We start from the raw sequence: 272959 nt of genomic DNA on the forward strand, positions 1-272959 counted from the left end.
TTTTTTTTTAGAAGATAATCAAATCATGCAAAAGAAAAAAAGGTCACACGCGCAACCGAATTTTGCATTAATTTTACACTTTTCAATTTTGAAATAAAATTGAAAACAATTTGAGGGAAACATTCTACATGTGATGATCTCGATTAATTAATTTGTTCCCTTAGTAAATTTTGCATAGTGACCAACTTGGTCTGATCAAAATAAAAAAACACGGGCTAATTACATTTAAAGAAAATTGAGTGAAAATATTTATTTCTTCATAAATAATGGTTGCAGTTATAAGAGATAAGGTACAAATTGTATTAAATAATAATACGAATTCCACTCTGCCCCAAGATCGTACCTTCTTAATTTTAAGACTCTTGTAAATATAAAGTCGAACTTGCAAATAAAGAAACGTGTGTACAGGGTTCTTGACCGAGCGTCAGTGGCCTATATAGAAGATTTTCGTAAAGTGTGTGTAACTTATTTAATTCAGTTTCGTTCTTGATATACATACATTTCATGTTTTTTTTTTTTTTATTCTTTAACTCGTCCCCTTTTAAGAGTGACCTAAATAATTTGTAAGTCAAAAAAAAATATTTGTCCCATTCTAGTGACATTATTTTGCACAATAAAAAATGTAATCTGTACTGCAGTCATTAAAGTCATTGCATTATTATTTTGAAAAGGAGATAAGTCCACCGAAGTTCAATTATTCACAGTTGTATGGATGTGATGATGGGATAACCTGTTAAGCATTTTCAAAATAAACGAATTAAAAGAAACCAAAATCAACACAAAAACTACTATAACGAGAATTATGGACGTTATAAGGTATTGTCGCATGGATCCTGTGTTCTACAAGCTAAAACCCTTACTTATTAGTACAAGCTTGGAAAAAATATATGTTTTAATGCTTAATTTTAGCTCCCAAATTCTCTCAAAAATTAAGCCGAGCCGAAAGCCCCATATGGACACCCTAACACAATTGAACACAATGCAATAAGGATGCAATTTAAATATTTTGTTTGACATTTGTAGTGACAAACAAAAACAGTTTACTTAAAGAGTCCGAAATTTTCCAATTATTAGGTTTTTACCGCATTTTCAAATGTTGCATTCAACGAAAAAAGTTAAAAATATAGAAAAAATTCTAGTTTTTTTTTATAAATTTCTATATTGATGATGCATTATATCAAAAAATGTATCCTCTTTTTTATTTTGTTAGTATCTATGTACAAAGTTTGGACCTACCTGGATCAGACACCAAAAAGCAAGAGATTTAATAATACAAAAACATCCTCATTTCATTGATTTTAGTTAAAACTTTAGTCAAAAATAATTTTAAATTTTTAAACCAACTAATTTTGGTAGAAAATCTAATTTTCTATTAAAAGTATCTTGGAACAATTTTTAGGTTATAGGCTTGATTTTCGAGTTAAATAAAAAAAAAATCGGAAAACCGACCAGTGCACAGTGGTACCGGTTTCTAAGAAGGGCGGTCATAGGGGATTATGGTTAGGATAGCAACAAAATTTACTTGAATATGTGTGAGAATATATTTTTTTAGCAATAAAAAATGAATTAATTTAAAAACAATTGTTTTAAAAAAAAATCTTGTATATATTTAATAACAAAATGTAAAAAGAAACCTTGAATCTACATACAAACAAATGATAAGTTATTTTTTTTAATTAATTATTTGGTTTTTTTTTTCAATTTCAGTCATAATTTTTATGTTACATTTCAGATTTAAAGCTTGCTTAATGTCATTATTTTTATAAAAATATGTGCAAAAACCTAAGGAAAACATAAAAACTAAAAAAAAAAAAAATTTTTTGAAAAGGTTTTAAATATGAGAAATATGGGTAAAATTGAAACAATGAGTGTGAAAGAGTCAGTCGTCGCCCGTCGCACTTATTCGCAGACAGATTCAATTGTTTAAGAAACTACACGTGCTAGAGAAAATTTATGTATATGAATCATGTATTTATATTGATGACAACATAGTTAAAAGTTTCGGTAAAGTGAGAAGAAAAACAAAAGTATGGAATTTGAACCTGTCCTTTTCTAGTCTGTTTTTTATTGAAAATTTTAAATAAAATAGAATTGTAAACTCTTTAAATAAAGTACATACCTTCAACTTTAAGTTCCATAACAAAAAAAAAAATTTAAAAATAATTTTAACCGAAAAATACACTTAAAAGTTTAAGTTGATTCGGGACCAAAAATAAAGCATTGAAATCAGACTTTTTTCGACAACTTTTCATGGTCGATATGAAAAGTTCCGTTATTTTCTCAAAATGTCTGTTATGCTATCTTAAAGAATAGGCTTTTTATAGCAAACATAACGAAAAATGACGTCATTATATTGACATCGATATTTCGGCCTATGGCCTACTACGGAACCACTGTGCAGTGTTGCTCAAGATAAAAAAATAAAAATATTTTTAGAATGCTTATTAACGGTAGGTACCTGCCATAGAGCCGATTTTAACAAAAATAACGTTTAAGTGACTTTAATCAGTTTTTTTGAAAACGGATCAATTAATTTTTTTGAAACTTCGTTTTTATGTGTCGCCTTATACAGGGTGATTCATTAGTAATGTGCCAAAAAGCTAGAGCATGTAGGTTAGGTGGATACAAGACAAAAATCGTACAGAAGAGGGGGGTCTATTCCCTTTCGTTTAGCGGGGAGGGGCAGTTTAAAAAAAAATTGACTTATTTTGGAAAAAAAAATATTAAAAATCAACGGTTATACTTACAATAACGCGCTATACCTTTTTGTAAAGCCAAAATCCTAGTCTTTTACAAAAATTTCAAACTAAGCCATTTTATGGCACAGTTTTTGAAAAATTAATTTTTAAAATCAAAATTTTGAAAAAAAAATTGGAAAAAATGTCAAACTATTTTTTTTTCAAAATTGTATGTAAATGACCAATATTGTTTTTATATAAAACGTTTGAAAATATTATTTTAAAAACGATTTGCAATTTTTTTTTTTTTGTAAAAATTCTATTTTATAAGAAACATTAAATGTATATTTAATTTAGAGGTCAAAACTATTTCTATTCTAAAACTATTTCAAAAAATGTTTTCGTTTATTTTTAATTATAATTTTTATATTATTTTTTTATTTTTATTTAATTTCGTGTGTATTTTATAAGAAATTGAATTAATATATTCTTTCTTGAATTTTAACATAAAAAGCTTCAACTGATTTTAGCATCCCAGTCGTGCATTTTATTGTTTAGTGATACTTTGAAACAGGTGAGACCATATATATTAGTATTAAATCTTTATAAAATTAGTTCAATCGCATTTAAAATTAGACGCCGCGGTCTTATAAAGAAAGTTGGGTCAGAAAAGGTCTTTCTTAAATACACACCAATGAAAAAAAAAACACCTATCGGGTTATAAAATACACCTAATGATGTGTATGATTTTTTTTTGTCAATTGATAACACAATCACTTTGATATACAAAGTAAATAATTTCAATCTGTTTAAGGTTATTTGGTTTATTTATAGACTATAAATAAATTTGCTACCTGTACGGAAATCTAATAATTTTATTAAATCTAACAATTCCTGGAAATAGTGATTTTATTCTTCTAACACAGACAATAAAAAACAAAACAGTTGTTAAAAATTGCCTATCGACATGATTAGCAGAAAAATATTTATCTATGGATTTTTTTTTAGTAAAGACAAATGCCAGCACATGTTTTTTAATCGATTCAACAAAAGTGTGTATTGTATCTAATTTAATTTTCAGATTTGAAACTTGCAGATTGAGTCATTCCACTCAATTCTATCTCGAATAAATGTACCTTGTACCGTACGTACATTATGTCATGGTAAAGTTCCTTCACTACTTTACTGATTTAGGGCGGAAACTCAAGTTGAATTTTTTTTACAGCAAATGTTTTTTTAAACAGCAAAAACAGAGCGGCCAAGGAGAAAACTGAAGTCTTGCATTTCCTCAAGTTTTAGATTATAATACCTAAGTGTTAACTGAGGATATCCTCAAGTAAAAATTTTTCCTTAAACGTTCACTTGAGAAAAATCTCGACTCGTTTTGACATTCTTCAATGTGTAACACTCAAAATATACGCGGGCGGAGACCTATCACGATTTGTAGGGCTAGTTGCACTGATTATGAAACGTTTTTTTAAAAATTCCGTAACACCCCCAAAATCTGGAGTTTAAATAACGTTTCGTAATCATTGCAACTAGTTCTACAAAACGTGATAGGTCTCCACCCGAGTATATTTTAAAACCTTGTTTTTGTTACACAGTGAATCATTGTCGTAAGTAATGGTTAAGTTAAGTAACAAAACATCTATATTGGTTTTGTTACTTAACTTAATAGATTAATAGATTAATTCTTTATTACATACAATTTTGTTTCATAATGTTTCTTTTCTTAATAATAATGACCAATATATTGAAATAGTTAACTGTAACGTGTAGAGTAGGTACACCTGAAATAGAAAATTTCCCACAACTTTTCTAGTTATGCACCAAAAGTAAACAGAAAGTTTAAACTGCTTTATGTAAGTTAGTACCTCACCTACTTATGGACACGTGTAAGGCGTAAAAAGTTATACTTCTTTATCTTTGACAAAGAATGTACTACTCGAAAAATGGCATATAAGGGCCAAAATACTATTTAGTGCCTAAAAAGTTGTCCCTTTGGTTCATTTTTCTTGAAGAAAAAGTACAAGTTAGTAGAAAAACTATATTGAGTTATAAAATTAACATTATTTACATTTACAAGTTTGAAAACTAAATTTGGATTGAATTGTTTGCAAATCACGGTAAAATTGTGGTTTATCTTGGTAACGTAGGGTGTTTTCATAAACGTCTGCCTAACTTAGGCCTGCGTTAGTCGTGTTCATAAAGTCAGATCTGCGATCGGACTAACTTAGTCCAACTGCAGTTCTGCTGTTCATAAACGTCAGTATGTCGTCAACATCGGGCAGATTGCGCAGCCAAAATTGTATTGCTGCAGAACTCAAGAAGAAATTTATTTGACTCTTGATTCGATTTTTTTTTTTGTTAATAAATGTAAATATTGTTAAAAAAAATGAAAAGCAAACATATTAATTAGGGTGGTGCAAAAAATGTTTCTTTTTACATTTTTCGAAAAATTTAAATTTTAATGACACAGAAAATTTCTAAATCGTGTTTTTTGAGATAATGAGTTTATATTAATTTTTTTCGTATTAGGGTGGCTCTAAAAAATGTTATCTTCTACAGTTGCTTGAAGAATTCCAAAAAAATCAACGTGGATATTGTTTTGACCAAATTATCGAAGAAAAAAAAATTTCCATTAGGGTGGTTCAAATTTTGTTTTTTTTTAATTACATAATTACAAAAAAATTATTTTTCACTGCAGAGAAAGTTTGTAAAACATTGTTAATGAAATATAATGTAAAATTGGGGTAGCTCAGAAAATTAGGGGGCTCAGAAAAATGGTATAATTAACATTTACGCTTGGAATTCAACCAAATTCAATTTAATTAATTCGGCATGAATTTAATATTTCTATAGCAAAAACAAACTTTCTGTGCACTAAAAATCATTTTTTTTTTCAAACGCATAAAAAAACTTACTTGAACACCCTAATTAAAAATATTTTTTCCATAGATAATTTGTTTTAAATGTGAACTACTCGGTGTTTTTATTATTTTTTTTTTTGAGAAGAAAATATTTTTTTTAGCCACCCTAATGTAACACGGTTTACAAATTTTTCGGGTTATTAAAAACAATATTTTCGGGGACTGAAACAAAACTCATTCTGTGGTATTTTTTTTATATTTTTTTTTTCTGACGTTTATGAACACTCAGTGACTGCTGAAAATTGTACCAACGCAGGCCTGCAAACATTCTGCAGAATTGGTGTGTTCATTAATGCAGCAAAGCAGAAAGACGATTGGACAGACGCAGATTTCCGACGTTTATGAAAACACCCGTAGTTTCGTGGTGTTTTTAGAAAATTTAAAGTTTTAAAGCTGATTTTTGGTAACCAATAAAATAAACTATTAGGAATATTTAATTGAAATTAATTTTTCCGTGATTTAACTTCATAGGAGACTTACGTTGTTTCTACAGTTTCAAATAGGAATATCAGAGACCTTAATTATATGATTTTACAAATAAAACTGAAATTTGCAGTAAAGTAACGTAGTTGTTTGGTTTTGATCACTTTGTGTATAAATTGTCATAAATATAGAAATATCATTCAAAACATGCATCGGTGCAAATGTTATTTTATAATAGATTAAAGTATAACCATTATAACAACGTAACAAACGAACATAATAAATAATGTGTAAGAAATCAAAATATTTAGGATTGTATGCTTTCTTTACTATAGCTATAGCACATTATTGCCAAAATCCAAATTCCCCTAAAACTTATTTTAGTACAATAGTTGTTAAGAACTTAGAACTCAACTCAGTTAAACATTTTCGTAAATTATTTTGTTTTCTACTCGTAGATTAATTCAAGTTCCGTTACATTTTCTAACGTATTAAAATGTTAATGTATAAATTCAAGTTATTCAATTTTAAAGTTCAAGTGACCTCAACTCTAAATTTATAAAGCGTTTCGCCCAGGTACAACAGTGGGCTCATCAGTTAGATCTGTCGTACCCTTACTAAGACGCCTTAATTTTAATAATTTTGTATTATTTTTGTTATTTTTTCTTCTTTATTAAATTCAAGTTACTTAACATGTAATTAAACATCGATTGATTCTATATTGGTAAATATTCTAATTATTGTTTTTCGTTTAAGTACTTCACTTGAGTTTTGTTGGTGTAAAGTTGTTCGATAAAACTCAAGATTGTTTAATTAGACATTATAAGTGCAACATTGTATTAAATCAATAAGCTTTGTCATAATAAAGTCATTATAAGTAATTCCTTAAACGGCTGGTTGAAGCAGAGACAAGGGAAGCAGTTTTACTCGGCGCATAATTTTCGGGCCGCATTATACATATACATTCTTATACATACGTTAAAAACAAATGAAGGATTCAGAGGAAAAGCGGCACAAGTCCACTTTTTTATCAAAAATAGTCTTACTTTTAGAAAATAAATTTAAGCCTAGCTAAAGATATGCCTTTAGTATTGGTACTAAGTTGTTTGGAAAACACAATTTTGAATTGCGTTTTTCTCGGAATGAGTTAGAATGGACTTGTGCTGTTTTTCCCCTGGACTCTTCAAATACAAATAATATTTATACTAGTTCTCAAACAATAAAAAATGATTAAATTTTTTTAGTTGGAAAATTAGGTTATTCCATTTAGCATAGATAGAGATAAATTGAAAATTTAAATAAATCGTTTGCTTTTATAAATTAATAAAGTCCACACTTTTAAGATAAATATGTATATAAAATAGAGCTACTAACTCGAACGATGACAAACAATAACTTGTTTGGTACTATTTACATTTTAAATTCTAAACTTATAAAATAATTAATATCATTTCTTTTGTTAATATTTTAGATTCTGAATAAGCGTGTTGATGATGCTGACACAAGTGTGACAAATAAGAGTAAACATCACTTTCATTATTAATTAATATTATATAAATGTAGTTGACTACAATATGATAGACTAGGGCGCTAAAAAAATCTCCCATAGAAAAAAAAAAAACAGCCCTGATGTGTTAAGTGCTTCATCGTCTACGCTACGCAGATCAAATCTTATCACATCGCAATAAATTCAATCAATTAACATATGAAAAAAAAAATTAAAGTACACTTGAATTGAATCTCATAAGGATTTGATTTATTAAAATAGCAGTAAAAATTAACATATAAACAAACATATAAAAACCAAACAAAATTTTTCCATACAATTTGTAAATAGGACATTTATATGTTTATGAATTGCGTGTTTATTATGCTGATAAGCTCCATAGAAACCAAGCCCCAACAGCAAAGTGCAAATCAGATTTCAATAAACTTATTCCACTTCTAAAGAGAATTAATGTTTAAAATAAAATTGCGTAGAACCCTTCATATGGCTATGATTATGTGCAAAAATAGGGTGTTTCTTGTAGTATTTTATTGAGGCTATGAAAACAATAGTGGCGTGGCGTAACCCACTTTTTTTTTAAATGAGTTTTTCATAAAAATGGGTCTATTAATAAATGTATCTATTTTAATATCAATTTTAGAAAAATATAAAAACACCGTATCCAACGGTTTTGTTTTTTTTTTTATTCCAAACGACTTTTTATATAGAAATTTGGTTAATGTAGGTACCTATATAAAAACAAAAAATAAAAAAAAACATATAATTCGTTTTTTAAAAGAATTAAACAAAATCTGAAATGAAATTGCCCTCCAAAACAAGTACCTATGCAGTTTTATTTGATAAATCAAGGTGCATTTTTAGAAAAAAAAAAAAAAAAAATTCAAAATCGTTAGAACCGTTTTTTAAAAAACTTATATTTTATATAAATAATTTTTTGGAAAAAAAGTATTAAAAAAAATTGGTATGCCATTTTGTAGAAATCACTGATCAACATCTAAAAACAAAATTTCAAAAAAATACAATGTCCTGTTTTCGAAAATTTGATTTTTCAAAAAAAAAAAATTTCAAAATTTTTTAAAAATCCAAAAATTATTTTTTTCAAAATTTTATTTTTTGGCTTATATATTAAAATTATATAAATGCTTTTTCACATAAAGTTTCGTTGAAATCGAATAAGTAGTTTCAGAGTAAATCGGATTAGAAAAAAAAACGGTTCTATGGCGGTTAATAAATGATTTTCAAAATAAAATTTTTTTATTAAAAGATAGACCTTCTCTTTAAACCTACATTTGAATTTTTTTAACAAAATTTTTGCAGCCGTTTTCGAGATATTTCAATTTTATTTTTGATCCAAAAAAATTAATTCCAAAAATACCTCTGGAGAGTCGCCAAATAACGCTACATACCACGTTTGACATCAATCGGTTCATCCGTTTAGGCTGTAGCTTCGTTTACAGACAGACGGACTTCCGGGACCCACTTTTTTGGCATTCTCTATCATCGTAATGTCGTGGAAAAATGTTATGTCAATTTTTTTTCTGTACGAACTTGATATAGTACCTATATCACAAGTAAATATCTGAGGTATGCTGAAATTCAAACAGTAATATCCTGTTATAATATACATATATTACAATCAATAAATAATTATGTGATTTTTTCATTTTTTTTATATTCAATTTTACATGAAAAAGAACCTTAATCAAAATTGTAGAAGAATAAATCATGTACAAAAATTATGCCAACAATTTTTTGTTGAGATTCCTAAGACATGGGTAAAAAAAAAGTTACATCAATTTTCGAAGATGGCAGACTATCCCTTTAGATTTTAATACCCAAAATGATCAAGAAAATTTGAGGAACCCTAAAACTCTTTCAACGAGACTTAAAACATTTATAAATTGTAAGATGAAAATCAAATGACCTTAACACTCATCTTACACATCTTCAAAACACAATATTTTAACATAAATCACCAGAAATCAATAAAATAGTATACATATACAACACCCTGTGTTACTAAAACAATTCAAAAAGCTGTGAAGAATTACCATTGTAATGAAGAAGAATGACAATCAAATTTCCTAGTCAAAGTCAATGTTAACACAAGTTTTAACATTTCACGAGATAAAGGTTCACGAGGAAAGCCTCAAAGATTATACTAGCAGTAGGCATACACCATATCTGTTCACAGCACCAACCCCAGTCTCCATCAGTATCTCAAGCACATTTTGGTGTGTTTAATAATCAGAAATTGTTTTCAATATAATACCCGCGCCAAGATTGAGACGAAGTCAGTTGCGTGCTTGCTTTCAAACCATTAAAACGTCTTGTTCCGCCTTGGTCATTTTGAAAACTTAACCATAGATAACGTGCTGATAGTCACATACGCCTCCACAATTTTACCCCTCTTCCTGGAGTCCCATTTGCCAAACTTGCTCATTACGAGGTAGAACTGTTATCTACCTATAATATAATTTTAAGTGATAACCAAGTGATCCCAAAGTGCCGTAATTAAATTTATTTGAGGCCGAAATAATTGACGACCGGTCGGTGTGGTGAGGCGCAAAGCGTTGAAAAGCCGATATTTAAATTATAAACAATCAAATTAAAAAAAAAAATATTTTAATCAGGTGAGCTTAAGTGAAGATATTTTTTGTCATTTTGACTTAGGTTCCTACAGATGCTTAATTTAATAAAGGGAAAATACAAATGGTCCTAAATGGAACGGTTGTGTTTTGTGGAGGGCCTTCTTTGATATTTCAAATTGACAAATAAGGATAAAAATGATACTAATTTTAATATTAATTGAAGTTTATGAATAAGGAATGTGATAAAATCAAGTTTCAAAAGTTGAACATACCTCCTAGGGAAGATTTATAGATTAACGATTATAATTAACGAAAATAATTATTTAAAGTTAAATTATGAACAACTGTGGAGAAAAGTAAACATCAGCAATTAACACCAGAGTGGCTAACACATTTTGAACAGCTGAAAGTTGCTTAATCTCATTTTCATGTTAAACTATTTTATCTCACTCCAGACTTTTTAAGCATTTTTAACATGCTTTTGCTTCTTATTGAAAAAAAAATAGTTTGTCTTTATATTTAAGTTTTTTGTATTCGACTCTTAAACTAAACAAAAAACTAATATTTGCATTTAATCGCATAATGTAAAAAAAATAATAAAATTTCTTTGACTTTTGGTTTTTCTCCTCTTTTTTAGTAAATTAATTAATTAAACATTTGTTTTATTTTCGAAAAATAAAATACTCAACTCCATCTGATAAGATTTGGACCAAAAAATCGAATACCTGTTTTTTGTTTGTTTGAAAAATTAATTTTTGAATTTTTTTATTTGTTTTTAGATATTAAATGAATTCCATTTCTTTAAAATGCTTTTTTAGCACCTGGCATGGTATTAAAAAAAAAAAACGTCTATCGCTTATCAGTTGTTACTATGTCTATAATAGTCTAAGAGTTTTTTTATCTAAATAACTTATTAAACAAATATACTTCCGATTGATTTGTGTTGCAAATCTTATCATTTTTACTTGCTCTATAGGGCAAGTATTGGTTTCGTGTCGAAAAAAAAAATTGAGGTTTTAATCAAAACCAACATTACGATGATGGAGAATTCCGAAAAAGTGGGTCCCGCAATTCCGTCCGTGCTTCTGTGCGTTAGTGCGTCCATCTGTACACATTTCCACAGCCTAAACGGGTAAATGGATTTTCTTCAAATTTGGTACAGATGATTTTTATGGAATTCTGAAAGTTGGTTTTTTTTTGTTTTTTTATTGGTCTTTGAGAAATACAAAACAATTATTATTTTTGCAGTCGAAAAATATTGAAAATAAATGAACGTAAAATTGTCTTACTTTTTAAGAGTTGGCCATAATTTTATTATAAAAGTCCAAAAATTTTAAATTTTATTTTTTGACTTATGAGTTACGGCTATTATTATATCAGTATATGAGAACTACGATTTTATAAGTAAAAATTTACAACATTAGGTGTGTTGTAGAAAAATTAGAGAATTTTAAAATTTGTTTTAGGTACCTACTCAAATTTGAATATACTCGTACATAGCTTGGGGATTCCAATAATTCAACTCAGAGCCAATTTTTCATTGATAAGCCCCAGTTAAGGCTTTTTCTTACAATTAAACGTTTTTTTTCGTTTTTTTTTATATTGATATTATTCATCTAATAATCGTGCAAGATTTATAAATTTGTTTTTATCTTCACTTTTCGACTCACAAACATTGAATTTTTTTTATAAACTATTAGTATCTACATAGGACATTTTGCTCCTGGATTCAACTTGCAATAAAAACCTACATACATGTCCAAAAAATTTGAGAAAAATTTAAAAAAAAAAACAAAAAGTTACCTAAAATTGTACTGTGTTAATTTTTTTTTTTTTTCAAAATTCTGAGTTATCAGTTTTTCCAAAATAATTCATTCAATTAACTTGAATTGAACTTATAGAAAAGAATAAACTTCAAGCTTTTAAAAATGTATTGCTTAATATTGTAGGTGTTTGCCGTTCTGTTAAAATATTCGTGAGAAAATTGGGCCTATAGCGATGGAAAATTATTTTTCACTAATAAAATTTTTCACTCTCAAAAAAGTCGTTTACAAGAAAGTCAGAAATCAAGAAAGCGGTTCTAAGGCATGTATATGTACATATGTAACGGTTAAAAGAATACCTACTTTTCTTTGCCAATAGTAATTTTGGGCCATAATTTCAATTACGTATAAAAAAATAATTTGGGCCTAAATCTTTATACAAATACTTCCATGGAATCCTCTGCACAATTTGACTGCAATATTTGTTTTGACCTTCAGCTACCGATTAGGCTTGAATTTTTGTGCCACATTCAGCAAAAAATGCGAAAAGGGCAGTTTTAACTCGTATAATCTTACCTATTACCTTCATTTCACAAAACCGATCAGCCATAGTTGTGTGTCATCTCATAATATTAGATAATCAATTAATTAAAAACTTCTTTCTGATTGAAATAATGACAAAGCAATCAAGTCTAGTTGAGTTAGCAAGTTCAGAATTAAACTCTGTTTTATAAGACTTACATAACAAAACATCTGGTTTTAACTCTTAATAGACCTATTAATTTTTACATGCCGATGTAATTTTCTCATTTAAAACAGGCACAACTTTAAAATGATCACTTCGGTTGGATTGATATTTTTGTTGATAGCACTGAGTGACGTTCATGCTGTACCAAATGTTTGCCTACCCGAAATGGGATGCCTTGAAGGCACCTACATGTCTGGTTTCCAAAGTGATAAATTTGAAGTCTTCATGGGAGTTCCATTTGCTGAGCCTCCAGTTGGTGATTTGAGGTTTAGCGTAAGTTTTTTTTTTTTTCTAAACATCTTTACAACAAACAATCTTTATAAATTGTATAAATTTATATATATGTAGAATCCAAAACCTATGAAGCCGTGGAAAGGTGTTCTGGATGCGACTAAAGCTAAACCAGACTGCATTCAAAAAAACTATTTGCCACCTCAGCCATTTGTCAGTGGACAGGAAGACTGCTTGTATCTAAATATATATCGTCCAATAGTAAGTTGATTTTTGAAAACTTTGAACATATTCAAAAATACAGTTAACCTCAAATTGCTTTGTTTAGAATAAAGATAAAAAACCACTGCCAGTAATGGTTTACATATTTGGGGGAGGATTCTTTGCCGGTACTGCAAGCCCTTTAATCCATGGACCAGAATATTTTATGGACACAAAGGAGGTGATTCTAGTTACATTAGCATATCGCTTGGGTGCTTTAGGTTTCCTTTCAACTGGAGATGCTAATATGCCTGGCAATTTTGGGTTGAAAGATCAAAATTTAGCATTAAAATGGATTCAAAGCTACATCTCCTATTTTGGAGGAGATCCTCATAGCGTTACAATCTTTGGACAGAGCGCTGGAGCTGTATCTGTTCATATGCACATATTAAGTGATTTGTCATCAGGTAAGAAGTTTGCTCATATTTCTAAGATAAATACGAATTATCAATCTTTATTTTGTAGGTCTCTTTCAAAGAGCAATTGTAATGAGCGGTAATGCTGGTGCACCATATGCCACCCCAATTGCCAAGCCACTTGACCAAGCTCGTAAGCAAGCTGAGCTTGTTGGAATTCCCAATGCCAATAACATAAGCCCAAAAGACCTCACAAAAGCCTTACGACAAATTGATGCCAATAAAATCGTCGAATCTGGTGATGGATTTAAATATTGGCATGTAGATCCTCTGACCACATTTCGTCCAGTTATCGAAGAACCTTCTCCAAATGCATTCTTGACTGCTGATCCAGTTGATCTTATAGCTACTGGAAACTATACACAAGTACCTTGGATGACGGGTATGGTACCTCATGAAGGCGCTGTTCGAGCTTTGTCCATACTCTCCAATGAAGCATTACGTAATGACTTCAATAACCATTTTGACGATTTCATTGGAAAACTTATGGAGTTCCCATTTACAAATGATGTTGGCACGAAAATGGATTCCCTTATTGATCATTATTTTAATGGAGTCCACGAACTAAACAACCAAACAGCCCAAGCTTTCGTTGATGTACATTTTGTCACTGTTAAAAGCAAGAAAAATGATATTAATGTGATTTATTTGTTTAACTTTGTTTAGATCATTACTGACCGAGCTTTTGTGCATCCGTTTTATAAAAACACCAAACAGTACGTTGAAACGGCTGATCTTAAAAAAAATCCAGTCTACCTCTATCGATTCAACTATCGTGGTCCATTTTCCTATTCGACATTATACACAGGAAATTTCAACAATTACGGAGTAGTGCATTGTGATGATCTTATATATTTATTCCGATCGCCAGGACTGTTCAATGTAGACTTTGAAAAGAACTCAGTGGAAGCAAAAGTAATCAAGGAATTAGTAGACACTTATGTTTCCTTCGCAACAACAGGGTATGTATAAAATTAGCATTTATTTTAAATATTTTTCCATAATTATTTATAATTCTCTATATAGACACCCTAATGGAGCAAATGACCAAAGTTTAGCAGAATGCAATCGACATGCTTTGGAAAATCCAGATGATAACAAAATTTGTTCGTACAAGGAGATACAAAATGCAAGCAATGGATTTTCAGTGCAAATTGATAACTATTTTGACGTTTCAAAAGTAAAACTTTGGGACAAAATACTTAATTGAATTGCTTTTATCTTAAATTGTTTTATGTAATCATTTGTATTTCTGCATGTGTGTCTTATTTATTTATTTTCATTCGTATCATTTTATGTAAGGGTTATTTTTTTTAAGACTAGTATCTTCTTTCAAAAAAATAATTGACAACCATTTTATAGGATTAATAAAATATATGTATATACAAAAATACTAAGCTTTTCTTATTCTTATTGGCTATGCAAAATTGCTCTGGCATGATTATGTGGTTTATTTTTTTGAGCGATAAATTACGATTTTTTCAGAACAATAAAATTATAGAGACCACTTTTGAAAACGAATCCAGCAGTGAAGGTTTTGCAATAGGGAACAATATAAGCCTTCAAAGGGGTTCTAAAATTCACTAACTCTGAACCCTGTTCAGGAAAGATCTGGGGCATTTACGGTCCCTTATCGTAAAAAGTTCACAAGCTCACCAGCACTTTCTTTGTTAAATTGACCCCCTGATATTGCGAGTCGTCTGAAAATTATCCGCAAAAGTCAACTTGGAACGTTGAATAACAAATAATTTTTTTTACAAAATAAAATGTTAGGAATACGCCACAGTAACCATTCGTGGATTTATATACTCGTATGTGCATTATACATTAGAACGACCAAAAAAATGATTTTTTGCACTAAAGGTAGCAAATTTTGCGTAAAATGCGCTCCTGATGATTCGAAGTATTTCTCAAATTAAACGTCAAGAGTAACAAAATGTATTTAAAAATTATTTTTATCTTGAACGGCTGCACTCAAGGGTTAAAAAATAAAATACAATACGACTTGAAATTCATAATTGGCCTGTTTATTTCGGAATTAATTAATTTTTTTTTAATTGCTAATGTAAAATGTGAAAATTATTGGGGAATATCGTGAATAAATTTTCCTGAAAATAATTTCATTAAGGGAACAAAGATGATTATCAAGTTCTTCGGAATTTATTGGTATCAGCAATGATTTCTGCAGGAAAATTTGGCTGTCATTTCATACAAAAAATTCCGAAGAAAAAAATTGTATCCAAAAAAACAAAATTTCTCTATGAAACAGTGAATTATAAATAGCTTTCACATGCGCTGGGAAGCATTGCTTTCACTATTTTCCGTTCGGTTAGTAACAACATTTGACTGCATTATTAAAACATGAATTAAGTCCATGTATTAGGTTTTCTATCTTTGAAATTCACTTCCTAATATCGGCGTGAAAGCGAATTTAGACTTTTGGTTTCATTTTTTTTTTCAAAGAACTAGACAAGCATTAAAGAATAAAATGTTCTTTTACAAGACCAGAAGACCCCAGCCTGATTCCGTGTTTTACGTAGAAAATATATTAACAAAACAGAATTAGGATTTCCCGCCAAACTGATTTGTTGTTCGTCACTAAACATTTTTTAAGTGAACAAAGAGCTTGTACTTCCTCGTATTTTACATGTGTAAAAAATAAATTTTATAGGACGTAATTTTTTGAACTTTTACGTTCAAAAGTTCAATTGTTCAAGTCAAAGGCACAATAAAGGGTCTAAAACGCAAATCGTTCTGTTCGTAATTATATTTTTTTTTCTATTAAAATTACGAACAGTGTGTATATAGGTTTGCTTTTCCAGACTTTTTGTGATTAAACGAATGTATGGATTCTTGATATTTAATTTTGATAGCTTATTTTTAAATGGGCTCTTCTATTGACTTACCAAAAAGTCCTGATATTTACGAAAAAAACACTTACCTTTAATAATTCAAGGCCAAGTGATGCTTGTAAAGACAAAGTTGTAACCAAAGTTCCTGTTTTTTCTTCCATAAAGTGTAAATTATAACTCAAACATTTATTTTCCGTTGATTACTGGTTCTTGATACCTTGTTTAACTTAAAAAATTGGCATGATTACACTTCAATAGATGCTTATTTTGTAGACGATATGAAATAATATATCAGCTTCAGCTTTTAAAAGAAACTTTCAAACTCTAAAGTGGTTTTGAAGAATTTTTCTTGAAGAATTCATTATTATATTTGATCTGCTTTTTTGGATCCTCATCGATTGAAGGTCTTTTATTTACTAATCACCTATAAAAGGATATACCCAAAATACCATTAATCAAAAATATCAACCACAAAAAAAATGATAACTCATAAATAATTACCTTCATAGAAAAAATATAATAAATTTTATTTTCATTGTAAATTCATACGATAACATTGATAACATTCATAAATTCTATTTAATTAAGTCACAGTTAATCGATATTTTCGAATTCTTAAACGTTTTTAATTCTATTTTTTGAGATACAAAAATTCAATTTGTTTTTTTTATTATAATTATCTTTTGATTTCTCTTAAAAAAAAAAAAAAAAAACATAAAACTAATAAATATATAAATGGTGTTTAACAATAATATAGCTAACAAATACATTTATATCAAAGTATATAAATGTAGGAACTCTTAAGGGTTTTTTTTTTTTGCAAAAAGGTTACTTAGAAAAATATTATTTTTTAGAAATTTTATACTTTGGATATTTAATTAAATTGGTGATAAACTTTGGCGTTGTTCTTTTGTTAAATCTGGATGCCAGATATCAACGATTAACACAAGGCGTGGACTGGTGCCATTATGCCAGACTTCATGCTCAAAGCTGTCATCGAATATTAGAAATTTTCCTTCTTCCCATGTTCTAGGGAAATTAAATAATAAATTCAATGCCACAATCTTCTTTAAGTCATATGAATAATTTTACCTATTATTTTCACCGACTCTCAATAGTGTCCCAGATGGTACTTTAAGTCCCAAATGTGCTCTGAGCCGACAATTTGTTGGCCCACAATGAGGCCATACGTGTGTTCCAGGATGCATAACACTAAACTTCACCTGACCCCGTTTGCAAAACCGAGCTGCAGGAAACATTTCAATAATGCCGCATGTGACAGGGGCTGCCAAACAGTTTTGCAATCGTCTCTGCCCTCTAGCAAAGAGTTCAAATTGTTGCCAATTTCCTGAATCTCGTAAATTTTCAGCTTCATTTTGAAAAGTACCTTTAGCATTTAGTGCCTTTAGTCCTTCGTCACGAATAACTTTCCAATTCTCCTCAATTCGATTGAGAAATTCTTCATAGCCAGTCTCTCGCTTAGACCAAAAAGGTTGAGCTTTTAGCGTGTCTACATTATATAGTGATCTTTGGTATTCTGAAAGAAAAAGTTTTAAAGCTGCTCCTCTCCTGTAAATCTCACGTGCTTCTTCTAGTCGACCCAGTCTTTGTAGGCTATCTCCAAGATTAAAGTAAAATCGTCCATCTTGAGTGCCTTGGCTCTGCGAATCAATACCTCGCCGCAAATACTCAACAGCAAGATGAAGATTTTGATTGAGCATTTTCAGAACAAAACCGTAATGAACCATTGCAAAGCCATCATTTGGCCATCGAGCTAAGATGTCTTCCAGTACATGTTTCGCTTCTGAAAGACTGTGTAATTACGCTGGATACTATTATCAAATCCGTGAGGTAAATCGATGGACATGTGACATGGTAACAGCAAAACTCACCGATTCACCATAAGATATGTAACTGCCAATTGATTGCGATGTGACACTTTATTGGGAAATCTTTCAATGAGCATTTCATGGATCGGTACAGCTTGCAGATTAACACCTGTCATACAAAATTGTGAGATATGAATAATGAAAAAAATAAGCATTAAACTTACCCATAAACCGCATTCGATCCACACATCGTTGAGCGACTTCTGAGAACTCCGTATCATTAAGGATATCTTCGCCAAAGGCCAAGTATCTTTTATATGCATCAAGTGCTTCGCCAAGTTTGGAATTACTGCGATGAATTTCGGATTGCTTATCGAGGATTTTGGCTTTGCCAAGAAATGCTTCAGGTTTGTCGGGGAATTTGTGTGACAAGGATTCAAATAGGTTTAGCGCTGAGTTAAGATTCTACATCGTGATCACAGCATTTAAAACACACAACAATAAAAAAGACACACAACAATATCAAGCGAGAGCACGTTATTTTTCGTTTGGGAAAGCAATTAGTTAAGGCATTATTGGAATAAGATAAAAAAATAAAAACAGAAAACATATTAGCCATTAATACCATTATAGCAAAATAAAATTTAAAAAAAAAATTTTAAAAATAAAACTTAATACTAGAATACATGCAAATTTAAGTCTTCGATAGGATATATTTTCGAAATTTTGTAGGTGGGTTTTCTGTTTCGAAAAGAATCCTTTCGAAAAGTCAAATTTAAATTGAAAATGAGAAAAAAAAAATCAAATAAGTTTTGTTGATTTTGTTGGTTTTAATATAAAACAAAATGCAATTCTTTTTCTTAATTTTAATTAAATAAATTAGGCAAAATTAGAAAAAAAAAAATACTAATATTATAGAAGATAAAATTAAGAGCGTTATTTAAAAGATACTATGAGAGATATGATTTTATTCTACTGGTATCCGAACTAAAATGATTTGATAAATAAGTAAAGAATAAATAAATAAATTTATTCGATAACATAAGTGGTTTTTAACGAAAAATAAGGACTTACCTCCCGAAGCATTTCTTCGTTTGCTTTTTTGAGTTCCTCTTCGAATTCATCGTCGTCCATTGCCTGGGGACCTCCACCACGTGGTTTTATTTCTATAAAATATTTTTGTTAAATAATTTTATTTGAAAATCACTCATTACAATTTTTACATATTATAAGATATTAATAATAATATTACGAAACTTAGATCCGATTTGTTCACACTCGATTATCTTTTAATCAAGGATTTTTGTATGGAATAATCCTAGATTAAAAGATAATCGACTGTGAACAAACCGGCCCTTAGTTGAGGATATATTTTATTCTAAGAAAAATTATTCATTTCCTATTACGCTCTATTTTATCGTTACTTTAATAGGCAATAATGCATGGAAATAACCAATTGAATTTTACTCCTGAAACAAAAGCATCAAAACTGTTGAGTAAAAAAATTCTTTCTTCAGCCGAACAACACTAGTATGGATTTGAAAATGTGTTTTTCTTAACTCTTTTTCAACTTTTAGAATAGCTCACACTGTGTAAAATCATATCAAGGGCAGTTGTAACCCCTTGAGTGCCCATAATAATTATAAAACAAAAAAGTGTGGTGAATTACAGAAAAATACTTCCACACCCACCACGTTGTATCCCTAATGATAACTGTAGTACCTACATATTTGTAAAAAAAAAAATTCTGTAAAGAATCGTAAATTTTGGCTGAAAATTTAAATAAGGTAAGAAATGTTTTGTCACAAACGAAAAGAGCATTAACCGTATCCTTAAGGATTCTTCATTTTAATTTACTAAACGAATTCTGTCCAAGAAATGAACGAATAAATTAAATTGTATGTATTTCTGAAGCATTTTTTTTTTAAGAAATATTGGATTGAATAATAAATAGCAAGTTAACTAACTAGGGTTTAATTTTATCAACAAAATTACATTTTAATTTTTAAAATAAGAAAAATATAAAAAAAAAATGTATTTGCTAGTTCATTCGCTCATTAACACAGTGCTTTACATCTTGTGCCGTAACTATTTTTTAGGAGAATTTTTTTCTTTCGAGAGCCATCACTCTTCAGTTGTAAGAACGGAGTTTATCCAAAATTTTCCCGAAAAAATATTTTTGCATTATTATAAATAAAAAATTTGATGATTGCTTTTTTTTTTTTTGTAAATTACTCATAATTACTGAAGAATGGCATACCATATCGTAAAAAACATATTTTTGTGATAATATTATTTTTAAACGACTAACGATTTTGAATATTATAATTTTTGAAATAACGTCATTTCAAAACCTTAAGTTTGTTTTTTCTTTTTTTAAATGCAGGTTACCAAAAAATTATGTCATAGTTAAAAATTCCAATAATTCTAATGTGGCGTTTGACCACAATGTTTAAAATATGAAATTTGTAGGCACATAACTCTTATAAGATTAAAATTCAAATGTTGAAAAATAAAGTATTTTAAATTCAATTTATATAATCAATAAATAAGAGATAATTTACTTGTCCACGATTGATCTTCAACATCTTCATCACTTTCAAATTCTTTGGCTGGCAATCGCCCATATTTTGCTTCCAGTCTATTCATCAGTTCAGAATCATCAACATCGGATAGGTCTTCCTCATCCTCTTCATCATCACCAATTTCCTCTTCTTCTTCCTCTTCTAACATTTCATCATCGTATAACTCCTCATCATCATATTCTATATCTTCTTCATGTTCAGCAGCATAAGCACGACTTTCTTTGGATTCTACATTTTCATCAGGACGAATTGTACTGGATGAGAGTTGGGCTAATTTAATTGGCACTTCTGGTGGTGGAGTTTTTTCTCTGTGATATTGGGCAAAGCGAGATTGTGAAGGTTTGCTTGCTGCCACTGGTTGCTGTTCTATGCGTTGACTATAGTCTTGAACTTTAGTAGTTGTTTTAGGTTCGTCCATTGGGACTTTTGGTGGACTGACTTTTCTTGTATTTTCTTGTTCCACGTTGCTTGTTTGGAAATCAGTTGGTCGTCGATACATGGCGTTTAATTGTTCAAATGTTTCGGGTTTATATTTTGGCTGTTCGATTTTTTCTTCCTCAAATTCTTCATCGGTAACTTCGATTTCCTCTTCTTCTTCGATTTCTTCTTCAATATATTCTTCTTCTCCGCTCTGTTCAAGATTCATTGCTTCATCTTCTTCGTTGACGTCTGTTTACCATTACAAATATATATGATTGATGAAATAAAGTAATATTTTTTTGAAACTAAAAACACATATTTACGAAGTAACATTTAACATGAAATACAGAAATAACAGGGAAAACAGTAAAAGTTAACGTATGATGTATTTATGATTACTTCGTAAATAGTTAGAATTTTTGTATTATTATAACCATATTCCAATAATTCATCATGATCCTCGGTAAAGGTATCTTCGGGAGCAGCAATTGTCAGTCGACGTTTCATCAAAACTTCCGGTGATGGTTCGTCTTTTATTATTTCCAAATTGGTGTAACACGTAAAATTAATAATGAAACATTTAGTTTTAAACATACAAAATAGGTTGAATTGGTTCATTTCATTCTAAGCTTGTTAACTAAAACTCTAAAACTAATATTATAAAACAACTTATTTATTCCTAAGAAAGTGCAAATTAGAAGAAACAAAAAAGTTTCACATTTAGATAAACATGCGTGATACACAAAAACAACAACAATAGTTTATTGAAATACATAAAATATTCAAACAATAAATTTAAAAAAAAAAAAAACGTTTGCAATTCGTATAATAGCAGGTTATTTTAAATACTGGTGTCTTTTTTTAAATGTAAAGCAGACTAAGCATTTTATTTAGATCTTAGTCAAAAATAAAAAAAAAAATCGAAAAAGCTTACTACTAGCAAAAGGTTTATATTATTCGCGAACAAATGTAGTTAGAGGTAAAATAAACACTTGGAAAACTCACTTGTATTCGGATTTTTCCTAATCAATACAAGGCGTGCAACTAACGCAAGTGCCACACCCACACCAATTTTAACCGCAACTGCAAAATTCATGTGAAAAAAAGGACGCAAATTAATTTTGTTGTGTTATGTTATGGATTTCTTAATTTGCACTTTCTTTTACAAAAGAAACTAACAACTAAAACTTTGTATTACATAACTACTTAGGTAGGGAAATCATGGTTCTATAAAGGATTTTTCTTCTTACCTTTTACAATTTAAAAAAAAAAATACTTTTTTGTTTGATATTTTTGAAAATGTGCTATGATAACAATTTTTTGGTGATGTGTTTCATGTTGATTTCGGTTCCTTCTTTCAGAATAAAAATGTAAAATGGTCAAAAAATTAAACGTTCGCTATTTATCAACCACGTGTTCGTTTCCAAAAACCATTTTGAGAATAGCATTAAGTGCTATTATTACTATAGGTATACGTTTGTGTAGATGGTTAGTTCAGTTTTTCTTGACTCTATTATTATGGCGTTAAAAGGACAATTAATAATTAAAAAATTCTCGTTTTTTCACTAAAGATACGTAAATTAAGATGTAACCGATTCATATTAATATTGAAGTATGTACATAAGTCCTAGTTATTGTGATAACGAAAATCATAGCCTGCCAGAATGTGTTGACGCCTTTGCAGAGAAAGAGTGCATCAAAGGTACCATTTTTCTGAGATTTGATTTAGTAACCACTTAAAATAAGTTGGATCATGATGCCCTCCTCCTCTTGATTACGCGTCCTCGCGTATTTGTACGCGTGTTGCAGAACTACGTGAAAATAATTCGACCCGGACGGTCTCGTCTCCCTGATTACAAAAAACACCCGTGACAGAGTTTTTTCCGCTTTTTTCTGTTATTCGACAGAATAGTCCAAAAACGTGTATTTTCCTCGTTTTTAGAGATTTCACATATTTTTTTGGAAACATGTTTGTTAGATAGTTTCAGGATGAAATATGACTCTTTTCTTGTTTTACTTTAATTCAGAGACATTGAGACACTAAGGACTATATGAGATAAAATTCATCTTAATCTTATTAAACTTTACAATCAACAATTTTTTCTAAAATTCTATTAATTCTAACAATTCTAAATTAAAAGAAATCGTTTAGAAAGAGTTTCACCACTGTTGATTGTTTCGATTTCATCCGAAATAGAACGCTGAATAGCATATCTAGGGCGGATTTGAATCGATACGCACTGATTGGTGGTTTTCAATTAACCACCATTTTGTATTCGACGCCATCCAGAGCTACCTTTTTCAATTTGGTAACTCCTTCCGTATTCATTTCGTGGGTTTCTGTTCAGGAACTTTTGATTTGCGAGCTCTTGTTGGTTTTATGGACTAGTGTTTTCTGTGATCTTTTGCATTTCTCTTCTATATGAAAAATCCCTTAAAACACGTTCCAAAAATGTAAGCTGTTAAAAAAAAGAAGTTTACATGCGTAGATCTCGTTTTCCGTCATTCCAATAGTAGTTATTTTTGCATTTTTTGTGACTTTGTTTGCCTTTATGCCACAAAAAGATAGAACAAATATTTTACTACAGAGTAATTTTAGTACTACGGAGTACTTCGGACTTACTCCAGGTTTTTACCCAGATTTATACTTATTTGCACACGGCCTAGCATTTGTTGTTTTTTATTTTTGACAAGTTTTTTTTATATTAAAAAAACACACAGTTTGAAAATAAAAATCTACTCTCATTTACGTTCAATCACTCCTAAATATGAGGTAAATCCAGATACTCGTCAGTTACAGTCAATGCTTAAAATTTCGATATGATTTTCTCTTTGATTGATTGATTGATTTGTTGTGGTAGGAATTTATCTTCATTTTGAAATTTTTTTTTTATTCTTTAAGATATAAGTTGTTGTGGCAGTCTGTTTCCTCCTTTATTAAAAGATATTGGTAAGAGATTATTCACGTTAATAAAACTGTAACATTGTAACTAATTTTCTATTTTCTCCTTTAACACAACTTTTTCGAAATTTGAAGTTGTAAAATTAATGAAAAAGAAAAGTGCAAATTCTGATTAAATTTAATTTAAAACTTGCATTTAAAACAAACTGGAAGTTATTATATCAATTGCCTACATCAAAAATTCCTTACAGATAGGCAAGTTTTACACGTTAAAAAGTGATAGACTTGTTAAGAACAGTCTTGTTAAACGCATTTCTGACGCATCCAGTTTTTAGAAATATACAAGAACTGAGTATGTGCCTAGTGATGTTCCACTGTTATTGAATTTTCTTTTTAAATGTACTGTTATTCGACAAGAACCCAACGCATTATTGATTTGTGCTTTTTGTTCTAATAAAATAGTTTTTGTTCAATAGATACAACTATACACTGCTGGTCTAGCACTACTTTTTTATCTATTCTACGCACAAGGCAACAATTATAAAATATTCAACTTACGTGGCGAAGAATATGATGAAGGTTCTTCTTCTGGCTCAGGTTCTCCTTTTTTTGCAGAAGCTTGTTGTTGTCGGGCTTTTTCCTGAAGAAGCAAAAGTTCCTCAGCATCGTTATCGACTACAACTGATTCTAAAGATTCAAAAGTACCATCGTCGTCCTCCTATATAGAAAAAAAAAGAAATGTTCAATATGATTAAGTTTATTAAAAAATAAAACTGTTGTAACTTTGACCTCTTCAAATGGTTCGTCATCGTCGTCTTCTTCTTTGGTTTTACTTTGTGCACTTGAGGCCTGATGAGATGATTGATGTGAACGAGTTTGGATTGGTTCTACGTCTTCAGTTGTGTCTTCATCTTCTTCATCTTCATCATCTCGGTTGTCATCATTTTCTTGAGTATCTTCGTCTTCATTATCATCATCATTTGCATTTTTGTTATCAGTCTCCTCTTCTTCGTCTTCTTTCGTCTCTTCAGCTGAGTCTTCTACTGTATTCTCATCATCATTTTCTTCTTCTTCCTCCTGAGTTTCGTCGTCGGCTTCTTCAGCTGTTTCAGCTTCTACTTCTTCAGTTTCATTATCATTCTCTTCTTCGTTTTCTTTGGTATCTTCCTCATCTTCTTCCTCTTCTTCGTCTTCCTCATCATGATCCTTCTCATCATCATCATCCTCGGCTTCGTCTATTTCAGAATGATCTTCTTCTTCTTCAAAAGGTTCATCACCATGCTCGTGCTCTTCTATAGAAGCAGAGACAGCATCGTGTTCATCGTGAGCTTCACGATGTTCATCAACCCAGCCATCAAAATAATTTGAAAATCTTGATTCTGATAACGGTGTATCCACTTAAAAAATTTACATTTCCCGAAGAGCATTAATTTTATATTTATAATGAGCTTTACGGAATAAACTTACAATCAGCGAGTCCTCGGTTTTCAAGAATGATCAATCCAATCAATCCCAAGAGTATTGCCAAGAGTGAGAAGAAAAATATTTTCGCACACCAATGCCCTCCAGTTTCGTGGTCTCCTTGTACATGTAAATGCACATCTTCGTTTCCCATTTTCGAGCCATGAACTCCTTGATGTTGCTCTCGGGGTTCATCTTCTGCGGAAACATTATACATATTTAAATAATTACATTAAAAATAATGAATTTTTGAAAAGGTTGTGTAAGGAGTTAGTTAGACAAATATGTATGTATGTTAACAAATATGAAACATAATAATTTACAGTTGGATAATAGTGTTATGGGGATCTAACTACCTTGTAGGCTTTGCTTTCGGGTGAACACAAAATCGCCTTCGGACCTGCGATCCAATGAATCTATTTTAATTATACAAACATAAATTACACACAATGAACAATGAGTTATTATGAATACAAAATTAACACAGATTATTATTATTATTTTTTTGGAGCAGTCTAAGATATGGAGTACATAAAACAAATTATAAAAACAACGTATAAACTATTGATAAATAATTTTCAGTTCATCAATTTGAAAAATGTAACATGGGTCATTTTCTTGACTGTAACTGTAAATAGAAAAGCGAGTGAATTATTGGATCCACCAATTTACAGGCCAATTCTCAGAAAAAAAAGAAACAAAGAAAGAGTTAAAACAATTCTTTGTATCTCACGAAATTGCATGTTCAAATTCAGTTTTCAGAAAAAAGAAAACCGTTGATGGAATGAATGCATAAATCGTTCCATTCCAATAAGACAGAGCCTAAGCATTTTCCAAACTTAAATAAACACCATCGCAAACATATGCAAATAGTTTCCAGCTCGTATGAGACTGTGTTAGCAACTTTAACGAACTTGGCTAAAAATAAGTTCCTGGACACATCGGAGTTCTAGAAACGAAGCAGCAAAGACAATACCAACATGAGTCGTTATAGTTGAAAATGGTACAAAAAATAACAATTTATTTAATAAAAAAAAATTAACGGATTTGTTTGTTCAAATATAAAAATGGAGTAACTAAAACATCTATTGGCTGAAAGAAAAAGAGAAACCGTTAATTTGCAAATCATTTGAAAGTTGACTTAACGATTTTTTTACATTGAGTAATACGACTGTGAAATAAAGCTTACATTATTATGGGTTTTACCTCTATACCGGGGGTAAAGAAGAAAACATGATTGGAAACAAAAATTAAGATTTTATCTATGAAATTTGAGAAAACATTTCTACAACTTTGGCATGAAAAACTATGTAAAACTTTAAAGCAGACTCAAGGTTCTGCAGCCTGATGTATACGTTTTCGTAATGTTTTGCGAAACAAACAAGAACTGAAAGAACTAGGTTTCTTAAAAAAGAATTGCCTCTTAAAAAAATATAAATCAAACGAAACTATTTAAAGTTGCCCAGATGTTTTCTTTTTCTATTTTTAAAGTTAATCTGATTTGATTTCCTACTTTTTTCTGTACCAATATCGGAGGTCAATCACTTTTTTTTTGCAATTGACTTTGAAAATATTTAAAAAAAAAACACAACAGTGTTTATTACTTTCTTTGTCAACTATCACAACAATTATTCAGTTGTGTCTGTCTTTTTTAATTCTGTTTGAAGAAATTACCCCCCTACATATATGTAGCAGCAAAGACGCGGACAAGAAAAAAATAAACGCAATTAAATGTTTTTTGTTTCTTGGGACATGTGTTGCGCGATGACAACCTGAATATTGTTTTGCGTTTGTTTCGTTAACCGTTGTCGTTGTCTAGAGATTTAAAATCTAAATTTAATAATTTGGAACTAAGCCAACCGCCTTAACACCAAAAATTTGACTTTAGATTTGGGAATTCCGTGTGTGTATTTGATTTATTTACATTTACTTTCTCTCTTTTTCAATACAATTTAGTGTAATTAATAAATTAAGATGGCTTCAGAAAAGGTTACTTGATGAAATGTATATTAGAAGTGTTCGGTTTTTCCTCGCAAACAAAATATTATGTATTTTTTTTTAATTAAACAAGCAGCGTTTAACATGTAAATTTATCGATTTATATAGCCATAACCCTTAAACTCATATAGTTGGTGAAATACTTTTAACTTGAATAAATGATAAAATAATTTTTTTTTTTTTTAGTAGATGTAAATTTCGGATTAATCTTTAAAAACCAAGCTTTTAACACAGAAAAATGTAAATGTAATATAAACCACTCATTTGCAATGTTTAAATCCCAAATTTGATGCTCTTAAATGATAATAATTACGGTTGGGTAGGATTGTTGTTTGAACTCAACATAGATTTTCTTGTTGAAAAGTTGAAGCCCAGCTAAGGTCCATTTTTTTTCACTCGGAGTTGAATATAACTTGAGGATTCTTATCCTCAACTTCCGAATTCGGTTTTATTCACTCCAAGTTGACGTTTTCAGCTTTCGTTTTTAAACTGGAGAGTTGATCAACTTCCAGTTTTCTCAACTTCCCTAAAAAGTAGAAGTTTTGAGAGTTTGCTTCAGATTTTTTTTTTAATTTTTCTGTCAAAATATTGTTGGCAGTATATCGTGTTAACGAATTAATATTCCAAAAGCATTACAAGCAAGTACTTTAGCCTGTCTGGACATATGGTATTCAACTCTGGGGTTGTACGCGCGATACAAATTTAAATAGATTACAAACTTTTGAAAATAAATTATTAAGATCATTTGTAAATGCGCCGTGGTATATAAGAAACGAAGATCTTCACAGGGATCTTGGAATCCCCACGGTTCGCAAAGAAATAAAAACTTTTGCCCGAAAGCATAGAAAACGGTTAGTCGAACATACTAATAGAACAATACTAGAAATTCTCCACGAGACAAACTTAGTACGACGTTTGCGAAGGACTAAACCTTCCGATTTGGTACAGTGAAATTTTTCAATTTAATTCCTTTATTTCAAAATATCGGCATTGATTAATATAAATTTAAATGTTTATAGAATTTATTTGTTTTATTTCCTATAAAGTACTTATTTTTTGATAACAAAATTTGAACCATTATTTTAATGATTTAATTTAAAAAAAAAAATGTTACGTAACTTAACTTCGAGAAAGATAAATTGCTAGATAAGTTCCATCTGAACTTAGTTGCAATCGGGAGGAGGAGGTGCTTTTAGTGGTTAAGAGTCCCACATACCTATGAGCACCCGTTTTCCGGTCCTCATAGAATCTTTTGAATATTTCAATACCTACCCACGGACAAAAAAAAAAAATATTCCACAGCAAAAAAAAATCGAAAAACCAAACAGAAATCGAAAAAACAAACAAAAATCGAAAATTTAAACACAAAATATAATTTTAATATAAATAAATGACAGGTTTTTTTCCATATTCCATATTTATATGTATTCCCAGGGATATTTTTCAAACTTGAGGTTGACCAACTTTAGATCTTCAACTGGAGAGTTGAGAAAATTGTTAGTTAATACCCACTTCAAGTTGAGCAATATATAAAAATACTATCCTCAGAAAGAACTTTGTAGATTAAAATTTTTGTTCATTGTTTGTCTAAATAATGGATGCAAGGGATGATAACTAAAATAGGGAAATTATGCCGGTTAAAATTGGAATTTTTCGTCGCAAATTGTAGAACATTCCAAGGTTTATTCAATGAATTAATGAATAAATAAATGAATAAATTTGGGTAGTGCCACTACATGTAAACACTCCAGTACAAACCTTACTGAGAGGCTTACTTAAAAATCTTAAACCAAATGTATTATGATATAGTTCAAACAATATTGCCTTTCCCGCTTAAGCGAAGATAAAGACATTTCCTCGAATATAATTTTGTTTTAGGACATGTGCAAGAAAGCATATTGAACTAATTGAGGTTGTTGAGCGCGCCACATTAGGATGAGGTCTTCCTCTTCCACGTTGCCCATCGAGGTTGGATACGAAAACTCGACGGCTTGCTGGTGCGTTGGTTTTTATAGTCCCATCATGACCATCTTAACCGATATTTCTCGATGATAACATATATGTACTTCGTTGCTGTCTCATTTACAGCCAAATCTATTTTTTTTTCTCCTTCGTCTCAATATCCCTTCTGTTACTTCACCCAAACAAAAATGGAAGTTACCCCCGCGGGTATAATTCCTTTTAAATTTGCGTGGTTTAGTTACATTTTTTGTCAGGTTCGAATTCACATTTTAAATGTAAATAAAACCCATAGATTACTGTACTGATAAGGATAACCGATCCAGACAATGTACTTTTTAGCTAAGAAACTGTTGACATTGACGAGTAAGCGGAACAATAGATTCTATTATTTAAATGTGCGAAGCTGGCAATGCAAGATACTGGGGCCCTATTTTGTAAAACGATTATCGTTGAAACTACTTCGTTTTCGTTGAAATGCGACTACGTATTACGATAATCGTTTTACTTCAACGATACTCGTTAATCTTGACGACTGCCATTTACCTATCGTTTAACTTTCGTTTTCGTTTAGCTGTCATAATATTATTGCGTTTGCTAGTAGAATTCATGTGAGCCTCAAAAAAATATTTTTTTTGGTTTAGTTTGGCCAAACGACTTTCTCGTTTTACATAATCGGTCTTTGTCGTGACTATCGTTTACTTCAGTATCGTTGACTTGCCGCTCGTTTCGTATTACGTAATAGACCCCCTGGTTATTTAAGGGGTAATAACACCTTGTAAACCACGAAATCGAGCGTCATTTTCATGAGCGTATAAAACAAAGTAGAAATATTATTTTCTTTTGGTGTTTGTTTAGTTTAATTAAGTATATTAATAGGTAACAGAATAGGCTAATGTAAATTTTTTTAATGATGTGAAATTTTTTAAATGGCGGTGTAGTTTAGGATGATAGTAAAATCCTGTGCTCCCATCGGGCGACCAACTAACTCCTACAGTTTTTAACCGATTGGGCTGAAATTTTGTGTGGAGCTTAAAAATACTATTCTCTAGTGAAGTACGTAGGATTTTTTTGAAATATAAATTTTTAAAGAAATGGCATTAGTTTGAAAAAATTATTTCATTCCAAAAAACAAAATTCGTTGAAAAAAGACCATAAAATCGTTAAATTTTAATATTTCAAAAAAATCCTACGTACTTCACTAGAGAATAGTATTTTTAAGCTCCACACAAAATTTCAGCCCAATCGGTTAAAAACTGTAGGAGTTAGTTGGTCGCCCGATGGGAGCACAGGATTTTACTATCATCCTGAACTACACCGCCATTTAAAAAATTTCACATCATTAACAAAATTTACATTAGCCTATTCTGTTACCTATTAATATACTTAATTAAACTAAACAAACACCAAAAGAAAATAATATTTCTTCTTTGTTTTATACGGTGATGAATATGACGCTCGATTTCATGGTTTACAAGGTGTTATTACCCCTTAAAAAAAAAAGATTGACTTTGGCGGCCCTTTGGTGATACAAATTACACTCTTCTTCCTTCCTTTAAGGTGTTAACCTTTATGAAGCATGCATTTTATGAGGAGCTTGTTTTTGATTAGCTCAACAAATAAAACGAGTTTGAAATATTATAGGATTTTTGGCATAGAAGTTAGAGGGGGTCAAAAATCGACCAGGTTATTTCCTGTAAATAAGGGTGTAGTCCCAAAGTTGCTAGAGAATTTGCCTGGCGGCTGTTTAATTACTACATATGTATATGAAAACTATTGAAATCGGTTAAATTGTTCATGAAAAAGGTAGTTATACAAAAGCTTTACAACATTTTTCAAAATTTGAAGTCAAAAATTGTTTCCGTTTCCGCTTTGAAGTCAAATTCTGTAAGGCTTTTCAGTTTTTACACCTCATTCGATAAATTTCACATGCAAACTGTACAATAAAAGCTTATACTACGTCTTCACACAAAAAAAAAAGGTAACGGCATTCTTTGTCGGTTAAAAGGATGGACTTATTACCAAAAAAAAAATATAACAATACAGGTACCCAACAATATACAGAGACCAATTAAATTTTCAAAATAATAATTAACTATTTTTTTTTAAATCACTTGAAATATATTTAAATTTCCTTGATTCTCCTTTAAAATTCAATACCGTAAATTTGTCATTTAATGAGTTTTACCTTTGAACCAACAATTTATTACTTCAGTATTTTTCTACAAGATCATTCCTTAATTTTTCGGCTTTGTTGAGCCAAAAATAGTCAAAGCATCAGAATCGCAATTTCAACGTACAAAGTGTGGAGAGCAACGGCCACAGCGTACACGCGACGACACGACAACAAAATTCAAAAAATACAAGACAAAAAAAAAGAAAAGAAAGAAATTCTCTGTTCCACCGAAACACCACCGAAATTGCTATCGGTCGTGCGGTAGAGAAAAAAAGTTCTTTAAATAAATTCGAGCCGAATACGTTTGCTTTCTATAAATAATAATAATAAAAAAAATATATAATTCTGAGTCCAACATAAAAATTTTGTTCCGTCTTTTGTTCTTCCCTATTCTGTGTGCTCATCTTTTATATAATATTTTATAGCTGGTTGGTACATTTGTATATTTCGTAAGTTTACCAAAAGCATGGATTACATTCTACGATATTTTATTAAAACTAATAGTTTAGCTAGATTATATTTTATTATTAGAAAACATAAAAGTTATTTTAAAAAATGTTATGCTTGAAATAAAAGAATTCATGAATGAATTACCTCGTTTCCTCTTTTTATCTTTTCGCTTGCGCGGTTGTACGTCGCCCGACATTTTTGCTAGATTCACAATTTATTTATGATAAAGAAATTGATTTCTTAGTTGATTTCAAATATTTTTCATTTCAATTGGAAAAATTATAAATAAACTTATTTCCGGACCGGGATGTGCAGAGATATGCCTGCCAAAAGCAAAGTACAAATATTTCTGGTGGTGTTTTGAACGGTGCAGTTTTGTGACAGTTGTTGCTTGTTGTTGTTGTTGTTTGGTTGACGTTTTTAACGTCAATTATTTTTTTTTGTGAAAAGTTTAAGGTTAAAACATATGGAACAGGGTGTCATGCAACTTTTTGGTGCTTAAGGTCGTCTTACACTAGTCGCTTTGGTAATATTACTCAGTAAATAATTAGTACTTGAACAAAGCTGAAGTGAAACGAAATTTTCCATACAAAAATAACACAACGAAATCTTGAACGAAATTTAATTTTTGATAGTTTTTTTTTTAACTTATTAGGGGTGTTTTTTTTTGTTTATCTACATAGATTTTGCACAAAAAAACGACCTCGGGATTTTTGAAATCCATGCTAAAATTTGGCACTATGTCAGCTGTCTGTCAAAAACGTTGCTTTTGTTTTTTTTTACATCCATGATGGATGCAAAAAAAATGTTCACACCAAAACAACAAACATTTTAATGGCCATGGCATCCATGTTGGATTCAAAACAAAATTTTTTCACAGACAACCAAAAATCGTTTGTAAACTCTTAGCTACATTTTAAATCCTAGTACGCTGCTGATGCGAAACGAAAAATGTTCAAGTCTCTAAAGTCGACAGCGAAAATGCTAATGCCCACTTTTCACAAGTCGATTTAAGACGCACGATATGTCGTTCGAATAGGATTTTTCTATAGGGATTGTCACTTTAGTCGCCTGCGACTTACGTTCACACGAGTCGAAAAGTTTCGCCGCACGGCAAAAATCGAAAATAATTTTTAAAGCAAGAAAAAAAATGAATTAAACGTGAAAAAACCGCCAACACTGCTGTTGGAGTCAAGAAAAATGCACAGGACAGTAAAAAGTAATTGAAAAATGAGTGAAAACTCTCCAATTTTTCGATAGAGCTGCGAACTGAAAAACGAAAAGCAAAACGAAATTTGTCGTTCAGGATTTCGTTAGCGAAATTTTGTATGGAAAATTTCGTTTCGCTTACTTCATTTTTTTTTTTCAAAATTTTGATTTTGGAAATTAATTTTTCAAAAACTGTGCCATAAAATGGCTTTATTTAAAATGTTTGTAAAAGACTACGTCTTTGACTTTGGTGTAACCGTTGATTTTTAATAATTTTTTTTCGAAATTAAGTCAATTTTTTTTTTTAAATTGCCCCTCCCCGCTAAACGAAGGGGAATACAATTTTTTTCTTGTCTCGACCTAGCCTACACGCTCTAGCTTTATATAATATATTGCTCCTGAATCACCCTGTATTTAATAGTTTTGGTGCAATACCTGAATGTCTACATTCTTATCAAAAAAAAAAAAAAACTTTGTATAGGTGTCTTCAGGTGATTATTCATTTCAGAAAATCCAAAGTTATTTATGGCCTCAACAATAAAATTCTTATGAATTCCAGAAGTAAACAGCCCGTACTTAATCCTTTTCTAGGAAAAACAATATATTTAGTTCAATAAAATATTCATTTAGTTTCTCATGTTTGCTTTCGTTGATATTTTGGGTATTTAAGCAATATAGTGAAAGACAGGTTTTCCGGCATTGCAGGGAGATTAAATGCTGTTGCTCTAGCAAAGCGAATCGACTACCTTATTGCGACCGAGCGCTATGAATGACTTTTGATATTAGTTTTATCAAGCCTGTTTTTCCTACAAAATTACGCAAATTGCTTAATTTCAAAGGTATAATCTTACAGAAAATTGTAGTATGAGAGAGAGAGAGAGAGAGTGGTTGTTGTGTTACGTGCGGTGATGGTGTGACAGGTGACAGGTATCTCTACGACGTTATGACAATATTCAGAGGCGGAGGTAGCTCTGCCGTACTGAATATGCATTAAATACTTTCGTGAGATACTAGCTGTGTTGGGGTTGTGCAGAGTCTGATGAAAAAAATAAAACAAAACAATTTCAAATAACCATATAATTTATTCACAGAGGCTGAGGTGTCTCGACCGTACTGCTTATAAGTAGATGATTGAATGCGAATATTCGTTGTCTTAGCTCTCTATTTATACAAATTTCTATTGAGCTTTTATGCTGGAAGAGCTTTTGTTTTTGACATTTCATTTTACTTGTGAAGGCATTGCCAGATACTTAAATTTAGTTAATAAAAATAGTATTGCCAGAAGGGCTTAATTTTAATAATAGAATTCATAGTTTTATTTAGTTTCATAGTTCATAGTTTTATTAGTTAAAGTTTAAAATCATAATTCATAAATATATATGTAGTTGCTACAGTCTCCCCCTCTGGAACTTCAGTCGTCTCGACGAGGTGACAGATTTAGTAGTGCTTTTTGGGGCGTCCTCTTTTGCGCAATCGATGGATAGGCTCAGCAGTAGTTGTCTTCTCTTGATTTAAATTGGTTAGGGCCGACACATGATACGTGCCAACCGGAAGCATAAGGTCATCTTTGTTAGCAATTTGGAAAGAAGATGATCCGACTTTACCAACAACGACATATGGGCCGTCCCGCTTTGGAACGAACTTTGCAGTAATGTTTTTCGCCGCTTGACTTAGTATGTGAGTTGTAACCAGGACCTCATCTCCCTCTCTGATCTCTACTTGTGGGCGTCTTTTTGTATCGACGTAGGCCTTATTACGATCTTGAGTGGACTCGGTCTGTTCTTTCGCATTTTGAAGTACTGTTGACAATTCTGATAGTTTTGCTGCAATTTGTGGTATGTAGTTTTCTGTATCTTGTATTGTTCTTATGTTGTTTGTGACGTCGTCTATAGTGCGACATTCTCGACCAAAAGTTAGATATGCAGGTGTATATCCGGTGCTTTGACATTTTGAGTTATTCATGGCAAATCGAATAGATGGCAAATGATCTACCCATGTTGTGTGGTTGTTTCCGACCAGAATGGCAAGTTGACTCTTCATGTCGCGATTTCTCCTTTCTACGGGGTTAGATTGTGGATGGTAGACTGGTGTAAGGGTTTGTTGAATTCCCAGACAGTGAAGTAGTTGTTGCATTAGAGCGGAGACAAATTGGACACCATTGTCTGATATAATGCGCCTAGGCATACCAAATCTAAGGAAGATTTCGTCTAGTAATACTAGGGCACAGTTCAGTGATGTTGCTTCTTTAAGTGGGAACACTTCTGTCCATCTGCTTGAGATATCTTCGATTATGATAATCCATTGATAACCATCCTGAGTTTTGGGTAAGGGTCCAAACAAATCGACGGCTACAACTTCAAATCTTTGATTACTTGGAATTGTTTGTAATAATCCAATTGGTTTCAAATTACTGGGTTTATATCTTTGACATGCTAAACAGTTGCCAATATGTTTGATAATGTCAGTCCTCATTTTTGGCCAGTAGTATCTTGATGCAATTTTGGATATGGTTCGTTCAATGCCATAATGTCCAGCAGTAGCATCATTATGATGAGAGCGTAAGATTACTGAGCGTTCTTGAAGAGGAACTACCAACTGGGCATCTTCAGAATCGGACTCTGGAGAATATCTGTATAAGACTCCGTTACTCATTATATAGCCTCTGGCTGTCCAACGAGGTAGATTCTCATTATTTTCTTCGAATGAATCCATGATCGGTTTTAGTTCGGCATCTTCAAGTTGTGCTTGGCGAATTTCACTAGCTTCTCTAGCTGGAATATCTATCTTCACGTTGCAGATTTCACAGGATTCGATGATGTGTTTACTGGCTTGACATGGAGGTCTTGATAGCATATCAGCTACTTTGTTTGTGTTTCCTGGTGTGTATTGGATGTCGACATTGTACGGTTGGAGCTGCAATGCCCATCTGGCAAGTCTTCCCGTTGGAGACTTGAGTGACATTAACCATTTTAAGGGTTGATGATCGGTTAAAAGTACGAACTTGGTTCCTTCTATGTATCCACGGAATTTGTTTACGGCATAGATGATTGCCAATGCTTCTCTTTCCGTTGTGGAATAATTTTGTTCGGATTTGGTTAGGAGTCGTGATATATACTCAATGGGATGTTCGTCAGCCTTCTCCCCCTGGACCAATACTGCACCTATGGCATAGTTGCTAGCATCTGTTTTCAAAAAAAAGGGTTTATCTTCGCAAGCTTGTTGTAAGACTGGTGCTGTTGTTAACGATGTTTTAAGTTTATCGAATGCACTTTGTTCCTCTTTCCCCCATTTCCAGACGGCATTTTTCTTGGTTAGGTTGGTGAGTGGCTTTGCTATACTTGCAAAATTTTCGACAAATCGACGATACCAAGAACAAGTTTGTATGAAGGAAAGGACTTCTTTAACGTTCCTTGGTTCGGATCTGGATGAAATGGCAATGGTTTTATCGGGATCTACTTCTATACCTTTGCTGGTGATAAGATGCCCGAGGTATTTGACACTGCTACAGCAAATTTTTGATTTCTGTCTGTTTACTTTTAGTTTAAACCGGTGAAGATGTTCGAAAACCTTGATGAGATGTTTACAATGGTCATTGAAGCTACTGGAACAAATGATAATGTCATCAAGATATATCAATAACCACATTCCTTCTATAACGAGGCCAGAACGAAATTTGTCCATCAAACGCATGAAAGTAGCTGGAGCGTTTCTTAGGCCGAAAGGCATTCGCTTAAAACAGTACATCCCAAAAGGTGTGATGAACGCAGTTTTTTCGACATCTTGTTTGGCAACTTTAATTTGGTAATACCCAGATTGAAGATCAAGCGTGGTTATGAATTTGGTGCTTTTTGTTGAGTGGATTGTATCATCAATCCTTGGTATTGGATAATGGTCAGGGACTGTAATTTTGTTTAGTCCGCGATAATCAATGCAGACGCGTATCCCTCCATCTTTTTTGGGAACCATGACTACTGGGGCTGCCCATGGTGATTCGCATTCTTCTATGATTCCACTTAAAATCATTTTTTGTAATTCATCTTTTAGTTGTTGTTTGCGTGTGAAAGAAAGTCGGTACGGCGTTGTAGCAAATGGTGGTTGATCTCCAGTATTAATTTTGTGTTCGATAAAAGGAGTTGCTTCTTCGAGTTCTTCGAACAGTGAGGAGTGCTGAAGCAGAATGTTGTTTATCTCTTTCTTTTCTTCAACAACCAAATTAATACCTTCGTTTTCTTGCAGTGTTATGGTTATGGCCATAATTTCTACGAAATATTCTTCATCCATTTTCTCGCACGATCGGGTTGGCTTTTGAGGAAAAAGTTCTTTTTTGTTCTTTCTTTCGGGCGTTATTTCACCACGCAAAGAATCGTTAAAGATTTTGTTTATGGAATGAGGTGAATAGTCGTTGGTTTGGAATTGTTTAGAACTCCAAGGTTCGGGACCGTAAGCTCCGTCATCTTCTTTAATATTTGCCAAGTGCACGGGTGTTTTGGGACTGAATATCGAACTTGAGAATACTGGTGGTGACTTGGGTGAAGTTGGAGTTTGAAAGGTTGGAGTCTTGTGGAGAGGCGTAACTGGTTGAATTTTCTCAAACCAATTGTTATGATTTGCTGCTTCACGTCTTAGCTCACTTAAAACTGGTGAAACTATATGCTTTGTGGTATCATAAAAATCGAATGTTTTCTGAGGATTGTCTTCGAAGTGCCAGCATCGTTGTCCTAAATTGAGCACTATGCCATTTTCTTCCAGAAAATCAATCCCGATTAGAGTGCGATTCGCTTTTGCTTTTGGAAGGGCGACAAATGTGATGGGCCGCAGACGATTACCAAAAATAATAGTTGTTGTTGTCATGCATAGTTCATTGCGCTGAACACTGCCATCAGCAAGTGTAACGTCAGCATCAATTTGTCGAAATTTCGTTTTGTTCCGGAGAAGATGTTCGAACAAGTGACGTCCAGCAACACTGGTTCGTGCCGCTGTGTCAATGTAAGCGATTCCATTTTCGCCATGTGACATTATGGGAATGGTTGGCAAGTCATTACCAATAGTGTTTTTTATAAGATTGAAAGAAACAGTTGTTGGACCTTTCGGTAATTCTTTGCACGATGGACAATTTGACCTTAGATACCCTGGGGCTTTGCATTTATAACAAAAAATGCCTGAATTAGCTGAAGATTTTGCTTGATTTTCTTGTTCTGCTCTTTGTTTTTTTCTGCATTCTGCCGTGACATGGCCTAAATGGTTGCAGAAGTTACATCTTATTTTCTTCTTTGTGCTTTCGTCATCAGGTTTCGGAAGTCGTGCTACATATTTCTCAGCCATGCTTTGCTCCACAGCTCTTGCTCTGTCGATCAGTTCCTGAAATGTTTTAAGGGATTCACGTGGTGTACCATCGCGAATGGTTAAGTGTAATAACCCATATACCATATCTAACATCATGGTTTCTGTCGGTTGTGGAATTGGTAGCTGCGAAAGTAATGCCCGTTTTTTGCGAATGAAATCATCCGTACTTTCTTTAAATTTTTGTTTATCTTCGAAGATTTCTTGATAGATTCTGTATGCTGGCTTAGTAGGTGCGTACGCGCATCTTAAAGCAGTCAGAACATCGTTCCATGTTTTGATACTAGATTTAATTCCTTGCCACCAACTACGAGCATCGCCTTCTAACAGTAAGGGGAATCCCTTAATAGCATCAGCTTCAGTGATGTTTTCGACGTCTCCGTAGCAGCTGATTGTGGCAATGAATTCTTCGACCTTGAGGGGGTCTTTTTCACCGGAAAAACGGCTGGTACAGTTGCTAAAACTGCCGTTTCGTACGTTTTTGGTCATCACAGTAGCCAATAGCTTGTTGACTTGCTCTTCGGTGAACGTAGTCATTGTTGCTGCAAAACTGTTGCTATGCTATGCGATTGTATGTGTGTTTGTAGGTACTTTTTGCGTTTGTTGTATAATTCGTATTTTTTCAAAACTCTGGCCACTAGATGGGCGCCAATGTAGTATGAGAGAGAGAGAGAGAGTGGTTGTTGTGTTACGTGCGGTGATGGTGTGACAGGTGACAGGTATCTCTACGACGTTATGACAATATTCAGAGGCGGAGGTAGCTCTGCCGTACTGAATATGCATTAAATACTTTCGTGAGATACTAGCTGTGTTGGGGTTGTGCAGAGTCTGATGAAAAAAATAAAACAAAACAATTTCAAATAACCATATAATTTATTCACAGAGGCTGAGGTGTCTCGACCGTACTGCTTATAAGTAGATGATTGAATGCGAATATTCGTTGTCTTAGCTCTCTATTTATACAAATTTCTATTGAGCTTTTATGCTGGAAGAGCTTTTGTTTTTGACATTTCATTTTACTTGTGAAGGCATTGCCAGATACTTAAATTTAGTTAGTAAAAATAGTATTGCCAGAAGGGCTTAATTTTAATAATAGAATTCATAGTTTTATTTAGTTTCATAGTTCATAGTTTTATTAGTTAAAGTTTAAAATCATAATTCATAAATATATATGTAGTTGCTACAAAATTGTTTTGTTTGACAATTTGAGAAATTTGTCTCATTCGGGCTATAGTGAAAACAGGATATGACGCTTAAATCTGTAGATTTTTATACTTGTTGCTTACATTTCACAACACTTGATTTTATTTTTGTTCGAATTAGTTTCTTAAAAATTGAAAGGGTAAATTTGTATGGTATTGGAATGTGGACGTTTTCCTAAAAATGCAGATCAAGCTAAATTTTAGCTGACATTTTTGTATTTCCATTCTTCACAATTTTTATGCGCGATAAATTGTGATAGATATTAAAATGTACAGATGGAAACCAATTCGTGATTCGTAAGTTTCTAAAACAAAATAAGTGCTCCTTCTCCTTCGAAATCTTGAATGAAATTAAATTTGTTTTGTTTTGCGTTAAAACTTATTTTCGGATGTTTTTTCTTGATTTTTTTGATTTATATTTCTATTATTTTTAATTTGCTATAATACCTGAAGGTATTTTTTCGTTAACATGTGCGCTGTTTACTTTGGAGACTTCAAAATTTTTCATTTCGTTTCAGCAGCGTACTCTAGGCTTAAAACTTATTTTCTGATGTTTTTTCTTGAATTGTTTAAATTGTATTTTGACTTTGACAATAATTTCTGCGTGAAAGCCTAGTAAGCTGCTGATGCGATACGAAAAAATTTCAAGTCTCCAAAGTCGACAACGAAAATGCTAGCGAAAAAATATCATCGAATATTCTGTCAAAGTCAAAATAAAAAAATTCAAAATTAATTTGAAATCAAGAAAATTCAACAGAAAATAATTTTTAAAGCAAAAAAAAAAAATAAATTAAAAGTGAAAAAACCGTCAAGACTGCTCTTGGAGTAAAGAAAAATGCACAGGACGGTAAAAAGTAAGGGCCAGTTGTACAAATATTTAATCCGTGGTTCAGAAACTTTTATCTTCTGAATTCGGTGGGAAAATTGATTTTTTAGCACTGGTTCTAGGTCCATATAGGTTGAAATAGCTAAATCCATCCTTGAACCAAAGTTGATCCACTGCTAATCTGCCGAAATCGGCGAGTTAAATTCCTGATCCGAAGCTGAACTACGTTTGTACAACTGGGGGTCAATTCCCGATCTGTGAAGTGATAAAAAATTTATCATTTTAGTTTTCATAAAAAAATTTTTGAAGTTTGTTTTAATTTTGTAATTTTTTTATTCAAATTTTGAAGTTTGTTTTAATTTTTTTATAAATCCAGAATCGAGTTTTTAATGAAAATATGATAAAAGTTATCACTTCACAGTTTCACAGATCGGGAATTGACCCCCTGGCCCTAAAGTGACAAATGATTGAAAACTCTCCAATTTTTCGCTAGAGCTGTGTACTGAAAAAAGAAAAGCAAAACGAAATTTTTCGTTCAAGATTTCGTTAACGAAATTTTGTATGGAAAATTTCGTTTCGCTTCACCTTCGTACTAGGCTTAGGGCCAGTTGTACAAACGTGGTTCATCCTCGGATCAACGTTTGAACTCAGTTCAACTCATTTGCAGTGTTGTACAATCGAGGTTCAGGTCTTAACCCACTGCTGAACCACGATCAGAAGTTACCCACCGATATTGGTGGGATAGCAGTGGTTCAGCCATGGATCAGGTGATTTTTAAAGGAAAAAATGTTGCTTTCTCACTTTAATCTGATTTTTTTGACAGTTCAGCTAAAAGCTGGTGGAAATTAATATTATGGTTTTCCCAAATGATTGGGGTGTTTTTTTTTTTAATTTGTTTTGGATGTGTTTGTGATGCTAAATAATAAATAAGTGCCTGGCTATACAGTGTTGTGCCCAATCACGTTCCAATTCACATTTTCTAGGAACAAACGTCAAAATGACGAAAATCCTCACCCCTCTTGCCAACAAGCTGACTGGTTAGGCGATTGAAAAATCAACGTGTAGCCCGGCACTAAAATAATTTTTTTTTTTTTTTTTTTGACGGGAGGAAATCTTCAAAAGACACTTGGCAGTATTCGACACCAAGTAGTGTGGGACTCTTAACCACTAAAACCACCTCTTTATCAGGACCAATCTTGAGAGATCGACATCAGATTTTTCTTTCTTAACTTTGTAAAATCACTTTGGGGGAAGTTTAAACTTTTAATACTTTCCCATGTTTTTTTTAGACCATAAGCTCATGAGGCTTGGTTCTTCTTAATCTCCGAACATGGTTTCTTGTATTCAAGACGGACACCATTTCAGAATTGGTATGACTTTGCAGTCTCTGATTATGCGATACAGCGTATTTTTTAACAACTTCTGTAACCGTTTCTATTTGTAGGTCACGATGTAGATCGCTATTTCTTATGTACCAAGGTGCATTAACTATTCCACGAAGGACTTTGTTTTGGAATTTTTGGATGATTTCGGTATTTGTTTTCTTTGTACAGCCCCATAATTGGATACCATAGGTCCAAACAGGCTTTAGTACTTGATTATACAGCATTATTTTGTTTTGGGTTGATAAATCAGAGTTGTTACCAAGTAACCAGTACATTTTTCTATATTTCAAGTTTAGTTCTTCTCTTTTCTTTTTGATGTGCTCTTTCCACTTTAGCTTTGCATCCAAAGTCATTCCAAGGTATTTGGCCGTATTGGCGTAAGGTACAGCTTGATTATTAATGAATATTGGAATATTGTTTATCTTTTTATTTGTAAAGTTTATATGTGAAGATTTTGTTTCATTGAGTTTGATACGCCATTTTTCGGTCCAATCTCTGACTGTGTCGACGGCATATTGCAGCTTTACTGCTCCCCTAGAGACACATTTGTCGGGTACCAAAATTGCGGTATCATCTGCAAAAGTAGCCATTATGGTGTGATTCCCAACTGGGATATCCCTTGTGTATAGTAAATACAAAGTAGGACCTAGGACACTTGCTTGTGGTACACCGGCTTCTATTTTCTTCAATTCCGAATATTCTTGATCGTACCTTACTCTAAACAATCGGTCTGAGATGTACGATCTGGGAAGATCCCTTTGCAGTTTGTACTCAAGTCCCTCATGCCAAACCTTGTCAAAGGCTTGAGCAACATCTAAGAAAATAGCTGAACATACTTGTTTTTCTTCTAATGCTTTTTCTATTACATCCGTTATTCTATGAACTTGGTCTATCGTGGAATGTTTATTTCTAAAGCCAAACTGATGATTTGGGATTAACCTTCTTTCTTCTATAATTTTGCTAAGTCTCTTCAGAAGCAGTTTTTCAAAAACTTTTGCCATAATTGGTATAAGCGATATTGGTCTGTAAGACGTCACTTCTGTAGGTGGCTTACCTTGCTTGGGTATGACAATAACTTCAGCAATTTTCCAATGGTGTGGGACATACCATTGCTTAAGGCATGCATTTATTATATATTGGAGTTTTATGAAGGCTTTCAAAGGCATTTCTTTCATAACCTGGGCCCTATTTCATACATCACATACATTACATACATCATACATTAAAATTTTTTTATACATTACATACAATTTTTTGTTTCATAGATTTCATTGGAAGTAATGTATAAAATCTATTCTGTTGTAGTTGATGTATTTATTTTGACATTTCGTTTGAATGAAGTGTGAGGTTAGGTTTCGTTGGAGTGTATGAAATTTGTTTTACTGACTAACCAAAACGAAAAGTAACAGAAACTTGCGTGTCATGATATTTAAAAATAAAACAAGAAAAGACAATGAATTATTATTTTCTTTGCAAAAATACAAAATATATTATGTGCATATTCCTTATGATTAAATTATGAACACAAAACTGCCATTTTTTTACTTCTATTAAGTAAATAAATTTTGTTTACAGCAAAATGACTTGCTGTATGAAATGTATGAAAAATTCACACAAAATGTATTAAAACAATGTATGATAAATTTCTATGAAACAGTATCATACAACATTGGAATACTTCCAGTCGATTCTCCGTTCATACACTGATGTATGACAGTTCTTCATACAAATTTTCTATGAAACAAAAATAATACATCAGAACTGTCAATATCATACAATGTATGTAATGTATTATCTATGAAATAGGCCCCTGAGCAGTAATTAGATCGTAACCTGGTGATTTTTTATTTGATAGTTGATGTAAACACATACTTTTTATTTCTTTTAATCTTACAATTGGTATTTCACTTTCATCTATCTTATCAACTAACTGTAAGCTATTTTCAGCCGCGTTTGTTGGGTATGGCTTAAAAACATTCGCAAGATGCTCCGCGAAAAGGTTAGCTTTTTCTTTTGGGTTACCGATCCATTTCCCATCTTGAGATTTCAAGGGAGAGTTTAGTAACTGCGGTCTTTTCAGGCGCTTGGCTGCTTTCCATAGCGAAAAATCGGTTGAAGCATCAGTCGTTAAATTCTTTAGGAATGTACTGAGTGAATCATTTTTGAATTTATAAATTTGTTTTTTAAGATTGTTGCTTATACGGTTAAACGTTGTTTTATCATCTGGAAATCTAGTATTTTGCCATTTTCTTCGAGCTCTTCTTTTCTCTATTATCAACTCTCTTATCTCTAAAGGATATTTTATTTCATTTTGTCTTCTATTAGAAAATGTTGGAGTACTTTCTTGAGCGGCCTGTTGCACATCAGCAATAAATTGTTCCACTTCATGGTCAATTTGCTCGATTGTATCCATGGGAGATCTTAAATTTATAAAACTTAAAAGCCTTTCTCTAAAATCACTCCAGTTTGTTTTCTTATTTACAAGCTTTGGATTACTTTTTTCTATTACTTCCGATTCACTTAGTGTTAGAATCACTGGAGTATGATCTGATGACAAGTCATAATTACCTTCGACACTAATGTGATTTCGTTTGATTCCTTTAGCTACGAAAAAGTCAATAAGATCTGGTATTTTGTTAGTATCGGAAGGCCAGTAAGTAGGCGACCTGGAGGAATAGAATTCGCAATTGTATTTACGGCCTGCTTGGAAAAGTCTTTTGTTTCGGACACCAGGCAAATATCTATATGTTCTAGATCTAAAAAGATTTTTAATTCGGATAAGTGTTGTAAAAGACCGTTTGCATTCCATGTAGCGATTTTAAGTGCTCTGTCCATCATTGTTTTTTAATAGCGACTTTTTCGCTTAACTGTTTGATATTCAAATCCTGTTTATCAATTCTTTGAAGAATGAGGTGTAGCATTTCTTTTATGGAAGTCTCTTCATTCTTCCGCACATTTTTTAGAATCTGAGAATAGGCTTTATTTTCATCGCTTTTACTTTGAACATTTTTTTTAGGCGGTTCATTCTTAGTATTGTTTTCAGCAGTTAAAACGGTATTTACTGTGTTTCTGGGTTTGTCTCTAGCAGATGTATTTTTGCTTCTGAACTCTTGGAATTTTTTGGCAACTGGGCAGCCTCTATAGCTTGCCGGGTGATTACCCTGGCAGTTCACACATTTTGCTTTCTGATCTTTGCTCATCGGACAATTTTTAGTTGCATGTTTTCCTTCGCACTTTACACAAGCAAACTCGCGGTTGCAGTATTTTTGGGTATGACCAAAAGCTTGGCAACGTTTGCACTGCGGAACAACTTTAGATTTTCGGAGTGGTTCAATTTTAACAGCTATGCCCAAGATTGATCTTACTTTATAAATCTCCTCGACACTTTGTTTACTATCAAAAGTTAGCATGAATAAAGGTAGTAACCTGTTACTTGTCGTCGATTCTCCAGAGGAGTTTTTTATTGTCTCATTCTTAAATAGATTGACTGCATCTAGGGCTTGGAAGCCTTTTTGTACAAGATCTTCCACTACTTCCTCGGGAGAGCACGAGGAATGAAGACCTCTGGCTATTACTTTTATTGGCCTTGTAGCTTTGTTCTCGTATGAGTGCCATTGAATTTTGTGTTTGCTCAGTTCTTCAGTGACAGATCTATACTCGTCGGCTTCTTCGACTATGACTTTCCAGTTGTCTTTGTTGTACGATGTGTATTTGCAAGCTTTTTTAGTACAATTTTCTATTATTTTCTTGAGATCTCCAAAAATTGGAAATCCTGAGATCATAATTGGTGGTGGTGTAATTTTTTTGCTGCCTTTAGCGTGAGATTTTGATTTAGCATCAGCTACCGCATTATTCACTTTTTTAGTTTCTGTAATCAACTCTTTATTATTTACAGCTTCAGAGCTTTTCTGATTTCTTAAACAAATCTCGGGACTACCTGTTGCTTTACGTTTCTTTGTGATACGCTTATTTTTCTTTTTCTCAGTTTCGAACAAGAGTTCTTCTTCATCAGTTTGATATTCAGGTTCCATATATCTTGGACTTAACTGAAGCGTGGACTCTGCATCTTTCTAGCTAAGCAAAGAAACTTTCTCTTCGAGTTTTTTTACTTGTAGCTGAAGACTTTGAACTAGAACTTCAAGTTGTTTTCTTGCCGCTATTTCAATTTGCCATTCATCAAAGTAGTTTTTTGATTGGTCTTTCTCTTTTTCTTCGATGGAACTCTGTTGATCTGTGATGTCGATCTCTTCATTGATCTTGGTTCCTTTTTCGCTGATGTTTTTAACATCTGTAGTATTGTTTGAGGTTGTCGATGATGTAACCCCTGAAGTTAATTTGTTTGGGGGAGTTCTTTGCGTCTTTGAACTCCGTCTCTCAATATTTTTAAGCAATAATTGGTCCTCCCCAGAATCCATAGGACCGACCTCGTAAGAGAGTGGATTTACCAGTTTCACTGGAGTGCCACCTGGGGTATTTAATCTAGTCGTTTTGTTCATTGCCATAATTTTTTTAACTTAGTATTCGTACTATAAATAGTTCAGTTACTTCTATCCATAGTTTATATTCAGCCGCCCCACAGGGTACAGACGCTGACCAGTGTGCCGCACAATATGTGTCAGACGCTCTTGGATTTAATTGTGAGCTGGTGCATTCAGAGCGATATTTCTGTTCTTTTGCTCCTAGTTCCTGAAAAGATAACTCAGGTGACTCAGCTCGTGGATCGAATGGATCCAACGCTCGTCGTTAGTTGGATATCCAGGGGGCACCGCGAGGAGGTGACGATGCGATTTTGCCACAGCTTTTACCACTTTTATTTGTATTTTTTAATACATTATTAATTTGTATAAATGAATATACAATTTTATCCAAAAAAGAAAAAAAAAAAACATAACAAAAAAAAAACAACCATCCAAGAATCCTCCTCGTCTTGATCAGTATACTTGATAAAGTCCGGCCACCATAGGAGTGGCAAAAAACTATTTTCACTAAAATAATGCTTTATTTTTGTGTATTTTCTTCCAAATCACAATTAATAGAATGACGATACATTTTCACGAACTTTGTGCTTTATAAAATAACAACAACTGACAGTGACATTAGGGGTATTCACGATCTGGTGCAACAGGCCTAGTAAAAATGTAAAATTTTATTTTTTTACAATAGATCGTGAACGCCCCTTTTCTTATCTATAGTAAATATTGAAGCATGAATGAAATCCATGATGTTTTTTTTTTTTTAACAGGGTTGTTCCTCCACTGTTGCTTCTTCTTTTTTTCCATTTTTTATAATTTAATTCTTTGTTTTGTTTGGGTTGATTAATTTTCACAAATTATTTTACATCAAAAGAAACTAAATTACGGGACATGAGTACCGACAAGCCGACATCCATAATAAACAGATTAAAAATGACAAACTGTTTATGATGGGCGACGCAACGGTGAGCTGCCATCTGTCAAAAATAATTTTACTCTATTGTATTTTTATTTTGCAATAGGTCTAGGGTATAGCAAAAGTGCAAGACTGTTGTAAAAATTTAATCCGTATATTTTGTTGTTGTAGTGTTATAAGATTTTACACTTTTGCACTGATACAAGACCAGTTGCATCGGATCGTGAATACCCCTATTAGGTATATATATACTAAAATTTTCTTGTATATAAAACTGAACTGGGGTTCAGCTGACTCTCACTTGATCCACAACTGTACAACCCACTCAAAGTTGAACCTGGTTCAAGAGTTAACTCGAGTTCAGCTGATTCGTGGGTTAACCCTTAATTTGTACAACTGGCCCTTAGTAACTCAAAATTCCTGTTTTTTTAGTTATGACAGTAGGTGTGTTTTTTATATCCACTTGGGCTTAACTGGACAAAAAAAACGCATCAGGACTTAACCTGAAATCTTGGCAGCACTGTAAATTGAATTTTCCGAAAGCACAAGACACAACAAAAATTTAGAGTCGTAATATTTTTCGCTTTCGAGTTTTTCTTGTATTTTTCATGTATGTTTTACAAAGAGATAAAAAATGTATGCTAGCACAAATAGTTTAATACATTTTGTCATTCCAAACGTCAGTTTTCACGTTTGTAAGCAAAGTTCTAAACAATTTATAAAAAAATTAGTTTGGTAGCACAGATTTAAAACTGCTCAAAAAGTTAAGCCCTGAGAAATCTCCGGGCTAAACAACTAAGCCAACGGGGTGTTGTTGTACCTATTTAACATGTAAATTGCTTAGCCCCGACTCTGCGTTCTTTTTTTGTTCAGTTAAGCCCGGTGGTAATAAAAAAACACAACTAATTTTCAAGTAAATGAGCGATAAATTCTCAAAAATATGTGTCATTCAATTGAGCTTATTGGCCCAATGTAATGTTGGGTTCTATTTAAAAATACGAAAACACCCTATATTTTTCCAAGAGCATTATCAAACAGAACTCCACAAAACACCCACCCTTATTAAATAATTTCAAATCAAACATACCTCACAAGCATTTTCGAAACAACAACAACAACAACAATAAAAAAGGCCCTTTCATTTTGTTTCGAATTTCGATTATCACATCGACTTGTCGAACCTCGAACACAGCAGAAGTCATTCCATTCCACCCTGAGAAAAAGAAACAATTCCTTTGGTTATATTTTGTTTTACACATAACTCTAGCCAATACAAAATTAAACCATTTCTCTTATTTAAAATTGTGAAAGTTAACTTTTTTGTTAAAAACTAAGTTTGTATTGTATCTATTTGTTAAATAAAAGACCATCAATTTTTAATTTATTTTAGTGAATTAGTCCGAATTTTATTATCGACATTCGAAGTTAGAAAAAAAAATCTTACCAAAAAAAATAGAAGAGAAAAAAAAAAAGTGACATCGCTGTCACTTTTTCTAACATCAAACCCAACAAACCAGCCACAAGCAGCAGCACCAGCAAAAATCATCGTAATCATGAGCAGCAGCAGCAGCAGCTGTGTAGACATTTTGTGGAGTTTTTCTCGCGAGTGAATTACGAATTACCTACAATTTTCCGGATTTTCTTTTTCTTTGTACCGTGAACATTTTTACTTCCCCAAAAACTCTGACTCTGCTCTTCGTTGATTGATTTTCCATTTTTTCCATTCGAAAAATAGTTTTTCGAAACAAAAAATAAAATACATAAAACATTGTGGACATTTTGATTTTCTTTTTTTTTTGCTGTTGCTACTTCTGCACAATAATTATGGCCGAATCTCCAGTGTTGGATTTTCGCAATGATTTCAGTCCAACAATTCCAGAAATCACAATCAATGTCCAGTGTCCATCGACCCCTGGACCACAACTTAATATTAAATCTCCAGAATTAAGCACTGCGAGCAGTGCTGAAGAGACAGAAACTACTGCCCGGGCCGATGGTACCAATTCGCCACCTCCGAATTGTGCAATTTGCCTCGGAAAATGCAAAAACAAGTGTTTCACTGATTCGTGCATGCATCAATTCTGTTTCAAGTGTTTACTTGAATGGAGCAAGGTATTATCTTTGATGAGTCATCTGGAGTACTTTTACATGTTTTTTCTTATTCTTACACAGGTCAAACCAGAGTGTCCTTTGTGCAAGCAAACCTTTAAATCCATTATACACAATGTCAAATCATTTGATCAGTTCGAGGAGTATCTGGTGCAACAGCCAGTGCCGGTATCACCAAATCCGGATTCGTTTGCTCCATTCACAATACCAGCACACCTTTATCCAAGACTGCCGTCATTATATAATCGACCTGTTCACATCTATATGGATGATTTGGCCATGTTAGAATGAATAGAGTACTTCCACAAGAGTTCTGGCAATTCTAATATTTTGTTGTTGTTTTGTTGTCTTTTAAGGAATACATTGGATTTAACAGGAACTTCATCTTCGACATCAAATAATGCCAATGCTAATGTGATTCGTAGTAGTTCGACATATTATCGAAGAATACTGCCACCACCGTCTCAGTTGTTGGACATGTATAGTCAGGAAACTATACAAGGCGAGACGGGCAGTGGTAGCTTGAGTCAACTATGGAGAAGATATGTTTATGATAGAAAATTGTTTGCACTGCCATTGGCCGATGTTAGTGGAAGATTTCGAGAAAGCAGTGCTCGTTTTTATAGGTAAGTAATTTAATGAATGAAATTTGTAACAATCAACTGTATTTTGAAACTTATTATGAATAAGGGATGAAGGCACAGTAGAAATTAATTAAACTAGAAAAGATGGTTGGAAATTTAAACACAACTGTCACAATGAATAAGTTTATGAACTCTTAGAATAAATTTCTTCATTGAGAAATACAACTCATTAAATGAATCGTTTTCATTTAAAAATGAGCATAAGAGCAAAATAGACTTTAAATAATGTTTTTGATTTTTCCGGAATTACCCAGCTGAAGCGAAAAGAAAATTTTTGAAGTGAAAACTTCTTTAGTAACGAAGCGATTTGAAACAAGATGAAACGAAAAAGCTACAGGAAAAATCAATTGATTATAACTTTTTTGTTTTTATAGGTAGATGAATAAAATTTATACAGTAGATAAGTAATTAAATAAACTATAATTGTGCAAAATTTCAATTAATTTCAACATCGTGAGATAACGGTAAAAAAATGTTTTTTTTTTTCTAAACACTTTATACAGCTATGGACAAAGAAATAGCACACTTTTGATTTTTCTTACAAAAATTGGATTTATTTGGGACCTTTTAACTTATATATTATAATTTTTATATCAGGGCATGGATTAGCTTATAGGGATTCATAAAATTAATAATTATAAATTATTTAATTTCAATTCAATTTTTAAAAATTATAATTTGTAGAGAATACCCTTTTTTCTTGTGGACAAAGAAATAGCACACATTCCGAAAATCATAAAAATAATCATTTCTAAGCAAAAATTCTTACAATTTCCAATAAATTCAGTACTACTAAGTTGGTAACTTGTTGGTAGACCACAGTTTTTCAAAGTTCCTTCGCACCTCTTTGGTAAACTTTCAACTAACGTCTGGTATCCACTTTGTGGTGTACGGTACCACGCTTTTTTGATTCTGGCCCAAAGATCGTTTGAATTTTCTTTTCCCACGCTTAACCTTGACATCAATTTATAAATTTTCTATGGGGTTAAGATTGTGAATTTGAGATGGCTAAGTGCAAACATCGATTTTTTCGTCCGAAAACCTATCTTGTACTATTTCTGATGCATGTTTGGGTCATTGTCATGTATGAATATCTAATTAACTGGCGAGAAATATAGTCCAGTCAAGTTATACTTTTGCTGAGAAATAATTCGCAACTGCAATTCGTACCTAAAATATGAAAGTACACTAGTACAGGAACTAAACCCCCCATTTTCCTAACAAATGTCTGGACGACTTTGGCCGCCATTTTGTTTTGAACAGTTTTGCGACTATAGCTTGTAGTTCGGCTAGTTTTGGTGTTAGAGAAAAATAATATGAGACAAACTTGTAGTAAATTTTATTTCCCACAAAATATATTTTATAACTTTTTACTCTAAAACCCACCATTTAGGAATTATAATGATTTTCGTAAAATGCTATGCTCACTTTTTTTTATAAGCACCATAACTTTTTATTTTAAACTTTTATCAAAAAATTGTTGTTATAAAAATTGAAGAACTATTAATCAACTATGTTTTTCTCATATAAGGTTTTTTTCTCCGACGTACCGTTCCCTCACTAGAACGAAAAATCAATAAAAAAATTATAAAAAAACAGGGTGAGGGGAGAGCACGATAACTATGGCGCTGAGATTTGATAACTGTATTTTGTAGAAGGGTTCAATACAAGTATTTTTTACTTTGGGAGGGGGGGTCTATCTAACCCCGTTTAGGCGGGAGGGGAAATTTTCTAAAAAACAACCTAATATTTAAAAATATAATATTAAAAAACAACGGCAACACTAAGAGTTATGAAGGATATTTTTTCAAAAGCCACAATTAAACGCTTTATTTTAATTTTTAAATAGTGTTTTTAAAGTTAATAGTTTTTGAAATAATCGATCTCAAAGTTAAGATTAGCGAAACAAATTAAAAAAAACACTTTTGTCATGACCATTAATTTCAATACAAATTAACGGGATCGGGTCAAAATTCTGGCTTCAAAATTCTGCTTTTCAAAATTCTGCTTTTTCACCGAAAATTCTGTTTTTCAAAATTCTGCTTTTTTTCTATTCGGTTTTTCAAAATTCTGCTTTTTAAAATTCTGCTTTTCAAAATTCTGCCAGCATTTATTTGAACAAAAAAATTCTGCTAATTCTGTTTTTTTTATAGCATGGCTAAAAAAAAATACACCTCATTAATGTAATTCAACATTGGTACTTTCATAAATTTTTTTATTTAAGTGTCGCAAATATTTTTTGAAATGCATATAATGACTTTCTTTCAAATAAAATATTTATACTAATTGGAACCGATGTTGTATATTCCTTTTCTTATTCAAATTTTTGAATATTTATCTTTATTTGATAAATTAATAAATTTTTAGTTATTTTCGGAAATGTTTAATATTAAAAACCTTTTCTTAATATTTTCAAATTTATTCATTTATAAAACAAAAATTAATTCGCATTTAAAAAATGACAAATTATGTAGGTAAGTAATCAAATAAGCAGATAATTTTTCAAAAAAATGATTTTACAGAATTCTACAAAAAATTAAAAAAGGGTTTGGAAAATGTTAAAAAGCGCGCGCTTTTTAACATTTTCCAAACCCTTTTTTAATTTTTTGCAGAATTTTGAAAAGCAGAATTATGAAAAGCAGAATTTTGAAAAACAGAATTTTGAAAAACAGAATTTTGAAAAGCAGAATTTTGAAAGCAGAATTTTGTAAAGCAGAATTTTGAAAGCAGAATTTTGACAAAAGAATTTTGACCCCGGCAGAATTTTGACCCCAACCCCAAATTAACAATAAAACTACCTTCGCTGATTTTCTATGCCTTCTTGTTTTTGAGAAAATTGAAAAATGAAACAAAAAAAAACAGATTAACAATTTTTTATTTTTTTTTTACTGTTTTGATAACTTTGGTACTAACAATATCATAAACAAAAAAGATCTTATGTATTTATTACATATAGAGTTACATTTTACGCTCACCACAGAGATGCTGAGAACCCGCAAAGCAGGGCAGGCAAGGTACTTTTAAGTTAAAAAACTGTTGACATTGGCGCCTACCTGACGACTTTTCGTACCCTAAGTGGAGCAGAAAATTGCCAACTTTTTTGTTGATGGCCAAAGTTATCAGAATAGCAAAAAAAAAAAAATAAGTGAACATCTGATAAAAAAGTAAATATACGGTTTTCAGTGTTTGACAGAAAATCAGCCAAGGTAGTAAATTTTGTATTGAAATTTATGGTCATGACAAAAATATTATTGAATGTGTTTTTTTTTTTTTTAACTTGTTTCGCTAATTTTAACTTTGAGATCGATTATTTCAAAAACTATTAATTTTAAAACACTATTTAAAATTAAAATAAAGCGTTTAATTGTGGGTTTTGAAAAAAATATCCTTCATAACTCTTAGTGTTGCCGTTGTTTTTTAATATTTTTTTTAAATATTAGGTTGTTTTTTAGAAAATTTCCCCTCCCGCCTAAACGGGGTTAGATAGACCCCCCCTCCCAAAGTAAAAAATACTTGTATTGAACCCTTCTACAAAATACAGTTATCAAATCTCAGCGCCATAGTTATCGTGCTCTCCCCTCACCCTGTTTTTTTATAATTTTTTTTATTGATTTTTCGTTCTAGTGAGGGAACGGTACGTCGGAGAAAAAAACCTTATATGAGAAAAACATAGTTAATTAATAGTTCTTCAATTTTTATAACAACAATTTTTTGATAAAAGTTTAAAATAAAAAGTTATGGTGCTTATAAAAAAAAAGTGAGCATAGCATTTTACGAAAATCATTATAATTCCTAAATGGTGGGTTTTAGAGTAAAAAGTTATAAAATATATTTTGTGGGAAATAAAATTTACTACAAGTTTGTCTCATATTATTTTTCTCTAACACCAAAACTAGCCGAACTACAAGCGATAGGCGCAAAACTGTTCAAAACAAAAAGGCGGCCAAAGTCGTCCAGACATTTGTTAGGAAAATGGGGGGTTTAGTTCCTGTACTAGTGTACTTTCATATTTTAGGTACGAATTGCAGTTGCGAATTATTTTTCAGACCTCCATACAACCAAATATAATTTGACTGGACTAATATGGTTCCTCGGTATTCTTATGTAATATTAAGACAAAAGAATTTATCAATTCTGCCATCCACCTAACCAATGGGTCCTTACCATGCCAGGAAAATGCGCCCTAGACCATCAAATTTCGACATAGTTGGCTTTAAAAAAATTTTAACTTTTTTTGTAAACATGGTAGAAATATGATTGATACCTACGTCATATAAAAGGTGAAATAAGCTTTCAGATGGTATACAATTTATCATAGGTTGTCATTTAAAAAAATATATTTAATGGTGTTAGAAGAGAAAAAAAAATTGATTTTTTTGCTTTTTTGATGTAAAGTGATTGGGCTAAAAAAATTCTAGCTCTTTTTGTAGATGTTGTATAGACATGGTCGATATAAATATTTTGAGCTGAAACAATAAGCTTTTAGTATATAACATTTACTATAGGTTGTCATATAAAGAACATGGATTTAAAGGTGATAGAATAAAAAAAGGTAGATTTTTTCGATTTTTTTTTTGCAAGAAAAATGATTTTTTAAGGATTCATTTCTACCACGTGTGAGTTGCACACATGATTTTTTTTAACCCTCTGTAGGCACACCTTTTTTTTGTGACGTGATAGGCACACGAGTGCGAATTCGGTTTATACCTTTTCATGTCGCTAGAACTTTTTTCGGTCACTCACAATATTTTATAGAGAATCAAGTATGAAATTGATTTAGAATATTCCGAGGAATTCGAATATTGTACTCACAATTCCGAAAAAAAAATATTTTCACCCCTATACAGAGACTTTTTTGTGACCACTTTTTTGAAAAGTCGTAATTTTTTTATTTTTGTACTGCCAAATTCGCACCCGTGTGCCGACAGGGGGTTAAGTCTCCAAAGTCACAATTGAACATATTACCAAAAAAAAATACCATCAAGTAGGTACCTATTTTGTCAAAGTCGAAATAAAAATACAAAAAATCATAAAATTCAAGAAATAACTTCAAGCTTTTTTCAAATTTAGATTTATTCAGACTTATTTTTGATTACAATAGAGTACATAATTATGTTTGAGATACATTGCTATTAAAAAAAAAAAACTGACTTAGAATTGGTCTAGTTTCAAGAAAAAACTTAAAAAAATAAATTTTACAACAAAAGCAAAAACAATTACATAAATTTCGTTCAAGATTTCGTTGAGCTTTTTTTTTGTATGGAGAATTTCGTTTCGCTTCAGCTGCGTACTAGCCTTTAAACCTAGTAGGTACATGCTTGTGAAGCAAGTCGTGTATTCATACAAATTTGTATTTTGTGTTCACCCGTGAACGTTTCTGTGGAGAAAAAAAGTGGAGAGTTTTGCTTCACGAGCGATGAAATACTGGGGGTCAATTCCCGATCTGTGAAACTGTGAAGTGATAAAAAATTTATCATTTCAGTTTTCATATGAAAAATTTTTGAAGTTTTTAAAATTTATTTTATTTAATTTTTGAAGTTTGTTTTAATTTTTTTATAAATTATAATAAATTCGATTCAGAATCGAATTTATTATGAAAACGTGATAAAACTTATCACTTCACAGTTTCACAGATCGGGAATTGACCCCGATCGTTTCACCTCAAAAGGAAAATTGATCAAAAATAAAAAAATCTCATGTATATTATGTATATTGGTTTTTGATCATATATGTATGTATATTTAACTTTTGATAATTTCAAATTGGGCTTAATGATCGATATGAAAAAATGCAATCAATTAGAAAACTAATTCATTCTTTTTCCCAACGTTTATCCGGTTTTATCCGGCTTCATCAAAGGGTTTGGATTTATTAGTTCTTAAAGAAACAATGAACAATGAAATGTTTGATGAATAAAAAACTAATAATAATTTGTACATTTAAATAATTTAAACAATTTGATAACTATTGCACTTACTTTTGTTGTTAATAAATTACATTTATTTGATTATTTATCATTTGAAGCTAGTTGGGTGAAGATGTATCTGAAATATCCAGTTTATATGATAGTAATTCATAACTTAAATTTTTTTTACATCTTTTTGTTTGTATAATTGAGCAGTAAATTTTGGAGTCATCACCATAGTATTCATTAATAAACAAATTCAGATTTTTCGTTAGCATTTCTTTTATTCAAACAAACATGATTTGTTGTTCTTTTTGAGTTAATTTGTCGTAATGAGCCAATAAATTTGAGTTTTTTGTTTATTTGTTCTCAATTTTCTTGGAAGGGAGAAAATAAACTCAGATAGGACTTTTGATTTGAAACGAGCTGTAGTTCACGTTCAAAATATGCGGGAATCTCTTTCACACAAATGAATAAGTTATTTAAATTTTGAATATTAGCAAGAGTTTCTGTACCTCATTTATATTTTTACTTGCGATATAGGTACTTTAGGGCAAGTTTAGGATTCGTAAAAAAAATCGAACTTGAGATAACAATTTTACATGACATTACGATGATGAAGAATGCCAAAAAAGTGGGTCCGGCAATTCTGTCTGTGTGTCTGTCTCTATCTGGAGCTGCACCCTAAACGAGTGAAGTGATTTTCTTCAAACTTGGTAGTTAGCAGTTTTTGGTGATTCCCTAGAGGGGAAATTGAAATTTCTTTTTTATGACCAAAACTAACGGTACCTGCCATATAACGGAAATAGAAAAGCTAATTTTTTTCAAAAACGGCTCTAACGATTTTGATTAAAATTTTTGTGTTTAGTACTACACATAAGAGCCAACTTTTAAAATAAAAAAAATATTTTTTGTACCGTTAACGGTACCTGTCATAGAACGGTTTTTTTCGTTTCTGAATATCTCGTACAACATTAACCCGATTTAAATGAAAATTTTTATAAAAAAGTGTGTAAGTAAAGATAATATTAAAATTTTAGAAAATTTTCAAAAAACTCATTTTTGGATTTAAAAAAAATTTTTTTTGAAAAATCAATTTTTTGAAAACGGATCAATGAAAAATTTTGAAATTTAGTTTTTATGTGTAAATTAATTATTTCTTCAAAATGGCATACCAACTTTTTTTTTGAAAAATGTTAAAAAATTTGTATATATAAAAATTTATTTTTTTAAAAAACGGATCCTACAATTTTCGAAAATTTTTTTCTAAAAATACCTTTTTATACAAGAAATAAAATGGCATATTTTTTTTTTTTTTAAGATAATTTAAAACGGAGTTTAATTAATTATAAAAACAGATTTAATTTTTTTATACTACTTATGAAATTTCTTCAAAATATCAAATTTTAAATTTCTTGAATAAATAGCTTTAACATTATAGTTACTTTAAGCATAAGAGCAAGTACGTGCGACCCCAGTCGTGCAATTTATTTCAAATGAATTTGAAAAAAAAAGAAATGTGTGTATTTTGTTGATTATGTGCGTATTCATGAGATGAATAAACTTGAACTACTAGCGATGAATTTCACATCTTCACAAATGGAGATATAGTAAAACCTGTTTAATTGGACCACCCTTGGGACCAAAGAAAAGTGGTCCGATTAGGAGGTGGTCCACTTATAGAGGTTCATTTTTAATCGGACCGGTCCACAGTGGTCGATTTTGAGTCACTAGGTGGACTTAATTCTTTTTTATGTCTTATTGGCTTTGAATATTATTTTTAATGTGATAACGTCTTACAAATCGATGAACCCTGGTCTCCCGTTCTTCCCGTGCCTGTTAGCAGTTTTTTCACCTTAGCTGCTATATTCATTATCAATATACAGCTTAAACTATTACACTGGTTTACAAGGGTTTTGTTGCCAAAACAAAAATTTACTTTTCTGAAGGTTTTCGGTGTCCTGAACTCGAATCCGAAGTTAAAAAAAATTAATCAGCTCCCGTTTTTGAAATATTACCGTTAGACGATGCATTGGGTACTTCGGACCTTATTCTTTTATATAAGGAAAATTGTTTGAACATATTTAATTACGGTTTCTATAAGAACTGTTTTCCATCTTTCAATGCCTGTTTAAATCTTTCTGATATCTTTTTTATTGCCCGAGATATTTTTAATGGGAAAAAATATTTCTTTTTCCCAAATTTTTGACCGTTTTCGAGCCCTTTTGACCATTTTTTATTTATATCTTTTTTGTTTTGATAGATATATTAATTAAATTAACAGGAAATATAGATTAAAGCCAGGACTATATTTGTGCAATATTTCAATCATTTTCATAGTCACATTTTTGAGATAACGGTAAAAAGATGGTCTTTTTTTTGACACGTAATATCTTTTTGCATAGAGCATTTTTAAATTTGATTTATTTTTATTTTGAAAAGAGATAATATAACCTTTCATTTCATATATCACACATAACAGTTCATGCTCTACAAGCTAGACAATCTTAAACAAAGTCCTTCCGTAAAAAAAATGATCACCTTAAAAAGAGCGGATTGGTACCTGACAGAGACGAAAAAAATTGTTTGCGGCGGTTTTCGGCACTTAATTTTAGCATCAAATTAAAGGTAATGATTCAAACTACAAAATATAAAAAATTCACGATGGCACTCTTCGGCACTTTTTTTTAATCGTCCAAGAAGTAAAAAACAAACATCTGAAAACTATCAAAAAAATGCCTTACAACATTCAGTTAATAGAAATAGAATCCGACTTTTTTTTACAAAAAAACAAACTGAATTTAAAAATACATACCACTAGCATTTTCTGACATTTTTTTGTTCAGCTCAACTACTCACTTTTATCATAAACTATCACTTTGTAAACACTTGTTAACTCGCGGACGTTAAAATAGAGAGTGAGCAAATCATGAATGATTACATTGAGATTTTTTTATGTTGACAACAACTTTTTTTTAGACTTTTGACTAGCTACGATGTACTGAATCGACCAGTGTGCGGTCCATTTAGAACAAATTTTCTCTCATTCATACCTCTAACCTACGTAAAAATGACAACAAATATAGGTACCAACAAATTTCAAAAGGCTTTTAACTTTAACTTTAACATTCTTTTTCAAATCAACTTCAAAAACTCTATTGCACTGTCAAATTGTTTCCTTTGCTGAGAAACGAAAAATAAAATTAAACATTTTGAGGAATCCCCGCATATAACAAATGTAACTTTGCAAAATTGGCAAAGAAAAAAAAATGGGATGCATATGTACATGATTCTAATCCAAATAGACTCAAAGACCAAGTTGTAGCAGTTGGTGTATCTATAAGGCTTTTTTTTCTTTTAAGTCGTCATTTTTCTTGACCCATAAGTTTTTTTTTTTACTTTGGAGACTTAGAAAAAATTTAATTTCGCTTCAGCAGCGCACTAGGCTTTAGCGCCGAGTTAGAGTAAGAACGGGGCTATAGCAAATAAATAGAACTCCCTCTGAACTCACCTCTCCAATCTTTTTTAACAAACACAGTTGAGCACTGAACTGATATTAATCCATTTTTGTTTAATGTTTTGTTTTTTGTTTTTTTGAAATGTTGTAATATTTAAACGATAAATAAGCTCATTTACAACTTTTGTAAAACATAATTTTTTTTATGCAAAAACCTACCGTTTTTATATAAAAAAAAATTTTACCTTAAAAACCTTTAACCCCCTATGAGGAGCGTACGGAGAAAACTTCAGGACTTTTCACAGAATACCAACCTGTATACAAAAACCAGCGGGGGTGACGGGATCTTCCTTGCATTTTATTATTGCTGAAGTCTAATGTAGAATTCCTTTCAAACATTTGCAGTCGTTACTAAAATTCGATACTTTTTTGCTATTTACGAAATTTAAAAAGTAGTTATGTATCTCTTTTTGTGAATATATGTGTGCTGAATTGACAAGCATAACTTCATAGATATATGCATGTAAGAATACAAAAACGTACAATTTGTACGTTTGATTTATTATAAACAAATAAACAAAAACTGGGCGTGGTTGCATTTTTTTTTTAATTTGAGTTTGGTTTGACGTTCTGTATTATTCAAGGGCGAAAGAGCTGGTGAGATTTATATTTTTTTATCGCTCTGTCTTACTGCGTGCAATAGAAAAAAAAACATTGAAACAAAATCGCCCTGATATTGCATATTATATTGATTGAATGACGTCACCATTAAACCTGAAATAAAGGAATGGCTAAGCAATTTAAGTGTTAGTTGTTCGTCGATAAAAAAAAGGAGTTTACGATCATCCAGAACGACGCTATCGACTTATCGCTATCTTTTCATAACTTCCCAAAAAAAAAAAACACTCTTTCACCTTAAATATTTTGATAGACTTTTTGGGTTCTTGGTTCCTGTTATAAATAAAACATTTTTACCAATTTTCATTGGCGTAACAATTTTTTCCCAGTTTTTGTGGTACTAATTCCGAATTTCATCATGTCTTAAAAAAAAACCTTTTCACTCAAGATAATTTTGTACACTTTATACATAGATTCTTAATTCTTTTCACCAAGTTTTAAAAATTAATAAAATATAAGTCAGCTGTTATGACACCTTTCTCACACACAACTCAACCCATCAAAAAAACACCCCTTCACCAAAAATATTTTTAAGAACTTTATGAATCCCTTTATCTAAAACCTTCATCCCGAATTTTATCAGTATAGCATGTTTTTCACATGGGTTTCGGTTATATTTTACCTCTTGAAATAAAAAAACAAGCACCCTTCTTTTTAATTGGCTATAACTTTCCTTAGAGCAATCGCATTGACTATATTTTTATGCATTAGATTCAGCATCAAAAAATACCTTGAAAACATGTGTCATATGATGATATTCGACAAACAATTTTTTCAGTATATTTTTTACTTTCACCCCCTCCCTCTTGTCCGCGAAAAAACACCCTTCCACCCAACTTTTTTGTATAGACTTTCTTATCCTTGGTTCTCATTCCAAAAGCAAACTTTTTGCCAAGTTTCATGAGTGTAACAATTTTTTTTTAATGCCTATTTTACCTGTACTATTTTAAGTATTTGTCAAAATAAAATTCTGAAATTTGAAGGAAAAATTCCGATCTCCTTCTATGTATCTCTGCTTTTGACCATCACCTATTATTTGTTCTGAGTAAAGTGATCACCACAACCCTACAAGTGCTCACACGCTGGAGACCGAGGTTTGATCCTACAGGTGCCCAATTTTGTTTTTATTTCTTAATAAATATTAAATATTCTATATTTTTTCTTCCCAAGAAACCATATTTTACTCTACGAATTAAAATTTTCGTATTAGTTTAGATTTTAGAATATAATGTAGTTCGCTGTTGAGGATTTCAATAAAAATAGAAAGTGAAAGTGACACCTAAATTGCTGTCACCCACAAACCATACCAAAAAGGTGATCGTCACTTTGATAATCACCTTTTATTGTGATGATCAACAATCACCTTAACCGATTCCACCCCAGTTCTTTTTAAACAATTTTATCTATACAACTTTTCAACATCGTGGAGGTTATTATGTTAGGAGGTCGTCCAGTTACAATGATTGTTCTGTCTAACAGTTTAGGTAACAGATTAGCCGTCTTAATAGTTCGGAACAGTATTCTTACCAGATTTTCAACGAAAACAATCCCATTTTTTACCGTATTCCCATTCTTATTACTATAGGGTTCTTTTCTGTCATACAGACAATTAATATTTATATAATCTCAGTAATTAGTCTCGATACTCATTAAAAACAAAATCAATCCATTTTTAATTTTAATCTTTTCACAGAGACAACCAATCTCAAACTCATCGTTTAATTCAATGGATTAATCGTGATATTGTTTGTTTGTTGCGCAACACCGATCATGATGTTAATTCCGTTATGGAACAAATCAATACCTGGCTTTTGACCGTAAACATTCTATCGCCGGAATTCAGAAGGCGCCTACAACCATTCCTGGGCACAAAGACTGCTCATTTTATTCACGAGTTGAACAATTTCGCTCGCAGTCCATATGACATGATCGGCTACGATCGCGTCGTCCAATATTCTTCAAACAGTGCCGAAGAAATTGTTATAGAATTTTCTTCTACATCATCAGCTGGCTCAGATGTTGAGAGCGTCTACAATATACTATCAGATCCAGGCACTAGCAGACGCACTAGCTCACAACCAAATGCAACACAAGCCAACAGCGGTGGTGGTTTTAACTTGTACACGACATCAACAACAGCATCTTCACAGGCATCGGCTATCAATCTTTCCACACATAATCGCGGTGCAAGCGGTGAATCAAGCGAAGGAACGACCACAACATCAACTGTAGAGGTGATCAACGCTCCTACTTCAGAACGACCAGATAACATCGTATTATCATCAACCAGTAGTGATGAGTGTGAATTTGTCCTTGAACAAAAGCCACCACACTTGCGAACTCCAGAAATGGTAAGTTTGAATTCAAATTCCGACAGCGACGTGGTCTTCGTCCAGGAGACGAAAACCACTCCCATGCCATCAGGAATAGCAAAGTGGGCCTCTACAAATAGTACTCGAGTCCGTCGGGCACAACGTAGGCGAGCTAATCCTTCTTTGAATAACACTTCATTCAGTACTTCAAACTCTGATTCTGATGGATTTAACTATGCAGACACATGCCCTTCAACATCCAAAAAAATTAAGCTAGATGGAAGGGAAGAAAATGCAGCTGCAGAAACAAGTACTGGTGCTCCTGCAGATTTTAGTCCAGAAAATGACCCCATACCTAAAGTAAAAGAAGAGTTCAACCAAGGAGCATCCACATCAACTGGTTTGCAGAGTCGTTACCGTGGTGTACGACCAAATAATGTTCGTACACGTTACTATAGACCCGTAAATGATACAAGTGACAGTGATGATTTGGACGATAGTAGGTCATCGGCTTCAGACTCTGGTCTTACAACAGAGATATCCAATTCAGATTCAGACTCTGATACATCATGGTCGAAATCTCGACGCAAAAGCAACAAACAGTCACTCAAACGTTCCCGCCACCGAAAACTAAGCAAAACCACCGCCAGCAGTCGAAAATCTCGGCGGCAACTTCCTGCTCCATCAACAAAATCCAAACGCAACAAACGAACCAAAAGCAACAAAACCGTTCCCAACAACAAATCCACATCGTCAAAGAAAAAGAAGACAATCAAACGTTCACGAAGGAAATCCTCAAAAAGCAAATCAACGCGAACGAAAAGGCGAATTGTTTCACAAACTTCATCATCCGATGAAGATGAAGAACTTATAAAGATCAATGTAGACGCCCAGCCTTGGACAAGTACACTTTCATCTCCAATTTCAACTCCCCATCGCCAGAGTGAAAATGAACCCACTCAGTCGACATCGGCACAGCTAAGATCGGTGACATCATCACCAGCTTCTAATTCAACGACTACCAGTGATGCAAACGAAGCCGCAGGACCAGGACGTCCCAGTTCCAATGCAACCTTAGCTGCACCTGCTGATTCCTTTACTCCGAGTTCTCCAGATCTGCCGCTGGACGCAGATGATAATCCAAATGCTAAATTGCCCATATACTCCGATTCTGAATAAAAAGCAAAAAGAAATCAAAAGCAAAGCAGAAACCTCCAATATATGGAAAAGAATTACATTTTTCTAAAATATTGTTTTAAGAAACCGGTTGTTTCTATCAGAATAGAAAGCATTAAAATAATTTTGTAAGTTTGTTCAAATATTTTTAATTTAAATTATAAACATAAAAAAAAACGTTATGCTGTTCATACCGTGCTGTCAAGTTTATAAGAAATTTACAAACGTAAAGCATGGTTTAGAGAGAGAGAACTACATTGATGGTATCGAGTTATCAATATCAGTACTGCAGTCTATAAAAAAAAGTCCAAGTTACTCGATACCATTAAAAAGTTACTTAAACATGCTTTGCTATCTGATCAACTGGTCTTAAAGCTTGACAGTTAACTCTAAAATGTTTAGGTATGACAGAAATTGTAAGTAAGTGATGCGGACATTATTATGAAACAGTGAAAGCACTCAACTGATTTTAGGTATTTTTCCCCCCAAAAAAACTTCTGTAAGTATATTTCCATCCACTACAGAAGCTTTTATCTGCTTCCCATTAAAATAATACAAGCAAGTGGCTGTAAAGCAGACTCAAAAAATATTAAGTTCTGTCGTTAGCACGACTATAACGATCTTATTTTATAAATATATTAAAATAAATTAAGATAAACCTCTAGTTGTAAAATTTAAAAATAATTGTGTTTTATTTATTAAAGAAAAAAAAATTTTGTTCCAGAAAGATTTTAAAACGACTAAACAAAATCGATAGCAGGTTTTGATTTGGATTGACAGTTTGTAATTAGCACATATTGTATTCCTTACCTATCGTAGCATATCTTTAAAGTAGGGGAGCCTACCCAACAGTGAGACACTCTGAATAACTCCTAACAACTCCGAACAGATATGACGTAAAACGTTGCACCTTTTCCCATAAACAACAACAAAAATTCTTTTGACAAATCCAATTTGTATTTGTTTTCCAGCAGGGGAAGTTCCGTTTATACCTATCCAATCAAAATTTTACAAGATTAAATACATTTTCGCTTAACTCATTTAGTTCTGACCAATGAGAAAAATGTTAATCTCTTCGATAATTCCATATCGTTCCTCGCAATTGTTGCCAACCCAAAAATCACATGGCATAGCTTAACATAACTTTAGAATTCGTAACTCTAGTTTTTCGTAACTTCGGTTTCGCGTAACTTTGACGGCCGTAACTCTGTCGCCCGTAACTCTGGTATTCGTAACTTCGTCGGTTTCCCCTTATCTATAGTAATGTCGTTTTCCAAAATTATGGGAGTGAATCACTCCTTTTTCGTGCAATTTTGGAATTTGTTCACGAAGAATTTGACAAGTGGAGGGATTTGACGTTTGCTTTGCATGTGTTTGTAATACGAAATAATGAATAAAATAATAACACAATCTTTTAAATTCACTTTTAGTGATTTTTCACAATACTTTATTGAATTTTTTTTGTAAATAAATATAATTTCCTTCACAAAAAAAAATTTAAAACAACCACCCAACAATTTGACAAGCAGTCCATGAAGTCAAATGTAGAAGTATTGGTAAACACTCCGTCACTCCTTCAAAATTTTGGGAGTGAAGAATTCACTCCAAAAATGCACTCCTTTTTTCAATTTTGGAATTTGAAATCACTCCTTTTGGAGTGATTATATAGCTAGGAGTGTCACTCCTTGAATTTTGGAAAATGACATAAATATTGAAGCATGAATGATGTTTTTTTCTCCTCCACCGTTGCTTCTTCTTTTTTTCCATTTTTTATAATTTAATTCTTTGTTTTGTTCGGGTTAATTAATTTTCACTAATTATTTTTCATCAAAAGAAACTAAATTACGGGACATGAGTAGCGACAACCATTATAAACAGAATAAAAAAGACAAACTGTTTATCATGGGCGACGCGACGGTGAGCTGCCGTCTGTTAAAAATAATTTTACTCCATTGTATTTTTATTTTGCAATAGGAGGTGTGTTTTTTATTACCACCGGTCTTAACTGGACAAAAAAAACGCCTCGGGGCTTAACCTGAAATCTTGGCAGCACTGTATATTGAATGTTCCGAAAACAGCAGACACAACAAAAATTTAGAGTTGTCATATTTTTCGCTTTTGTCATTTTCTTGTATTTTTCATGTATGTTTTACAAAGAGATACAAAAAATTATGCTAGCAAAACTATTTTAATACATTTTGTCCTTCCAAACGTGAGTTTTCACGTTTTTAAACAAATTCTAAACAATTTATGAAAAAATTAGTTTGGTAGCACAGATTTAAAACTCTTCAAAAAGTTAAGCCCAGAGAAATCTCCGGGCTAAACAACTAAGCCCAAGGGGCTAAGGTGTTGTTGTATTTAACATGTAAATTGCTTAGCCCATACTGCGTTTTTTTTGTCCAGTTAAGACCGGTTGTAATAAAAAACACACCTAGGGTTAGGGTATAGCAAAAGTGCAAGACCATTGTAAAATCTCAATCCATATATTTTGTTGTTGTAGTGTTGTAAGATTTTACACTTTTGCACTTTAGCAATGATACTAGACCAGTTGCATCGGATCGCGAATACCCCTCATATTTTGGTAAAATTTTTCAATACAAATTTTGACAGCTCGTTTACCACTTTTACCACGTTTACACGGTAAAATATTTCAAAAGTAAAAGTTTAAATTTTCTACATATACCAAATTCAGATGGTAAACTTTACCATACAAAATGTCGGGGAATGTCTACCATACTTTAAAGTGTTTCCATACAAATTTAAATTTTGACAGCTCATTTACCACGTTTACGCGATTTCAAGAATACCCCGAATATAAAGAAAATCAAATGTAAGATAAGGTGCCTTTATTTAATTTTATTGGAATTTTTATACGACATAAGTTTATACTTCTGAATGCAAGAACAAGTTTTTACTTCTTTTTAACAATAACACTGGCCAACAATTTTCAAATTTTTAAAATTTTCCAGAAAGATTTATATTAAATTTTATAGATTTGGGTTCAGTAAGCTCAAAAATAATATTGGTTTTTTTCTAGCAGCTTTTGTTTTTGAAATGTTTAAATTTTCATTTTGGGAAAATATTCATGCCTAATATAGAAGAAACAGTGACTCATGGTATAAAAAGAGAAGGTATGATCATTAGAAAAAACTCAGTATCGAGAACTGTCAAAACTTATGGCTACTTAAGGTTTTGACAGCCCAGCCCATTGAAATTGTTGTTGTAAACAAATTTGTCTTGGAAATTGTTGTTGCTTTTGACTTTGCCAAATGCCAAACGTCAAAACCTTATAACCCCATTTTGTAAGATGGCGGCTCTAATGATCATACCTTGTCTTTTTATACCATGACAGTGACTCACTCCCCGGGAATCTACTCGATCCACAACCGAATCAAATTTCAATCAGTGAACTCACCGGGATGAACTGTATTATCGATCCACGAAAACACACTAAGTCAGCTATTACATGAAGCCTCAAGAGGCGCGCCTCTTTTCAAAACTAATGAGTGCAAGAGAGAAAGAAGATAAACAAAAAATTATCCGACCGGAGAGTCGTGGGCCAAAATTCTGAGACTCTTTTTTGACGTTTCTTTTTCCACTCTTTATTTTTTCAACATTCCCTTCCATTTCTTTTTGCTTCTTGGTGGAATACAACAACAACAATACTTAAATTAAAGGATAAATGTCAAATTTGAGTCTTTGACTCAAGAGGCATCGTGTAATAGTACGCGCCTCACAGAATGATTATCAAAAGAAAATTCGAAAAAAGAGTCAAGCCTCTTGAGGCTTCATGTAATAGCCGACTAAACTGCTAACTGACATATGTCATTGTTGACACTTACGTAGCCAAATGTCATTCTATCACTTCCGCATCGGTGGCTTCGGTAATAGGCATGATTCATACTAAAGCCTTAACTACATTGGCTCAAAAAGTACAAAAGTGAAAATTTTCAAACGCACTTTTGTATGTTTTTTCGGGCTAGAAAATTAAAACAAATGATACAGAATGCTTATTTTTTCGTCCAAAAATCAATTTGTAAACTTTTTTTTACAAAAAAAATTCTGCTAGAGAGAAAAAAAATATTTTCACTTTTGTACTTTTTCAAAAAGTGGTGTATGTAGTTAAGCCTTAATTTTTAAGTTTTTCTTTTTTTGAGCGTTTATTACAATTTTCAACTCAATGTATTTGCAGTCAGTAAACCTAAAAATCACATTCATTTCTATTCTAGGAGCTCTATTTTTTTTATATTTTAGTTTTCCACATTTTGGGGGTAATTTCGTACTAATTTTAAAGTTATGCTTATTTTAACTGTTTGTTAACATTTTCCAGAAATTTTATCGAACCTAATGCATTTGGGTTAATTTAGCCTAAAAATCACACTGGATGCTTTCTTGGAGCTCTATTTTCTTAAATATTTTAATTTTTGGGGTCATTTCATGCTATTTTTTTTTTTAGATTTTATTATTACAAGCGTTTTTAAAGTTTTGTTGGAAAAATTTGTTTCGAATGTAATGTACATTGACTTAATATATATAGACTGCTAGAAGCACTCTCAGGTTGGTTCCACTTGTTTCTTCCCGATACCAGCGCCTTAGACAAAGGCGGAGAATAAGTGCAACATTTTTGACACTTCATATTCGCGCTTAAAAATACCTAAAAAAAAAAATAAATAAACAAACGAAAAATATCAAAACAATTTTTTGCAAACACTTTTTTTATTATTTTTTCGTCAAATATTTAGATATTTTAAGCACTTATCCACTAAAACGAAATTTATTTCAATTAAAAACACAAAAAAAGGCACACCGCCTCCGCCATGTTTGTAGTTTGTTCTGTTCATAAAAAAATGTAAACACAAATTGAAAAAAAAATCAGGAAACGAAAATTTGAAACACTTTCTTCATTATTTTGTTCATTTATTTATTTATTTTGTTAATTTATTTGAAGTATTACACCACTAAAAAAAAAAAAAACAAATAAAAAAAAACAGAAGAAAAAAGCCGCACCGCCATGTTTGTAGTTTCTTTTGTTTATTTTGTGCGAAGTGCGAAAGGAACAAATATAGAAAACAGAGAAAGCACTACCTTTTGACAGCAAATGTCATTCATTAAAACTTCCCTCTTTTCGCCGTCTAGTAGAGCTAGAAAGACCTGGAATCATTTTTTTTTTCAATTTTTGTATGGAAAAGTCAAACGACTAGCAGTCCATATATACATTGACCTACTATAATATATGGACTGCTACACGGAGAAAAAATAAGGTATGAACCACCTTATTTCTGGTATATTTAACTTTAATGTAAAGTTTAAATAGGGATGACTCCCCAATAAAATGGAATTTACCTTACTTTTTTAGTAAATTTATAGCTTATGATTAACTTTACAGTAAAGCCTTTTTTTGTATGAATTTCTAATAGAAATTACTAGAAAGTTAGGTACATATTTAACCTTACTATAAGGCTGAAAATACTGATTTTTAAAGTAAATTGAACTTCTCTATGGAAGGTATATAATTTAGTTACAGATTGGATCAAGTAAAGTCAATTTCATTTTTATTGATTACATTTTCTAAATAAAATTGTATGCATTTATCTTACAAAAACTAAAATAAAAAAGTTGATTTTTGTAATTATTGAAAAGCATAACTAGGTAACACGTACTTAATCCTCAAAGCTATTTAGAAGTAAGTAACGTATGACCCCGTTATGTTTTTCAATAATTACAAAAATCACCTTTTTTTATTTTAATTAATTTTTGTAAGATAAATGCATACAATTTTATTTAGGCAAATATCATCAATAAAAATTAAATTGACTTTATTTGATCTAATTGTTTGCGAATTCTTCATGAATTAATGTAATTATCCCGCACTCGTCACCTAAAAGTTTTGACAAAAAATAAAAATCAAACACAAATGGAGAAAAAATGGCGCACTTTTCAATGACAGCTTTAAGAGTTTTTTCTATGTATCGAGGGTACTGATCTCTTTTGGGGAAATTTCCTAGAATTCAGTATTATTATTACTTTAGTGTAAGGTAAAATTTATTCATAGAATAGTTAAATTTGTAAAATATGTTTTACTAGAATCTTAAAGTGAAAAGATTCATACACTTTTTTGGTTGAAGGTATATTTGACTCTACGTAAAGAAAATATTGCTACTCGTAAGGTATATACTACTATAATTTGTTCACCATAACTTTCTTGTAAAAATTACTTTACGGATCCAAGAAATGTTCAATACCTAAGGTAAATTTGACTTAAAATCAAGGACTTTTTACTTTAATTACCTTACTAGTCATATGGAGTATAAAATACTAGATTCATTTTTCTCCGTGTAGTCATTCGACTTTTCCATACACAAATTGAAAAAAATTGATTCCACTTCTTTCTAGCTCTACTAGCGGTATAACTTTAGACGGCGAAAAAAGGAAATTTTTAACGAGTGACATCGGTTGTCGAAAGGCATGGTATAAAAAGACAAGGTATGATCATTAGAGCCACCATCTTACAAAATGGGGTAATAAGGTTTTGACGTTAGGCATTTGGCAAAGTAAAAAGCAACAACAATTTCCAAGACAAATTTGTTTACAACAACAATTTCAATGGGCTGGGCTGTCAAAACCTTAAGTAGCCATAAGTTTTGACAGTTCTCGATACTGAGTTTTTTCTAATGATCATACCTTCTCTTTTTATACCATGGTCGAAAGGTAGTGCTTTCTCTGTTTTTCTTTATTTGTTCCTTTCGCACTTCGCAAAACGTAAACAAACACAGCGGTGTGGCTTTTTTCTTCTGTTTTTTTTTTTATTATCTCGTTTTAGTGGTCTAAAGGCTTGGCCACACCGGAGGGTATGCGGTAGCGGTACGGGTAGAAGTAACGGTACTTGTATGAAAAAAATTCTAAACTGACATATCAACGTTCAGATGTGGAATTTTTTTCATATAAATATCGTTATCGCTACCCGTACCTTTACCGCATACCCTCCGGTGTGGCCAAGCCTTAAAACTTTAAAAAAATTAATCATGCCTATTACAGAAGACGCAGTGACTCAGTCCCCGGGAATCTACTCGATCCGCAACCGAATCAAATTTCAATCTGTGAACTCCCCGGGATGAACTGTATTATCGATCCACGAAAACACACTAAACTGCTTACCGACATATGTCATTGGTGACACTTACATAGCCAAATGTCATTCTATCACTTCCGCACCGGCGGCTTCAGTAATGAGAAATCTTGTGAAAGTGACTCTCACTCCCGCCGCAATGCATCTGCGTCTTCGGTAATAGGCATGAATATTTTATGAACAACATAATAAAAAAAAGTGTTTTAAAAACAATACAAAGTAATTTTTATATTTTTCGTTTCTTGATTTTTTATTTTTCAATTTGTGTTTACATTTTTTGATGAACAAAACAAACTACAAACATGGTGGTGGGGCTTTTTTGTGTGTTTTAGTTTAAATTATTTCGTTTTAGTGGTTAAGTGCTTAAAATATATAAATATAAAAAATATTTGAATGATAAATAATAAACAAAAGTGTTTGGAAATAAATATTAAATTGTTTTTATATTTTTCGTTTGTTATTTTTTTTTTTTAATTTTTAAGCGCGAATATGGATTGTCAAAAATGTTGCACTTATTCTCCGCTTTTGGTTAGGGTGCTAGTATCGGCAAGAAACAAGTGGAACCAACCTTAGCTGACTTCTAGCAGTCCATATATATTAAGTCAATGCATGCATATATAGTAGGTTAATGGTAATGTATTTCGGTTCAGTAAGTAAAATAAAAATTAAAAAAAAATTTTTTTTGAATAAAAAAGAATTTAACAAAAAAAAAATTGTATGTATTTTTATGCCTTTTCATGTATGAATAATTTTAAAAAAACTAATGTTGTTTTTGGAATCAGCACTCTAAATTTAGGAAAAAATGATAAACAATGGTCTGGAAAATTTTTGTGTTGAGCAGTGTAATCCAGAATTTTGTAACTGGTGTATATATACCATAAGATCTTAACCAAATGTGTACTCACCTTTATAATTTTTATACCAAATAATTCAAACTGGTATAAAGAAATGGCGTTCATCGCCCTTTTCATTTTCATACATTTTTGACATTTGTCATTTTCGTGTGTGATGTTTGGTTGGTGTCTGTTTACTTCTTATCTTTTTCGTATAAATTCCCCTCAAATGTTATTTATCTAATCTTTAGTTTTTTTTTTTTTTTTGTATCTCTCAAGCCTTTGTAAACAAAAGATAAATGTTTTTTTGTTATAAAATATAAAATATTAAATTTTTTAAACATTTTTAAAAATATACTTGTGATTTACACAGTTTTGAATATAGAAATTAAAAATGGATAAACGAAAGAAACGAACATCCATAAATCAATATCTAATGTATATTGAATTGCTTGAAAAGGATCCAATTTTTCGTTCTGGAACAACACCACGCGACGCTGAACCCAATTGCTTAAATAATAAATGGAAAGATTTATCGGCACGATTAAACACCTGCCAAAATGGACCACAACTTTCACCCGAAGAATGGAAAAAGGTAAAAACACAAAACATTACCAAGTCCAAATGCTTTTTTGATTAAAAATGAATGATTTTAATTTAGCGCCTAAATGATTGGAAAAATAGTACTCGCTGCAAATACCGTCGGAGTATATCGGGTGAAAAAGATATCTCGATGTCACCACTCGAGGTTAAAGCACTTAGTTTGTTTGGGAAGACACCAGTTCTGGTGCGTTCTTCCCAAACAATAGAGTTCAAGTCCGAAGCCAAGGAATTGTACGAGGCTGAAAAGAAACATCAAGCGGCTGCCAAATCACGAGTTGTGAACAATCAGCCAGAGAATAACACATCACTAGACGAAGATCTTGAAGGTATATTCATCGATGATGAGGAATACAATGAAGACGAATCTGTGGAAGAAGTCGAGATTAAGGAAAGAAAAGTTGAAGCAACAAATGGTGGTATTCCTAAGACCAAAAGGCGTCGCACTATTGAAACAACAGTTTATGAAAGTAAGTTTTATCAAGAATAGATTTTTTAAAGGAAATAATTCGTAATAGGCTGATTTTTGGTATACAGCTTTTGAGGTATTGAGGTGGTTTACAATCTATGAAAAGTCCTAAAAGTTCCTTTATTACTTGACACGTTATAGTGCAGGGATGGCGAACCTTTTCCCAGCTGGCGTGCCATACAGTTTTTTTTATCAAGCAGCATATTTTTTTAAACATCTTAAGCCCAATTCTGAATGAAACCTCCCGTGAAAATGTGTTCTTGAAAAGGGCTCCGTTAATAATGATAAAAAAGCGAAAAAAATCAAAATTCCACTAAGCTTTTAGGTTGGGAGACCATCTTCCGAATTCGCCGGAGCTTCCATTCAGAATAGGGCTGATTATTTTATGTTTGAAAGAAACAATTTGTTATTACTTTTATTATTAAAATAACAACATTTTCGATTAACAAAACAAAGAAACAGGAAATAAAAATAAAAACTAAATATTTCGCTTTATTTCTTCACTTTAAGCGGGCTGATTCATCTGACAACCTGTTTCTTAGAGAATTTTTAATGTTATTCATTTTGGAAAATAAGGGCCTACACGCGTAGATAAACGAAAATATTGTCAAGATACCAAAAGCCTACTTTTTCGAGCTGTACGTATCGGGAATTGAATTCCATTTTTCCATTAATTTGGAATTTGCATTCATCGTTGGAGGGCAATCCAGCCTATCTAGTTCGATTGATTTCAACTCTTTTCTTGTTTCGACGAATTTTTGAGTCCATAACGAATTTAATTCGAATTCATTTAGCTAAATGTCTTTAATTTCCAACCAATCAAATTTCGACAAATTAAGGATTTCTCATATCAGGGTACATAAAAAAGTTAAGCGTTTCCAATAACTCTTTAAAAACCTTGACGAAAATTCTTCGACTGATGAACTAATTACCGATTTAACTTCGTCTGGTTTTTTATGTTAATTCAATCCATTGTTAAATTTTTTCAAGTTTGGAAAATACATGCAGTCAACCCTCAACCATTCAACTTTTCTGCCTGTGACGATTTTTTTTTATTGTTTTAATCAAGTGAAAAAAAAGAAAACAATTGTTTTACAGTGGAACAAAACCTCAAGAACAATCTTCACTGGAAAAATGGTGGCAATTGGTGCGTGCCGGAAATATTTCATAGCGTGCCACCAATGGTACGCGTGCCATTAGTTCGCCATCCCTGTTATAGTGGGTCAAAGGTAACAAAAATGGGTTTTGTGTTTATTTCTAAAATAATCATTTTTATAAAAAAAACAAAACCGACTTCCATGTTTCATAACTGGGTTTTATGGTTCTTCTCATAGTTTCTATAGGCGAAACTGAATTAAATGGGACCACACTGCAGGCCCCATCTTTCCAATACAAAAAGAATTATCAAAATTGGTTCACTCAGTCCAAAGTTATAAGGTAACGAACATAAAAAAAAAAATACAGACGAATTTAATACCTCCTCCTTTTTTGTAAGTCGGTAAAAAACAGTAGTATTTAGAAAAAAAGAAACCTGATCCACATTGTTTGGTATTTCAAACGGTCGTATAAATCTATATATAGTACATTAGGGCGTTCGTTATTTTTGAATCATGTTACTAAGTGGAGAAAGTTTTTCTAAATAATAAAAAAAAAATCCCCTAATTTTTTCAGATTTTTATTTTGACTCTAATAGCGCCCCAAGAGGTTTAAAGTTTTTTCTTATTTGAAATAGGTATATGTTGTCTTATGAGACCATTTTTTTTAGATAAGGCCTTAGAGTAAAGATTTCTGATCAGATTCTTGTCAACATAAGAATTTCTTTATTAAAAAAAGCATATGAGTAGCTTGAAAAACAAATTAAAAACCATGCATGGTCACTTTTTTGTATAACTTAATTCTCCAAAAAAACCTTAATAACGAACGCCCTTATATACGGTGCTTTGCAAAACATATGCAACTGTTTCAACTTACTATTTCGTATTTATTTTCTGTTCTGTTATGTGCAGATACATGCAATTTATGAGGGGGAACGCTCTAGGGCTATACTTTGTATCTCTAAACTTTTTATTAAAAAAAATTCTTCAACGGGTTTTTACAATAAAATAACAAAAAATCATTAAATTTGTCTGTGTAAAACATAATGCAACTTTGTATGTCAAAAAACATGTTGGACCAACGGACAGAGTCTCACCTTTGTAGGAAAACACTCGTTATTTAGTTCAAACTAAAGTGTTAAGTTATTAAAACTTAATAAGGATACAACCACAATTTGAAGTCATGCATTTGACAATCATCTAAAATAAAAACAGGCCATACAACACCTCCTTCCATACAAAAACAGTTGAAACAGTCATAAATAAAGCTACAAATTTTACAAAAGATAAAAGCGATTGGCGCTTTGATCAGGTAACTAAGCAGATTTTTGGTTTTGCATTTGCAAAGAGTAACTTATAACAAAAAATATTGTAAAAACCATAAACCCAAAATAGAAAGCGTGTGGCTACTAGTTGCGTTACTTCGCGCCCCCTCACAAAAAACGTTGTTTTATTTGCACAATCTTGAAGGGTATAGGAAAATATGCTATATTTGTGAGAATAGCTATTTTGAAAATAACGTAAAATAGTGATAGTCTCGGGTGTTTTATGCAGTGCTAATAAAAAAATTATTCAAAAACTAGCTGCCCGCTCCATAGACTTTGGCGACAATAATGGCAAACTATTAATGGTAGAAGCTTATTCGAATATTTAATTGATCATATATTATACGTTATATTATTGTTGTTTGGGCTTGAATGATCAATTCCGTAGATGTAATTAATTAAATAAAAAATTAATTCTATTTTACCCAAAATTTTTACATATTTTACAAGTTTGTAAAACAAAAATTTTCAGGACTTTTCATAGATTGTAAACCACCTCAATACCAGCCTGTATACCAAAAATCAGCTTGTTATGATATTTTTCTTTCTTTGACTTTTTTTTTTTATCTATTATGACTGGGTTATAAATAAAATGTATCTTCTTTATTCCAGTTAAATCATTTTCACCGAAAAATGTATTGACAAGTACGCCACACACATTGGCTATTAGTTCAGTAGAGAGCAATTGCAACATGACACCTGCTGCAACCGATCAGCCTCCACCAGCACCATCCCCACCAATCCAACAATCTGTTGAAATACATCCTTCTCCCGTCCAGCCACAAATTAATTTCGACACAAGTGCGTTAGAATTCCAATTGAAACGCATTGCGGACATTAAAGCAGAGAAATTAAAGTTTGAAATTGCAAAGTATAAGTTCAATAATCCAGGATTTGATTACCCCACTGACTTTTTATAGTACAACAATAATAAGAACAACAAAAAGAAAAAAGTATCATTTCATTAAGTTTTTTTTTTTAATAACCCATAATGTTAGCATGATTTGATTATGAACACGCTTTTGCGACGAATCGTTAGTTAAGTGTCTAGGACAATAGGTTTCGAACATATTATACATATTTGCATTTTTATTGTTTAAACAAAAAATTGTATTTTTATTCCTTTATAACGAATATTATTTGTATTTTTTTAAGATTTGTAACTTTTAAAGTAATTTTGATTTAAAATGGTGTTTCAGCAGCATCCCATAGAAGAGAGAACTGATCAAACGGATATGTGGCAACTGGTATTGAAGAGATTTAAGTTGACCGTTTTTTAATTATTTTTTTTTTTCTTCCAACTATTTTAAGTTAGTTGAGTTGTTGAATATCGAATAAAAAAAGACATTTATAGTGTAACAAAAAGTTGCTGTTTTTCATTTCATTTTAATTTAATTCCTTAAATCAACAAAAATCATGATGGTGTTTTTTTTTATTAGAGGGAACAACAAGAGTTCCAATAAGAAACGATTTTATGGGAGCTGGCAGGGATATTTGTACGTTATTTTTCTATAGAGGAAAAAAGAAATTGAATTTCTCTATAATTACAGGGTACTCGTTATATTTGTAAAAGTTAGATGCTCAAATATTTTTCTTTAAAAAGAAAGAAACACATAATAGCCCATTCGAAATAAACATTTCAAATGGAAAATATTAAATCGTGAAATTTTTTTTCATGGAACGGTCTGAGAGCTTTAAACCAGTTTTTCGGGAAAATCGATTTTTAGCCAAAGCTGCCGTCTTGGATTTAAGAAAAAACAAGTTTTATTGAATAACTCGTCCATTTTTGGTTTTTGAGATTGAGGAATCTCAATGCTGTCGTAATTTAATTCCGTCTGCCGGTTAAACGGCAGCTCAGTTGTAGTGGACCTAGAAGGGGGAGGGTCGTAGGGGCCATCCGTATTCGTTACACCAATACTCTGTTACTAATCGCAAAAACGTCGTTAAACATAAACATTGCTTCCATGCGGGAAGCAAAATTGTTCCAACTCCATAGGATTTGTTGACATATTATGTATACTATAGGAATAATCGCGCGATCAAAATCGCATGTGTGCGCCTAGCCTAACAGAGCTCTTATATGTGTACACAGGTATTGAAATCCTTGTGATCCATTTTTGCGCCTAGCCTTATAGCTATCTGTAAAATCCATCAGTAAAATTTTTTTTTAGCTACCTATTTTGAATATTAAAATTTTATTTTGAGCAAAATAATGATGAAATAAGTTGGGAGCTTATTCTAACTAATTTTTTCAAAAAGAGACAATGCATTTGGTGTTAAATTTTATTCACAAATCCATTTTATAAATTTTACTATTCAGTAAAATGAAATTTCATCAGTAAAATTTATAAAATAAATTTGTGACTAAAATATAACACCAAAATGCATTGCTTCTTTTTCAAAAAGTTAGTGAAAATGTGTTTTAAATTTATTTCATCAATGTTTTGCATGAATTAGAATCTCAAAGTATTCAAAATAGCAAAACAGAATTTTTACTGATGGATTTTACTGATAGCTATAATTGAGCCCTAAGTAACTATGAAATTCTACACAAAACATGATTGTGGAAGAATATCGTTTCTGAATTATTTGTGTGCTTTTAAATCAGTTGTTGGTCGTTGCCTTATTTTGTACGTCTTCGTCTTTGGGCATTGTATCGAAAGTGAAATAAAATTGTACTTTTTAAATCTTTCAAATTTTATTAACAATTCGAAAAATTTATTTTTAATGAACGAATAACTACTTTAAGATAAACCAAAAACTAAATTAATTCAGAAAAACTTTTGAGGCCATTTTTGATTTTGTTCTTTGTCACTGTGATAAAGAAAATGTCGTTTACAACTGCAAAACATTGATGTTTCATTACAACTCAAAACTTTGGTCTTATCAAAATAAGAAATCTTTCGTGACTAAATAAATAAATAAATAAACTTCAAAATATAGGCTTTAATCTTATCGTCAATGGCTATGAAAATTAAGGTAAATTAAAAAAAAAAAAATTAAAAACCTTGTGCCAATTTTTTTTTTAATAAATTTTATTTTTTCGAAGAAAATTAAATAAAAACTTTAAATTCCCCCTTGACCGTTGAATGTTCTGTTCAAATCAAAAGTTTAATTGACTAATATTGCAGTTTTAACAATAACTTAGAAGAATCGAAAAGAAAAAAAATGATCCAGAATATCTTTTGCATTGATATAACATATAAGCGAAAGAACAAAACTGTATCGAATTTAGTAATAGTGTATTTGTGTACTTATCCAAGCCAAGTGTATCGAAAAAAGTACAATCGTATCGACCCAGTTTTACATAGAGGTCACCCCTACCACTTAAAATAATAACCAAGCCAAGACTATAGTATATTTTGCATGTTTTTCTTACCTGACTATTAAAGTACTATTAAAGTTTCTACTATCAGCTTAACCCCCGTTTGGCAATTTCATTCAACGAGTGGTTTTTGAATTATAGCGTTTACAACCTTTGTTGTAACGCATTTGTGAATTGTGGATTAAGGAGTCCTTCAATGACTTAAGATGTTACTTTAAAATAAAACAAACCGTTTGACAAAAAAAACATTATTTAAACTCACTTTAAGGTTCTGATGCGTTCCTTTGGGAACATTTATCTACTGCTTAGTACTTAAAGATACTTTGAAGTACTTTTTCTCTATTGAGAAAGTAGTTCAAAGCAGTTTTAGGTACTTAGTAAGCAATGAGTAGATAAATTTTCCCAAAGGAACGCAGCTTATGACTAAAGCATGGTGATGATCACCAATACTGAAATTAAAAAAAAATCAAGTCTTAAAACTTCTTCCTATAAACTTTTTCTATCTACACAATTTCAAATAGGTAGAGGTATTTTCGGCCGTCTCCAGTTTCCGGCCACCTTTCGGAAAATCGTTATAACTAGGGATTTCGTAGGGTTTATTCCAAAATTTTGCTCTTTTGCTGTTATCTTATATGTTAGAACAGCATACAAGTGAAAATTTGGAATAGACCTTTTTGAAATCACTATAGTTATAACGATTTATATTTTACATAGCTATAAAATTTTGAATTTTACTTTGATTTATGCTCGTACTGATGTGCCTGCATTTTTTTGCCTGGGTTTATTATGGTTATTCTCATAGGCCCCATACATTCTTCGGCGCATTTTGCTTCTGTAACGAAATACCTTTTCTGTAGACCAAGTAAAAGAAAAGAAACATTCTTTTGACCAAGGTTAAGGCCCCCATTTCTAACTCTTACCTATATCACTTAAACTTAAACTTAAAGAATTACAGTAAAATTTCTCCTTAAAATAAAAAACCAAAATTCCCCTTTCTGAAAGTTCAAATTTTAAAGCTTTTTCCACCCACCACCACCGCCAACAACCGCACAAGAAGAACAAAAATGTGAATGAAAAAGTTATAACCTACTTGTCGTCACAATAGTTACATAACAGAAACCGGCAAATAGTTTTGTATAACTTGAATTTGTTTACTGATGATAATATCACACCGATAAAGGAGCCTAATTTATCACATAATATAATTGGCAACATTAACTTAACTGTATTAAATGTGTATGCAGTGATTTATTGGTCAACCGCCACTTTTGCAAAAGTATAGCAGTCATTTACTTCGAAATAACCACCTTGTTTTGTGGCATTCCGCCCGCATTCCTAAGATTTAGGGATTGCGTGCTATTCACAATTTATATACCTACCGCATTTTGTATATCGCTCTCAATTTGCTACGAAATGTCTATAGTATTTTTATTACTGAAGAATAATTGAAGTTTTCTTGCCTGAATTGAATGGGGGTGTTTAACAATGCTGTTGAGCAAGAATTCGAAAATTACATAGGTGTATTACTTTTGTATGCGTGTTTGTTCTGGGATAATAAAAGGGACAAACCGCACGTGTGTAAAACATAATGATTGGATTCGGGTGTAATTGATTGTTATCATCACCAAATTTATTTATGAGAATAGTTCTTTGGGTTTCTAATTCAGATAAATTGATAGCTTGGTTCACAAAACTGGAGTAACTATAGATAGACAATTAGAACAAAGGCAAAACTCAAACTGTTTTGTCATTTTCTAATCTTTTAAATTATTTTAAAAGGTTTTTATTTATTTCTTAAGAAATATTTGTACGAGTAAAATATTAAAAAGGTAGAGGTTAATATATTAAAAATTATACTTTTCCCGCAGATTTTGACCAAATTATGTTTCACAAGTTTATTAGGTTAATTCCTTTGATTTTCGTATCGAATTCGATATAAATTACCTTTTTTTTTTGAAATATATAAATGGAAATCGTTGTAAGAATTTTCTTATATAGTCCTATTATCGACCAATTTCAGTTTCATATGCGAAGTGCATCTTTAGTTTTGTAAATCACCATCAGTGGTCTACATGGCGTATGCGTACTTTTTTTGTAGTTTTCTTCATACTTTTTAAAATTAATTTATGATAGTGAAAAAAAGAGCCAGGGGACAGGAAAAAAATATTCTTATCATCTGAACCCTTTCGAACCCAAGCTATGAAAATCAATACTAAAAAATGTTTTTTTCGGTATTATCGGGTCAAAAACATCACAACTAAGTAATATGAATAGCAAAAAGTTATTTTCCAAAATAATAAATAGCAAAACTAATGTGTTTTTCTCATGTTACATGTAAGTAACATGCACTGCCTATGACCACCAAAAAAAGTCGGAGAACTGAGAAAATAACTTTCTATAATGTATGCTACTTCTTCTAAGCAAAAAAACAAAAAACTTTCTGCATTTACATTTTTTATATATTTTTTCAAAATTATGACCATATACAGGGTGTCCCACAGTCACCGCCCCAAACGAAAACCATGGATTCCTGAGGTCATTTTAAGTCGAAAAACTTAAGAGGTAATTTTCTCGTTTTCGTCCCGTTTTCGAGTTACCACGGTTTTTATGATTTTTGTTCTCTTTTCCCTTATCTAGCTTTATCTTTGCCAAACTACGTTTGATTTGAAAAATTTTTTTTACAACCAATCAAGAATTTATTACAGTTTTAGTTTGTCTCAAAACTTTTTTTTCTGCGGACAACCGTTTCTCCACAATTTGGCATCAAACACAATTTTCTTCGTTTTTTAAGTTGTTTTTTACACTTTCATATCATTTAAGTCAAAAAACCACGTTAATGAGTATTTATTTTTTGTGCTTTTTATTAAAGCCCAGTTTATTTTCATAAAAAAAATAAGTTTTATTTCATAAAAAAGGCTACTGAAAGTAATTAAAAAAAAAAATAAACAAACTGAGTGAATTAAAAAAAAATAATTTTTAAATAAAAAATTAATTTAAATGAATTAAAAACTTTTTCTGAGCTATTGTGGTTAAGAAAAGAACAAATAAATAAAGCTCAGAAAATGTTTTAATTCATTTAAATAAATTTTGTATTTAAAAATTATTTTTTTTTTAATTCACTCAGTTTGTTTATTTTTTTTTTATTACTTTCAGTAGCCTTTTTTATGAAATAAAACTTATTTTTTTTATGAAAATAAACTGGGCTTTAATAAAAAGCACAAAAAATTAATACTCATTAACGTGGTTTTTTGACTTAAATGATATGAAAGTGTAAAAAACAACTTAAAAAACGAAGAAAATTGTGTTTGATGCCAAATTGTGGAGAAACGGTTGTCCGCAGAAAAAAAAGTTTTGAGACAAACTAAAACTGTAATAAATTCTTGATTGGTTGTAAAAAAAATTTTTCAAATCAAACGTAGTTTGGCAAAGATGAAGCTAGATAAGGGAAAAGAGAACAAAAATCATAAAAACCGTGGTAACTCGAAAACGGGACGAAAACGAGAAAATTACCTCTTAAGTTTTTTGACTTAAAATGACCTCAGGAATCCATGGTTTTCGTTTGGGGCGGTGACTATGGGACACCCTGTATAAATTTTTTTTTTTGCAAAAAAAAAAAAACAAAAAATGTGAATTTCAGTCCCTTTCTCGATAAAAAAAATTAAAGGTATGATATTTGACTAACTCTTTGAAATAATCCAGTAACTAGGCATTATTATCTTTCAATTAAGCCATCGTAACCTAAAAAATTGTTTAATTTAATATTTTTTACGAATTTTTAAAAATATGTTACATGAGAGTAACGCTGCACAGTGTGTCGTCCCCTTATGATAAATCACTTTTTTTTTTGTTAAAAATTAATATTTTTGCTATTAAAATATAATTTAGAAGTGTCAACTCATATGAAAACATATTTATCTTACAAAATAACCCAGGTTATGTATTCAAAATAAGCTCCGAAACATGAGTACCTCGGAAATCGAAAATATTTTGAGGAATTTATGGGAATCTTTGAGAGTATATATTTCACATTTGGTAATTGTTTGAAAAATTTTGTTAATTTTATTTTGTTTATTTGAGTGTTGTTGTAAAACGTATAACAAAAAAAATTTAGGCCCATTTGCTCATACTGATCGTAAAATTGAATCATAGCTAGGACGAACATAGCCTTTATGTTTTTCTTAGTTTATTCTAAGTTTCTAAAAAATATATATGTTCAACCTAGCAATGTTTTACTTTCATGCGAGAAATCGCTGAGAACTTCAAATTTAAACTTCAAATCGATACAAACGTCAGTAAATTTTATTTGTTTTTGAGCAATCAAGCTGAAATTTTTAAACAATGTTGGTATTTTGTGGTTTCTATTGAAGAAAATAGTTAAATAATAGTGAAAGTGGCAAAAAATAAGTGTCTGGTTTTTTAAACAAAAATTATTCATGTGAAGGATTTTTTTTGTAAATGTGTTTGTGTGTCACAATAAGTGACAGATAATTGATAAACACTTCTATAAACATTTATGCAGCCAATTTTACCATGGTTAACATGTTAAAAAGTGAGTTTACCATTCTTAAATCAATAACAGATGTTAATTTAATGGACAAAATCATTTTTTAAGGGATAATATGGTTTTTTGCTCAATTAAAATTTCTTATGTAAAACATAAAACCCTTAGGTTCTACTATTTCTTGCCCCTAAGTTATGTTAAACTTAGAGAAATTTTTGACACAATTTGAAGTTCGTGCAAACGACTATGTAGAGTTTAAGGGTTTATGTTTCACATAAAGATTTAAGTTCCGTTTCAGCAAATGGGCCTTAATTTATAAAATTATATATGAGTTATTAAAATTTCTTTGATAAATGGCCAAAAAAAAAAAAATTTAATTTTTAAACTTAATTTAAAAAAATACTTATTAAATCATATCGATAATTTTTTTATATTATTTTGCCATAGGCTTATACTTAATATTGGCAAAGTTTGGTCTGCTTCTGTTTGCGATTACCAGAGATATTCACATTTATGTGCTACGAGTCAAGTACTCAAAATAATTCATTTTTTGAGAAACATCTTCAAGGGGATCACAAAAATGAAAAAATCGATGTTTTTAATAATTTTTAGCCATACACAAGTAACAAAAAGCTGTTTATGTAATTAAAAATATTTTAAATATTGTTTTCAACAAGAAAAAAATTATATTTTTCTGCATACTAGATTTTTAATATCATTACTTGACCCGGCCACGCTCTACTGTGTATTATAGCGTATTTACCAACCTCGCCGATATAAGAATTTACGAAAATGCAAATAAAACGTTATTTCAAAATTTGAAAGCGATTGACAAAAAACTATTCGAGATTTGCTATGAAACGCAAATAAACATACGATTTTTTTTGTATAGAGAATATAAACAAAACAAGTTGACTTCAACTTAAGATTTCTCAAGGTAGAAAAAAGATATTGAAAAGATTTAAACGGGCTTTAAAAGAAAACATTTAGTTCTTTTAGAAACTGTCACAAATTTATTTAAAATAAATCACCACGTTCAAGAACATAACCTCAAAAACTGTTAAAAAACGACATTTCAGATTTTCTAACGGGAATATTTCAAAAACGTGATATGATAGAATTTTTCTGAGTTCGGATTCGAGATCAGCACACCAAAAACCTTACGAAAAGTATATTTTTGTTTATATATAAAAAAAAAATTAATTTTGCTCACAAGTGGCTTCTTCAATAAATGTTAATTTCATAAATTATACTAAAAAAAAAGTAATAGGTTGTTTAATTTGTTAACTTGTAATTTTTTTTTCTATTCCTGCCATAAAAACACAAAAAAAGATATTAAAACTCCAAAAACTTAGCTGCAAGTATTTATGATAAACTTTTGTATGGGCTCGACACACTGTGCGCTGGGTCCAAAAGGGTTAATTCATCTTCTGTATAGTATAACCAAAGCCCTTCGAAATCTTTTTATTGGCAGTTTTTACAGTATATAGTAATACAATCTTCGCAACGAGATATGAGAGATGAGACTTACTGTATGTATAATTGTATGACAATCAGTCTCTCTCATGAAGCATTGTAGTTCCGTTCGACATAAGTTTTGTTACTAAAAAGATTCCTATGTTATTAAAAATGTTGGTGCATAAAACTTTAATCCTCTTTTGGGAGATAATTTCACTCAGAGTTTTCTTGTTTAAAAAAAGCCGAAAAGTTCTTCACACAAAATTCTGGCATTTTTTAATGGAAAAAAATTCTGGGAATCTTTTCAGACTTTATTTTTTCTTTCCAGTTAACTTCTGGTGTTTTTTTCCATTTACAAAAGAAGAAAATAAATTTAAAAAAAATGCAAAAAAAAACTGGTCTTTTTCTATTCATGTTTTTGAAAAAGAGCCAGAGACCAATTTTAGTAACATAATTTAATGTTACATTTTTTGTTAAATTTTGATAATTTTGTACATTTTTACTTGCTCTATAGGGCAAGTATTGGTTTCGTATAAACAAAAAAATCGAGAATTTTAAAAAAAGTGGGTTTCGTCTGAAAGTTGTCTTATTTTGTTTTTATATACATATGTATCTCGCTTAAAAGGTGTACCTCCCATACAAAATTTTCAAATTAATCAACGATAATGATTAAAATTTGCACACGTATTCACGTAAAATTTAGAGCTATTGCTATAAAACTAAGTTTTTGGTATTTTTTTTTTTTGAAAAAAGTCAAATAACAAAAATAAAATGCACGACTGGGGTCGCACGTACTTGCTCTTGCAGTTCAAAGCACTTTTATGTTAGTCTACTTGTAGATTATAAGAGCTTCCTCTATATATGTATATTTTTAAGAAATTTGGTTTATGTATAGGAAGAGCCGACATGGAAACTAAAATTTGTTAAATAAATTTTTTTTTGTTATTTGACTTTTTTGAGAAAAACTAAAAATGCAGTTTTATTGTAATTGCTTAGAATATTACGTATGCAAAAATTAATCAAAATCGTTAGAGCCGTTTTCGAGAAAATTGCAATAACTAATTAAAGATTTAAGGGAAGAGCCGACATTAGTGATTAAAAAAAAGGAAATACCATATTTCTATTAAACAAAACGCAGTTTTGTTGGAACTTTGTACAGTATTATGTGTGTTAAATTTAATCAAAATCGTTAGAGCCGTTTTCGAGAAAAGTGCAATAACTCAAAAATTTTGTATCGGAGCTATACGTTCTAAGCCAGATATTAAAAAACAAAAAAAAAAAACAACCTTGGAAATTACGAAAAAATCATCTATACCAAATTTCAAGAAAATTCGTTCACCCGTTTAGGCTGTAGCTACTTGTACAGATGGACGCACCGACGCACAGACCGACGGACGTCATGGCGAAACCCACTTTTTTATACTTCTCCATCATCGTAATGTTAGTTTTGATTAAAACCTCGAAATTTTTTTTTGACACGAAACCAATACTTGCCCTATTGAGCAAGTAAAAAATTTTTCTTTGAACAAAAATTTTTCCTCCATGTCGTGCATTTTATTTTGTCTCGGAACCAAGTTCAAAAGATTCGTTTAGGTGCTAAAACAGGTCTCTGAAAATATGAGTCCTTAATATTAATATTAAGGTTTCCCGCATCGCACTTTTTTACTATTCCCATTCGAAAAACACAAAAAAATATGGTTTTTACTTCTAAGTTTTAAAGCTATCTATAAATGATTAATTCCACTGCCATGTAGATAAAACATTATTTTTAGAAAATTGAACGCTGAATTGGTTTGGTTCTGAGAAAAGAATTTTTTTTTAAAAAATTTTGAAACGCCCTAATGTACTACTTAGGAACCTACATATAAAGAAAAAGACCAATTCAAATAAAATATATATTTTTAATTTAACATTTGAACTCAATACAAACTCAACTACTTAAACCAAACACTTTAAAAAAATTGTTGTATCTAGATTTTAATAGCTGCGTTCCTTTGGAAATATTTATCTACTTTTTAGTACTTAAAACTACTTTGAACTACTTTTGCTATATTGAAAAAGTAGTTCAAAGCAGCTTTAAGTACTAAAAAGTAGATAAATATTTCCAAAGGAACGCAGCTAATTAAAAATTATCTTAAACTACAAAGATAAATTTTTAATTCTTACACATAAAAACACATTTTTTTAAAATTTTACCTGGTGCAAGTATCATAAAATGTATGAGTTTTCTGGCAAATTTGTGAATGACTTTTTTGTTCATAAGAATGAAATAATCAATCAGTATCTTTATCACATATTTATCGAAGAAAATTGACCTCAAAGTCAAAATTCATCATAGGTAAGAAAAAATGAACACCCTTTAAAAAATAATATTTGAGGATTCCAAAACGATATAACTATTTTTTAATTTCAGTTACAAAGAATAACATTTCTCCTAAAAATCCGGAACTTAAAAAAGTTTCTACCATTACTATTAATGGAGAAATTTGCATTAACATAAGTAAAGGAATACCAAAGTAAGCTTTTTCTTAAACCATCGCTAAGTGGAATCAACTTTGAAGATAGAGAGTTACTGTAGAACAATTTTATTATTAGAATATACCCAATAATCACCGCCTAAAATCACAGTACAGATAATAAGGTAATATATTCCGAACGTTGTTAAAATTTGTTTGTCAAAAATGGGCACCAATCTGTCAGGTCAGCCTTTAATTTTTATATTTTAATCGCAGTAAACAGGAAATTTGTTTTTGTTTTAATTTATAAAATGTCATTTTAAAAAATTATAAATTGAAAAATAACGTGTTTCGTGTTTCTTCGCGGAAAATAGTAATTAATTGCACTGGTCTGCAAGGAAATCCTAATTTAAATAAAACTATACTTGCTGATTCAAAATCCGCATCCGAAGTCAGAATTAACCTAGCGCGTCATGTTTTTTAGATATTACCGTTAGAAAATCTCAAAAACCCATTTTTTTTGCTGTTTTCGAAGAAATATTTTGGCATAATGTAATCTTTTTCAATTAAAACTTTTACGGTTTATGAAAGAACTTATTTTTTTCTTTCAAATTCAGTTTCAATCTTCTCGATATCTCTTTTCTTCTCCGAGATATCTTAATTTAAGTAAGTTTAGTAGGTTTGGCATATCTTACCATAAAGAAACTGATCTCTAAAAATTAATATATCTTTTTCCCCTAGAACAAAAGTATACTTTTCTAATGGACTAATGTGTGCTGATTTTGAATCCGAACTCAACAAATTTCGGTCAGCTCTGGTTTTTGAGATGTAGTAGTTTTTTTGAGATTTTCTAAAAAAAAACTTTATTTTGTGATACTTTAATGCGAATATCTCAAAATCCTGACGTGATAGAATATTTTTGACTTCGGATTCTAACTCAGCACATCAAAAACTATAAGAAAAGTATACTTTTGTTTCTAAGAGAAACAAATCGAAAGCTTTACAAGGCAGTTTATCGAATGGTTTATTACAAATAAGATATTTCTAACTAAAAAAATAGTATAGGTGTACAATTACAAAACACGTAAAAATTTTTTTTAATGTATGTTTTATGGTTTTCTTTACATATTTGACTTTTTAAATAAAATGGGCGTTGATATTTTACATTTTTCTTAATTAAGGTGTTTTTGTTCATGTAGGATTTACTAAAAAGTGAAGGATTTCGATTTTTCTGCTTTTTTTGTCAATCAGTATTTTAAAATATGAGTAAACATTAATGTAAAAGGACATTTGGTGTCAATCGATAGGTTATATTATGAGGAATAAGTCCTCTAAATTTGAGGTCATTGTTACAAATAGTTTTAATTTTATACAAGTTCAAATGAATCTAAAAGGATGATTTTTTAGAAACTACCCACATTTTTCAAAAATCAGTTTTACAAAAATTTTACCTGATAGAATTTTTCTGATACCAGATTTAGATTCAGAAAAGTCTAATATTTCATAATATCAAAAAATTATTTCAAGAAGAAAAAAAAGTTAAATAGTGCAGACCAGTGTTGTTAAAATTTTTTTGGTGTGCGTGGTTTTTCGGTTTTTATGCGTTTTCGTCGGTAATTTAAAACAATTAAGAATTATGAAAGCTGACATTTCGGAAGACATTACCTTTTTATGTGTATTGTGCCCTAAAATAACCTTAACTTATTCTGGGACACCCTGGACATTGACCGGTATTGAAACACATAATGAGCTACAAATACTTGATATGTATAAGACTTTTATTTAAAGATCAAATTTTAAAACTTCTATTCACCCTCATCAATTAACATTCATCAGTTTATCTGGATCGTTAACTTTAAAAGCTTCAACTTAACTTGATAAAACAGAGAATTCATTAAAAACTCATTATCCCAATCAATCAATCAAGAAAATTTAAAACAAACGTTAAATCGCTTAATATAACACAGATACAAAAATGCAATAATACTTAAATAAATCATTATTTCATTAGACATGAATATCATTATATTAAATTTGCTGCAATTTAAAATTTTCCATCTTTATTCTAGGCATAAAATGTATACATATACACTTATTTCTAAAACTGTTGAAATCCTTAACTCACTCGAAAGAGAAGCAATATTATAGAGCCTCAACATCACCATGCCCATCCGCAAGTCAAAAACCATTAATCCTTCTACATTGACGCCACATCCCTTTTACTGCCAGTTTTATCTCCTCCGACTCTCTAATGTCATGTTCCTCACTTAAAGATAACAATCAAAACAATCCCGTATGACAATGTTCATGTTCTACTCACAAACTCAAGACCAGTAACAAAAACAAAAAAAAAAAATACTTAACCTATCCTACCATATCCTCGTTGGTTTTGTTTTTACTATCAAGGAAGTTGAGGTATTTTTTGTATTAATCTGTTATACTCATGAGGGGTAAATATGACCTTGCGCATTTCTCAAAAGCTTTCAAAAACTCTCTTTTGAATAAAATTATAACACTTAAATAAATCTATGTACTGTCTACAAGCAGGAAGTCATTTTGCCATCCTTGCAAGTCTTTTAGTCACCATTTGAACGTCATACTTTTGAATTCATCATCCCGCGAGTAGTTTGCTAAGTAGCTCTTTTAAAACATTCTCTGTATGAATGAAAAGTGCATTTAAAAGCCAAAATAGATACACATAGATACATCAACAGATAAAAAGAAAACTTACATAAAATTGCAACATTCTTTTACCAAAAGACACCTTTACACTACAAAACTTCATCTCAAAACACTGCACTCTAAACAATCACAAAAAAACATCAGATCGTTTTGTGTATTAAATCGTAAGAGAATTTTAAAATGTGAACGTCCTTTCGTTAAAAAAAATAAGCATTCAAGGAAGAAAAATAGTGTTGTAAGGAGTATCCTTAGAAGTTTTTTTTTCACAGAAGAGATATTATATCATTTTCTTGAAGTTTCAAAATAGGTGATTTAAAAAATCCACAAAGGATATCAGTGATTTTGTCTGTGAGAGTGTTTTGTGATTCTAATCTGTATATCAATCACAAAGAAATATAAAAGAGGATTTTCGAAAAAATCAAAAAAATAAGAAAAGAAAAATTTGCCCAAAAGCATCTCTGAAAAAGGAAACGGATTGAACAACATTCAGCAAGGATGAGTGATAGTCGAAGGAATACTGCAACTGAATTTAGTTACATCCTTCAGAGGCAGGTATGTATGTATATGAGCTACAAAATATTTCTTGTATCTTGAAAAATGTGGGTGGGATTTTTGCTGCTGGATGAAACTTTTTGGAAGTCTCTTTTTCTGAAAACCTTTTATGTCTGGTTTCCTGCACATTTACCATTTTCGGCTTTACCCTTTTAATTCTGTGCCTTTGTAGATAATTTAAGAGGATTTGTTTTATAGTTTTGGGTAATAAACTTAAGCCTTTTGTTGGTAAAGAGGTCTAAACTTATCATTTTCAAACAAAAATTGTAGAACCTTTTCATAATGAACTTTTTCTTCTTTGTGAGTTTTATTTTTCGGTGGAAAATTACTATTAATTTGATTTTTTACTCAGCGGAGGGTAAAACTGATATTAATTAGAAAATAAAGGACACACAAGAGTTATCCATTCCTGATATTAGGTATATGTTGTTTGTATAATGGACAGTTTTATTCAATATGGTAAAGTTTTGGGTTGGGGCCCAAATTCTGTATGTGCCGAAATTCGTATTCCAAAATTCTGTACTCCAAAATTCTGTATTTTAAAATTCTGTAAATTCAAAATTCTGTATTCTAAAATTCTGTAAGTGCAAATTTCTGGATTTAAAAATTTTGTAGGTATTCCAAAATTTTGTAAATGATATAAGGAAAATTGTTTTGACAATGAAAAAAAGTGTGGACATTTTTACATTTTCATAATTTTGGAGTACAGATTTTTGACATATTCTTTGCAGAAAATCTTTGAAGTCATTCAACAGACAAGCTTAAAATGTATAACTTTCGAATTACAGAATTACAGATACAGAATTTTGGTACTACAAGGGAATTTTGAGATTCTGAATATCGACCCGTTCCCTAAAGTTTTAATTACTTATTATTATTATTACTTAATATTAATAAATTTAATATTATTAAATTTAATTCTATTTACGCTTACTTCGGTATACCATTACTCCTATTAATAACAATTTCTCTGTTAATACTTAGAGTAGAAAGTTTGTAAAGGTCTTTCCAGGCCCGTAGCCAGAGTTGGAAAGGTATATAAAGTACCTACTATTCGTGTACTGGAAAAGTAATCACTTTACACCATTTTATATTTATTGTTACTTTTGAAAAATGTTTGGATAGATTTTACTAAGCATGTAGGTTTTCTAGGTGCTTATGCGGCAAACCAAAAAAATCTATGATTCTTACTCTTGAAAAAATATTTGTATGTTGTGGTTTTTAAGGAGGAATTAAACAAATTAACTTAAGCTTCTTAACAGGAATGTTATATTAGACTACATTCAATCAAGTGAAAATTAAAAGTCAAATAATAGTCCAGTGCATTTATGATGTTCATATATTCACCTTTCGGCCGCCATCTTGGATTTTAGTTTTTGTTGAATATCTCGATTTCTATTTATCCTACATAAAAGTTGTGTATACAAGAAACGTAGGCAATTAAATTTAAATTAAATTTTTTTGGCTTGTAACTTTCTTAATACTCAGAATATCGAAAAAGTGTTCTCAACATAAAAGACGCGAAATTTAATTGCCTACGTTTCTTGTGTACACAACTTTTATGTAGGATAAATAGAAATCGAGATATTCAACAAAAACTAAAATCCAAGATGGCGGCCGAAAGGTGAATTTCGCGAGTGCGAAAAATCAGGGTAATGATATTCAGCCAATGCTCTAACGAATGAGCAAACAAAATTTGGGGGTGGTACAAACTGCTGGGTCAAATTATAAATGCACTGTACTATAAATAACATTTGAGGAGCAATGCAGACACCAGTGGATTCAATTATTCTTAATTATAAATTTAAAAAAAAGGTCACTGTGGTGTATGCGTACTTTTCTTGTTTGGTACAAAAAAAAAATTATTCTTCTATAATTTTCAAACTAAGCGGAGGATAGCGAAAAAAAAGTTGGGCTTGGGCAAACAAACCACAGTTTTAAACTAATGATTTTTACACAAGAAAAAAAAAATCACAATTTTTTCGGTTTCTGATATGAAAAAAAGTTTTTTATTGTATCTTTTAAAAAATAGTGAAAATAAGAAAAAAAAGTTGGGCTAACGTTGGGCAAATGAACCATAGGCAACCAACAATTTTTACACTGAATAAAAATAAATTATTTTTTGTGATTTTTGAGGTGAAAAAAAAAATAATTCCGTTATAATTTTAGAACTTAGGGGAAAAAAAAAATCTTGGACTATTCTGGGCTAACCTTGGGCAATCGAACCAGGCAGGTTTGAAAAAAAAAAATAGCATTTAGGGGTGCGAACTTCACATAGCCCCCAAGACATATTATGAAAAATTCACATGTTATTTTTGAAGATCAAATATTTATAAAGGTAGTGCATTTTTTAGGCCGGAAAATTTCAAAGCTAGATTATTTTTGAAGGTACGCTATCTTTATATAAGTTGGACATTTTTAAAGCTAGAGCTTTTTTTAAGGTCTGTCATTTTCATAAGTGCGGTTTTTTTGAAGCTAGGTAATTAAATCCAGAGCATTTTTGAAAGTATTTTGTGAAAAAATTGATATCTAAAATTTATTGATACTTTTTCAAGCCACATACATTATGTACCTATGTCTCATTTTAATCAATGCTGGGTTTTTTCTTCATATATGTATGTTTGGTATTTTAAGAGGATAAAAATGTCCGCTGAGTTGACACTTTATTTCTAATAATACTAATTTAATTAGAATAAAAATATAAAAAAAAATATAATAACAGCAATTTATTAGTTCATTTTAATTTTAAATGGTGGCATGCATAATTACTTTAAATTGAGTTAGGTACCTACCCATTATGCCGCACGAACCTCACATTGATATTTTATAAATATGTAATCAATAAAATCCAAAAATACGCATTCAGCCATTATAATATTTTCGATATTTTAATATCATTTAAAGTTTCCACATAACTACATAACCAAGTGTATGTATAGAGAACATTAACTACCAATTTGAAATCATAAATGGTCAGAAACGATGCAAATTTAATGCTATTTATTATACTTATTGCAAAATAAAATCCATAACAAACAAAATATAATATATTTGCATTTTCCATAAAAGCATTGGTTAAGGTTTAAGGACACACCATGCATTTATGGATTTGTGGTGTAGTATAGCATCGCATTATGTGGCTAATAAAAACGATAATAAAACCCTTTATAATATCCGCAGTCCTTTTTGCTTTTCGACATCCACATCGACTTCCAAAAGTTGAATTACCAATTTACAATGCCGGCCGATTGTATTTATCGATTTGTAGTGAAACCTCCATTCCCATACTTTATATTGGGAAACGGATAACTGCGTGTACAGTCTACCGTAACGCTCGTCGTCGGTCATCAGGAATAAAATTGATGTTATTATCCTGGAAGATTGCTATAGCAAAATGGAGGTCAAACACTTTGTCAACGTAAAGTTTCATCGAACCGGAAATGAAAAGATTTAGGAGAAATTTGTTCGAGAGCTTTAATGTTTCCACACATTTTTTTTTTTATCTACTGGAGGATGAGTTATTTTATGTTATTTTCGTTTTATGACCTTAGTGGAATTAGCTGACTCAAAACAGTGGTTCATGCTACTTTTTCATGCGACTTTAACTTGTCTACAACGTCAATTATTTTACATAAATGAATGAATATTTTTTTTTAAAGTTTGTAGGTACATTAGGGTGGGTCAAAAAAATCGAAATTCTTTTTTTTTAATTGGTACTCCGAAAAATCGATTGCTAGACCCCTCTAGAATATACACACCAAATATGAGCTCTTTATATTAATGGGAAGGTCCTCCGCTTTGCAATTTTCCATTTTTACATCAAGCTTCTACTAAAAAAAAATTATTTTTTTATTAATTGACTTTTTAGCAAATTTCTTTTCATATTCTTGTAGGAAATTGAACGCTCTACAAAAAAGGCCTAATACACTTTTTTCGTTTATCTAACCGTTGAATAGATATTTGAATTCCAAAAATCGAGAAAATCTTTAAAAAATCGTTTTTTGTTCTTAATTTTGTAACAAATTGAAAAATTATAATGATCAAACGCGCAAGACATATTCTTGTTGGAAATTGATTGTTCGACAAAAAAGGTCTTATTAACTTTTTTCATTAATCTAACCATTCTAAAGATATTCGAGGTCAAAGTTAAAAAAAAATATAAAAACATTTTATATTTTTAAAAAATTTCTAATTCACTGAAACTTCATTATTTTCAAATTAGCAAGATATATTCTTGTAGGGGCTTAAACGTTCTACAAAAAATTCCTTGGAATGAAATTGATTGCTTTAACCGTTTAGAAGATATTCGTATCCAAACCAATGCTCACTGATTTCAATAGTTTTCTTATGACCCGTATGCATTGCGCTTTGGATACGAATATCTTCTAAACGGTTAAAGCAATCAATTACATTCCAAGGAATTTTTTGTAGAACGTTTAAGCCCCTACAAGAATATATCTTGCTAATTTGAAAATAATGAAGTTTCAGTGAATTAGAAATTTTTTAAAAATATAAAATGTTTTTATATTTTTTTTTAACTTTGACCTCGAATATCTTTAGAATGGTTAGATTAATGAAAAAAGTTAATAAGACCTTTTTTGTCGAGCAATCAATTTCCAACAAGAATATGTCTTGCGCGTTTGATCATTATAATTTTTCAATTTGTTACAAAATTAAGAACAAAAAACGATTTTTTAAAGATTTTCTCGATTTTTGGAATTCAAATATCTATTCAACGGTTAGATAAACGAAAAAAGTGTATTAGGCCTTTTTTGTAGAGCGTTCAATTTCCTACAAGAATATGAAAAGAAATTTGCTAAAAAGTCAATTAATAAAAAAATAATTTTTTTTTAGTAGAAGCTTGATGTAAAAATGGAAAATTGCAAAGCGGAGGACCTTCCCATTAATATAAAGAGCTCATATTTGGTGTGTATATTCTAGAGGGGTCTAGCAATCGATTTTTCGGAGTACCAATTAAAAAAAAAGAATTTCGATTTTTTTGACCCACCCTAAGGTACATATCTAAAAAAAACTCCAACAAATAAGTACATACTTTTTATTAGAATTAAGTTGTTAAAAAATTCACTTACTAACTTTTCGTATTTTCGTCGGTCGTTCTGTGTTCCGTTTTTGGACCATTTTTACAGTTTAAAAATTGACAAAGCTTGCCCAACTAAAATTTTAGCTTTGGTAAAGATATTACAGAAGCTACATTTCAGCTTCTTTTTAACTTTAGTAAGATTGTTGGGCATGGAAAAAGGACAACGTTACACAAGTTAAACCCTTTATAACATCGTACCATTGAATAATTACAAATAGAAGTGGACACCCAGGGAAACTTCCGCTGTAAAATTGTCGGCGCTAGTATCGTGCGTTGAATTAAAAAAGCAAATCCAACAATTCAAAAGCAAATCAGCAACCCAAAATCAAATCCTAAACCGCTTATACATATAGATAAAAGTTTACCTATTTCAAAAAGTGGAGATAGCCTAGAGGATAAGGTGAATGTCTGGTAAGTTTACCTGTTCCTAGGTTCGAATCTGCCGGGAAATTGAGATTGTTTTTTTTTTTATTTTTTACATTACCTACTAGAATAAAAATTAATTAAATTTGTCAAAAAAAAATCTCCACAAAAAAAAAAACAATTTCAATTTTTTTAGGAGTAAAAGGCGTCGTCCTTGTTCTCTAGACTAATATGACTTTTTAATATATGAAAACTTATATCAATATAAGCTCTTTGAAATGTATAATAATAATTATTAATTTTTTTATGAAGGTTTAAAAAAAATTATTAGTTAAGACTCAACTCGAAAATACATGATAGTTAAGGCGCAAACATGTAGTTCATCTATCTTCCAGTACGTTGTGGTCGCATGAGTAATCTGCGGTGTCACTTCTATTTGTAATTATTCAATGATCGTACTTAGAAGGTCTGTAAGGTTTTGATTTTAAATCATGAATTTTATCTTTTAATCTGAAATTATACATATATCACATTCCATTAGTTTTTGGTATACATATTTATAATAATTTAAAAAGTATCTATATAAATTTTACCACTTGCTTGGTGGCAGTCCACCACTCTACCCACTCAGCTATCCTAGTATATTCATTAATGAAATCAAAAACTTATGTCGTTTTCGATTAGTTTCACTCAAGAATTCACTCATTCTGAAATCGAATGGAACAGGTCAAGTCGCTTCCACTCAATTCTTTTTTTTTTTGTGTTTGTGAAATTTGAAATGTCAAATATTGATATTGTTTTTTTTTTTCTAAAGAAAAAATTATACAAATTATAAATCTGAAGACGACAGGAGAAGAAAATGATAAAAAAAATCATTCCACTGCATTAAGGTACCCATTTCAATCTTATTATTAATTTTAATTTTAATTTAATTTAAATTTTTGAATGACAACAAAAAAAGAATGATTGAGTATTTTTTTGTTGACATTTTAGTGTTCATGTATTAGTGCTTCTGATTTTAAATCGAGGAGAGAATTTCTCTTCTAAGAAGCGTTCTGTCTGTCAGTTTTGTGGGAATAAAACACTTTCAGAAGGCTTCTGAATGATTCCGGACGCTTCCGGAGAGGCAATCGAAAACGCCATTAATCAGTTCAAAAAGCAGTTGTCACAATAAAAAAATGTCCGAGCTAAATTATTCAATGTCAAAACCAAAAAGTGAATCTTTCTTCGGTTAAGTTGCTTTAACAGCATTTAAACAACTTATTAGAAGTTATTAAACAAGTTCGAACTTCTATAAGCAATTAAGTTCTGACGAAAGCTCAATACAAGCTGTATAAAAAGTAGTACCTGTGCGACTTCAATTAACAGAAGCTGTTGTGTTAGGTAGGTGGTTTATTCATTGAGTCGTTCTGGTGGTTGAGTTCAATATCAACCCCCCACTACCTTAAGGACCCGCTCGCAATAGTTCAGATTTAAGTTTGCAAAAGTCACTTTGCTTTTCAAGCGACGCCGACGCATGCGACGATATGTTTCCCGAATAACATATTCAGCCCTAATGTGAGTTTCATGTGAACAAGATTAAATTTCACTTTTCCTCTATTGTGTGTTGCGCGCGACGGAAAATTCCTCGTATGTTTTTCAGTTAACATTAGAGGTAAGCAGCTCACTTAAATTTTGGTGAAAAACAAAAAAACAGTTTAGCGGAAAATGCTAATTTCCTTCCAATGGAACTTGCAATATAGCTTTTTAAATTCTGGGCGAACAAAAATATTTTGTCCACGTGAAGTTCACAACAGGGCTGATTAATAATACACAAAAATGGTTATTTAATTTTTTGAACCCTTTCCCCACCCGGAATTTTTATCTGCGTTCGCCAATGGCATTAAGATTATTATGATTTGCTGCGTATCATTTGAACTTTTCATATTTGAAACAGCAAAAAACAGTAATCTATTGGAAGATTTCATAAATAAAAACCGTTTAATGTGACAGTGATGAAGAAGGTGATGGTGATATATTGATGTTTTATTTATTTTTATTTGATTGGTAAAATAAAATAATCCTGAATACCACAAATTAATGCCAATGTCTGTGATTAGGCAACAAGGAAATTCGGTTTCACGAGTAAAGGAATTGAGTCAAAACTACGAGTAGTTTAATAGCTGCGTTCCTTTGGGAAAATTTATCTAGGTATTGCTTAATACTTAAAGCTACTTTAAACTACTTTTACTCTTATCAAAAAGTAGTTCAAAGCTACTTTAAACTTTTTTTACTCTAATCAAAAAGTAGTTCAAAGTAGCTTTAAGTACTAAGCAGTAAATAAATTTTTCCAAAGGATAAATGATAAACATAACCATAATTTCCATTGTAACCTTTCATATGCTCTGTGTCTCACTCAAGTTTTTTTCTTAGAAGATCTTAAGTCATCAGTACACTACACACATTATTTTATCCTTCCTTGTGTGCATTTATTATTAAATGAACAATAGCAGGAAGTCATACATAAACATACCTAATTAAAAAAACGTAAGTTTCATAGCTAAAGGAAAACTAATTGATAAATTGAGTTTATGGAAAAGTTTATTTTTCCCTCATAATCACTACCTACTTACATAATTAGTATAAAATGAAGTTTTTCCTTCTGCATGGTTGATATACACAAAGTAAGGAAAACTTTCATATTCTCAAACCTTTGTTTCAAAATAAACCAAAAAAATATTATCAAAGCAACAATCTACAAATCAGAATATTATCGTCCTTGTAACAAGAAACAATAAAAAATTTCGTATTCGTGACGGGTGATAGCTCAATTTTGAAATATTTTTCTCTCATGGCATATTTATCTTTGAATTTTATCACACACATGTTCCCTACAAAAGATAAAAAATATCCTTGTTACTTAAGGCCACAAACACAATGTATATGTCTATATGAACATCAAACATTGTATCATCAATTCCAGGATCGCAATATATTGTCCTTTTTTCTTTCAAATTTGTACAACAACACGGTGACATTGTGACTGAATCTCAGGTGTTGTGGCAAAACGTGTCAACAAAGAAAAATGTAAAGAATAAAATTTCAAACTTTTTGCAATTATTTTCGGAACGGAATATCCTGGGAAATGGTGGTTATGGTGTTCTCTATCTACCCAAGTGTTAAGGGACCACAAAATTACGAGCTTAATTAGGTAGAAAATCTGATCAAAAGTTACACAATTTAAAGAATAAAGGACAAAAGGATGGCTCGTTGGCACGCCATTGTGGTGGAAATGTATGTTTTTATCCATAAAATAACAGAGACTCCATGTTTAACAACCAAATTAAGGTACAAAAAAAAATAATAGCGGGTCATTGTGGAAATTGGTACTGACTTCAGTATCAGGAATCCATTAGAGCATAAAATTAAATGAAACCATACCAACCTTCAGATTGACGTACCTACGCATAAGAAGGGAACCAAAAATGATAATCCTAGAGATACAACCATGTCCTAACGAAATCCTAAAGTGATGGCAAATGGAGGCGTAGATGAAACTCATTAATAACGTTAAATGGTTTCCTTAAAAGGGACCAAGTAAACTGTTTTCTATTAGGTGCTGTCAAATGCTCGCATCACAAAGACGGAGAAGGATATGATATCCTTTATTCTGTCTTAACTTAAATTCAGTATATAGAATGCTCTCAGTATCCGCTTCCGCCATCACTTGTACTTGTGTATGTATATACGAAGGCATTTCGTCCTTGTTTCGTTGAAATATTATTACAGAGGAGTTTGTTTTTGGGCTACTCTGTTGCGTGTTGAGATGTCAAGGCGAGGATTTTAGTTCTCCTCGCTCTTTCATATCCAGAGCACGTTCTTGGGATCAAATATGCATAAAGGATGATTTTAGGCGATTTCCCATTGGCACATTTGAGTTTCAGTACACTTTTAGATATATATTTGAAATGAAGCACGTCCGATCGATGAATCATGACTCTATATAGAACAGCCTAAAACAGAATTTGTATAGTAAGAGCGTTATTGACAGACGCTTGGGTGTTTCTTTTACTATAGGTCAGGAGTCAGGTTGTGTAATTTTTATATACCTACACCTAGCAAATGTAAACAATTTTGTTATTATGATTGGTAGGTTCACCTTAAGCCTTCAGAGAAATTAAACATATTTCTTTCCAGAGAAATTAATTCTATTAAAAAAGGAATAGAAAAGATGTGTAGGATTAAATGCAAAATAAAAGTTGAATTCTGTAAATTTATTATTCAATCTTTTTATAAAAAAATGTTATTTTTTGTATTTAAAATTAATTAAGACTAAAACTTCTTTTCATCAAACATTTTTTTTTTCGAAAATCATTATTAACAGTACCTGCAATAGAACTTTTTTTTTTTCAAATCTGATTTTCTGCCAAACTACTAATTCAATTTCAACGAATTTTTGTATTCAAAAGCATGTATGTATATGGTGCGACAATGGTTTATTATTTTGAAAATTTGCCGTGTTATTGCAGTTTTCAAAAATGCATAAAAGTTTCCAAAGTTGAAATTAGAACGAAAGATATTACAATTTGAATACAAAAAAACAGAGGTTTTCAGAGGTTTTCAGAGCAAAATAATAAACAAAAATCGGGGCTTTTATTCAAAAAGAAATAAACAAACAAAAGTCGAGAAAATGTGTTTATTTTTCTTTGTTATTTTTCTCTAAAAAGCCCTGTTTTGTTGCTTTTAAATTGTAATATCTTTAGTTCTAACTTTAACTTTGGAAACTATTATGCATTTTTGAAAACTGCTATAACACGGCAAGTTTTCAAAATAATAAACCATTGTCGCACAATACAATTTTTTTTCAGGATGTTGCTCTGAAATAAAAGTAAGAGGCAAAATACTGTTGCAAAGTCGGGATTTTTCGAAATTTCACAAAAACTGCATTAAATCGAAAACAGTAAGGATTATATGTTTTTGGGACCGCTGAATCCGAATTTCAAGTCCGTTTGGCCCTGTCACCCTCCAGTTTTGAGTAATATGCAAAAAACTCAAAAAAAGGTAGTTTTTGGGGTCTTTTTTACACTTTTCTCAAAACTGGAGGGTGACCGGGCAAAACGGACTTGAAATTCGGATTCAGCGGTCCCAAAAACATATAGAAAGATAGGTCTGGTTTCTGGTTCATACAACTTTTTTTTTTGTGTGCTAGCACTGTCGCTGTCATACCCGGCACACAAAAAAAAAAGTTTCATGTACCAGGAAGCAGACCTATCTTTCTATATGTTTTTGGGACCGCTGAATCCGATTTTCAAGTCCGTTTTGCCCGGTCACCCTTCAGTTTTGAGAAAAATGCAAAAAACTCCAAAAAAGTCATAAAAATTCAAACAAAATGCACTCACAGCTCAAAACTGGAGGGTGATGGGGCCAAACGGACTTCAAATTCGGATTCAGCGTGCCCAAAAACATATAGAAAGATAGGTCTGGTTTCTGGTTCATGACACTTTTTTTTTTTTGTGTGCCGGTGTTATTATTTAAGGGGTAAAGTTTATTTGAAAGCGAAATTGCAATAAATAAACTTCTTTATTGCTCCTCTAGTGATTTCATAAAAGAAATATTATTAAATCGTTATAAGAAAATTATTATGTAAGTTTTTATTTAAAGAATGCAAAAAGTGACTTAGTCCACTTTCATAATCATGGGCACATATACTATATATAATTTTAAGATAAATCGGATATAAAATTTTGAAAAAAAAAAATAATTTTTGGATTTAAAAAAAAAATTAAATGCACGACTGGGTCGCACGTACCTGCTCTTGTAGTCCAAAGTATCGTAATCTTAAATATGTATTGGAAATTTAAGATTTTGTTTGGTGCCGAGAAAAAAAAATTGAATGTTAAAAAAATTAAATTAAAACATTTTTTTTCAAAAACTTAATTATTTTTTTAATTTGAAACTTCAAAATGCTGTACATATGTAAATTTTTAATAAAATTGACTTATGCTTTGATGAAATATATGAACTTTAAAAATATGTCATTTTTTGAAAAACGGCAACGCCATATTTCCGTTCTCCGAATTTTTTGAGAAAAACTAAAAACGCAGTTTTGTTAGAATCAATAAGAGAATTACGTACACTAAATTTAATCGAAATCGTTAGAGCCCTTTTCGAGAAAATTGCAATACTTCGAAAACGATATATGGGAGATATGCTTTAAAAAAGAGATATTAAAAAAAAACTGGTCTAGGGAATGACGGAAAAATCATCTGTACCAAGTTTCAAGCAAATCCATCCATCCGTTTAGGTTCTATCTGGATGTACAGATGGACTCACAGACGCACAGACCGGCAAAATCCCGATTTCGTGCGATTAAGTCAGTTTTTAAAATTTCCGATTTTTATCAAAATTCTTATGGATTTATAAATTAGACATTATTTTCAACCTAGTTTTGATATTTCATCAGATTATATAGCTCCCTTTCGAAGATAGAGGCTCTCAAAGATTGGGATTTAGGCTGAAAATTTAAATTACTTTTTGTATGAAAAAAAAACATTCTCTTTGGTTAGTTTTATTTTGTTCTGTTTTTATGGCAAGTAATTTTTTCTTTTAATTTTTATTTTTCTCATGTATTTATGAATTTTTATCACTTTTTTCCCGACTCAAAAATGTTACGAATTTTATATTAGGGGTACTTTAATAACTTTAACCCTAACAACAAGTTCGTGCGACCCAGTCGTGCATTTTATTTCTTTAACATAAATGGCGACTTTAAATTTGATGGAGTGTGAAAAAATTGTTCCTTGGGATGGAATTCATAGTAGTCACTCAAGGGAACTTCTGAAGAGATATTTATGCTTTAGGAATTCCTCAGTTTGCGGTTAATTTAAAACTTGAGGAAACGCTTTATTTTTCACTAGTTTAAACTATGACGAAAGAGATTTTAAATATTTTTTTTTATTGTCTGCAAATATCGTTAAAATGAGTCAAACAGAAAATTTTGATTATTAAAAAATACAAACTATATATATTTTTAGAGATGACAAAGGCAAAAGCCACTATTTAAATCCTTTCGTTTTTCGCAACACCGGAGTAAAAAGCTTTTTTATTACTTTAAGTTTGGAGGTTTTTGTGCTAGTTAAACAAAGTTTTGAAAGGTTTGTTACGAGTGCGACTTAAATGATTTTCTATATAATAATGTTACGTATACGCCATAGTGAACCATCTTTACATTTAAATGGTATTTGTGTGTGTGCTAGCTAATGCCAACTTCATCATCTTAAGTGTCTTTATCTTTCTTGATTCCAACTTTTCTTGAAGACCTTCCTTTCAATTACACAAAGAGTAACCTTCAACTAATATGATAAGTATTTAATTAAATACTTTGGAAGTCCTCTTCCAAATAACTCAAGTGCTTTGAAATGTTTATCAATCTTTCAAACTAAAAGCTCAAAAAATTTCAAAATGTAACTTGGTATTTGTAGGTACATATTTCATCTAAAATAAATGAACAGTCAGTGTCTGTGTACGTAGTTAATTATTTACAGAAAAAAAAACTCCAACACTTCACAATCCTCATTAATATAAATACATTAATTTTTTTTTTCGTTTTCAATTTTTTTTTTTCAGGGAAGTGATGAATCAGCTGCTGAAGCGCACGCCTTTGATGACATCAAAAATTTAATGAAGGTAAATATACAAATGGTGCTAGTTATTGAGGAGAGTTTGGGATCGTGTAGGCACTTAATTTGCCACCCAAAAAATCATTTTCCCGGGCTTATTTCCATTTCGTGTCTTATATTGACACAGGACAAAAAAAAAAATATCCTCCAACAACATCTGTTCTCAAGCTCCTCCATTTTTATATTGAATATTGTTGTGGGAAAAAAAATCAAATTATCACTGGGGGATGAATGAGTTCTTTTTTATTCAAAAAACTGTCTGTCCCTGCCGTCTTGATGCCTTGTCACCAAAACAACAGACTTGGCGTAACATTGTATTCATGACTGTCATGTATGTCAATAAAATTTATAAAAAATAAGGATGACACGTGTTGGTTTGGACTTGAAGAGAATATGCTTAATCCTGTCAAAAAAAAAATTCAACTGAGTTATTTCCTGATGAATTTTAATTAAAAATATTGAAAATTTCCATCGTACGCATACAATTTGGTGAATGATAAAGTGGGTGGATGTGTTTAAGGTTTTTGTTAATAGTCTTGTATTTACATTCATATGGGTAGCTATGTGAGCATGTGACTTTTTATTGAATTTGCTGTCAGTGTGTAAGATAATTCAATTCAATTAAATTTAATTGAACATTTTTCATTGAATATTGTGTTCCTTTAGGAACTGGCGTTAGAAAGTGACAGACGCTTTGATATGGATGGTTTACGTTATTGTATCTCCAGGTTTTTTTTTTTACCTTATTACATTAAACGAGATAATCTTGTATATATTTACATAAAAATTGGTTTCTCCGAAATGTCTCAAGCGATTTTGATAAAATTTTGGGTTTTTTTTCTGCGAACGAGTAGGTTAATCATCTGGATCTTTATTCTGCTACCGCTTGAATCTCTATTGATCCGCGTTATTAGTTTCATCAAAATATGGTTCTGGGTATGTTTTGTTTGGCTGTAGGTAGTTATTGAGTCAAAAGACTCCATGAAGATTTAAAAACGGGTGCTCACAGATATTTGGGACTCTTACCCAACTAGAATCACCTCCTCGTCCCGATTTCAACTAAGTTCTGATGGAACTCATCCAGCAATTCATTTATATTTTTCGAAGAAAAGTAACGTGTTGTAGATAACTCTCCGTTGAAAAGTTCCGCTTTTGAAAGCTTTAATTCCGATATTTTACGAACATTGACATTTTGAGAGTTTTTGAACTCATCTGAATTGACTATACGTCCTTTTCAACTCTCCACACTAGTGATCAAGCTTTTACTGTCATATTGTTTTGCTTTGTTAGGATAGGTTGCAAAATACAATTTCCATTGTACGTATAACGGCCACATAACAATATTAGAGAAGTCGGGTTTTAGTTCTACAACTAAAAAGCTCTAGAATTAAGAGCACCAGATACGTTTTAACAGCTCGGACAAAATATACCATTTTTATGACAAACCGCATCCGTCAAGTCCGTCATATATGGGTCGGTTGTCGGTTCTCTTAAGAACGTGTGTATTTCATCGGGCTGTCAGTTATAGAATTCAATGTAAAGCAAACGACGGATGCTATGGTTTGGCCCCTTTACTTGTTTAAATATTTTGACATTACGATGCACCAAAGGCCTTTATCTCTAATTGTGTTAAACTTAAAAAAACAACTTTGAAACAGATTTATACACAATAAAAATACCTTTCATACCTATATGATTTTTGTACGTTATTTATTACCCATTCGTCGACGTTATGTAAGAAGCTGGACGGACTTTTTAAATATGTTGGCTTAGTTCCTGCAGTTAGAGTCCTAAAAACTTTTTTTGACACCAAATTTGTATCGATGAGGTCTTTCCCGACATACTGTCATTGCAGCATTGCACAGGCGGAACAACTTGTCAAGGATGTTAAAACTGCTTTTGGACTGAGTTTGGTTTCGTCATCACCATTTTAGAAATTACAAAAGTGATTTTTACTAAATTCTCAGTTTTGCTTGTGACTCAGCTACGACACAGACGTCTTCTTGTTCGTCTTTGCAGGTTGGAGTTCGAGGTTTATAAACTTAAGATGTTCTATTAACTTTCTGACAAAAAACTTTCGAGTCTCATTCCTGCTATAGAATTCCCCAATTTCCCCGATCGCTCCTTTCTCGTGTTGTTTCTTTTTTCTTCTGAGAAGCCGATGTTCCCCCGTTTTTTTTTTTTTTTATTTGTAGAGCTCATTGGCAGCTCTAATCCTTCTTTTCAACTAAGCTTTTTGTTGAGCTGCATGTGCTTGCCGGCATTCAGTAGATATAACAGTATTTCGTGAGGCGCTCGTTCATGCAATTTAAACTCAGGACAAGATTTTAGATTGCAAAACAAATCTTTTAAGATCAAAAACATGTTGCAAACAGTGGTGCTGATAAAAGTCCAGCTTTTGTTGCTACAGAAATCAAAAGGACCAGCTCCGTGCTGTGTGCTGTAAAAAAGTGTGCAAAAATCTTGGCTAAGCACTGCCATGTGCCATGCCTACGGTGACCATATTTCTTGAAGCGAAACCCGGGACAGATAAAAAATGTTCAAAAAAAAAATTTAAATTTTTATGAGTTTTCATGATTTTTCTTTATTTTGATATCAAGATATCCTAAACGATTTTATGGAAGCGTTTTTGTTGAAATCATTTAAGTCGTTTACGAAATCAGAAATCCAGAAAATGGTTTTATAATAATGTCTGTTAATAACTTCTAAAAAAATATTTTTTTAATCAAAATCGGGAGAGCTGTTTTTTAACATTTTAATTTTATTTTAAATGATTTTGAAATTGTATGATCTTTAACACAACATGTCCTTAAAAGTTTTGAAACTTATCTGGGTTCTTTACTCTTCCATTTATGTTGTTCTTTATTCGATAACATTTTACCTGGTGTAGCAACCTGACAAACAGAAGCTGGAACTAAATTATTGACGAACATTTAAAAAAGATCTAAAGCCTAGTCTAGAGGCGAAACGAAAATTTTCATACAAAACCAGCACAACGAAATCGTTAACGCAAATTTTGCTTTTCTTTGCACAATACGCAGCTAAGGTAACGAAATTCTTACTTGTGCTAGAATATATGTAGAGCTTTCAATCGTTTTTCACTCCTGTTTATTTATCCAAGTAATTTTTCTTGCAGCAACAGATTTTTGACTTTGGAGCAGCGTACTAGGCTTAATGCTTTATCCGAAAAATTAGAAAAATTTAATTTCCAACCACTGTTTTCTTGTTTTCCGTACAAAGTGTTTAAAATATTGAATACAAAAATCAGAGAATGTGCAAATACGGGACAATCACGGGACAAGTTACAAAATACGGGACAATTATACGTCCCGGGTTTCTTAAATAAAAACCCGGGACAAGCCGTAGAAATACGGGACAGTCCCGGGTAAACCGGGACGGATGGTCACCGTAGCCATGCCCTTTATTGAAATGTAAAAAAAATCGTCAACGTAGATAAATTGCACACATTTATTTTTGTAAGCAAGTAGGTGTATGTATAATGTATATTAGGGTGGGTCAAAAAAATTGAAATTCTTTTTTTTTATTTGGTACTCCGAAAAATCGATTGCTAGACACCTCTAGAATATACACACCAAATATGAGCTCTTTATATTAATGGGAAGGTCCTCCGCTTTGCAATTTTCCATTTTTACATCAAGCTTCTACTAAAAAAAATAATTTTTTTATTGATTGACTTTTTAAAAAATTTCTTTTCATATTCTTGTTGGAAATTGAACGCTCTACAAAAAAGGCCTTATACACTTTTTTCGTTTATCTAACCGTTGAATAGATATTTGAGGTCCAAAAATCGAGAAAATCTTTAAAAATTCGTTTTTTGTTCTTAATTTTGTAACAAATTGAAAAATTATAATAATCAAACGCGCAAGACATAGTCTTGTTGGAAATTGATTGCTTCACAAAAAAGGTCTTATTAACTTTTTTCATTAATCTAACCATTCTAAAGATATTCGAGGTCAAAGTTAAAATAAATTATAAAAACATTTTATATTTTTAAAAATGTTCCAGTTCACTGAAAATTCATTATTTTCAATTTAGCAAGATATATTCTTGTAGGGGCTTAAACGTTCTACAAAAAACTCCTTGGCATCAAATTGATTGCTTTAACCGTTTAGAAGATATTCTTATCCAAATCGCAATACATACGGGTCATAAGAAAACTATTGAAATCAGTGAGCATTGGTTTGGATACGAATATCTTCTTCTTCTTCTTCTTCCTTTTTCTCGGCGCTGTTATGATCTCGATATCGAGGGGACCATAACCTTCCCACGTTAATGCTTCACACTAGTGATCCGCCTGTGGGGTTCGCCGGGTTGACCTCAGAAATCGGCGGCAAGCCTCCCGGTTTTGTATTGTTCCATTTCTAAGGCCAACTGAATGCTGGTGTTTTTGCATTTGCTTGTACCAGGAGTTTTTAGGCCTACCTTTCTTTTTATTTCGGATACGAATATCTTCTAAACGGTTAAAGCAGTCAATTTGATTCCAAGGAATTTTTTGTAGAACGTTTAAGCCCCTACAAGAATATATCTTTATTTAATTTAAAAATAATGAAGTTTCAGTGAATTGGAAATTTTTTAAAAATATAAAATGTTTTTATATTTTTTTTTAACTTTGACCTCGAATATCTTTAGAATAATTAGATTAATGAAAAAGTTAATAATACCTTTATTGTGAAGCAATCAATTTCCAACAAGAATATGTCTTGCGCGTTTGATTATTATAATTTTTCAATTTGTTACAAAATTAAGAACAAAAAACGAATTTTTAAAGATTTTCTCGATTTTTGGACCTCAAATATCTATTCAACGGTTAGATAAACGAAAAAAGTGTTTAAGGCCTTTTTTGTAGAGCGTTCAATTTCCTACAAGAATATGAAAAGAAATTTGGTAAAAAGTCAATTAATAAAAAAATTATTTTTTTTTTTAGTAGAAGCTTGATGTAAAAATGGAAAATTGCAAAGCGGAGGACCTTCCCATTAATATAAAGAGCTCATATTTTGTGTGTATATTCTAGAGGTGTCTAGCAATCGATTTTTCGGAGTACCAAATCAAAAAAAAGAATTTCGATTTTTTTGACCCACCCTAATGTATATGCTCTTGTTCAAGGACAAAAAACAATGACTTGAAATAATGAAAAAGTTCGGTGAGTCCCATTCACACTTTTTGTAGCTTCAACCATTGTAACTGCCTTCAACACTGATGACGATGACAAAACAACAAGACAAAACGGTTGGCGAATAATTGTAAAAACGTCATGTTTATGACAGGTTACCTACCAACATCTATAGCCTCCAGAAATTGCACAAGCTCCCACCAAATGACCTTTGGGATTCTCCTCAGACTCACTTACATCATATACAAAAAATTAATATTCTTGCCAAGCACGTTGTCCTTGCCAGTGTTCTTATTCACTCCTCGTGACACTTAAACGCATGAAAATTCAAATGAGCTTCCTTTTCATCCTTGTTCGCTTCCTGTGTGTCACCCAGCCAGCAGAACCAAGTGAAGCAAGAGGCGAAGCAACCAACTATTATATTGCAATGCAGTTGAAGTGTAAGGAGATGCTGTAGTAAATACAGCCCCTGCCTGCAGCTGGCTTTGAATTGACAGGAACAGGACATACTTTTATTTTCATTAACTGTATTCACATACATATGACGATGGGTTGGTGAAATGCCAACATGTCAAACCAACCCCATTACCAATCAGGAGGTCGTACAAGTTCTTCTGGCTGGTGTTGTGTGTTCTGTACTGTGTTGTGTCCTTTGGTTGTTATATTAATTGCGGTCTATTGACAGACATAGAAACTGTAAAGTTCTTCTGAATACGGATTTTAATTACTTTGTCGTTTTTCAGTTTTGAGTAAAAACTAAATTTGTTTCAATTTTTGTTATTGACTTTCTCTTTATTTGGATTCTGCTGCAGACAAATAATATTCCAAGGACCAAACTTTTTGCCCTGACCTATGTAACAACTCATTATGAAAGTTATGTAAAACTTCTCTTTGAATGGAAAGGGAATCTAAAATGTAGGGATGGCATTATGCTTATGCCTTTCTTTTATAAATTTTTCTTTTGTTAAAATTCAAATCACATTTTATGAATAAGTTCAATGATTATTTCTTTGCCAAAAAGTTTGAGGCAAAAGCATAACCTTTTTACAGTTTAGATTTTAATTTAATTTATAATGACCAACTTTTCTTGTTGGTTATTTGTGTTGAATAATTTAAAGAACTGGAGGTTGGAATCAATATGGTTTTTGATTTTGAGAAAGAAAATCACCCCACATAGCTAGGTTACTTTATAACAATAAATAATAAAGAAGACTTTTAAATAATAAATAAACAAGTTTAAAGCAACTGGAAAAGGTATATTGTGAATCATGTTTCCTATTGTGCCTTTTTAGTTAATAAGGACAAATTAATTTAAATTTTTGTAATTTTAATCAACAAAATAACTTTATTTTCACGCAAATTTTATTTCCACAATAACAAGCCACAAGAGATATTCACGCTAGTTTTGTACCTTAAAGTCGAGGAATTTTATCCATTGTTTCGATAATTCGAAAATGAGATGGTCCTATAGGGAAAAGAGTTTCAGGAAGTAAAACTCCAATTTTATAAAACGTACTTTGTAACTCTCTACAGACAGCTGTTGCAAGTTTTGATAGATGATCCTGATACTAATGAACGTGGATTTTTCACGGCCTGATACTTTTTGACGCATGCAATTGCACGAAAATAGTTTTGAAAAAAACTTTGGTTCCGGCTTTGTGGTTGATTTTTGACAAGGGTTCTTAAGAATACAATATCAATAATAGAAATTCAATTATGAGATTTTTTTTTGTAGGAAATTAAATGTTCTACAACTTTGTCTTATACAATTTTGTTGTAGAATTAGTATAACTTCTGAAATAAAACCAAATAAAACCGAAAAACTTTTATAGAATGCTCCATTCTGAGGAAAATGCTTTTTGATTCATTTAAATAGAATAAAATTCAGCGGAGCTTTATAAATTAAAAAAAAATTCACTAAAACTTACGTGTACCTATTTTGTATGGGAAATATTCAAACGCGAATGGCGAGTGCTATATCTTAATTTTAAGGGCCCAAACTTTTTGGGAATTTTTTTTTGGGTATTTCCAACAGAATTTTGAAATGGAAGTGACGAAAATCGATGGTCGGTAGGTACCTGCCAAAGAGCCCTTTTCTTGATTTCTGACTTCATCATAAACTACTAACTGATTTGAACAAAATTATATAGAAGCGCATAAAAAGCCCTGATATTATAAAGTCGGAATCTTTAGTTTAGGATAAAAAAAAACTTCAAATTCAATTTTTTGTAAACGGTTTGATACATTTTTTTGAAATTTTGTTGTTATTGTGTCGAATAATCATTTTTTGTTTTTTTTTTTTTAATAAAAAAAAAAAAAACTGATAAAAAAAGCTGTTAAATCGTTTTTACATATCTTATAAAATTAATAAAAAACTAAATTAAGATTTTTGTATTATGAATGCCATAAGAAACTTTAACATTCTAACCAACTTTTATCAAGCAAGTACGTGCGACCCAGTCGTGCATTTTATTTATGATTGATCTCTTCCATCCTCTACAGTGAAAATTTGCCTACGATTATAGAATAGTAGGTAGTTACAGACGCAGAGTCTAAAACAAAAAATCCCATTAAATATTTCGGCTATCTAATTTAAAATATCAATTGAGACTATGCGATGCATTTATTTCTACTCAGCAATTTTTGAATATTTTTTCCAGTCTGTACACCAAATGAAAAAAAAATCGTTTTTCCAAAGAAATTTGTAGATTTAGCAATTTCCGAAACAGTCAGTGGAAAAAATATTTAAGATCTAGATCTTTATTTAGACTTGTACAAATGAATTTTCCAATCTTTCTATATTGCTTTATGAATCCTTGCTGAACCAAATGCTTACTAATAATATCGCACACTCCAAATTACTTTAAATTACACTGGTCAACAAAATTAAACTTTTTTTTTTGTTACCACAAAAACTTTTCTATAAGTTTTTTTGTGTGCTGAGTTCGAATCCGAAGCCAGAAAATTTCTATCACATCACGTTTTTGAGATATTCCCTTTAGAGAATCGAAAATTCCGCTTTTTGCCAGTTTTCGGGATTATTTCATAGCGTTTTGTTATTTGTTTAAATTAAATTTGTTATGGTTTCTAAAAGAACTAAGTTTTGTCTTTCTAAATCCGTTTAAATATTTTTAATATCTCTTCCTCTTCTAGAAATCTTAAGTTGAAGTGTTTGGTATGTATATCTCGTGTTCATTTGCTTTTAATAGCAAATCTTGAAAAGTTCTTTACCAATCGCTTTCAAATTTTGACACAATGTTCCATTTATAATTCCGTAAGTTTTTATATTGGTATTTGTACTAAAAATTTACTAGTCAGAAAATTATAACTTTTTCCATGTTGAAACAATGTTGAAACTTACAGGAATGTATATGAAACGTTGTGTCAAAATTTTAAACTCAAGATTTCTGGAAGAATTAAAGAGATATTAAAAAGATCTAAACGGATTTAGAAAGACAAAACTTAGTTCTTTAAGAAACCGTTACAAAATTTAAATTAAACAAATAACTAAACGCTAAGAAGGAACCTTGAAAACTGGTAAAAAGCTGCATTTTGGATTTTTCTAACGGAAATATCTCAAAAACGTGATGTGATAGAATATTTTTTATGATTTGGGATTCGAGATCAGCACACAAAAGACTTATAGAAAAGTATATTTTGGTTGCTGATGTAACAAAAATCTTGTTGACCAGTGTTATTTATGTAGATCATTCTCCTCATGATTCTAAAATCATAACTTACTCACTTGCTAATTTTACCGACTTACAAAAAGGAGGAGGTATTCAATTCGCCTGTATTTTTTTTTTTTTTTTATGTTTGTTACCTCATAACTTTGGACTGAGTGAACCAATTTTGATAATTCTTTTTGTATTGGAAAGCTGGTGGCTGCAATGTGGTCCCATTTCGTTCAGTTAAAGCCATAGGAACTATTAGAAAAACCATAGTTTTGATCCATGGAAGTCGGTTTTGTTTTTTGATAAAAAAGATTATTGTATCCCAGTTTTTCCGGCAAAATTTTCTTCCACCTACAAAACTCACCTTCCTGTACCTGTTTCGCAGTAGGGTTCATTCCAGAAACCAATCTTTCTCTGGGTACAATATACAAGACCTAATATTGGCATCGTAAGTATGATGCCTGTGTTATGGTTTTTTTCACCAACCATAAAAAAATCGCCCCAAACTAGTTGAAAATAAACTGTGTTTTATAAACAGAAACATACAACTAACGATTGATATTATATATTTTTTTTTCTTATAGAACCAAGAAAAAGCATAATTGATTTGAAGAAAAGTTGGCTTTAATGAGCATCACCAAGTTTATACCAGTTAACAAGTTAATGCCTATCCAAATCCTAAAACACCCCACCACAAATTACGTAAAAACTACACAGAGAAAAATATGACCACCTAAAAACTAACAGATTGCCATATTGACTTACTGCCCATATGTTTTATAAGGAAATCTTATTAAAAGCAACGATTAATAAGGTTTTTTTTCTAAGGATTTCTTATTATTTTTATAGAGAAAATCTTATTAAAATTTGAGTGAAAAATTCATTTTTTTTTTTTTGCAACATGGCACTAGAACAAATATCGCGATCAATATTTTCATAGCAGATTGGTTCAGATGGTAAGGTGGGCGACAAATGATGTAAAAGCTCCAGTTCGATTCCCGGCCTGGCCGTATTTCAAATTTTAAAACAATAAGGAAAACCCGATTGTTTTATAATAAGGTTTCCTTCTTGGATGAAAACCATAGAGAAATCTTATTGTTTTTGTTCTATTTTATGTGGTCTATTTTTCTCTGTGTAGATATAGCCAAATCTTTGAAATTTAATATAAGAGCAGATTTTTATTATAAATGTCAAGGGCAAAAACTTTAACGAAATGAAAAAAAATAGATACGGGAGAGTGGGGCAGTTTTGAACACGGGGCACATTTGAACACTGCATATAAAATTTTAGTATATCAATCTTTTTTAGAAGTATTTCGATATTTGAACCCGTCAACACGATATCCATAAATGTCAATGATTTTCCATCGTTATCTCGGCTGACTTTCAGATTTATAGGTGGAAGGTGATTTTTATAATGGTTTTGCATTAGTTCAGTTTTTTAGTTGTAAGAGTTTAAAAAAAAATTGGTACGTGATTTCAAAACGCAATACAATTTTTGTTAATGGTTAATGAATTTTAAACTAATTGACGGTGAATTTTTGAATGAATATATTAATGTTAAATATTTATTCAACATTTTATGTCGTTGACACAGTTGGGTCAGTTTTGAACAAGTATGGTGGGACACTATTGAACATGTTCAAATCCGCCCCTAGCAGTTTGTATCAGACATTTTAAGGACACTTGAATGTGTTTTATTTAATAAAGCGTAATGTCCTTATAAAAAAAATAATAAGGGTATTCACGTAACGAGATAATTTTCTACTTTGCAGAAAAATAGAAAATTCCGCAAAAGGTTTAAATGAACACCCCAGCAAAAAATAATTGCGTAAACAAGGGAAACAAACAGCTGTTTGTTAAACGTCAAATTGAACTTATAAAATTTGTTCAATTAAAAAAATAAAGTCAAGCTAAAGTCAAGTGATTGAACACACCCAAAGTTTATCAGATTTTTTTCTACGGTTTCTGCTTCAAATTTGTGAGATAAAATTCTATGATTTGCAGAATATTTTTCCCATACAAATTTTGACAGCTCATTTCTACCGATAGAAAATTCTACGGTTTCTACAGTTTCTATGGGTTTTCCGCTTTACGTGAATACCCCTAATGAAACTAGCATTTGTGGGCAAAATTAAAGAAAAAATGGGAATATTTACAACATAATTTAAGATTTAAAAAAAATGCCTGAATTCTTCAAGTTCTGCTAGACTGTTCTCGATGAGAACTCGATTATATACCGCTTAAGCGTTATAGAAATTAAAGTCAAGCTACCTATACCAATTAATGCTCCTGGTACATGAAGAACATCCGCTTTGTTAACATTTGGATTTAATGTCTAATGTCTAGAAATATATCTATATATATTGAAAATAAATCTATTTTACTCTGAGAAGCATAAATGGTATGAATACCATTTTTCTAAGATATATTTAAAATTAATTTTTCTTGGTTTTTGTTTTTCTTTTGAACTTATAAATGTGATAAACTGATAACTATAGTTTAAATTGTAATGTTATTTTTTCTGAGTTTTTATTATTTGTTGGTTAATTGAATATGATATAATAATCAATTTGGAGTTTTTGTATGTTCTTATTAAAAAACTAATAAAAAGTTAAGTATTATTTATTCATTACAACGAAACTAACACTGCTGTTCAAAAGTGCCCCTTCCATGTTCAAAACTGCCCCATACATGGGGCACTTTTGAACATAAGACCCTATATTTTTAAATCATCAAAATTCAATAAAATAATTCATTTAACTAACCAAATGTTCTTTGAAATCGAAGTTCAATGTTACTGTTCAATGTAAGTAAACTTTACAGATCAAGAAAACGAACATATTTCGTTCAAGCAGTGGCGAAAGCAAAAAGTGTTCAAATGTGCCCCACTCTCCTCTAATATAATTTTGTAGATTTCGGAGAAAACTCGTTAAAAATGCGAAGATAATAGAAATTATTTCTGGGAACCCCATGGTGTAACATTGCAATTCGAAACTACACTCCTGCTCAAATTTAACGCACATCCTATTTATTTTTCAGAAAAGTCCTATTATAACTTTATGTCACAGTTTCATGGTTATTTTCTCAAATAAAACAGGAGTAATCTTAAATTCAAGGTATGGAATAAAATGTTTGTGGGAAAGATTTGGGGACAGATTTTCTGAAGTCTGTGTCAACCCGCGAACATTTTAGAGAAGAGTCATAAATTTTCATGGAGTAAAATCTGCTTTACAACATCTACGGAGTTAGTATACGTTAAGTATACCCAAAGATACTTGAATGATGTCTTCAAACAGCATTCGGTTGCAATAACCCTTACGGCTCCGTTACACCAAATCCGTCATCGGCCGAAGTATGCTCGGGCGTTGTCGGCCGAACTCGGCCGATAGAACCAAGCAAATAGAAAGAAAAGAGAGTGCGTACACTACTGAAAGCGACATCGTCCGTTGACGTACTCTGACGCCCGATAATAACCGATAAACCGGCATAATCGGAACTTGTTTGGATTTTTCGTCCGTTGTCGGGTTGATTTACACATAGATATTGCTAAAAGCCTTTTATTTTCCAAAAATTGGCGGTATGAACTTTCAAAAATATAAATTTCTTCAAAATAATCCATTGAAAACAATTATTATATGCACTTCAAGTTTCGCAAAGTCAGACTACAGACCGGCAGCGACGTCCTAGATCGGAAGCAGTGTATGCAGACGATCGTCCGAGAAAGTCGTCCGAGTAGTTCCGACCCGATGTCGGCCGATAATTCGGTTTAAGTGTACGCGAACGGTTAGATTTGGTCCACATTTTAGTCGGATGCACGATAATGCATGCTAGAGTGACTATCTTCAATATTTCATTATGCCGGCTTTGGATTGACCACACAGAAATCCGGATTTGAACTCAATAGAACATGTCTAGGAAATAATGAAAAGATGCATTCGCGACCGAAATCTTAAAAAACAAAAATTATTTCACTATCAGTTTTCAGACCTTGAATTGCTAAATTTGGTTCATCTTTTTTTGGTTGATAATACTGTTGCAGTTAAGCATTTTTCGACTTCCTTAACAATAAGCAAACACAAAAAAATACACGAAAGAATTTCAAAGCCATTTTAAATAAGATACAGGTTTAAAACTGAAGAAGAAAAAAGTGCGCCTTAATTTTGAGCAGGAGTGTATTTTTGTATTGATAAAAACTTTTGAGAACTATCAAATTCTGAGAAAAAATTCCAACATTTATGGCAAAGGAACAAATTTTTCTGCGGAAAACTTCAATTTAATGTGAGTTAAAACACCTGCTACTGATAGTTGTTTTTAAAATATACTTGAAAGAAACTTTTTGCTCAATGAAGTGTGACACACATAAAGAATTCTGACAGATATGATAGTAGCTCGCATTCCTTCTATTTGCAAACCTGACAGTGGCCACGGACTAAGGCCAGTCAAGTTGTAATTACTATACTCAAATCAACAAAAGGCAATTCTTTAATTTTTGAATTTTTACTTTAAGGTTAACATTGAATACTTTGTATAGTGCAATAGTGTAAAAAATTTCCAATCCAATTTGATGTTTTTTTTTGTTTGTTTCTCAGCTACATAAAAAGAGAACCCTTTTAAAGGTATTATTATACAAAACTGAATGTGTATATACAGTTGGGCCGCCTTCGATTTTGTGTATCCTTAATATTTGACCCCGGACACGGACATCATGGACATACAACCTTGCCTACAATGCATGGTAAAAATATCGGTTTTTCTCACCTTCACCCAAATAGCTCGAATTACGTAGTATAAACTCCTCGAAGTCTTCCTAAACATCGTGCATCTATCCTTGCTCAACTTGTTATAGGTAGGTATGTGTTTATTTGTGAAGCTTGCAAGCAAACATTTACCTGTGAATTTGCTTAAAGGTGTGCGGTTGTCAGGAGTGTAGCGTGTATAGCTTGTGCAAGTGCAGTGTCCCGTGACACTGTTAGTCCGACACAAAAAGGGAAATGAATGAAAAATGAAGCAAACGAAAGGAATCCAAAATTAGAGTTCCGGTCGCATCCATGGTCACCTTTTTTCCAACGTTTTCTACCTTTTTCTTGTTCTATATAAAGACGATCAAATGCACTTGCTTGTGGTCTATCAAATAGTGTGAAGATATAAAAACAAAAAAAACATTTTAGTTTTGCTTCGAATAAAATTGCATTTTTTTTTAAGTTTTCCTAGGAATTCTGTGGTCTATGTTTGGAAGAGTGGAATTTATATTCCCATATTCCCAGGATCATCATCTTCGTGAAATGACGAAGCAAGACTTGAAATAAATGAAATTAAAATGCAATAACGTACAGATTTATAAATATTTTGTGTGTCAATTAAGGTGTTTTATAAAATAGCAAGGACAGCATTAATTTTAGCAAAAATTAAATTTACATAAATGGATTTCAAAATATTATATTTCGACAAAATAAATTTGGGGATTTATTTCTTAAATTTATCCAAGAAAGGAATGCAATTAGTTCAGGGAACTATGAAATATAAGTAATTAATGTATTGTCTCTGTACTCTGTTATTTAATTGAAGGTTTCGTGTGCGAGATTTAATTATGAGGTTGATTTAATTAATAGTTTGTAGTCTTGGTAGGTAACAGAGATGGGTTACTCTAAGAAATGTATATCACATTTCTCGTATTATTTTAATAGGCCATAGCAACAGTGAAGCTTCAAGGGTAACTGAAGGTTAGGGAAACTGAATTTTTTGTCACTTATAAAACTGCTTATTAGTACAGAAACCTTACATTAGAATGTGCGTTCTAGTAGGCATTGAAATGGTTGATACTTTTTTTGATGAACTTCTATCTGCTCTTGGTCAAAAGTTATAACCTGTTGAATTTTAAAATTTTATTTTACCGTTATCTCAAAATTGTGTTTACGAAAATGATTGAAACTTCGCACACATATAATCGTAGTCGTGGTCTATCATTGCTCCATATATTTTATTTCTGTATCTATTAAAGAAAAAAAGATAAAAATAAAAAACGATGAAAATCGGTTAAAAACGGTCAAAAAACGTGTTTTTTTAAAACTTGTTTCTTATGTTATTCAGTTAAAACTCACTAAACGATTCCAAGTTTTTGCACATGTATGCATAAGGCCAAAACATGTCCTATAAGTTTGATATTTTTTGAACGCTCAAAAAAAAAGCTAAAAATCAAAAATTACCCGAAAATACCCCTTAAAAACAAGGTGTTTTTCAAAAATTCATATTTCGAAACGCAGAGTGTTGGAAAAAAATCCGTATCAAACGCCTAGTTTTTTTTCCCTCATCTTTCACCTGGCATCTTTAGAATTGTCAAAAAAAATTTCCTTTACCCAAAATCATCATTTTTCATAGCCCCAACACGTGTACAACGTTTAAACAAAACGTTATATCTGAGTTCTAAATTTTTTTAGAATTTTTTCTTAAATTCAGTTATTCTTAAATTAATCTCATCTATCTATAGCAAAAAAAAATCAATTCTCTACGACTTCGCGTTTAGATTTTTGCCCAAATTTCATCTTTCCGTTTTACCCCTGTTTACCCTATTAAATTACGGAATTTTTAAAAATCCTTCATTTGGATTAAGCTTTAGGTTATTATCTTTCAAATAAGCTATAGAAGATTTTTTTATCTCTAATAGTTTATTTTTAATTTTGAATTGAAATTTTTTGCCGCACTGCGAAAGTGCGAGAGTGTAACGTTAGAAAATGGCGTCACTTTTTTGTGGTGGCTGCCATGGTTCATCGATTTATAAGACGTTATCATGTCAAAAAAAATCATGAGAAATAGACAAAAAATTAGTAAAACCGATTTTTTGCCTCGTAAAGGCCACAGAATATGTACCTACAATACATACATTATGAAAACGGTATAATGATTAAAACCTTTAATTTAGTTCACAAGTGAAAGAAATTTCATTAAATTAAATATCAAAACTGTTGAAATGCATCCAAATATAAGTTGGAATATAATTAAATGAAATTTCTTTTGATTGTGTGTACTTATTTATGGTGTTGTGATCATTTTATGTTATAAATCTATGGGATTATCAAGATTTGATTGTTCTTCTGAAATTTTAAAGTAAATATTAGTTTGTTAATTGATTTCTTTTTAATATAACATTCTTTACTTTTTCATATTTTTTTTTATATTATACTTTTTTGTTAAAGGCTATAGGTAATTAAATGCGTTTAGAAAAATCTTTCATTTTTTAATTTGTTTTAATTTTTTACTATCAAGATTTTGCAATAAAAACTAGTTGTTTTATTTTAAAAAACCGCGCGATTTTTTAAAATAAAACAACTAGTTTTGGTTGCGAGATCGGGATGGTAAAAAACGGTACCTATTATAAAAATCGGGATTATAAGAAACGGGATTACATAAACCGGGATTATAAAAAAGCGGAATTATGAAAAAACGGGATTTTAAAAGCGGGATTTAAAAAAAAAAACGGAAATATAAAAAACGGGATATCGAACATAACCCGTTTTCAACACTTGCTTCAAAATTGGCTAGAAAATTGAATTTGATTACCAAAAGCAATGCTTGATAGTGTAAAATTAAAAAAAAAAAATTAAAAAAAAAATGTTTTAAAGTTGAAATTTTGAGTTTAAAAATTATTTTTTCATAATTTTTTTTACGAAAACAATATTATTTAAAAAGATAATTAAAGATTAGGTTTCTGGCTTAAAAATATAACATAAGATTGTAGGTTATGCCGTTATTTTATTTTAAATAAAAACTTTATTTTGGCACTCTCTAAAGTAAAAAAAATTGGAAAAAAATAGCACCCATCCAGTCTGCTTTCTGCCATTTTGAATTTTGCCACTACATACCATCAGAAACACACTTGCAAAAAGGCAGCCATTTCTGAGTCAGTTAAATAAAAAAAAAATTACCACTTTGGACCCTTCTACCACCCCTTGTCCTTGTGCTTAACATACAAACATTCCATGCCTCTTAAAGTTAAGAAAGTAATCTTTGCATCCAAATAACCAACAAAAATTTGATTGATATAATTTACCAATCACCTGTTTAATACCGAAGTAAAATAAAAATTTGAAAAGATATACCTTACAAAGGATCATTTAATGGGTATTTTGCTATTGATTGAACTATATTTTCTTTACATTTTCGTCCAGCAAAAACTGGTAACCAAGAAATTCTACAGTTAACATTGATTTAATTTGAAAGGAGTATTAAATAATACGATGGATTGGGATAAGGTATTAACACTTAACATCTTAAAATTCCAAGGTTCTCAAAGAAAAAAAAAACCATTAAAAAAATTTTAATTGAAAACGTGATGGGAATTACGTTCACATGTGTACATTCACTTTATTTTCCCACAGTCCGAGTCCTTCGCAATAAATTTTCATTCATTTTTGTCCTCCATTGTGTCTGTTAAAACCGACTTGGCAAAAGCATTTTAGCACCTTATCACACATGACATTATTGTTTCTATTTTTTCTCATAATAATTTATTTTGCTGACAGATAGGATATTTGTGTTGTTTTTTTTTCTTGTAGTAGATAATTTGGATGAATAAAAAAGTTTAACCAATTAATTAGCTTCAAACGTAGGTAATATTCATTTCGACAGATTTTCCACAAACATTTCATTCAGCAGACAGATATTCTTTGTAATGGTAGAAATGTGTGTAAAATCTTCTTGTGGAGAAAAGATACAAGGACTTCTCTATATGGTTGATTTAGTAACCAAAACCAGACGAAGATAATATTCTTACCGTAAACGCAATGGATGCTATACAAGAGTTCCATTCAAGGTGGTGATTTCATTTTCTAAGAAGTTTTTCTTTATTTCTTGCTACAAGTATTTTTTGTGTTTGTGTTTGAACTAACATTAACCTCATTCTTTACAATGTTATAGCATCATCCATATTATATATCACCAACAACGACGTTGACGAATCGTTTGTTTGTCCTATTAAGGATGAGAAAGGATCAAAAAAATAAATTTAAAATGAGAATCATCTCAATTTAAAAGCTTTTGTGATTTAATTTGAGCAGTTACTCATCTTAAAACGAAAGACTTTTTAATACAAAAAAAAAAAAAAAAAAACAAATCTTCTTTTCTTAATTTGACAATAAATAAGATCTTTTTCTGTCAATCTGACAAATAGACAACAAACAATAAATGTTTATCTTGTCTTGTTGAACCTGTTGAAAATGTTTTTGAAAAAAAATATTAATAATTTAATTGTTTTAACTTTTGATTTCTAAAATTTTTTTTCTCCACACTTAACAAAATCTTAAATTTCCAATAGATATTTAGGATAAAGATACTTTGAACTACAAGAGCAAGTACGTGCCACCCAGTCGTGCATTTTATTTTTTTTGCCAAAAAGCAAAATGCAAATATTCTTGAGCATTTAAGTAGAAGAGAGTTGCTAGATAAATAATGCAAAGTTGTGCATATAGGATGCAGCATTTAAGGGTCAGTTAAGAACTTAAAAAAAAGAATAAAATGCACAAACGAAAAGAATAAAATGCAAATGGGTCGCACGTAGTACCTATTTTAGTTCAAAGTATCTATCTTGGATTAATTAAAAAAATCGGAGATAAGAAAATATTTTTTTTTTTTATTTTTTATCAAAAACTTAAAATATAAAATATGTCAATTTTTGCAAAACAACTTCAACGCCATACATCCGTTCTCCGAATTTTTCGAGAAAAATTAAAAACGCAGTTTTGTTAGAAATATTACGTACACAAAAGTTTCACTTATACCAAGTTTAAGGATGTACGGGACATAAGTTATTAAAAAACTAGTGAGGTAGTGAGCTTGCTAGAGACGAATTGAATACCTCCTCCTTTTTGGAAGTCCGTAAAAATACCTTGAAATCATGTACATAATACCATAGTCTATTTTTCTTAATCTTCTAATCTTAAATTTGAACTAAAAATATCGACTTGCGGACAAGCGTTTTTTCTAGAATTTTAAGGTAAGTTTTAGAATGCCAAAACAAAGATTTTGGCTGAAAAAATTTTCTATTAGCATTTCTGAGGTTTAACTTTTTTTATTGCCTTATTTGACTGTATCCTAGTACATATTCCATTTTTCGTTTTCCATTTAGAAAATTCGGAATTTTAAAATCCAAATTATTGATATACAGAATTATGGATTTGCAGAATTTCGAAAAAAAGATTTCAGAATTTTTGAATTGCAGTAGATATTTTATCTCGGAAACCAAATTTTGGCTAATTTGGTTCTACTGAATTATGGCCTCAAGCCAGTAAAATATTCAGAACTATGCATATGCACTAACGATTGATTGACATTTAAAAAGAAACTTCATTCCAAGAAAAGTAACATTATTTCCCTTGTTCCTAAAATTTTTTAAAAGTATCTATGCAATAGCTTCGAAACGCTATCTGTGTTATGCACATTAGGGTGGGTAAAAAAAAATCGAAATTCTTTTTTTTTTGATTTGGTACTCCGAAAAATCAATTGCTAGACACCTCTAGAATATACACACCAAATATGAGCTCTTAATATTAATGGGAAGGTCCTCCGTTTCGCAATTTTTTATTTTTACATCAAGCTTCTACAAAAAAAAAATAATTTTTTTTTAAATCGAATTTTTAGCAAATTTCTTTAAAAATTCTTGTAGGAAATTGAGCGCTCTACAAAAAGGCTTTGTACACTTTTTTCGTTTATCTAACGGTTTAATAGATATTTGAGGTCCAAAAATCGAGAAAATCTTTAAAAATTCGTTTTTTGTTCTTAATTTTGTAACAATTACAGAACCGCTGATACCTGTTATATCTCACCCGAAACGCAACAATTTTGCTGACTTTCAGGTACTTGATTTCGTAGAGAAATGATTTTTTCCTCTTTCCTTTTTGAAAAACATAACTAACTCAAAACCAAAGCCCACAATATTTTAATGCTTAATAGATTTATGAAGCAGTAAACCGCCAAAAACATACATACGAGTATATATTAGTGTCTTAGCATTTTGATAACTCGTGGCCTTTACATTTCCAAATATGATGCGTAGATATACCTTATTTTTTTCTCAGCTCTTTGCAAAATCTATTTTTATTTTGAGACAACTTTTGAAATGTTTTATAAAAATAAAGAATACATGTGACTTTTAAGGTATTAATTTTACTAGCACATCCGATGTAGATTTTAGTCACGTCTGGATACTTAACATTTGATGTCACCACACTTGACAATTAAAGGCCATTTTATGTCATGCGATATTGAACCAAAATACATATATTTAATCTCCCTGTACTCACCCAAACATATGTCAATCATTCGCATTCGCATATAAGACAATTAAACCCAATGCCGGCTCCAGTTCTTGTGGGTTTTGTTAGATTTGTTCGCCACTAGGGGAAACGTTTTAAAGGTTTACCTTGTTTTCTATATTGCGTTTCAGAGCCAACACCAAATACACCAGAGAATTCCAAGTTTGCAATAATTGTCAACACCTCGATAGTAATCAGCGAAATAGGAATTCGTCCTTAATGTTCCACACAAAATTAATGAAACTAAGCCACAAGTGTTTAAGCAGCACGGAGGAGCTATTAAGTGGATACTACAAACATACACAAAATAAAATTAACAATATACGAAAAGTTTAATCAATACACCAGACCACAAAACTGTCTCTTTTGATTCTACTAAGGTTTCATTTATTTCAATCACGTAAATAGTACATATGATTTGCTTGTGGTAAAAATCAAACAAAAATCAAGTATAAATGTTAGAAAAACAAGCTTAAGGCGTGAAAGGTCAAATGCTTAGGTTTTTGAGATTTACTTCCGAACGGTAGTGCGGTCAGTATGGGTGATGGAAACATCAATAGTCCTCATGTTGGGAGTCAGGAAACTAGAGAGCCTATCGGCTCCAGTTGGTGGAAGACGATCGAATGGGAATCCCATTGGCCGACGATCTGGATAAAGACGATCACGAACACCACAGAAGCTGGAGGCATCACTGCAAGTTCCAACTAAATCTTGGTCAACCTATTAAATTAAACGTTTTAGCATGGATTGATTTTTGTTAAAAAAAAACTAATTGCTTACCCGGTCATCATCAAAGTTCGAAATCATAACAAACAATTCACAACGAAGACCCTCAGGTCTACCTTTCGGAATAAGCATGTGCTGCGGCCAACCACAACCACAAAAGTTAAATTCAAGTTCTTCCGGAGTGCCAGCAGCTGGCCGATTACTATCCAAGTTACGGAAGGTTCTTTCAAAGGGAATAGTCACACTAGATTCAGTTGAACGACGACGAAGGGTATTTTGACCAGGTTGTACTAAAAAAAATCCATTTTTAACGAAAAAAGTTTATGGCAATGCTTTTATACTTACATGCAACAACGAACTTATCCAATTCAATCATCAACAAACGTTGATCCCTCAAGAGCATAGGTTGTCCACGCTCATCATTTTTCGGTCCCAAGAATATACGAACGGTTCCGAAACGTTGAGCTCCACCTGCATTGTTCACATTGATGGTATAGCTAAATGGAGTGTGTTGCAAGTGGGTAACCCTGGCAAAGACATTTCCTCTTGGAACAAAATCAAGACCACGAGAAAAGTCAATATCAGATTGTTGCCAGAATGTTTGGAGGTTATTAGTTCCTCTATCCTCATTATCCACTTTAACACCCGTAATAGATATGTCCCTGTAATTCAATTGATTCTGATTGTATGGTGGTAAGGATTCCTTATGCTCTTGGAAAACATCATCGACAAATGCATGCCATTTGTAAAATGCTGGATCCCTCATAGCTGTAGCCGAATCTCCTATAACACCGAACGATTCCAAAAACCGATGATCAGGATCATGAGCATAAGATATAAAAACATGACCCATATTGTGAAGATCTCCATAGAGTTGACGATTTGGAGACAGAATTGATGATTCCATCATGTTTCCAAGGATATCAATACCTCGAGTCTCATCGAGATTGATTCGGTTACCAGATTCCTAAAAACAAAACAAAATTTTTATCTTCACACTTCTTTTGAATGCATTTTAACTTACATCCACAACGAATCCTTGATGAATAGCTTCATAGAATCTATCTCGCCAGCGTTCCAAGTCATTTACATCCATTTTAATTTGATCAAGTTCACGATCAAGATCCACCATGACAGTATTGGCAAAACGTGGTGGCCAAGCCCGACTGGAAACGAGTGAGTCCATCTTTGGGAAATAACCTTCACCAATAGGTTCACGCAAGTTATTCAAACGTTTAACTCGCGACATATTATTACTGAATCGTTCCAAATTGTAGCGACCTATAATCTGTTGATGCATGTAATAGAAAAGTTCTCCACGACGATCTTTGGCTACGATTGAACGATCGGAAGCTTCGAATGGATAAACCAAATGCCAATGCCAATGATGAAGATTGATACCCATATCTTCACGGAAGTACCATAAGCGATGTTCCTCATCCAAATCCGATGCAGTGTAGTCTTTGGGAATGATGATTGGCATACGAGATCCTTCGGGGACAACAGTGGCTTCTTCACGAAGTTGGGTAAATACCATGGAATCCACATACTTCTCCGGGAAGGTCTCGGCGAATGATGGAAGATTCAAGCCTTTAGTATCAGGACGATGAAGTAAGGCCACAGAGAGAGCATAGTTAAAAAGGTATGCGTTTATGCGATCTCTAGCATAGGCGGCAATACTTTGAAGATCATCAAGAGAGCGAACACCCAAAAAGATATCGATTAATCTTCCAGCAATGCGACGATGACGCGGAATGAACAAAGAAAATTGTTCACGACGACCCAAGGACATTGGTATTCTCAAATCTGGGACGCTGATGTCCTTCACCGGAATCCTTTGTTCAGCCTTTTCTCCGAAACGACTTTGAACTTCATTTCCAATTGGTCGATAGCGATCGGTAAGGAACTTATCAGGAACATCAAAAACAGCGGACTTGGAAGTACCTTTTTCCATGAAAACAGGCTCAGTTGGACGATCGAGAAGGAGAAGTAGATTCTTTTTGTCTGCCATTTTGGACATTTTTATAAACTTTAGTTTAAAAGAAACTGTTAATAAATATGTCTAAAGAAAAGACTTTCGAAGACAAGTGCTTTAATTCAGCAAAAATACTTTGCTTTTATACAAAAAGAATCGACCACAAAACTTTTCAAATGCATTATATTAAAGCATGCAGTTTTGATAAACCATTGCGAAAAAAGAATTTTTTTATCAGTTGCAACATTGTCTGAAAAATTTAAAGAATGATTATGCATAATGTGGTGAATTTTGCAACGCGTGCAGTGATAAAATTCTTTGTGCACAAAGGTACAAAAACAAATTTTTAAAAAACCACAGCATTTTGGATGTAAGACATTCTTATATGTTCTTTATAATTTATTTGTTTGCCACAAAAATTGATAAGCAATTTGCATATTTGTATGCAACTTTTAACTTTGTTGCAATTTGTTTGACATGTTGTTTAGCAAATGTAGTTATGATAAAAACAAAATTGTATTGCAGTCAAACAAAACACCAAATTGTAAAAATGTTGCTTTGATAAAGACCTTATTGAATCATAATTTAAGTTAACAAAAGCTGTTTCTTAACTTAATTGCAGTTCAATTGAATACATTTGAACTATTTGAAGTTAGTTGGTAGTTAAGATTTTTAGAGTAAAGAAAGAGAAGGATTAACAATTAGAAATGAAAAAAAAATCTAAACTTAATTTGAAAATCTGAGACAGCGTTGTAAAAATAGATATCAAAGAAAGAAATGCATTATAAATTGAAAATTTCTATGAAAAAAAAATTATTAGGTACAAATGAAAATACCTATTTTTATAAAAGTAACATTCTATTGCAAATAAATAATATTTGCACTACAAAAATTGTATTGCATACAAAATATTTCCATTACAAACATTTTTTTTTTTTTGTATAAACAAATATTTTGCATTCAAAAAATGATATTCCAAATAAAAAAATTATTTGCGATAAATAAAATGCGGTACATTATGTTTCCATTAAATATTTTTTTCTAATATTCTACAAGTTTCTTACAATTCTGATTATATCTAATATAAGGCCAAGAAGTCAAAATTGTAAGAAATTCGAGGAATTAAAAAAAAAAATATGTATCGCAAACATTTTGCATTCGATTTTTTTAATACAGAAAATGTTTTACATAGGTATTTGCAATATCATTTTTTTATTTGGGAATGGAGAGAAAATGCATTAAAAAAAAGATTTTTCACGACCCTGATTCATAGAGAAAGGAATACCTAGATTTTTAATGCTGATTCCAAAAAATCTAAAATCAAGGCAATCTGACACCTCTGAACCTTCATGCAAAATTTGGTTCCTCTACCATAATTTTTAAGGGTTTTTTGGTAGTAAGTTAGCAACTGTTATAATAATATGCGTTGACAGATGAAAAACAGGTATAACTTTTTTCAGAGATGTCAGATTGCCTTGATTTTGGAATCAGCATTAAAAAGTACCTTGAAATCATGTATCATATGTGTATACAGGGTGTCCCAAAAGTAATGGATCAAACGAAGTATGCTGATAGGGGATCTTAAGGGCTCTCAGAATTTGGTAACTTGTTCATCCCAAATCCTTAGGGTTTTCGATTTAATGCAATTCTTGTGAAATTTCGAAAAATCCCTACTTGGCAACAGTATTTTGCTTCCTGCGCCCATTATTGATTTTTGTTTTTTACAATTCTTTTACTAAAACATTGACAAATAATTAGGAACAATTAATTCAGAAAAATATTTTTTATTTCATGAGCCATTTCGCTGCAAATTAACTAACAGTTTCAAGTTTTATAAAAAATCAATTTCTAACTTTTATTTGAGAGCAACACCCCAAAAAAAATGTGTACGGTGTGAGAATGGTTTATTATTTTAAAAAGTCTCCCTGTTATTGTAGTTTTCAAAAATGTATAAAAATTTCCAAAGTTGCAGTTAGATCGTAAATTATTACAATTTTAATTCAACAAAACTAGGTTTTTCAGAACAAAAAACAACCAAAAATATACACATTTTCTCGAACTGTTATTTGTTTATTTTTCTTTGAACAAAAGCCTCTATTTTTGTTTGTATATTTGCTCTGAAAAACCCTGTTTTGTTGAACTAAAAGTGTAATAATTTACGATCTAATTGCAACTTTGGAAACTTTTATACATTTTTGAAAACTACAATAACAGGGCGACTTTTTAAAATAATAAACCATTCTCACACCGTACAAATTTTTTTTGGGGTGTTGCTCTCAAATAAAAGTTAGAAATTGATTTTTTATAAAACTTGAAACTGTTAGTTAATTTGCAGCGAAATGGCTCATGAAATAAAAAATATTTTTTTGAATTAATTGTTCCTAATTATTTGTCAATGTTTTAGTAAAAGAATTGTAAAAAAACAAAAATCAATAATGGGCGCAGGAAGCAAAATACTGTTGCCAAGTAAGGATTTTTCGAAATTTCACAAGAATTGCATTAAATCGAAAACCGTAAGGATTTGGGATGAACAAGTTACCAAATTCTGAGAGCCCTTAGGATCCCCTATCAGCATACTTCGTTTGATCCATTACTTTTGGGACACCCTGTATAATAGCATCGGCTTTTTTTTTCTAATTTTGAAAAACCCCATTTCGCGCTTTGACCTTCAAAATCGCGACTTGCGGAGATGAGATTTTTCTAGATTTGAGGTATGTTACAGAATGCCAAAACGAAGGTATTGAGCAAAAAAAATTTCTATTAAAAAGGTTTACCCCTTTTTTCACCTTATTCGACTGTATTTTCACTTCTTTTTTCTGTCCCACCCTTGACATTGGAAAAGACCTCGATTGTTTTCAGAAATACATAATTGATTTGGATTTTTCTGTTCAAAGTTTTCTGCTGGTTGCATAGCCGTAGCTAGGATTTTATTTCGGGGGGGGGGGGGGGGGGGGGGGTTAGCTCAGGCCAAACAAAATTTTTTTTTAGAAATCACAATACTTTGTATCAACTATATGTAACTGCAGTCGATTCTAAATCCCGCTAAATCAAATAGTCATTTGAACTGTGTAGAAGCGAAAAATTTGCCAATATCCTTTTTAAGTATTTTTTAGGAGAGGAATTCGTAGTTAAAAGTTTAAAAAAGCCCTGCTTACGGTAAACGAATTTAAAAATGGCCGAATATTCAGCGGCATCTCTAGTTTTGTAGTGAAAGATTGATAAGTTGGTTGATATAAATTGCGAGCGTTAGCGAGCAAAAAAATTTTTTTTAAGAAACAAATTTTAACCATTCTAAGGCTTTATAAAAAAAATTATTTCGTACAATTTAATATATAAAACATTGAAAAATGGACTTGTTCTTGCACTGAATTTTTGTAGCAGAAAATTGACAGGTTCATTTTACCTATTGAGTTCTAAATGAAATTAGCAATACTTAAAAACCAAAAAATAAAAATAAAAATTAAATAATCCAAGTTGTTTGACATGAGCTAATTACACTGGTCAACAAGGTTTATACTTTTCTATAGGCTGAGCTCGAATCCGAAGTCAGAAAAATTCTATCACATCACGTTTTGGAGATATTCCCGTTAGAAAATCGAAAATGCCGATTTTTACCAGTTTTCAAAGTTATTTTTTAGCGTTTACTTATTTTTTTTTTAAATTAAATTTGTAACAGTTTCTAAAAGAATTGTGTCAAAATTTGAAAGCGATTGGTACAGAACTATTCGATATTTGCTATTAAAAGCAAATAAATATGAGATGCCCCAAACACTTAGATTTCAAGTTATGATTTCTCGAGGAAGAAAATAGATATTTAAAAGATTTAAACGGATTTAGAGAGACAAAACTTAATTCTTTTAGAAACTGTCACAAATTCAATTTAAAAAAAAAAATAAGTAAACGCTAAAAAATAACCCTGAAAACTGGTAAAAAGCGGCATTTTCGATTTTCTAACGGGAATATCTCAAAATCGTGATGTGATCGAATTTTTCTGACTTCGGTTTCGAGCTCAGCACACAAAAAACCTATAGAACCCTGGTTTCTGTAACAAAAAAGATGTTTAATTTTGTTGACCAGTGTTATACTTCACTTTGAAATTTAACAATGAACTGAAATTGTTTAATTTTATAATTTGAAACAAAAGAATAACGAAATGTTGTAAATACAGTGCTTTGCAAAAGTATAATCGCACCATTTAAAAATGCTATTTATATAAAACCGAGTATTGCAGCGACACCCTACTATTTTTTTTATTAAAGGGGATCAAAAAACAAGAATATTGAGAAGAACTACAGTCTCTGAATAAATCGATACATTTATTTTCGCTTACATACTGGATTCAAGGTAAACATAGAACAAAAGTGGGTAATAAGCAACTGAAGATATCTCGGACAGTAGAAAAGATGTCTGAAAGATTTAAATAGATTTAAGGGTAATATTTCAAAAAAGAGATGTGATCGAATAAGTCCGTCTTTGGATTCGAGTTCGGCCACAAAAACCCTTTGAAAAGCATAGTTTAGTCTCGGCACCAAAAACCCTGCATAAGTACTTGTGGTATTTAAAGGGTTCTTAAAAGAGCATTTTAAGGTGTTAACATAGTGCTTAAGGAAATGGTCAAAGAGATAAAAACTCTTTGTAATGGACCAAACAATTTTTGTTTTCCTTTATACAAACTTCATCGACAGCTTCTGCAACCATGCAAAATTTGTTAGTGATTTTAAGGAAGATTTTCATATAGGTAATCAAATCACTAAAATACAAAAACAAATCATTTAGTGCTGCACATATTAGACTTGTATATGTTTATAATATAGGTATCTTTTGATTTTCTGAATAAAAATTTCGGGGATGCTTAAACACCCAAAACCCCCCCCCCCCTAAATACGGCTATGGCTGGTTGTATGAATGATTAGGTATACAAATTTGGTAGAATTTCAAAAGATACAATAACTCATTGACCAAGTACCTTTGCATTTATTACGATTAATAAATTATTATAATTGTTCCTAACGCAAGGAGTATCTTCTTGTAGATTTTATTTTAAACGTTATTTATAAGGATAAATGATAAAACAATTTACAAAAACCGTCAGTAATAACCAATGTTTCCTGTTATGAATGTCTAAATACAAAATGTTCACTGGTACTTAAAATAGCAGCAACTAAAGAAGAGCCATTTTCGAAAGTCATGAATTTTCTCGAATATAAACGTCATCTCTGAGTCAAAGTTAAAATAAAATTTATACAAAACTCTTTTTTGAATAAGATTTTTAGATACGATATTTTTGAAATCCTAATTTTTCAATTGATTTGGAAGGCCCAGAAAATATGCATATCTCATGTTCGAAAATCATGTGTAGTGTACCTTAATTAAAATACAGATACTGTATATATTAAAGCTCGTAAACAATTTAGACTTTATAAACTTTGATGTTCTAGACAAGAAAATAAATCAATTTCTTTCATGCATTAATTAAAATATAAAAAATTGCTATTTTCAACAATTTCAACAACAATCAATGCTTAAAAATAATTTAAAATGCATAAACAATCATTGACAAGTTTGTCAGCATGTTGTGATATCTGAACCAGTCACACATAAAAGAGCATACTAGCATAGATATATCTATTTCTGAAATCAAACAATTTCCCTTAAATTCTTGAATATTGCATAACTTAATAAAAAATACATCAATTCAAAAAAAATATAATTGCAACGAGTCAAATGATTTAAAATTCCATATCCTGGTAGAGATTGTGTGTTTGTGTGTCTGGTGTTTGTGAAATTAATTTAGGTACAAAAAAAAACCTGTGCATGTGCAGTTTGCAGTCTATACAAGTTACACGAGAGGCCATCATCATCATTGATTGTTGGAAAACTTTTGACATTGGTAAAATGGAACGATATTTTTACTTCCTTCTTCACTTCTCACTATTAATTTTTTCTGACCTACGTAACTCGCCCAATCCAACACATTGCTGGATTTTCCATATGGCAAATAGACTCTATGAGCCTTGCCAAAAACGTTACTTTATCACCATAACTCAATCCACTCCTGAATTATATGTATATCGAGCTCAAATATATTCCGGAAAGAATCACAGTTTGAATCATTCACTTGAATGTTTGGGAAACATACATATATTTCGTCAACCTGCCCTCCTCGTCCACAACCATTAGAAACTCAGATTTAATAACACCTACATACATTCATTTTTATGTAAATTAAAAAAAAAAAATATTTTTGCACGAGAAAGAAAAATTTAAAAAACAAATAATAAAAGGACTCGAGAGGGGAAATTAAAAACAAACACCAATTCTCTAAGGCCGCATATGGTTTGACCTCTATCAACTTAAATTTACATGGCAAACAAGAAGTCCATGTATAGCTCTTGTTATTATGAACGTGGGCATGTCTTTATACTTATTGGGATTAAGGATTCACACTGGAACGCACTTGGGATAATAGAAAACGTTTCCTTTAGACTTTTTTTTTGCCCGAATTTCGATTTGAATTTTCGTTTCAATCGGGCTATACCGAATAATGTCCTCTTTATTGGTTTTGGCAAACGATATAGGGTCCTTTATCGAATACTTTTTTTTTTTTGAATCTGCACCTGATGAGGATATCTAATTTTTTTTTTCTTTTGAACATAATCCTTTTGAAAGCGAAAAATAAGTCCTAACGCAAAGAAGAGTGTAGATTACCAAATTGACACACACAAAGTTCTTAGCGAAAAATGAGTTAAGGTTGCTTTTGTGGGATTTTTTTTTGTACAGCCCCGGCAACAACAACAAAAAAAATAAATGAAAAACTTTTGTGGAGCTGTGTTAAATTGGTCGATTGTACTTTATTTGATACACTCAATTGAATAACTTGTTTGTAATACGCAATAAGTAGAAAACCACTTGAAGCTTAAAACTTATTATTTTGTTTTCAAGAAATCAGCTTATTTTTTAAGCTTCAGGGTTGTTTTTTGTTTTCCTTTTTTTTTTTAATTTAAAGCCACAACACCTTTTTTCTGAAGAATGAAAGAAGTTCACAATGTGTTTGAACTTAAGTTTCTTTTTCATGTTTTTGTCATTTTGTACACTTTGTATCTTTTGAAATTGCTGTCAAAATTTGAATAAGGTTATTCAAGTAAATAGTCAAACAATGAATGGTTTTGAATTTTTGCAATTTTATTTTCTCAAATGCCATTGTCAATATGGCCACAATACTATTTGATGCCTTGTTTTTTGTTTCTTTGATTGAATTTTACTTTTCATTAGGAAAGATAGTGAATTAAAAATAGAACACTATGTACCTTTACAACAAAATAGAATATGACCTTAGTTGTTATTGAATTGTTAGCAAATCAAGCTAAAATTGTGGTCTATCTTGATAACGCAGTTGTTTTTCATTCAAAATATTACTGTACCAAAGCGTCAGTCTCATGAATGAACAGCGTTTTACTTCAACATTGTTGCCAAAGTAATAAGTCGTATATCACGTTAAAAAACCTAAACGGGTTTTAAAATCGTAGATATATTGTGTTATTGATACCTACTAACAGTAAAGCGTAACTTCGATGCTAAAAAGATCTAAAAACACACCTGGGTGTGAGACAAAACTTATAAATAAATCCAAATGCATACTTAAATACAAACTTAAATCCGATAATTTAAATCCAAACTCCTTAAATCCAAGTGAATTTAAACTGCGCTCTAGAGTTCTAGTTCACTTCATTAATCCAGATAAGACAAGGGCATTTCAAGAAAAAGTTAACCTCGAAAAAAAGAAGTTTTAAATAAATTCACAGACATTCATGGTATACCAAAGAACTTAAAATTCTCCGAAATAAAAGAAATAAAGCATGGAAAAATTATTTGAAAAATATGTCCCCCGAAAATCATGATTTATACATTTCTCTTTTTGATGAGTTGAAATTGTTGTTGTAAACAAATTTGTCTTGGACATTGTTGTTGCTTTTGACTTTGCCAAATGCCAAACGTCAAAACCTTATTACCCCATTTTGTAAGATGGCGGCTCTAATGATCATACCTTGTCTTTTTATACCATGCATATGCAGAATATCTTAAGTCGATGGAGATTTCTAATTTCTATCAAACAAGACCCTAAAAGTTTTTGGAAATTCGTAAATTTAAAAAAGAAGTCTGACGGCTATCCAGTCAACTTTAGTTATAACAATAATATCTTAACAAGTACTATTGAGTATTCCAGTTGAGCTCGATAAGATCTCACACTGTCTTTCACTTCTTCATGATGATTGCTCTCTGGGACCTGATGGAATCCCTTCAAAAGTTTTGAAAAATTGTAGATCCGTTTTAGCTCTCCCTCTCTTCAACACATTTTCGTATTATCTCTTAAATCGGGTATATTTCCAAACATATGGAAAAGCGCATATATTACTCCTGTTTTTAAAAAGGGAGATAAAGCCCATATAACTAACTATAGGCCAATATCTAAACTTTCATGTATTCCAAAGCTTTTTGAGCAAGTTATTTGTGATAGTTTAACATTCTACTGTAGAAATATTATTTGTAATCAATCAACAACATGGTTTCATGCAAAAAAGATCAACAGTTACGAATCTACTTTCATTTTTGCAAAATTGCACCTTCGCTTTAGAAAGTGGACAGGAACTCGACTGCATTTATACAGACTATTTTAAGGCTTTTGATCAACTTTCTCATGACATCATAAAGTTTAAATTAAAAATGTTTGGTTTTCCTATCAGTTTTATCACTTGGATTTCTTCTTACCTTAAAAATAGGTCATATCAGGTGAAATTCAGAGGGACCTTCTCAAAATCCTTCATTGCCAACTCGGGCGTCCCGCAAGGTAGTCACCTGGGACCTCTTCTTTTTATCTTAGCTATTAATGACGTACCGTTATGTTTACGTAAGAGTGAAATTCTTATTTTCGCAGATGATATGAAAATTTACAAAAGCATAAGCTCTGTGAATGACCGCATATCCTTGCAAGATGATCTTGATAGATTTGCTATTTGGTGTAGAAAGAACGGTTTAAATCAACCTACTGCAGATCTAAACCTTGTCTCAAAGGAGAGTTAATAACGACCTTGTATTTATTCATCAACTTATAACGGGTGTAATTGATGGGCCTGATCTGCTTAATTCTATTAATTTTAACTACCAGAGAGGTGCTTATAACTTTCGTAGCTTAGATTTAATAAAATTACCCCAACACCGTACTAATTATGGTATGCATGTGCCCTTAACTCGCATGTGTTAGCTTGTAAATTTAAATACTAATCTGTTTGATTTTAATATTAATAAAACTAGTCTGAAAAAAATACTAAAAATCAGTGCACCACGCTCATAAACTTTGTTTGTATTTATGTTTAATGTTTACTGATTTTTTCTCATTTAATGTCTTTATACCTAATTTTATGTATGAATTATTGAATTATTTTTTTCTCAACACTCTTGACTATTAAAACATTTTTGTTAATTTTTAGTACAGGAAAGATAGACTTTTTCGTGGAACGAAATACAGGACGGCTGAATTTTTCAAATCTGAAAGAGCGGTATTAGAAAAGCTTAAGTCCTGGTTTTCGGGACGGCACTCCCCTGGCGAAAGCCGCCATTTTGGAAAACGCGAATCGCTCTATATCTCCAAAACTATGGGTCCTATAGAAATGGTTATCGGAATAAAGTTATTGGAAATTTAATTATCTTTTTCTTTGTAGTACATTATTTTTCTGAGCTATAGTTTTGAGGTTATGTTGTTTTAATTTATTTTTTTTCGGTTTTTTTAAGATTTTATCATTCCCGGTATCAGTTACATAATTTTTTAAACAGTAAAAGTTACAGACCATCAAATTTCCAATAATTTGGTATATTTTTGAAAGTCATGCGAAAAGTTGAAAGTTATTGATATGAAAACTTTAATCTAAGTGCAGGAAAGTTAGTAAAAAAAAACAGGCATTTTGTGGAACAAAATACAGGACGGCTGACTTTTACAAATCTGAAACAAGGGTATTAGAAAAGCTTAAGTCCTGGTTTTCGGGACGCCAACCACCTGGCGAAATCCACCATTTTGAAAAACGTGTATTGGTCCATATCTACTACACTTTTGGCTTGACCGAATAAGTTAATTAACCAAAGTTGCAGGTAATATAAATATCTTTCCTTGTGCATGCACTCTTTTTCAGCGAGGACAACCCTTTTGGGGTTATGTTGTTTTATTTTCTATTTGTTTTTTTTTTTTTTAACTTTTCTCAGTTTCTATGATAGAAACCGAAGGCGAAGGAAAAGAGGCGCGGGAATTAAAAAAAAAAAAGATACCCTACATCAATATTAACTATATTTTGTTGTCCTACCCGTTACAGAAGAAAAAGTTCTGTGTATTAAAAAAATTAATGTTGGTACTTTTTTTTCAAAGTTCAATTAATTAACAAGTTCTATGTAAAAATTGTACAGTTTATAAATAATCTCATAGTTAAACATTGAATTCTTTGTACAAGTATTCCACCGGTGACGATGGAATTCCCCACAAGTAAAATTTATTTTTATATTTTTCCATTTTTTAAGTATTTTGCCAATAAATAATTAAATATCTATAAATTCACAAAAATTACAGTGCTGTTCGAAAATTTCTGTCAATTTTTTTTTTAAATTTTCTCTAAAGTGTAGCAAAACCTATATGTAATTTTTTAAAATTTGTATTCTATTTTATTTTCTTAGATTTAATCGTGATACATTTCAAGTGTTAAAATTTTTAAACCGCGCTCACGACAGCAAAAAGTGATTAGGTACCTGCCTCATTTTTAAGATAAAAGTAAAATTCTTTGTTTGTGTTTTTTCTATAACATTTTTTATCTAACTTGTATTGTAATAAAAATGATGAGTTAATATATAATTGACTCTTGACGCATCTTCGCAACCTTAAATTTCATACACTGCATTGGTAGAAAAAAATTAAGGGATCAAAAACAAAAATTTCAATTTTGTTGAGATTTTTCAAATTTTGGCTAACAATTTTTTCTCATTAAAGAAAAAAAATAAAAAATTTTAAGCTGATAGAACAAGTTATCCTATCCATATAGTGGTTAAGTTAAAAAATTTTCATCGTATGATCTCAAAACCAGAAATTGGAGCTTTTTTTTAAATTCCAGTACGACAATTTTTAAGGGAAATACAGTTTGTTTTATTTCCTAATTTTTTTCCGCTTGTTTAATTGACCAGATATTCTCAGAAAAGCATCCTTATCAAATCTTGAGTTGGGGGACATCCGTAAAACAAAAAAAAATACAACATAAATCTATTGAATTTAACTGTGAATCTGAGTGAATGAATATAGAGACAAAAAAACTTCTCATCTTTTTTTATATTTTATAAAATTTCTTCTGTTTTGTACTCTGAAGTACTTTAACATTTTCTTTTTTATATGATGAGTTTTACATTAATAAATTATTATTATTTACTTAGCCTTTTCATGTCTATGCTAAAAGTATCTGAAACTTCTTAATAAGTAAATGACCTTTACGTGATTTCTCTTAGTATAATTTTTCCGCGCTCTTCGATTGTTATTGTTTTTCTTTTATTATTCAATAAAAACCTTCACAAGTATACAGTATCTATACAACCACCTACCAGAAAACATTAAGTGGACTCTGAAGATTTTTGTAAATATATTTCGTTCGTACATAATTTTTCCCCCACACGAAAAGAGAGAATGAATAAAAGTTTCTGCATCATTTCTCATCTTTGTTCATGCTGAAATTTTCCTTTATGGTGTAATAAAATTTTCAGAATTCATTAAGAAAATTCAAGGAAAACACGTAGATACTTCGCTTGGATAGTTATTCCCTATAGTGTCAATATTTCGCATTGAACCAAAAAAAAAAAATCTTCATTCTGTTGTGTAATATTACACATGACCTTCGAGGAGATATAGATGTAACAGTTTGACTATACTAACTGGCCTTATGTTTATTATTCATTAGTCAAAAAGTGATAAAACTTCGTGTGCATAAAAAGTATGGTCCTTCAAAAACATAATGTTGTATGAATAAAAATAAAATCAATAACATCTGGCACAAAATATTAAATAAATAGCCAAGTGGAGTTATTGAGAATTGGCAAGGAATTGTTATCTTTAAAGTCAAGGTCGATCGCAGAGAACCAAATTTTTGTAGAATTGTTGATTTATGAATCAGTTTTGTAACTTTTGGAGCCCTGATGTTTAGACACTCCAAAAAAACTAAATGAACTGAAGTTCAATTCGATTCTTAGAGTTCTCAAAAATACTCGCTTGTTTGATAGATTTGAATTCTAGAACTCTTTGTAACCACTTATAAACTTGTTTATAAGAGAAATACATTTTTTTTACATTTTATTAAATAAAGTTAATCTTATTAAACTTGGCAACATTGTCATCAAATACCATTGCATTAAAAAAAAAGTGGTTGTCTGTAAAGCCGGTTTACGGACTATGATTTTACGTGATAACGTAGTATGAAAACAGATTGTGTGCTTCTGTTTAAAATGGGTCAATTGAATCGTTTATTTATTTCAAACAATAATAATTTACAAGAAAAAGCTAAAAAAAATTTGTTTTTTTTCTTTCTCATTATATTAATTTTTTTATTTTAAAAGCTTACAAAAAAATTCCAAATATTTCTTCTAAATAATAAAACCATTTTTAAGTTTTTACAATGCGCAAAAAGTATTAAAATAATTTATTAAAAACAATCATTTCTTATGAAAAAAGTGAAAAAATCTCTTCCATCACCCAAAAATCCATCCACCTATAATAATTTTTATACCACTTGAACGCTTATTGCTTTAGCTCAGAATATATACATCGATCATATCTATTAGACATCTACAAAAAGAGCTAGAATTTTTTGAACTCGATTAATTTTCATCAAAAAAAGCAAACAAAAAAAAACATATAATTTTATCTTCTCACCCTATTGAATCAATTTTTTCAAATGACAACCTATAAACAAATTTATATCATGTGAAAGCTCATTATTTCACCTTTCAAATGACGTTTCAATCTTATTTCTGCGATGCCTAGAAAAAAAAGTTAGAATTTTTTAAGGCCAACCATGTCAAAATTGAAAACTGAGATTACAGTACTTTCCACACTGGTGGCTGTTCATGATCAACAGATCTACACAGGTGTTTTGAAGTATTTCGCAAGTTTTTTAATTTAACATTGTGTAGCTTTTAGTGAGTGTCTAGTTATGTGTGATATATCAAATGAAAGGTAATATCATCAGGATTTTAAATAAAGTTAAATCAAATTTGTATCAGCTCTAGATCATAAATATAACCTGTTGAAAAATAGAACTTTATTTTACCGTTATCTAAAAATTATGTTTACGAAATTGATTGAAATTTCGCACAGATATAGTCCTGTCTATTATCTATCTACAATATAAATTTCATTAATTTATCTGTTGAAAAAAAGATAAAAATAAAAAACCGTTAAAAACGGTCAAAAAACTTGGGACAAAAAAACTTGTTTTTACCGTTATTCGGTCAAAAATCATTTAAAATACCAATTTTTTGCACATATATGCGCACGGTCATAGACTACATGTTTCATAAGTTTGAGATTTTTTTTACTCTACGAAAAATTAGAAAAAAAAAACTCACCCAAAAATACCCCAAAATAAGTAGGTGTTTTTAAAAAATTCATATTTCGAAACGCAGAGACTTTAAAAAAATCTGTATTAGACCCCTTTTTTTGTTATCTTTCGAATGACGTTTTTAAAATTGTCAACCAAAATTTTCCCTGCCTATAATCACTACTTCTTCAAAGGTCTACCTCATGTTTTAGTTTTAGAAAACCATTTATTACTTGTTTTTGACATTTTTTAGAATTTTTTTCAATACCATTGTCAGTCTTGCAATAAATGTATCTATCGATTAAAAAAATAATTCAACTCTTTACAATGTCGCGTATAGAAAATAGCCAATTTTTTGCAATTTTGTTTTACCCCTATTTACCCTATTAAATGACGGAAATTTCAAAAATCCTTCATTTGTATTAAGCTTCAGGTTATTATCTTTCACATAAGCTATAAAAGATATTTGTATCTCTAATAGTTTATTTTTAATTTTGAATTGAAATTTTTGCCGCACTGCGAAAAATTTCAAGTGGAACGAAAGAAAATGGCGTCACTTTTTTGTGGTGGCTGCCATGGTTCATCGATTCATAAGACGTTATCACGTCAAAAAATCATCATCTCCTTAAGACGACATTAAATTGATGCTCACCGTAAATATTGTAAATGAGTTTTATTTCTTAATGGACTCTTGTGATCTTTTACTTCCCACACGCATTATGTTTCAGCTTACGGCTTTATATCTGTCAACTAAATCAGTCTGCTGAGCTGAAACATTAAATCCCTAATGTGTCACCATTTCCACTTATAGCTATATTTGCCTAATGCAAAAAGAAAATCTTTCCAAGAAGACACAAAATCAATTGCCCCTAGACTTTGGTGGTGGGTGCCTTTAACTATTCTCTTTCAGAAGGTCCATTGCGGCGGGCGAAGCTATGTCAACTCATTATGACATCATAGTGTTATCCACCAAGGAAATTATTTTTCATTATTTTCTTTTTGAAGTTTCAACAAAAACGTAGATTCCTTTGTGAGCTCTTTTTTATACAACACAACTTCTGACGTAAAAGGCGGCAGCGAATAGTGGTGGTGTCGCGTCTTTCTGTCGCCACTTTTATCAGATTGGTTTTGAAAAAAAAAGAAGAAAATAGTACTGAATTTATATCTATGGTGGATAATATTTTGAAAAGATGTCATTTGTTATGTAAATGTATGTTCTCATTCTATTCTGTGTTTATCAAGGTTTTTTTTTTGATATTTTATATGGACAATTTTGAGTAGATCAATATTTTCATTTTCATTTATTCAGAATATATTAAGGGCGTCCGCTATACGAACGTTAAGGATTCACGCAAAACAGCAAAACTCGAGGCAACATTCAAATGTAAAGCAATTTTTTTTTGTCGTTTCCGTCAGATTGTCTATCTATTCAAATATGAATTGTAGCTTCAGAGTTCAAACTTTGTAGTGACTTACTCTCAAACCAGGGGCGTACACTTCCTTGGGGCAAGCGGGGCGGTGCCCCAGGGCCCCCCACCGACCCCAGGGCCCCCACTGAAGACAATGCAGAGAAGGAAACTCTTAGCATAAATTGAGTTACGAAGTAAATTAAAATGTATTTGAATGACTTCGGATACAAGGGAAACAAATTATGTAATTCAGTCTAATGTATAATGCATTGGTAGTAGCCACACAATATATATTGATTTAAAAAAAGGCTTTTTTAAAAGAAAAATTATAATTTTATCTTAGGGACCCAAAAAATATTACTTGAAAAATCTTTGCAACCACAAATAATACATTAGGGACCCCAAAAAAGCAAAAAAAGTTTTGTTAATGGCATACCAAATATAACTTCAAGCCAATACATAAGCAAACAACTTCAGGCCATGGGGCCCCAAAAGCCTTTACTTCAGGGCGTCAAAAAAAAATTAATTAAAGAAATTGTTTTTTTAATTAAATTACATTTGTTGATGGATTAATAAAATTAAATAGCCCCAAAAAATATGACTTCGGGGCTCCAAAAATATTATATGAAGGGTCCCAAAAAATAATTTTTCAGGAACCCCGTTAGTTGAGAGGCAATCAAATATTAATTTGGGGGCCCAAAAATATTCATCAAATTTTCTGATGGCATGACAAATATAATTTGAGGATCCTCAAAAGCTATTACTTCAGTGGTTCAAAACAATCAAATGGAAAATTAAATATCAATTCAGGGGCCCCAACATAAATACATCAGGGCTTAAAGTAAAAACATTACGTTATTGGTGGCATTCCGAATATTACTTCAGAACAGAGGCCCCAATACCTATTAATTCTTGGCTCCAAAAAAAATTATTTTATATTTTGAAAAATTATTTTTGGGGCTATGTTTGATGATGGAAAATCCAATGTGTACATATTACTTCAGAACAGAGGCCCCAAGAACTATCAATTCTAAGCTAAACAAATTTTTATTTTAGGGGTCTCTAAATATTTAATTTTGGGGGCCCCTAGTACAAGTATTTACTACTTTTATGATAGACATTTTAAGTAAGTAAATAAACCTAAAAATAAATAAGCCATACAAAAAAAAATTTATGGCGCATACGTACTTTTTCTTTTTGTATCTAAGGGGCCCCCAAATATCAAAGGGGCCCCAAAATTTAGTCTTGCCCTGGGGCCCCGGTGACTCAACGTACGCCACTGTCTCAAACCCATCTCGATCTGTCTCGTTTGCAAAAATTGACAATTTATTCAGTCTCCATTAAATTTAAAATCTCCATTTAAAATGGAAAAATTTATTCGCATGCGATTTGACAGATTTTTAATTTTTAATAGTGATTTCAAACGGAGAACGAATAAATTGGGCCTAAGTCGGATAAATTTACTGGAACACCTGAAAAGTAAACGGCAGCGGTACGAGAAACGAAAGAAAAATGCATATTTTGTTTTCAAACCTGCCTGGTTCCATTGCCCAAGGTTATCCCAGGATAGCCCAACATTTTTTTTGCTACCCCATTCTTAGTTATAAAATTACAATATTTGTTTTACCTCAAAAATCACAAAAAAATATTTTTTTTTTCATTCAGTGTAAAATTAGTTGGTTTTACACGGTTGTTCGTTTTACCAACGTTAGCCCAGGATTACTCAACTTTTATTTTCGGTATCCTACCCTTAGTTTAAAAATTATAGAAGCATTATTTTTTATACACCTCGAAAAAAAATAGTACGTATACACCACAGTGTCCTCTTATAATTTATAATTTAGAAAAAGTAAATCCACTGGTGTGGGAACTGCACCTCAAATGTTTTTTGTTTTACTTAGAATTCTTACTTGATTCAATGAAGTCCATATAACATACATGTTGAAAAAAGTTATTTGTCATAATTTTTAGAAAGTACTAAAAAAAGTACTTTTCATGGACTGAAAAAAAATCAACTCACACACCATTTTATATTTATTGTTACTTTTGAAAAAAAGTTTGGATAGATTATGCTAAGAATGTAGTCTTTCTAAGTGCTCATATAGCAGAATAAAAAAAAATGATTTTTACACTTGAAAAAATATTTGTATTTTGTGGTTTTCAAGGTGAAATAAAACAAATCACCTTAAGCTTCTTAACATGAATGTTATATTGACTACATTCAGTTAAGTAAGCATTCTTAGTCAAATAAAAACTATTTGAGGCGCAGGGCCCACACAAGTGGATTTACTTTTTCTAAATTATAAATTTAAAAAAATTTACTGTGGTGTATGCGTACTATTTTTTTTTTTTTTTTTAAGTGAATAAAAAATAATGCTTCTATAATTTTAAACTAAGGGTAGGACAGCGAAAATATAAGTTGGGCTCTGCTGGGCTAACCTTGGCCAAACAAACCACGCTTTTGAACTAACGATTTTTTCAAAGGGAAAAAAATTAATTTATTCGATTTCTGATAAAAAAAGGTTTTTTATTGTATCCTTTAAAAAAATGGTGGAATAAAGAAAAAAAAGTAGAGCTATCAGGTTTGAAAAAAAAAATTTCCGATGTTTATGTTTTTTTCTTGCCTCACGAGATCACTCATAATCGCATTTACGCATAAAAAAATGTTTTTTATAACATTTTTAATATTAAAATTTTACATTAGGCCTATAGATATTATAGTTTTTTTTTCTAAGGCGTCTTTGGGAGCCTTTTTATCTCGGGGGCCCCGTTTCATGGATACAGCTGATACAGAGGTAGCTACACCCCTTGCACGACCTCAGTGTTCACTTTTTTACACTTAAGTTCATTTTTCTATTTAAATTTGCTATAATGGCTGCGTTTTATTTTCATCATGATTTAGGTTAAAGCGTACACATGCGATTTTGGTTGCGCGATTTTGCAGTCGCAAAAATGGATCACAAGGATTTCAATGGCTGTGAACGCACATGCTTCCCGCGATTAAAAATTTGAAAATTGTGTTTACAGTCATTGAAATTGTTGTCATCCCATTTGCGACTGAATAATCGTGCGACCAAAATCGCATGGGTGCGCCTAGCCTTAGATCAGATCATTGTATTTATTTACGGTACAACAAAAGTAGGATTTAGCTTTATTGTTGCTAACCAAATAAAAACAATGATCTGATCTGGATCACGATGAAAATAAAACACGGTTCATATTTCAATTATTTGCTTTACACGAACTAATACTTCATAAAATAAATAAGTCGGTATACAATTTTCTTATCGCTGCAGTTATAAGGTGTGAACTTGCGACAGTGATAGCGGGTGTTAAAAAATTGTGAACAGCATTAAATTGTTATGGATATTAAACGAAAAGGTTATTTCTTTCTAAAAACATAAATTATATTGTTAAATATCATTTAGGCAAATTGTAATGGGGCTCGTTAGCGAAGCAATTTTAATCATTTTTATTTAGCATAATTTTGTAGTAAATTGGAAATTTAGTTGCTTTGCCTTCGAGTGCTCTCTACAATTTAAGTTCTCAAATGAAGAATACTGTCCTACCTTTCGAAATAATAGCGCAGTTTTTTCCCCTTTTTTCCCCTTTTCGAGTAATACGAGTTTCAATGACGATACACGGTGCCTTTTTGGCACTATTATTTTTATAAAAGACTGAACTAGAGGTAAAGGGTAAGTTGCTCGACTGACAGTCAGGTTCTATTTCCGGCATTAACCATTTTTTTAATTTTTTATTTTTCTTATTTTTTGTTACCTTTTTTTATTTTTCTTCAAAATAACAAAAATTAAAAAAAAAAGGACTTGATGCATTTTTTTGCAATAATAAATCATACAAAATGATAATACAGGCGTTTCATTAAAAAAAAAAACGGTCATTATATTTTTGACCTCACTTTGTATGGGAGAGGGTACCCACTGTGCAGTGGTTTGGATTCACTTTCGACCGAAACACAGTGCAAAGGCGTGTGTATTTGTTCTGAGAGCCCGAAATAAAAAATATGAGAGCTTAAATTTAACACCCACTTTCAAATTTAAATTTCATTGATTTACTAAGAATTTTGTTGTTAAAAAAGGTTATCTTTCCTGAATCTCCTTAAAAATGGACAAAAATAAATTAAATGTAAATTTTTATTTTTTTTTTTTTTGTTTTTCTCAAAAATGCTTTCCTTTTTTTTAATAAAACAAAAATAATCCAAACTGGTATGAAAAAAAAATTCACTTGATTGGAAAAGTATATCCATTAATTAGAACCTAGGAGTGGTTAAGTTTATACTGTGCGCCAAATCACCACCAACGAGGCACCTAGAATCCACTTTCATTGGATTTTTTGTTTTCTATCTTTCTGGCGGTTGCGGTCGTGGCGTGGCGTAATTGCCGGAAATAATTTTTTTTTTATTTGCAATCTCTTTTTCACTTTGATTAGAATCTTTTAAGGAGTCCCCGGGGAGGTGTCATTTACTCTTGATTTCTTGTGGCAGTGCAGTTTCATGATATAATGGAATGAATCATTATGTATGTATGTAGAGGATTGTTTGTATATTTGGATATTGAATTCCTTAAATAAATGATCTTTTACAAAAGCAATTAAATTATGTTTTCAAAATACAAATTACCTTAGAATGTATATTGTGAAATACCTAATGACTAAAAAAAAACATTTTTTCGGTGTGAATATGATTGTAAAGAACGATTGGAAGGTGATATAATAAGTTTCACGTTAGACTATAAATAAGAAACCAGAAGTGTGAATTTAGTTCATACTTAAAGGATCTTTAATATACAATGTCATTCAATGTTTTATTTCTTCCGAAGTCACCTACCAAAACCTCGCATTATATAAAACTCCACTCACTCTTCCAGGATCTGGACTGAACCAGGCACACATAAACTGATTTCTAGAAATGAACATAATATAAATAAAAATGTACACTCATTTATGTAGCGTTCAACACGCAAAAGATATTTTTCCATTAAATGGCGATGAAGATGACCTGGCCATTTTGTTTAGTGATAGATTTTATAGATGAAAATACCATTACTAAAGTCTGCGAATCTACGTTCCTATATCTCCAGGAACGATATAATAAATTGAAATCAGGGAAGTAAAGAATTTCAAGGTCCTTCGAATAATAATACTATAGAAAGAATTACTTTCACAAATCAAATAAATGAAAAAAAAAAAAAAAAAAAACAAATGAAGGAAAAATAAATGATTGGAAAACCATTTTGTTTATTTATACTTGAAAAGACTTTTACCTTCTTTTAAACCGCACTTATATTTTTTCTTTATTTTGACGTGATAACGTCTTATTAATCGATGAACCATGGCAGCCACCACGAAAAAGTGACGCCATTTTCTAACGTTACACTTGAAATTTTTAGCAGTGTGGCAAAAATTTCAATTCAACATTAAAATTAAACTATTAGAGATACAAAAATCTTTTATAGCTTATTTGAAAGATAATAATCTAAAGTTAAATACATTTGAATGATTTAGCCCTGATTTTTCAATCGTCAGTTAGACTATTAGAAGAATAAATGTCAGTATAAAAAAAACTTTTATTCCTAGGAATAAGCTCTATCTGAGGTTTATCTGACTATTGAAAAATTGGCCCTTAAAAAAATTCCATCTTTTAATAGGGTAAATAGGGGTCAAACAAAATTGCAAAAAATTGTCTATTTTCTAAAGGCGACAATGTAAAGAGTTGAATCTTTTTTTAACCAATAGATAAATTTATTGCAAGACTGACAATGGTATTGAAAAAATTCTTAAAAATTTAAAAACCAAGCTGTTAATGGTTTTCTAAAACTAAAACATGAGGTAGATCTTTGACAAAGTAGTGATTATAGGTAAGGGTAAGGGTAGGGATAATAAAAACAAAGGTTAGGGGTCTGATACGGATTTTTTTTAATCTCTGCTTTTCGAAATATGAATTTTTGAAAAACACCTACTTATTTTGGGGTATTTTTGGAAGAGTTTTTAATTTTTTAAATTTTTTGTAGCGTTCAAAAAATCTCAAGCTTAAAGAACATGTAGTCTATAACTTTGCGCATACATGTGCAAACAAATTGGTATTTCAAAATGGTTTTTGACCGAATACCAGGAAAACAAAACAGCCACCAGTGTGGGAAGTACCGTAATTTCGGCATGGTTGGCTTAAAAAATTCTAACTTTTTTTTCTAGATATCGCAGAAATAAGATTAAAACGTCATATGAAAGGTGAAAAAAGCTTTTACATGATATAAAATTTTGTATAGGTTGTCATTGAAAAAATTGATTCAATAGCGTGAGAACATAAATTTATATGTTTTTTTTTGCTTTTTTTGATGAAAATTTATCGAGTTCAAAAAATTCTAGCTCTTTTTGGAGATGCCTAATAGACATGATCGCTATATATATTTTGAGCTGAAGCAATAAGCTTTCAGGTGGTATATTATATATAAATAAATTATAGGTTGTTATATCAAAAAAAAATGAATTTTTGGGTGATGGAAATGATTTTTTCACTTTTTTCATAAGAAATGATTGTTTTTAATAAATGATTTTAATACCTTTTGCACATTTTAAAAATTTAAAAATGGTTTTATTATTTAGAAGAAATATTTGGCTTTTTAATGTTATAATTTTTTTTTTAAGCTTTTAAAATAAAAAAAAAACTGATATAATGAGAAAAGAAAAAAGGTATTTTTTTTAGCTTTTTCTTGTAAATTATTATTGTTTGAAATAAATAAACCATTCAATTGGTCCATTTTAAACAAAAGCACACAACCTGTTTTCTTACGACGTTATCACGTAAAATCATCATCCGTAAACCGGCTTTACAGACCACCTCTTTTTTAAAAACTCTATAAAAGATATGTATGTGAAAGAGATTGTTGCTTTTTTCTCTGCGCTAAGATAAACCATTGGTTTGTACAAAAAAACATGTCCAAAGCGTGTGAACTGACAATTTTAAAGTTGACGATACTTTCTGAAAGTTTACTGCCAGACAATAGTCTAAAAATGAGATTGTAAGAATTTGAAACTTAAATTTGAAAATTAATTTTCCGTAAAAAAATTTTCGAGAATCGAATCCTTCTTTCATTGAAATCGAACCGGGTTTTCTTTGCATTACGAAGTTAAAGATCCAAAGTATAAAAGTGTCCTACTTCACCTGTTTCAAGTGTATGGGCAAGACAACTTCAGATTCGGATATAGCACATTTAAGAGACAAAAAGAAAGGTAGTATAGGTCAAATGTAGTGACCACTTTTTTTGTGGGCTGCTGATTTGATTGAAAGCTTATATCCAGTATTTAAAAGTTTTTTGTCTTCATTTTTGGAACAAGGGTGGGCTAACGAAAAAAGTGATGTTATTTGTTGATTTTACCTACCATTAAATAGGACAATTTTTACACTGAAAAAAGCTAATTTTGATTTTTAAGAGGTTGGTAATTTGAAAAACGTTTTTTTGATCATAATTTTTGAACTTAGGTTGGGATAGCGAAAAATGTGATGGAATTGGTTGGAATTGCCAAGGTTAGTTGAGAAAGGTTTAAAAAGTACTATTCGTGTACTGAAAAAGAAAAGTTATCAGAAAAATAATAAAACAAATCGCACCCATATATTTTGTGAGTTATAGGAATTCGAAAAAAAAAAAATCGAAGAAATGGTCACCCTGTGACGGTTTTTCATGTGCCGTGACTACAAATCTTAATTTTTCACATTTTTTTTCTTTTGTTACGGAAAATTGAATAACACTGCTTCCAAAAGCATTCAAAAGTTTTAACTCAGCTGCATCAGCAAATATTACCTACTTTTTTGCCCAACTAAGTACTAAAAAATTTTACAAGACTCTAATTCAATGAACAGTAGTGTAAAATGCAGTACGATGTTTCGGCAAGTTACCTTAAAAGTTGATGTGTTCAATTTTCTTTTCAAAATGGTATAACATTGTTGAGAATATTCCATAAATAACGGAGATAAAATTTTTTTTCTTGAGAAATCCGACTTTTTTATTTGGTAATTTTTTCATATTATTTAAGTTTTGAAAACCAAAAGTTTGTAGGAGTTCGGGTTGCTGAATTATTTGCTATAGAAATATTTTTTGTTCCTTCATTCGGAAGCAGATATTTTCGGATCAAAGTCCCGAAACAAGTTTTGGATTACAGATATGAGATCACAGTGAACAGGCTTATGCATAGTATGCATTCAGCGAAAAAAAAAATTACAATCAGGGGCGTAGCTGCTGCTGTATCCATGTAACAGGGCCCCCGTTTGTAAAAAAATTCACTTAGGTAAATCTATAAACCTAAAATAAAACTTGAAATACTCCAAGTCAATTTCAGCCTACTTCCAATTATCGTGTTAAACTGAAACACTGAACTAAAATACTATTTTATTACCTACGAAGTCTAAAATTTTATTTACTCGTAATTATCTTTATAAATAAAAAAAAGTTATATAAAAAAAATTATTTGAATGACTGCATATCTCGCTCCACCCTCCAGAATCCTGCCACAAAAAAATAACAGAGGTTGGATCCGAAAAAACCACCAATCTGACTTTGTCTATCACACTCCAGGGTGTACCAACTACTAAACAAAAACAAAAAAATAAATAAAATTAAATATTTCTGCGGGAGGATCATATTTAGCTATAAATAGGGCCAGGGCCACACAACACTCTTATTATTCAGTTTGGCTGTGGTCGTCGACGAGTTAACATCGGAGGTCAGCTCCTGGCATCGGTTAGTGATGACTCATGGGACATGGCTCAAGGGAAATGTCTCATGGGACATGTGTCATGAAAAATGTCTCATGAGAAATGTCTCATGAAAAATGTCTCATGAGAAATGTCTCATGAGAAATGTCTCATGGAACATATGCTCTATCTACCATTTTCGTTTCCACGTTGACTTTTGGGACACCCTGTATATGAGGCGAAGTGCTCACACCAGTCACACAGGTCACTGTGGTGTATGCGTATTATTTTTTTTCTAAAAAATTAAGACTAGTTGGCCTTTGTGACCAATTAAAAATGGTATTACGAAAATAAATGGTGGTTTAGCCTGGGCTATCCTTAGGCCAACGCTTTTAACACTGAACAAAAAAATTATTGTTTGTGGTTTTCTAGGTGAAAAAAATAATTAAATTCGTTATAATTTTAGAACTAACTAAAAAAAAGGTTGGGCTACCCTGGACTTACCTTAAGCAACTTCACATAGCCAAAGGAATGGCGTTCTGCGCCATCTGAAAGATATTCTTAGTTGCAAGTCAACATTCAAAAATTGGACTTGGAATTCAGAGTAAGATTTTGATTAATGGTTTTGCTTATTACAAACCTCGTTTTCTAGGCAAATTAATGTTATTCCTTATGCAAAACTTCCATAACAAATCTACCTACAGTACATACGAGAACATAATGTTTTGGAAGAAGAAAGTACAAAAAAAAAATCAACCAATAGCAACATATTGAAGGATTTTATTCAATAAAAAAAAAATTGAAAATCACAAATGTATTTCTGTTAAATTTTTCTGGTAGTGTTCTATAAAAAAAAAATTATTCAAAAGAACATAACACTCAAAGTCGGAGAAAAGTTCTAATAAAATCTCTTACTTCAATCCAAAACCATGATGTTGAGAACTCAAAAGTGAGAGTTAAACTAGTTAAAAAAATTATTCTTGCATGAGATGGTGCACTCTTGAAGTCAATGACTCTCCAAAAAGTGTTTGCAAAACTTTTGTCCTAAGTTAAGGAAAATATCTTCGCTAGAATGCCAATTATAGAATACTCAAATATCAACAACAAGATGTTTTCAACGAATATAACACTCCTTTGGTTGACATCTATATAAAAGAGTCTATACCAACTATCGACGATATAACCGCGCGTTGTCAAACACTTTTTTTTTTTTTTTTGTTATTTCAATCTTCTGAAGTCCACTTCAACAGAACAGAACACTCAGCAAACGCAAGAAGAGTAAAGTTAATGCCACATAAAAAAGAACATTGTGGAAATCTTTAACATTGACAGAGTAGGGTTAAGTATTACAAGCTGTACGATGACGGATTTGAGGATACTTCGGGCCTTGTTGTAGGAAGTAGACATTTACAACTTTTTGGAATTGCAAAGGTTGACAGTCACAAACTTTGGAGGGTCAAAACAGCTCCTTTGGGAAAATGTTAGAGAACTTTCCGAAACAAAATGTCCTTTTTCCTTTATTAATGTGACAATTTTAGACTATTTTTTATAACGAAAATTTTACTTCGCGCCCCCTTAATGAAAACGTCAAGCATAAGTTCTTTTAGTGGACGGGCCTGTCCTGAAATTCAGAGATGTATCCTTTATATTTATACCAGACTTGAAATGTCCACAACTGAGCATCTACGAGTCACTTAAAAAGAAGAGCTTGGATCCAGGATCTTCAAGGACATTGATTTTTTTTTCCATTCTCTTTGTCGACTTTTATCGCCCTGTTGATGCTGTTTATTTTTTGTTTTATTCTTTTATACAATATTGTTTCTGCATGGCGAAAAGCAAGCGGATGCGAAACACGCCCAATTGGTAAGGTATCCGGATGGCCAGAGAAGAAGAAGAAGAATGATATCCGCCTAGAATTGAGATAGATAATATTTCATTGAAATTGTCTAGGATACGAGCATTTGGGATACAGTATTTTTTGTCTATTGCATACAATTCACATGGACGACGACGAAGACGTAATGAAATTTTATTTCTCTTTTCTTGTTTCCCAGTCCGGTTCCGGTAATGTGATGGTGGTCCTCTTGAATAATTTGTTTTGGAGAAATTGTAAGCTCACACTCATACAAGACAAGTAAAGTGTATACATTTGTGTATATGTACGAGTATGAAGGTATACTCATAAAAGCCAAACAAAAGATATAACACTATAAATTATTGTATTTTGGTGTCCTTGTGGCGAAAAGTTGAGAGAAACTTGATTTTTTTTTTGGGATTGTTGTTTTTTTTTTTTTTTGAGAATCAGAATTTTTTAAGTTTGTATGCTAAATAGAAAAGGTGGAAATAAAGAATAGACTTGCATTGCTTGAGAATTTTTGAAAGCATTGAATTTTATTTTGCAAAACATCATTTACATAAATTGTTGTTGTTTTTGTTTTCTTTTAATGCAAATGACTGTTTTTGTTTTCTCAGAGTATAATATATTTAACATGATGATGATAAGAATATTATTTTCTTAAAAAAGAAATAGCCTTCAATTACGGACAGGAAATTAAAACAATTTCAACATTTCATAAGAAGTATGATATGTATGATGTATATGAAACTACCTATCAAATTGACGTAGTCAATGACTCTCAGAGGGCTATGTGAAGTTGGAAGCCCCAAATGCTATTTTTTTTTTTTAACCTGTTGGTTCGATTGCCCAAGGTAAGCCCAGAATAGCACACAATTTTTTTTTCTCTAGCCCACCCTTAGTTCCAAAATTATATCGGAATAAATTTTGTTTTCACCTCAAAAATCATAAAAAATAATTTTTTTTATTCGGAGTAAAAATTGTTAGCTTTGCACTGTTGTTCGTTTGCCCAACGTTAGATAGCCCAACTTGTTTTTTTCTATACTCAACCATTTTTTCAATACATATACAGTAAAAAACTTTTTTTCATACCAGAAACCGAAAAAATGATCATGTTTTTTTTCCTGTGAAAAAAATCGGTAGTTTAAAACCGTAGTTTGTTTGCCCAAGGTTAGCCCAGGATACCCCATTTTTTACCTGAGATATAGGTACTATATATCAAGTTATGCATTCGTACAAAAAAAAAAGTTGAGATAACATTTTTCCATGACATTACGATGATAGAGAATGCCAAAAAAGTGGGTCCCGGAAGTCCGTCTGTCTGTCTGTCAGCCTGTCTGTCTGTAAACGAAGCTACAGCCGATTGATGTCAAACTTGGTATGTAGCGTTATTTGGTGACTCTCCAGAGGGGTTTTTGGAATTAATTTTTTTGGGCCAAAAATAACGGTACTTGTCATATACCGATTTTAGTAAAGCTGAAATTGCTCAAAAACGGCTTCAACGATTTTGTTTAAAAAATTCAAATGTAAGTTTTAAGACAATGCGATTTTCTTCGAAACTACTTATTCGATTTCAAAGAAACATTTTGTAAAGAAGAATTTATATAATTTTAATATAAGCCAAAAATAAAATTTCAAAAAAAATTATTTTTGGATTTTTAAAAAAATTTTGAAATTTTTTTTTTGAAAAATCAAATTTTCGAAAACGTGAAATTTTATTTTTTTGAAATTTCGTCATTGAATAGTGGACACCCAGGGAAACGTCCGCTGTAAAATTGTAGTCGCTAGTATCGTGCGTTGAATTAAAAAAGCAAATCCAACAATCCAAAAGCAAAGCCAACAATCCAAAAGCAAATCCAGCAACCCAAAATCAAATCCTAAACAGCTTATACATAAAGATAAAAGTTTTCCTATTTCAAAAAGTGGAGATAGCCTAGAGGATAAGGTGAATGTCTGTTAAGTTTACCTGCCCAGGTTCGAATCTGACGGGAAATTGAGATTTTTTTTTTTTTTACATTACTAGAATAAAAATTAATTAAATTTCTCAAAAAAAAATCTCCACAAAAAAAAAAATTCAAATTTTACCGGTATTCGAACCTAGGCCAGTAGGAGTAAAAGGCATCGTCCTTGTTCTCTAGACTAATATGACTTTTCAAAATACGAAAACTTATATCAATATAAGCTCTTTGAAATGTATAATAATAATTATTAATTTTTTTATGAAGGTTTCAAAAAAATATTAGTTAAGACTCAACTCGAAAATACATGATAGTTGAGGCGCAAACCTGTAGTTCATCTATCTTCCGGTACTCTTATAGTCGCATGAGTAATCTGCGGTGTCACTTCTATTTGTAATTATTCAATGATTTCGTTTTAAGATGTTGATTAGTGATTTCTACAAAAAAGCATAACAATTTTATTTTTAAAATTTTTTTCCAAAAAAATTATTTATAAAAAATTAGTTTTTTACCGATTTTGAATTTTTTTTTTAATGCATGTTAATATATCAATCAAAACTGCATACTTGTTTTGTGGGACAATTTGACTTAAGATGTTGTTTAATTTTTTGAAAAACGAATTTTATTTTTTTTATAAACCTACATTTCCCAAATTTTTATATAAAAAGTCTTAAAAATTTAAGCAACTTGAAATCTAGGAGCAAATTCGTGCGACCCAGTCGTGCATTTTATTTATTTTTGCTATCCTACACTTTGTTTGAAAATTATAGAAGTATCAACCTCAAAAACCACAAAAAGTTTATTTTGTTCAGCGTAAAAATCGTTGATTCATCACTGTGGTTCGTTTAGCCACAAGGTAAGCCCAGGCTAACCCACCATTTATTTTCGTCATCCCAAACTGTAGTTGGTTACAAAGGTCAACTAGTTTAATTAATATTTTGCTTTGAATAAAAATAGTACGTATACACCACAGTGACCTTTTTTTTAAATCTATGTTGTGGAAAAGGCTTTTTTCAGTGTAAAAATTGTTCTTTTTAAACTTTTTCTCAATTAACCATGGTAAATCCAGCAAATTACATCACTTTTTTTCGTTAGCCCATCCTTAGTTCAAAAATCATGACAACAAAAAAACTTGATTTTTAAGAGGTTGGTAATTTGAAAAAATTATCAGTTTTTTTTTTGGTTTCTGATATAAAAAAAAAAAGATTTTTATTGTCTTTTGAAAAAAATGTTGGAATAAAGAAAAAAATGTTGGACTATCCTGGGCTAAATTTGGGTAATCGAACCAGACAGGTTTGAGAATAAAAATAGCACTTGAGGGTGTCAACTTCAAATAGCTTAGCTTTTTTTTAATTTGAAAAATTTTGGTAAGAAATGAAAAAAAAAATGTTGTCGGCTCACCATTGTTTTTCTAATGGTCCAAAAATAATACGGCTACGTTACATTGTAGTCACACTTTTTCAGAATTACCTGATTATTTATTTTATTGTTCAGATGTGCCATAACCGATTAACAGGTGGAATAAGGACAGCGCGGCAACAGAGATATTAATGTTTTGAAATTAAATTTTACAATGTAATTTTTGAAAGCTATTTTGAGTTAAACTATGGAAATATTCCGGTTCATAGTTCCGGTTTGACCACTCGGTCAAGGGTCAGGAAGTGGCAACTAGCAAACTTTCACTTAAAAGTACCTATAAATAAATATTTGCACTTAACCGGAGACTTTCTTAAAATCCAATAATTCTGTTAGCAAATTGAATGTTAGACAAAAACTAAGTCCAAACGAATTCAAATTCTTTCAGACTGGTACGACAGTATCCAATTTAAAGAAAAAGTTACAAAACAAATTTCATATTAAAAAAAACCAAAGGTCATTAAAAATTTCTTTAGAACTCACCGTGGCATAAAATGAGAAAAAGACTTTTCATTTATAATTTTACTAGTGTAACTTTTTTTTTAACCTAATTTAAAAAAAAAATAATCTTATTTGAAAAAAAAAATCATTCTTTTCATTATAGCCCAGGGAAATTAGTCATTTAAATCGCATTTTTCGCGGGACAAAATTTTTTTCATGGAATGTGTTCGGGTGGTTGTCCTTATCATAAAAGTCAATTTGTTGGCATAATTGAGGGTTGGGAACAGCCGCCATCTTGGAAAAGAGATTGGTATCGTTTTTATTGAATAGCTCCATTGTTATTCATTTTAACAAAAAATGACAATGGTAAGACTTATTAACAATAAAATTATCTAAGAAATGATATACAAAACAATTCCGTGAGTTGATTAAATAAAATTTTATAGTTGGTCAAAGTGCGGGTTTGTATCGCAAGGTTGGGACAAAATGACATTTTTTTCATATATCTGACGAACTTTTGATTTGTTTGGATAATTCTTCAAGAATGAATTGTAGTACTTATAATTACCTATAAAATGAGCCCACAATCGTTATTGTCACCATCGTATTGTAGAAGTAATCTAACTCCGAATCTCTCCATGTACTAGTCAAAAGTAAGAAAAAAGCTGTTTTTTTGCAAGTAGGCCGAGAAAATTTTGGGAGTAGAGGTATAACCAAAATATAAGTACGCAGTTTGGCAGCCATACGCGTGTTAATGTCGATTTCAAAGGTCTGACAACTCTAATTTTGTGCTTTATACGGTTTTTGGGGGGTTAAATAACGTAAGTTTTCCAGTTAATGTGAATGGGCTAAATTTATACTATTTGAAATTATAAATATACAAGCTGATGCTCTATTATTTTTCCTAAATCTGAACACCCCAATCTTGAGGATGTGACCAATAGAACTATATATAAGCCGTTTATACGATTATGTTTTAGAAGCTTTTTTTGTTTAGATTTTTGTTTGTTTATTTGAATTGAAAAGCCTGATATGGTTAGTTAAAAAAGCTTATATCGTGAGTTCTATTAACCCCATAGCCGAGATTGAGGTGTCCAGATTTAGGAAAAATAATAGAGCATCAGCTTGTATATTTATAATTTCAAATAGTATAAATTTAGCCCATTCACATTAACTGGAAAACTTACGTTATTTAACCCCCCAAAAACCGTATAAAGCACAAAATTAGAGTTGTCAGACCTTCGAAATCGACATTAACATGCGTATGGCTGCAAAACTGCGTACTTATATTTTGGTTATACCTCTACTCTCAAAATTTTCTCGGCCTACTTGCAAAAAAACAGCTTTTTTCTTACTTTTGACTAGTACATGGAGAGATTCGGAGTTAGATTACTTCTACAATACGATGGTGACAATAACGATTGTGGGCTCATTTTATAGGTAATTATAAGTACTACAATTCATTCTTGAAGAATTATCCAAACAAATCAAAAGTTCGTCAGATATATGAACAAATGTCATTTTGTCCCAACCTTGCGATACAAACCCGCACTTTGACCAACTATAAAATTTTATTTAATCAACTCACGGAATTGTTTTGTATATCATTTCTTAGATAATTTTATTGTTAATAAGTCTTACCATTGTCATTTTTTGTTAAAATGAATAACAATGGAGCTATTCAATAAAAACGATACCAATCTCTTTTCCAAGATGGCGGCTGTTCCCAACCTCCAATTATGCCAACAAATTGACTTTTATGATAAGGACAACCACCCGAACACATTTCATGAAAAAAATTTTGTCCCGCGAAAAATGCGATTTCATGCCCATATTTTGACTAATTTCCCTGAGCTATTACAACAGACTAAGACGAAAATATAAGGGGAGATTTAATTGAAGGCATTATAGGAATGTTTTCAGTTTTAAGTTTATTTTCAGTTTGCGACCTTCTGTGTTCAGTTCAGTTCAGACACTCAGGGAGAGTCAATTTTAATTGAAAAAGAGAAAGCGATAATAATGGTTAGAATTAAATTGTTATTACCTACTGCTTTGCACTTGCGATGTTGGCGGCGATGTGGTGGGGAGTCATTTCATTTTATTTATTGCCACCCTTTAGACTATACCTGAGATTGTAATTAAGAAAGTTTATGATCCCTTCTACTCTTAGTTAAGTAGTTTTCAAGGGCTCTATCATAAACCTCGAGTAGTTTTGAAACTTTTCGTTGGTTCCGTCCGTCGTTGCCGTTTGAAACAAAGAGTTTTTCTTCTCCTTGACCTTGTTGTGAGTGAGGCTCTTCAATTTATGACCCATGACACTTGCTTTTTTTTTATTGATTTTCCTTATTTTACCACCCATTTTTGTCTTCCATTTTATATGTATTTAAAAAATTATTCTTCACATATTTATCCTGTTTGTTATTACAGTGACTTCATTTGTGTGTGTTTTTTTTTTTATATTTCAGGAAGAACAACACAAAGAATCAGATAGTCTGTCATCTTTGCCACAAGCATCATTCAATTACATCAACTCCATCGTTGGCAGTGGTGTTATTGGTATTCCATATGCCTTTCATAGAGCTGGATTCGGCCTAGGGCTGTTGCTGCTCATCCTTGTGGCCTGCATAACTGACTACTCGTTGATCCTTATGGTAAGTATCATTTATGGCAGAGAGGATGTGGTTGTGCTGATGATGATAAATTGCATAAGCATGACATCACAATCCACATCCTGCGTGTAGATAATTGTATCTTGTTTATCCTTTTTGTATTATTGTGTGTTGTGGTTGACGGGGAAAGAATGATGCAAAAGCGTAAGTTTTCATTGCAAGCTTGCCAATCCATATATATTTTAATGTTATTTTCTCATAAATTGACCTTTCGCTATGTCAAAGTATGTTTTTTCAAGCGTAACGTTGTTGAGGAAACTTTTTTTTTTTCTTTTTTAAAACAAAACACACACCACACATGTCGCTGGCTGAGAATTATAGGGTTGTATGTCAACTCACCTTAGTTTTGAGAAAATCGATCTCAAAGTTTTGTAAGGCTGGTTTTTGGATAAAATAGTTACATAGCAGTAAAGTATTGATGCAATCTTATAAAGGACCCTAAACAAATCATAAAACCATGACAAAAACATTAATTTCACCACAAAAAAGGATTCTATGAGAATTTTTTAAAAATGGCATAGAACCTTTTTGTGAAAATGTTTGTAAAAAAAAAATTGAAAAAAGGTTCTATGTTGAACATAGAGCCTTATAGTTATAAAGAGCTTACATGGATTTTATATGAAAAAAGGTGACTTCATCGTGAAATAGGCTTTGATTTAATTTAATTTTATTCAAGTTTTGCACAAAAAATACCACAAATCACAATTCCTGCTTTTGTTGAATTAGGTATACAGAAAAAAGACATTTTAAAAACAATTAAAACTTGTATTAAATTCATCGAATTTTTGCATTCTTTTTTTCCAAAAATACAATCATCTTAAAACAATCATCTTCTACGGTGCAAAATGTATGCCAAAAAAAAAAAATTGAAAGTTAGTTTAATCTTTTAATTTTAATTAGAATGCACATAAAATTGAAAAAAAATCATTTCAATCTTAGCAGGTATCTACACTTAAATTTTCTTAAGAAGAAAATTCTTGTTAAATTGAAGTTTTACTTATTTTTATTAGAAATCGTATTTTAGAGGAGTATCACCTTGATTTTAAGTGCCTTATTTGTCTCCATGTAGAACGTAAGTAAAGCTTCAAGTTAAGAAAAAAAGTTTTATTCGATGAATTTATTAATAGAAATAAACTAATATAATTGTAAAGATGAATAACGAAGAGTTCACTTCGGTTAGTAGAGTAAAATCTTGACCTTTGAAAAAAATAATACTCAATTTTCCAACTAAATACAACTAAAAATTAGTTAATTTCTTGTTTAATATTTTTGTTTTTTTTTTGGGTACTAAGGTGAAAGCTGAGTCTCATTTGCAGTTGCTTTATCCTAGTATATCTTGCCATCGGATTTAGGTTTGTCCGAAGGTACCTTTTTGGTACTTTTTGAATTTTGACTTCTTTTGTTTTGAGTTAAAGAATCTAAGTGTTTCTTTAACTTTTGGTTTATTAATACGAACTATGAAATTCCGAACTTCGATTATGAAAAAAAAGGTTTCAAAAAATCACTTCCAATTCTTGGAACACAAAAAACATTACTCTAATTTATCTAATTATGATGTAGGTAAGAATATCTGGGTTAGGTAACCCGAAGTTTAAGGTTGGATAGTACATATTTTGGTTTAAAGAGTACAGAACGAGATAAAAAATTCTTTGCTGTTTAGCAAAATCCCTAGTAAAATCCGTTAACTTGATAGTCTATAGTTGACAGTCAAAAACGACGAAATATGAAGCAAAATCGTCGTTTTTGACTGTCAACTATCGACTATCGAGTTAGCCGATTCCACCCCTGTTGTTCAATACCAGCAAAAACATCAAAAGATCTTTTATTTTTACTCTAGTTAAAAATAAAAGATCATTTCCATAAGATTTCATTTTGAAAAATTTGCGCAAAAAAGTTCTATGTAACTTAAATCAAGGTATTTTTTTTTTTTTTTTTTGAAAAAAATCAGTAAAAGGGTTCTATGTTGCAATTTGAATAACATAGAACCTTATTATATTAATACATTTATGTGAAATCATGAAAGTTGTATGTCCTTTTTACCTGTACCGTCGCCATTAATTTTTTTCTAATTTTTTTTTAAATTTTATCTAAAAGCCGTTGAAATTACGAAAATTTTGGTGTATAAAACTCATTTTTTGTATATTGTATGAAATACATCCTTATAATTCTCAGTCAGCGATGTGTGTAGGAGGTGTATTTAATATTTACTTTTTTTTTCTTTTCATATAAATCTGTCGTGTCTCCTGTGTCTGTTGAAAACCTTTAAGATAAATAATAAATTTACATGCTTCATCAAAAACATGTAAATATTCCCAAAAAATGGGTTGGTATCTACAAAAATTTATCAAACAGAATTATTTAACAAAAGCGAATATTTGCGGATTATTGTTCATTTTCTGGTTTTCAGTAACTCGCTTCAACTTAACTACAAACAGATTTATTACTAAGCGGTGTAAGCCCAGGAGGTTTTCCCACCATCTTGTAAATACCCATGCCTACGGGCCATACAACAGGAATGGGAATATTAAGGTCACACACAGCGTTATTTGAAAGATGGCTCTAATGCTTAAAGAGCTGTATATGATGTCACTTAGCGACAAATTCTTTAAGTTGAAAAATTGGAACAAAAAAACAATAACAACACTTTTCATATATTCGATTTCCAAACTAAAAACATTGGGCATAGTCGAGTCAAATTAGACATAAAATTTGTAAAATCTCGGAATCCAGGGAAAGTCGATGCATCTGAAAAACGAGTATAGGGCTGCATTATAAAAGGGTCAAATAAGAAAGTTAAAAAAAAAAATTTCACCGCTCTCGATTACAACAGTTTTTATGGACCGTTAACTGTCATTCCGTATGCAAGCGTCAATCGGAATTGCTGTCTCATTTTAGATTTTGATCAAACTTTGTAGGGATGTTCTCTAGGACTGTAAGGAAGCAAATCCATGATGATTTAATTTTAAGTTGCGTGGTTTCCCCGCTACCCGCATTCAAACTTTTTCAGAAGGTCATTTTTATGTTATTATAGCTTTGCGTCTACTAAAGATATCTTTTTGTTTGAAACGCCATTTTAAAGCTTAAGAGTAGTAATTTTTGAATATATATTAAAAAATTACGTAATAATTATCCCTGATTAAAAAATAATTTTTGAAAAACTGGTAATTTTGCTGATTTTTCATGGTTTTTGACTGGCTCTAGAACCTTGGCTATTATATGTAGGAAGCTTATACTTACCAAATATTAAATATAGATATTTTTCAACAAAATAAATCTAAAATGAACTCGATGGCTGTACTCCTTATGTAAAAATTTTAAGTTCAAAGTATAGAGTATTTTAAAAAAGCTAATTTTTATACTGTCATTTTCTACGACTTGACTAAACGAAGAAATGTGAAACTTACAGTGTGTTAAGCTAAGAGTACGAACTAAATATACTATTAATTTCATGCTTCTATCTTATGTCAAACATAGTGCAATCATAGCCTTAAGTAGGGTTTTTTTTGGCTTTTTAGCATTTTTGCGAATTTTCAAAAAAGCGGTACACTAAGAAGATATGAAAATAACACAATTTTATTTAGAGAACTTAAAGTTAAAAGTTTCAACTTAACACACTGTTAGTTTCATGTTTCTATCTTTAGTCAAATCGTAAAAAATCATAGTATAAAAAAATATTTTTTCAAAAAACTCAAAACTTTGAACTTAAAATTTTTGCATCAGGAGTACAGCTATCGAGTTCATTTTAGATTTATTTTGTTGAAAAATATCAATATTTAATATTTGGTAAGTATAAGCTTCCTACATATAATAGCCAAGGTTCTAGAGCCAGTCAAAAACCATGAAAAATCAGCAAAATTACCAGTTTTTCAAAAATTATTTTTAATTCAGGGATAATTATTACGTAATTTTTTAATATATATTCAAAAATTACTACTCTTAAGCTTTAAAATGGCGTTTCAAACAAAAAGATATCTTTAGTAGACGCAAAGCTATAATAACATAAAAATGACCTTCTGAAAAAGTTTGAATGCGGGTAGCGGGGAAACCACGCAACTTAAAATTAAATCATCATGGATTTGCTTCCTTACAGTCCTAGAGAACATCCCTACAAAGTTTGATCAAAATCTAAAATGAGACAGCAATTCCGATTGACGCTTGCATACGGAATGACAGTTAACGGTCCATAAAAACTGTTGTAATCGAGAGCGGTGAAATTTTTTTTTTTAACTTTCTTATTTGACCCTTTTATAATGCAGCCCTATACTCGTTTTTCAGATGCATCGACTTTCCCTGGATTCCGAGGTATAAAGCTAATTTGACTCCACTAGCATTATACTTAACATCGCTTTGTTCAATTTTTGAGCGAATCGTTGAGCGACAAGCCCGATTCTTTGCTTTATATTTGCACTGAAGTCATTGTGCGTAGTTATAGTGGATACCAAATATATGTACCTACATTAAGGTGGTCCTTATATTCTAATTTTTGTTTTTTTTTCTTCGAAACTTCAGGAAAAAAGAAATCTCTACTTTTTGCGGATTTTTATTTCAACTGCTTAGTCTACAATTCGTGGGTCTAATGCAATACCCATATAAAAATGAAAGAAAATGCTTGACCTGAAAATTTCATTTTAAATTCGGGAAAGGATGGAAGTCTCAACACTTCCAACCGGATGGCTTCTATCCAACTGCATGTCCCGTATAAGTACCACCCTAATGTACATACATAGAATCACATAAGAAGAAGAATAACTCAAATAATGAAACCAAAAAATCATCAATTTGTTTAATGTTTACTGGACTTTTTGTGATATTGCAAGAAATTTCTTACTTTGCTCTACCAGTTGGAGTTTTTAATAATAAAAGTTTTTATTTTCTAGAAAGTAATTTTCCAAGTTATGTATATAGTGGAATTGGATGACCTTTTTGTTATTGTATTTTGTTGATGAATGGGCTTGAGCTAGCAAAAATCTTCGATGTCAAGGAATGCGACTTAAGTGATGGTGGAAATATTTGATAGTGCTAGTAGAGAAGCTTCTCTCAACTTCCCTTTACATTAGACGGTTTGTGCTCGATATTTCTTTACTGAGCATTAGAGAGTTTGTTGAAAAAATATTTCTTAATATATTTTGTCCCAGAAGTTGCTCCAGGACAATATTGTTTTTTCGTCGATCTTTTTTGTATACGTTTAAGGATTCTTTATTAGAATATCCCTATTTGAAACCTGGTGTATTTGGCTGAATTCCTGAGGCCTGAGCCGTTTTAGGCTTGAATTTCACAAATTTGAATAAAAGGGTAGGGGTTATTCATTGATGTGCTAAGGACAGAGGTGAGATCGTTGACTTTGCTGTCGTGATCGTTTGTTCTTGAGGGACTACAAACATCAAAATTGGAACATTATTTACCATACGAGAATATTATATGTTTCCCTGCAACGAGATAATGGAGGTTTCACAGCTGAAACGGACCAAGTCAAAAAAAGAAAAAAAAAACCAAATCTATAGGTAGTGTCAAAATCTGCGCAAGGTTTGACTCGACGTCTTTCATTAGTTTGATCCAAAAGTGTTTCGATTCAAAGTGTCATTTGTTCCAAAAAAAAAAGTTTTGTATTTGATATCTCTTTAACGAAACCATGTTATCTCCAATCGTAGGAATCCATAGGACGGCATGCATACTTAAGGGAAAATTTTTTTTTAGAATTTCTTTTTGATATTTTCGCCTTTTTGATTATTAACCCTTTGTCGGCACACGGGTGCGAATTTGGCAGGACAAAATTTAAAAGTGTTCACAAAAAAGTGTCTTTATAAGGGTGAAAATAATTTTTTGAATTGTGAATACAATATTCGAATTCCTCGGAATATTCTACATCAATTTCATATATGATTCTCTATAAAATAGTGAAACCGAAAAAAGTTCAAGCGACATTAAAAAGTATAAACCAAATTCGCAAAAAAGAGGTGTGCCTACAGAGGGTTAAGAACCTAGATGCACAGAAAAAAATATGACCCGCTAAAAACTAACAGATTGCCATATTGTTTTACCGTCCATACATTTCATAAGGAAATCTTATTAAAATCAACGATTAATAAGGTTTTTTTAAGGAGATTTCTTATTATTTTCATAGAGAAAATCTTATTAAAATTTGACTGAAAAGTTGATTTTTTTTGCAACTTAGCACTAGAACACAAATCGCGATCAATATTTTCATGGCAGGTTGGTTCAGGTGGTAAGGTGGGCGACTAATGATTTGAAGTCTCCAGTTCGATTCCCAGCCTGGTCATGTTTTTTTTTATTTTTTTGCAGATTTTAAAACAATAAGGAAAACCCGATTGTTTCAATAAGGTTTCCTTCTTGGATGAAAACCATAGAGAAATCTTATTGTTTTTGTTCTATTTTATGTGGTCTATTTTTCTCTGTGTGTGATTACTACAGCTGAAGTCTTGTAGTTATATAAAAAGTTTTTTTTATAAAAAAAAAATTGTTCCACTCATGAAACTTGGCAAAAAGTTTGCTTTTGGGATAAGAACCAAGTACAAAAAAAGTCTATAAAAAAAGTTGGGTGGAAGGGTGTTTTTTCGCGGACAAGACTTCCCTCTTCGAAGAGACAGTAAAATCTGTAATTGGTCCCAAAAAGCCAATGATTCGCGTAAAACGTGTAAGAACTTATTTATAAATGTTTAATTTGTCATCAAAACCATAAATAAAATGAATCATTGGCTTTTTGGGACCAATTACAGATTTTACTGTCTCTTCGAAAAAAACACCCTTTCACCAAAATTTTTTTTATGAAAACTCTTTATTCTTGCTTTCTATCCCAAAATCAATGTTTTTACCATATTTCATTAGGGTGACCCATCATTTTTGTTTTCACTCAAAAAAACACAATGTTAACCATGATATTTTTATAGACATTTAAGATTCTTGTTTCTTATCTTAAAAGTAACATAATTGCTAAATTTCAATAGGGTACCACTAATATTACTCTAGTATTTCACACTTTTTCAAATAAACCCATATTTTCTTTACTTCTAAAAAAAAACACCCTTTCACATAAAAAAATTAATAGACTTACATTATTCGTAGTTCCCATGGGAAAGAGAACATATTTAATGAATTGATTTTATCGGACTCATCGCGGATTTTTCCCTATTTCCCAAAAAAAACACCCTTTAACCTAAAATATTTGTATAGACTTTTTGAGTTCTTGCTTTCAGTTATAAATGAAACATTTTTACCAATTTTCATTGGTGTGACAATTTTTTCCCAGTTTTTGTGGTACTAATTCCGAATTTCATCATTTCTTTAAAAAAACACCCTTTCACTCAAAATAATTTTTTTACTTTTTATAGTTTCTTAATTCTTATACCAACCAAAACTATTTCACCAAGTTTTAAAAATTAATAAAATATAAGTTAGCTGTTATGATACCTTTCTCACACACAACTTAACCTATCAAAAAAACACCCTTTCAGCCAAAATATTTTTAAAAACTTTATGAATCCTTTGTCCCTGTTTTATCTTAAACCTTCATCCCAAATTTTGTCAGTGTAGCATGTTTTTCACATGGGTTTCGATTATATTTTACCTGTTGAGGTAAAAAAACAAGCACCCTGGTTTTTAATCGGAAATAACTTTTTTTAGAGCAATCGTATTGACTTTATTTTTATGTCATTAGATTCAGCATCAAAAAATACCTTGAAAACGAAATGGTAACGGAGTTACGAATAACAGAGTTACGCGCGACAGAGTTACGGCCGTCAAAGTTACGCGAAACCGAAGTTACGAAAAACTAGAGTTACGAATTCTAAAGTTATGTTAAGCTATGACATGTGATTTTTGGATTGGCAACAATTGCAACAACAGTTCACCACACCAAAAACACGTCTGTAAAAAAAAGGGGTGGTTTGGTTATTATTTAAATATAAATAATAACAAATTGGGTATTACAAAATACGCTATGAATAAATATATTAATTAATAGAAAAAAAAAATATACGTATTTACAATATTAGTTGGACAAATAAGAATTTAAATTCAATAATGTCCCCCAAACTTACATAAGTATACTTATGTTTTTTTTTTTCTATTTCAACGTTTTTGCGATCTTCTCACAAAAACAAAACCATATATGTATGAAAATTATGATCCTAAGTGGGCTGTAGGTCTGTCTTGCTAATTTTTATATATCGTCGACGTTTCGGGCGTGATTACACCCTTCTTCAGGACTCTAAAGTAAAAAATTTTTATTCTAAAAATACTAAAAAAATCTAAATTAAAATCTATACTTACAATATTATAAAATAATAAATTTTAAGATATTTCTTAAAATTTTTTTTGGTAAATTTTCTGGTATCTCTTTTTATCTCTTTTATTTTTGTAAATATTTAAAAATTCAAAAATTGAAGCCTTGAAAAAGACGTTTCAATTAATCGAATTTCAAAATAATGAAATCTAAATTTCACATTTGATAAAAAAAATCAAAATTTGACTTTCAAAATCAAACATGATCTTTAGAAATCAGGTCAAATATAAAATTTAGCCTAAAATATTTCTATGGACAAACTGGCTATAGATATTGCTCAGTCCTTCGCAATCTGATCGCCTATTAACAGTATTATTAGTATTTAAAATGTGCAACATTTCCAATAACATACGTTTACTATAGTGTTTTTCTGTCTGTAAAATGTCAACATTGTTAAAGTCTGGCCTATGTCCTTCATCTATACAATGTAAGGCCAATGCTGTTCTTTGTGAGTGTCCACTATTTATGTCTGATCTGTGACCAGCTAAACGATTTTTCAGCTTTTGCATAGAAGTTCCTACATAAACGGAAGGACATTGGTTTATTCCGCCACCTAGACATTTTATCTTATAGACAATATTTGATCTTTCACTTTTCGAAAATTCACCTTTTAAATTTGAAAACAATGAACTTCTTAAGATATTTGATGATTTAAATGCTAAACGAACATTGTCTTTATTTCTTATCACGCTCGAAACGTCGACGATATATAAAAATTAGCAAGACAGACGTACAGCCCACTTAGGATCATAATTTTGATTGAAAAAAGGTCACGAAAAAAAGGATAAATTCATATATGTATGTATATTAGGGTGGGTCAAAAAAATCGAAATTTTTTTTTTTGAGTTGGTACTCCGAAAAATCGATTGCTAGACCCCTCTAGAATATACACACCAAATATGAGCTCTTTATATTAATGGGAAGGTCCTCCGCTTTGCAATTTTCCATTTTTACATCAAGCTTCTACTAAAAAAAAATTATTTGTTTATTAATTGACTTTTTAGCAAATTTCTTTTCATATTCTTATAGGAAATTGAACGCTCTACAAAAAAGGCCTTATACACTTTTTTCGTTTATCTAACCGTTGAATAGATATTTGAGGTCCAAAAATCGAGAAAATCTTTAAAAATTCGTTTTTTGTTCTTAATTTTGTAACAAATTGAAAAATTATAATGATCAAACGCGCAAGACATATTCTTGTTGGAAATTGATTGCTCCACAAAAAAGGTCTTATTAACTTTTTTCATTAATCTAACCATTCTAAAGATATTCGAGGTCAAAGTTAAAAAAAAATATAAAAACATTTTATATTTTTAAAAAAATTCAAATTCACTGAAAATTCATTATTTTCAAATAAGCAAGATATATTCTTGTAGGGGCTTAAACGTTCTACAAAAAATTCCTTGGAATGAAATTGATTGCTTTAACCGCTTAGAAGATATTCGTATCCAAATCGCAATGCATACGGGTCATAAGAAAACTATTGAAATCAGTGAGCATTGGTTTGGATACTAATATCTTCTAAACGGTTAAAGCAATCAATTTCATTCCAAGGAATTTTTTGTAGAACGTTTAAGCCCCTACAAGAATATATCTTGCTAATTTGAAAATAATGAAGTTTCAGTGAATTAGAATTTTTTTAAAAATATAAAATGTTTTTATATTTTTTTTTAACTTTGACCTCGAATATCTTTAGAATGGTTAGATTAATGAAAAAAGTTAATAAGACCTTTTTTGTGGAGCAATCAATTTCCAACAAGAATATGTCTTGCGCGTTTGATCATTAATACAGTCAAATAAGGAGAAAAAAGGGGTAAATCTCGGAATGAATGTTAGTAGAAATTTTTTTTGCTCAATATCTTCCTTTTGCCATTCTATAACATATCTCAAAAGTCTAGAAAAATCTCATGTCCGCTTGTCGCGATTTCAAGGTCAAGTCGCGAAATGGAGATTTTCAAAATTAGCAAAAATAGGCTATGGTATTATATACACATATGATACATGATTTCAAGGTATTTTTTAATGCTAATTCCAAAAAATCTAAAATCAAGACAATCTGACGTCTCTGGAAAAAGTTATACCTGTTTTTCATCTGCCAACTCATATTATTATAACAGTTGCAAACTTACTGCCGAAAAACCCTTAAAAGTTATGGTAGATGAACCAAATTTTGCATGAAGATTTTAGAATCCATCATTATTAAAAATCAAAACAATCCATTACAAAAAATATATATACCTACGAAATAATGGTATTTTTTGATGGAGGGGCAAATTTTAGGATATCCACTAAAGAAGATTCTTGTTCATCTTAGGAATAAGTGTTAATAGGCTAATTTTTTCATTTTAATCTTTGTTTGGATATTCTTTAACTACCCTCAAAAATCTAAAAAAAATCTCATGTCCGCAAGTCCTAATTTTCTTGGTTTGAAAATAAGGTGCAGATTTTAAAAAATTGAAAAACTACACTTTAGATATTTGTGTCAGATCAACATGAATAAGGTGCATTACTTTTCAGGGATGGTCAGGTTGACTTGTTTGTGTGTTTTGTTGGAATAAGTGTTAAAAAATACCTTTAAATCATGTCGCCTATGTTGGTATACATATAAAAATTTAAACTTTTCTTATTAATTTTTTAAAATCTGCACCCTTTTTTCAAACCAAGAAAATCAGGACTTGCGGACATGAGATTTTTTTAGATTTTTGAGGGTAGTTAAAGAATATCCAAACAAAGATTAAAATGAAAAAATTAGCCTACTAGCACTTATTCCTAAGATGAACAAGAATCTTCTTTAGTGCATATCCTAAAATTTGCCCCTCCATCAAAAAATACCATTATTTCGTAGTTATATATATTATTTGTAATAGATTGTTTTGATTTTTAATAATGATGAATTCTAAAATCTTCATGCAAAATTTGGTTCATCTACCATAACTTTTAAGGGTTTTTCGGCAGTAAGTTTGCAACTGTTATAATAATATGAGTTGACAGATGAAAAACAGGTATAACTTTTTCCAGAGACGTCAGATTGTCTTGATTTTAGATTTTTTGGAATAAGCATTAAAAAATACCTTGAAATCATGTATCATATGTGTATATAATACCATAGCCTATTTTTGCTAATTTTGAAAATCTCCATTTCGCGACTTGACCTTGAAATCGCGACAAGCGGACATGAGATTTTTCTAGACTTTTGAGATATGTTATAGAATGGCAAAAGGAAGATATTGAGCAAAAAAAATTTCTACTAACATTCATTCCGAGGTTAAACCCTTATTTGACTGGATTAATTATAATTTTTCAATTTGTTACAAAATTAAGAACAAAAAACGAAATTTTAAAGATTTTCTCGATTTTTGGACCTCAAATATCTATTCAACGGTTAGATAAACGAAAAAAGTGTATAAGGCCTTTTTTGTAGAGCGTTCAATTTCCTACAAGAATATGAAAAGAAATTTGCTAAAAAGTCAATTAATAAAAAAATAATTTTTTTTTAGTAGAAGCTTGATGTAAAAATGGAAAATTGCAAAGCGGAGGACCTTCCCATTAATATAAAGAGCTCATATTTGGTGTGTATATTCTAGAGGGGTCTAGCAATCGATTTTTCGGAGTACCAATTCAAAAAAAAGAATTTCGATTTTTTTGACCCACCCTAATGTATATCTATACCTATCCAATCAAAATTTTACAAGAATAAATAACACCCATTTTCGCTTTACTCATTTAGTTCTAACCAATGAGAAAAATGTTAATCTCTTGTTTGTATTTCCATAATTCCATATCGTTCCTCGCAATTGTTGCCAACCCAAAAATCACATGTCATAGCTGAACATAACTTTAGAATTCGTAACTCTAGTTTTTCGTAACTTTGGTTTCGCGTAACTTTGACGCTCGTAACTCTGTCGCCCGTAACTCTGGTATTCGTAACTTCGTCGGTTTCCCCTTGAAAACATGTGTCATATGATGATATTCAACAAACAATTTTTTTCAGTATACATATTTTTGACCTTCACCCCCTCCCTCTTGTCCGCGAAAAAACACCCTTCCACCCAACTTTTTTTAAAGACTTTTTTTGTACTTGGTTCCTATCCCAAAAGCAAACTTTTTGCCAAGTTTCATGAGTGGAACAATTTTTTTTATTTCTTGATTTTAGTACTATTTTCACCTGTACTAAAAATAGAAATCTAAACTCTTTAGAATTTTGTATTTTGCAAAATGTACAACTTGTATAATAGTTAAAATGTGTTGTAAAAACTATGGGCAAAAAAGACAGTTGGCAATAATGTAGATACAGTTTTCTGTTCTAGTCAAAGAAATGCAATATAGAAGGCATGAATAAGAAGTTTATGTGCATTGTGCATCTAAACGGAAATGCAAATAAACTTCTTTCTCATTTTAAACTCTTATTTTGTATTCATGATTATATTTGCATAATTCAAAAAAGAAAACGAACAAGAATAATAATAACATAATCTTTCTTCATTCAGATTTACATCCGAACCTCTTTAATCGGTTTAAATTATTTGTTTTACTGCAACATCCTTTTTTTTTGTTTGTTTCAAAAAGAAGACTTACGAAGAAATCTAAATTTATTTTTATTCGATCTTATAGAATTTTCTTTATTGACTTTTGCTTAAAAGTTTTTATCTTTCCACAGGTTAGATGTGGCCACATTTGCGGGCGATTCAGTTATCCTGGAATAATGGAGGCAGCATATGGAAAATACGGATACTATCTGCTGTCTTTACTGCAGTTTATGTATCCCTTTCTAGGTAAATGATTTATTGATGATACTTTGGTTTTATTTGTTCTGCTGGCAAACAAAAATAAAGTTTTTTATTTTCGTTTTTGGTTGGTGTTGGTGTAATGAATGGTTGGTTTTGGGAAAAAGTATAAATTTGAAAAAAATATCTCTCTAGGGGTGCACAAATCTAAGAGACATTACCTTCTTTTATTTTTATTGATACCTACCACAGTTAGATTAAAGAGAGACAGATTTATGGGTAGTGAAGAAAAATTGAACCTTTTAAATTTATTTATACAATTCATCATTTGCAATCGAATATATCACTTGTTATCTTTGAATGCCAATACTAACTCAGTCGACCGAAGGTTTTTTAGGAGGGAATATGGAGTGTGCAGCCAAATTGAAGAAATTTGGCTAAGTCCAGTGCATATAATAACCAGACAGTGTTAAATATATTCGCATAATGGTCTCTGCCAGAGCCAAGTGTATATTTTTCATAACTATCCACTATTTTGGCCAATCACTGCTATCACTGATCGTTTTTCCCACGAGAGACTGTTGGTTTGAAACTACCCTGGTCAGCAGGGGCGTACGTTGAGTTGTCGGGGCCCCGAAACAACACTGAATTTTGGGGCCCTTTTGATATTTGAGGGCTCCTTTGTTATAGAAAATAAGAACAAATAAAAAAGTACGTACATATACGCCCTAATTTTCTTGAGGCCCTTATGTAGGGTAAGGTGGTATAAGAGTGCGCATTTTAGACAAAACACCAAATAAAACAATAACAAAAAGAATTCAACTACTTTTTTTATATATAGTTCTTAGTTTATAATCAAAGCAACGAAAAAAACTTAAAACTGGTAACTAAAAAGTATTAGGTCATTTGCGCACTCTTATACATACTATTGTGTAAGAGTGCGCGGCTTAGTTTGTAAGAGTGCGCAGCTACGTACAGGTGTAAGTTCGCACAAAAGTCGCAAATAAAACTGCCTATCTGTAAATAAACAGAGTATTTTTCAACCCATTACTCCTTGCATGAGGAACAATCAATTTAGTCTTCGATTAATGGTTCCGAGAAAATTTCAATATTTCCTAGTTACTTTCATTCGCTTGTTTTTTGTAAAACTTGTATTTGGTTTCTTTTTGGTTGGAATATCTTTTTCTAGCTGCTGTTTGCTGGTATATGGACAAATGCCAGTTATTTTGAAGCCTTGGATAGCATTTACTGCTCTTATAACCCGCGCACTCTTATACATCATCATGATGCGCACTCTTACACGCTCAGACATGTAATCGAAGAATATATATGTATTTCACAATGTACTTTATGACCAATCTTATGTGTTCCTCAAATGTTTCTTTTTGTCGACTTTTCAATGTCCCATACTTTGTTTATTGTTATTTTTTGTTGTTAAGCGGAAAATTTAATTTGTTTGGCAAGAAAAATTGGAAAAAAAAGTGCTAAAAAACTTAAACTTAAGTAGCACCTCTGTTTACAAACACATTTGCATGAAATTTTGACAGCAGATCAAACTCATTTATACTTTCCAAAATAAGTGCATTCAGTCTTATATTGCCTTTCAAACCGTAGGAAATCGCTTTGCGCACTCTTATCAACCGCGCACTCTTATACCATCCCACCCTACCTATTATTTCTTGGTCGCTTAGATTATTCAAGTGATATTTTTGGGGTTCTAAATAATTATGTAATTTTTCTTTCAAAAAAGCCATTTATTTTTTTGGGACCCCAGAGGTAATATATTTTTTTTAGATGAAATATTATGTGGCTGGCTACCAATTCATTAGCATTGCACTGAAGAATATAATAATTTGTTGTGTGCGATGTAAATCACGTCAAATATCTTATCTTTTGATTTGAATTGTCTCCTGTCGGAGCCCTGGTGTGTCGGGGGCCCCGGGGCACCGGCCCGTTTGCCCCAATGGTGTGCACGCCCCTGCTGGTCAGATATCAGCATGAGCTTATTCGTGTAGGTTTGGTAATTTAGTGGCAGGAACATCAAGAAGGATATTCAATATTTTCCCTAGTTAAGTAGGTCCAACATTCCTTCGCTTATAAAGACTTGTCTCGCTGACATCTACTATACTTGGTTTCGACTTCCATTCAGCAACGCAGAGGCAGAGCCTGAAGCTGAGTTTGTTTATCAGAACACCCATACATTTTGCTCAAAAGTGTACCTGTGAATCACTCACTTTTGTCCTATGGCCTGAATAAAGTTATTAGGCCTATTGCTGTTATAACTTTGAAATAAAGGTACCAATTGGAGTATGTTAGTGCAAACATATTTCTTTGCGTTTAATTGCACTGAGTAAAAATAGAAATTGAATTTTTAAAGAAAAAAATTAAAAAAATCTTGATCACCGCACCATAGCTGCACCAATGCCATTTGGTTGAAAATTTGCCGCACCACAATTGCATCAAGTCGGCACCATTTCATTTTGTATGAAAAATTCACTGCACCATGATACATAATTTTGGATTATTGAAAAATATAAAAACAATACCTACGAGAAATAGATTCAAACCCACCAAGTATCCAGAGCACTTTCAATTAGAAGTCCAACGCTTTAACCACTCGACCACCAAGTCATGAACTGGCAATTTGTTGCTTACGAGAAATAAAATTTTTGATCATGGCGCAGACGTGCGGTTGTGCACCGAATTTTTCATACAAAATGAAAGGGTGTGGACGTGGTGCAGCGGTTTAGAAAATTTTTAAATGGTGCGGACGTGGTACAGTGGTGGTGCGGCAGTTTAGAAATGTTTGGTCATGGTGCGGACGATGTGCAGCGGTGGTGCGGGGCAATAGAAATTTGTGATAATAGTGCGGACGTGGTGCGGCGGTGAAGCGGCGGTCAAAAAAAGGTGCAGCGTAGGTGCGGCGGAATTCCATTTTTACTCTGGGCAGTAAACTAAAAAAAAAACTTCAATAGAACAAAAAAAAAATTTCAGTGATGACATGACAGATGACACTATGATGCTAGTTAGATTTTGTAACAGAGCTGAAAGCCACCTATACTTGTCAAGTCGAGTGCGCTGAATTCAATAGTGCCAAGTGTTTGAAAAACTTTGCTCAGATTATCGAAATAAAAACTATGAAAATAAGATCTTGGTGCGGGGACTTTTAAATTATCCTCTAACAAGCTGAGGATACAATCTTTGGGTCACCGATTTGGCATAGTACCTTGTATAACGGGTTCGAGACCAACTTCCTTCAGGATCAGCTACAAATAGCAAATTTTAATGTGTTCACGTTGCACAAGCCAAAAATAAATAAAACGGTGGTTGGTTCAGTGCAAAGAGTTTAGCGTTAAAAGCAAGGGAATGCTGCTGGTGAAAAACAGAAGCAGAATCAGCTGGCTATAAATAGAGCTGACTGAAGAAGCATGCTGTTTATGGCCCAAATCTGCAAAAAATTGTAGTGCCACCTTAGAGCGCTGGTCACCCTAAATAAGTAAATAATGTATATTATCTATTCAAGCGGACATAGACTGCTGCTTCGCAAGCTTTCATCGAATAATTAAAAAAAATCGTGTAGCCTTAAAGCCATGTTTGTTGAGATCATTTGGATCCATACTGAGATCCAGATAGAAGTTTTTACCGCAGATGAAAAATCGATCTTTTCGTGATTCGCAGATTTTGGTATGAGAACAACCATCTATCATAGGCGTTTGAACACTAGAGTCTTTTTGTTACGTGGTTGGAAAAGTTGAACGGAAGCTCAAAATCTAGCTTTCGAACCTGGATTGGAATGTCATTGAAGGGATCTTTTTCATTGCTTATCCATTTTATCAAGCTGAGTCCTGATGTTGCTAAAAAGCTGCTTTACTTCGTCACGTTTCTTTCGCATTTCGATAGAATCTGCACCACTAACACTGGTCGGCAAAAATAAAAAAAAAGTCGGGAGCAAGAACTTTGTAAGGTGACTTTAATTGACTTTAGTGTGCTGAATTCAAAACTGTTTACAGTTTTGTTCTATCACATCTGGTTTTTGAGCTATATTATTAAGTCTCAAAAACTAATTTTCAATGAAGTTCTTTTTGATGTTTAATCGAAAAAATACATTTTTCCTTAAAATGCTGCTTTTTAAAATCCAAATCAGAAGTAGCGAACTGGAATTTGGATAAAAAAAATGAAATTTTGACTTCGGATTCGGACTCAGCATAAAAAAGCGGTTCTAGCTCTATTTTCGTTGCCGACCAGTGTAATTAGATCATCAACCTCGCTCATCAGATACCTTTTTTGTATGGCAATTGTGCTTATTCTTTCAAATGTTACCGTGTTAATGTTACATCAGAAGCTGACAATATCGGTGTGAAAAACTAACCCAAATTTTCCGGTACATCTTCTCGAGGTCGGCCGTTAGTGATCCGGCTCGAAGGACCAAATATTTTAAAATTAATTTTTTCCTAAAAAAAAAACATTTACAAAATATTTGTACTACTTATTCTTTCGGGCAGTTGTCTTTGTGAGAAATTCAGAATTATGAAATCCTTCATTCTTATAAAAAAAAATTTGAATACATTAACTTCATTGGCATAATACTACCTTTTCTTAATTAAATAACAAAACATTTTCCCATTCCTTTAAAATTAACATTCAGGATTCAGTCATGCATTTGTGGTTTAAAAATTGAAATCACAACCAAAACATAAACCATGGAAAATCATAATATTGTTTTGGGTTATAAATATATCCTATTTCGCAAAGACTTATCTATTATACAAAACAAATAAATCATCTTGCCCATTTATTTTCATAGATTAATTGCTTTTGCATACACACAGACACACAAATATAGCGATACATTGAAAAATCAATACTATCCTGACCGAACAATAGCTTACATTTTTCACCTCGAATTTCAATAAATCAAACAAATGCATGCCCATTCACTAAAACCAAAGCTCATATTTTTTTGCAGAAGGTGTAGGTTACGGCATGGTACGCCACCGCCGCCGCCGCCACGACTACTACGCAAAAGTACCAACTAACTATTACATACTGGCATCGAACGACCGTTTCGTTAGAAGATAACTCGTGTGTTGAACCAAATTAAGCGTGACAGGATAAAAATACACAAACGCAATCATCAAATGAAATGAATTGCAAAATTCTCAAAGCAATTTGCATTCATCCATCACTGTGCCAATGACGAAGAGGTTATAAGGGCTACAATCAGAACAGCAAAAAACAGGGTATGATTCTCTATACCACCCATTCAATTGCATATCAATGTTACTACAGACAAAGGTAGAAATGCAGTCAAATTGGATGGAATAAATCTTCTAGTTTTCGGATTTTCAATCAATGCTTAGCATAGCCTAAATTTAATTGCACACTCAAAAGACTGACTAAATTTTCATTCGCCAGCTCAATGGTAAAATGAAAACTCACGTCCTTAACCAACTTTTTACTGCATTATCCCTCAACTTTGTATCGAATGGTTAAACCAAGGTTTGATTGCAGTTTAGTCTCTAACCATAATACCTAACAAACTGGGCGGTAGTAACTTTGGCCAGGACAGACATTATAAAAGTTTAACAGCTCGTGACATTTCCTCGCACATTTTAGCACAATGTCTATGCGAAATGCAATGTCTTATTCATACCATTCGCCACCCTTCTATCATACTTGCATGTTGTACATCCTACGATCAAAAAGAGGGATTTACATTTTGCAGCAACTAGACGTGAAGGATAAAAGCAAAAACCGGCAGCTAAAAATAACTTTTGGCTGGCCTTTATCCCCCCAGTTTTATATTCATGCAATATGGTAGCAGCAGAGAGTGACTTGCGTTGGGCGCCATTGCGAACTCTGAATGTAAATCAGTAACTTTTGCCGGTTATATATTTTCGATAAACACAAAAAAAAAAATATAGGTGAAAGAAACTTTAAAGTGGAAATCATTTACAGTGGTTTGACGTAAGTTAGATGACTGATTCAAGGAGACTAAAGGTGGGTTGGCTATGAAGAAGACCTGGCTGCATGGGTTTTTTTTTTTAATGGCAATGGCACAAGTAACTTTAAAACATGAACGTGAATCTGCTAAAAGTGCAAATTGTGTAATCATTTTAGAGGGCAACGTCATGATAGGTTTTTGATTACGGATAAACAATTTTTCAAGGTTAGGCATTACTCTGTTTGGCTAAATGGGTTTCATGGTGAACAAAAATTCAATGTAAAGTCAATGAATATTTTTTTTTTGCCAAAGGAAGCAAAATTCACTAACGAACCATTTTCGAAGTATTGAATTTGAGCATATACTTTTTAATATGGTTGAACTTTGGATATCCAATTTTTGTAAAGTGCAATTTCATTGGAGAACTTTTCTTAATTTCTTAAATTGAGAGTGTTTACATGAGAGTTTATAAGTTGAATTGCATTCCAGGTTACAGCTGGCAGAAAAATTTTAGAAACAAATTAAAGAATTTTATTTTAAAAATTTAGGTTTTGACCTTTAAGCTGAAATCAAAAATATAATATTTCACCACACTTTTGGAGTTTGAGTGATTTGGCTTAGGAACAAAATTGTGCACGTAATTTATGTGGTTGGTAGTTAAAGTGGGTTGATGTCAGAATTCTACTTTCAAAATTCTGCATTTTAACATTTTACAAACACTTTTTTAAATTTTTGCAGAATTTTGTAATATCATCATCTCGCAAAATTTGCTGCTTATTTGATATTATTTTTACTTACGGGTAGGTAATATTTATTTTTTTTTTTGATGAATCAATAAATTTAAAAATATTGAGAAAAGTTCTTTTAATGGGCCCGTTCTGAAAATATTAGGGACTAGATGTTTAGGCAACGTCATTTTCTGAACGGAAATTTGAGTTAATTTGACTAAATTAGTTTGGATATGCCATTATTGTTACTTTTCGAAATTTTCTTGAGAATTTTACAGATCGCATGGGGCCGACACCAAATTTCACTTTACTTTAATAAATAAATACCTTATATTAATTATAACCAATAATGCACTTTTTACTCGTTTTTCGCATTAATAGTTTTAATTCAGTAACCGTTATTCTATAATTAAAAACAATTAGCTGTCATTTTGACAAGAAAAAAATTTCAAAAATTTTTAGGGAAAATTTTCTTGCCTTACTTTCCAGTCAGTTTTGCAATAAAATAACCTAAATTGGAAAGATTTTTTTTGACAGTTAACCAATCAGAGACCGAGAAATTACCTAAATATTTAGTCCCTAAAGTTTCTGAACCTGCCCAATGATAAATATCTTCGAAAAATAATAATTCCAAATTTTTTTAATTAGTCAAATAAAAATTAATATTCAAAAATTTGAATAAGAAAAGCAATATTTTTTATCACACAACTTTGTTTCTAATTAGTTGTCAACGTTATATATCTTATCGAATAAAAATCTTATCAATAACGGGACAACATGTCTTAAAAGTCGGAACAAATCGGGGCAACTAAAAATTATTTGATCGTCAACTGGAGGATGACGGACACAAACCCGAAATTTTGAATCCAGAAAACCCAGAATCCCGAAAATACAAACTTCACAAAACCCAGAATTCCGAAAACTCAGAATCCCCAATGGGAACCCGAAATCTCAAAAAATTATATAAAATGAAAAATTTGACTCTGGACATTTAGCATTCTGTGTTTTCGGAATTTTGAGTTTTCGGGACTTTGGATGTTGGTATTCTGTGGTTTTGGGATTTTTGAGATTTTGGATTATAGTAATTTTGGGTTTACGTAATTTCGGTTTTCGGGATTTCGACAATAACCCCTCTATCATTAAGCTATTTACTCTTGATTATAGTGTGACAAGCTGCAACCAAAGTTGAATTTGGACACAATCATATTGATTTCAATTTTTTGTTTCAACTTTAATAAATTGTTGCATGTAATTTTTGTAAACATTTAATCATATTATATTTTATGTTGCGTCCTTTCCTTCAGTTTTTGAACTTACACTGAGGGAAAAGCCACCATAAAACAACGTGAAATCAATAAAAACCACATTGATTTAACTATTATTCGGAAAGATTTTGCGTTGAAGATGGAAATTTTAAAATCAACGTGGAAAATAGGTTAATTTTTAATGGTTTCGTATCTTAAAGTCACGTTTTTGTGGATTTCTGAAAAATTTACAATTAAAACAAATAACTGAAGTTTCCTAAGTGTAATTCAATAATCATATTATCATTTTGAAAAACATGTATGGATTGAAATCGCGAAATTTTGGCGAAAACAATTTAATAAATTTAATAAAGAATGAAGGATCAACCAGAAATGGTATGGTTAAAAAAAAGTTTGAATATGCTCTATCCAGCTTCAGATACAAAAATTCAAATTCTGGAGGTAAAAACCATGAATAGTGGTACAAAAAATGCAAAAAAAAATACAATCTTAGACGAGTAAATTTTTACGTGTGCTACCAGTTTCGGTGGATTAACGACAAGAATTAAAGTGAAAAACAGTTGTTATTTGTAATTTTAAGACAGTAAATAAAATGGTCATTAGTCCAAATTTTCTCAAATGGCTGAATTTTGAAAAGACACCATCGCTAAGCCAAGAACAGAATTGTATATGCGTTTAAGGTTTTTGAAATTCTATACCACATGAAAAGTTGAGTGGTATTTCTAGTTATTTTTGGATCAACGAACATTTAATTTTGATGTAATTGGTGAGTTAAACTATCAGTTTAATATTCTGCGAAAGGAAAAACCATTTTGAGATCAACTACGATAATACTAATAATAAATTTCAAACTTGAATAATGGTCACAATTATTTGTAAATGAATATTCAAGAAACTTTTCCTTAATTCTCTCGTATTTGTGAACCAGTATACTGAATTTTCCAACAGGACCACGCCGCCGTGTAAAATGTGTAAAATATTAGGAGGAAGTGCAAAATTAGGTATCTGCCATAGAAAACAACCCTGAACCTTGTTGAAAATGTTTGGAAATTGCTAGCTCGTACTGATAAAATTTGTGATCGTCGATTTTAAGACAAAAATATTTCCTAACCCACCATTTAGGGAAGAGATTCAGATAGATTGTATAAAGAGATTTAACAATGCAATTCCTGGACAGTTTTGTTATTTTTTCACTATAGGTACAAAAAATAAAGTAAGTAGCTAAAATGAACTTGGTTTAAATTCATTTCACGGACCACTTTAACATCATTCTTTATGTGTACCTACCTATTCTGATGAAACGAAAAAACAACTCAGTTTTTCGATATGAAATGCTTTGCCATAGAGAAACAAGAAAATTTACCACACGTTTTTAATTATTTTTTGAAGTGAAAACTTCTTAGTATCGTAGTGATTTGAAACAAGATGAAACAAAAAACGCCACACGACTTCAACTTGTTATAACTTTTTTGTTTAAATAGATAGATGAATGAAATTTGTAATGTAGATAGGTAATTAAATAAGTTATAATTGTACAAAATTTCAATTAATTTCATATTCAAAATTCGGAGATAACGGTAAAAATATGTTCTTTTCCAACACACGTTTTATCTTTTGATGTAGTGCACATACAAATTTGATTTAACTTTGCTCTACAAGTTACACAATCTTAAATTAAAAAAAATTAAAAATACCTCAAAACACCTGTGGAGATCTATTGGCGATGACCAGCTACCAGTGTAGTAAGTACCGTAATCTCAGTCTGGAAATTCGACATGGTTGACCTTAAAAAATTCTAACTTCTCTTGTAGACATCTTTGAAATAGATTTATACATCATTATACAAGGTGAAACAATAAGCTTTCACATGGTATACAATTTTTTATAGGTTGTCAAACAAAAAAATTGATTTAATAGCATGAGAACATAAAAATAAATGTTTTTTTTTGCTTTTTGGATGAAATTTCATCGAGTTTAAAAAATTCTAGCTCTTTTTGTAGATGTCTCATAGAGCTGATCGATATATATATTTTGAGCTAAGACAACAAGCTTTCAGATGATATAAAATTTATATAGGTTGTCATATAAAAAACATGGATTTGAAGGTGATAGAATAAAAATAGATAGATTTTTTCTATTTTATTTTTTTTTTGCAAGAAAAATGATTTTTTAAGGTTTCACTTCTACCACGTGTTAATTGCACACATGATTTTTTTTTGTGGATTCTGCTAACATCTTAAAAAATGACTTGACACCAACAAATTATTTTTTTGCCTACACTGTAGGGAATAACCGAATACTGAACATTTGAAACATTTGAACATTTCTAATGAAAAGGAGTGTATAACTACTTTCCATAAACTTTAAGTATTTAGGCTTTCTTCTTTGCTAACAAATTGTTTTCATATTGTCTTTAGAAAACGTTTCATACAGTTTGAAAATTAAAAATCTTCAAAATACAGTACAACCAAACTCGCAGTAAAAAAATTTACATTAAACTGGTCATGACTAATAGAGTGGCGCTCCATGGCGGCCTGCTATTTCAAATACAAACCTAACAGCTATAACCCAACATTAAAAGTATGTTCTTGGTATCAAATTTATTTAAATTCATATATTAAGGTCTATAGTACCTTAAGCACCCTGTATAAAACAAAATTTCGTCATGAATATTAAACATACCTCGAACACAAAAAAAAAAATCAAGGCTAAAAAACTTTTACAAATTATTAATCTTGTCGAAAAAAAATTATATGCTTGTATGAACTAATGGCTTTGTACCTTTGAGGGTTTTTTAATGATGCAAGAAGTTATGGAAACTACACAAATTGAGGTATATTTTAAACCAAATACCTTCCATGTATTCCCGAATTTCGTTTCATGTTTTCATAAAATAAATGGATAACCTTTCACGGATTAATTATTCACCTTAATTATCTGAATAACCAAGACCGAGAGTGTATCTTAAGTTCTAGTGTAATCGACTATATCAAATATCGAAATATTTGTATATGAAATAGTAGGTAAATATGTTCGAATTTGCGCGCATAGTTAAACCTTTTTGAGCATTAAATAATACATGAAGTTTCGTAGAGTTGTTTTTAAGTTACTTAATAGGGATATTGTGGATTGTGTCGCAGGAATTTGACTGTAAGCTCAACTTTATAACAAACTTTCTTCGGTATAAATATATAATGAAGTAGGTGGACTGTGCACCACATACATCCATCAAAAAGGGTCGTCTCTTAATTTGAGTAAGTGAAAATAAAGAGTTTTTAGTCCTTTTGAAGCCTTTTTACGAACCCTTGGGATGAAAAAAAAAAAACAACTATGGATCCATTAACTCTTTATTTAAAGAGAGTCCGGATACAAAGTTGGTTATGCAAATTTAAAATAGACCATTGAAAATTAATAAAATATAAGTTAAAAAAGCATCAATCGCAAAAATAATAGACTGAAGGATGAAAGCAAATTTTGGAATTAAAAGATATATCTAATTAAATTGAAATCAGAGACGTTGTTTGATCTACTGGGGCCCAGGGCAAGACTGGACTTGGAGCTCTTTTTGTTTTATTAATTGTATTGCGATATAACGCGACACAACGCGACACAACTCGACACAAAGCGACACAACGCGGAACAACGCGACACAACGCGACATAACGGGACACAACGCGACACAACGCGACACAACGCTACACAATGCGACACAACGTGACACAAAGCGACACAACGCGACACAACGCTACACAATGCGACACAACGTGACACAAAGCGACACAACGCGACACAAAGCGACACAACGCGGAACAACGTGACACAACGCGACATAACGGGACACAACGCGACACAACGCGACACAAAGCGACACAAAGCGACACAAAGCGACACAACGCGACACAACGCGACACAACGCGACACAAAGCGACACAACACGACACGACGCCACACAACGGGACACAACGTGACACGGCGCGACACAATGCGACACAACGCGACACAACGCCACACAACGGGACACAACGTGACACGACGCGACACAACGCGACACAAAGCGACAAGACGCGTTACAACGCGACACAACGCGACACGACGCGACAAGAATCATTGCACCAGTCTGTTAATTCTTCTTCACACTTAAACAGAAACGTCATTTGGTTCTGCAGAGAGAAGTTACAGAAAAATAGTCTAGAATTAGCTATAGTTACCTTCACATAAACTTTAAAAATTGAGTAAGACAAGTAAATACAGAAAGGGACTTTACTTTATGACAATGATTCTCTAAGAAGTTATAGCACTTTCTTGCAAGAGGCAGGCAGTAGATTCCCCTTGTAGATGGAAGGAAACTAGATTTGAATTCCATTTCGCTAATGGGTTTCTATGTTGTTAGCAATGCAGAACATTTCCTTCGATTTTCCTTCCATTTATTTGTACACTGAGAGAAAAAACAACTTAAAATCAACGAAAACCACGTTGATTCAAATATTTTTTCGGAATGATTTTGCGTTGAAGACGAAAATTTTAAAATTAAAGTAGAACATCGTTAGTTTAAAGTGGTTTACCGTTATAAAACATCTTTAAATCAAAATTGTTTCAACTTAAAAAAAAAGCATCGATTTATTAAAAAAAAAAAGAAAAAATGGGCAGCCGCTGAGGAACGAACCTACAACTCTTGGGTCACTAGGTGAATGCTTTACCAACGTGCTATCTCACTGTCGGAAATAAGGGTGATAAAATGCAACAAAAGCTGATGTCCGATAAAAATAAAAAAAATTACGTTGTTTCAATTTTATTTTGAACAAGTTTCATGTTAATTTTTTCAACATTAAATCAACGTTGAACATTCTACATTTTACGTTGCGTTTTTTCCCTCAGTGTATTATGTATATGACGTATACTTTAACACTTAACTCATCGATTTTTTAGTATTATCCTTTTAAATTCATTAACTTCCTTTATTTTGTACAACCGCTCTCATTGAAGTACCTTCTCAAGATTTTTAAAACAATAATGAAATTTAGTAAACATTTATCTTGAGTGCAGAAAAGGATATCAGGTAACAATACCCACTCCCGCCATTCATTTCACACTACAAACACTCAAATCTTATATTTTTAACTTGAAAAAATCTGTTTAAATAAGAAAAAAAAAAAACTAACGAATAAATTATTTATTTATTTCAGCTATGATATCATATAACGTTGTCGTTGGTGATACTCTCTCAAAAGTCCTGGTACGTGTTTTCCCTTCCTGGGGTTCATCTATGGGTGCTGTCCGACTGGGAGTTGTATTTTTTGTCACAGTTGGTGTTGTTGTACCACTTTGCCTCTACAGGAATGTTTCACGGCTTGCACGGGCGAGTTTCATCAGTTTGGCATGTGTGGTTTTTATATTGTTAGCTGTAATCATAAAACTTATGTCAGGAGAATATAAAGTGTAAGTAAACATTTTTTTGAACATCTGATCTGAACCAAGACAAAATATATTCAATCTTTTTATATAAACGTGTAGCGGATACATTACATACCTACTTAAAGTAAAATGATATCTTGAAATTCTTTATACATGCATATAAACAAAAATATAAAATATACTCTGTGAATGTCTTTGCAAGGAAGGATGTTCGCTAGATTCATTATAAATTTATAACATTTTTGAATAAGGAAGAGCTTTTTATGTTGCTTCTTAAGTCTTTAAGATACAGTGAACGACATTTTTACTGATGCATTTTAATGTTATAGGCATGTACCTAATTTGCATTTATTTATGTTGCTCCGTTTTCGAACGTGATGTAGATGATAGTAGCGTTGTTGTGGCTCTATGTTGCTGTCGAATTGTTAAGAAAATTTTTTTAACGAATTAGTATTTAGATGTTTCATTTGACTTCCTTAAAGTTTTATTCATTTATTTAATAATTCGGAGACATTAGACTTTTATATTGATCTCATAGTAGTTTTTGATTGTGAGTGGTTCAAATTCAAAGTCCCCCAAAATCTCCCTATTGTTTTTTTTTGACGTGATAACGTCTTATAAATCGATGAACCATGACGGCATCCACGAAAAAGTGACGCCATTTTCTCCCGTTCCACCTAAAATTTTTAGCAATGCGGCAAAAAAATTAAATTCAAGGTTAAAAATAAAGTATTGGATTTGAAAAATAATAATAACCTTTAGTTGAATGCTAATGAAGGATTTTGAAAAATTTTAACTTTTCATGGGCTAAATAGAAATTTGAATTTTTTTTAATCGATAGATCAAGGGGCACGGTAGTGCCCAGCCAAGTTCTCTAGCAACTTTGGCACTACACCCTTATTTACAGGAAACAACTCAGGCCATTTTCGACCCCCCTCTCACTTCCACACCAAAGATGCTAGAAATTTCAAACTTGCTACATTTGTTGAGCTGTTCAAAACCAAACACCTCGCAAAATTTCAGCCTCCTACGATGAGTAGTTTCTGAGATATAGGGCTTTAAAAATCGCAAAAACCGTAACTGACTCACTGACTCACTGACTCACTGACTCACTGACAGATCATCAAAATTATGGAGAATTTCTCGATATCGAAGAAACTTGAAATTTTACACGGTGATAGGACTTGTGGTGTATACAAAGGATAAAATCGAAAACTTGAGATTTTCAATTCAGGGGGCGTGGCATCCGCACATTTCCGCTGAATTTTCATAAAATATTATAGAGCATTTCTAACTTTCGTAGAACATTAAAATTTGGTAGAATGGTAGACCTGGTAGTTTATACAAAAGAAAAAATTTAAAATTTGACAATTTTAGACAAGGGTCGTGGTAACCGCCCATTTTCTCTGAGCAATACCTTGCAAAAAGTAGTGAAATCACAACAAAAACATTACTGTTAAAAAAAGAGCCAAGTTCTCTTATGTTGAAGTTATGCTAGCACAAAAAGTACTGAAATGTAAAAGTGTACCAAGTTCTAAAGCTTGGCTTTAAATTTGTATACATAAAATGTAGATTGTTTACTTGGCAATTTTTTAAATAGCTTTAAAAATCGGTAATTTAAAGAAAAATTGTCAAGAGAACAATCTACATTTTATGTATACAAATTTAAAGCCAAGCTTTAGAGAGAGAACTTGGCTCTTTTTTTAACAGTAATGTTTTTGTTGTGATAAATTTATTGTAAAGCTGACAATGGTATTGAAAACATTCTTTAAAACTTCAAAAAGTTATAAATGTGTTTTTTTTTTTAACTTAAACATGAGGTAAACCTTTGACAAAGTAGTGAGTATAGGTAGGGGAATTTTTTTTCGACAATTTAAAAAATGCAAATCAAAAGATAATAAAAAAAATATGAGGGGTCTATTACGGTTTTTTTTTTAAGTCTCTGCGTTTGGAAATATGAATTTTTGAAAAACACCTACTTTTTTAGGAGTATTTTTGGGTGGGTATTTATTTTTAGCAATTTCTCTTAGCGTTAAAAAAAAATCACAAACTTATAAAACATATAGTTTATAGTCGTGCGCATGCAAATTGGTATTCTTAAATGATTTTTAACCGAATAACGGGAAAAACAAGTTTTGTTGTCCCAAGTTTTTCGACCGTTTTTATCATGCTGATAATATTACTTTTCATTTGATATATTACACATAACGGTACATTTACTACAAGCTACACAATGTTTAATTAAAAAAAACTTCAGAAATACCTTAAAACACCTGTGGAGATTTGTTGCCCATGGCCAGCCACCAGTGTGGGAAGTACCTACCGTATTCTCAGTTTGAAATTTCGACATGGTTGGCTTTAAAAAATTCTTACTTTTTTTTGTAGGCATCGTAGAAATATGATTGAAGCGTCATATAAAAGGTGAAATAATAAGCTTTCCGATGATATAAGTTTATTTTGGGTTGTCATTTAAAAAAATGGACTTTAGGGTAATTGAAAAAAAGAATATTGATTTTCTTGTTTTTTTTTTTGATGAAAATTGAGTGGGTTCAAAATATTCTAGGCTTTTAGATGGTATAAAAATTTTATAAAAAAAATTGGATTAAATGGTGTTAGAAGAAAAAAGTTTTATTTGTTTTTACTTTTTCATGATAAATTATTGTTTTCAATTAAATATTGGTATACCTTTTACGCATTGTAAAAATTTATGTATGGCTTTATTTTTTAGAAAAATATTAAAGTTTTAAATGGCGTAATTTTTTGTAAGCTTTTCGTATAAAAAAAATTGATATAAATTCTTATAAATTATTATAGGATTCAAAAAATTATTCCGTTTTTCTACAAAACATAGAGATATAAATATGTTAGGTCCTAATCTTTAGCTTCAGTTCTTTCACATAAGATTTATTTTCTTATAAATTTGTTTATAAGAAAGTTGACAAGTACCTTAATAATTTTTAGATCATTTCTTTTTATAAACACACAACTTGTTTTCTTATGACGTTATCACGTAAAATCATCTTCCTTCGGCTTTACAAACAACCTTCGTTTTTATAGCTGGGTTAGTTTTCTTGTTATTCAATATTACGCTAAAATAAGACTCAATTTCATATGTATCTAAGGATCAAAATTTTCAAAAAAGTTGAATTTAAAAATTTTTTTCTTTTTTAGAAATTGTAGCTTTGCGAAACAAAATTTTTTGCGCAATTTTGTAGATTACCTCAGTCATTTTCTAATTCAATTTGAAGTTTTAAAAAATTGCAATTCCGTTCGAACCTTTTCTGCAGTACAACGAACCGGAGTGCAGTTTTAAAGCAGATCCTCCGGTTTATTTGGCGTTTTAGGGCGTTTTCAAATATAAATCGTCACAGTTTTGAATTGAATTTTATTCATATTTGAATTTGTAAATGGAGTAAATTGAAAGATTTTTGCATGATACCAGAAGTTTTTCGCAAGCTATTGATTCTTTCATATAACTTTTCTGAAATACCTTCTATTTTATTTAAGGACTTTACCGATATAAATTAAAAGTGGATAGATAATGTCATCATTAAAATATTATTTTATTGCAGAGGATGTGCCACTTTGAACCATCTTAACTATTTTCATTGTCTTTTAAACAGCTTCATTTAACTGTAATAATTGTTATTACACTTTTAAATATACATAACCTTCCATTTTTTGCTATTAGAACTGGGTGAATATAACTTCCGCCATCCTGTCATTGTTCTGCCCTGAAAGAAAAAAACAATTCTCTTTTACATTAAAAAAACACGGATGTAACTTTGGCTGTATCAAAAATATCTTTTTTTCCTGAGATCAAAAAAATAATAATTACGGTTGAACAATTTTTTATTGTTATTTTTTTCCTTTGGCAATATCTCTTAATGCTCTAATGAAAACAAAGCAAAGGTTGGTCGTTTAGAACAATAAAATTCCTCATACAAAAAGCAATATAAAGATGTTATTTTTTTTTTTTTTTTTGGTATTTTGTGTAATGGCCTTTTGTTTGATTCCGGACCTTTTTATTTTTTATATTCAAATCAATTCAAACGGAAGACATTCCTTACCTTAACAGCAATAGGGCCGAAAAAAAATTAAATAATAATTATGATAATATAGATTTTTTGTGTACTTTTAAGGATATTAAAAAAAATAAAACCTTTGCGGTTATGCCGCAGAGAATATTTAAATCATTCTTGAACATTTTATTAAAAAAAACTTGTTTGTTTCCACTACGCAACAAGACAGGTATAATCAAAATTAAATATTAAATTTTTTATTTGCCCGTACATTTATAACTGGAATTTAAAAAAAATAATGTTTGTACCTATATAGATGGTGGAGTAGTCGAAAAGCATTTAGAGTGACTGAAAGCTTTACCCTATCCCCAACATCTTTAGTTGTGTCCACTTCTTTAAAACCTTAATATGTACCATGAATTGAATTTTTGATAAAGTAAAAAACAAATTTGGAGTTCTTGGTGGCAACCGAAGAGTTCTTAAGTTCCTTATACTTTAAAACAATATTTTTGTGGAATTAAAGTGCAACAAGTTTTTTTTTCGAAAACGTTTTTCAGCTAACAGGCAAAGAGCTCTTGAGCTTTTAGATTTAAAAATAGGTTCTGTAAAAATAAATTTATAAACAAATAAAATTTACAATATTTAAGGATTGTTCCTCCGATCGTTTTTTCGAAAAGAAAACTTTCAATAAAACAATTATTTTTTGCTTGAATTGTATTTATTTGTTTTCCTGATGCAAATTAATTTTTCGTGCCAGCTGATTGACATTTGAAACAAAATGATACAAATCGATCCTCTGAAGTGTTTGAAATTTTTCTGGGAGCGGGTCATAATTCTGCTTGTCAAAATTCTGTACGACAAAATTCTGTGGGGTCAAAATACTGTAATACCATAATTCTGTACGTCATTATACTGTAAATACAAAATTCTGTACGTCAAAATACTGTATGAACAAAATACTGACATGCAAAATTCTGTTTTGTAAAATTCTGTACGGCAAAATACTGTATATAAAAATTCTGTAAAAATGCTGTAAAAAAATATCGTTTTGATAATGTAAAAAAGTGCGCGCGCACTACAGAATTTTGAAATACAGTATTTTGACCAACCAGAATTTTGCTGCACAGAATTTTGACTTTCAGAATTTTGTTTGTACAGCATTTTGCACATACAGAATTTTGACATACAGTATTTTGGCATACAGTATTTTGAATACAGAATTTCGCAACATACAGAATTTCGACCCCAACCCAATTTTTCCTTTTCCACTGCATACGAACATTTTTTTGATCATTCGTACCAAAATTAATTAATTATAATTAATAATTATTAATTTTTCTGCACCAAAAATAACGGCTCCAACGATTTTGTTAAAAAAAATCAAATATTAGTTTTATAGAAAGATCTATCGGGTTGGGGTCAAAATTCTGCCATGGTCAAAATTCTTTTGTCAAAATTCTGCTTTACAAAATTCTGCTTTCAAAATTCTGCTTTTCAAAATTCTATTTTTCAAAATTCTGTTTTTCAAAATTCTGCAAAAAATTAAAAAAGGGTTTGGAAAATGTTAAAAAGCGCGCGCTTTTTAAAATTTTCCAAACCCTTTTTTAATTTTTTGCAAAATTCTGTAAAATCATCTTCTTGAAAAATTATCTGCTTATTTGATTACTTACCTAAATAATTTGTCATTCTTTGAATGCATATTAATTTTTGTTTTATAAATGAATAAATTTGAAAATATTAAGAAAAGGTTTTTAATACTAAACATTTCCGAAAATAATTTAAAATTTTTTAATTTGTCAAATGAAGATGAATATTCAAAAATTTTAATAAGCTATAAAAAAAAAACAGAACTGGCAGAATTTTTTTGTTTAAGTATAAGACTGGCAGAATTTTGAAAAGCAGAATTTTAAAAAGCAGAATTTTGAAAAGCAGAATTTTGAAAAACAGAATTTTCGTTAAAAAAGCAGAATTTTGAAAAGCAGAATTTTGAAGCCAGAGTTTTGACCCGATCCCAGATCTATCTCTTAATGGATTTTTTTTTTCGAAAATCATTAACGGTACCTATCACAGAACCGTTTTTTTTCAAATCTGAGTTTCTACCAAACTACTAATTCAATTTCAATGATTTTTTTTATACAAATGCATTTAAATAATTTTAATACAATAATCAAAAATAAAATTTTGAAAAAAGTAATTTTTGGATTTAAAAAAAACGGGACATTGAATTATTTTTTTAATTTTTTAATTTTTTAATCTTTTTTTCAAAAAATTATTTTAAAAAATGAGTTTTTTTTAAAAACTGCTCTAACGATTTGTTTTTTTCTAAAAATGCTTCTTAATAAAAGGAATCAAATTGCATAGTGAATTTGGAGCTCAATTTATTTTCAGATGTTGTTTTTCAACCTTTTGATGCAGGGGGAGGGTAAGGGGTATAAATAAAAATGAATAATATAATATCAATTGTTTTCTAATCGATAGAGTTTATTTTTTTGGTTGTGTGCTGTCATAAATTCTATTATTCAAAATGTATCTGATGTACATATTTGAATTGCATTTGGTTAAACATCAATAATTCCCCCCAAGGGATTATAATACATTATATCAGTTTGAAAGAAATTTTAGAAACCCCTTTTATAAGTGAAAATTGATAACAAAACCCAAATATAATTGAATGAGTGCCTTAGAGCCTGCGGTGTTTTGACAACCGTTTAACATTGTGCAAAAACTTTTCGAAAATTTTATTATTATGTTCCTTTATTCGTTTTTGTTTTAGTATATTCACACATGAATCCTCTGCACATAAACACACACAATGAAGAGTACAATGGTCGGAAAAAGTATTTTGACAAAATGAACATTTTTCTAACTGATGAGAATAATCTGTAACGGTTAAACATAAAATAAGGAAGTTGACGGTTATTTATTAAGTATATTATGGTGAATCTCATGATGGTCAATGTCAGTCATATAGTTTGTATTATGCTTCGAGGCTGCATTTTTTGTATAAAAAGTACTAATTTTTTCAGATTTTTATTTTGACGCTAGATGACGCCCCAAGAGGGTTAAAGTTTTTTCTCATTTGAAATAGGTATATATTGACTTCTAAGGCCATTTTTTAATTATAGTCTTATTGTACAAATTTTTGATGAGATTCTTTTCTATATTAAACACCCTTTTCAAAAAGGTATAAACCATTTTTCTAGGACCAGGGGTTTAGTCAGGACATGCATGTCTTTTTTGGGTTTTATTTATTTTTCATGCTACTCATATGCTTGTTTTAGTAAAATATGCTTGGTTTAATAAACCCAAAAATTTGTACAATAAGACTATATCTAAAAAAATGGCCTCATAAGTCAACATATACCTACTTCAAATGAGAAAAAACTTTAACCCTCTTTGGGCGCTATCTAGCGTCAAAATAAAAATCTGAAAAAATTAGGGGATTTTTTTTTTTATTATTTAGAAACAGTTTTTCCACTTAGGAACTTGATTCAAAAATAACGAACGCCCTAATATGTAAACTATTATTCCTTTCTTCGTGACCTTTGTTAAATAACTTAACTTGTTTTTTTGTGTAGGCTATAGGTCGTTTTTGATATTTAATTATTTTTCGTCGACGTTTCAAGTGTGAATACACTCTTCTTCAGGACTATAATAATAAAATAATTCTAAAAAATTATAATATATTTATAATAGATACTTATCTTAAACTTTTCTTTTCTTAAATTCTTTGTTATGGTTCTCAGTAAGTTTTTTAGATTTCTTAAATCGCTCAAATATTTTAAAATTCAATAAAAATGTCTTAAAAAAGACGTTTGTAATCATTGAATTTTCAAAATATAAAATTTTTTTTTTTTTTATTCATTGATAAGAAATTCAAAAAAATTTTTTTCGTTATCAAATTTAAGTGAAATTGAGTTGATTTTTAAAATTCACCTTGAGAAATAGTTCCTTTTAACAAACTGACTATAAATACTACTAAGCCCTTCACAATCCGATCTCCTATTTACAGTATTGTCTGTATCTAAAATATGTAGCATTTCTAAAACCATTCTTTTATTAAAATGCTTCTCTGTTTGTAAAATATCTACATTGTTATAATCTGGCCTATGTCCCTCATCTACACAATGTAAAGCTAGAGCAGTTTTTTGTGAATGTCCGTTGTTAATATCCGATCTATGACCAGCTATGCGATTTTTGAGCTTCTGCATGGAAGTACCTACATAAACTAATGGACAATTGTTTGCTCCATCACCTAAACATTTTATTTTATAAACTATATTTGATTTATCATTTTTTGAAAGTTCACTTTTTAAATTCGAAAAAAGTGAATTTCTTAAAACATTTACTGACTTAAAAGCTAAACGAACACTATCTTTGTTTCTAATAGGAGCATCTAAAATTCGATTCGAAAGATTAGGAATGTACAAACAACTTCTGTAAGAAAACTGCGTTCTATTATTCACTAAATTTGGTTGAACTAATGGGTTAAAATATTGGTTCAATAATGTTTTTATTATACCTATGGGAAAAGAATTTGAAAGCAGAGTATCCATGATTCTACTAATGTTATTCCGACGAAAGGCAATGTCACTAATATCTAATACTCTGCTAATAAAATTTTTGGCTGTATTAACAATAATCTGTTTTGGCTGTTGGGAATTATAATTAATAAGTCGACCTGATGATGTTGCTTTCTTATACCAATCAAATATCAAATGGTTATTTTTCCTTATAACGAGCACGTCAAGGTATGGAAGTTTTCCATTATTTTCATATTCAACTGTAAACTGAATTTTTGGATGAAAACCATTCAATGCATCTAGAATTGAATTGACATGACTAGATTTAAGTATAACAAAAATGCCATCCACATATTTTGTAATAATTTTAGGTTTATAAGGAATATTATCAAAGACGTTATCCAATAGAGCTTCCATTACAATATCTGCCAAAATTGGAGATGCAGGACTGCCCATCGGAACTCCTTGTTTTTGTTGATAAAATATTTTATCAAATTCTAAATAATTATTATCTATTACACAAAATCGTAATATTTCTAAGAATTTTAATTTTGGAATTCTGGTATGGTCTTTAATAATATCCCAACTTTTCTCAACCAAATCTAGTGCTAATGGAATAGGAATGTTAGTGAACAATGATACAACATCAAATGAAACAAGAATATTATCTTGTTCTAAAATAACTGGTGAAACTGTTGATATAAACGATGTAGCGTTTTTAACATTGTATTTAGAGTTAATAGTTACATTTTTTAAAATTTTAACCATGTATTTGGATATATATATCAATGAATAAAAAATTTTTATATTTTGAAAATTCAATGATTACAAACGTCTTTTTCAAGACATTTTTATTGAATTTTAAAATATTTGAGCGATTTAAGAAATCTAAAAAACTTACTGAGAACCATAACAAAGAATTTAAGAAAAGAAAAGTTTAAGATAAGTATCTATTATAAATATATTATAATTTTTTAGAATTATTTTATTATTATAGTCCTGAAGAAGAGTGTATTCACACTTGAAACGTCGACGAAAAATAATTAAATATCAAAAACGACCTATAGCCTACACAAAAAAACAAGTTAAGCCCTAATATGTATATTAATGTCAAAAATTTTAGGATATCGGAGCAGAATTTATCCCAATATTTTGCTGAGGTGGCGCAGGAGAGAAGAGAAAGCCGTCTAAATCTAAAATAGCAACAAAGTTTCCATTTTGTTAAAAAATAGCAGGTATTGGTTTTAATGTTCTGCTGACTTTTTCAGGTGGCTTCTGTGATTGATGTTTTGAATTTCGTCAGAAGTGGCAAATTCTGGGCTATGTGAAGTTGGCACCCTCAAATGCAATTTTTTCTTGGTTCTTTTTGGCAAAGGTTAGCCCAGGATAGCCCAACTTTTTTTTCACCCTTAGTTCTATACCTAATTATAGTAGATTATTGATTGTAAAGATTTTTGGTTTTCTTCGTTAGCTAACTTTTTTTTTTAATTAAGACAACATATTTTGTTTTCAAAATAAAAACCTCTTAAAATTTTTTTTTTTTTTCAGTGTAAAAATTATTCTTCCTACACCTTTTCTGAATATCTCCTAAACGTAAGGCGGACAAACGATGATTTTTAATGTATGCAAAGAACTCGAAGTAGAAAAACGACATAGTTTTGAATTTAAAAAAAAAGTAATTTTTGAGGAATTTAAAATTTTCAGTACATATGTTTGTACACTGTGGTGTATGTGTAACTTTTGTTGGGAATTTCGAGGATTTTGAATTGTTCAGTGCAAATTTTTTATTTTGAATATTTCTAAAAGGCAGGTTGGACAAAAGATGATTTTTTGTTTCTATCCATTTCAGGTGGAAAAACGATTGCCGTTTGAATTTAAAAAAAAAATTTATTTTTAGGGATTTTAGAATATTTCTTCAACAGAGGGTGGACAGACGATGATTTTGGGAACTCGAGTTGGACAAACGAATGCAATTGTTTTTACACGTTTATCTAAAAATTTGAGCGTTTTAGGCGATTTTTCATATTTCAGACTATAAAAAAAATGAATTTGCTATAAAATTTTTTTGGAGGTTGGACAAACGAAAATTTTGGGTGAAAAAACATGAAAAAAGGTGGACAAACGAATGAGACTAGTTTGGTTCAAAAATTTTGAGGTCGAAGTTTTTGGCTTCACGGAACTGTAGTTGAAATAAAATGTAAAACAATTTTACTTTTATGAATGTATTTTTAAATAAGTTTTGCGATGAAATTTTTTGAACTAAGAAGGACAAACCAAACCAGTGAAGGAATTTGTTATAATAATCATGGTAATTTAAGAAAAGATGTAGAAAAAATAACTTTTACACTGCAAGAAATAAATTTTGAGTTTTGAGAAGTTGGTAGATTGAGTTTTTTGCCATAATTTTTGAACTAAAGGTTGCCTAAAAAGAAAATGTTGGGTTATCCTGGTAAACGACCAACCATCCACATAGCCTAAACTCTGTGTATTAAAGGGACCTTTGGTTAGACGTTAGAGAATTTTCAGTGCCGATTAGTTATTTATAAATGAACCTCCAGTATTTTCTTCGATCACAATGTGTAGAACGTCCTAACAAAAATATAGATTACAAATTTTCCTAATATGAATTTTGTGTACAAATACAAACCCGTCATGAGAGTAAAATATTAAAAGGAAATATTGTTAATTAATAGGACACAGAAATTTACTCAATACCATCATATCCATATTTTATAGTACTTTACAGAGAATACAGTAAATATTAGCATAATGATGTATTTCAAAAATTTTGATTGAAAGTATGATTCACTTATGCTTGACAGAGTGTCATTGCCATTTGTTTACATTGTTTTACATTATAATGTTTTTATTTTGTTTTAAATTATGAAATAAATTAATTAATTAAAAAATAATTACCTAATTAAAAAAATAATGTTAAATCAACTGTGTCTATAAAAAAGTTACAAAGAGTGAAAGCAGAACGATGGGATGGATACGCAACTATATGTTCAAGTACGTCCCAACTGTTGCACCCAACTTCACTGAAGATCCTACTTTAATATTCAACTTAGTCGAGGAGTAGGGCAAAAGGAGGCTCTGGGAATTCAGCTAGAACAAACAAAAAGTGCCACTTATAGCTTATGGCTATTACCTTTGTTAATTCGTTTACCATTTTTTTTTTTTTTGTTCTGTTTGGTTTAAACAAGCATACAACACAAATTGGCCATTCACTCGTGAGACCGCATTAAGTACTTATAGTATGTCTGCATAATATTGCAATTTCCAACAGCAAGCAGCAACCCTCTCTCGTTTCTGCATGCTGGGTGTATACATTGCAGCAAACAGTTTTGCATGAAAGTTAATTTAGTTGCGAAAAAAAAGAAACCTCCTTTTGCTCCTTTTGCTCGCAATGAACCACTTGAGAGCCAGGCGTGAATGGTTTTATATATTTCAACCGAGTAAAGAGAGGGATGAGGGCAACCGTTTTTTCTCACGTTTTAGAGGTTTAGGATAGCCCATTGCATGCGGCAAGTAGATGCTGTAGGTCCTTGAAAGGAAACAAAAAAGCGTTTTTACATTCAAAGAATGTTTTTTAAGTTTTTGGTCTCCTTTATATTTGTATAATTTTAGAAGGGTTGATGTATGTTATTAAGGGGTTGGTTGTATCTGTTGCACGAAGTGTACAATTTTCTATATGCTTTTAAGTACCTCCCTGACAGCCAGTTCTTGTAGTACTGTGTTAGAAGTTTTATTTATGTATTTGAAAACCTGCTGGTATCGGTTAAAAATAGCGGTGAGAGAGACACCATGTTGGGAGTTCTTCAACTCGATTTAAATATTATTCAAATATATTAGAAAAGCTTGGTCCTCCTGGGGGACAAAAAAACTGATTAAAATTGTGTTTTGGGATTCCTTCTTGCCTACCTATTTCATGAAATTCTAATATTTGAAATATTTTGTTTTAATTCTTTGTATTTCTTTATTTCTTACAGAACGGATACAGCAGATTCATGGAGATTTGCAAATGTTGATGTTATACCTGCCACAGGAATTATGGCTTTTGGTAAGATATGAATATTTATGTTACAATTATACGTAGGTATCTAACGAGTTTAAAATGGTTACTTGTTAATGAATGTTGTGTTTTCGAAATTCATGGGAAAATTTTCAAGATTTATGATTGTATTGGATAATTTTCAGGAAGAAAATTCAATTAAAACATTATCAGTTCTTTCCAGGGTTGACTTCAGAAATTGGCGGAAAATTTCCCTGTTTTCTATTAATCCATTTCTAAGACCAACTGAATGCTAGTGTTTTTGCATTTGCTTTGTAATATGAGTTCTTGTGCCTACCTTTGAACATGGATCTTTCCTTTGAACATTTTAATACCAACTGAATCAGTCGTTTTCTATTCTTGAGATTCCTGCTGTTTTTGTTACTCCTGTGGTCGAACGAAAAATTTTCTTTTCAGCTGCCGAACACTTACACTCATACTTCGGGAATCGTATATGAGTGCTGGATGCAAAACCGCTCTGAAGAGGCTTCCTTTCAGCCTTCTAGGTTTGGGGGCACTTTTCGATCACAGGAGGTGGTAATTAATATCATCGGTGCAGACTCCCCTTACCTAACCTAACCTAACCTCTAACCTAACCTCTAACCTAACCTCTAACCTAACCTCTAACCTAACCTCTAACCTAACCTCTAACCTAACCTCTAACCTAACCTCTAACCTAACCTCTAACCTAACCTCTAACCTAACCTCTTACCCTACCAGAGTTACCATTTCCAGAACAAAGGTCGAAGTAGATTTAAAGAAAAAATGGAAGTAGAATTCAAAACTTCGTTTTTTTGCAAATTAGAGTTGATCATTGAAGGCCACCTTAGGTCTCAGATACCATCCGCTCCGGACCTTAGAAGTTTAAAAGATGAACATAAAACAGGCATTGAGCTTTAGTTTATTCTTATCTAAAAACACAGTGAATACTTTTATTTTAACATTTTAGACGTAAGTGTAAAGTGTTTATGTAAATCTAAAGGCATGCCATTCTTAACTCATTTAATTTAAAAAGTGAGGGTTAGAAGGAAAGCAATATAAATATTTCGGTCAAACACTGATTTGTAGTCAAGCTTCGGTAGAAATTATTTTGATTTGTAATAAAATATTTTTCACTCTTTAAATCATATACACCTCATTCTCCAAAGAATTGATAAACAGGATTTGAATATCAAACAGTTAAGCGAAAAAGTCGCTCTTAAAAAACAATGATGGACAGAACACTTAAAATCGCTACATAGAATGCAAACGGTCTTTTACAACACTTATCCGAATTAAAAATCTTTTTAGATCTAGAACATATAGATATTTACCTGGTGTCCGAAACTCATTTCTCCAATGGGCAAAGTCTAGATAATGTAATAGAAAACTATTCATGTTACCACGCTCCACATCCAGCTGACAAGGCAAGAGGTGGATCGGCGATTCTTATAAAAGAAAGCTTAAAACATTATGAAGAAACCAAGCTTACTAATGAAAATATGCAAGTAACAACTATTAGTATTGGTATGAAAAAGAAAGAGTTTAAGATAGCAGCTATATACTGCCCACCAAGGCGCTCCCTGACAGAAGATGACCTTACAGATCTATTAAAGGTAATTATATCTGTCGAAGGTAATTATGACTTGTCATCAGATCATACTCCAGTGATTCTATCACTAAGTGAATCGGAAGTAATAGAAAAAAGTAATCCAAAGCTTGTAAATAAGAAAACAAACTGGAGTGATTTTAGAGAAAGGCTTTTAAGTTTTATAAATTTAAGATCTCCCATGGATACAATCGAGCAAATTGACCATGAAGTGGAACAATTAATTGCTGATGTGCAACAGGCCGCTGAAGAAAGTACTCCAACATTTTCTAATAGAAGACAAAATGAAATAAAATATCCTTTAGAGATAAGAGAGTTGATAATAGAGAAAAGAAGAGCTCGAAGAAAATGGCAAAATACTAGATTTCCAGATGATAAAACAACGTTTAACCGTATAAGCAACAATCTTAAAAAACAAATTTATAAATTCAAAAATGATTCACTCAGTACATTCCTAAAGAATTTAACGACTGATGCTTCAACCGATTTTTCGCTATGGAAAGCAGCCAAGCGCCTGAAAAGACCGCAGTTACTAAACTCTCCCTTGAAATCTCAAGATGGGAAATGGATCGGTAACCCAAAAGAAAAAGCTAACCTTTTCGCGGAGCATCTTGCGAATGTTTTTAAGCCATACCCAACAAACGCGGCTGAAAATAGCTTACAGTTTGTTGATAAGATAGATGAAAGTGAAATACCAATTGTAAGATTAAAAGAAATAAAAAGTATGTGTTTACATCAACTATAAAATAAAAAATCACCAGGTTACGATCTAATTACTGCTCAGGTTATGAAAGAAATGCCTTTGAAAGCCTTCATAAAACTCCAATATATAATAAATGCATGCCTTAAGCAACGGTATGTCCCACACCATTGGAAAATTGCTGAAGTTATTGTCATACCCAAGCAAGGTAAGCCACCTACAGAAGTGACGTCTTACAGACCAATATCGCTTATACCAATTATGGCAAAAGTTTTTGAAAAACTGCTTCTGAAGAGACTTAGCAAAATTATAGAAGAAAGAAGGTTAATCCCAAATCATCAGTTTGGCTTTAGAAATAAACATTCCACGATAGACCAAGTTCATAGAATAACGGATGTAATAGAAAAAGCATTAGAAGAAAAACAAGTATGTTCAGCTATTTTCTTAGATGTTGCTCAAGCCTTTGACAAGGTTTGGCATGAGGGACTTGAGTACAAACTGCAAAGGGATCTTCCCAGACAGTACTATGAAATATTAAAATCGTACATCTCAGACCGATTGTTTAGAGTAAGGTACGATCAAGAATATTCGGAATTGAAGAAAATAGAAGCCGGTGTACCACAAGGAAGTGTCCTAGGTCCTACCCTGTATTTACTATACACAAGGGATATCCCAGTTGGTAATCACACCATAATGGCTACTTTTGCAGATGATACCGCAATTTTGGTACCCGACAAATGTGTCTCTAAGGCAGCAGTAAAACTACAAAATGCCGTGGACACAGTCAGAGATTGGACTGAAAAATGGCGTATCAAACTAAATGAATCAAAATCTTAAACTTAAAAAAAAAAACTTAAAAACATATAAACTTAACAAATAAAAAGATAAACAATATTCCAATATTCATTAATAATCAAGCTGTACCTTACGCCAATACGGCCAAATACCTTGGAATGACTTTGAATGCAAAGCTAAAGTGGAAAGAGCACATCAAAAAGAAAAGAGAAGAACTAAACTTGAAATATAGAAAAATGTACTGGTTACTTGGTAACAACTCTGATTTATCAACCCAAAACAAAATAATGCTGTATAATAGGGTGTCCGTTATTTCCCAAAGTGATGTTTTCGGGGGTGACACCCCCCAGATCGAAAGTTTAGGGCCCAAATACGGTTAATTAAGCAAAAACAAATTTTTTGGAGGCAGAGTTGGGTAATCGAATCGTTAATTACATTACATGTAATTACAGGGTAATTGCATTGTAATCGAATTACTTTCCCATTACAATGGAAATGTAATTCGAAATGCAATTACAATTAAATTACCGTGTAATTTTATTGTAATTACATTATGAAATTACAAAAGTAATTGCATTGTAATTAAATATTTTGAAATTTGAAAGTAATTATATTGTAATTGAAACTCGGAAATTAATTTCTAAATTAAATTAAACATTTTATTTTAGTCAAATGAAACAAAATCATTCAATAAATTAATTAATATTAGCTGTGTTTTATTATTCCCGTGATCCAGATCAGATCATTTTATTTGTTAGCTATACAATAACAAAGCAAGATTCTTCTTTTTTTTGTAAGAGAAATGAAAACAATATGATTTGATCTGGATCACGAGAATAATAAGACACAGCTATTATCATATTACGCGAAAAGTTACAGTAAAATTACTGGTAATTTATTATTGCTTTAAGCAAAACAAACTTTTCAAAGTTTGTGTCCGATAACTTATTTCACCGCAGCGCATTTATTATGCCCGCAAATGAAAAAAATCTTTCAATGGGAGCGACGACGATTGAAGTATTGTGTTGTACATCAGGAACAATGGCTTTGCAACTTGCTACATGCAACTTGGCACATGCAACACATGAAACTTGCCACATGCAACTTGCCACATGCAACTTGCCACATGCAACTTGGCACATGCAACTTGCAACATGCAACTTGCCACATGAAACTTGCCACATGCAACTTGCTACATGGAACTTGCAACTTGCCACATACGGCTATATCTCGAAATTTTGAAAAAAATGAAAAATTTTTTTTTGATGACCAAAGGTAGCGGGGACTCCAACCTACATTTGGGTACAACTCCTATCCTTGTAGGTGCACGCGTTCTCAAACCGGGAGAACTTAAAGGTCAAACAAAAGTTAAGCCCGATTCTGAAAAAATAGGCATGATGCGGTGGTTTAAAATGGAAGATGATTTTTTAAAAATCTGACAATGTGCAAAGCGTAAGCCCATGACACAAGCTATCATTTGGCATCACTCCCAAAAATTGCTCTCAAGCGGTTAAGCTTCGCGGAGCGTTGAAAGGTTCGTTGATTTTTCGAAAAAAAATTTTACCCCAACTTTCAAACGCAATTATCTCGGAATTTTGAACAAAATCCAAAAACCGGATTATACCACTATTGGGTAGCTGAAAATATAACCTTTCATATGTCACCACCCCCATGTCTCTAGGTCAAAGCGTTCAGCTCCCAGAAGATTTTTCGCGCCCCCAACTTCCAACGGCTCTATATCGGAATTTTGAAGGGGACTCTAACCTACATTTGGGTACAACTCCCATCCCTGTAGGTCCACCCTTTACATGTGGCATGTGGCATAGTTTTTCTTTGAAATGTTGAAGGTTTAGATTTTGGTTTTATTTTGTTTTTAAAATATAATTACTTTAAAATTACAATTTTAATTACAATGCAATTACTTTTGTAATTTCATCGTTTTAATTACAATAAAATTACACGGTAATTTAATTGTAATTGCATTTCGAATTACATTTCCATTGTAATGGGAAAGTAATTCGATTACAATGCAATTACTCCACTAGTAATTGCATTGTAATTAATTAGTAATTAATTACAAATGTAATGATTACTCCCCAACTCTGTTTGGAGGTCATTAACCCGTGCCTCTAAGGTCATACTTTCCCCATACAAATTTGTATGGGAAATTTTTAACTCATACATAAAATTTTTTTTCTTTCGAGTTAAATCATCTATTTTTAAAATGTTTGTTGATTCTGGTTGGAAAATAGTTCCTTTAAAAGATTACATTCAAAATTTCCCGTTAAAATTTTTTTTTATATTTTATTTCGGTTTTTGAAATTATTAGCTGTTTTCGTAGTTTTTGCTTTCACCTATCACATAATTTTAAATGCAGTTTTATTGGTTTTTAATTCTTTTCAAATATTGCATTCAAAAATTTGTGTATAAATCAAAAATTTTAATTTTTTTAAATTTCTATTTGAAATTTTTGCCGTTTTTATATTAAATAAATATTATTAAATACTTTACCCTTTCTTGTTTGCAACTTTTTGTATGTCATTTTTTAGGTGATTAATTTTTAAACAAAATTCAATAAAAATATTGTAAACATATCTTTTGTAGTTCGAGAAAAATAAATTTAAACGTATAAAAACGGCAAAAATTTAAAAAAAAAAATTAAAAAAATTAAAATTTTTGATTTATACGCAGCCAAATAGTAATTGCGTGCCCTTAATAGTCAAACGCCTTAAGTGAGCGCTAAGTGCCACAAGTCCGACAACAATTGGCAATTTTGACGCCAAGATCGGAAAAAAGGCTTGACGGTCGGAAAGCTTAACTGAAGGAAAACACCTCCAGCAGCGGACTCAGGCTTACCGATTTTGCAGAGGGACGAAATGTCATCATCTCAATCACTCAATGTCCCTGTCTAAATTTAAACAAAAGTACCTACATGGCGGTCTTCAGATCATCAAACCGTCGATCGTCGACGCACAGTGTGACAATTCGCACATTTAGCGGGATTTAATTAATAACGCTCACAAATTATAACTTTTCGTGGATTTTTTTTATAGAATTTATAACAAATATATACAAAATGAAATGAAACAACAATTTTGTTAATATTCTTTCATATTTTAAACAAAAGAGGTTTAATGGGGGTCATTTTTGGGCAAAAGTACGATAACTCACAAGGTGAAGAATTTTAACGAATTCATGTAGAGGAGGTAAATACAAGCATGTTTAACTACAGGAAAAGGGGTCAATTCCTCCCCGTTTAAGAGGGAGGGGCAATTTTCTAAAAAATTACTTAAAATTACTTAAATTAAGAAAAAAATATTTAAAAACGATGGCAACACTTACAGTTATGAATGATACCTTTTTCAAAAGCCAACATTTTATACTAAATTCCTATTTTTAAATCAAGTTATTTTAATAAATAGTTTTTGAAATAATCAATTTCAAAGTCAAAATTTGGGAAAAAAAAGTTTTAAGAAACACATAGAGGACTATATTTTTAAAGACTGTGGATATCAATACAAAATTGATTGATAAATCCAACTGCTTTAATTCACTCATTATTAAACACTAAAAACCATATGTTCCTATGCCTTCTAGTTTTTGAGAAAATTGAAAAATAAGGAAACTACTTTCTTAAAAGATTTTTTTTTTTTTGCTATTTTCCATAACCTTGGCTTTAACAGTGCCACTATCAAAAATGGTCTTTGATATTTAACTTCATGAATACTTGCTGGCATATGAAACCAGCTATAGTTTCTGATATATAGCTCCCTCGTATCTCTTGCAAATGTTTCAAAGGAATCTACGTCAATTACATACCCAGACCCAAGCGCTTCTAAAATAATTTGAAACTTTTTATGATTTCAATATCGATTCCTGTAATTTCAGCAGTTTTTTCTTCATCTCTAAAAAATCTTCTGGCCGTGTTGCCATCATTTGTGTTGCCGGGCTGTTGAGTTTCAGCTCTAAATCTATCTTGAATCATTTTGTTCTTGCTTTGACCTTTTCTTTACTCCCTTGATCTCTAACCTGCCAAACTTTAACATCTAGTCTATAAGCTGAATGTTCACTTCAGATGGTTTTTCTGCACAAATGTAGCAGGTTTGTGACGAAGATGTTATAGATGATAAGGGAATTTCATTTAAAACAATTTGTGGCAGTTTAATGATTTCATTTAACCAATCACAATTATTGCTTTCAAAGCGTTCTCTATTACGACCACATTTGGCCATTTTTTCGTCAAACCTCAAGCATAAAGTTTTGAAGGTTGCCTTTTCCTAATTTCGGTTGTCATCCTAGAATACGAAAAATTTTGTATGAGTGTCGCACCTGTGCGCAAAAAGATAAAACACTTTTTGGTTCCACATATATACAGCTTTAAAACAAAAAGGGTCTCAACCTTGAAAAACACTGTAAAACTATACTTTTTGTCTAATGGACACATAAAACACATAGTTTTCACTATTTTTTCGCTTCCAAGCACCCCCATTTTTATGACAACAATTTATAAAAAAAAAACTTAGGTTTATAATCACAAATATTATATTAAATATAAAAAAAAATAAACTTTTCCCTTAAACCTCACGAACCACTTGCAACAGAACCAAAATCCACTTGGCACTAAATCAGACCATTCTCCTAAAAATAATACAAAAGTTAATTTCTAAAGTAATTTTTTGTTGTTGTGCTTAGTTCTAACGCATAAAAATGTGCATATTCGTTGAGGGGGAGGTTTTTGTTTACATTCATGTATGTTGTTTTTTTAATTAAATCCCGCTAAATGTGCGAATTGTCACACTGTGCGACGCTTCAATCCAATTCATCACGTTGCACTTGACGCCACGCAGGGAATTCTTCAAATATCATGAATTTCCGAACGAATGTATTCAGGCGCATGCAGCGACGAAGTTTTTTTTAATAAAAAATACTGCAGACAAGAAACAGAACTGCTGAGAGGTTAAAAACGGTAGGTTCAAGACTAAATGTATATTCAACAAAATTGTACCTGGGGTTATTTTACACAAAATTGTCATACAAAATGTTCTTGTATTACGCACCATTTACAAATTATATCACTTCAAACTCGCATATCGTCGGTCGGCCTTATAAGAAAACCTCGTAACTCCTAAACTCAAAATTTTAAAGAAGGGACGAAAGAGTAGAAAGACAACAGAGTAGTTTGGGAGTAACGTGCTGTGCAAAATTTGAATTTAAATCTATTTATAGTTTTCGAATAGACTTCAAATTTTCTGGGTTGCTCCGCTGACTTATTTTCTCAAAAATGGCGTTTAAAAGTAATTTTTGAAAAAAGGTGGAGTTATGAGGTTTCCTTATGAGGCCGACTATATTTTTTTCTTGATATTTTTATATTTGTTATTTTGAAATGTTGTAATGTCTAAACGGTAAGTCCTACAAAAAAACTTTATATGACATTTTTATTAAATATGATTTAAAATCATGAAAATATAAAATATATATAAACCAGCATAAAAGTGTTCATATATGCGTTTCGCCCCGATGTAATGGTTGGGCTCATCAGAAGATGACCATTACACCTTGTCTTGACGCATATTTTCCCGAATAAATCGAGATTCCATATAATCCGAGCTGCATAGAGCAACTGCGAATTATATAGTTGCTACAAGTCTTCAAAGAAGATAAATTGTAGCTATTTTTATTGCCTTGCTATGGCATTGGAGAAATATTTGACTGTTAACAGTCGAAATGTTTTATCCTGAACACCGTTGATTTTTATTAAATATGATTTAAAATCATGAAAATATAAAATATATATAAACCAGCATAAAAGTGTTCATATATGCGTTTCGCTCCGATGTAATGGTTGGGCTCATCAGAAGATGACCATTACACCTTGTCTTGACGCATATTTTCCCGAATAAATCGAGATTTTATATTTTCATGATTTTAAATCATATTTAATAAAAATCAAAGGTGTTCAGGATAAAACATTTCGACTGTTAACAGTCAAATATTTCTTTTATATGACAATTTTTTTGTAAAATAACCTCAGCTACAATTTTGTGAAACATAATTTTGTCTAAAACCTACCGTTTTATTGTGGCCTTTGATCCCTTATAAAGGGACTAGCCGACAAAGAAAACTCCAGGACTTTTCACAGATTGTAAACCACCCTAACAGCAAGCTGTATAGCAAAAATTAGCCTATTACAAATTTGTTCCCTTCTTTGGCAATTTTTCGTCAATTCTTGATGGATTAATTAACAAGATGTTTTATGGTTTGACAGGTGGTGGCTGTTGCGTGAGCAAAAGTAAACTCCAACAGCTGTTTCAAAACACTTGATACATTGTAAGTTTTGGAGCTTAGACTTATTCCCAGAAGTTAAGATATTGTTTGAACAATCGGTTATACTTTTAAAGCCAAACTATATTTTTTTTACTGTAAATCAGTCTTTCACTATCACATAATTTCGGAGTACATATTTATGAAATTTAATGCATCACGTCGTCGTGTCGTAGGTATAGTGACCAATTTTGTATTCATGTACCTACGTCATTACATTTCTTTGATCCATATGGTTTTAAATTTTATTTACCACCAGAATACGTGAAATATCTGAAACGTGAAATATCTTATATAACTTTTATATCAAATGAGTTTTCAATTTGTTTCCATCACAACTCAACCCTCTCTTCGTTGTAACTGACTATACTGACTGAGTCATCATTTACATTTATACACCATATGAATTTCTAATATTTTGTCAATGGTCTTCTCACTCTCTCTCTCTCTTGACATCACTTCATAAATTGAAAATTTACATTCCTTGCAATATATGATGAGGATGACATACAGCTGCTATTTTGAGATTGAATTTTGTCAAAGTTACTTCAAAAATAAAGTTGAAAAAGTTTCTTTAATCCTCAGGTTAAAGAAAACTTAAAAGTGCACGAAGTTACTTAATGTTTTCTTACGGAATTTTTCATAAAAATATTAAATAGCTAATAGTGGAGTAACTAAAGCTCAAAAATTGGCAATATTAGGGAACCCGGCCGAACAGCTTAGATTTTGATGATCTTTTTTTTCAAACGTCGGTAATTAAAAATACTTTAAAGTCTATAGATTAAAAATTGCCGGTGTTGCCGTTTTGATTTTTTAAATTTAATTGAAGATTTTTGTGAACAAAAACAAATTTTTTTCAAAAATTTTTCTTAAATTTCATAAATTAATTGATGCCAAAAGATTGTCTAGGAAATTCAAGGAAAAAAAAATATATGGGAGTGAGGGACAATCTTCCATAGTTCAAGCGATAGATGCAATTTTCTTATTAATTGACTTCAAACACAAAAAAAAATATTTAAACACAACGGCAACACCTACAATATTCAAATATACATTTTTTAAAAGCTAGAAGCTTAGTCATATATGTAAAATAGCTTTTGAAAGAATGGTAATTGAACTCAGATTTTTGAAAAAAAAAATTATTGAAAAAATTTTAACATGTCGTTTTTTAAACTTGGTCGTAATATAAAATGCATTTATTTTCAAATTTTTTTGGCCGCATTTATTATGATTTCAAATTATAAAAGGAAATGTCAATATGGATTACGGTTTATGAAAAAAATTAAAAAGTATTTCATTTTCGAAGAACTTTTTTTAATAGAAGTTTTGAAAAAAAATGTAACTTATTTTTTTTTTTAAAGTTCAACATCTAAACATAAAATTATTTTTTATTCATTTAATAACCCTTACTGTTGAAAGTTAAATAGCAAAAATTTAAAGTTCCTATTTACCACAGTCTTTGATAAAATTAATTATTTCAATGCAAAAATTCAGTTTTAATAAAAAAAAACCATTGAAATTGAAGTAATTTTTCATTTTTTTTTTTTCAAAAGTGTGATATATTTTACCTTTTTTGCTTCGAAATTCAACTGATAATATTTATGGCCAAACATTTTTTTTAAATAAATTCATATTTTATTAGAAAAAGTTTGGAAAAAAGTCATTTTAAATTTTTCTAATAACATTTTTTTTTTAATTCTGAGTTTGAGGACCATTTTTTCAGAAAGTCTTGATCAAATTTAGTGGATTTAAATTTAAGAGATAAGAATGAGCTTCTGGCTTTTTAAAAATGTATTTTAAAATATTGTAGGTGTTGCCGTTGTTTTCAAAATATTTTTTTTGTGTTTGAGGTCAGAATGTTAGAAAATTGCATTTATCGCTTAAACGATGCACATAGGGGTATTTTCCAATTTTACGCGGACAAAATTATTTTTCCGGTAAAAGTTCTAAAGTTTGATTTCAAATTCGTATCTATAAAATTTTGATTGTTTTCTTGACAATTTTTCTTTTAATTAAACAATCAAAATTTTATTGATACGAATTTTAACCCAAACTTTAGAACTTGGTACACTTTTACATCTCAATACTTTTTGTGCCAGCATAATTTCAACATAGGAGAACTTGGCTCTTTTTTTAACAGTAATGTTTTTGTTGTGATTTCACATCTGTTTGCAAGGTATGGCTGTAGAATTGAAAATCTCTATATTTGATGAAAATTCAGTGAAAATGGGCGGTTGCCATGCCCCCTGGCTGAAATTCTCAAATTTTAAATTTTTTCCTTTGTATAAACTACCAGCTCTACCATTCTACCAAATTTCAATATTCTACGATTATCAGAAGTGCTCTATAATATTTTATGAAAATTCAGCGGAAATGGGCGAATGCCACGCCCCCTGAATTGAAAATCTCAAATTTTCGATTTTTTTCCTTTGTATACACCACAAGTCTAATCACCGTCTAAGATTTCAAGTTTCTACGATATCGGGAAGTTCTCCATAATTTTGATGATCTGTCAGTGAGTCAGTGAATCAGTGAGTCAGTGAATCAGTGAGTCAGTTACGGTTTTTGCGATTTTTGAAGCAATATATCTCAGAAACTACTCATCGTAGGAGGCTAAAATTTTGTGAGATGTTTGGTTTTGACCAGCTCAACAAATGTAGCGAGTTTGAAATTTCTAACATCTTTGGTGTGGAAGTTAGAGGGGGGTCGAAAATGGCCTGAGTTGTTTCCTGTAAATAAGGGTGTAGTGCCATAGTTGCTAGAGAGCTTGGCTAGGCACTACCGTGCCCCTTGATTAGTTTTTTTTCTCAAACATGGACAATGGACATAAATGTGACATTGTCCCTAAGACATGAAACATTTCGATAGGTTTCCTTATAAATTAATGAACTCCTTTATTTATTGGTTACTTATTTTAATGACTTAAAATTATTATTCTATTCGACCAGTAGGCTCTTTGAATTTATGAATCTTTCAACAACTTTCTTAAAAATAAAAAAAAACTGACAGTATGCTATTAAAATTTAATGACACCATTATACTGTCATGGTGTAAATATTTGAAAATTATATCATAATTATAAGAATATATAGAAATTGGTCATTATTTTCTGACCATTTCGTGTGTGGTATAAATGAATTAATTGTACCAATTCATTTAATGGATGGAATAACTTATTCCTTGAGACTCATTAAGTGAAAAAGGACTTTAGTATTGTAATTAAGTTGATCGATTTATTTATTAAATTTATTCTGTATGTTGTTTTAAGGACATTGTACATAATTTGGATTTAATGTGTCATTTCTCCAAGGCAATTCAATAAAAAATATCCTGACTCCTGATGCATTTTTTTTTTTTCATTTCTTTTATTTATAGCGTTTATGTGTCATCACAATACATTCCTTGTATATCAATCGATGAGGAATGCTTCGTTAGAACGATGGGAAAAAGTGACGCACATTTCTATTGGATTCGCATGGACGGTGGCAGCTTTATTTGGTATCGCAGGATATTCAACATTCCGTGCGTTATCACAAGGTAAGTGGTTTTTATTCTTTTTTCTTTTTTTTTCATTAGTCCACTAAAGTAAGCTTTTATTGACGTAAATAAAAAAAAATGCTTTTAGGATAAAAGGGGATTAAGGGATGGTGTCCGTCCACGATATTTTCAATAGTATCGATTAAGTTTTTATTAAATTAAAGCCCGAAAATCATTAATATCTTATTACACTCACATGTATATATGGAACTTTTTGATTATAATAAGTGATAAAAGCATTTACTATATAGTAATTATGTAGATGAGGAATTTTGTGGTAAAATCCTCAATAAATTACCTTAAGTACACGTATATAGTAGGTATGGCAGGGGAACAAAAGTTAGATTACAGATTACATTGATTTTTTGGGAGCTTCTGGCTTAATTGTAAGCATTGAATAAAATTAATTATACACCATGACACCAGGAAAAAAAACCGCTATGAATGAGAATTGGCACCATAGTTGCCTTGGAAGATTGTGTATTCGATAGCCTAAAAAATCCCTGAAAAAGGACTTTTTGGTTATTAAGTAACCAAAACTATAATAAATATGCTGCCTATATTTTATGTATTTTTAATTGTTTTGTGTTAAATTTGTTTTTGAAGTATTTGAAAATTAACAGAATTTAAGAAGCTGAAGAAATTTTAAATTTTTGATACTTATTTGAAAGGATTATGTTTTTCTGTTTATATGTTAACACTGACGACAAATACGATGAAGCTCTTGTTAAATTATCGAGTGCAAATGTTATTTATTTATTGGCACCTAGGTCTAAGTTTGTAATTCACATTATTTGCACGTTGTTCAAATACACTGTGGCGTATACGTACTATTTTTTGTCCTGAACTTGCCGCCATGAAGCCTCAATTTGCCGCATTCTCTTATCTCTGTCGTTTACATTTTTTGGCCCAAATTTGTTTAACCTTACGTCATCGCTCCGACTACAACTTGTCGCTTCAACTCGTCACATCGATTTGTCGCCACCTTTAATCTTAAAAAAACTTGTCCCCTCTTCTTGTTAAGTTTAAGTTTAAGTTTAAAATTGTTATTTAAAATTTTCAACACTAAATAAAAAAAAAACAATCTAAAATAATTTGTAAGAAGAAAATCATCTACATCCTCTCATTGCACTAGGTACTATTTCTTTCGTTTTCTATTTAAGATTATGAGTTTTAAATTATTTATTAAATTTAGTTTATAACTTCTTAAATTTTCATTTTGAAGGCATTTTAATAACACCCACTAGCTAGATATTCATCTTTAAAAAGTCATGTACCGTTAAACTTTCTGAAATTCGTATATTATTTGACTTCCTTTTCATCTACAGCGCATCCTTATTTCTCATATTAAAAGAAAGGGAAAACTTTTTGCAAGCAAATTTCTAAAATTAATTCGAAATTTTCCAAGGCAAATAGCAAAAACATAGCTATAGACAGACATACATATTAGTCTACATAAGATCCGACAACCGACAAGAACTAGTTTCACAGAGAAACAAAATTTTCTCATGAATAGTTTTTTTTTTTTCTTAAATAGGAAGATAAGCACGATGTGTTGTTGTTGTATTTTATGTTATTGTTATATGAATATATAATTATTTGAATATACACTGCACGTCTCTTAAATAGAAACTAGGATTTCGAAAACGATCAGAATCATTTGGATATGCCCAACTTTCAAACAGATTTTGAAATCATTAATTTCATTCATTTCATTCATTTCATTCATTTCATTCATTTCATTCATTTCATTCATTTCATTCATTTCATTCATTTCATTCATTTCATTCATTTCATTCATTTCATTCATTTCATTCATTTCATTCATTTCATTCATTTCATTCATTTCATTCATTTCATTCATTTCATTCATTTCATTCATTTCATTCATTTCATTCATTTCATTCATTTCATTCATTTCATTCATTTCATTCATTTCATTCATTTCATTCATTTCATTCATTTCATTCATTTCATTCATTTCATTCATTTCATTCATTTCATTCATTTCATTCATTTCATTCATTTCATTCATTTCATTCATTTCATTCATTTCATTCATTTCATTCATTTCATTCATTTCATTCATTTCATTCATTTCATTCATTTCATTCATTTCATTCATTTCATTCATTTCATTCATTTCATTCATTTCATTCATTTCATTCATTTCATTCATTTCATTCATTTCATTCATTTCATTCATTTCATTCATTTCATTCATTTCATTAATTTCATTCATTTCATTCATTTCATTCATTTCATTCATTTCATTCATTTCATTCATTTCATTCATTTCATTCATTTCATTCATTTCATTCATTTCATTCATTTCATTCATTTCATTCATTTCATTCATTTCATTCATTTCATTCATTTCATTCATTTCATTCATTTCATTCATTTCATTCATTTCATTCATTTCATTCATTTCATTCATTTCATTCATTTCATTCATTTCATTCATTTCATTCATTTCATTCATTTCATTCATTTCATTCATTTCATTCATTTCATTCATTTCATTCATTTCATTCATTTCATTCATTTCATTCATTTCATTCATTTCATTCATTTCATTCATTTCATTCATTTCATTCATTTCATTCATTTCATTCATTTCATTCATTTCATTCATTTCATTCATTTCATTCATTTCATTCATTTCATTCATTTCATTCATTTCATTCATTTCATTCATTTCATTCATTTCATTCATTTCATTCATTTCATTCATTTCATTCATTTCATTCATTTCATTCATTTCATTCATTTCATTCATTTCATTCATTTCATTCATTTCATTCATTTCATTCATTTCATTCATTTCATTCATTTCATTCATTTCATTCATTTCATTCATTTCATTCATTTCATTCATTTCATTCATTTCATTCATTTCATTCATTTCATTCATTTCATTCATTTCATTCATTTCATTCATTTCATTCATTTCATTCATTTCATTCATTTCATTCATTTCATTCATTTCATTCATTTCATTCATTTCATTCATTTCATTCATTTCATTCATTTCATTCATTTCATTCATTTCATTCATTTCATTCATTTCATTCATTTCATTCATTTCATTCATTTCATTCATTTCATTCATTTCATTCATTTCATTCATTTCATTCATTTCATTCATTTCATTCATTTCATTCATTTCATTCATTTCATTCATTTCATTCATTTCATTCATTTCATTCATTTCATTCATTTCATTCATTTCATTCATTTCATTCATTTCATTCATTTCATTCATTTCATTCATTTCATTCATTTCATTCATTTCATTCATTTCATTCATTTCATTCATTTCATTCATTTCATTCATTTCATTCATTTCTTTCTTGTACCTATTCAAATGATTCGCAGTGTATGAAAACATTTAATTATTTTATAGATATGCCTTAAGATTGAGTTGGAACATTTGAAGCATGTAAATTAACCCTTGTTTCGTATTTGTATTTAAATGATTTACAGGAGATCTTCTCGAAAACTACTGCTGGAATGATGACTTAATGAATTTCTCAAGGATATTGTTCTCCATATCCATCTTATTAACATTTCCCATTGAATGCTTTGTCTCAAGAGAGGTTAGTTTAGGTTTTATTTGGTATTTTATTTTGTCAAAGATAAATTTATAATAATTCACGTTTTACCTTAAATCAGTGGAACATTTTATTTAAAAAGGAATCATTTTGTTTTTTAAGATTGTCAAAACCATCGTTCACAAATTTATTTTGAAAGAAAATGTTGAAGCCCCACACGATCAGGATCCAAGTCTTGAGAAAGGCACTGAAACAGATGAGTACTCAACTATAATAACTCTGGCCATCGTGTTTACAGCTTTTGTAATATCACCACTAACAGATTGCTTAGGTTCAGTATTGGAATTGAATGTAAGTTTTTTAATTTAGTTTTCAAATCTAAGCTTCTTTTTAAAATGCTTCATTCTTATATTAAAGGGTCTTCTGGCAGCAATACCATTAGCCTATATTCTACCGGGACTAGCATACATTCAAATGGAACCCCATTCTCTGTTTAGTCGAGAAAAACTTCCTGCCGTTGGTCTTGTTGTTTTTGGAGCAATTGTAACCATTGTTGGAGCAGCTGTTTTGCTGCCAAGTATCCTTGGAGATTGTCGTTCGGATATTGTTTTAGGTTATTGCAAACAGGAATATGATTCAGAGAATACGACTACCATTACAACGACCAAACGTCCAATCTAAGGCCAAATATGATATTAATTAATAATATAATTATATTTATCTAATGTATAGGTAAAAAAAAGGTATCAGATGTTAAGAAGCGATGTGTGTATTATACAAAACAAAACAAAAATGCATTTAAGTCCCACATTACACTATCCATAAATAGGCATGGTGTAACGTAGTGTGTTAGAGTTTAGACATTAGGATCAAAACAAGATTATAGAGGAAAACAAACAAAACAAGGCACCAAGTTCAGAAATTTATATATGGTTTTATTTTTAGAAGATGCACTTATTTATTTTAGATTTTACTAGAGTATACCAAATAGAATATATTAAGAGATAATGATTGTATTTTTTTTGAAAAAGAAAGAAAGAAAGAGATATATTGCTACCGTGGACTTTCAAATTGTACTACTTTACCATTTTTTTTGAAAGGTTTAACTTTGAAAAAAAAAAAAATACAAACATTTTTGTAGGAAAGGAAAAAATGATTGAATTGACCTAAACTGTTCTTTGAAATATCAAATTGTAAATTGAAATTGTACGACTTTGGTGAATGTCCAAAATCTTACACTCAAATTGTCGGCTTAGGGTTATCTGTTTTCTATTTTTCCAAACTATAATTTTGAGGAGAAAAACAAAAATCGATTAAAAATTGACAGCTAGAATTTTTGCAATTCCTAACGGTAAAAATTCCGATGTCAGACTAGTTTTAAATTTGGTAATGACCGAGATTGTTGCAATTATAACGAGTAAATCTTTTTCAGACTCAAACAATCCCTGATACAATGCAAAAATTTTGATTCAATAACACATAATAAGAAACAAAACAATAATAAGTTAATCCATTAAGATAAACATAGCCCAACTAACATTTCAGCTTTGATAAATGTATTACCGAATCTACAATTCAGCTTCTGTTAAACTTTAGTAAGGTTTTCGGGCATGGGAAAAGGAGAACGTTACACAATGTACTTATAAGGTCTATAAGAAGCTAAACGAAGCTATACCAAAACTCTACCGAAGCTTTTAGATTTGACAGATAGTTCCGGAAGAGTTTGTATAGCTCTTTAGTACAAGTCTTATCGAAATTATAGAAATTTGCTATTTAAATTGGTTTTGATTTGATTTTTCATCCTGAATTTAATCTTTTAATATATAATATTCTATTAATTTTTAGTATACATACAATGTATTGATAATAATTTTAAAAGTATATCATTTATTTTGCCTCAACCAGGAATCGAACTTCGTATCTGCTTTTCGGTTGTCCACCAAAAATTCCAAAATTTTATTTAAAAAAAAATTTTTTTTTTAATCTTTAATTAATTTAATTTAATCGTGGTTTCATCCTAATACAGACAGACTAGCGGGACCCACATTTTCTGCATTCTCTATCATCTGTCATGTCTGATTGTTATCTCAATTTTAACTTGCGATATAGGTACTATCAAGTTATGCATTTGTAAAAATAGAAGTTGAGATAAATTTTCCATGATATTACGATGATAGAGAACGCAGAAAAAGTGGGTCCCGAAATCTGGTTGTTCGTCTGTCAGTCGACCAGGATGTCTGTCGGTCTGTACAGAGGGGCTAATTTTTTTTGGACCTAAAATAACGGTACCTGTCATATACCAATTTTTTAAAAGTTTAATTTTCTCGAAAACGACTTCTACAATTTTTATTAAAATAAAAAGTATTAGTTTTTAAATAAGGTCTATCTTTCAATGAAAAAAGTTTTTTTTTTCAAAAATTCTTATTAACGGTAACTCCCATAATATAAATCGAAAACAAAATTTTGCAAAAAAAAAAAAAAAAAATACTTTTGGATTTTTAAAATCATTTTGAAATTAATTTTTTTTTTAAATTAAAATTTTCTAAAACATGACATTGAATTATTTTGAAATTTTGGTTTTACGTGTTGATTCAAATATCATACCAAATTTATTTTTAAATTTTTGTTTCAAAAAATTATTTATACATAAGTATTACTTTTTAAAAAAAACCGCTCTAATGATTTTGAAATATTTTTTTTCTAATAATGCATCTTTATAAAAGAGAAATTTAACTGCATACTTCTTTCGGAGCTCAATTTCGTTTAAAGAGTTGTTTTAAGTTTTTTTTATACACCAAATCTGTATTTAAAAAGTTTTTAGTTCTAAGAGCAAGTTCGTGCTACCCAGTCGTGCATTTTATTTTTTTTTAAGGAGGCATAACTTGATATGTAGTATAATCGCAAATATAAAATGTGCATTAAAACTTTAACATAGTAATGTGGAGTTGGCCAGGACCAGGATGCTTTAAATTTTGGCTTTATAAGTTGTGTTTAGTTTCTTACAGTATCTACCTTTTGTCCACGGTAGCAAAAATATAAACAAGAGAAAGTTCAATGAAGAGCATAATGTGATAACTATTAAGACTCGCTTGTAAAACTTAAATGTATGTCATGAAAAGTAGATTGTCCATCGCTTTTATTGTGTTTTTAGAAAAAAAAAAGAAATAAAAACATCTACGTCGTCCTCTGCAGTGAGCTCTTTCATTGTATCTCAAAAGTAAATTGATATTATTTTAAAAATTAGTAAAAAAAAAAAAAAACAATTTTTAGATCCATACAGGAATTTAATGTTTTATACACGCAACTTTTCAAACTGCACAATCCTATATTTCTATACTATACCTACTTTTTGAAAATTCTATTGAGCATAAAAGTAATCAATCACATGAAACAAGTTGTATTTTATACAAAAAAAAATAATACAAAAAAAAAAACAAACAAACCAAAAAAAATTAAAAAAAAAACTACAATTAAAAATAAATTAGGGAATTTAAACCAGTATGTTAATTATAATACAACAGCAAAAAATAAAAAAAATATACTATTTAGGGAAAAAAAAGCCACAACATACTTGAAATGTTAACTACATATATTGTTTTAAAATTATTTTTATGCTTTGCGAGTTTGTGCTACAAATTAATATACAATATGCTAAAAATAAATGAACAAAAAATAAATAAGAAATATAATTAAACTATAAACTAAGACTACAAACGAAACAATGAACCAATCAAACTAATGATATTAAATAAAACTTAAACATAGTGGCATTTTAATTTTATACTCAAAAAAATACAGAAAAAGAGAAGTATTATTATTATTTAAATAAAAAATAAAAAAAAAAATAACATTAAATGTTAAAAGTAAAAATATTTAAAAAAATAAATCTCACTATTTACAATATCCATTTAGATTAAATTATGTGTAAATTAAATGGTAAAAATAAACAGATGTTACATAGTTGATAATATTGATTTAAAACAAAAAAAAAAATAAATCATTGTTAAGTTTGTCTCACGAAGAATACAAAATAATAAAAAAAAATAGAAAACAAAATGTTGATTCCTATGAAATAAAATTAAATTGTTTGTTTATTATAATATTATTATATGGGTACCTGTTTCATTATATAAAATGCTAACTAAATGTTAAATGTAAATAAAATAGTTTAACTGTTATATTTTATAGTAAAAATATATATTCAAACCCAGCGAGTTGATAGTTCTTATATACATAATATTCTTTTTGCTCAAAATGGTAAATATTTATTTTAATCAATTTCATGAAGAAGAATTAATACCTTCTATTTTTATTTAAATGTAAACATTTTTCGTCGTCATTTAACCAAAACTAAATTAACCAATTTGTATTTTTTAAAATAAATAAGAACATTAGAACAAAAAAAAATACATTAATTGGTGTAAGATGAGGTGTCAAATCAAGTTTTTCCTTAATGACGACGATTCCATAAAAATACCTTATCTTATCTAGCGAAAATCTTATGCTTCATCTAATATCAAAAATCAAACACCTTAAAATTGTTTAATTTGTATTAGTCCAGTAATTTTAGGTTTTATCTGCGGAAAAATTCCTACTGGGCTGAATTTTGGTATACAGCTTAATGACGGCTTTGTTATGAAGATGTGAAAAATCGACATTGATATCGTGTCCGCGTTAAGAGTTATAGGGGTCAAAAGGTCACAAAAACTGGTTTTTCACGATTTTCAGCAAAACGGTAAGTCTTATCAAAAAATTTTCAATGCAAGAATTGTAGACCAGATTATTATATATAAAAAGTGTCATGACACTTTTTTTCCTAAGACCCACCGTTTCTTAGGTATAACGATTCAAAAAGTTGAAGTTAGTTGTAATCGTCATAATCCTATTCCTGAAAAAAAAAACTCCTAGCTGAAAAGTTCCTGAAATTTCATTATTTTTTTAGCTTGAATTTCGTTCCTCAACTGTTAAGAATATGGGGAAACCAAAAAAAAATGGAAATTTTCGCCATTTTTCCGATTGGGGCCCTTCTCCCGAAACTATTTCCCTGGGAATTTTTGTTTAGAATATGTCTGAAAATATACAGGGTGTGCAATAGAGAATGGACAACCCTAAAACTGCTTATAGCTACACTTATGATTGTTCTAAAAACAGATAGAAAAAAGTTCTATCGCAACCAGTTCATAAAATATGGACTTTTTTTCGTTCAGTGTATTTTAAATTTTATCATCTTATGTTTTCGTTCACTACAACCACGAATGAATGAATTTTATTTATTTCTTTTTTTTATAATTTTCTACAATAATTGTATGAGTACATAAACGCTTTAAAAACTGCAAAGCTATTGCACATTTTCGTAAAAAAAATTTTGAAATCTGTTTTTTGATGCAAAATGTAAAAAAAGTATTTTATGAAAAATTTTAAACACCTGTGGTATAAAATAAATCTATAGAAACCTAGGTGGCCAACTTTCTTGAAAATATTCTGGTATAAGGAGAATATTTTTAAGAAAGATGGCCACCTAGGTTTCTATAGATTTATTTTATATCACAGGTGTTTAAAATTTTTCATAAAATACTTTTTTTACATTTTGCATCAAAAAACAGATTTCAAAATTTTTTTTACGAAAATGTGCAATAGCTATGAAATTTTTAAAGTGTTTATGTACTCATCCAATTATTATAGAAAATTATAAAAAAAGAAATAAATAAAATTCATTCATTCGTGGTTGTAGTGAACGAAAACATAAGATGATAAAATTTAAAATACACTGAAGTTTTTGTGACCTTTTGACCCCTATAACTCTTAACGCGGACACGATATCAATGTCGATTTTTCACATCTTCATAACAAAGCCGTCATTAAGCTGTATACCAAAATTCAGCCCAGTAGGAATTTTTCCGCAGATTGGGCTTAAAAATGACTAAAATGACTGGGCTAATACCAAATTTTTTATTTATAGATAATTATTTTATGTTCATTGAAACTAAATAAAATTGAGCTAAACAGAAAATAGTTAAATGCTTTACTATTTTCTTTTAAACATTTAAAAACTTTTTTTTAAGACTTTAATTTAGATATTTTTGTTTTAACTTTTATTTAATTAAAAAATAAAAAGTCAAAATATTTAAACTATTTTATGAAAATATTTATCATTGAAAACATTGTTATGTCTAGACAAAAATTTATGAAAACTACATAATTGTAAATACTCAAAACGAAACAAACAACGTTTATTAATAAAAGAAACATAATATTAAGCAATAAAATAATGTTTTTTTATTTTTTAAAAGAACGGGTTAGAATATTCCTGCAGCGACTAAAAGAGTACAAACCTACATCAAGTTCAGAAATACCAAGTAATACCTAGTAACATTTGTGCATGCCGCACAGTGCGGCGATTGTATGGAGATGGTGGACAAAAATCAATTTTCCAAAAAGGAATTGATTTTGCAAAGAAAAATTGTTGTAGATGTAATAAAGAGAAATTCTAAAAAAATTGACGAAATTTTCAGGCCCCCTGCCACGCCCACTTTTGTATATGATTATTTATATCTAAAAAACGGCGTGCACCATTTGATTCAAATTAAGGAAATTTGATTCTCTAGATGAGTGTAAAAATAAAAAAATAGTTTCGACCCTTTCCGCCCCTTGCCACGCCTACTTTTGTATATGATTGTTTATACCTTAAAAACGGTTTGCACCATTTGCACCAAATTTAGGAAATTTGATTACCTAGATGAGATGAGCTAAAAATATATAAAATAGTTTTGAATCTCTCCGCCCTCTGCCACGCCCACTTTAGTGGCTAAACGCTTGCAAATTTTGCCTTTTTCGTCTTTGACGACGCTTCTAAATGTAGTGTTTGTGTCTTCCTCTTCATCAAGAGGGGATACATTTTGCAGATAGGTTAAAATGCTATCAGGAAGTGTAAGTCTATTTTTAAGATTAGCTTCACGATGCTTCTCGACGAAAGCATGAACATCCTCGAGGTTTGAGTCAAAAAAAACTTAATTTGTATTTTATATCATTTGATACAGAATAATTATTAACATATTCAATTCGTGATTTTTTATAAAAAAATCCATTTTTATAAATTTTTAAATTTTTTAAAGATTTGACCTTGTCCTAGAAATGTTGAAAATGTTTTAGGTTGGCAAAAATTAGCATGAAAACTTTACATTTCCGCAAAGTAAAATATTAATACAGTGTAACGACAATAAAAATGTTACTATACTTTGCTAAAAATAATTTATATACATAACGAAAATGGAAAAAAGTGTTAAAAAGCTGTTTTTTATGCATTTATGTCGAAATTTATCAATTTTTTTCTTAAAACACTGTATGTGGCAGTTGCTACTACTTAACTAATTCAAAATAAACTCAATATCTTCATCTTCTCCCCTGTTTTTGCTAAAACAAATCCACCTTTCAAAAAGTCGTTCATTTTTTCTGGTCCGACTTTGGCCTAAAAAAGTCAAATATTTTGAAGGTTAGCAAAAGTTAGTAATGAAACTAAACGTGTTCTCAAAAAGCAATAACAACACAAGATAATGCCATAAATCACTGTGATACAATTTGCTACTACAACTTTGTAGGCTTAATTTAGATGAAATTTTATGCCTTAAAAAGGAACTTTTTTCGATAATTCAATAAAATTCAAATTTATTTAAAAAATTAAATATAACTACTCATACAAGTTCTCAATGTATCCATGATTATTATTCACAAATAAAAAAAATAAAAGTTTGGTACTTTTCTTACACGAACCAAATAAATGCACAAAAAAAAATCTCGATCTATCACAATGACTAAAATTTTTTTCAGTGCTTTTGAAAGTCCCGCTAATCCCCCAAAATGAGCAAAACAAAATTAAAAACAGCCAAAAACAGTAATTTAACATATGCTTGACCAGCTCCATAGCTTAGAAGATCAATATTGCATTTTGCTTTTTTTATTTTTGTCCACTAGTCAACGCACTGTGTGCCGGTCCCTGGGTTGGCACGACTGGAAATCATTGGTACTGGAGCTAGATTCATATATGTAGGTACTATTTTATATCTTAGTCGAGGGATATCTACTCAAAGAGCACAAATATTTACTTACTTAGGTATTTGTATAGTTTTGTTTTTAGAGGCTTTTGCATTTAGTTAAAAAAATACCATTAACCCTTATATGTCAAGAGGGTATATTTTAAAATTAGGAACGTGCAAGCAAGCACTCAGATTCCTTATTTTTACCTAAGATACTTATTTAAAGGACATGAATCACCAGGAATATAATAATTACAAATTAGAGGTCTTTTGTTGGGTAACCACACAATAGTTGTAGGCTATTGATTATGTCGAAAAAAACTGAGTAATAAGGAACTAAGACGTTCACGGGTTTTTATTGTAGGAATCGTTCAATGGATTATATAAGAAGATAAAACTGCGGAGTGCTATTAAATGAGAGGGTGGAAACTGAAGATAGGGGTGCAAAAGCCCCCTTTTTGGTTTTTTCAATATACCTCGTAAACCAAGCAAAATTTTGATAAATTCCACATACAACTTTTTGTAGAGAATTAAATTTCCTATTGGAATAATGTTTTATAAAAATTGAAAAAAAAAATTTCCATACCAAAATAGTCGAAACAATCATAAAAAAAATATAAAAAAAATCGATTTTTATAGTTTTTTTGCTTTTTTAGTTGTACATTTTTTTTGGGTTGAGATAGACATAAACATTGCTCCAAAGAAAAAAAGAAGATTAAATTTCCTTCAAAATGCTGTACTCAATAAATTTTTTCATTGAAAATTGACCCAAGTATGGCCATTTTAATCTACCTTTTTTATCGCATTTTTAGTTTTACTTAAGTAAAACAGAAACATTTGATGGGAAAGTACGATTACTTAAGCACCAAGAACTGATAATGGGATTTTGTAGAGGGGTTAAATACAATCATTGTTTACTATGGGAGGGAGGGTCAATGTCCCCCCGTTTTGGAGGGAGGGGCAATTTTCTAAAAAAAATACTTAAAATTAAAAAAAATTAATAAAAAACAACGGCAACACTTACAGTTTTGATTGAAACTTTTTTCAAAAGCTAGAATTATAAACTTAATATTAATTTTAAAACGAAGTTATTTTAATCAAGTGTTTTTGAAATAAACGAGTGATTCCGATAAAAAAAAGTATTTTGTCTATTTTTCAATTTTCTCAAAAAGTAGAAGGCATAGGAACATTATGATTTTCATGATTTGATAAGAAATCAATTAAGGCAGTTTACTTTGTCGTATTGAAGTCCACAGTCTTTGTGAAAATTGTACTCAATGTGCTTTTTAAACATTTTTTTACAAGTTTTGACTTTGAAATCGGGTATTTCAAAAAGAATTGATTAAAACAACTTCATTTTAAAATTAATATTAAATTTATAATTCTAGCTTTTGAAAAAAGTATCAATCAAAACTGTAAGTGTTGCCGTTGTTTTTAATAATTTTTTTTAATTTTAAGTATTTTTTTTAGAAAATTGCCCCTCCCTCCAAAACGGGGGGACATTGACCCTCCCTCTCATAGTAAACAATGATTGTATTTAACCCCTCTAAAAAATCTCATTATCAGTTCTTGGTGCTTAAGTAATCGTACTTTCCCCTCAAATGTTTCTATTTTACTTAAGTAAAACTAAAAATGCGAAAAAAAAGATAGATTAAAATGGCCATACTTCGGTCAATTTTCAATGAAAAAATTTATTGAGTAGGTACAGCATTTTGAAGGAAATTTAATCTTTTTTTTTCTTTGGAGCAATATTTATGTCTATCTCAACCCAAAAAAAATGTACAACTAAAAAAGCAAAAAAAACTAAAAAAATCGATTTTTTTTATATTTTTTTTATGATTGTTTCGACTATTTTGGTATGGAAATTTTTTTTTCAATTTTTCTAAAACATTATTCCAATAGGAAATTTAATTCTGTACAAAAAGTTGTATGTGGATTTTATCAAAATTTTGCTTGGTTTACGTGGTATATTGAAAAAACCAAAAAAGGGGGCTTTTGCACCCCTATCTTCAATTTCCACCCTCTCATTTAATAGCACTCCGCGGTTTTATCTTCTTATATAACCCATTGAACGATTCCTGCAATAAAAACCCGTGAACGTCTTAGTTCCTTTCTAAACTACATAATCAATAGCCTATTGGGTCTTGTATTTTAATTGGGTCCTAAAAAACTTTCTAAATCGTAAGAGCCGTTCTTTAAAAAACTAATTTTTTAGAAATAATTTTTTGAAAAAATGTTTTAAAATAAAATTGGCCCACGATTAAGAAGAAACTACATTAATCAACTCCTAAAACAAAAATTTCAAAAAAAATCAGTGTCTCGTTTTCGAAAATTCGATTTTTCAAAAAAAAAAAAAATGTTTTAGGCCAATTGGCCAATTTATGTGAAACATAAACATTTAAATTCTACATAGTGGTTTGCACTAACTCAAAATTTGGTCATATATTGCTCTAAGTTTGACATAACTTAAGGGGAAGAAATAGTAGAACTAAAGGATTTTATGTTCTATTTAAAGTATTTTATTGACCAAAACAGAAAGAACGCGGCTTCAAAAATTGATGCATGTGGTAAAAAAGGAAAATTTTCAATTTAATATATATTTACTCACATTCATTAGCATTAACCATTTACCGATGGTAAAATTTACAACACACATTTTTGAAACACTGTTCACTTTTTGTTTTTATATTGGTCATATTAATTTTTGACAAACAAAAATATTTACAAAACAAAAATTCTGTCAAATAAATATTTTTTTTTATTAAATTAAATACACTTTTATTGCCACTTTCACTATTTTACACTTTTTTTCTGCAATTAAAATTGCCAAAATAATAAATTTGTTAAATTATTCCCGGTAAATTGCTCAAAAACAATTCAAATTGACTGACGTTCGTGTCGTTTGACATTTTAATTTGAAGTTCTCAGCGATTTCTCGCATGAAAGTAAATCGTTGCTAGGATGAACATAAATATTTTTTAGAAACTTAGAATAAACTAAGTAAAACATAAGAGTTATGTTCGACCTATCTAAGATTAGAATTTATGACTACACTGAGGGAAAAGCCACCATAAAACAACGTGAAATCAATTAAAACCACATTGATTTAACTATTATTCGGAATGATTTTGCGTTAAAGATGGACATTTTAAAATCAACGTGGAAAATAGGTTAATTTTTTATGGTTTCGTATCTTAAAGTCACATAAATCAAAGTAGTTCAACTTTGAAACAACGACGTTTCAACTTCAATTTATTTTTTCCCTTAGCGTAGTATGAGCAAATGGGCCTTAAGGGGGGGAAATCCCTCTGGACGACAGCTTTTTCAATAATTTTGTTTGGAAAACCGAAAGCATTTATTGAAATTTGGAAAAGTATATGATATATGATATTATTGACATTATCAATACTTCAGTATTGATACTTTTTTTTTCAAGTTAAAAAACAATTAAATGGCGGCTTTTCAGCTCTTTAAAGTTGACGCCTCGAGTTTGAGCCGTGCAATGCCCTGGTCCAGATAATTATTTATAATCAAAAAAGTAATTTTTTTTTGCAATAAAATATATTTATACGCATTGCATGAACCTAAATTTACTAAAAACAAGTGTAAAATAAAAATTAGAGACAAAAAAAAACGAAAAAACACAATGTTTCTTTATAAACAAATTGTTTAAAAAAATATTTATTGTAAAAATTTTGTTGAACTTTTAAGTTCATGCAATGGTCACTTAGTTAACAAGTAATTTGCACTTTATTTCAAGTCGAAAGCTTCATTAATTTTTGAGTTATGTTGCACGGCGCGGAAAATAACGCGTTTCGAGAAAAATGCATTTAAAGTTTTCGTACTATGGTAGGCTCGGAGCGCATGGATTTCGGGACTATTTAGGAACTTATGAGGCTTCATTTAAGGCTAAGACCACTGAAAATAGTTTTTTCGGTTGATAAATTAATTTATTAGGGAAAATAAAAATAATGCAAAAATAAAAAATTCCAGAGGGATTTCCCCCCTTAATTTTTTTATAATTATTTTGTTTTTCAAAATTTAATTTTTGATTTTGAAGAGACATGTCTCATGAGAGAAATGTCCGATGAGACATGTCTCGTGAGACAATTCCCATGAGAAATGGAATTGTCTCATGTCTCATGAGACATGTCTCAGAAAAACTATTTCAAGTTTCCAAATGATGATTTTCTTAACACGTGAGTTTCTTATCTAGATTTGTATCCTATTTGAAGACTTATTGGAAGTAATTTTTTATCTAGATTTGTATCCTATTCCAGGTATATCGGCTCAGAGAGCACTCACATGTATTTTTTAATAAGTTTTGCACTCTTAGTTTTGTTTTTAGATGCTTTTAAACTTTGCATTTTTGGAGGTCCTAGAACCAGAAACTAGGCCACTTGGCAAAAAAGGGACCATCACATACAAAAGTATAAAGTTTATTGAATAAGGTATATTTCAATGAAGTAAACAAAACTTTTTGATGATTACTTTATTATTTGTTTTGCAAACAAATTATCAACTTTTCGTGGCTGTGGTTTGCATTCACGTGTTTTGTCAGTTACTGCAATGCGTTCAAAAATTCCAAGAATTTTAGTTTAGTATGAACAAAAAATAAACGATATTATCAATGAAATGCACTAAATCATTATCAAGTTCAAAAGAATTTTTTTTTATCAAAACCACACTGGAAAATGAAATATTGCAATAACAACATTTAGCAGGTACTATAAAAGGATGAATTTTTGCAAGTAGGAATTTAGAATTATTTTACATGTTGAATGTGATTAATTCATTTATTTGTTAAACAAATTTTAATAAGATTTTTTTTTGCAAAAAAAAATGGCTGACAAGAAGAATCTCCTTTTGCTACTTGAACGTCCACAAGAACCTGTGTTCATGGTAAAAGGCAAAGAGGCAACCGTTTTCGATATTCCCGATAAGTATTTTACCGATCGTTACAAGCCTCTCGGTAATGTCGTCACTTCGAAATTCGGTGAGAACGTTGATCGAAAAATTCCCGTCAAGGATTTGCCTCAACCTGATCTGAGGGAAGTTATGGCATTGGGTCGACGGGAGCCATTCTCCTTGTTCATTCCTCGTCATTCGAAGATTGCTTCCAAGCTAATTGACATTTTTATGCAGGCTCGTTCAATTGATGAACTTCAAAGCAGAGCTGTCTATGCTAGAGATCGCGTCAATCCTATTTTATTCAACTACGCTCTCAGTGTTGCTTTACTCCATCGATCTGATACCAAAGGCTTAAATCTTCCATCGTTCGTCGAAACTTTCCCCGATAAGTTCATTGATTCAAAAGTTATTTCCCAAGTCCGTGAGGAAGCAACTGTTGTTAAACCCGAATCACGAAGGCCAATTATCGTACCGAGAGACTACACTGCTTCTGATCTTGACGAAGAGCATCGATTGTGGTATTTCCGCGAGGATATGGGTCTAAATCTTCATCATTGGCATTGGCATTTGATTTATCCTCCGGAAGCCTCCGATCGTGCTATCGTAGCTAAAGATCGTCGTGGAGAATTGTTCTATTACATGCATCAGCAAATCGTTGCTCGTTATAACTTGGAACGTTTTTGCAATAATATGGCTCGAGTTAAACGCTTCAATAATTTACGTGAACCTATTGCTGCTGGGTACTTTCCGAAAATGGATTCTCTAGTTGCCAGTCGTGCTTGGCCACCTCGAGGACCGAATACGAAGATTAGTGATCTTAATCGGGAAACTGATCAAATAAAAGTGGATATTGATGATTTGGAACGCTGGAGGGATCGCATATACGAAGCTATTCATCAAGGATTTGTGGTTAATGTAAGTATCTGATTCAACAATTTTTTTTTTTACTTTCCGAAGATGTACATTTTCATAGGAATCGGGAAAACGTATTCCTCTTGATGAAACGAAGGGTATTGATATTCTTGGTGATATTCTCGATTCATCAATTCTATCAGTGAACCGTCAGTTTTATGGTAATCTTCATGGATTTGGTCATGTCTTCATTTCTTTTGCCCACGATCCTGATCACCGTCACTTGGAGAATTTCAGTGTGATGGGAGATAATACAACTACCATGCGAGATCCAGCCTTCTACAACTTGCATTCATTTGTTGATGATATCTTCCAAACTCACAAGGAACTCCTACCACCATATACCCTTCCAGAATTAAGTTACCGGGGTATAATAATAACTGGTATCCAGGTTGCTAGCAAAGGCGGTAAACCAAATGTTCTCAATACTTACTGGCAACAATCTGATATTGATTTATCCCGTGGAATGGACTTTGTACCAAGGGGAAACGTATTGGCTAGGTTCACTCATTTGCAACATGACGATTTTGAATATACCATCAATGTGAATAATGATAGTGGTGCTCAACGTTTCGGAACTGTTCGCATATTTTTGGGACCGAAATTTGACGAACGTGGTCAACAAATGTTGTATCGCGACCAACGGCTTTTGATGATTGAATTGGATAAATTTATCGCTTCTCGTTAGTAACCCAATATTTTCATACAATGAATCCTTTAAATAAGTTCTTCCATAGTTAAACCTGGTGCGAATACTCTTCGACGTAAGTCAACGGATTCTAGTCTCACTATTCCTTTCGAAAGGACTTTCCGTAATGTTGATATTAACCGTCCAGCTGAGGGCACTCCTGATGAGTTGGAATTTAACTTCTGTGGATGTGGTTGGCCACAACACTTGTTAATTCCCAAAGGACGTCCAGAAGGCATGCAGTTTCAGCTATTTGTTATGATATCTGACTATGAAGTTGATAGGGTATGTATTTTTTTATAAAAAGAAATTTAGGGAAAACAAACTTAACGGTTCTTTTTAGGTTGATCAAGACTTGGTAGGCAGTTGTAGTGATGCTTCATCATATTGCGGTGTTCGTGATCGCCTTTATCCTGATCGTCGTTCAATGGGATATCCATTCGATCGTTTGAGTCGCACTGGAACCGATAATTTGGCCAAGTTTTTGACACCAAATATGAGAGTTACTGATATTACTATACGACATACTGATCGAACAACAATGCGTCAATAAAAAAGTTAAAAGAATACATCATTGATGATTACACTGATTGGGACATGTTAAACCGGAAAAAAGGAACAATAATAAATTGAGACCATACCAACGTGATTGCTTGTTTTTTTTTTCATGTGAATGTTTATAAAGTCTTTCTTAGCTATAACATATTTTATCTCCAACTAAGCTCAAGATTTGTAAAATCTTTCAAATTCGCAAGGCCTCTTTGAGCTCTATTCATAGCTGAAAACCAAAAGTTTCTTGGATGTCTGGTTGCTGAATTATTTGCAATCGAACTATTTTTTGTCTTCCATCCGAAAGCCGATATTTTTGGATCAAAGTCTCGAAACAAGTTTTGGTTTACAGGTGCGAGTTCACAATGAACAGACCTATTTATTTATGCAAAAATACTACAAATTTATTTTTTTCGGATTTTCGAGTAAAAATCAAGGTTAACCCCTTGCCTGAAAAAAATGCATTTTGAAAAAATTCCTCCAAATCCACCGCGTAAGATATCAAAAGAAAGGTCTCTTTGAGTTCTATTCATAGCTTAAAATTAAAAGTTTCTTGGATGTCTGGTTGCTGAATTATTCGCAATCGAACTATTTTTTTTTAAGGGTTGGGGTCAAAATTCTGCCGGGGTCAAAATTCTTTTGTCAAAGTTCTGCTTTCAAAATTCTGCTTTACAAAATTCTGCTTTCAAAATTCTGCTTTTCAAAGTTCTGTTTTTCAAAATTCTGTTTTTCAAAATTCTGCTTTTCATAATTCTGCTTTTCAAAATTCTGCAAAAAATTAAAAAAGGGTTTGGAAAATGTAAAAAAGCGCGCGCTTTTTAACATTTTCCAAACCCTTTTTTAATTTTTTGCAGAATTCTGTAAAATCATCTTTTTGAAAAATTATCTGCTTATTTGATTACCTACCTACATAATTTGTCATTTTTTAAATGCGAATTAATTTTTTTTTATAAATGAATAAATTTGAAAATATTAAGAAAAGGTTTTTAATATTAAACATTTCCGAAAATAACTAAAAATTTATTAATTTATCAAATTAAGATGAATATTCAAATTTTGAATAAGAAAAGGAATGTACAACATCGGTTCCAATTGGTATACATATTTTATTTGAAAGAAAGTCAGTATATGCATTTCAAAAAATATTTGCGACACTTAAATAATAAAATTTAGGAAAGTACCAATGTTGAATTACATTAATGAGGTGTATTTTTCTTTAGCCAGCGCATATGCTATAAAAAAAAAAAACAGAATTAGCAGAATTTTTTTGTTCAAATATAATGCTGGCAGAATTTTGAAAAGCAGAATTTTGAAAAACAGAATAGAAAAAAAGCAGAATTTTGAAAAACAGAATTTTCGCTGAAAAAGCAGAATTTTGAAAAGCAGAATTTTGAAGCCAGAATTTTGACCCGATCCCTTATTTGCAATTGAAATATATTTTTGCTTACATTCGGAGGCAGTTAACTTGGATTCAATTTCTCGAAACAAGTTTTGGTTGGCATGTATAACTTCACAGTGAACAGACCTATGTATTTAGTCACAAAAACTACAAAATAATTTTTTTCGGATTTTCGAAAAAAATCCAAGGGGTACCCCTTGTCTGAAAAAAAATAAAATTTTAAAAAATTTCCTCCAAATCCATTGAGTGAAAAACAAAAGTTTCTCGGACGTCTACTAGCTGAATTACTTGAATACCTCAAAATATTTTTAAAATTATACTTCAACATTGCCTTAGCTTTATCAAAACACAGTTTGCGAAAAATTAGGTTACATTTTTTATTCACTTTAGTTTCATACAAATTTCAGTTTTAATATTCATGTGTTGGGGCTTTCAATGTTTTTACAGCACAACTAAAAATAGAAATGAACTATTAGTAAAAAAAAATAATTTTTTGAGCAATATTTTATTACCTTTTGTTGATGGAGTCCATCCAATTTTCGTTCCTGACTTACTATTCTTTTCCTTAAGCCAGATATGTAATGGTTTGTAATATTCTAATAATGAATTTGCAGACATTGCTGGAAATCCTTGAACTGCCCTGCTCATTGCTGAACGCCATGAAGTTGCTGATCCCATTTTCATCATTTTTCTTAAAAAAAAAAACAAAAATTGATGTAAAGTTAGTTTTAATTTAAAAACTTTTTCGAAAAAAATCTCTTACTTCATGGCTGTTCCAACATCCTTGCTTCCATAAAAGTCACATGCATGTAAAGGTTTATTTGGATCATCTGGAACGTAAGCTCTGCTCGTTAAACAAAAGGATTCGTACATTTGATAGCCAAGTACTTCGGAGGCGAATTTTCTGAAAAAGGGAACATTCAGATGGATTTAAGGCTCTTTCAAAGATGTCACACATTTTTTTTTTAAAGAAATTGATGAATTGGAAGATCTATTGGAGCAGCATTTATTTTTGAGCAAAATTATACTCTTACCTTGTTTGATGGTTTTGTGCAACATCATCAAAGAACTTGTACGAAAAATCTATGTACTTCAATGTTCTATCAACTGGTGCTTCAATTCCGGCATACTCATCCATCAGTTTCCAATAATGCTGATTTGATCTCTCTAATGGCACTCGTCCTTCCAAAACATCAATCATCAGTTTAGTATTAACAAAATGTTCAGCAATATTAAACATTGTATGAACACCCTGTAAACATTGTGTTAACAAAACAAAGTTAAATTTTGTAGAATGATGCCCGACTAACAATTTTGCTTCTATAAAGCTTTACAGAAGCAAAGCAATAGCACATGTAAAGCTTTATAGAAGCAAAATTGTAAGTCGGGCATCATTCTTTTGTTTTGTTTCTGTAAGGCTTTATAGAAGCAAAATTGTAAGTTAAATAGTTTCGTTCCCCATTTTCTTACCATTCTGAATAAACGATTCATAGCCAGTTCATTAGTGTAATTGAAATTATTCAAAATTTCAGCTCTATTCATGTGATTTGGTGTTGAAGCTGACAGAATCACGGCTTCTCCCAAAGGATATTCCAAATTAAATGACGGGAAGAAATAAAACGGAAGGTTTTTCTTCTCCAAAGCATAATGTATGCGTCCTAGATATCCATGGGTTTGAAGGAATCGCTTGAATGTTGAAGTCCTGCAGTATTTCATGTATATCCAAGAGGTCTTATCGAAGATATCTGGTTTGCAATCAATTCCAATTTTTCCAACTCCTTGCGAGATAATCTTGAAACGGGTTTCTTTCAATGTTCTAAAAAAAGATTGAAAATGTTTTATAGCTCAATTAACTTAGATTTCATGAGTGATCTTACTCAGGAATAGGTTCAAAACCAAGTGATAAATAAAAGTCTTCGGCATTTATGAATATTTTCTCAATATCAAATCCTTGAGATTCGAGACCTTCTTGTAAATTTGGAAGTCTCTCATCAGGATAAGATTGACTTAGAACACTTTCCTTTTTCCAGGCTTGAAGTTGAACTTGTTCAATTAGATGATCTGGTATTGGACCCTCTTGATTAACAACTGCTGATCCATACTTAATAGACAATTCACGTCGTATGTATGCATGAAATTCCTGATAGAAAGGTTTGAGATCTTTCATAACAGTTTCCATATCATTGAAAAATTCTAAATCATCAAAACTTCGGAACCAAAACTCCCGCACAGTTAGCCCTTAAATATAACAGATATAGTTAAGACCTTAACAAATTACAAATTTCTGTCTCCCACTAACCATTTAGTTCGGCGGCTCTTCTAAAAAGCTCTACAACATTCATAAAGTGCAAATTTCCAAACTCAAGCTGCTTCTTACGCCATTCTTGCCAATAATGTTGCAATTCCTTGGGATCTAAACTGTGAGAAAATACTTTTCGAATATCGGGAAGAAGTGCCATGTCACATTTATTTGGTTCCTTGTAACTACAGACATCTTTTTGCGTAGCAGCTCCCTGCAGACCCATCAATGATTTGGACAAAGTACTGAAGAAATCTTCTTCAAGAACAAACAAATCCGCTGATCTTAATTTTCGAATACCTTTAACAACATTTGGGTTCCTAAACCCTGCGGTATTGTATTTCTTAGCTTCTTTTGAAATTTCTAATATAACAGTGGAAATCCGGCGTGCTATTCCATTATCTTCTAAAGCAGCAAAGAAAAGCTTATCATCAATTGCAAAGGTTTCGTTTGAGATGTCATTGTATAAGCGATAAAGTCTAATACTGGATTCTTGCAAAAACCGGCTGGCATCTCTTTCGGATGTGTATAATGCGTTTGTTACCTTGAAAAGGAATATTTCAATAAGCTTTAAGGGTTTTTTTTTTTAATAAAAAAAGAAGAACTTACTCCAATAATAGAAGCAAACAAACAAATTAAAATAATTTTTGAAGCCATATTGCTGGTCAAACTTGCGACTTCACTATGAATTTTGGGCATCCATATCACTCTTATTTATAGCTTATTTTTCTGTTATTCATATCTCTAATTTGAATGCCAGCTTGCACAGAAAAAAAAAATAATAAGTAAATATTGTTCTTTCAAAGATAATAATAATTCAAAATATTGCGGCTTAACCGCAATCTCTAAAAGCTTATCGAGCTTTGAAATGACCCGAATGTGTTTTTGGAAATTGATAAGAGGTGGGTGCTAAACAGGCTTTTTTAAAACAAAAAAAAAACAATGTTTTATTGAATTGAAATTGTAATATTTTTCGATCTAACTTTGGAAACTTTTATAATTTTTTGAAAACTGCACTAACAGGGCAAGTTTCTAAAATGTTACACCATCATTGTCACAACATACAAATGTTTTTAGCCGTGTTGCTCTGAAAGAAGAGTAAGAAATTGAGTTTTTATAAAACTTGGAACTGTTAACACTGTGATAGTTCAAAAAACCGACAGAGGGCTCTTATGTCTACTAAAGATAATTCGAGTATGCTGAACACGATGGCGTTCTTAGTTTTTCTGGATTAGGTCAAATAAGAAAGATTTTTGCGTTTGAAATTTTGTTTGCACATGCCAAAACTGAGGGTATAAAACACCATATATTTTCCAATTTTTGATTTTTTATCGATGAAAAATGATGGAAAATCTATTTTTTCGCAAGTATTATTCGTAAAAGAAGTTATTTGAAAAAAAAAAATCTGCCGAATGACATTTTTAATCATTTTTTTATGGCAAAAAAACGTCGATTTTTCTTCAATTTTTCTTACATTTTTTAACTATAAAGGTACAAATGTATGCGAAAACTCAACATTTTTTTGTACACACCTTGTATGTGTTAGTACTCTGGAATATTATACATATGTAGATGTAGATATTTAATTAAAAAATCAGGCATGGTATCAATATTTTTATTTAATTTTTGTTTAAATTCAAAAAATCATTTTTCTTTCAATTTGTTTTAAAATTAAAACATATTTACTATTACTTCCATCTGCATTATATGAGCTTACATACACAACACATAATATATTTGTCACAGTCCCCGTTTAACTGAAGAAAATATTTAAAGATCAGAAACGTGTTTCAGATAAGCGGGTTTTTCTCTTAAGAGGGTTTCTCTTAAGCGGGTTTTTATGCTACTTGAGCCCATGGGCGTTTTGCCCCCACTTCTCCTACATATGTATTGCATTTAAACTTTTTGTAATTTTTTTATTTTATAAACTTAAAAATTAAAAAAAAAACAGTGTTTTACTGCTACTTTTTCACTCTTAAGCTTAACCAATATTGTAGATAGGTAGGAACTGCCTATTCGTATTTGTAAACAAAGCCATATTCTATCCTGAAATACAACATCAAATCGTTGCCACCGAGTGCTCCATTTAAATTTAAGTAATACGAAAAATATTAGAAAAATTGAAGAAAAATCGACGTTTTTTTGCCATAAAATAATGATTTAAAATGTCATTCGGCAGATTTTTTTTTCAAATAACTTCTTTTACGAATAATACTTGCGAAAAAATAGATTTTCCATCATTTTTCATCGATAAAAAATCAAAAATTGGAAAATATATGGTGTTTTATACCCTCAGTTTTGGCATGTGCAAACAAAATTTCAAATGCAAAAATCTTTCTTATTTGACCTAATCCAGAAAAACTAAGAACGCCATCGTGTTCAGCATACTCGAATTATCTTTAGTAGATATGAGAGCCCTCTGTCGGAAAAAAAAAGTTCCATTTTCGAACACAGTGAATTAATTTGCAGCGAAATGGTTGGCGTTTAAATTAAAAAATTTGATGAGTTACTTGTTTCTAATTTATTATCAATAATTTAGTGAAAAAATTTTAAAGAACAAAAATCAATTATGAGCGGAGGAAGCAAAATACTCTTGCAAAGTAGGGAATTTTCAAAATTTCACAAGAACTGCAATTACTCGAAAATCGTTAGGATTTGCAATGAACATCAAGTTACCAAATTCTGAATGCACTTAAGTTTACCTATCAGCATATTTCGTTTGAACCATTAATTTTGGGACACCCTGGACTTGAAGTTCAAAAACTTCAAAATATTTTTTCAAAAGTTATTTCGCTTTTTAATAAAATTACACGATGTAACACTCAAAATATACGCGGGTGGAGACCTATCAGGTTATGTAGAGCTAGTCGCACGAAACGGTATTTGAAAATTTCCTAACACAACCAAAATCTGGAGTTACGGGCAAAAAAACGGTTTTTTTGACCTTAACCCATTGAAAAAATTCTAGCTTCGACAATTTTTTTTACCCATTTTCGATTTTTTTACAGTTTCTGATAGAAGATAAATATAAATATCGATTTCAAAGTTAAAAATAGGCGAAAAAAAATTTTTTAAAACTCATTTTATACTATTTTTGTCCAGACTGTGAACTTTAGTAAAAAAAAATTACTCACACAGAAAACTGCCCCAATTGATTCCTGAAAGAACAGTGAAAACTATATGTTTCTATGTCTTATAGTTTTTGGAAAACGCGAATCGCTCTATATCTCCAAAACTATTTATCCTAGAGAAATGATTATCAGACCAAAGTTCCTGGAAATTTAATTATCTTTTTCTTTGTAATACATTATTTTTCTGAGCGGGCAATGGTTTTGAGGTTATGTTGTTTTAATTTATTTTTTTTTTGGTTTTTTTAAGATTTTATCATTCCCGGTATTAGTTACATAAATTTTTAAACAGTTAAAGTTATAGACCATCAAATTTCCAATAATTTGGTATAGTCTGGTAGTCTAAGTACACGAAAGTTAGTAAAAAAACAGACATTTTGTAGAAAGACATATAGGGAGGCTGATTTTTTCAAATCTGAAAGAGGAGTATTAGAAAAGTTTTAGTTCTGGTTCTTGGAACGCCGAGCACCTGGTGAAATCCGCCATTTTGAAAAACGTGAATTGGTATAGGTATACCTGCTACACTATTGACTTGACCGAATAAGTTACTTAACCAAAGTTGAAGGTAATATGAATATCTGTTCTTGTACATGCACTGTTTTTCAGCGAGGACAACACTTTTGAGGTTATGTTGTTTCTTTTTTTAATTTTTTTATTTTTCACGGTCTCTATGATAGAAAAATAATTTTTTAGCATCATAAAAGTTGGATGTTTGACTTAAAAGTCAAAATATGTGTACCACAACATTCTACGGTTTACCATAGCCCACCTTAATAACTAACTTCCTCTCATATCATATGTTTCTTGTTCTTACATTACGTACACGATTAAGTATTTTAGGTATGAACCTTATGCAAAAGCATATTAGTATATTTTTAGAAAATATTGAAAGGGATTGATCTTAAAATTCCGTATCTTTGGTTTGAAAAATCACATAATCTTCAAAAGTATACCAAATTAATGGAATATTGATGTTCTACAACTTTAATCAGAGAGAAAAATAAAAAAAAAAAACCGAAAAAATATAAAATTAAACAACATAACCTTAAAAGTGTTGTCCTCGCAGAAAAACAATGAATGTACAAGAAAAGATATTTATATTACCTACAACTTTGGTTGATTAACTTATTCGGTCAAGCCAATAGTTTAGTAGATATAGACCAATTCACGTTTTTCAAAATGGCGGCTTTCGCCACGGAGTTGGTGTCCCGAGAACCAGGACTTAAGCTTTTCTAATACCCTTATTTCAGATTTGAAAAAATCAGACTCCCTATATTTCGTTTCTTAAAATGCCTGTTTTATTTACTAACTTTCCTGTACTTAGACTACAGTTTTCAGATCAATAACTTTCGACTCATACATCGCATGACTTTTAAAAATATACCAAATTATTGGAAATTTGATGGTCTATAACTTGTACTGTATATAAAATTATGTTACTATTACCGAGAATGATAAAATCTTAAAAAAAAAGGAAACAAAATAAATTAAAACAACATAACCTCAAAACTATTGCCCGCTCAGAAAAATAATGTATTACAAAGAAAAAGATAATTAAATTTCCAGGAACTTTGGTCTGATAATCATTTCTCTAGGATAAATAGTTTTGGAGATATAGAGCGATTCGCGTTTTCCAAAATGGCGGATTTCGCCAGGGGGGTGGCGTCCCGAAAACCAGGACTTAAGCTTTTCTAATATCCCTCTTTCAGATTTGAAAAATTCAGCCGTCCTATATTTCGTTCCACAATATGCTTGTTTTTTTACTAACTTTCCTGTACTATAAATTATTCTATCACAGTACAAAATATTAAGATAATTTTCTGAAAACTTTTTGTTTTATTTACAATTGAGGATATGAGAACGATAGTATTGTAAACTATTTTTTTTTTTTTTTTTTCAAAAATGAGTTTTACATAAAAATGGGTCTTTTAATATAACTATTTTAATACAAAAATAGATTTATGCAGCTAGATACACTAAAAAAAAGTGTTGTTTTAAAAAAACCCTGTATCTGAAATCTCTCGTAGCTTAAAACTGAATTTTATGGCTTACGCTACTATTGTTCTCATAGCCTCAATTAACATCGATTGTTTTTGTTGGACCACCATTTACACCTATCATAAAATTGACGGACTGCTAGTAGCAAAAAGACAAGGAAGCAACTATGGCCATGGCCAATACTTTGCAGCGTTGTTGAGGTCTATTGAGGAAATAGCAAACCATCAAATGTTAATACTTTTCTCTATCCCTTTATAAAGACATTAAGAAAAATAAGGAACTCGGGGCCCAATTCCGCAAGAGTGAGTTTTTCTGTACACGTTTTTTCGTGTACACAGAGGAATTCACACTTGCGGGATTAGGTCACTGGTTTCGTGTTCCAAAGAACAACTTATTTTATTCAAGTGCAAACATTTATTTTCGAGTCGCGCTCTGGCAAATTTCCTTAGATACATGCATGCTTGTGAGTTATGAAAACTACGTAATGAAAAATTTTCCTTAAGATAACTATAAATCAAATCACTGTCATTACAACTAAGAAATAAAAAAAAAAGAAAAAAAGTCATATATGTGAAATTCACACGTGGTAGAAGTGAAACCTTAAAAAAAAATTTTCTTGCAAGAAAAAATAAAAAATCTACCTATTTTTTATTCTATCTCCTTTAAATACATGTTTTTTATATGACAACCTATATTTATATCATCTGAAAGCTTATTGTTTTAGCTCAAAATATTTATACCGTCCATGTCTATACAACATCTACAAAAAGAGCTTATTTTTTTCAAACCAAATCACTTTTCCTCAAAAAAGCAAAAAAATCAATCTTTTTTCTTTTTTAACACCATTAAATATATTTTTTTAAATGACATCCTATAATTAATTCTATATGATCTGAAAGGTTATTTCACCATAGAAGCTACATATATTTCGTTTTGATGAGTCGAAAACATATACGCTTTTAAATATTTTACCACTCTACATATATCATTTTCACTAAGTCTTAGAAACAACAAACAAAATTTTAACTTTAAAGGGCTAATGTAATATTGTTATCCTACAGATCATAACACATATTGACGCCAGTTTTCTCATCTGTTTGGCTAAATTGAAACACCTTAGATAAAAAAAATAAAACTATCGAATTTTATATTGAAAGTATTTTTATTTCGATTTAATAAATATTCCAGTCGATCGGGCACATTAACTCGAACCTGTTTTTGATTTGCACCGATTTTTCAGAAATCATTTCACAACTGTAAAGAAATAAATAGATTTTTTTCATTATATTTTATGTTGGAACAGTATTTTTGAAATTACTTTTTGTTGAAGGAGTCCATCCAGTTTTTGTTCCTGATGCACGGTTTTTTTCCTTCAGCCATTCATGCAATGGCTCATAGTATTTTAATAGTGAGTCAGCAGACATTGGTGCGATATCTGCAGCAATTTGTCCAATAGCTAATCTCCAAGTTGTTGTTGAACCCACTTTCATAATTTTTCTAAATTATTAAATAAAATTGATTATGAAATATGTATCTACAGCAAAAAATATTTCAGGCCGAGAAACAAATTATAAAGTTCTTTGTAGTGAGCCAAGCTTCAAGTGTTTCTTTTGTTTTATTTGATTTCTTACTTCATAGTAGTTCCTACATCCTTGCTGCCATAAAAGTCACATGCATGAAGTGGTTTGTTTGGGTCATTTGGAACATATCCGCCACTTTTCAAACAAAACGATTCGTACATTTTGTATCCCAAGATCTCTGAGACGAATTTTCTGAAAAAAAATAAAGCAATTTTGTTATTAAAATAATGTAGTTCAAAAAACCTTACAAATAAATGCTCATTTCTATAGTGTTTGTTAAGCTTTTGGGCATCGCCGAACCAAATCAGGTCTAAACCTGAGTAAGATACATGTAGATAAAGTAGAGAATCACTCCATGTAACTCTACATGTTTTTTTTAGATAAAAGCCAATACCCATTCAGAGACCGGATAATTCCGTGTTGTCGATCAAATATTGGTAAGACGATACGCTGGATATCATCAATGATCCTACAAAATTAGCGAACTAAGCTAATTCGAGTCTTACCTTGTTTGATGGTTCTGAGCAAGATCATCAAAGAACTTATAAGAAAAGTCAATGGACTTCACATTTCTGTCAACTGGGGGCTCAATACCAGCATATTCATCCATAAGCTTCCAGTAATGTTGATTAATAAGCTGAATAGGAACTTGTCCCTCCAAGACATCAAGAACAACTTTAGTATTTACAAAATATTGAGCAATATTAAATATCGTATGAACACCCTGTAAATTAAAATGAAATTTACTATCAAAACAAAAGAAAAATGAAATAAAAGTCTTACCATTCTAAATAAACGATTCATTGAAAGTTCATTTGTGTAGTTGAAATTATTTAAAATCTCAGCTCGATTCATATGAGTTGGCGTTGAAGCTGAAAGAATAACAGCTTCACCCAATGGATATTCCAAGTCAAATGATGGGAAGAAGTAATATGGAAGATCTTTCTTTTCCATGGCATAGTAAATTCGACCAAGATTGCCATGGGTTTGAAGGAAACGCTTAAATGTTGAAGTCTGGCAATATTTCATGTATACCCTTGGAGTCTTGTCAAAAATATCAGCCTTACAGTCTTTTCCAGCGTACATTTGAGGAATTTCCTTGAAACGTTCCTTTTTGATTGAACTAACAAATAATAACGAACAGTTAAGAAATGCTTTTATAAATGAAATCAAACATACTCTGGGATTGCATCAAAACCAAGTGATTTATAAAAATTTTCAGCATGTTCGAGGATTTTTTCAATATCGAATCCTTGAGACTCAAGTCCTTCCTTCAAATTTGGTAATCTTTGTCTTGGAAATGAATCACTGAGGACACCTTGTTTCTTCCAGGCTTGAAGCAGAACTTGTTCCATAAGATGATCTGGAATAGGTCCTTCTTCCTTAATAACATTTGATCCATACTTCAAGGATAATTCTCGTCGAATATATGCGTGGAAATTCAAATAAAATGGCTTGAGTTCTTGCATTGCTGACTCCATTTCAGCAAAAAAGTCTAAGTCATCAGAACTTCTGAACCAAAAACGTCTTACAGATACACCTTTAATTTGCCATAATAAAACTCTTGATACTACTTATAAAACTCTTAATACTTACCATTTAAGTATGCAGCTTTTCTAAATAGTTCGACAAGAGTATTGAGGTGAACATTTTCCATACTTCCTTGCTTTTGACGCAATTCCTTCCAATAATACAGCAACTCATTTGGATCCAAGCTGTTGGTGAAAACCTTTCTTATATCTGGCAAATATGCCATATTGCACTTTCTCCTGTGAGTGTAGTTGCAAATGTCCTTGTCGGTAGCAATTTTCTGCAATGCAACCAAAGAAGTTGACAAACTAGTGAAAAAGTCCTCCTCCAAAACAAACAAATCAGCCGATCGAAGTTTTTGAATACCCTTGATTACATTCGGATTTTGAAATTGATAAGTTTTGTATTTTTTAGCCTCTTTGGAAATTTCCAACATTAAAGTTGCAATTTTTTGGGACATTCCTTGATCGTCTAAGGCAGCGAAGAAGAGCTTGTCATCGATGTTGTAGGTGATGTTGGAGATTTCATCATAAAGTCGATAAAGCCTGATACTGGAGTCTCGTAAGAATATTTCAGCATCTTTTTCAGAGTTGTAAATTGCCGAGGTTACCTTAGAATTTGTTTTAAAAAATTAGTTTAAGTAGATCTACACAATAAAAAAGAACTTACGCTAAAGCAGAAGCTTGCGATTAGAAGAACACAAAACCGCCAGTTCATGATGGTTGGTCTTGGTATTTCTAAATGTCATCTAAATGGATGGAACCGAAAGTTCTCATATTTATAGAATTTTTTTTTTGGTTTCTTCAAATTTAATTGTTGTTGTCAAAAAGTTTGATAAGAAAAATAATATACTCGTTTTGAAGTTAAAGAATAAAATACAAGTTCATTTCGGCGGACTCAAAGAACCATTATTTAATTGTTTGTGGTTTTAATGTACGAATTCAAATTATAATACATAAATAGTTTTGACCTTCGATAAGCGATTAGAGTTGATAAGACATAAAGAAAATATAAGAAACTTTAATGATTTATTTTTTTTAAATTTTGTGTGCATGCATTTTTTTTTTTTTGTTTAGAGCTGCCAGGGCTCACATTGCATATGGTGGTACAATTTATGATTCACCTGAATTAAAAAATTAAAGAAGCTTGGATGAAAGTACGAAGTGATATTCCTTAGTTTTTTTTAAATTTCCTTACTGCTTAATTGAAGGAAAAAAAAAACTTGTATTTAAACAATTAAGTGATGAGGCTTTATTTTACTCAATGGGTAATACATTGAACAAAAATCAATCTATCAATCCCATTCGAATTGATTCCAAATAATCGGAGACGGATTTAATCCCTTAGATGTGCAATTTAAAGAATCCAAAAAACGACGTTATTCTAAAAATTGAAGGATATGCAATAGAGTGGAGCGTTGTTGGACTTTTCTTTCAGATCACTGAGTGCAACTCATGGTTTATGCCTTGTGCTCTTCTAAATATATGCTGATACTTTTTTTTTATTCGAAAATGGAAAAATAAAAATCGGGAAGCCTCTGAACATTGCTCGTATTTCACGAAAATAGATATTTTATGAGGCGTTAGAACCCATCTGAATTGATTTAATCTTTTTCATTTCACTACCAACTGCTCATAACTTATACTGAGTGGTCTCTAGAACCAGATCTGATCCCCTATTTTGAGTCGTTAATGGAAAAAACGAAATCGGGAAGGCTCCGAAAAATGCACATTTTCGCAAAAATTCAGATTTTTTTAAATTGTATAAAATCCCACCCACAACAAATTTCTTTTACAACTTGTTTGTGTTTGCTATATTTGAATCGTTTATTTCAGAAACAGCATAAGTCCAAAAATTTTTTTTTTTTGAAATTTCTCATTTATGTATAGTTATTCATCTTCTGAAAAAAAAAATTAAGTATGTCAGACCCCCCAAAATACGAAAACTGAAAGAAAAGGGCTCAAAATATATGGAAAATTTTCACCCGGTGACAACATTTTTGACTGTTAAATACATGACTTTTTACCAGTTTTAAATTATTTTGGCAGCAATCTTGACACGCACCCCCTTTTGTTATATATCTATAAAAAGGTAAAGAATTACTCTATCTATATCTATTAAATTCATTAAAATTGTACTCAGGATTCAAAAGTTATAGCCAGATTTCTGGTGGTGGCAGCATTTTTAGCTCTTGAAAAATATGACATTTTATCAGTTTTAAATTTTTTTGGCAAACATCATGACACGCAAGCCTTTAAGTTATACATCTATAAAAAGGTAAAGATTTACTCTATCTACTGTTATTTAATTTATTAAAATCGAAAGTAGGGTTCAAAAGCTATAGCTAAATAAAAACAAAAGTTTTACCACAAAAATTTCGTTTATTTCAGAAACGACATAAGTCCACCGACTTTAAAGGCTTAAAAACCCGCAAAGACCTAAAAAAAAGTTTATATTTTAAAGGTTTCTAAATGCATCTTAGGCTAGATTATAACTCGGCATACTCTAAATTTGAAGTGTTGTGGAATTTTAAGTAAAAAACAGTTTTTTGTTGCTCCTGAAAAGTTTATGCTCATGGACTTATGTCGTTTCTGAAATAACGATTCATTTGTTAGAACCTATTTGAACCTTATAAGCTATGGAGCACTCAAACTGAGAACTTTTCTGAAATAAGGACGTCGTTTATGGGGGATTTAAGAAAATGCTACTTTGACGTCCCCTGACTCATTTCAATAGAATTTTAAATACCGCAGACCTCGCGATACAACAAACCCTCTTGACATGCTTGAAGGGAGTGGTTCCGCAGACCTCGCGATACAACAAACCCTCTTGACATGCTTGAAGGGAGTGGTTCCGAGAGCTATACCGATTAAGTAGGAGTGTGGCTCGAGAATTGTGGAGGTGATTTCCAAAACCCTCTATCTGACCTAAAGGTAGTTTTGAGTAAAATGCCAAAAACCTTTACTTCGTAATACAGAAGATATAGAGCAAAATAATCTTTACGAAATTTTAATAAAATAAAAGTTTTCAAAATAAATATATCTTAAGTCTTTATATTGAAAATTCCTTATTAAAAAGTCGGTATATCTGCTTTTGGAAGTATAATTGAATTATGTCTTCTTTTGGAAGAAAAACTATTACAAAAATCTTCTTTTGCAGGTAAAACCACGATTTTTTTTTAATATTTTGTAAATAAACCTTAATCAATATCAGTATTTTAGTTTATAACAAGAAACAAAAATACATTTTTATAAATGAAATTGAATTAAAATGCGTTTCTGGATCGCACGTACTTGCTCTTGTAACTTGGAGTGTTTTTTTTTTTTTGTTATTTGAATAGCTCTATTTTTCATTTTTTTGTAAATGATAAGAAATAAAAGTCTGCAAATTTTGAAAAAAATTGGTACGAAATAAGCTAAAAAATAAGTCAATTTTCGCAAAAAACCACAACGCCATTTCCATTATCCAATTTTTTGAGAAAAACCAAAAACACGGATTCTTAATATTTATTACTAAAACTCTTAAGTACACAAAATTTAATTAAAATCGTTAGACCGTTTAGTTCCTAGCACGGTGTACAGATGGACGAACGGAACTAAGTGATGACGAAAACTACTTTTGTAACTCCTCCATCATCGTAATGTGGCATTTTATCATACGCAAAATTGATATTTTTTATACTGAAGAGGCCTTATTGGAAAGAACATTTTGTATAGGCCATTTTGGAAAAAACATTTGGTGTTCAATAGGCTGTTTTGGAAATAAAGTCGTTTTTTTACATTGAATTACTATCTATGTGTGCTGTTTAGAAAATTATTTTTGATTGAATCAGACGCGCGTTGAAAAGACCTTAAAATGACATGCATATCTCAGTTTCCGATTTTTTTCCGAAAGCTGGTTTTGGAAATCAGCTCCTCAATTGTTGGAGGAACTTAGTTCAGATATGAGACAACGGCATCGAAAAATTTGTATACCAGTTCCCCTACTTTTTCCCTTCAGGATCGTAGCAAAGGCATGACTTCGCGGCTGCCATGAGCCGGTTAATGATTTCACGGTGCATTATGGAGGTTGCGTTAAAGCTTCAAAACAAACTGATGTCGAAATAGAATAACTTTCCCACTCCTCAGGAATATGAAAAATGTACAATTGATAGGTCGCGAGTGGCGAGTGTATCTGTTTCGTTGAAAAAAGTGCTGTCTTTTTCACACAATCATCTGATTTTTTGGATTAAAAATTTGTAAAAAAAAAAGAAGTATCATAAGGATAAGGATTTTAGTAGACTTTTATGAGTATAATAGCGTTACTTTGGGGATATTATTTATCTATACTGCTTAGTACTTAAAGCTGCTTTTAACTAATTTTTCAATACAGCAAAAGTAGTTCAAAGTAGTTTTAAGTACTTAGCGTAGATAAATGTTACATAAGGACTATTAATATTAAGATCTTAAATTAATAAAAATACTTATATAACATAAATAAAAACTAGTTGGCAGATCGATTTCTTTTATAAGCTATATCTCTGTCCATAGTTTTTACCAAATTAAATATATAAAATATTTTTTGGATTTCAACTAAATGCTCGTTTGCCATGTTTTTGCTTCCTAGAATTGCATGTGATCTCAAGGTCCAATTTCTTTGTATAATGGCCTGCTTTTGCTCTACTGTCCCACTCACACAAAAAGCAACAATACTTTGTATATCCTCCTTGCAATCCTGCTAGCATATCCAATCCACTACTTTAAAATCGGCACATATGTTCCAAAAAGAAGTTATCGTACTGAATTCTATTGAAAAGGAACTTCATGTTTTCGTAAGTCTCTTTCATATTTGAATCGTTTATTTCAGAAACAGCATAAGTCCATGAGTACTAACTTTTCAGGAGCAACAAAAAACTGTTTTTATGTTAAAACTCCACAACACTTCAAATTTAGAGTATGCCGAGTTATAATCTAGCTAAAGACGCATTTAAAAACCTTAAAAATATAAACCTTTTTTTAAGTGTTAGTGGGTTTTTAAGCCTTTAAAGTCGCTGGACTTATGTCGTTTCTGAAATAAACGAATTTTTGTTAGTAAAACTTTTGTTTTCATCTAGCTATAGCTTTTGAACCCTGCTTCTGATTTTAATGAATAAAATAGCAGTAGATTGAGTCAATCCTTATCTCTTCATTGATGTATAATTTTTAAGCTTGCGTGTCATGATGGCTGCCAAAATAATTAAAAACTTGTAAAATGTCATATATTCAACAGTTTAAAACACTACCACCGCCAGAAATCTGGCTATAACTTTTGAACCCTGAGTTCAATTTTAATGAATTTAATAGATATAGATAGAGTAATTCCTTACCTTTTTATAGATGTATAACAAAAGGGTGTGCGTGTCAAGATTGCTGCCAAAATAACTTAAAACTGGTAAAAAGTCATGTATTTAGCAGTCAAAAATGTTGTCACCGTGTGAAATTTTTCCATATATTTTGAACACTTTTCTTTCAGTTTTCGAATTTGGGGGGGTCTGATATACTAAATTTTTTTTCCAGAAAATGAATAACTATACATAAATGAGAAATCTCCAAAAAAAAAAATTTTGGGAAAAATGGACTTATGCTGTTTCTGAAATAAACGATTCATTTACTGCATGAGCCAATGTACTGACGGATATTGATTTCCATTACACAGCAATACTGCTTTCAGACTCAGTTTGTATGAGTCAATGAAGAGTATCCAAAACGTTGGATCTTCGGGCAGCTATAGTTCTTGAAGCAGTTTAAGAGGGTCTGTACAATAAACTAAATCATGAATGAACCTCAGGATATGTTATTTTATGTTTATTTTTTTTTTTTTTTTTTGTTCCTTTCAACCAACCTGTCAGATTTCGATTTGAAGATTCTAGGGGCTTGGGGGTTTTGCAAGGTTTGGAGGTGCTATGCATGACGCTTACATATGGGAAGCATCTAAAATTAATGCAATCCTCCTTTTTATCCTTACCTCTACTTTAAGTTCATAATACGATTTTATCATTGATAGAGGGAAGGTACACATACATTTTTGCCATTTATTCAACTGTTAAAAACCTGTAATAGGTAGTTTTTTTTTTATATAAAAACTATGAACAGCAGTTCAGAACTGTAATATTTACCAAAGCAAACTTTCAGATATGAGTCATTTGGCAAAAGCAAAAATTAAGAAGACATTCGTAGCAAATGACAGTCCGGATACAACGTTAACCAGAAGTTGACCAATATTGTGCATGGAACGGTTTCGAGAGCCAAAGTCAAAACTTTTCAATTTCCGGTAGCAGAACAAAATGGGCTCTCAAATTTTAGTACATCTGACAAATGGCAAATGGTGTGTCAGTCCTTGGATCAATGAGTTACTCTGAGCATCGTACACTACACCTTTTCTTGTCTTGCAGTACCAATATTTCTTTATCGCAAAAAGGAAAAAAAAGCCTAAGCAGGTAGTTTTATGCATTATTTATTGATCTCTTACATCTGTAAGTAGTATTTGGTTAACTTTAAAATTTTATTTGATGTTTAGTGTTAAAAACATAAACTGCTTTCACTCCTTGTAGTTGAGTTTACTGACGAACAGTTGTGGTATTAGTGTGCCTCACAGTAACATCAATAACTCGCATGTTTGAAGTAACAAAATTGGACAATCTATCAGAACCAGTGCGACTCAAGCGATCGAATGGGAAGCCCATGGCGCGACGATCGGGATACAGACGATCACGGACTCCGCAATAAGATGAAGCATCACTGCAACTGCCAACCAAATCTTGATCAACCTAAAGGTAAAATATTTAAATAAAAAGTCAATAAAATTGGATAAGAAACACTTACCCTGTCATCGTCGTAGTTAGAAATCATTACGAATAACTCGCACTTTAAGCCCTCTGGTCGGCCTTTTGGAAGCAACATGTGCTGTGGCCAACCACAACCACAGAAATTGAATTCGAGTTCATTAGCTGACAACGCGGCTGGACGATTTTCATCCAAGTTACGGAAAGACCTTTCAAACGGAATCGTTATGCTCGAATCGGTGGAGACTCGACGAAGAGTGGTTTGACCAGGACGAACTAAAAACAAAACAATATGCATGAAATTCCAAACCACTGCTGTTGAAATCATCAATACTTACGAGATACAACAAACTTATCAAGTTCGACCATCAAAAGTCGCTGATCTCTAAAAAACATTGCCTGACCACGTTCATCAGTCTTAGGACCCAAGAAAATACGTACATATCCAAAACGTTGAGCTCCAGACTCGTTATTAACATTGATAGTGTACTCGAAATTATCGTGTTGCAAGTGCGTGAATCTGGCAAGAACATTGGAACGACTTTGAAGAAAGTCCATACCACGGGATAAGTCCATATCAGATTGCTGCCAATATGTGTTCAGGACATTTGGTCTTCCACCTTTGTGAGCAACTTGAATACCAGTTACAGTGATACCTCTGTAATTCAACTGCGGTAAAGTGTATGGCGTCAAACTTTCTTTGTACTCTTGGAATATGTCATCAATGTGAGCATGCCACTTGTAAAATACAGGATCCCTCATGGCTGTAGCAGAATCACCCATAACACCAAATGACTCTAAGTAACGATGATCGGGATCATGAGAGTAGGAGATGAAAGTATGGCCCATATTATGAAGATCTCCATAGAATTGGCGATTTGGAGAAAGAATCGACGACTCCATCATATTGCCAAGGATGTCAATACCACGAGTTTCATCCAGTGGGACACGATTACCAGATTCCTTCAAATAAATTTATTAAACAAAGACTTAGAAATTAATACTGTCATCAACTTACATCAACAGCGAATCCTTGATGAATTGCTTCATAGAATCGATCCCTCCACCGTTCAATATCAGATACATCTAGTTTTATCTGATCAAGTTCACGATCCAAATCCTTAATTGTTGTATTGGCAAAACGAGGAGGCCAAGCACGACTAGCAACCGAGGAATCCATTTTTGGAAAATATCCTTCAGCAATTGGTTCGCGAAAATTGTTGAAACGCTTTACTCTAGCCATATTGTTGCTGAAACGTTCCAGGTTATAACGAGCTATGATCTGTTGATGCATATAATAGAACAGTTCACCACGACGATCCTTTGCCACGATTGCACGATTAGATGCTTCAAAAGGATACACCAAATGCCAGTGCCAATGATGAAGATTTATTCCCAGATCCTCACGGAAATACCACAACCGATGCTCTTCGTCAAGATCCGAAGCAGTATAGTCTATGGGAATAGATATTGCCATACGTGATCCATCGGGTACAATAACAGCCTCCTCGCGTAGTTTATTAAAAACTTTCGAGTCAACAAACTTATCTGGAAACGATTGAACAAACGATGGAAGGTCAAGATTCTTGGTATCTGGGCGATGCAATAGAGCAACCGAAAGACCATAATTAAAGAGTACTGGGCATACACGATCTCTTATGTAAACAGCAAGACTTTGCAGTTCGTCAATGTTACGTGCTGATACCAAAATATCGATTAAACGTCCAGCAATACGACGATGACGGGGAATAAATAAGGAGAATTGTTCATCGCGACCCAACGATGTAACGATTCTTAGATCCGGTACCGAAATGTCCTTAACTGGGATTCTTTTACCGCTTGGGCCGCCAAATTTTGACTGAATCTCACTTCCAATTGGTTTATACCGATCGGTTAAAAACTTGTCAGGAACATCGAAAACTGATCCATCTTTACCTTTTCCCATGAAAACTGGTTCCTGGGGCCGATCGAAGAGTAAAAGAAGATTATTTTTGTTTGCCATTTTATAAGTTTAAAATATTTAAAAGCTAATAGAAATATTGTGGATATTCACTTAGCAGTTGCTAGAAAACAACTGATACTATTTACTCAACATATCCGCTTTTATATCCGAAAATATTCTCATTGTGGTTTAGATACACTAAACATAATTATCTAATGTTTTTTTATGCTACAATATGTCTATGAGGAAAAATTGATTAGGATCAGGAACCCCAAAGTCTTTCTACGAAATTTGATTTAATAGTCCAAAATAATCACAGTTAACCACAAGCTAAGTTTTGTGGAAGAATTTAATTATCTTTCTCATAATTTTTACACCAAAAATTGTGGTTAACTGGATGAGAATATTTTTAGTAATTTATAAAATGAAAATGTTTCTTTGTTTGATTGATGATTGTTATTCAAAAATAGATATTCAACTCCTAATAAAATCGTGTTGAATTCTTAAGGAACATAAGGATATATGTAATGCAAAAGGAAAGTTAATGATAAAGATGAAGATACATCATATCTTTTTTTTTTTAAAGTTCTTTTGCTGTAATCTTTGAACAAACAAAACCAGTAGTAACAACTACTTGAAGGCGCTATCATCAAGTCTTTTCTCTGTTATTTGCAATCCGATCACAAAGATAGCAAAGTAAAAAAAATAAAGCTTGCAAAATTCTCTACAAAAAATCTAATTATTTTTTTTTCAAATCTTCGGTTTTATTGGCATTGTTGGTGAAAGTGAAAGCACAATAAATTGCTACAATGCATTGAAAATTGGACTACACTTTTTGAGTAATTCCTAGCCAATTCAGACGTGTGGACACACGCTCCCGCATTTTCCTATCTTGAAGAAGTTTCACTGTGCCCATTTATCTCAGTTTTATCATAATTTGAAAGCCCTTCTTATAGGCTATTGATTATGTCATTTAGAAAGGAACTAAGACGTTCACGGGTTTTTATTGCAGGAATCGTTCAATGGGTTACAAGAGAAGATAAAACCGCGGAGTGCTATTAAATGAGAGGGTGGAAACTGAAGATAGGGGTGTAAAAGCCCCCGTTTTGGTTTTTTCAATATATCTCGTAAACCGAGCGAAATTTTAATATATTGCTCTCAAAACTTTTAGTAGAGAATTGAATTTCCTATTAGAATAATGTTTTTTAAAAATTGAAAAAAAAAAATTTCCATACCAAAATAGTCGAAACAATCATAAAAAAAATATCAAAAAAATTAATTTTTTGAGTTTTTTTGCTTTTTTAGTTGTACATTTTTTTTGGGTTGAGATAGACATAAACATTGCTCCAAAGAAAAAAAGAAGATTAAATTTCCTTCAAAATGCTGTACTCAATAAATTTTTTAATTGAAAATTGACCGAAGTATGGCCATTTTAATCTATCTTTTTTTTCGCATTTTTAGTTTTACTTAAGTAAAATAGAAACATTTGAGGGGAAAGTACGATTACTTAAGCAATAAGAACTGATAATGAGATTTTGTAGAGGGGTTAAATTCAATCATTGTTTACTATGGGAGGGGGGGTCTATGTCCCCCCGTTTTGACGGGAGGGGCAATTTTCTAAAAAAAATACTTAAAATAAAAAAAAAATATTAAAAAACAACGGCAACACTTACAGTTTTGATTGATACTTTTTTCAAAAGCTAGAATTATAAACTTAATATTAATTTTAAAATGAAGTTATTTTAATCAATTGTTTTTGAAATAAACCAGTGATTCCGATAAAGAAAGTATTTTGTCTATTTTTGAATTTTCTCAAAAAGTAGAAGGCATAGGAACATTATGATTTTCATGATTTGATAAGAAATCAATTAAGGCAGTTTACTTTGTCGATCAATTTCGTATTAAATTCAACAATCTTTGTGAAAATTTTACTCAATGTGCTTTTTAACTTTTTTTTCACAAGTTTTGACTTTGAAATCAAGTATTTCAAAAACAATTGATTAAAATAACTTCATTTTAAATCTCATTATCAGTTCTTGGTGCTTAAGTTATCGTACTTTCCCCTCAAATGTTTCTGTTTTACTTGAGTAAAACTAAAAATGCGAAAAAAAGATAGATTAAAATGGCCATACTTCGGTTAATTTTCAATGAAAAAATTTAGTGAGTACAGCATTTTGAAGGAAATTTAATCTTCTTTTTTTCTTTGGAGCAATGTTTATGTCTATCTCAACCCAAAAAAAAATGTACAAGTAAAAAAGCAAAAAAACTCAAAAAATCGATTTTTTTGATATTTTTTTAATGATTGTTTCGACTATTTTGGTATGGAAATTTTTTTTTTTTCAATTTTTAAAAAACATTATTCTAATAGGAAATTCAATTCTCTACTAAAAGTTTTGAGAGCAATATATTAAAATTTTGCTCGGTTCATGAGATATATTGGAAAAACCAAAAAGGGGGCTTATCATGCTGATATCACTAATTGAGCCATCCCGTTGTAACTTGTAAGTTTACAAACCGTCAGGTTGATGAAGTTGTCAAAAAATTTTACGAAGATGATAAAATGAGCAGATTTACGGGCCAAAGATACTACATATAGCTGTTCGTGACATTTCTGGAGCAAAATCAAAAGATTTTAAGGAACTGTATATTAAATTTAAAAATATATATCCAGATTTAGCCTTAGGATTTTCGTCCTCGAAGATCTGCATGAAGCTAAAAAAAACCCTAGTGTACTTACTAGTAGGGATTAATGGGGCCCAGGAAAGTAAAAAAGCAAGTTTTACCAAACAAGTTGTTATTAACTTTCTTTCACTAACGGACGTCATTATTGTTGGCCCTACTTTTGATGGTCACGTTGGCAACATTGGGATGCTCAAACATTTGGAAACAAACGTTATCAACTAAGACCAGAAGTTCAAGATAAAAGAAAATGGAGTGTTATTTGACGCTTGCAATTGTATGAAGTTGATAAGAAACACATGGGGCTCGAAGCAAAACCATATTCGACGAAAGCGGTCGTTCTATTTAGTCGGAGTTCATTGAAAAACTTGTTAAGTGCCAGGGCAAATTGGGCCTCCACTTTGCAAATAAACCTAACAACAAGCACTTGAACTGTCATTCCAGTCAAGTATAGCTTGCAGCAGAAACTTTGAATGAGAGCGATGCAAAAGCTCTTTCTTTCTTTTATTGTCTTTAGTCTAGGACTTCGAAGGCTGTGAAGTGACAATTGAATTCATTCATAATATGGATGGCATTTTCGATTGTCTCATTCGAAGTCCATTTTGGGATTTACCTTTAAAAAAGGTTTAAGGAATAAAAATAAACATTTAAATTTCCATTTTTGAAAAGTTTTAAAAGCATATAAGCAGGGGCGGACTAGCCCACCGTCTCACTCACGTCTTGCTTCAAATCGGTTGTTGGCGTTTTTAGTCAATATAAATCTATTGAGCCCCCTTATGAATCTTTCGAGACCTATAGAATTCTGTTTGTGGGTTCCCTATGGATTTTTAGGGGTCCACAGAATCATGTTTGGGGGCCCCATATGGATTTTTTCGAGGCCCACAAAATTATGTTTATGGCCTTTAAGTCAATGAAGGGTTCCTATGGATCTTAAGAGGTCTACCTAATTCTGTTTGTGGCCCCCCTATGGATTTTCAGGGGTCCTAATAATCATGTTTGGGGGCCCCATATGGATATTTCGAGGCCCACAGAATTATGTTGAAAAATCAACAAAAAAGTATAGAATCCCTAAGTACCTAAAAACTTAGAAGGTACTACATAATTGTCGCAGTGTTTTTTCCTATCAGGTAAGAAAATAAAAAGTTCTGCCAACTTCCGCTATTTTGTTTTGTGATTTTTTTTCTGCAGTGGGTAAAAAATGCTTTACCCATTTTCGCTTGCGATATTTAATGGCTTCGAAATCTTAGCATCCCATATGCAAAATTTTGACAGTTATTTAATGGTCAACAACTGGTGTAATTTCTTAGTCAGCTATAAATTTGTTTTAACTATTTTGTTTGCTTCTTTACTGCTGGTCACTATGGACACTGTTATGTATCTATGTATAACTATTTTTATACTGAAATATCTTATTTGTTAATACAAATTACAAAAATTGTAAAATATGGTAAACAATTTTTGTATTTATTAATAACACTTCTTCAGAATCTTTTTCATTTGAAAATACGAACCAAAAATTTGGATCACATTTTTGGGTTAAATACCCCAACCCCTCCTCAAAATAATAAATGAATATCACATTAATAACAATAATGCCACATCAAAACTAGTCACCATTTTGTATTAAACGTTTTACACTTCAAACATAAAAAATACACTTAATACTCTCACTCTCAAATTATTTATTTTTGGATGTCGAAACCTAAAACAGTCTCCTATAAACAACTGAAGAGCGAGCGCTATGAAAAAAATCAAGACCGTGGTTCGCATTGGAGCCTGTTACCGCTTCGTTCTACCCCTAGAACTATCATTGTATCACTAACGATTCTCGAGCTACTTGTATTGTTTCAACCGTCCTTCGCTTCAACCGTACCTAATCTCCACTAATTAGAGATTTAGGTGACAAAGTTCATTCGTTTTGTTACATATCTGTGAAAATAATGTTATTTGATTTATTTTGTATAGTTCGTTAAAAAATCAATTTACCTCAACTCCCAAAATTTGCTGTGGGCCTTAGACTAAAACCTACGTTATTTGAAATTCAATCTTAAAAATAATTAAAATTTATTAAACTGTTTCATATTCATATAAATACAAATTTTAATTATCAGATATTTGATGTTTCCAAAAAATTTGTGAACTGGGTAAACCAGCTCCTAGAAGCAAAAAACACGGATTTTCTAATAGAATCTATACTGCTTTTGACAAAGATAAGGAGGAAAAAAAAAAATGCCTGGTGAGTTGGCTACAGGCGAGCAAAAAAAAAAGTTCGAGGCGGAAAGGTACAATATAACTCTTGACACGTGCATTACGTCATTAACACCTCGTTTTGAAGAACATGGAAAAATAGCATCACATTGCTCATTTTTCGGCCCCAAAAATTTTGGGCATATTTTGGAAGAAGGGATTCCAGAGAAAGCGCTGGAAAATGTTTCCATATTAATAAGCATGAAAATGAGTGCCAATGAGGAATTCACCCCAGAGAGTGATTCCGAGAATGAAGATAAAGAAGAGGAGAAGGAGGAACACCAACAAACAATTAAAAACAAACTGCCTCAATTGCGTTTGTTGTTGTTTTAACGTTTTGCAGCGCTATTCTTTTAATTTAAAAACATACAAACATGTTTTTCTTGGGTGCAAATTGATAATGACATTGTCATGTACGCAAGTTGCATGGGAAAGGTCATTTTCAAAATTAAAATAAATCAAAAATCGTTTGAGAAACACTATGACGCAAGATCATTTAGAAACTGCAATGTTAATGTCAGCAGAGTTCAAGTTTTTAAAAAAAATATTTCAAATGATAGTAGATATACTAAATTTACTGGCAGAAAAAAGCAGTTTATTGAAAAAATATTTAAAAAATTGAAAATTGTTGAAAACTTACTAATTTACTGTCAAAAATAGCCCACTTAAAACAGAAAAAAAAATGGATTAAATATAATAAAAACCTAAGGATGCCATTTTTTGCATTCCATAAATAAATTATTTAATTTCCTTATTTTATTAAAATTTTTATTTTGATAACAAAAACAAAATATAAGAAAAGTAAGACATTGTTCTTTTAATACGGTTAAGCTGCGAAGCTTATTACTTTCTTCTTCTAGAAATTCCTATGTTACTCAAGCAACCTCTGCAATAATCCAAAAGAAATAAATTAACATCAAGTGCTTTATAAAAATTTAACCAAACATACTTCTTTTTGATGGATTCCATCCAATTTTTACTTTTGATTCCTTATTTTTATCCTCAAGCCAAGATGATATTGGCTTGTAGTATTCCAATAAGCCATCGCCATTCAATTTTGCATCGCCTGGTAAAAGTTTTTCCAAAACTTCATGGAACGGTTTGGATGAACCTAATTTCATCATACGCCTTGAAGGTTAATAATAAATTATTTTGTATTAGATTATAGCCTTAAATGAATAAAATAATATTAAATAGTACTTAAGTGCATCGCCAGCTGCTTTGCTATTGAAGAAATCACAATTATGCAACTGTGCTGCAGGGTAATCGCCACTAATTTCACATAGTTTTCTGTAGAATTTATAACCCATTACTTCTGATACGAATTTTCTGCAAAGAAAATAGTGATAAATAATTAAATTAAGTGAATTCCATGGAAAAAGGGAAATTGTTTCTAATGGAAACTGTGTTTTATCAAGTTTTTTTTTAAAATAATTTAATTTTATAAATTATTCAGAGCTCTGATATGATTGACCCTTTTATTTCTCTGGATACTCGTGGGAACCAAAAAAAATGAAATAACTGAAATTAAAAAACAAAAAATCGTCAACCGGTGGGACAACAAACAAGCGAGCTCGCTGATTAAATGGCTGAGACCTTCCTGAACAACTCAAAACTAGGGTGAAAATGTTTGCAAAGAAACATCAGGAGCATAAAAAGAACCGGTTAACTGAAGGATGTCGGTACACTACACATCAAGTAGTAACCGACAGAAGATGTTGGAGAAACCAAAAAATTCTTTCAAAAGTAAAAAATTGGAACTGGAGATTTCTTGCTCAAGTCATATTCCCTAAAGATGCAAAGAAGAAGGTGGAGATAAGTAAGTGGCGATCTTGAAAACGGGCCATCCAAAAGACATTATCAGAATCAGAGTAAGGAACTCGGGCCTCAATACTGACGAAGCGAAGAGGTCAAAGCACAACGGAAAATTTTTGAAAACATTGGATGAAGCAATTATAGACACAGTGTCTTTCAGGTGGAGAGACTTTACATTTTAAAGTACGGAAACCCATGTTTAACTCCAACGTACATACATGCGAGGTCATTGTTGTCATTCTAAAAATTGTGGGCTTCTTTCCGATGAAAATTTCGAAAAGCTGCTGCTGTTGAAAGTGAACAATTTAGATGACTTTTAAACAAAAAATCAATTTAGTTTTGTAGTTAAAATATAAGCAATTTTAGTTTTCTTTCAACACAAACTATTCATTTTTAAAGATCATATCATCTGCTCAATGGCTTATGTTCAACAGAATAACACGCGCTCGTTAGTGCAATGTTTTTCTTAAAAACGACTATCTGAGATTTTGTTACTTTTTTATTGAATTACTTTATAGCTTGATATTCGGTTAGTTTAATGTATAATGTAAAGAATTTGTTTTGTTTGTTTTTGTTTCTTATTTTCCTATGTATTTATATATAAAGGGTATTCAGTTGTGTTTTTTTTTTTGAGTAAAAAATATAATAAGTATTTTGGGTTAATAAATAAAATTGTTTACCTAAACTCAAAACTTTGCTTTTTTATTTACACTCCTTACTTCTGCACAGACAATGATAGGTACTATAGTTGAACTTTATTCTTAAAACTATCAAATTCATCCTTTAACTAAAGAAATGTTAAAAATTTTGTGAAATCCATACATTTGCTGTGGGTGTGTCAAAAGACTGCAAAAGAATGCAAAAGACTGCAAAAGGCTGCAAAAGAATGCAAAAGACTACAAAAGAATGCAAAAGGAATACAAAAGACTGCAAAGATTAACAAGGAATGCAAATGAATGCAAAAGAATGCAAATGAATGCAAAAGGCTGCAAAATAATGCAAAAGACTGCAAAGACTGCCAAGGAATGCAAAAGAATGCAAAAGACTGCAAAAAGAATGCAAAAGACTGCAAAAGGCTGCAAAATAATGCAAAAGGAATGCAAAAGACTGCAAAGACTGCCAAGGAATGCAAATGAATGCAAAAGAATGCAAAAGACTGCAAAAGAATGCAAAAGGAATGCAAAAGACTGCAAAGACTGCCAAGGAATGCAAATGAATGCAAAAGACTGCCAAGGAATGCAAAGACTGCCAAAGAATGGAAAGATTGCAAAAAGAATGCAAAGACTGCACGCATTCCCAAAAGATTGCAATCATTTGAATACAGTCAATTGATTGGTAAAAAAAAATTGCAATCATTTCACGATAAATGATTGGTGATTGCAATATTTGAAGTCTAAGTCTCAAATGTAAGTCAATGAATGCAATCTTTTGATTGAAGTCAAGATTGCATTCAAAAAAGATTGCAATCTTTTACAATTCTGGTTACTATAAAGAGGCCGAAACCTTTGTGTGAAAAAATAAAAAATATAGCTTACCTTGCTTGAGTATTTTCATCAAGATCAATGTAAAATTTAAATGGAAAATCGAAGAAATTATCTGGCCGATCTGTTGGTGGCTCCACTCCAGCAAATTCCTCCATCAACTTCCAATAGTGCTTATTAAGATTTTCAATATCCACATTTTCAGCAAGAAGATCATACATAACCTTGGTGTGGACGAAAAACGTTGGAATGTTCATCATTGTGTGAATTCCCTGCACAAAACAAAAATTAAAGTTAAATTTCAAGGAAATACAAAACTTCAAAACTTATCCTAACCATTCTCAAAAGTCGATTCATTTGAACTTCTTCGGTAAACTTGAAATTTGTAACTAATCCAATTGAATTTAAATGTTTTGGTGTTGAGGCAGATAGAATTGCAGCTTCACCCAAAGGATACTCCAAGTCATATGAACTAAAATGATAGAATGGAAGATTTTTCTTTTCCATTGCGTAATAAATCCTTCCCATGTATCCATGTGCTTGCAAAAACTTTCTAAAATCAACTTTGTGACAGAATTTCATATGAACATTTGAAGTAAGATCATATATGTCAGCTCGGCAATCACCAGTATCGGCATTTGAGTTCAATTTAAATCGATCATCCCAGTATTTACTGGGAATTGGATCAAAACCAAGTGACTTGTAAAAATCACTGGCAATTCCAAACATCATATTAGCGTTAAAATCATGCTCGGCTAAGATTTTGTCATACGGAGGTAGATTCTTGTGAGGATACATATCATCAATTACACTGCCATTTGTCCATGCTTGAGCAAGAACTTGCTGGAACAAATGATCCGGAATTGGTCCATTTTCCTTAACAACAAATTGTCCATACTTTTCGAAAAGCTGATTACGAATGAATGCATGTAATTGTTGGTAAAGTGGTCGAATTTGTAACATAACGTCTTCCATTTCTTCAATATCATAGAACTCCGACCAAAGTTCAAGAACAGGAACACCTGAATTGATAATGATTAAACTATTTCAAGAATTTTCATTTTGTTTCACAAGTTAACCTGTTAAATTGGCTGCAGTTCTCAAAGACTCGATAAGGGTGTAAAAATGAATTGCTGACCATTGACTGTTCTTTTCTCTCCAATTCTCCCAATAGTACAGCAACTCAGCTGGATCGTTACTTTGAGAAATAATATCTTGAACATCAGGGAAATATGACAAGTACTCCTCAGTTTTTTGGTATGGCTCAATATCCTTATCGCTGGCCAGCTCCTTGAGGGAGTTCAAAGTACTTGCAACAGTCGAGAAGTAGTCCTCCTCCAAAATGAGTAAACCTGCTGATTTGGAAATAGTTCTGAAGACCTCACGCAAATCAGGACTCTTGAATCTTCTATAATCGAATTGTCTTGAATCCTTGACAACTTCTACAAGAGCCTTGGAAGTTGCTCGAATATTTTCAACACTCGAAAAAAGTGATTCAAAATCATCTTCGTCAGCATTGAATGCCTTTTCAGCTATTGTATCATAGAAATTGTACAACTTTCCACTCACTTGTTCGGCAAACTTTTTTGCTTCGATTTCATCGGAAATTGCTGCTTGGGAAACCTTATTAAAAATCCTTTATTTGAAAAGTTCATTTAACACACAAATTTTCTCAAATATTTACCCCAATTACAGTTAAAAGAAGCACCACGAATGCAGACCTCATTGCGGTACAGATTCCGAAACACAACTGAAAATTATTATTTTTTTAGAACAAGCAGATGAGTTTTTAATTAAACGCACTAAAACTGAATCTGGACCAAGATCCGAGGTTGAGCGAGAGTTGCGTGTATAGGTGGGTATTTTTGTTTTTATTTCTTTGATGAGAGCTGTTGTCATTCTTTTTGCAATTTCACATACATAAAAAAAAATGTGATGTGTAATGATAGAGTGTGTGGTTGGAATTATCTAAGGTTAATTTTTTCATCTTGACCGCACTGATAATAATGAAATGGCAAGTGTTTCTGCTTTTGCCTTTGTTCTATTGTTGTAGGTGAACTTTCTTTTGTTATCTATTTGTTTTGTTATAATTTTTATAATGTACTCACATAGTTGCAGTTGTAATTATTTCTGTGGCTATTTAAAAGTAACTATGTAAATTTAAGTGATAGTTGATTAATCTTTATAAATATTTTTGTTTCGTTTTTGATAAATACTTAGTTCTGTAGTAAATTTAAATTAGGAAATGGTATAGCGGTTTTTGATGGGAGAGTTTGAAAGATTTTTGTTTTGGGGAAAACCCCTTCTTGCAGGGAATGAGTAATTTTATTTGTCAATTTGTAGAATTTTTGCTTCGTCGTAGAGCTTCTTCTTGCTAGGGTAATTTCTTCTCGGAGTAATGTTATGTATCCTTCGTCCAAGACGCGTCCAAAACACGACCAAGACGCTTCCAATATGCGTCCAAGACTCGTCCAATACGCATCCAAGACGCATCCAAAACGAGGCCGAAACGCGTCGAAAACGCATTCAAAACGCGATCGAGACGCCTCAAAAACGTTCAAAATGCGACCGAAACGCGTCCAAAACTCGTCCAAGACGCATCCAAAACGCGTCCAAAACGCGACCGAGACGCGTCCAAACTCGTTCAAAACGCGTTGAAAACAAAATGCATTCAAAACGCATCCAAATTGCGATAAAGACGCTTCTAAAACGCGTCCGAGACGCGCCCTAACCGCGTCCAAGAAGGCTCCCAAAACACGTCCAAAACGAGACGCATCCAAAACGTGTCCAAGACGCCCCTAAAACGCGTTCGAGAGGCGTCCATAAGACGTCTAAAACTATAACTTAGACGACAAGAATTGATAACGGTTTCTTGTAGAGGAGTTCAAACTTCAAAACAATCATTTTTTTTTGGGAGTTGTGGTCTATCTCACCCCGTGTAGGCGGGAAGGGAAATTTTCTAAGAAAATGACTAAAATAAAAAAAAAATATTTAAAAAACAACAGCAGCACTTACAGTTGCGAATGATACCTTTTTTAAAAGTCGGAATGTTACAGTTAATTTAAATTTTTAAATCAAGTTCTTTCAATAAATACTTTTTGAAATAATCGATTTCAAAGTCAAAATTTGTGGAAAAAAAAGTTTATAATTGAATAATTATTATTTTTGTCAACACTGTGAATTTTAATATAAAATTAATCGATGAAATAAACTTCATATTTCCTTCAAATCTACTTCGACTTTTTTTCTGCAAGTAGTGGTTGGTAACGCTACTTTCGACTGTACAAGAAATCCAACTTCGTTTTCAAAACGCAAACAGAAAACGAGTTTTCAAATTTAACGCTAATTTCTGTATTCTTAGATGATGTAACAAGATAGATGATGTAACAAGGATAACAGCGTAACGAAAAAATTTTAAATTTCATTTGATTTGCAAGGAAAAAAAAAACATAGAAAACATTCAAGCCATCTAGCGTCAATTAAACGAAACAATAGTGGTTTGTGTACCTACTTTATCCGAAATTATCCAGAAAAGATTTTGTCCATAAACATTAAACAAACCACCACTGCACTGTGGTGAAGATGAATCATTTAGAATTTTGAAAAATTTTAAATGTTTACTATTTTACCGTTGTTGTTGAATTAAAGTTTTGTAACATAGTATCGAGATCGACTGAAGTTGATACACGAGTTTGGTAGCTATTTATACCTTCTGGTAAATATAGTTTGACTTCACGTTCTATGAAAATCTTACAAATTATCTGCAAAATCACAGAAAATGGTTTGTCCATAGGTGGTCATTATTTTGTGAAAACCTTTAGCTTGTTACCATGATTGACGGGTGGAGTCTGTCTAGTTATTTGCTGATTGGCAATACATATTTTCTTTTACGGACGTACATAATAAGCCGATGATGATTCCTTCTTCAGTATGTAATTTTTTGTTTGATTTTTTTTTCTTTATTAATGTGCTGGAAGTTGTAAGCGATGTTTGTATTTATTTTAAATTAGTATTTTCAATATAAAAGGATAAAATAATGTAGCAAAGTTAAAATTATGTTTAAATTGCCGTTTGTTTTAAACTACACCTAGTTCTATATTATATTTATCTAAATTGTAATTACTAGAAGAGAGCCATTCTTAATTCAACGATAAACAGCCAATATAATGTAATTTTATAATCTGTGCTTCAAAGTCCAAAGAAAGTCGATATTGGGGGCTATCGTGAATAAAAAAGTGGTGCTTTTGGGTTGCATTAAGGCCGTGTGTGAATTGCGTTGAATATTTAACCCCGTGTAAAATTTTTGACACTATTGAGGTGAATACAAAAATTTCAGCTGTATAGATTATTGTTTAATATATTTCCCTGCTTCTTTTCTGCCATGAAACTATTTTTAACTAAAAAACAAACAAAACAAAACTATCTGCAAAAAACAATTTAACCTAATTTAACCAGGTCCCAGAGCCCATTAAATTTTTAAGAATTAAAAAATTGGGTATTCACCTCAATAGTGTCAAAAATTTTACACGGTGTTAGCTATTTAATGCAACTCACACACGAGGCCTTGGGACCGTGAACATTTTTAATGTTAATATTAGTTTTGCCAAATAAACAGCATTTTATTTTATATGAGTTTCCTGTAATTATTTGATGAAGGTAGCTTAATGGACGCGTCACTCTTGTTTTTGTCAAAGATTAAGGAATGTTATACGGTTATACCTACTCAGATTGGATGACACTGATTGGATGGCACTGATCGGATGACATCTGTAAGCTGTCAAAAGTGGTCGCAAATAAATTTCGAAAAAACATAAATTAAGATCCTTAAAATTTTTTAAAGTTCTTTCAAGTTGCCTATCTAAATCAACCCTATAAGAAAAGTTTGATTTCAAGTAAGATATATTCATAAGAATCCCTTAAATTACGAAAATAGCATGCAAACAATTAGATCACCTCAATAAATGATGAAGCCTAGTACGCAGATCGGGAAAAAATTTATTTAAATATTTGGAGCCGCTGTAAAGAAAAAGTCTCCAAATAATAGTCTAAGAGCCGGCAGCATATTTTGGCAGTTTTGATATAACCGAAATTCTAGTGTGCACATATCTAGATATGCACCACAGTATGTCAACGGAACAAGTCTGGCAGTGATCTTTTTCAGCTTTCCCTTGCCAGACGCATCCAAAGTGCAGCAAAAAATCAATTTTTGGCGTTTTGGTATAACCGAATAAATGATACACCAAAAAATCATAAAAAATCCCCTGATTTCGAATCTGTGGGTACCGCAAGTTTCTTTTTCAGCTTTCCCCCCGCCAGACCGCTTTAAAGCATTTTTAAGTGCATTTTTCTAATAAAAAACCTAATTACATATTTTCTGTTAGGAATAACCGTATGATGGTAACAAATTAATATTCTATGTCTATTCCAGGTCTAGAAAATATAATTTTAAGCCAGCTATTTTTCAGCCTTCCCTCTGCCAGACGCATCCAAAGTGCAGTCAAAAATCAATTTTTGGCGTTTTGCTAGGTATTACCCCAATAAATGATACACCAAAAAATCATAAAAAATCCCCTGATTTCAAAAATGTGGGTACCAGAAGTTTTTTTTTAGCCTTCGCCCCGCCAGACCGCTTTGAAGCATTTTGAAATGCATTTTTCTAATAAAAAACCTAATAGTTTATTTTCTGTTGGGTATAACCGTATGATGGTAACAAATTAAAATTCTATGTCTATTCCTGGTTTAGAAAATATAAGTTTAAGCCAGATATTTTTCAGCCTTCCCTCTGCTAGACGCCCTTAAAGGTTTCCCAAACAGGTTTTTCCATAGAAAAAACACCTAGTTTCTGTTTTTTTCTTATAAAATTGAAATAATATTTTTTTGTTTAGAGTAACCATATGATGGCCAAATATTAACTTTCTCTGCCTTTTACTGATTTAGAAAATGTAAGTTTAAGTCAGTTTTGTTTCAGCCTACCCTCTGCCAGACGCCCTAAAAGGTATCTCAATAGTACGGGAAAGTTAGATTTTGCTATATGGGGCATGGGGGTCTGGGAAAAAATCCGAAATGTATTTTGTCTTCAGGGATTAAAAGAGCATAAACCCAGGGATCGAAAGAGTCTAAAACCATATTTTGTACGACCGCACCAAGAATCATTTTGTTTGTCCCTATACAAAAAATTTCAATTTTTTGAAGTTTTTTGCCTACAGATCGAAAACGGTCTGTCAAATCGAAAAACCAATATTGTAACAAATGAAAGTAATTAAAAGATCTACAACTTTTACAACGAACAAATTTTTTAAAAAACGCTCAAGTAAAAGAGATATGACAAAAATAAGAAAATCACTTTTTGACGTGTTTAAAAAAAAAAACACCCTAACTTTTAAACCAAAGGGATAATCGAAAAATGTTATTTAACATATATTGTAGAAAATTAAATTATTTCAAGTTTGTCATACATTGTTTTTTCTGTAGGTTCAAAAATACGCGAGTTATGTAAAAAACTAAAATTTGTATAAAAAAAAAGATGGTGGCCAAATGACTCTTGGTGCGATTGAACAAAATTTGGTTTACGACTCGTGTCTTTATGCCTTTCGAGCCCTGAAGTCAAAATGGATTTCGGATTTTTTCCCAGACCCCCATGCCCCATATAGCAAAATCTAACTTTTCCGTACTATTGAGATACCTTTAAGGGCGTCTGGCAGAGGGTAGGCTGAAACAAAACTGGCTTAAACTTACATTTTCTAAATCAGGAAAAGGCAGAGAAAGTTAATATTTGGCCATCATATGGTTACTCTAAACAAAAAAATTTTATTTCAATTTTATAAGAAAAAAACAGAAACTAGGTGTTTTTTCTATGGAAAAACCTGTTTGGGAAACCTTTAAGGGCGTCTAGCAGAGGGAAGGCTGAAAAATATCTGGCTTAAACTTATATTTTCTAAACCAGGAATAGACATAGAATTTTAATTTGTTACCATCATACGGTTATACCCAACAGAAAATAAACTATTAGGTTTTTTATTAGAAAAATGCATTTCAAAATGCTTCAAAGCGGTCTGGCGGGGCGAAGGCTAAAAAAAAACTTCTGGTACTCACATTTTTGAAATCAGGGGATTTTTTATGATTTTTTGGTGTATCATTTATTGGGGTAATACCTAGCAAAACGCCAAAAATTGATTTTTGACTGCACTTTGGATGCGTCTGGCAGAGGGAAGGCTGAAAAATAGCTGGCTTAAAATTATATTTTCTAGACCTGGAATAGACATAGAATATTAATTTGTTACCATCATACGGTTATTCCTAACAGAAAATATGTAATTAGGTTTTTTATTAGAAAAATGCACTTAAAAATGCTTTAAAGCGGTCTGGCGGGGGGAAAGCTGAAAAAGAAACTTGCGGTACCCACAGATTCGAAATCAGGGGATTTTTTATGATTTTTTGGTGTATCATTTATTCGGTTATACCAAAACGCCAAAAATTGATTTTTTGCTGCACTTTGGATGCGTCTGGCAAGGGAAAGCTGAAAAAGATCACTGCCAGACTTGTTCCGTTGACATACTGTGGTGCATATCTAGATATGTGCACACTCGAATTTCGGTTATATCAAAACTGCCAAAATATGCTGCCGGCTCTCGGTCTATAATGTTCGAATATTCTGCTAGCAAAAATTGTGACAAGGAAAAAAAAAATAAAACCAAATTGAAAAAAATTCAAACAAAATTTAATAAAATACTTGGAAAGTAAAGATGAAGCAAATACAACTCAGAATCAAATCAAAAACAAAAAAAAAAAAATAATTTAATTTGAAAGAAGAAAAAAAATATTGATATACGGAAAAAAACTGCGAACTAAAGTTGGTGCGACATTCGATTAAGGTGCAAATGATTGGACAGTTTACCCTAGGTAATTTCTCCAACTTCAAAGTTTTGCGCAGGATTAAAAAATGTTTTGTAGAGATTAAAATTGTAGAGATAAAATTTGTTTTTTCCCGATCTGTGTACTAGGTTTAAGCGAGGAATAGTAGAAACATCCCCTGAACACCCACGAATGAAAAATTCCACTAATCTTCAGCATGGGATTTTCTGGAATAGATGTTGAATGGTTGAATCGATTATGAAGAGGTTTTAAGGAAAACAACGATGTGAACTCTTTAAAAATCTAGCAACTAAGTCGGATGTGCAGTGTCTTAATGAAGAGTTTGCTAGCCTAAAAATCCGCCAAGAAGAAGAGTGTCACAAAGAGTAATCCAACTAGAATCACGTAACAGAACATTGGAGGAGCAGATGAATAAAATCCTTCAGAAATAGCACGGAAGTTAACCCGGTGGTGCGACATCCTACAAAACAATGCGGATTTCTGTGAGAAATTTAGTCCATCTGCGCTTTCCTGATTGATAACACGGTGCGACACTGAAAATACACCCGACGAATTACATAGTGTAGGTTGTTCGTATGGTCGAATAATGCATATAAATATTTTTGTTATATTTTTGGAACCCTCCATTTTTTTTTAATTTACAAAAAACCATTTTTACAGACTTTACGATGTAATCTACCAATATCTCAGTCATTTTTTTAACAATTCTCAATATGTTACATGTTTTTGAAAAGAGGATTTCCAAATCTTTTGAATGATTGTATATAAGTCTATTGTTTAAACAAATTAAGTGTAGGTTTTTATCCCATAAATCTTGAAAAAGTGATTTTTTTCTCAATTTTTTCAACTTTACCCAATTTTTTTTGCAAAATAAAACAAACAAAAAAATAAAGTAAGGTTATATTCTGAAAGAATATACATTTAGGCACAAATAAGCGTAGTACTAGGCTTTAATGTAAAAATTTCAAGTTATAATGTGTCAGGATTGGAAAATAAATTAATATTTGTAAACTTTTTTTAATTATATTAAGCAATTTGATATTTTATTACCGACTTCCAAAAAGGAGGAGGTATTCAATTCGTCTGTATTTTTTTTTTTTTTTTTTTTTTTTTTTTTTTTTTTTTTTTTTATGTTTGTTACCGCATAACTTTGGACTGAGTGAACCAATTTTGATAATTCTTTTTGTATTGGAAAGCTGGTGGCTGCAGTGTGGTCCCATTTCACAATTTCGTTCACTTTTAGCCATAGGAACTATTTTAAAAACCATAAAACCCAGTTTTGATCCATGGAAGTCGGTTTTGTTTTTTTGCTAAAAATGATTATCTCTTCGGTCACCCTTATATCTATTTATCAAAAGTGTTAATGTTAAACAATAGAAAGTAATAACGACCCTCTTCGTAAATATCAATCGAAAAAATTTCTTCCGTATACCTAGTCATAAATTAATAAAATAAATTTTACTTCTGCTGGCTTGACCATAAACTAATCCAGCACAATGTTGCAATCTTAGAAAATTAATCCAAACAATATCCATTCACAAATGTGATTCTTACAGTCTTTTGGCTTCGTTTATTCAGAACCGTAAAAAATTGAAATTATTTCTACAAATGCACATAGATATTCATTTAGCTTTGTAATGATCTTGAAATGTACGACAGGGCATTAGATAAATGAATTTGGGTTTAATCGCTACCGCCCGAGGTATCACAAACAACCGAGAAAACTTTTAATTAAATTTCGTAATGGCTGCAATTTGTACATTTCACTCGATGCACCTGTCATTAAATATGTGGCGTTATTAATACTGCATGACCAAAAGGGGTTTGTCTAAGCCGTCTTAGAGGATAAGCTTCCACCACATTGCTAGATATCACGCTATATCCAATGGGATGTATGGCTCATGCCTGATTCAGGCAATAAAATAAAAAAGTATCTTTTTCTCTAAACAGGATTGAATCTTGACCATGAAGTTGGTATGTATGAGTAAAATTGGGATGTGTATATAAAAAAGAAACCTTGATAATTGGCTAAGAGTCTCTTATCTGTGAAGGTAATCATCGGATCGTGTAGCTGGCCGGTAGCAACTTGCAACTACTGTGCACATCGATAGTGTTGCAATAAATTAAATTAATAGCCCTTAATGGGAAGCGTTCAGCGCGGTTCTGCGTGGAAAACGAAGGACAACGTACATAAATTAGCTCAGGTAATTCTGCCTTTCGGCAATGATGTTGTTCGATAGATAATCATTTGTATTTTATAGTAATAGTTCGGATATGTTTTTGTCTCAAAATGTATGGTGAATAAAATATTATGGGGCAAAGGTGTCAAAAACGATGTAAGATGATTTTGGCCGCAGGGTTACATACAAAAAATGCCACAAACGATGGGTAATTTGTCACTATTTTTAAAACACTGGTTATATGTAGATTGAGGATATTTTACACCAAAGTGAGCTTGATAGTATTATAAATGCTGCTGTATGGTAATTTTACTCATTTATGAAATATTTTGTTTTGGGAAGTCAATACTTTAATAATCACTTTTCTAGTTCATTTAATTTCAGGCTTATCCTTAGATACGATCAATAGATAAACAAGTTTTTGAGAATTTAATGGTTAATTCATTAACGTAGATACCGCCCGGTCTTTTTATTGGCTCAACATTGGAATGCAATTCAAGTTAATCTCGAGCCGAAGTAGAATTAGTTTAAGATCTGTTACAATCTTATAACTACATACATTAACATATAATATGCGAAATCATGGGTTTCAGCTTAGTTATGGAAATATAATATAATTAAGAGAGCTAAACTAGAACAATTCATATTAAATTTTGACCATTCCGGAATAAATGTTGAACGTTGAATTTTCCTACTCACTGCCAATGTGTAGGGTAAAGTCGGGGGATATGGCACCCATTTTCGTTTTTCGTTATTACTTGAGAAATAAAGAAGATATCTATTTCAAACAAAAGTAGATTTATATTAAAACTATTTCTTAAATACAAAATAGGTACATAAGTGTAATTCGAAGATAATTTCTTGTTATTTTTTGCAAAAATAAAAAACATTAAAAAAAACATGACTGAAAAAATGGAGGGTGATATGGCACCTAATCGAGGGTGATATGGCACCCTATATCTTCTTGATATTTTTTTGTGACACTTGTTGCATGTGTTGTTGAAAGACGTACACGAAGCATGGGACCCAAAGTGACATTATGATTACTGCCTTATTCCGCACTTTTCATCCAATCTAAAAGCTATTTGGCAAACTTTTAGGTTCTGGTCATTTAAGAAGCCTTTTTAATGTAGTGAAGTGTGAAGGGAGTCGCAAAATGCTTAGGTCCTGCTTTTTTTGACATTCCGCAGCTCCAACGGCTGCTGTGATCTGGGTTTAAGTCTACTTGGCCTGGTTTGCTGAAGTTTTTTGAAATTACAATTGTCAGTTGAAAAATAAATAGGTTAAAAAGTAGATGCGGGGGAAATGGCACCGGTGCCATATATCCCGAGGTTTTTGGGTGCCATATCCCCCATTTGACTACACTTCTGTTTTCTTCAAAATACACGAATAATCACGTTTGCTTAGTTATTGCAATGAGCAAACACAAAAATACAATCGTTACCGTTCTTTATGTGTTAAAATGAACCCCCGGCGTCAAATACTTTTGGAACCACACGTACAACAATTTTACACAAAAAAACTTTTCGCTCAAATTGAACTCACTTTTTTGTTTGTCCATTTTTTAAATTTAAGTGGCAATGGTTACTGCGGATCCGAATGCATCCACTGAAAGCTTACGTTAGACTGAATTCTATTTTGCTCTTTTTGCTTTGAAAAGAAGTCATTAAGTGGGAGATATTGAAAGGGTGCCATATCACCCGTGGTGCCATATCACCCGACTTTACCCTAAACCTATTCTTGTGATGTGACAGCTCAAAGCCAAGTATGAAATTGTTCAAAATGAGCCTCTTTTGAGTTTTTGTTTCATAAGCTTTCGTTTTCAGGTTCTTTCATCTTTTTTCCCATGGACCATACTGTATCAGATCCTTGGAAAATGGACAAGTCCCAGGGAACTTTTTTTTTTGTCCAATGGGACAGATGATATTTGTTGTATTTTATAATTTTGACTGGGTATACTTCTTAGAGTGTTCTTAGAATGTTCTAGAGTCATTGCACATTTTTCTTAATAAAGAAAACAATGTAAATTGAGATGAAGGGCCACATTGGTCATCTCTCTTTAACCTATCATAAATGTATGTACTATTTTCTAATTTAAGCTTTTGTTTTTTCTTAAATTAGTCGAAATACTACAGGACGCATTCAGAAAAAAATGTGCGAGTCTCATTTGTGCTAATAATTGTGACGTTCATTTTCATAATTATTTAGTTTTGTTTGTAGTGTCAGAGAGTAAACTAATTTGAGCTTAACAATTTTTGAAAACAGTGATTGTGGCTTCTAAAAGAAATATATTTCTATGGGTACGTGTACGTTTAACTTTAAAGTTATATGGCATCTAAGCCAGACAAATACGGCATAAAATTTGTGATGATGAACGACGCTCGAACATGGTACATCATAAATGCAATTCCGTACGTTGGGAAAGTCGAAGTTGCAGCAAACGAGTCGGTGCCTTCTTTCTATGTAAGAAAACTTTCAGAAAGCATTCATGGAAGGAACATCACGGTGGACAATTGGTTTTCGTCAGTCAGAGCATAATCTGAAAATGTTAGGCACTTTCCGAAAGAATAAACGAGAGATTCCAGGAGAGCTCCAGTGGAAGCAGGAAGTTCCAAATTCGCATTCGATGAGAACAAGACCTTGGTTTCGTTTGCTCCAAAAAATAAGTTGGTCTTTCGCTGTGGTTTCTGTGATAGGAAAAAATACAATAAAAAACAAAAAAAGTATGTTTGACATGTCAAGTGCCAATGTGTGAAGATCATCGTTCCATGAATAGCACAGAATGCAGTAAATAAAAAGTTAATTTTTTCATAACCATCGTATTACTCATGTTACCCGCTAACAGAGGTTGGTGACAAAAAAATTAATAAAAAGCTTTGCAAATGCTTAGGTGACCTTTTTTGAATCATATTTAAGGTTTTTTTTTCTTATAACTTTTAAAAAAATGAATTTTTGTAAAAGACTTACTTTTTTATGTTTTTTTTCTTAATATTATCTGTAAATATTTTTTTTTTATCTTAAAAGTATATATTTATTGTTGTTGGAGTAAAATATATTATTTTAAATTGATGTATGTACTTAAAATATAAAAAATTAATTAAAAAACAATTTATTTTTTTCAATATTTTTGTTTGATTAGGGTATGTCATACCCCAGTAAGAGGAATATGTAAGAAAAAATAAGATGGTTGACGGAAGGTTATATGACAAAAAAGTGCGGATCTTTCCAAGAAAACGTCTAGTGACACGAGAAACCTACAAGTAAGAGAAAGAATGAAACAAACACATTTATACTTCAAACATGAAATTCAAAGGAGGATATGTTATCGTTTGCGCTTTGAACCCTATAGAAAAGCAATAAGCCTGGAAAAGTAAAGGGAAGGAAAGTCAAATACGGATCGTGATTGTTCTTGCAAGCTTAGGTATACAAGAAATTTAGATGCCGGACACATATTTTATGGGACTTATAGGACGCACATGCCAGTGGGTCGACAATGGTCGGGCATTTAAAACCAAGTAACACGTCAAAATTCCTTTTGTTACAACATCGTGACGTGATATCAAAAAATGTAAAAACAATAATATTCAGACAAGCGTTCTTAATTTTTTTTTGTGTAGGTATGTATCTAGTTGTGCAATTTTTCGGCTCTCATCACTATATTTTAAGAACTATTTTATTTGAAAAAAAAACTGACTTTATGTATTTTGCGTCCATGATATGAAGATAAACGTTGTGGACGAGGACCTGATGACGTGTGCAATCTGCTCTGAAAGAGCATTCAATACCTTAATCATGCTATTTAGTGATGCGTGTGTAGGACAAAATAGAAATAACACACTCTTAAGATTCTTCCTAATCCTTCTTTTATAGGGCCGGGCCGCTTTAAAATTATACATCAGTACCTTCCTGTAAGGGGTCACTCATTTCTAGAGTGTGATCGGAATTTTGGGACAGCAAAGCAGCACTAGTTTGCCGTCTAGTCAGTATTCCCATTTCTATGGGCGAGTACTTCATTTTAATTAAATGCGTTTTTGTTATAAAACATTGCCAATTAGCCACTTAACCTATAAAATCACTAAAATCACTTTGTTTTTACTAACGTAAACCTTGTTTTTTTTTTTGCAGCACGCACGAACAAAATTAATTTAACTTTTCAACTGCATCAGAAATTCCCAGTACGAAATAGAGATATTACCCATTAACTTAATAATTACGATATTGCGTATTTTTATAAAATTACCTCCTCCCATGCCATACGCCCATTCGTTTAACGATGTTGAACGCCCATTCATCAAGTTGTGACTTTCGAATGCAAAGAATAAATTATTCACAAGTCTATCCTCAGATCAAGGTAATCATCTCTTATCCTTCTGGCTTCTTAATCCAAGAAACATCAACAATTCAAAGTTTTGATTGATGAATGAAACGAGTGTCTTGTCTACAAAGAAAAAGTGTGACTTGGTTGCCAATGTGAGTGTGGGAGAGCACGAGCACCCTAATGCAAATGGTCAAGCTAGGATTAAGATTCAACTTACACGTCATAACATAATAATAATAAAATTAAACTATTTTTTGACACTTTGTGTACAACAACGCTGGATAATATGTGACGCAATACAAATAAATTCACAGAATAGCTGGCTAAATCATCATCGTAATCACGATTTCTTGGCAGCTATTTCAACATTAACTCTTACTCTTAATTCCATATATATAAACAATTTTCATTGGTAGCGGTAGCACAGGTCGCTCCAGGTGTAGAAATTTAACAAGTCAGCTAACTGCCAAACCGCTTAATAAAAAAAGACGCCTGACTGATCCAAGAGTTGTTTTGAAGGAGGAGGCAGGTTGTGGCAGAAAACAAGTGTCTGTCGTAATGGAATATTGCCTCAATAGGCAGTTACTCATTTAGTGAATGAAGGAGCAACGCTGCTGTCCTACTCTGTTGGTTATGATTTATGGCTTTGTTCCACGATGGGAACAAATTGTTAGTGCTTTGTGCAAAATGTGCAAGGCGAATGTTGTAGGTATTACTCCAGGATAAAGGTGATTTGTTAGACAGAGGGCTTTGATAAAGAATAAAAGTCGTATGTGTTTCGATTGTGGGCGAAAATGTGAGAAACATGGAGATAATAGGGCTATGTTAATTTTGACAGCTGTGGCTGAAACTAGTCTTAGAACATTTGATAACTTGTCGTAGATAGTCAAATTTTTCTTGAATTAA

General features: G+C 31.2%; 9 protein-coding genes across 18 annotated transcripts; 5 read left to right on the forward strand and 4 right to left on the reverse strand.

The window, feature by feature from the left end:
• The first annotated feature begins 12586 nt into the window (after positions 1–12586).
• Positions 12587–14923, forward strand: LOC129906673 (juvenile hormone esterase-like). The gene is made up of 6 exons (XM_055982547.1): positions 12587–12913; positions 12989–13132; positions 13200–13539; positions 13598–14145; positions 14215–14510; positions 14575–14923. The coding sequence occupies exons 1-6, from the start codon at positions 12725–12727 to the stop codon at positions 14756–14758; spliced, it is 1701 nt and encodes a 566-aa protein (XP_055838522.1). The 5' UTR covers positions 12587–12724; the 3' UTR covers positions 14759–14923.
• A 1974-nt stretch (positions 14924–16897) lies between these two features.
• LOC129906670 (aspartyl/asparaginyl beta-hydroxylase) lies at positions 16898–32561 on the reverse strand. Of its 9 annotated transcripts, none has more exons than XR_008770844.1 (14): positions 32325–32557; positions 25954–26013; positions 25604–25795; positions 24926–25533; positions 24695–24854; positions 22240–22317; positions 21669–21764; positions 20794–21483; positions 19304–19395; positions 18454–18694; positions 18293–18398; positions 17788–18212; positions 17493–17717; positions 17292–17429 (listed from the first exon to the last, which is right to left on the reverse strand). XR_008770844.1 is itself a non-coding variant. In XM_055982537.1 (13 exons), the coding sequence occupies exons 1-13, from the start codon at positions 32374–32376 to the stop codon at positions 17279–17281; spliced, it is 3246 nt and encodes a 1081-aa protein (XP_055838512.1). In that variant the 5' UTR covers positions 32377–32554; the 3' UTR covers positions 16898–17278. The 9 variants fall into 9 exon arrangements, 7 of the variants coding, with proteins under 7 accessions (XP_055838512.1, XP_055838513.1, XP_055838514.1 ...); XR_008770845.1 differs by lacking the exon at positions 17292–17429 and having other exon boundaries at positions 17580–17717; positions 17788–17937; positions 17987–18212; positions 32325–32558; XM_055982537.1 differs by having other exon boundaries at positions 16898–17429; positions 17493–18212; positions 32325–32554.
• Positions 32562–48688: 16127 nt separating this feature from the next.
• LOC129906671 (E3 ubiquitin-protein ligase Topors-like) lies at positions 48689–64484 on the forward strand. Its single transcript, XM_055982544.1, has 4 exons — positions 48689–49642; positions 49703–49920; positions 49996–50265; positions 62017–64484. The coding sequence occupies exons 1-4, from the start codon at positions 49355–49357 to the stop codon at positions 63812–63814; spliced, it is 2574 nt and encodes an 857-aa protein (XP_055838519.1). The 5' UTR covers positions 48689–49354; the 3' UTR covers positions 63815–64484.
• A 7515-nt stretch (positions 64485–71999) lies between these two features.
• LOC129906676 (uncharacterized) lies at positions 72000–76617 on the forward strand. The gene is made up of 3 exons (XM_055982550.1): positions 72000–72365; positions 72432–72840; positions 75871–76617. The coding sequence occupies exons 1-3, from the start codon at positions 72165–72167 to the stop codon at positions 76176–76178; spliced, it is 918 nt and encodes a 305-aa protein (XP_055838525.1). The 5' UTR covers positions 72000–72164; the 3' UTR covers positions 76179–76617.
• A 12972-nt stretch (positions 76618–89589) lies between these two features.
• Positions 89590–214726, forward strand: LOC129906674 (putative sodium-coupled neutral amino acid transporter 11). 2 transcript variants are annotated; one of them, XM_055982548.1, is made up of 10 exons: positions 89590–90232; positions 103302–103361; positions 158024–158209; positions 171184–171298; positions 184371–184623; positions 197137–197207; positions 209978–210139; positions 213629–213741; positions 213859–214047; positions 214114–214726. In XM_055982548.1, exons 1-10 carry the CDS (start codon positions 90176–90178, stop codon positions 214375–214377), a joined length of 1470 nt encoding a protein of 489 aa, XP_055838523.1. In that variant the 5' UTR covers positions 89590–90175; the 3' UTR covers positions 214378–214726. The 2 variants fall into 2 exon arrangements, with proteins under 2 accessions (XP_055838523.1, XP_055838524.1); XM_055982549.1 differs by lacking the exon at positions 89590–90232 and adding an exon at positions 103125–103197.
• Positions 123829–126290, reverse strand: LOC129906672 (phenoloxidase 2-like). Its single transcript, XM_055982546.1, has 4 exons — positions 125215–126290; positions 124536–125157; positions 124245–124480; positions 123829–124184 (listed from the first exon to the last, which is right to left on the reverse strand). Exons 1-4 carry the CDS (start codon positions 126208–126210, stop codon positions 123975–123977), a joined length of 2064 nt encoding a protein of 687 aa, XP_055838521.1. The 5' UTR covers positions 126211–126290; the 3' UTR covers positions 123829–123974.
• Positions 214727–226506: 11780 nt separating the features above from the next.
• On the forward strand, positions 226507–228903 carry LOC129906103 (phenoloxidase 2-like). Its single transcript, XM_055981740.1, has 4 exons — positions 226507–227552; positions 227611–228232; positions 228287–228522; positions 228581–228903. The coding sequence occupies exons 1-4, from the start codon at positions 226569–226571 to the stop codon at positions 228788–228790; spliced, it is 2052 nt and encodes a 683-aa protein (XP_055837715.1). The 5' UTR covers positions 226507–226568; the 3' UTR covers positions 228791–228903.
• A 1634-nt stretch (positions 228904–230537) lies between these two features.
• On the reverse strand, positions 230538–259495 carry LOC129910591 (uncharacterized). The gene is made up of 23 exons (XM_055988026.1): positions 259368–259495; positions 258763–259306; positions 258020–258705; positions 257738–257955; positions 255588–255716; positions 255337–255515; positions 252354–252361; positions 248538–249476; positions 247858–248482; positions 247560–247795; positions 247331–247504; positions 240787–241330; positions 240370–240730; positions 239974–240313; positions 239697–239914; positions 239259–239382; positions 232485–233028; positions 232063–232423; positions 231656–232001; positions 231220–231437; positions 230949–231089; positions 230698–230876; positions 230538–230637 (listed from the first exon to the last, which is right to left on the reverse strand). Exons 1-23 carry the CDS (start codon positions 259407–259409, stop codon positions 230627–230629), a joined length of 7167 nt encoding a protein of 2388 aa, XP_055844001.1. The 5' UTR covers positions 259410–259495; the 3' UTR covers positions 230538–230626.
• LOC129921392 (phenoloxidase 2-like) lies at positions 247165–249648 on the reverse strand. Its single transcript, XM_056003199.1, has 4 exons — positions 248538–249648; positions 247858–248482; positions 247560–247795; positions 247165–247504 (listed from the first exon to the last, which is right to left on the reverse strand). Exons 1-4 carry the CDS (start codon positions 249519–249521, stop codon positions 247295–247297), a joined length of 2055 nt encoding a protein of 684 aa, XP_055859174.1. The 5' UTR covers positions 249522–249648; the 3' UTR covers positions 247165–247294.
• Positions 259496–272959: the final 13464 nt, after the last annotated feature.

This window comes from Episyrphus balteatus, chromosome 1 (assembly GCF_945859705.1).
Source record: "Episyrphus balteatus chromosome 1, idEpiBalt1.1, whole genome shotgun sequence".
NCBI classification, from domain to species: Eukaryota; Metazoa; Arthropoda; class Insecta; order Diptera; family Syrphidae; genus Episyrphus; species Episyrphus balteatus.

What these genes read in the sequence shown, in the direction of transcription:
- LOC129906673 (XM_055982547.1), top strand. Translation starts at nt 12,725, where the DNA reads ATGATCACTTCGGTTGGATTGATATTTTTGTTGATAGCACTGAGTGAC. An exon ending in TTGGTGATTTGAGGTTTAGC is followed by an intron (nt 12,914 to 12,988) that starts GTAAGTTTTTTT and finishes ATATATATGTAG; the next exon opens with AATCCAAAACCTATGAAGCC. An exon ending in CAGCCCAAGCTTTCGTTGAT is followed by an intron (nt 14,146 to 14,214) that starts GTACATTTTGTC and finishes AACTTTGTTTAG; the next exon opens with ATCATTACTGACCGAGCTTT.
- LOC129906670 (XM_055982537.1), bottom strand. Translation starts at nt 32,376, where the DNA reads ATGTCGGGCGACGTACAACCGCGCAAGCGAAAAGATAAAAAGAGGAAA. An exon ending in CCGAAAGCAAAGCCTACAAG is followed by an intron (nt 25,796 to 25,953) that starts GTAGTTAGATCC and finishes ATGTTTCCGCAG; the next exon opens with AAGATGAACCCCGAGAGCAA. An exon ending in AGAGTCGGTGAAAATAATAG is followed by an intron (nt 17,430 to 17,492) that starts GTAAAATTATTC and finishes TAATTTCCCTAG; the next exon opens with AACATGGGAAGAAGGAAAAT.
- LOC129906671 (XM_055982544.1), top strand. Translation starts at nt 49,355, where the DNA reads ATGGCCGAATCTCCAGTGTTGGATTTTCGCAATGATTTCAGTCCAACA. An exon ending in TATATGGATGATTTGGCCAT is followed by an intron (nt 49,921 to 49,995) that starts GTTAGAATGAAT and finishes TTGTCTTTTAAG; the next exon opens with GAATACATTGGATTTAACAG. An exon ending in AGCAGTGCTCGTTTTTATAG is followed by an intron (nt 50,266 to 62,016) that starts GTAAGTAATTTA and finishes ATCTTTTCACAG; the next exon opens with AGACAACCAATCTCAAACTC.
- LOC129906676 (XM_055982550.1), top strand. Translation starts at nt 72,165, where the DNA reads ATGGATAAACGAAAGAAACGAACATCCATAAATCAATATCTAATGTAT. An exon ending in CACCCGAAGAATGGAAAAAG is followed by an intron (nt 72,366 to 72,431) that starts GTAAAAACACAA and finishes ATTTTAATTTAG; the next exon opens with CGCCTAAATGATTGGAAAAA. An exon ending in TGAAACAACAGTTTATGAAA is followed by an intron (nt 72,841 to 75,870) that starts GTAAGTTTTATC and finishes TCTTTATTCCAG; the next exon opens with TTAAATCATTTTCACCGAAA.
- LOC129906674 (XM_055982548.1), top strand. Translation starts at nt 90,176, where the DNA reads ATGAGTGATAGTCGAAGGAATACTGCAACTGAATTTAGTTACATCCTT. An exon ending in ACTACTCGTTGATCCTTATG is followed by an intron (nt 158,210 to 171,183) that starts GTAAGTATCATT and finishes ATCTTTCCACAG; the next exon opens with GTTAGATGTGGCCACATTTG. An exon ending in GTTTATGTATCCCTTTCTAG is followed by an intron (nt 171,299 to 184,370) that starts GTAAATGATTTA and finishes TATTTATTTCAG; the next exon opens with CTATGATATCATATAACGTT.
- LOC129906672 (XM_055982546.1), bottom strand. Translation starts at nt 126,210, where the DNA reads ATGTCCAAAATGGCAGACAAAAAGAATCTACTTCTCCTTCTCGATCGT. An exon ending in GGATAAGTTCGTTGTTGCAT is followed by an intron (nt 124,481 to 124,535) that starts GTAAGTATAAAA and finishes GATTTTTTTTAG; the next exon opens with TACAACCTGGTCAAAATACC. An exon ending in CGAACTTTGATGATGACCGG is followed by an intron (nt 124,185 to 124,244) that starts GTAAGCAATTAG and finishes TTAATTTAATAG; the next exon opens with GTTGACCAAGATTTAGTTGG.
- LOC129906103 (XM_055981740.1), top strand. Translation starts at nt 226,569, where the DNA reads ATGGCTGACAAGAAGAATCTCCTTTTGCTACTTGAACGTCCACAAGAA. An exon ending in ATCAAGGATTTGTGGTTAAT is followed by an intron (nt 227,553 to 227,610) that starts GTAAGTATCTGA and finishes ACATTTTCATAG; the next exon opens with GAATCGGGAAAACGTATTCC. An exon ending in CTGACTATGAAGTTGATAGG is followed by an intron (nt 228,523 to 228,580) that starts GTATGTATTTTT and finishes GGTTCTTTTTAG; the next exon opens with GTTGATCAAGACTTGGTAGG.
- LOC129921392 (XM_056003199.1), bottom strand. Translation starts at nt 249,521, where the DNA reads ATGGCAAACAAAAATAATCTTCTTTTACTCTTCGATCGGCCCCAGGAA. An exon ending in TGATAAGTTTGTTGTATCTC is followed by an intron (nt 247,796 to 247,857) that starts GTAAGTATTGAT and finishes TTTTGTTTTTAG; the next exon opens with TTCGTCCTGGTCAAACCACT. An exon ending in CTAACTACGACGATGACAGG is followed by an intron (nt 247,505 to 247,559) that starts GTAAGTGTTTCT and finishes TTTTACCTTTAG; the next exon opens with GTTGATCAAGATTTGGTTGG.
- LOC129910591 (XM_055988026.1), bottom strand. Translation starts at nt 259,409, where the DNA reads ATGAGGTCTGCATTCGTGGTGCTTCTTTTAACTGTAATTGGG. An exon ending in TGAATCGACTTTTGAGAATG is followed by an intron (nt 257,956 to 258,019) that starts GTTAGGATAAGT and finishes TGTTTTGTGCAG; the next exon opens with GGAATTCACACAATGATGAA. An exon ending in GCAGCTGGCGATGCACTTAA is followed by an intron (nt 255,516 to 255,587) that starts GTACTATTTAAT and finishes TTAACCTTCAAG; the next exon opens with GCGTATGATGAAATTAGGTT.